Here is a 288,358-nt window from a genome sequence, read left to right on the forward strand (position 1 = left end):
CTTGAGACTGTGTCCCCTTGTTCTGGTGCTGGTTGCCTGGGAGAAGAGAGCTACAGAAAGTAGAAGGTTCCTGTTGTTAGAGAAAACATTCTGTTGGGCAAAACTGTTTGGGTATTTTCGCCCTCAGGAGAGGCCAAACCTGTCCAAGGGGTGGTTTCTGCTGAAGGTCCTGGTCAGTCTTGCTGGGTAATGCAAGAGAATGGTGAAATTCAGTGAATTCAACAAGGAAATCTAACTGTAGCTGAAAGAGTTTAAATTCAGAGTGTTGTACAGATACCACATCACACCCAAAGGAAGAATCCATGAAGAATCTATGGTGCACGAACCCTAAGAACAATGAGAGCCTTGAGTCAATGGAGAGACCCTGTTCCTTTGCTTCGCCTTGTCTGCGCAGAGACAAACTGTTTTCTGCTTTCTTTTTTCCTGGTGGTTGGACTTCTGAATCATCTACAGCTGAGGAAAGCCAGAAGGGACTATAAACTTTACTTATTGCAGATACTGGTTTAGATTACATGAATAGTAGTAACAGCCAATGAAATTGTTTAGAAGGGGTGGATTGTGGCACTTTTAGGCTATGCCTTTAAAATTTAGCTGCAGATTTTGAGCAGAAAAGTAGATAAATATAAATAATTCACTATTGGGTGTAAAAAGGAAACCAAAAGATTATTCTAAATTAATTTCCTTGGACAGAATATCTGGGATAGAAGCATTGTTCTATAAATATCTCACACATTTTTCTTCCGTTCTCATTCCTTCTTTTCTTCTCTGATCTGGCTGTTCTGCTGGGAGGATAACACCTTTGACCTTGAGATAAGACTAACACTGCTTTCTTCCAGCTTCTCTCTCTCTCTTTTGGTACAAGGGGTTTTGTGAGGCTTTGCGGGGGTGGGGAGGGGGCAGTGAAGCTTCCCTGGTCCTTTTGACCAGCGGGTTTCTATGCTAATTTCAGATTAAAAATACCTGTATAATATTGTAAATACTGTATATTTTGTACATATTCATTGCATTCCATTGTGGAGTGTAGTTTTTGCTTTGTAAGTACAGCTTCCATTTGCTTCCAACTGAGCTGGATGTGCTGAGTTAATGTGAATGGGAAACTCTAACCCACCACAGACAGCCTGTTCCTGCACCTTCAAGATTACTTTCTTAAAGTAGGTCCAGCCCTCCTGGACCCCTTTGTTTTTAAGGCCTCTGAGTTAGTTCTTTAAGTAACCTGAAGTCCGTCCTCTGGAAGTCCAGAGTGGAGGTTTTGTTGCTGCCCCTCTTAGCTTGACTGGACATTGAAAACTCAGTTATCTCATGGTCACTGGACTCCAGACGGCCTCCAACCACTACATCTCCTAACAGCCCATCTCTGCTGGTAAAAAGAAAGTCAAGCAAAGCCTTACCCCTGGTAGGCTCACACAGCAGCTGGGATAAGAAGCTATCCTCCATACACTCTAAGAACCTTCTAGACTGCCTCCTCTCTGCTGTGTTAAGTTCCCAGCGGGTTAAAGTCGCACATAAGAACAAGGTCTGGTGATCTTGAGACAGCCTTTAGCTGCCTATAAAATAATTCATCAACCTCTTTATCCTGGTTGGGTGGTCTATAACAGACTCCAACCAGGATGTCAGCCTTGTTGGTCTTCCCTCTAATTCTCACCCACAGGCACTCAACTTGATCATCCTTGAACCCTAACTCCATGGCATCTAGAGCCTCCCTGATGTACAAGGCCACTCCTCCACCCCTTTTCCCTCGCCTGTCTCTCCTGAAGAGCCTGTAGCCATCAATTACGGTGATCCAGTCATGTGAGTCATCCCACCATGTTTCTGTGATGGCAACTACATCATAACTTTCCTGCTGGAACAAGGCTTCCAGCTCCTCTTGTTTGTGACCCATGCTTCATGCATTAGTGTACATGCACTTCAGCGGGCTGCTGATTTCACCCCTGAATCCAGCTTAGCACCCCCAGACTCCTGTCTGGGGAGACTGGTTTCAGCCCCTTCCCCCTTCAGCCCTGTCAATGAGTCCTGCCAACTCCCTTCCTAGAACCCTTTTCCCTCTGTGGGACAGACTATTCTCATGTGCTAGGATCTTTCTCCCCCTCAGGGATGGATGTAGTCCATCTGTTGCTAGAGAACCTGGTGCCATAGAATGTTCCCCAAGATCAAAAAATCCAAAATTCTGGTATTGATGAAAAAATTACCTGGGCCCCTGGCCCCTCAACCAGTTTTCCCAGAACCTTGAAGTCCTTTTTGATTGCCTTTGGACCTCTGGTTTCAAACTCATTGCTCCCCACCTGCATAACTATCAAGGGATAGTAATCAAAGGACTGTACCAGACTCAGCAGTCTTCTTGTAACATCTCTGACCTGGGCCCCAGGGAGGCAGCAGACTCCCCTGTGGGAAGGATCTGGCTGACATATGGGGTCCTCTGTTCTCCTCAGGAGGGAATCACCAATAGCAAATACCATCCTCTTTTTCTCAAGGGAACAAGTCCTGATGCAGGGTTGGGCTGTTTTGCTTTAGGCAACACCTTGGATGGTGTGTCTTCTGTCTTCTCCTTCACCTCACCCTCAACTTCCAGTGCCCCACATTTGTTTTGCAAGGGCAGCTGGTGTAGTGGTGTGATGCTTTAGCTCACACACACCAACAATAAAGCACAGCTAACCCAGTTGGAGAAGTGAATCAATGCTGTATTTTACAAGCAATAATGAAGATGCAATGAATATATACAAAATATACAGTATTTACAATATCATACAAGAATTTACAGGAAATAACACAAACAGAGATCCTCCCAAGGAGGATGCCACCTTGGGTTCCTCCCAAACCTCTTTCTCCCTCCTAGTAGTTAATTAGGCAAAAAAGGAGAAAAGATAGAGAAAAGGATATTAAGGGAAATTCATTAGCTCAAAGCAGTTGTTATGAAAGTTCGTTACTCTTATCAGTTCCACTCCAGGGTCAGTTGCATGCTCTCTGGCCAAGAAACAAAAAGTCAGACAGACTGGAGCTGGAGTGACAGAGAGATATTTGCTGTGGTACATCTCACATCTGGCCAATGAAATTCGTTTAGAATTAATCTTTGTTTTCCTTTTCACACCCAACAATTCAGCTAGAGAATTCTGCAGCTGTCTTTTTCTTAAAGGCACAGCCTAAACTGCTGCAGTAAGGAAGGTGAGGGGAGCCATGAGGGTTTTACTTTGCCTCTTCTAACAGGGATCTGTACCCATTTCCTGATGCATCTTGGGTCACCTCCCTTTGCTAGGAGAGTCTGCAGAGCCTGGTTCCTCAAATCCAACTCCCTTTCACATTCCCTTACAGTCCTAAGTCCAGCAACTTCTTCCTTCAGTTCAGACACTAGATTAAGCAGATAATCGAGCTGCTCGCACCTAATGCAGGTGTTATCTCCATTGCCCTCCATTTCAGGTGCCAGGCTCCAGCACTCTCTGCAGCCAGTTGCCTGACACCTGCCTGCTTAAGTTCAACCTCAGTCTGGGTCAACATAGAACTTTTGAAAACAGCTTTGTGGTCCTAACTGGAGAACAATTCAGGAACAAGCCCACATGACTAAGCATCTCCCTCCCTCTGGTGAAAGCACCGCCGCTGCAGTAGCGTGTGTCCACGCTGCGCTGGCCTCTCAGGAGAGAACAAAACTAGCTCAGAGGGATGGGGGGGGGGACATGCTGCTCTGCACAGTGTGCTGCCCTGGTCCTGCCTCAGTACACTGCAGTTGTAGATCTGCCCCAGCTCATCTGCCAGGGATTTAAATGTGCCACTGCAGCAGTCTCCGCCCACAATGCACCGGCCAATCGGGAGAGAAAAAAACTGGCTCGGGGGAATGCAGGGCAGGGAAGTGATGTGCTGCTCCACACAGTGTGCTGCCCTGGCCCTGCCTCGGTGTGCTGCAGTTGTAGCAGCAGTTAGAATCATAGAATCAATAAGGTTGGAAGAGACCTCAAAAATCATCAAAGACCTCATGACTACTAAATCATGGCTTCAAGTGCCACATCCAATCCCCTGTTGAACACCTCCAGAGATGGTGACTCCACCACCTCCCTGGGCAGCACAATCCAATGGCCAACAACTCTCTCTGTGAAGAACTTTCTCTTCACCTCAAGCCTAAACTTCCCCTGGCACAGCTTGAGACTGTGTCCTCTTGCTCTGGTGTTGGTTGCCTGGGAGAAGAGACCAACCCCCACCTTTCAGGTAGTTGTAGAGTATCTCAGTTGTTGAGTATCTCAGCCTTTCTCCTTGTCTTTTGTTAACAGCTTGAGAGTCTTGCTTATCATGGAGGGTTTCTATCCTTCCTTTTCCAGCCATTCTTATCATTCTTTCTATCTCTTGCCAAGTTCAGCTCCAGCCATGCCTTGGCCTTCCTAATCATTTCCCTACACAACTGGGCAGAATCCCTATACCCTTTCTAGGATACCAGTCCCTCTTTCTGCTGCCTGTAATTTTCTTCTTGTCCTTTAGTTTGACCTGTAGGTCTCAATTCAACCAATGCTGCTCAGCAGGGGCTGGCAGCTCCCACTCCTGCCCTGATTATCAGCTGTTCTTCCTGCTTCCTCCCAACAGCAGCCCAAGTCCCCCAGTCAACCACCTGGGACAAATCTTTTAGGCAGTCACAGTCCACTTTTCTTAACTGCTGTGGTCAGGACAGACACATCTATGTCCATTTTATGGAGCACAGCCAGCATTGTCACCTGCTCCCCACTTCCACAAACAAAACCAGGCCTGGCTTTCTGGGGTGCAGCTTAGAGTCAGTAAGGAGCAGCAAGGTCTCCTGCAGAGACTGATGTACCCAAAACAACTCTCATGTCAGGTAGTGCGTTGTAAACCAAGTTTTTGCAAGGTTACAAGCCTGTGGCTTGGACAAAAAACAGTCATGGTTTTTGCTCTGAGTGCTATGTAGAATCAACCTCCAGGAGAGGCATCACAGGACAGTGAAAATGAGCTGAGGAATGTCACAGTCTCAGGCAGGTAAATGTAACTCTGCCCCCATGGAAGGGGCCATGCACTTTTGAATAATTTTACATGCTTGTCATGCAGCCTCCTAGAATGCTACCAAAAAGAAAAAATAAATCCAAAAATAGCAACATATTTTTAAGCTTTAGTATGTAACAGGTTTTGAGTTTGACAGATTTGATTGTGCAAATTAGGAAAGAAATGAAAATACACATAAGAGGCTTGAAGAAATGTTCTCTTTAGGCTCACTGCAATGGAAGGGAAAGTGCCATGCAAAACCTGTACATATTTATAACAAAAGAAGGCCACAAACCCCTTGATTTATACCACATCTTCCATTGCGAAATTATATTTGCATAATATTTTATGTGGTTGGTTAACTGACTCAATATGCAAACACCTATATCACAGACAAAGGCTGTTGTTTGCAAACTTCAGGCCTCCCAAAAGACCCTGGCAGTACTGGTCTTCTTCAGTCCAGCCTAGTGAGGAAGTATATCCCTATCTGACTTCGACAAAAACGCTGAATCTAAGTAAACAAGTGGATGATTTGGTTTATAATTGTATGGTGAATTTAAATTAAGATCTACTAGGCATATGTTCTTGAGGGTGGATAGTTGCATTAGAGAAGCTCTCTATTAGATTTAAAAAATTTATCTCTAAAATTAGCCACTCATGGTGCAGCTGGCACAGTTCTCACAAAGATTAGCATGCGTGGCATTCTCAAAAACATTCATTTACTACTTCAGCTGTCTGAAGGGTTTTTTTCTACAAAGGGCAATGCTCAGTTAGTCCTGAAAGCCGTAAGGAAGTCTAGCCAGAGACTGATGAAGGCAAGGACTTGCACTAACTCCACAGGACACCAGAGTGGGGAAAGTGACAATTAATTACTTTATCCTCTGTCCCTGCCTGGAGTGGATTGATTTAATCAGATCAGTGGGATAATGCCATTGACCCACAGATTGTTCGGCCATTGTCTTTGAGAGTAAGAGAGAAAATTTAAAGTCTCATGTGTGGCCAGGCAGCTGAACACCTTCTTCAGTGCGTGTACAAATGCCAGTGCTTAGATTAGGAAACTCTGGCATTGCCACACCTACAAGGTCATCAGTTTGGCACCATTCCCTGATATTTTAAAGCTGGAGTAAAATGACTTTTGTAAAACAATTTTAAATGCCTTTCTTAACTCTGATTACACAACTACACACTCTGAATTCTGTAATCAAAGAAATGTCTTCCAGGATTAGGGCTGAAGATTTTAGTCATTTTCCTAAAGAAAAAAGGATTCTTAGTAGCTGGTGTAATCTCAGATTTTGCATGGCAACCAAGCAATTTGTATTTTATTATTTAAGATACTGTGTGGCTTAATATATGCCTACTCAATGATTTTCATGTTTGTTATGTCAAATACTGAAGATTGATGAATTTCTTTTATACTGGATTTATTTTTTTTTAAACTCATTATAAAGGCAAAGCTTCTCTAGGAATATATCTTAATAGGATTTTAAAAATCATTACTGATGCATCTGTGTATGACACTGGCTTATTACAAACTCAGTGAAACCAAACTCTAAGAGACTTCAGATACTAATTAACATGTCAAGCTCCTAAATTAACAATGAATATGCCCACTAGAGCATTTTAGTTCAATCAACAGTGCATTATCAAGGCAAATACCTTATCACCTCCATTATCATGCTTTGATGCTTTTCATGCATCTCTTTAATGCTTGTTGTGCCCTGGTGAGGCCACAGTTTGAGGACTGTGCTCACTTCTGAGCACCACAGTATAGGAAAGACATTTTGGTCCTGGAGTGTGTTCAGAGAAGAGCAACAAGGCTGGTGAGGGGTTTGGAGCTCATGTCACACAAGGAGCAGCTGAGGGAACTGGGGTTGTTTAGTCTGGAGAAGAGAAGGCTAAGGGTAGATATTATTTCTCTCTACAACTACCTGAAAGGAGGTTGTAGTGAGGCAGGTTGGTCTCTTCTCCCAAGTAACTAGTGATAGGACAAGAGGAAGTGGGCTTAAGTTGTGCCAGGGGAGGTCCAGATTGGACATTAGGAAAAACTTCTTTACTGAGAGTGTGGTGAGCTGTTGGAACAGGCTGTCCAGAGATGTGGTGGAATCACTATCCCTGGAGGTGTTCAAGAAGTGTGTAGTTGTGACACTTCAGGATATGATTTAGTGGTCATGGTACCTGGGTTATGGTTGGACTCAATGATCTTAAAGGTATTTTCCAGCCTTAGTGATTCTACAGTTCTATGATGCAATATTGGTGTATACAAACTTCATGAGCCTTTTCAAGGCAACTTTCCAATGCAACCAAAGTGGAAGATACATTCCACAAGTGCACATAGTATGTTTTGTTTGCCAATATGGATGAAAGAACCTCAACTTAGTGACTGTGCTTCAGCCCCTTATATTCTCCAGTGGATGGCAAGCAGAGGTAAAAGCAGCAAGCTCTCAGTATGGACATCTTATGACACATTCTGGCGACCACTTTATGCACACAAAAGACAAGATGTCACCAGCTTTACATCTGCCCTTTACAATCAGCCTTCACTGTCAGTACTTGCTATGTTATTCCTTCCTCATCCCTGCAAATAACAGTATTGTCCACAACTTATGTCTTGAAACTGAAAACAGGGTGCCACAAGGCAAACTAGAGGTGTGATGGTTTAACCCAACCACATCAACAAAAACTCGGCTCGGGGAAGCAAAATGGAAAAGCTGTATTTACAAAGCTACAATGGAATGCAATGACTATGACCAAAATATACAGTATACAACATTATACAAGTTTTTACAAAAAGCAAACAGCACAGGAATCCCCCTTGTCCAGTAGGATGCTGCCTTGCTCCCCCTGCCAACCTCTCCCCTCCCTTTTTCCTCTGGTTAATTAGAAGAAAAGAGAAAAGGAGATATGTTAGGGAAATTTCAGTTAGTTCAAAAGTGCCATTAAGAATTTAGTAATACTTATCTCAAGGTTAGCCAATAAAGGTCTTCCATCCAGTGAGAAGCAGCTGGCATGCCAGTAGAAAGATGGAATTAGAACAGAATGTAAGATTGTAAAACTACATCCCACACATCTACCAATGAAATTTGTTTAGAATAATCTCTCATTTTTCTTTTTACACCCCACTATGCAGCTAGCTTAAAGACACAGCCTAAACTGTCACCAGAGGGAATCCAGGAATAGTGCACTTTCTACAGAAACTTGTGTGGACAGAAAGCTTGTGGTACCAGGAGGATACCAAAATGATGGTCTGCCAGTGATCATTTCAGCAAGTGCTGATGAGAGGACCAGTAGCTAGGGTAAAATATAATTTTAGAATTAATTTCTACACAGGAAACATACAGTTATTTTAATCAGAAGCCAGGAAATCCTGTGCAGCATAGTGGTACTGCCCATATAAAAGGGGACTTAGGAAACCATGAGGTGGGCAATACTATTGAGGCTTCTGACCATCAATGTGTGTAACCATGTCTTCCCACTTCCAAGATCAAACACGCAGCCTGCACTGCCAGCTGAGTCAGTAAAGCAAAAACAGTCCTACTGGGCTAGAACACCTCTCCTACGAGAAAAGGCTGAAAGACTTAGGATTGTTCAGTCTGGAGAAACGAAGGCTTTAGGAAGACCTTATTATAGTCTTTCAATACTTCAAGGAGCTTTCTAAGAAAGAAGCAGATAGACATTTTAGAAGGGCCTGCTGTGATAGGACAAGGGGTAATGATTTTAAACTAAAAGAGGGGGAATTCAGAGTAGGTATAAGGAAATTTTTTACAATGAGAATGGTGAACCACTGGGACAGGTTGTACAGAGAGATGGCAGATGCCCATTCCCCAGAATCATTCAAGGTCACATGCTCCGTGTGCTCCAAGTGCTCTGATCTAGCTGAAGATGTTCCTGCTCATTGCAGGGGATTGGACTACATGACCTTTAAAGGTCCCTTCCAACCCATGTTCTATCACACTTCAGGATGTTAACTGAAGAAGAAAAGCTATCACAAAAAAACACACAGTGTTCATGTAAACAGTAAGGTGCAAGCCACTATCACCCAGTACTACAAAACCCCAGCATATCAGTAGGCATTGAGAGAACATATATCACACATAGCTGTTCTACAAGCATGCAGATCACCACACAAGCGGAGATTTCACATCATGAAGGAGACAAGTGAACAACAGCATAAGGCAAGGGTAAGATTGTAACTGATTTTACTAATATTCAGCAAATAGCTAAGTAATAACTAACCAATTTACTTAAGCAGAATTTTACAGTAGTCTGTGCATTTATAACAGTATTCAAGCAAACCACAATTAGCAGCCAGTGTAGCCTCTAGATCTGCACTAAGTTGTCTGTACATCTCCTTTTTATTCTTCCCTTCATCATGAACACTTACAAGAATGGAAACAATAGGAACCAAGGGGACTAGACTTCACTGAAAGCAAAAGGGTTTGTTTCTTCATATAAGAATTACTGGACAGTAGGGTCTTCTTGACAAAAGATGCTGCAAATGCAAACTTTATGCATGAGTTCAAAGGAAGACTGGGAAAAATCTTGGAAAGGATTCCCTAGAGGTTATGAAAAAGATAAATCATGCAGGGTTCAGAAAACCCTGGATTGAAAATAGTCACATGGTGACAAAGTTAAAAAGGGAAATGCACAAATATACTTGTTCTTGTACTTCTCTAGGCATTAATTTAGCACTTACTGAGCTCCTAAGAATACTAGATTAGATGTACCCATGATCTGAATCAGTGTGACTGCTCTTACATGCTTTGATATTTTGTATTGCTTTTGTAACTGTTTCATAACTTATATAGAGAATGTATTCTGCACAATATGGCTGATAGGAATGACTTGTGGTATGTTTCAGATATGCTACAAATGACAGAATGTATCAGAAAATAATTTGGAAATACAAACAAGCTATATATTAGACTTAATAAGAAATGACCTATGTCATATGATATTGCTAGACAAGCTAATTATGCTCTTATAAGAAATATTCAAACTCTAAAAGATTCTGTGTTGGAAGAGTCCTGTGAGATGGCAATGTAATTCTGATTAAGATCAAAATTTGAAAGCCTTACAAATCATAGAATCAACCAGGTTGGAAAAGACCTTCGAGATCAAGTCCAACCTATTACCTAACACTTCATGACTAACTAAACCACAGCTTCAAGTGCCACATTCAATCCTTTTTTGAACACCTCCAGGGATGGTAACTCCACCAACTCCCTGGCCAGCCCTTTCCATTCTTCACTCTTTCTGTGAAGAACTTTCTCCTCAAAGTGAGTCTAAATTTCCCCTGGAGCAGCTTGAGACTGTGTCCTCTTGTTCCGGTGCTGGTTGCCTGGGAGAAGAGACCAACCCCTACCTGTCTACAACCTCCTTTTGGGTAGTTGTAGAGAGCAATAACGTCTCCTGCAAGCATCCTCTTCTCCAGGCTGAGAAACCCCAGCTCCCTCAGCCTCTCCTCATAGGGCTCTCACCAGCCTGGACACGTTCAAGTATCTCAATATCCTTCTTAAATTGAGGAGCCTAGAACTGGACACAGGACTCAAGGTGTGGCCTAACCAGTGCTGAATACAGGGGCACAATGATTTCTACGCTCCTGCTGGCCACACTGTTTCTGATGCAGGCCAGGATGCCATTGGCCTTCTTGGCCACCTGGGCACACCAATGGCTCATATTCCGCTGGTTCCACTACCCCCAGGTCCCTTTCTGCCTGGCTGCTCCCCAGCCACTCTGTGCCCAGCTTGCAGTGCTGCATGGGGTTGTTGTGGCCAAAGTGCAGGACCCAGCACTTTGACTTGTTAAATCCTATTGGACTCTGCTGGTCTGTCCAGCCTATCTAGGTCCATCAGGAGAGTTCTCCTACCAACAGATCAACACCTGCCCCCAACTTGGTGTTGTCTGCAAACTTACTAATGGTGGACTCAATCCCCTTGTCCAGATCATCAATACTGGGGGACACCACTACTGACTGGCTGCCAGCTGGATGTGGCACCATTCACCACCACTCTCTGGGCTTGGCCGTCCAGACTGTTCCTAACCCAGCACAGTGCTGCTGTCCAAGCCACGAGCTGACAGCTTGGCCAGGAGTTTGCTGTGGGGGATGGTGTCAAAGGCCTTGCTGAAGTCCTGGTAGACTACATCCACAGCCTTCCCCACATCCACCAGGTGGTTCACATGATCATATAAGGAGATCAGGTTGATGAGTAGTATTACAAAATGTAGTATCACAAAAAAGTAGCTAATGGGAACAGTCTTTTTTTCCATTATCATTCTCAGAATGAGAAATTCCAGTACAAACTGAGTAAGCTGTGTCCAGTTCTGGGCCACTCAGTTTAGGAAGGATGTTGACTTGCTGGAACGAGTCCAGAGAAGGGCAACGAAGTTGGTAAGGGGTTTGGAACACAAGCCCTATGAGGAGAGACTGAGGGAGCTGGGATTGCTTAGCCTGGAGAAAAGGAGACTCAGGGGTGACCTTATCACTCTCTACAACTACCTGAAGGGAGGCTGTAGACAGGTAGATGTTGGTCTCTTCTCCCAGGCAGCCAGTACCAGAACAAGAGGACACAGTCTCAGGCTGCACCAGAGGAGGTTTAGGTTGGATGTTAGGAATGGGCTGCCTGGGGAGGTGGTGGAGTCGCCGTCATTGGAGGTGTTCAGGAGGAGACTTGATGGGGTGCTTGGTGCCATGGGTTAGTTGTTTAGGTGGGTTGGATTGGTTGATGGGTTGGACGCGATGATCTTGAAGGTCTCTTCCAACCTGGTTTATTCTATTCTATTCTATTCTAAAAAGCCAATTCTTTTTTTCAGGGGTATTAAAGTTTGGATTCTGGCAACAAAAAGCAATACTTTTTTGGGTTTAGTCACTGGTAAAAATTTTGACTATATTCTAATTATTCTGTATCCACATATGAAGGCATAAGATTATTTTGAGCTATACAGTATCTAAATACAAAATACAAGGTTTCTAACAATACAACCACTTTTAATCAATAGCACTTTCATATTTCAATTTGGCATGTGTTTAATACTGTCATTAGTTATAGAAGTTCTATAAGTGATTGAATGTTTTTATTATCTTGGAATGAGTAACTGTTGACATGTTCAGAAAGAGATCTTCTCTTCAAAGGTTAAGACATTCTTTGATAAAGATCACATTCTGAGGCTCAAATTTGTAGGAATAATCACATAAAATTCCATGATTTGAGAATGCAAATCAGCAGCCCAGAGCTTTTATCTTTCAATTTTATTTACCACAGCTCATCCTGTTCATCTTGCCAAGCAAATAAGGTTGATGGCACAACATAAAAGACAGTACAGTATCAAGAAGGAAAAACCTTATGATCAACATTTTCTTTAGCAACATGGGTAAGATTAATGTTGCTAAAGCTGTACCACAAAAGTGAGTCATATTGCTCTGTCAATAATTTTCTGGTGAAAACACCCAATGTGCAACATCCCTTTTTGTTCATTGTTCACAAGAGATTTAAAACTCAATGAAAATTCAAATCCTCAAACCTTCCAATGTACTACCAGCTACATAAAACTCCCTGTATTTGCTGGATAGATAGACAGATGCTTATCAAAACATTTCACCTTCAAATGAACTGAATGCTTAAATGTATTCCTATATGTTTTTATTAAATTAGATTGCTTAATTTTTATGTTGTTTAGATTGGATATGAGGAAGGTTTTCTTTACTGAAGAAATTTCAACAGGCACTGAAATAAGTTGCCCAGGGAGCCACTGTCCCCAGAGGTATTCAAGAACCATGTCAGTTTGGCACTTTGAAACATAGTTTGATGACCATGGTGGTGTTGACAGTTGGACTGGATGATCTTAGAGGTGTTTTCCAGCTGAAACAGTTCTATTATTCTGTTATTATCTTAGTGTTTCTGATTGAGAAAACTTGTGTTGCAAGTGAGTGTAGCCTATTAAAGCATCCACTCACTGAGAACATCCCAGCAGTTACTAGGGTATCATCTCAGGAAGCACTTTCTGTAAATAGTGTTAGCCTATGGAGGTTACATGGGGCCTTGGAAAAAAAAGAAGTTAAACCTACTAACATTTTGAAAATCTTTGGTGAGAGCGATTTTGACCTGTTCTTGTAGCAATAAGGGTAACAGAGTGGTTGTAAGGTATGTGGCACAAATGTCTGGTGCTTATACCAACAGGTATGAGAAAGATGGAAAGACTGTTGCGTTGGTACAGAACACGTGAGGGCACAAATCAGTATATAGAGAGTCATGCAGAAATTGTGTCACTTGTAGAGATTACAAGTGGGAATTACGGGCTACGGAGCACGGCAGAAGTACTTTGCAGGTGAGAGTTGCATAGTTGTGGCCATTACATGTGTGGGCATCGGACATCGCCAGAAATCACCTCTAAAGCACTCGCCCCCGAGGCAACGGGAACACAAACTACCAGGGGGGAGCACTTGGTTTCCACAGCTGCGCATCAGCACCAAACCCACTGCCTCCGCCGACCCACGGCATGCACAGGGCTCAAAGCAAGGCCGAGTAGGGTCAGGCCGCCCTATAGCCTCGGCTGAGCCGGAGCGCGGCCTCGCACCTTTGCGCCTGATGAGTTCGGGGCGAGCTCGCTGCCCATGGGGCCACAGGGCTGTGGGCCCAGCCACTGCCGTTCCTCCCGCCTTAAAATGGCGGCAGCTGGGGAGCACCCCCACCGCCAGCGGCTCCTCGCTGCCATCTTTCGAGGGAAGGAGGCGTGGGACGCTGTGACAGGCCGCGGTGGGAGGGGGAGAGCAGCCGCTGCTGGACCTGACTCCTGCCTGTCCCAGCTGGCAGCAGCCCGCTCGCGCGCCAGCGGGCGCTATGCAAACCCCGCGGAGGGCAGCGCGCCGCAGACGAACCCCCGCCTCCTCGTCCGCCGGAAATGGCGTCAAGCGTCCGCAGGCTCAGCCCAGGGAGCACTCGCTCGGCCACGCCCCTCGCCGCGGGCCTCGCGCCGCCAGCCGCCGGGAGCCTCGCCGGGCGCCCTTGTACGCGCGCATCGGCCAGCGCTGCCGGCCCTCGCTCGGAATAAGGGCCGCGGCGGTGCCCGGTCTAGCTGAGGGAGCCGCCCCGGCGCTGTCCGTTAAGGCAGGCCCCGCCTCTTCCGGGCCTCTCCGGCGGGGCCGCCGCCTCCTCCTCCCTCGTTCGCTCTCCCTTTTGTGAGTTATAGCAACCGTTGCCTTGTGAATCAAGCGCCATAGTCACCGTAGTCCTGGAGACTGTTACCCATCAACAACAACCGCTCCTCTCCTGCTCCTCCTCCTGCTGCTGCTGCTCACCCCCTTCATCATCGTCACCCACAACAACAACAACAACAACAACAACAGCCGCCTCCAGCAGCAACGACAGCGGGAACAGCACCACAGCCCGCCTCAGCCCAGGTGAATATGCTTGCCGGCCGCACGCCGGCCCTCCCTCCGTTCTCCCTCCCCAGCCGCTGCCTCCCCCGTCCTCACAGCATCCTGGCTGGAGCTGTTCCCTTGGGCTTCGCGGTTGGTTGCGGTACAGCGAAGGGAACGTGGGTCGCCTTCCCTGCTCCCCCGCTTTCTCCTGCCGCCTCCCCCTCTCCCTCCCTCTTCTCCATCCTTCTTCCCCCACTCCCCGGCCCCGCTGCGCCTAGGTGTAGTTTGCAGTTTGGTGGGGAGCGCGTTCTTGAGAGGGGCTGTTGGGATGGGGGTGTCTGTTGGGCGGGGAGCGGAGCTGGCCGCGGTGCGAAGTGAGGAGGAAGAGAGGCTTGGCGGTCATGGGGACGGAGGCAGGCTTCTGGGACCTCCAGGACAATTGCTTGGATGCGGTGGGTATGCATCTTACTTGATCATGAGGGAATGGGGAAATCGGGGAACGAGGCTTTAGCCGCAGTCTAAGGTTACTTACTTTAAACCCGAAAAAACCGTTGGAGTGGGAGGAAAGATGAAGCCAGAGATGGATCCTGTAGCACACCAAGAACAGGGGGTGTTTTTCCCTTTTGGCTTACAGGGGCCTTGTTCTGATTTGATGCAGCTGCTCAGTGTTGTAGATCTTTGTGAACTTGCTGTACCTTTTAATGATACTCTTGTGCTATCGATCATTATCAATCACATTTCGGTGCTTTACGTAGCCCTAGAATTTGTTTTATTATTCGTAATTAATGTTGCTGCTTATTTTAGTGCAAGCTGTGCTTTCTTTGTATTCCGAAGTGGTTTTTTTCTTTATTCTATACCCCCGTCCACACACATGGAGAGTAGCAGGGTGTTTTCATTTCTTGCACTCGTTTTGCAGGAGATTATTTAAGTGATGCTTTCATATTGCCAGTGTAGTATGGAATAGTGTGTGCGTAGATCTAGTTTATGCATAGTGAGTTACATTCACAGGGAGAGAATCCATTTCAGTTTTCTTAAACTCTCCCCAATTAAGATGTTGACTGCAAGTTTGTATGCCGAGAAGCAAAAAAGAAAAACAAGAAATATCATTTAAAAATATTTGCAATATTGTTACTATAATTCAAGAGTATGTTTTGACAAGACGGAAGCATGTTTTTACCTCCGAAGGAGCTCTAGTAGAAAGTGTGTTATTAATCAGGATGCTTTGCTTTTCTAAAAAAATTCAAGAATGCTTGTTTTCTTCATCCTTTTTGTGGTTGGTTACTAAGATCTAAAGATTTATGTTGTCAGTGGCATCAACTCATACTTCATATACTTTATAAATTCTTTTGGATGAAGTGAATTTTTGGCATCTGTTATGGCAATGAAATTCTCATTTAACATCTCCATATCTGGTTGCAATCTCCCCTCTGAGTTGTCAAATTGTGTCATTTTGCAAGCTTTTTTATTTTTGGTGATGATTTGTGTATTTCCTTATTGCTTTATTTAGCAAAATAGTTAAGAAAATAAATGGTCTTATTTAAAATCCAAACCATACATTTTAATTGTATATACACTTTTCCTATTTTTATATCTGTAAAGCTCTGTACAAAATCCAGAATTTCTCAGTACAGTTTAAATAACAATGTATTTGTTTATTTCACATTGGAGCTACCAATGACTGTGTTGGGGGCAATTTTTCTAAACAGCTATCAAGTCCAAAATGTGCTAAGAAGTCAGTGCATTGTTAATACTAGTATTTCTTAAGGTATTGGATCTGACTTTCTTCTTTCTTTCCTTTTTTTAAAATGTGTACTTCATGGGCCAAGAAGAACTTTAAAAATACAATATTTTTGAGTAATGACCAAAAGTAATTTGGTGGGTTTTTTTGTTTTGTTTTTGTTTTATTCAAGATGAAAACACCAGCTGCTAATTTTAAAGGTCGTGCTGCCAAATAATTTCTAAAGACATTAAGAATTTTCAGTGGTAGTTATAGTACTATATTGCTTATATGGCACATTTAAGTCTTACTAGTTTTATCAAGTAGTTTATGTGAGTCATTGGTTGTGAAGTCTTTCCTGGCATCTGCTATTGTTGAAAAGAGAAATGTCAGTTCTGGGCTGTGCACCATGCCTTTCTTGAGTAGCCTTCTTACAGCAGGGCAGAGTACTGCTCAGGTTGAAATGCTTCTGGGGTGCTGAAATCTTTTTGTAGAACATGTGTCCAGTTCGCTGCTAGTACAGGAAAGTGGCTATGACACAAACTTTCTATTGTAACTTTGTGAGGACGTGTATAGGTGTTTCTTAAAATCAGATTAAAAGTATATGATTTTGTCTAAACACAGAGATGTTTTAAATACTGTTTAGTAGCCATATTTTCTCTAGGCAACGACTGCCATTCCAAACATTGTAATTGGGCCCTAATCACAGAGCACTAATGACCTCTTTTAATATTATGGACTTCAGTGAGAGAAGTACTGTCTCTGGTCTCTCTGAAATACTTAACCATCAAAGATGAAATCTGCATCATGCATGCTGATTCCCAGTTGTTGGTGTTTGTGGTGGTAACCAATGTTTGAAAATGAGATGCCTTGTGATTTATTTTTTTTTTTAATTATTAATTGTTTTCTGTGACTTAGGTTGTGTAACTACCTGATTTTGTTTCAGTGTATCCTAATGAGCCTGTCTGGATCATATGCTCTGTTCTGTTGTCAGCTAGCTAACCGACGTTGTGCTACTATGCAGAAACAGTTTTGGTAGAACAGTGTAGGTAAATGAAAGGGGAATCAAAGGCAGAGTGCTGCTAAAGAAAGAGTTTAAAGTCAGGGTGCTTTATTTGGTAATTAGGCTTGGCTTTATTAGCAATATCCCATTTCTTGTTTCTGCCTGATACCTTAGTTTGTTAAACACAAAATAATCCAGAGTAAAAAATGTTGGGGTTTATTCTAATTTACTAAACTTTGCATTGAGAAGGAAAGCTGTTACTGTTTGCATCTCTTCTTATTTGAAACCTAAGCAGGTATTTGAAATGCAATCATATTTTGTCATTGCAGATCCTTTGGTGTTCTAGGTAATGTTTCAGGTTTTTCATGCTTAACTTTGTTCTCTTATGAAAGGCTTGCTTTCCTCATTAAATATTCCATATTAGTTGTATTTTACCTGCAGTCTTCAAAAGCTGTCCAGCTGCATGTATTGTCCGAGAAGTGTTTTGAAAATGAATAGGCTTTCAAAAATATATGCCTGTTAAGGACCTTCCTAAAAATTATTTTCAAGTTGAAATGCGATGTGTATGTGTCACAGGCAGAAAAAACAAGCTTTCAGTTGTACTGTGGTATGCTTGTAGTTGGAGTTTCATTTCAAAATCAAACTCTGTCAGATGAATATATTAGAATACTGAAAGAAGTATACTTTTTATGAATGAAACTATGGGGGTTTTTTATTAAGAACAAGGACTGAAAAATGAATGAGGTTTTTAAATGCATAGGCTAATATTTAAGGTGATGTTTCCTTGTTAGCCACAAATTTATTATTTATGTATTTCTGGTAAAGTTGATTGTCAGTTATTACAATATTTCTCTTTTCTCAGAGATGGTGTGTATACCCATATTTTGGAAACTTAAGGAGCAGTACAAATACTGGTTTGGCTAAATCTAATTTATTAGGGACAGATGGCTGGTTTAAACAGGTGTCACCTGCATTGCTTGTGCGTTGAGACTTTCAGAGATTTAGAAAAAAGCTGCCTAAAGCAGGTGGTCATCTCTACTTTTGTGACTAGCAAAATGTACTTCTGTAGGTAATTACTTTCCCAGCAACTTAGGTGTGTTTTAATAGTTAACATGTCATATCAAGGTTCTAATTGTTTCATATGGTGAAATCATGTTACTTTAGAATTATTTTCTCTTTGGACTTTTGGGTGTAACATTTAGCAGTTTTTACTGCTTGAATAGTTGTAGGCTACTAATTTTCAATCTTGCAAGACTGAGACCAGATATATTGCTTGATGAAACATTTTGATTCACTCAATTACTTATCTTCTTCATTTCAAGAATATTCCAAATAAGAATATTTTAAAATAAAATAACCTATTATTAAGAATGCAGGTTTAGTTTCAAACTTCAGTCTTTTTTTTTTTTCCTCCCTGGCACCCTTCTATATGAACACACTTGCAGTATTCTTTCTTTCTTTTCTTATTTTTTTCTTTTATAGTTATAATTAGTTATAACTTAGTCATAAAATATTTTAGTAAGAAAGAATATTTTAAATTGAAATCTGATTTCTAAGAATTCTTAGGATTCTTCAATTATTGTAATTATTTTTTTTTGTAAGAGTGACTGGTGTTTATTCTTTCTAGTAGATGCACCAGAGGGTGCTATGCTATTTGAAATACAAAAAGGAAAGAAAATCACTGAATTACACTGATGATGTTTGTGAGATTTTTAAAAATATGACTGAAATTTTGCTACCTTTTTCTGTGCATTGCAATATACAATGGTTACTATTTTGGAAATACTATGGAAATCATGGAGGAAATTGATCCACATCTGAGTGTATCTTTGTATGTGTACATACACACACACACACACACACACACACTTTGAATACAATTTCATTCATTCTCTTCATTGAAAGAGAACATATGTTTATATTTAAGTTATGTCTGTATAGCATATAGCTGAAACATTTATTACTGAACTGATTTATGGCTCATCTGAAAAGCCAGATGAACTCACCTGATAGATGCATATGTTTTGAAGTGACATTTATTGTATGTTGTATTTTTAATTTTTATGTCTATATTCATGTTTTATGTAACTTGATAATTTGTAGCCAGATTCTTTTATTTAAAAAAAAAATGCATTGCTGCATATAGATTTTATTTCTTTCATACTGAAACTCTTCCGGGGTGAAAGTGAGGTTGAAGTTTACCTCTTGACTCCTGAAACAGGGGCAGGAGCTTTAGCTGATTAGAATAGCTATCTTTCTCCATCCATCATTAGTTCAGGGAAACGAAAAAAATCAAAACCAACCCCCCTCCTGAAAACTCCCAACCCCTCAAATACACAAAAAGCCACTAGAAAAATTGTATTCTCTGCATATTTGTGAGTACCAGTGAGTTTCATTTACATACTTTCTATATGAATATATGAACCTGACAGATTAGAATTTAATTTTTATAATATCTGCAGTTATACAGGGTAGTAGGGTTTGGAAGGGACCTCTGAAGATTGTCTAGTCTAAATTGCCTGGTAAAGCATCTATCTTGTTTTTCCATACACTTACATTAATAAAGGGGTTTAGTATGTATGTATGGATAATAGCATCTAATTCAGTGTAATTTCCCTTTGGAAGTATGTGAAAAGATGCAGGCCAGAACTGGAAGAACACACCTTATATACCTTGTTTTGCAGACTACTTTTAGCTGTTTTTCCAGTTCTGGCATGGTTTAGTTATTTGTCTTTGGTGCCCTAACTTCAGATTTAGGTTGGTGAATGGACTGTGTTGCAAGCTGTATTTAATAAAGGATTTTCCTGGTTTAAATTATAAATTTTAATGAGGCTTGGAAGTTTGAATTCTAGCAATTCAGACTTCCTCTGTAAATTGCTAACTTATTCCTATGCTGTCTTTTTAAAATTTCAGCATAACATCTATAACAATGCTATGGAAACACCAAAGATTGTATATTAATGACTGAATTTGAGTGCATTTGTAACATTTGAATTTTTTATTAATTCATTAATGAGAGCCAAACAATTCTAGCCCTTTTCATAACAGCAATTTCTTAGACCCAAGTATCTAGCACATTGAGTATACCCCAGCTCGGCTTCTTAGACCTTCTCTGAGTAGGCAGTTCTTTTGTTTTCTTTTTGTTGAAGTCTCATTTCAAATAAGTTTAAGGTCTTTAAGATAAGAACCAGGTCTTTAGATTTTGTTCAGGCTTTGGATGCTGCCACGATGGCTACTGGCTCAAAGATCTGTTTACTGTTTATCTGCCAAGAAAATGATTTCTCTCTTCAGTTTTATTATCTCACAATAGATTAATCTGTGTTTTTCTTTACATACCACCTCAGGGATGTCCTCTGAACACTTAAACTCATTGTAGTTAAATCATGCATCATTGCACAGTAGAAACAGAAACAAGTAAATCTGTTACAAGGCTTCAGTATGTCAATTTGCAGGTACTGTTGATTTCAGTTTATTCTACTGTAGCTAAGATGTTATATTTTCTTGTCTGATTATTTTTTCCCATGTTGTTAGCTATACTTCTCTTACAATGAATTGTAAGTGTAATATGACTCTGAGCCAAAATTACTTAAAACAAAGCTAAGGTTATAGATAGGTATTTATTATGCTTCCTTGGAGATAAGGTTAAAAAAATACACTTTTTAGCATCAGTGAGATAGTTCATATCTGCTGAATTTTCAATTGATGTATTGTATATTGTTTTTGGGCTGTCTTTGGTATGTTTTTCTCCTCCCCCCCTCCCTTTCCCCCTAAAGTACATAAATCCAGAGAGGAGAAGGGAGATCAGTCTTGCTAACATAGGTCTCTTAATTGGACAATGGTACTGGATGATTTTGTAGGCTATCTGAAGTGTTTGCTTGCTGGTGGATTAGACGACCAGGATTGTGAATCTGAGCTGATGTCTTTCAGTGTAACCTGTTGTGTGTTATCCAGAAAGAATTTACAAATACTGCCATTGCTCCTCATAACTTCATCTAAACTAAATGAGATTTTAGCACCTGCAGTTTTTCTTCCTTACTTCTTAGTAGTGTACTGCACTGCAAACAGCTGGTACAGGTTGACAGTGCAAGTCTTAGATCTAAGAGTTGCACCTCAAAAAGTAAATAGAATGTACTAAGGAGCACTAAATTTACTCATTATGGGTAGGTGAAAGAGTTGTGGTTCTTTGGCCACTTGGAGAAATGGTGAATATCAGGATTTCAGTCCTGTATTAAATGTCTTATAAATTTAAGATTCACCTTCTACTTAATGGCTGCAAGAAATATTTGGAATTTTCCACGCAGAGCCCTGACTGCCTCTTCCCCACCCCCGCACCCCCAGTGAAAAAATGTGCTGTTTTCTTATCTCTTTATTGTAACTTGTAACTCGATGTAAGCAGGAGACACCCTAGTGTTACGGATTTGGTGAAGGAAGATTATTTCCTACACACATTGAGGAGATGTACATTGTAGTTCATCCATTAGGAAGGATGTGGGGCTATACACAAAGGGTCATTATTTTGTATTTCTAGTTGTGTTTTTACATACTGTGTTTATTACGGGGCTTCAGTGTTAACTGCTTTGGTTCTCTTGGAGACTGTAAAGAGAAACTTGAAACTACTCACCTTAATTAAAAACCCTATACTTGCTTTTCAAAGTGTATTCTTAGGAAAGGTCTTGCTTTATAATAATCTTTTTAAAACTGAATTTACTCAAAATTTCTAATTAAAAATTTTACACATTTTACAGTTAAGTTGTAGAAAGTTAAATTTTAACTAAATATATTGGCTTTACAGACATTATGTCCATTTATAAAATTAATACATGGTTTATGAAAGCTATTGAGATTACTTCTGCAGAAAGATCTGGCTGTATTCAAGGTTACATTACCTTGGCTAGTGAGGAGCAGTTGAACTACCCACATAATAACTGACGTGTCAAATTAACCGTTACCCAGGAGGTGAAACTGACATTCTAGTTTGAGCATGTAGTAGCTGAGGTCATGTCAACAATCAGGTTTAGTATTTAGTTCACTCCTATTTTATTTGGTCCAGTCTGTGTTAAACTACTTAGATGAGCTGCAGTTTGCAGAAGAGGTGTTCCATGACTCTTGTACAGTGATTTTATTGCTTTCTATCAAATAATAAATTAGATAATAGAAATGCAAAAATACAGAATTCACTGTATTTTTAACTCCTCAGAGGTTATTATTAGTAATAGCAATTTCCTGTAACTTCTAGGAAGATTATTCTTTGAACTGTTTGATAGGCATGAAAGCTATTCTAGAAGCTATATCATCCTTATGGTTGTTTTAGAGAGTAAAACGTGCTTAGGTTTAAAAGAGATGCATGTAGTGCGGAAGTACTGCTCCATTCCTATATTTTGTGGGAATCCTTCTGTGCTCAGGTTCCAGGTTTTGAAGTGAGGCAAATGTGAATGAGCTAAGATGAAAGCACAACTCTTCGTGGTACTGCCGCTTTCCAGATGCCTTCTGACTGAAAGTTGTCCTGAATTGCTGGATTTCTCCCAACTCTGAAACTCCTTTGTATCATAAGGAGTATAATCATGACAGTATATCAAGGAACAGTAGTGAGCAGGTAAATTTATAGAGGTTTTATTGCACTAGATCTGTATCTATGTGGAATTGGGAGAGACTTAGGGATTTCTAAATGTCAGGTTGACTCTTAGAGTTCAGGTTTTATGACTGAAGTACACTTCACTAGCAAACTAATGTCAAACCAAGGGAAGGCCTATTCACAGTAAACTGAGAATTAAAGTTGGTTCTACGAAGCAATAGTGTAATTTATCATGCAAGTAGTGATTCTGGTTTATGGAACAGAGCTTCTACTAGTATTTCACGTGGTGTGTTTTTATGCTGGTTCAGTTGCAGCTGCTTGGTGTGGTTTTTCTTAATGCTTTTGCTTCGAGTCATCTAGATGGTCAGTAGTCAAACAGTGCAACCATATGAATTTACGCAATCTGGCATATTCAGATTTCAGTTGGCATTCTATATCACTAGTTGGGGAGGCAGGTCTTACTAAGATACAAATTTCAGATAGTGAAATGACCTGCCATAATGCTGAAATGAGCCACTGAGTCAAGTTTCCTGTCTTTCATGGGTATTGAGGACAAACAGTATCTTTGCTGCTTGTTCTTACTTTGGTATGCATTTCTTCTAATTGAATTCTGAAGAAATTGACATTTCTTTAGTTATGAGAGAGTTAGATGCAGGTTTATGACTTCAGTGCAGTGACCAACTTTCATGACCTAATGAAGATGCTTTCTTCATGTGGCTTCAAGTCACAAATAGTATACCATAAATGTGTTTTAGAAGACAGAGATGAAGAAGAGGTTTAGGATTACTTGGCATGTTGAAGACTGCCTTTTGAGTGTTCCCACTGCTTTCTTTCAGGATGGTGTAGTAGGTTATAAGGCAACAGCTCTTAATGGCTTGTGCCCTCAGCATAGCAGTAAGTTTGCATACTCAAAAGTTCTTGTGTCATTGTAGTTGTGTTATTTGCTATGTTATACAATTCAAGGATGATAACTCTTCAGACACAGCTGAGTTTCTTGAAAGGTCAACATCAACAGGCTGACCATTGGCAACCTATTGAAACAAGATTAAGCTGGAATCAGCAGTTAATTTTTTCCTTTACTGAGAATAACCAATATTTTTAATGAAGTACAAGATTTTCTTCTTCCATTTTATTGTACAGGAAGACATGTAATGTCCAAGGCTCAAAACCAGATGTATCTGGCACGTAGGAAACTGGAAAATATTTTTGGTCATCTGTCATAAAGGAAGGTGGGTGTTAGAGGGGGAACTTTTAATAAGAAATGCTGAACTAGTTGTTTCAAAGTTTGTTGTAGGGGAAGAACAATGTATCAGGGTTTGGCTATTGAAAATGACTTGAAGGTGTATTTGAATGTTGATAATGGGGATTGAGATGTTGACTGATAATACGTTAAGTCCTCCAATAAAATTAACTCTGTCATCTCCATAAACCAAGCTGCCTGATCACAATTGTAACTTTGTTTTATGGCTATGCTTTTGAACTCCGAACAGTCTTCTTTCACTGGCTAATATTTCTGTTTTGTTTTTAGAAATACATTTATTTTACATAAAGTACTGCTGTCTTTGATGTACTTTTTGTCCTTCAAAAGCTTCTTGCATGGTCTAGTTGCAGCATATAACCTGCTTGTATGGAAGTGGCTAAACTTGCTGTAAAGCCAAAGCAATAGAAGATGCTTAGGGTACTCAGTGCTGTTTGGTGTCCTATTTGTTTTATTGTTTGTGTGGGTTTTGTTTGGGTTTTTTTGGTGGTGTTTGTTTATGTTGTGGTTTGGTTTTTTTTTTTTTCGGTTTTTGTTGTTTTTGTTTTTATATGAATAGAAATCTTCTAGTAGGGCATCACTTTTTAATCTAGGTATTCCAGCCTTGTTGAATGGAGATACTTGCATTATGGCAACGGGTAAATCTGTGGTTTTCACATCACTGACTCTTTTCATGCCTTTTCTGTATTAAGTATATTTTCTCAAATAGCCTTTTAATTGTCCTTCACAGACTGTTACAAACTGTATCTTTTCTTAAACGTGTAAATTATCTGTTAAGAATATGGTGGTTTTATGCTGCTTACTGAAACCTAGTGCAAAAGTAGTCTCAGAAAGAAAGACTTTCTCAACCTACAGTAGTATACTGGCCAAAAGGAAGAGGAATACCAGCCCTTTGTAGCTGTCTATGTCTTCACAGACCCTCAGCCAAATAATCTGTAGACTGTGGGCTAGGGACAGTGGCTGGCAGGTAGTGCTGTGGAGGAGGCCCTGGGGTACTTCATTCTTGAGCTGAACATGTTAGTAGAGATCATCAACACTATCTCTTGGGATGTATAGTTAAGGGTATAGGTTTAAAATTGAATGGAATCAATGCTTCTGTTGATTGAAGTGGTTCCATTTGTTTAGTGAGGTTTTTAGTTTGTTTTGGTTGTGGTTTGATCATTGTGGGGCATTGAGATGATGAAGTACAAGAGTATCTATTAAGTTTAATATTGCTTGAGGGATAAGCAAAGAAATACATATAATAAATTGTGATAAATATGATCTTGAGGAACAAAATAGTCTGGGAAAGCAATAAGCAAGTACATTATTCAGAACCTGCATTTCAATTTTATTTAAAAATAGTGAAACTTTCTCAAATTTGAGAATTTCAGTGGAAGAGGGACATAAAACTTCTGTGAAGTGTTTACAGTGCATTTTTTCCTTGGAAAAAGCCTGAATAACATTGGTCTAACATCATTATATATTCAGTAGTGTCCTGCTGTGCTTGCTTTAAGAGCATTCATGTCAGATAAAGTTACGTGTCTGACTTTCAAAATGAATGCTAAAAACATTGAAGTGATGTAATTCTTGCTGTGCGAAACTAAGAGGTTTAATAGGAGAAACAAACCTCAAGTAAGTAGTATTCAATCTTGCCGTTGTATATGTCATAGTATAGATTTTGACATTCCCATATTATAAAGGATATCTATTTTATTCTTACCTGGCAATTACCAAAAAAAAGTGCAGTGATATAAGTTGTGTCTTTAAAACTTTGAAATCACAATCAATTGCTGCTGTTTATGATACATAGCTTTAAGAAACACTGTCAGTGAATGTTCTTTATATTCTATTTGTCTTATTCTCAATATGTGTGGTAGGATGGAGCCTAATAAAACAAATCTTACTAAATAATTACAGAAGTCGGTTAACATTACCTTTATTAAACAATATTTTGAAAATAGTAGTATTTATCTTACTTGAACATCAAGGTTTTGTTGGATTATATGAAATTTTGTATTAGGAATATTCTGTGCCCTTAGAAGCCAGAAACCAAACAAACATGCTTTGAATCCAATTGTGCAATTTTCACTATTCCATGTGTACTTCAAATAGTTACTGTAAATGTAAAGATTCAATAACTGTTTGATACTGTACAGTACTAGCTTGATTAATAACATTCTTTTTTATAATTAATGAATTTTTGTAATACTTCTATTATGCTGCTATGTTGTTCACTGCACATTAATTCTTTTGGGTTTTACACTATACTTCCATTTTTTCCATCTCAGTTGTTTCAAAGGGAGAAAAAATATGCTGGATAATCCTAGCTACAAAAGCCTTTTCCCCCCCTACAGTTTCATGTTTTCGCTTGCTTTCTAGCATCAGTCTTAGCTAAGAGCTTATAAAACCTGTTTCTCTGGGAGCAGTACAGTGATAAGTAGTAATTAATCATTGTTTATGAATATATGCCTGTAATCTAAACACACATGTTGAAATGATTGAAATCAGACATTGAAAAAAATTAGTGAATTGATATGTGTCCAGGAAATATTAACCAAGTCTTGTTCATAATAACTGTCTTCTAAGGTTCTGAGTAGTTAGGTTGGAAAAGCAGAACAGAACACAGTGTTTAGAACTGAGTGTCTTTTACTATAGAACAGACAAAAAGCCATGTGGGATTTTTTTGGTGCTTGGCTTATGGAGTTTTCAAATTTATTTGTATGTGAATTTGTATATGTTTTTACATTTAAAATATTTCATGTTATAAGATAACAAAATCAAGCTTTACTTTTGAACATTTATGGTAGTGACAGTGTCTTGTAAATAAATACATGCTTGTGAAAGCTAACATGTCAGGAGAAGATACAAGCAAGCAAATGAGGTTAAAATTAATATCTTAAATGTTGTTGTCTAGTGTGATACTGAATTTCAGGCATGTTTGCTAAAACAATATTCTTACAGTGAGAGTACTTCTTTGCCTTTGCTTCCAACATTGTAGAATTGTGTTGCTGGATATGCTCCAAACTTTAACATGTATTTCTTAAAAAAGCCCAAAGCCACCAAACAACAAAAAGCACAGTGGTATATTCGTTACCTCATACAGCTGTACTCAGATGGAAAAGGACATGGATACTTTTATCATCAGTTACCATCCATCTTTGGGTCTTTGTTGTGTGTTGGTTTGTTGTTGGTTTTTTTTTCATATTCTTTTATCAAAGCAGAATGAGATTGATTGTTTTCCTTTTGAGCTAACTTTAATACAGAATTAGTACAATGATAATTTTACAATTACTGTACTTGAAGTATATGGATACAAAGCAAAGGGGTAGATTTTTAGAGAGATACTAAAAGTCAGATGATGAGGCAGTGGAAAGGGTATCATTAGGACATAAAGCAGTATTTTAAAATAAGGTAGTTTTTTCTAAATATGTACTGAGTCATGTAGTGTTTCTGTGAATACTTGGTTGAAATTTTTCTTTGTGTGCATACTTAAAGATCAATTAATAATTTCCCTTTATTCTTTTCCCTAGACAGGAAATTTAAGTATATAATACTCTTTAAATCTTCTTAATTTTGTTCTTCCTTTGTGGCTAATGATTTAGTCCTTTCTTTGCTGCTGCCTTATATTATCATTGATGAAAGTGACATCTGTATGTTTTGTAATGATAACTGCATTTTCAGTGTTTTGTCCCTTGTTTTTAGTTACTAAGCTCACCATTTGAGTATCCACTGTTTTATCCTGTTCCTTGTTTGATGTCTGGCTTGCGTGTGGTTTAATATTTAACAATTTACCTAAGGAAGCGGGGTGTGACACAGCTGCTAAGCATCACACATTGCTGACATATATCCAGCTGCGTTGCAGGCAGTGATCTGTCTGCTTCCAGGGACTGGATGTAGATTCTTTTGCCAGCAGATACTTTGATTTCTTGTTTGCTTCTCTCTAGCTTTCTTTTAGGCTGCTGTAGCCTGCTTTGTTACAATGTACACAAAATTGACACTTTAAAACAAATATTATGAGGAACATAGATTTAGACAGTTCTATATAACAGGAAAGATGTGTTTAAAAGTTCAGAATCTGTTTCTTTTACCAGAAACCAAAGAATAGGTAAATCTCCAGACCCTGGGAAAAAATAATATTGAGGAGTGGGCATATTGAGCATATTTTAAAATAAGCTCTTGAGTTGCTTGAGGTTCATTTGGTTGAGTTTTGGTTTTGTAAATTGCTTTGAACTTATAAACTTAAAACCTACTTAGATTCTACTGATACCTGCCATCTTTGTGCAATGACCAAGACCAGCTCCTACACCTGGTAGGGCTGACTGAGGAACTGCTGCTGCTTGCTTGAGTTTGACAGAACCTGTTCTGTAAAACATGTGTACACTCTTCTAAGGCAGCTAGTTGAGACACACTTTTTGAAAAATCTGTGTGACTGCTCTGCAGGTATAATTTTTTTTATAGCCATAAGTTTCTACAATTCTTTACACACATAGGTGTTTCTTGGTAAAAGTTCTGAATAGTTCATCCACAGTGGTCTTAAAATTTTACAGGCTAACCATACTGATAATGCTTTAAGGTACCAGATCAGTGTTGCTTGGTTCAGAAAAACTTGAGCCTTACATTTTTAAAAGAAAATAATTTACAATAAGAATTTTCATTTCATTGCAGAGTATATTATTTTGATAACTTCATTATGTGGATAATTTAGATTATTAATTTCATTTCTGTAATGACAAAATATTCAGCAGAACTATAACAAGTAAACATTCTTTGCTATTGATTGCTTATAGAATACACAAGTCTTCTATAAGGCCATTCTTCCATGTTTGGAGATGTGAAAAGAACACCATCTCTTTTCGTGTAATTTATAATATTGAAAACCTTTTGCCAAGATTTTTTATAACAGTCACAGTTTTTGCAGCCCCATGTATGTACAAAGTGAAAAGTACTTCTTATTTGACTGTGGTCACTGTTCCGGTAGAATTTGGTCACATGTCCTTCTAAGTCTGTTATTTCTGAATATGACATTGTTAGCCCTCACAGTCCTAAAAATTTAGTACCTACTGCAAATGCAAAGTGATGTGATTGAACACGATAGTGTGCTGTTGATAAATGAAGATAAAAAGAATGTACTGCATTTTGGTAAGAATTGTAAACAACTGACTGAAACATATCTAGCCTTGTTTATTTTTAAGTGAAATGTAGTTTTATATCGCAATTTGTGTACACTTCTGACCTCTCTCTGTGGTTATTGTATTCTTTATAGTAGGGATAATCAAACTTGTGCCTGTAATATTTTTCTCCTTCCCTTCCCCGCCCCCCTTTTTTTTTTCCCTTCTGTGCAGTGCACCAGTTGTACAATCACTCTGACGATGTGTGGACAGTGTCTTTATAAGTGTTTTTGCTTCTTTTGAGCTTTAAACCAGGAAAGGTGGGATTTTCAGAAAGCTGCAAACCATTTATATACTTTAATTCCAAGTATCTTCCCTGCTTTTCACTACTCGATTTCACTTGTGTTTCAGCTGATGGTTCTTCTTCTACATAATACTGCACATCTCTTTTCCTGATTGCTCTCTTACATGCTTGTCCTTTAAGAATTACTCATCCTGCCTTTGTTCTTTGTCTTCCACTTCTCTTTTATGCTGCTTTGGTATTAGCTGTGTGAGTGTTGGGGTACTGGAACATTTTTTCAGTCATTAACTTTAGCGCTAAACACCTTAAAAAATTTGTAGGAAAGCAGTTTGGAGAAACTAGCTTCAGCTTGTGGTGTGTTTACTGATCTGAGGGTGTGGTGTTGGTAGTCTGTAAGTGCACAATGGTTATGTGAACAGTTTGTGCCTTGTTAAATAGTATCTCCAGAGAAATGCAGCAGTTTAGCTTAGTCACAGCTAGATGCCTGATACTGGCATTTTCTGGTAATGAATCTTATCACTATGTCACATTTAAATTACTGTTGGAATTTCTGCATTTACTAAAACATGGTATTGAAGTAGCTGGGTGGAAAATGTTCAGAAATGTGAAGTATTGGTAACAATATATATGCCACTTAGTTTGGATGTCTGGCTGTATGTGAATCAACCTTGATATCTGCAAGCTTCATTTGCTTCAGTGATGTTGAAGGGAATATCATACTTCTGAAAGGTCATTTAGGACCTGTCAGCTTTGGATGTCTGCAGTAAAGTGTTGATCAACACAGACGTGCTTAAATATTGCCTATAAAGTTTAGTTCAATATCTAGATTTTATTTAAAAAAGCAGTAGGCAATTTTACAGTGTAACATGCTTAAGATTGTCCTCTCTGTACCTCTGTTGATGTGTTCCAAGCTGCCTGTCATCTCTGAGGTCACAACTCTTAGGGTTACAGTGCTCTTTTGGTTATAAAATTATAAAAAGTAAACTCACAATGGTGATAATACACAGCAACTCTTTGGATTTATGATTTTGGCTGTAGAGGTTGATGGAATGTGTTTGTGGTACATAGTTGAGCACTCTGCTATAGTAGTAACTGTCAGCCTTACTTGTCCAAATTCCCCATATAAGACAATCTCTTTGTGGTTTGGGTCTTACCCTAACATAGATGACAATTTTGACTTTGCTATAGAAGGAGGTTATGCAATCTTACTTGCAGGGAAGTTCTAATTAGAGGAGTTTATATTCATGAATGCATTCTGATTATGTTTGCTGTCTTATGCCCAACCCTCTTGAGTTTTTTATCTTTAGAACAGTATTCTTATTTGTTGCTGTAGTCAAGGTTCCTCTAGAAAACCTCAGTGTTCTCATTTTTTGAGGGACTAACCCTAGTACTTCCTCATCTGACTTCTGGAATCCATTTTGAGATGCTGTTAGGGGTATTATATAGATAATTTTACTGTTCCAAATAACTTTTGAGATAGTGTTTTGTTTCTTAGCTTCATATTCTTAAGGAAACAGATTTTTATCCTTTTTTTAACACCTCCCTCCCTTTTCTTTTTTACCTTTTTTTCTGATTTGGCTGTCTATCTTACTCTAAAAAGGGACAGAAGTTTTGAAAAAAACAGATACCACAAAATAATTACCTTGTGTACGTAAGCAAAAAACATGTAGTACCACTGAAGAAAAGTTATAGCTTATTTTATGCTTCCAGAATCCTGTTGAGTCAGTTAGCAAATACAACCTGTGCTAATGTTTTGTATTATGGGTCCATTTAAACGACTAGGCTGGAGGAAATGTGGCATAATTCTAGTACTGCAGAACAGTGTGTTCTTTGATGCAGTCTGAAACAACCTCAGATTATCAGAAAATGTGGAAGAAAGCTGTGATATTCAGCTTTTCTTCATGTAATTTCTTAGCCATTCTCCAGAAGATTCGCGAAGGTGTTGTGGAAAGAAGATGTACGTAGATTTATAATTTGGCTTGCATAATCTGTGAAGGTGACAAAGGATACCCAGAGGCAGAAGTCAATTTGACTGTAAAGTCTCAAAACCAATTTATGGGCCTGTTGGTGAACTTTTGACGTAGAGAATATATAATTGTTTTCTTCTGATATTTTAAAATTGGCTTTAGGGCTTTTTTTAAAGTGTCCTGTTTTATGATCTAGAGCATGAAACAGTGTATTGTACTGTGCAGAGCATGTTGTGCAACTTCACAATACTAGCTGTTGAAAGTTAAACTTTGAAGGATTTTAAAGTTTGTGGTCTTCGAATTTCCTAATTTAAATGATCACTTAAAGGAAATACTGCTGTCTACTTTGTCACAGCACGCAACAGAGATCAGCTACATTGCTTTTGTGTATTTTTTTCTGGTTTTGTGTTTGTTTACATTGTTCAGATTTGTCTTTGCAACTTCTTTTTAGGGGATGCCTGGAGTTGGGGGTTGCCTGAGGAGAGTGTTAATCTATTTAAATAAACTGGTTAGAACCATAGGAGGAGGCCTGTGGTGTTTTCAATGCTTCTCAGCCTGAAAGCTCTGCATAACCCTTTTAGGTTGCATAGCAACAGGCTCCTAGCAACAATAATAGATTGAATTTCCAATAGTGACCATGCCGGATGTAGTAATAAAGCAAGAGTACAAACAGTTGTCATGGTTTTCTTTTCATAATAAACTAGTCTGATTTTAGGGAGATTCTGTTTCTCAGAGTGGTGGACTTTGCAAAAGAACTTTTGAAAAGTTCTGATACTCAAACCTTGACAAAGCTGCTTAGAATGAGTGACTTTGAAGTTGAGCAGTTTGAAACATACAAGAAAAAAAAAGAAACCCTGAGTGAGTTATCAAGAAAAGAGGGTATTTAATAACCACTTCAAATGTCTTGTAAATCTCAGCTTCTTTTATAAGTTGATCTGTACTGGAACTTCCTAGAAATCCCTAGCTATACAGGTAGACACTTATTATGGAAGAAATATGGTCAGTCATGGTTGAATTAATGAAGTAAAAAAGAGACTTCCTGGAAGGAGGTTATCCTGTAACAGCCTAATATTTGGATTCACAACGTCTTGTCTTTGGAGCATGTGTTACGAGCTACTGCTGGAGAGTGGTTGCTAGCCATAGTCAGGCTTTTCTGAAGTTAGTATTTGCTCTCTTATCTTTTGATTCAGCTGTCAGCCCTATGCAGCCATGCTCATGTTTTGAAGACAGATGTGGATAAAAAAATCCATATACAAAGATCTTGTTTTGTAAGATGCAGAATCAAATAGGTTATTTTAAATTATTATAATTCTAACATGTTAATTAGAAAAGTTTAGAGATGTCTTGTGAAGATACTGTAAAAGGGGGTAGTGAATAAAGCTAACTGACAGATTTATTTTAAGTCTTATCAGTCTCTCAGTATTTCATGTTTTGAAGACCTGTTATGTGTAAAAGGCAGAAATATATGGACAAGCGTGAGGGTGACAGAAGGTATCTCACAAAATAGTAGTAGACATAATTCTGGATGATTACATTTTAATTGAAATGTTTTGACCTGGGTAACTGAGTTGAAAATTGAAGCACTGGTTGTTCAGTAAAGGTGCAGCTCTATATTAGTCAAGCACCCACCTTCAGTTCCTATGCCTGCTTTTGGGACTGGTGGTTGAAATGTCACTATGGTAAAGGCCAGTTACTTTAACAGAAAGCCCGAACCTTCTGAAAAGATGATAGCTGTTCTTAGAGTATTAAACTTAGATCTTTAGTTGCTGATAACAGGGGCAAATCTAGGGGCCATACATTACAGAAGAAACATAAAAAAATATGAATGACTAGATATTACAGACTAGATTTGGAACATTTCACTGCACTACGCTGTTTCAGTAGATTCAGATTTTGACCAGTAGTGGTTTTGGTTGTTTGGGTTTTTTGTTGTTGTTGGGGGTTTTTTTGTTTGTTTGTTTTTGTTTTTAATTTTTGGTTTTATTTAATCACAGGAATTAAAAAAAAAGAGGCAATTCTGAAAAGAAAAAGCTTTTTTAAATGGACCTCTTAGGTCTCGACTGTGTAGATAGTATCTGCTAACTTAACTGCTTATCTTGGAATATTTTTCCTTCACATCATGTAACACTAGATCATCACGGTAAAGGATATTAGTAATCACAGGAATTAAAAAAAAAGAGGCAATTCTGAAAAGAAAAAGCTTTTTTAAATGGACCTCTTAGGTCTCGACTGTGTAGATAGTATCTGCTAACTTAACTGCTTATCTTGGAATATTTTTCCTTCACATCATGTAACACTAGATCATCACAGTAAAGGATATTAGTATGGTGACAGAGTGGTATTTTGAGTATATTCAGTGAAACAAGGTGGGTTTACATGATTGGTTTTGAAAGTTTTGTTGAAGCATGGCATATATAAATCCAAATCTTGGTCCATCTGTGCAAACTGCTCAGATGGGGGAAAGTTTTAGGTATGTGAGTTCTGTTAGTTTAAATGACAGTTGAGCATTCTGAATTTGTATAATGTTTGAAATTTACAATATCAACTCAAACTCTGGAATGTTAAACTTAAAATGTTTTAGTAGTGTGGTCTAATCTGAGTATGATACCTATTCATAAGTGTTTGACAAGCATTTAGTGATTGCTAATTTTGTGTGTTACAGATGTATTTATGCTCTAAAGTAACGACTTTTGCCACATTGGAGGGCTAGGATGGTGTGAAAGATTCAGGAAATCTAGAGGTTTGTAATTTAGAAAGAGATTGAAATCTGGTAATGAACTTTTATCTACTATATAGAAAACAGAAATTTAAAGAAAGAGTTTACAGTGTTCAGGTTCATAGATGACAGCCTTTTAAAACTGTTTTTTTTATTTGAGATGGTTTATACAGTACAGTTACAACATTTTTGGAGGAGCCTGAAGCATTTTAAATTTCCATTAAGAAGTAAGATCCAGTATTTATTATGGCAAATACATATTCCTAAATCCTGTAAGTTGCTTTCAGAATTTCCAGAACTCCAGTCATCTTTGTTTAACTCCCTGTACTCCTTCTCCTAAATGGTATATTGTATTGGTGCTTATCTTTATTTCTAGACCAGTTAATAATTGGACTTGATAATCTTAAACATCTCTTTCAACCAAAATGATTCTATGACTCTATGATATTGCTTAAAATAGTTGCTTCCTTGTATTTTTTGTATTGGACAGATCTTAATAAGTAAATTTACAGGATAATGTTTCCATTCCATCCATACCTAGTGTATTAGGCTGCTTGTTCATAAACTAAAAATCCCCCACAAAACCCTTTCCATTCAGAACAAGAAAATCAGAGGTTAGATATTACACTGTGACAAATATGATAGTACTAATTCTTTCATTGCTTCCTCTGTTTTCAGTGGAATTCAAGTGAGAATTGCACCTGAAAGAATACTTTCTATTTTTTAGGACTACCATTTTTATAAAGCTAAAAACTTAGAGGTCAGAAAAACCGTTCTGTGTAGAGCATTGTAGCACATTACAATGGAAAATGTGGGGGACTGAGGAACAAGAAGGAAGGTAAGCAAAAGAGAAAATAAAATAGGCTTATTCCTGATTTTATTTATTTATGAATGTATTGATATATAAGTTTAAAAAATAGGTTTAACTGTTTGGAAATGTAGAAAAAATAGGCTGGAATGAACTAAACTGCTGAAGTTTGAAGTGGAATGAAAAACAAGAAGTTTGGCAAAACAGTCTATTTATTCTGTTTGCCTGTGCATTAATCCCTCCCACTGAATTTTCATACAATTTATTGTGTTGACATTGCATTTTGTTTAATCCTAGTTTTTTTAATTATTGCTGTTGATATGTACATTGATTTCCAAAATTTTCCATTTCCTGTAATCATGCTTTGTTTTCGTATTGATTTAGTGTGAGAACAGTTGCGTTGAAGTTGAAACAATTTATCCTTGTTTAGTAACTGTTGAAAAGCGTAGCTTGGAATAATTGTCCTGACAGCAATCACAGAATTGCAGAATGATAGGGGCTGTAAGTGACCTCTGGAGATCTAGTCCAACACCCATAACAGAGCAGGTTCACCTAGATTAGGTTTCACAGGACAGTGTGCAGGCAGGTTTTGAATGACTCCAGAGATGGAGACTCCACCATGTGCCTGGGCAGCCTGTTCCGGTGCTCTGCCACCCTCAACATGAAGAAGTTCCTCCTCATGTTTGCATGGAACGTCTTATGTTCAAGTTTGTGCCTGTTGCACAATAATGTTGGTTTCTGTAGTGCTAGTGAAATACTGTGTGAAATCACTGAACACATACAAATACAGAGTGCATTTATGGGTAAAGAAAGAGTTTCGAATAGTGAACGTTTTCAACAAAAAACCTATATTGACACTGAACATACTTATTTGTGTGAATGGCTATAAGATTTTATTAATTTTCTGTTACCCAACTGCCATTTATATGCTAATAGAGCATATATGATATTCTTACTGAATACATTTACTGATATACAATATTCACTGTGGGATCATGTACTGTATCTGTGGCATAATTATCTGCAGGAAGAGTGAAGAACATTAGTGAGCTGTTTCTCTGCTTAATTAAATACCTAAGACCCAACTTAATGGGCCTACATCACATAAACATAGCATTTAATCAGATATGAGTACAGAATGCTGTTTGTGCATGGAAGCTATATTTGTATGTGTCAGTACCTCTCTTCTTGATATGCCCTTGAAGAATCTAAAGTTACTTGCATGGAAAAGGTAAGTGTAGGAAGCTACAATGCAATATTATGGTGATTCAGCTCTGCATTTGTCTAGAGTGGACAAGGGTATGCAAAACCAACCTTTTGCTGATGAGCTTTTGAAAAAAGTGGATGAAATGTTCAGGTTGGTAGATTTATGTCTGGTCGTTCAAAAATAATAGGCAATGTTTCGTGAAATGAGCAAAACAGCACGAGTTCCCTTGTGAGCCGGTGACAAGTACAGAAAGGGTGCAGAATTTTCAGAACACCACCGAATATTTGTGCAACCATTTGTGCAACATTTGTTGAACTGTTTTTGCAACATTTGAAAAATTATTTCTGAAATTTAATTTTGCCTTTTCAATTTTAAAGAAGGAAGCTTTGTACTATTCTATTGCCTTTGTCTCCATAAAATATGAGCATTATGTGAGCACTTACGTTTTTCTCTACTGTAGGTGAAGCCAGGTGATTGTTAGGTTCAAGTCTAGGACAGCGCTTTCTGATTAGAAAAGAACTTGTATTTAAATGCAAGAATGCATAAGACTCTGTGCCTGCTTTCCAGATGTCTAGAAAACAGTCAACTTAGTGTTTCTAGCAGAAGCCACATATTTCATAGAGTAGTGAAGCCAAAAGGTTCTGTGGGATTATAATAATAAAAACATATTTTAAAAAAATAAAGTATAATGTGGGCTCATTTTTAACATCATATATTTGTAGTACTGACCTTGGCAGGGGATCTGGCAGTTTTGTATGTCACTTGTATTATCTGAAAGATAAATATTAATTATAACAGTGACAGGGATTTGACCATGTGCACAAGTAGAAATAAAAGTACAGATGTAAGTGAAGATCTACATGTACTCAGAAAGTTGCAGGCTTTCCTGTGACTTTCATTTAGCTTGAAGAACCTATGAGGTTTGATTGTGAGTGGTATTTATTCAGATATGTAAACTCTTTTAGAAAACTGTGCTTGTACTACAAACAAAAAAACCCCTTAATTCTTGACCAAACTTCTTGTGGGCACCAAAAATTATGTTCAGTGCCTGATTGAGTATACTAACCTTCCTGGTGTGCATTGCAGGTACAGGAAGGAGTTGTGTTTTCTGTCAGATGAATAGTCCTTGTTTAGGCAGTGTTAAGTGTACAGTGGAAAAGAGTAGCTGCCTTAAAGGAGTAGTTGCCATCTTAATCTGACTCTTTCCTTGAGTTTTCATGCTGAGGAGGGGTGTTTGTGTCTATGTGCACATGTGCTTATGCTTGTTCCTCCCTGATCTCTGCTGATATAATATTCCAGTACTTCTGGCAGTGCTCTCCAAAGGGCTAGTGTATGATCTGCTGCTGTTGGATTTCATTCTCTTAAACTTCAGTCTTTTGAAAGGCATCGCTGTAGGATTTCTGGAAAGTAATTCTTCAGCATATGCATGTTATACTTCTCCTTGAAAGGTTTTCAGTACTGGAAAATTGTGACGTGTCCAAGCTCTATAGATTTTGTTTGGTATTTTCCTGTATTTCTAGCAACTGAGAATTGGATTTCTTGAGGGTTCAGAGAAGGAAGCAAAATGCAAAAGAATGATGTAGTAATTAGGAGTGTATCTAAGTAAGATCACTAAATGTTTCATATCTCTTCACTTCCATAGTTTCTTGTACTAATAAATGACTTTTTTCTTGCTGTGGTTGTTGATTTGTTAGATTATTTTTTAATAGAATTTTTGACTATTAAGAAAATACCATGATGAGATGATATAAAATGCAACTTTCAGGGGAAAAGATTTTTTTTCCCTGCTACCTATTTTTTATTAATTTATTGGTGAGAAAGTTGTCAATAAGGAGTTCTCTTTCAAGAATTTTTGAAGCATGTTAGAACAAAAAGCCCCATGTTTGGAACTTGTACAGTTTGTGGATATATTTTGAAGTACAGATTGATTGAAGGTGTGAACCTACAAAACACACTTAATTTCAATTCTCTCTTAATTGAACTTGGAATGTAACTATAAAGCCAAAATCACTGTCAGTAAAACAAGGTTATTTATACGTTGGGGGAAGATACCATTCAATTCTTATATGGGTATGAGAATAGCAGAGTTAATACCTTATAGTCATCTACATGGTTGAAACAAAAAAAACCCTAAAGCTACAATCATTAGATAAGTAATATTGAAGTTAAATGAAATCTCAGTAGCTTTGTTTTTCCATAGAAGACACAGTCTTTTGAACTTGAAGGTTGCACAACAAATGTGACATTAAAGTAAGTGTAGTTCCTTTGAATGAGAAATTACTGTGTTAGTGCTCTTATAAAGTAGCAAATATAGAAAGTATCTGCTTCCTGTGAAAAAATGCTATTTCAAAATAATGTCGTTTTATAACTGCAGTAATGCAGTAGAAAAAGTAGTATTGTGGGTTCAGACATAGATCTGAGTCCTTTTAAACACTTTCTGCTTCCTTTAGTTTTTTGACTAAGATATTCTGTCAAAGTTTATTAACATGTCAATTGTGTCATGTGTTCAAAAGTTGTGCTTTTTCCAAATAAAATATCATAATATTTCAGCTTTCTTTGTTATTGCTGGGTTTCATATCTGAAATGAAACCACTGTACTGTTGAAAAATATCTTTCACCAGGTAGTGATGCACTGAATGTTTAGTGTCTACCTCCATCATCTTACCTTTAGTCACTTCAAGCTGGGCACTACAGTTCTTTCCTCCACTTGTCACTTTCATTCTGTTTTTTTTTTTCTTCTTTATGTGAGATGAATGTGAGTTTTTCAGTTTTGAATCAAACAAGCAAAATATAATTGAAACTGTAGCTGTATGACTAAATTGATTGTGATGCCACAATTCTGCATACCCTGCAATGAGTTTGATCTCAAGGTTATAGCATATCGTTATAAGAACTAAGTAGTTGCTTCAGGGACTACTTAAATATTGAAATGTGTGGAAGTGAGAAGAGGAAATGAAATGTCCTGACAGTAATTTAAGGTGCATTCTGTAAGTGCACCTTGGCACAGGTCTGGTGGGAAAGGCCAAGGTACCAAATGCGTTCTTCACCTTGGACTTTGCTGATAAGACCTGCCTTCAGGAGCTGCAGGTACATGAGACTGTTGGGAAAGACTAGAACAAGGAAGGTTTGCTCTCTGTGGAGGAGGATCAGGTTATGACCATTTAAACAAATAGGACATACAGAAATCCATTGGACCTGGTAGAAAGCACACAGGAGTGCTGAAGGAGCTAATCGATATCACTGGGAGGTAAACAGGTTTGTGAGGTTGTGGTGACAAGTGGAGATTCCTGAAGACTGAATGAAAGCAGATATTTCTCATCTCCAATAGGAAGATCTAGGGAACTACAGACGCAGCATCCTCACCTCAATCACAGAGAATGTTATGGAGCAGTTTCCAAACTGTATAAAGTAAAAGGTCACCAGGAAGTAATCATATTTGACCAACTTGATAGCCTTCTACAATGGGATTACTGATTTGGTGGATTCACAGTATCACAGTAACTAAGGTTGGAAGAGACCCCAAGGATCATCAAGTCCAACCTGTTCCAACAGACCTCACAACTAGACCATGGCACCAAGTGCCACGTCCAATCTCCCCTTGAACACCTCCAGGGATGGCGACTCCACCACCTTCCTGGGCAGCCCATTCCAATGACGAATGACTCGCTCAGTGAAGAACTTTTTCCTCACCTCGAGTCTAAACCTCCCCTGGCACAGCTTGAGACTGTGTCCCCTTGTTCTGGTGCTGGTTGCCTGGGAGAAGAGACCAACCCCCTCCTGTCTACAACCACCTTTCAGGTAGTTGTAGAGGGCAATGAGGTCACCTCTGATCCTTCTCTTCTCCAGGCTAAACAATCCCAGCTCCCTCAGCCTCTCCTCATAGGGCTTGTGCTCAAGGCCTCTCCCCAGCCTTGTTGCCCTTCTCTGGACATGTTCAAGTGTCTCGATGTCCTTCCTAAACTGAGGGGCCCAGAACTGGACACAGGACTCAAGGTGTGGCCTAACCAATGCAGAGTACAGGGGCACAATGACCTCCCTGCTCCTGCTGGCCACACTATTCCTAATACAGGCCAGGATGCCATTGGCGCTCTTGGCCACCTGGGCACACTGCTGGCTCATGTTTAGGCGGGTGTCAATCAGCACCCCCAGGTCCCTCTCTGTTTGGCAGCTCTCCAGCCACTCTGACCCCAGCCTGTAGCTCTGCATGGGGTTGCCGTGGCCAAAGTGCAGCACCATTAGTGCAGAGCAGAGGATCTTGTCTGATTTGACTTTAGCAGGGTCTATTACACTGTCCCACAACAATAGTCGCAGAGAAGCTGTTGAAATGTGAGTTGGAAAAGGGGACACTGAGGAGAAATGTAAACTGGCTGAACCACCAGGCTCACAGGGTTGTGGTCAGTGGCACAAAAGCTAGTTTTGAAGCCAGTCATCAGCTGTGTACCACAGTGATTGATTCTGCATTTGATGGTGACTAAGTCATAATTGTCTTGCCACACAATGGCTTCCTGGTCCTCCTTTTTGTGGCTCATACTGCATGTGTTGCTGTATAGAATAGAATAGAATAAACCAGGTTGGAAGAGACCTTCAAGATCATCACGTCCAACCCACCTAAATAACTAACCCATGGCACCAAGCACCCCATCAAGTCTCCTCCTGAAAACCTGCAACAACAGCGACTCCACCACCTCCCCAGGCAGCCCAATCCAATGGGCAATCACTCTCTCTGTATAGAACTTCTTCCTAACATCCAACCTAAACCTCCCTTGGTGCAGCCTGAGACTGTGTCCTCTTGTTCTGGTACTGGCTGCCTGGGAGAAGAGACCATCATCCGTCTACCTTCCCTTCAGGTAGTTGTAGAGAGTTATAAGGTCACCCCTGAGTCTCCTTTTCTCCAGGCTAAGTAATCCCAGCTCCCTCAGTCTTTCCTCATAGGGCTTGTGTTCCAAACCAACCTTGTTGCCCTTCTCTGAACTAGTTCCAGCAAGTCAACATCCTTCCTAAACTGAGGGGATGTAGATGCATTTGAGCTGGGCTATTGATTTTAACCACAAAACTGGTATACCACCCTTAGGGTCATCATTAGTGAGCCTAATTTTGCCCCATCAAACATAGTTTAAAGCCTTCTTGATGAGTCCAGCCAACTCACTCATGAGTAAGAATCTTTTAGTCTGCCTGTGATTACACAACCCTCGGAGGCCTCTCAGAAGTGTAACAGATGCGTGGATCTGCGGCTTAGCTTTTAGGTTTTTGTCTGTAAACACTGCTGTTTAGACAGTTCTAGATAGATGCTGCCCTTGAATTTCCAGTAATACGTACAATAATAACAAACCCCCCATTTATTTTACAGTAATTTGTTCTTGTCATGCATTGTTTGTATCATTCCATAGTCTCATAAGTCTCCATTAAAGTCTTGAAGTAGATATTTTAGTTAGCAAAAGGATTGAAGGTGCAATTGATTCATTATCTGAAATGCAGGAGGTTGCACATGAGGGCGTTTACTGCAGTCAAAAGTCAAAATTTACCCATCAGTTGCATGTAAATTGACATTGAGTTTTGGAGATTGGTTCTTTGAATTGTAGGTGTAATGTAGTTCTAGTTCTACCACATTTGCAGACCTCCAGACAGTCCTGGGTCATTGGTGAAAAAGTAGTGACAAAGCATTAATCTTCACTTATTTTTAGTAGTCTTTTTTTCTTTGAATGCACACTTCAGGTGTGTTCGTGGTAGCTTCCATATTTGGTGTGTTGTCACATCTAGCTCAATTTATTTTTCCCTTTCTGTAAAAGGGAAAATGAGAATTTCTAGTCAATTTCATTGCATGTTCTGACTGATTCTTGAATAGGGCAAGATCAAGAGCGCTTTTTGTTCACCTGCTGCTTGAAAGTTAGTTTGAATATACTGATTTTGTTGAAGTCCAAACTTCCCTGATGCCTGGACAGTTGAACAGCACAGCATGTCCCTTTACCATCCAGTGGGAAGACATGATGCATTTGAAAGAAATCCTGGTGTAGCCTAAAGACAGGGAGTGGGGTCCCAGGTGAAGACAAGCACACAGTCACAACAAAATGATTAATTCATCTGGGAAACTGTTGAACTGAATGCTAACATTTTAAAATCCATGTCAAACTTTGACCGTAATTAATTTGTGCACATTACAAAGTTACCTTCATAATGTTGAAAAATTAAAGATACTGTTATAAATGAAAACTATAGTTTTGAAGCATATGCTAGTGAATCAAAGAGTCCTATGTAAGTGTGTGATTCCATTATGTAATATCAAAAAGCTGCAGTTGGTATAAACACTCACCATTTTCTCTGCTTCTTAATCTTGGTCAGTTCAGAAACAGGCAGCATGGGACTAGGGATATGTGTTTTTGATCCATGCTGCTATTCATGTTCAATTATCACAGAGATGTAATTGTTTTGCATATATTCTCATTAAAAATATCTGCATCTGCTTCCATGTGTTTGAATGTATTAAACTGTTTTTCCAGATTATTGGATACCTATCTGGTGTTCACTTCTGCCTTAAGATCATGTTTATTTTTCTGGTACTATGGCTGAAGAGAGATACTGGTTGTCTTGACTGCTTCTCTGTTTCATTTTCTCCCATGCTGTTCTAGCATTGGATAATCAAACTATTCAGTTATCATAGTTTCAGAAAATAGACATTAATTCTGAATGCAACATGATATGATTTATTTAAAATGCTTTTAATGTTTTTTTGCTAGTTGGTCCTGATTTATGAGAGCTGCTTTATGATAGTTTGGACTCTGCTAATAAAAGACTGATACAAGAAAGTAAACAAAGTGATAGACTTCTCCACAGTGGGTTGGACTTCATAATTTAGTGAGTGAAATAATCAATTACAACTTATTGAGCTAAAACTAAATGTCAAGTCAAAGCAGAGCACAGTGATACTCTAGATAAAAGTAAGTTGTGTGGAACAATTCTTTGCTTTTCACTTGTGCTGTTTGATGAAAAAGGATCACTAAACTTGTCAACATACGTGAGGCTTTGTCACTGCGTATCTTACTGTTGTTCGTTGGTGAGCTTATACCTCTTGCTAATTTGCTTTTAAATTGGAAATTTAGATTCCAAAGATTGTATAATTACTATCAGTGTCTTGTATCCGTCAGGGACTATCTGAATTGAAATGACAATGTATTTGGGAACGGATTTATCAGTCATAAGCATTAACCAGAGCATATTATGATAGGAAATAAATCAAGACTCAATTATTCCAGTCGACAGTTTCAGCCCTAGAAATCAGAATAATTTGCTTTGTACTGTATGCTGCCAGTGGATCAGAGATGTCTTCCGACTCACCTGTGAGAGAGTGAAATGCATCTCCCTCTGATTCAGTGATGGGAATGCTGAAACTCAAGCAGGCAAAGTGACATACTGAAAATGATTAAAAGGAATGTGTGAAAGCAGGATACTGAATTTAGAGTTCCCAGCTCTTAGGCAAAGATCTTCACTGCATGGGCCAGAACTCTTCTGAGAGTTATTTTGGTCTTTCTAGCCTAGAGGCTACATAGAAAATGTGTTGTCTGCTGGGTATATTTAGAATTCCTTTTGACCCTTAATGGTATAAATTTCATATGCTTACATAAACCATTAAATGATTTATGGAGATGGTCATTCCTGTGTGTATTATTGGAGTCTAGAGCTGAAAGGACTCCCTTCTGCTGTTTGTTCAGAATCTGACCATCTAATAAATAAGGTCAATATATTACCTTTTAGAATTCTACCTGCTAATAAGTGATACAAGCTTCCTAAAATGTGATGAGAAAAGCAAGTAGGTTAATACACCATTTGCATTCTAAATAAATAGTTGCAAATAGTCTAAATTTTGGTACTTATTTTTTGTCATGTGCAGTTGTTTAAATTAGCAAATCTAAACCAGCATGAAGTCAATAAGCAGCCAAATTATGGTTTACTGCACTTCCAGTATTAGTGGCAGCTTAGCTTCATTCTTAGTGTATTTAGGTTTGTGTAATTCACATGTTCATAATTAAACTTCAGAAACTAACAAAATTAATGAAATTGTTGAAATTTATCCTCACTTATAATCATCACATAATACAGGAAGAGCTAAATCAGTTTATCAATGTGTCTTCTTTAGTTTTACTGTTGTAGTTGATCTGTTAATGTCTTTGCTAACTGAATTTTAAGTTTCACATGCTTATTCACTGTAAGAGAACATTTAGTCTAGGGTTTTTTTCTTGCTGACCACATAACTGATTTATCAGTGTGATGTAGGTAAGAAAGAGCTAACAATGATTGGTTTTAATGTATCTTCCATCATGTTTCATTACTATCAAATATTTCATGTTTTGGAGAAATTTCTTCATACTGCCACAAGAGAAATCAATTAAACAATCCCTAGTTAAAAAGTATTTGTCATATGACTTCAAATTCTGTATAGATATCAATCTTTCTCTATCAGTAATCAAGAGATGGTGAGAGAGAAGTGAGACTGAGATTGCAAAGGCACATGCATTTGGGATGAGAAGTATTTCTAACAGGTGGCAGAAATAAGGATTTGTGTATCAGCTTATTCTCAAGTGAAATATCTCACCACTAGCCTCTTTTTTAAACGAGAACTATACAGCATTCACTCTTTTGAATATGTAACAGAAACCATAGACTGTAGGAACAAGTAGTTCTTCTGGAAACAGCTATCCTTACTAAATTCCACATCAAGATACTACACTCTGTAGAAATTGCACAGTAAATATTCTTAACTTGTGTGGTTAACAATATACTACCTACCTAGTTTTCCACACTATGATGAATGTGTGAGTAAGCCATATGAATAAATTGGTACCTTACCATACTCTTATCCTGGCCTTTTTTCCCTTTTCCCCCCCCACCTATCTAGTAGCTGATGTGCTGCTAAGGCTATATGTTTTTCTTGAAACGTGTGTTGGGGTGTAGGGGGTGTGTCTTTTCTGCCACCTTGTGGGCCAATTTATTTTATTTCTAGAAAGTATATTCCTCTGTTGCCTGTAAAAGAATAGTTTGGGTTGTATTTGTTGTGTTTTGGTTTTTTTTCTTACATACATTTTTCTACAGTTGTTTTCTACTCACTTCAGGTTTTGTAGCTGAAGTTTGACAGAACTGCTCCTAATATTTTAAAATTAGTGCTAATTGTCTTGGGAAGCCAATCAATTTCTTCTTCTGTCTTTTTTTTCTGAATTTTGCAAGCAGATTAGCTAGAGGAAGAGACAGTAGAATAGATAGAAGAACAGTAGTTACTATTCTTAAAATATGCACTTCAAGATAGCAGAGTGCATATAGTTAGTTTCACTTACAATGACTTGACTTCTTCTCATAAAGCAAACCAAGCACAAATCTTTGAATACAGTATACAAGTTTTCCCAGAAGAATGCATGGACATAATATAGGAATGAATTTTGAATTCTGATTGGGAGTATTTTGTTGTCATAAAATTCTTTGGATTTAAAGTTTTTTGTGGTGCGATGGTGGTGTTTGGTTGGGTTTTTAAACCAACCACAAATAACACAACAAGCAAGCAAATCCAACAAAGACCTACCAAAACCCCCCAACTTTCCACTTAGCTTATACTATTTGCTTTTCTTTTATCCCTTATAAAATTAAAAATTTTAGTGTGTTCTTGATTCTCATGAAGATTGAGCATTCCTGCAGGAATTAATCCAGTCAGTTTAAGGTTTGTATGTAATTTTAGATGGTGAAAAAGCTGTCTGCTCTGGAATTAATTTATTGTGCTGTGAAAACACTGACATTTTATTTCAATATAAATTCTGGTAAGACTCCTGGCTCTATTACATTTGCATTTGATGTGAGTTAACCTGCTGTCTATCTACTGACATAATTTAATCTACAGTTTATTTAATAATCATCTAGTTAATTTTAGATCCTACTCATTTTTTTCCCCTCTGGATACATCAAGATTTTAATTAACTTTCTCCATTTATAGAATTCAGAATTGTAAGAATTCTCTGTGTACTTGATGTTTAAAATAGCTTTGAATATGAGGTCTAAATGTGTGTTCCATTGGAAGGACAGTTAACTGTAATCCAAGCATGAGATTTCTATACTGTGATGCTGATGAGCTGGCTGAAAGATGTATAGAATTTTATGATGAATATTTTAGCACAGAAATGTCAAACTAAAGACCTTTAGTCAGTATTTCCTATCTGTGGTAAGAATTGAGGAAGTTTGCTGTATTTTTTTATTCATGCCATGCTACATCTGAAATAATACGAGAGTATCAATGGTTGGAATTGAAAAGGATTCTGGCAACATGTGGATTGGAGTTGGTTGGTTGGTTGGTTGATTTCAGCTAATTTATTAGCAAATTGTGCCAGTTCAAGAATGAAAAATTAAAAGTGGCCAAGTGTTTTAATATTCAGAATATTATCTGACAAGACAGTCTGTTCATTTGTCATCCTATAATTGGACATTTTGTCTGTGAACAGTTGATTGACTGTCAGAATGGTTTGAAAAGGGAAGATCTTGATGGAAAATCAAGTTTTGTATGGTGGAATCAGTAAATTTTTGGAAGCAGACATGAAGGAAGGTGAGATCAGTCATTCAGACTTTGAATACAGCATGGAGAATTGAGAAAGCATATTTGGTTAAGGATGAAAGTGAGAAAGGATCCAAACATTCATTGTAGGGAAGGAAAAGTTTGAGAATGGTTGTAGCATAGGTGGATTCTTGTGATCTACAATGATTCTTTGGTTTTGACAAATATGTAGGAGGAAAAAAAAAAAGTTTTGCTGTAAGCTCTCAATTCAGCCGCTTCAGTAGTTGTACTATTTAGAAAAAGTGAGGGCAGAAGGTATACTTCTTGTCCTTGTCTTTTCCCCCTTCCTTTCTCCCTTTTTCTGCCTTTTTTTGCCCCCCCCCCTCTTTCTCACTCTTTACTGGATAAGGAATTGTGATAGAAGACAGTAAAAGAAGAGGATTTAAAAAGCTGACACCTTGTCTCACTATCCTGAAAATTGCGTAAAGGTGGTTTAGTTTAAAAATTTGGATTTGTCTTTAAGGTTTGAATTCAAATACAAGTTGTAAAATTTTCCAGTTTTGTGAAATGCCAACTTTCCAACTGCAACATAAAGTTTAAATTTTCAACCACAATTCTTCTGTAATTTTTAAATTTGGTTTTTTTATTATGCATTCTTAACAACTGTCAAAATTCTGGATGTTACAATGAAAAAAAATGAGTATTCCTATTTTATATATTATAGGCACCTTTAAAATAGTATGGGGAATTGTTTAAGAACATTGAAATCCTTCTAGTTTTTATATCTAATGTGTCTTTGTTTACTTGTGTAGATATTGTTTTATAATCTTGCTTTATAGAAATGGAGAAAAATGGGTTTAAATGTGAAAAATACTTTAGCTTTTTCAAGACTTACATTGACTTAAATAGGTCTGGGGCTTTCTGATTGACATCTGCAAATAATTCGCTTTTTGTTTCTTAACAAAGAAAGCAAATGGAGCCGCAAGACATTCATTGCCTTTTCTGTCATCATCATAATAATTTATGTATTTAATTTCTGCAGTTTCTTAAGCTGTTTTAGTGCTAATCTGCCTACATTGCATGTAACGGGAGCGACAAGTAAAAGCTGCAAAGCATATTTGTGTTGCAGGAGAGGGAAACTGACTGACAGCTACATTCCTCTCTACATGGAAAAAAATGTGTTTCAGAGCCTAAAAAATTGCCTAAATGTATAATCATTAACACTTCAGACTTCAGAAGTTAATTTTGAAAAATAATTACCAGTTTGTTTGCTTTTACTATGGAAATAAAAATGATTAAAATGTTACTTAGAAAATTAGCTCTTTTTAGAAACTTGTCAGCACTACTAGTAATTGAAATGACAGAGAAAAAAAGAATTTGTACTCTGAAATTCATACTCCATTGCAAAGAAACCAAATAAAAATGTCTAAACTACTTATTTCATGGATTTTTTTTTTCCTTCCAGTCAGATTGAAGAGCTTCCATTTGAGAAATACAACATATTGATACAAAATTAACAATATCCTAATCAACAGGAGAAGAAATTAGGCTAAATTGGGATGTGTGTGAAAGTATTGAGTATATATCAGTTTCCAAAAATGTTTTGGAACTTGAGTATCAGTGGGATTTTTAATCTTAATAATATGTTTCACAAAGGTTGATCCTTATCATTGTTTGTAAATGCAAAAATGTAAATTTTAAAGTAATTCAAAACCAAATTGATTGTATCATGGCCTTTAGTCACTACCAACCACTATCTATAAACCAGTCCTCACAGTTTTGTATCACCTTCAAGCATGGTATGGTGCTGTGGGTTCCATCATTTTCATGATTAATGAAGTTGTTAATCACTACTGTACCCAGTATCAGTCCTCTTGGGTATTCAACTAGTGACTTGTCTCCAGCTGGACTTTGTGCCGCTGATGACAACCCATTCTAGTTGTTAAATTTCATTCTGAGCTCTTCTTTTGAAGTGTGTACCACCAAGTACAACTTTCAGAACATTGCACATCTGAAGATGCACACTTTGTAAGTCATCATTAGTGGTGCAGGATTCTCTCTTGGGCCTTGCTATTGCATCTGTACACTTATACAAAATACATGTCACTCAGAGGAGATACTGAAGTTCTGCACAGCCCAGTTCAGCAGCTAGTTTACAGGGATTACATTACAGGCATCTCTATCAAATTCATTCAGTGTGTGCTAGGCTGATTCTGACAACTAAATCCTTTTAGTTTCCGGTAGCATAGAATGATATAGTTCACAACAGTTGGGGTTGTAGCATTAGATGTTTCAAGCAGATTTAGGTCTGTGTAGTAAAGAAACATGCAGTAAGGATATCCATGAATATTAGAGCCTTACCTGTAATTTGTAACAAAAGTTTGAGGTACATCCTCAAAATGTTTCCTATTGTCATAAACTTCTCCTAAAACATGCATCTCTTAAATGCCACAAAAATTTTTATTTATACCAGTTCTTAGCCTGTCATGCTTTTGATCTAAATACATTTTCATTCGTCTGTGCAACACAATTGTTGAAATAGCTTTATAATCATCATTGCTCTTCTTTCAAAAATGCTGTAGTTTAACATTTCTTAAAAATAAAAAAAATCAAAATCTGTAATTGCAGTAGCACTCTGTTTCTGATGACATGGTGGTACCAAGGTGAGGGTGTTTCCAAAATTACTCAATTTGTGGGGGGCAAGAAAAGAGGAGAGGTTCCTAAGTGTTTGGTTTTGGTTATTTTGTTGTTTTTTTTCTTGACACACAAGGTTGTAATTATCCTAGTCCATTTCCTAATTGGATTAGATATAATCCTTTCATTAACTTTCACTTCCTTTGCTTTTCATATTTTGTTTGTTAGCTAGTTTTCTCATTTACTTAAAAATCATCAGTGGAATTGAGAAATTTTTCTAAGTCTTATCTCCTATTTTGAAGCTCTCTTTCCATCATGAATCACAAATTCAGATAGGGTGTAAGCTTTGAGAAGAGCCCAGTCTCAATGAATTGCAGGTAGTGACTGAATATCATAGGAACTTAAGGACAGAATCAGCTCATAAATTATTATGTTTTATTGTTCTTTTGTTCTGTTCTTTTGTTCTTGCTGTACAATCTGGAAGAATCTAAGGCTGGCTTCTGCTCTCTAGAACATGAGACACTGCAGAGGATTGGTTGCCCCTTGCCAGTTTCAGTCTGAGTTTGTTAATTATTTGCCTTCTTCCATTTTCTCAGTCTGCTGTTACGGAATCATAGAGTCATTTAGGTTAGAAAGACTGAAGAGCCCAGCCATTAACCTAGCACTGTCAAATTAACACTAAACCATGTCCCTAAGCATCACATCTACATGCCTTTTAAACACCTCTGGGGTGGATGATTCCAGCACTTCCCTGGGCAGACTGTTCGAGTTCTTGACAACTCTTTAGGTGAAGAAACGTTTCCTAATAACCAATCTTAACTTCTCCTGGCACCACTTGAAACCATTTACTCTTGTTTTAGCACTTGTTACCTGTGGGAGGAGACTGATGCCCACCTCACTGTAACTTCCTTTTGAGGATTGCTGTAGGGAGTGATAAGGTTGCCCCTGAGCCACCTTTTCTCCAGACTAAACAAACCTAGCATCCTCAGCCACTCTTTCCAAGACTTGTGCTCTAGACTTCTCACCAGATTGGCTATCCTTTGGACACACTCCAGTACCTCAGTGTCTGTCTTGTAGTGAGGAGCCTAAAACTGAACACACTATTGAAGATGCAGCCTCATCAGTGCTGAGTGCAAAGGGACAATCACTACCTATTCCTCCTGGCCACACTATTTCTGGTACAGGCCAGGATGCTGTTGGCCTTCATGGCTACCTGACCCAGCTGTCAACCAGCACCCCCAGATCTTTCTCTATTGGACAGCTTTCCAACCCTTCTTCCCCAAGCTAGTAGCATTTCATTGGGTTGTTGTGACACAAGTGCAGGACCTGGCACTTGGGCTTGTTGAACATTATACAGCTGGCCTTGGTTCATTGATCCAGCCTGTCTAGGTCCCTCTGTAGAGTCTTCTTACTCTTAAGCATATCAGCACTCCTGCCCATCTGCAAACTTTACTGAGAGGGCACTCAATGCCCTCATCTGGATCACTGATAAAGACATTAAAGAGAACTGACCCCAGTACTGAACCCTGGGGAACACCGTTGGTGCCTGGTTGCCAACTAGATTTAACTGCATTCACCACCACTTCTTGAGCCAGGCCATCAAACTGGTTTTGTGTCTAGCAAAGTCTGTGCCCATTGAAGCCATGGGCAGCCAGCTTCTCTAGGAGAATACTGTGGAAAACAGTCAACTGTTTTGATGAGGTCTAAGTAGACAACATCCACACCCTTACCCTCATCCACTAATCAGGTTGCCTTGTCATAGAAAGAGATCAGGTTAGTAAAGCAGGAATGGCCTTTCATAAATCCATGCTGATTGGGACTGGTCACCTGTTTGCCCTGTATGTGTCATGTGATGTCACTCAAGGTCATTTGCTCCATAATCTTGCTTGGAACTGAGGTTGAAATGACAGGGCTGTAGCTCCCTGGATCTTCCTTTTGGTCCTTCTTGTAGATAGGTGTCACATTTACAGAATCACAGAATTATTGAGGGTGGTATAGACCTCTGAGATCACCAAGTCCAGCCTATGACCTAACACCACCATATCAACTTGACCATGTCACTAAGTGCCATATCCAACTTTCCCTAAACACCTCCAGGGACGGTGACTCCACCACCTTCCCGGGCAGTCCCCTCTGGTTTCTTATTACCTTTTCCATGAGGAAGTGCTTCCTCACATCCAACCTAAACCTCCCCTGGTGTAGCTTCAGGCCATAAGTGTCATAAGAAGCCTGGGAGAAGAGCCTGACTCCCACCTTACTACAACTTCCCTTCAGGTAGTTGTAGAGTGTCATAAGGTTCCCCCTGAGTTTCCTCTTCTCCAGGCTGAACAACCCCAGCTCCCTCAGCCTCTCCCCATAAAGCTTTCCCACCAGTCCCTTCCCCAGTCTCATTGCTCTCCTTTGGACTCACTCTAGCACCTCAATATCTTTCTTGAAGTGAGGAGCCCAGAACTGCACACAGTACTTCAGGTGAGGCCTCACCAGTGCCATGTACAAGGGCAGAATTACATCCCTAGTCCTGCTGGCCACACTATTCCTGATACAGGCCAGGATGCCATTGGCCTTCTTGGCCACCTGGGCACACTGCTGGCTCATGTTCAGCTGTTGTCAACCTGCACTCCCAGGTCCCTCTCAGCCAGGCCTCTCTCCAGCCACTCATCCCCCAGTCTGTAGTGCTGCATGGGGTGATTGTGGCTGAAGTGTAGGACCCTGCACTTGGCCTTCTTAAACCTCATCCTGTTAGCCTCAGCTGGTCGACACAGCCTGTCCAGGTCTCTCTGAAGTGCCTTCCTACCTTCCAGCAGATCCACACCTTGCCAAAACTTGGTGTAATCTGTGAATTTACTAATGACAAACTCGATCCCCTCATCCAAGTAATTGATAACAATGTTGAATAGAACTGAGCCTAGTGCTGATCCCTGGTGGGACACCACTGGACACTGGACACAGGTTGGATGCTGCACCATTTACAGCCACTCTCTGTGCCCTGTCATGCAGTCAGAATTTAACCCAGTGAAGGGTGCATCCGTACAAGCCATGGGCTGCCATCTTTTTCAGGAGGATGCTGTGGGAGACTGTGTGAAAGGCTTTGCTGAAGTCTAGATAGACTACATCCACAGCCCTCCCCTTATCTACTAGGTGGGTCACCCAGTCATTTACTAACCTCCAGTCAATCAGGGCCTCTCCAGTTAGCCGGGACTGCAGGTGAATGATGCAAAGTGACTTGCTGAGCACTCCTCCAGTTCTCTGAGTACCATTGGGGTGACCTATATGACCTTGTAGACTTGTGTTTGACTGGTGTAGTAGGTCACTATTTCCCTTAGGATTATGAGGACTTCATTTTGCTCTCTGTATTCTAGCCCCCTGTGCAGGGTACCCCAAGAGCAACTGTCATACTGTTAAAAATTGAGGCAAAGCAGGTGTTCAGTTGTGGTGTTTTTTTTTCCCCTGTCATTGTTTCCCTGTGCATCCAATACAGGATGGAGATTCTCCTTAGTTGTCCCTTTGATTGTAGAACTATAGAATCATAGAATCAATAAGGTATGAAAAGACCTCAAAGATCATCAAGTCCATCCTGTCAACCAAGCCCTCATGACTACTAAACCATGGCACCAAGTGCCACGTCCAGTCCCCTCTTGAACACCTCCAGGGACGGCGACTCTACCACGTCCCTGGGCAGCACATTCCAATGGCTAACAACTCTCTCAGTGAAGAACTTTCTCCTCACCTTGAGCCTAAACTTCCCCTGGCACAGCTTGAGACTGTGTCCTCTTGTTCTGGTGCTGGTTGCCTGGGAGAAGAGACCAACCCCCACCTGGCCACAGCCTCCCTTTAGGTATTTGTAGAGAGCAATAAGGTCTCCCCTGAGCCTCTCCTTCTCCAGGCTAAACAACCCCAGCTCCCTCAGCCTCTCCTTGTAGGGCTTCTGCTTGAGGCCTCTCCCCAGCTTTGTTGCCCTTCTCTGGACATGTTTCAGCAACTCAATGTCCTTCTTAAATTGAGGGCCCCAGAACTGGACACAGTACTCAAGGTGTGGCCTAACCAGTGCTGAGTACAGGGGCACAATGACTTCCCTGTTCCTGCTGGCCACACTATGCCTGATGCAGGCCAGGATGCCATTGGCCTTCTTGGCCACCTGGGCCATGTATTTATTTTTTTAGCCATGTATTTATTTATTTACATATTTATTTATTCATGTATTTATAGAAACATTTTTTGGTTTCCTTTTCCTCTATGGTTTTCTGCTTCTGTTACAGTAATGTTTCAAATAATAGACTACTTACGATGAAATAATACCCAATCACCTGATAATCACAAAAATACATCCATTTTCATATAAAGTGAGACAACAACTCTCAAAAATGGAAACGATAAAACATTGATACATTGTGACTTCAATGCAACATGTTAACTCCTGAATATATTTTTATGTGATGTTTATTGCAGAGTGCAGTAACAGTAATTTAATTTATGATAGCTTGCTATAGGAAGTATACATCTGTTTGCTTTAGGTCAGATTCTACTTTTGCATTTGGGTACTGTGTGTGTGCTGCCTCTTAAAATCTCATACTTCATCACTGTTTTATTTTTTCCCTGTCATCTTCATTTCAATGTACCTACAAATTTGTTTGCATTTGTATAAAACTTCTAAACCAAAAAAATAACAATGTCCTTCTGACTGCTTTTTAAACTGTGCCGTTTATCTGCATACACTGATCTACTAATACAAGGCAGAGTGGCAGAGAACATTTGTGCTTAAAAAAAAAAGGCAATTTAAATGTAATGTTTTTTCAGCACTGGAATCCATAGGAAGTTCTTTTCAGAAGAAAGACTGAAATTCATACCAAATACTAGCATACTCTGTAAAAATGTGGACATCTAGAACAAAAGGACAAGAAAGAAAAGCTCAGGAGATGTGGCATAGACAGCTGGTCAGTGAGGTGGATTGAAAACTGGTTTGACAACAGAGTTCAGAGGGGCATTATTAGTGGCACAGTCAACTTGGAGGCCTGTGGCCAGTGGTGTTCCCCAGGGGTCAGTATTGGCTCCAGTTTTGTTCAATATCTTTATCAGCGACCTGGATGAGGGGATTGAAAGTACCCTCAGCAAGTTTGCTGATGACACAAAACTGGGGGGGTTGGCTGACACCCCTTTGGGCTGGGCTGCCATCCAACGTGACCTGGACGGGTTGGAGAGCTGGGGGCAGGCAAACCTCATGAAGTTCAATAAGGACAAGTGCAGGGTCCCACATCTGGGCAGGAATAACAACAGGCACCAGTACGGGTTAGGGGCTGCCCTCCTGGAAAGCAGCTCCAGAGAGAAAGACCCTGGAGTGCTGGTGGACAGCAAGTTCTCTGTGGAACAACAATGTGCCCTTGTGGCCCAGAGAGCCAATGGTATCCTGGGATGCATCAAGAAGGCTGTGTCCAGCAGGTCTAGGGAAGTTCTTCTCTCTCTTTACTCTTCAGGTGTGAGACCACACCTGAAATACTGTGCCCAGTTTTGGGCTCCTCCCCAGTTCAAGAAAGACAGAGAACTGCTGGAGAGAATCCAACAGAGCCACGAGGATGATTAGAAGACTTGAGCATCTCCCCTTGGAAGAGAGACTGAGATCCCTGGGGCTGTTTAATCTTGAAAAGACTAGGAGGGGATCTGATCAATGTCTATAAATATCTGAGGGATGTGTGTCAAGTGGATGGGGCCAATCTCTTTCTGGTGGTGCACACTAATAAGACAAGGAACAATGGGTTCAAACTTGAACATGGAAGATTTCAGCTCATGAGGAGAAACTGCTTTACAGTGAGGGTGATGGAGCACTGGAACTGGCTGCCCAGGGAGGTTGTGGAGTCTCCTTCTCTGGAGACTTTCAAAACCCACCTGGATGCATTCCTGTGTGGACTACCAGAGGTGATCCTGCTTTGGCAAGGGGTTTGGACCCAATGATCTCTTGAGGTCCCTTCCAACCTCTAATACACTGTGATACTGTAATACTGTAACTTGAGAAGAATATGTGTGTGGAGGCAATAGGAGAAGCCCCAGCAGAACTCCGCAGAGGAGTCATCTGACAGGCCTGTGAGTCAAGAAACAATTTCCAGGTAAGTCTCACAGAGAAATTTGAAGTGCTGGTTTGTTCGATATCAATTTCCTTATCCTTAGGTTCATGTCTTTATCAACATTTTTAAAAGTTCTATCTGACTAGCAGAGGAGGCAGAAGACAGAAGAAGTGTTCTTACCTCGGCATGCAACAGTTAAGGAATGAGTGGAGAAGGGACAGTGACTATCATGAAAGAGTAGAAAAGAGAGAGAAGCAGAAAAAACCCCCAACAAAACCTTGGAAAAGCCTGACAAATGACTGACAACCATGACAAATGTGTTCCCCAGGGGTCAGTACTGGCTCTGCACTTGTTTGAATTCTTCATCAATGACCTGGATAAAAGGACAGAATGCACCCTCAGCAAGTTTCCTGATGATACAAAAATAGTAAGGAATGGTTGACAGATCAGAAGGCTGTGCTGCCATTCATTGAGACCTGGACAGGCTGGAGAGTTGGGCAGAGGGTTACCTCATGAAGTTCAACAAGGGCAAGCATGGAGTCCTGCACCTGGGGAAGAACAATACCATCCACCAGTATGGCATAGGGGTTGATTAGCTGGAAAGCAGCCATGCAGATACCAACGTGGGAGTGATGGTGGACAAGAAGTTCACTGTGAGCCAGGCAGCAATGTGGTCTTGCAAAGAAGGCCAAATGCTACCCTGGAGTGCATTAAGAAGGGTGTGGCCAGCAGGCCAAGGGAGGTTCTCCTCCCCATCTGCTCTGTCTTAGTGAGGCAACAGCAGAAGTATTGTGTCCAGTGCTGGGCTCCTCACTTTAAGAGAGGCAAGAACTACAAAGAGAGTCCAGTGAAGGGCTACAAATATGTATAGTGGACCGAGGCATCTCTCATACAAGGAGAGGCTGAGACACCTTGGGCTGTCTAACCTGGAAAGTGGAAGGCTGAGAGGCAAATCTCACCAATGAGTATAAATAAATAAAAGGCAGATGTCAGGAGGAGGGGCACAGTCTCTTTTCACTGGTGCCCAGTGATAGGGCAAGGGGCAATGAGCCCAAAGTGGAAGTTCCACCTAAACATAAGGAAGAGCTTCCTTAAAGGTGACAAGGCATTGGAGCAGGCTTCTGAGAGAGGTTGTGGAAACTTTCAAAATGCACCTGGATGTGTTCCTGTATGGCATGAGGTAGGTCAACTTGCTTTAACAAGGGGTTTGTATGAGATGCTCTCTGTAGGTCCCTTCCAATCCCTACCATTCTGTAATGCCAAGCTAATAAAGTATCTCTGCATGAATTAAATCATAGTGAAGTGTTCTTGTTTGTGTGTGGTAATGGCATGCCAATAGAGAGTTCCATGCTCCTGCTTCTCTAAGTCATTTCCTATGGAGGCTTGGGGGATAGAAATCCCTTTTTAGAAGATGCTGAAAGCCCAACTGTTTATATGAATTGGAGCCAAGTGGCAGCTCAGCTTGCAAACCAGAATAATGCCAACTACCAGAGAACCCATTTTAAGATAAACAGGATGTTTGTGACAGAGGTGGATGCTCAGTGTCAGCAGACTTGGTGAATATGCAGTGGATTTCCAGACCTGACACTGCTGAGTACAGCTGAAGTATGGTGTGAGACATATTACACAAGCATGTCTCTGCCACAGGTCTAAAAAGCCTAATGGTTTCTCGTCCAGATGGGGCTTTTAAAGCTGTTTTTAGGAGTAATGCACACATGAGTAATTGCAGATGGATGGAGAAAATGTCTTTTTTTTCCTTTTTATATTTTTTTTTAAGACAGTCTTTATACTGTTTTAACAGGTTACTTCAGTATCTTGTTACTAGCAATGAAGTAAAAGCCTCCATGGCAGAATATTGTATTAGGCTGCTTGAAACTGAGATGCTGCAGTGGGCAACACTACATTGATGTTACTAGTTTTTAGTAATGATTATAACCATAGCTTCTGCAAAGCTGTCTGCGCCAGGCTTGTCGAGGTGATCCTGTTAAACTCTGTGAAGGCCTGAAAAATCAAATCTAAGAACTAATTTACAATTAATGGATGTGTGTCTTTTGCTTCAAAATGGCAGGCTGTGTTACAGTGTTTGTAACAGAAGAGATTTGTATTCAGTATCACTAAGGTTGGAAGAGATTTGAGAACGGTTATCATCAGATGTTCATGAGTAAAATCTTTTCAATAGCTGGAACTGGAGGGGACATTTTACCCTGAAGAATTTCAAAAAGGGAATTGTGGTGAGGACATAATTTGTAAATCTGACAAAATCATTGCTGCCAAAGTGAAACTGAGCAAGATGCAGCAGCCCAAGTCCAGGACATGTAGTGACTGGAGTTCAAGTGTGGATAAAATAAGAGTGGCAGTCTCCACCTTATGCTAACCAGCAATCCCAGCTGGGATTCTGGTCCCAGAATTTTTCTACAGAACTTGTCTAACTTCACTGCAGACTTGGTGAGGCCCCATGGTTCTTGACAAATAAGAGACGAGGTTGTCAAAAATACAGAACCTGCACAGACAGAACAAAGTCAGTGAAGGCAGTGGCTTTGAAATAGCAAGATATGGTTGGATAACATGTGGCAGTGTACTTCACAGAAATCCTTGTATCACCATCCCTCACACTGTTAATGGACTGTAAGAATACCTTACAGACCCTCACAACAGAGCTTCAGCCATCAAATCTCTGCCTGTTGTCCTGGGCTGTATCCTGTCATAAAGAAAATGGCATAAAATGTGTGAAAATTCCTTACCTTTGTCTCTTGTAATGCTATTCTTACACAAATAATGTAAATAGAATCCAATTGAAGGTTTGTGTGTATTCTTCAATTATTCCCCAAATAATATTTTTTTTAATGGGCAATGTTGACATCAAAGTTAGAAGTTTGTATATCAATTTATGTGGTACACTAAGTACTAATACTACTGCATTGCCTGTGTCAGAAGATGAGACATCTACCACTGCCAGAGTGTTTGCAAAAACATCCAGTCAAGGTATTCTCAAACCTAAAGGGCCTTTGGGCAAACTGCTGGGGGCAACTACACCAGCTGGCCCTGGGGTGCTCTAGGCATGTGTGTGGAAATGGTTATGATAAAACAGTGTCTTCCAAGGGGCCAAAATCAGGGGATAGAGATGTGGGGTTTGGGGGCAAGAGCTGGTGGTAACAGGTGGAGGGGGCAGATCTCCCTTTGGATGCTGAGAAGCAATGCATCTGGTTCAGGATGAGCACTATCCTTGTAGCTTTTATATACCACTCTCCAACCCACCTGCATCCTTTCCCTTTCTTGAGCTTTTGGAACACTGCATGATGCTGGCTGTTGTGCTTGTTCTCTGGGGACCAGATTCTGCTTTGGCACTTGGATGATGCTTAAAGGGGAGTTTGTTGTCTTGCCTTTCCTGTCCACATGGTCACTGTGTGCAGGAGGCAGGCTGAAGGTGTGGGATGTTTATTGATTCAGAGGTAGTTATTGCACACTGCCGCTCTGAGCCAAATGGGTTTAATGGGTCATTAAAGTAACTGATTTCACTGATAAAATGGGTAGCTTTGTAAACGTGGTTTAATTTACATATCTTTTTGGTTGTGTGCTTCCCATTCAGAATAGACAAATGCAAGTAACAGAGCATGTGAAGTTTGCAGGGAGTGCTGGGTCTCAGCAGGTTGCTGTGCTACAGGCGTAAGGACTGGCCTGTGTTGCTTCTGCTCTTTATGACTTGTTTTAAAAGGTGCAGAGTTACACCGCTCAAGGCGATCTCTTTACAGTCTGCCTCTCTCGGCATAGTAAATGACAGCTTTTATTTGTGTAATGGTTTATGTAGCACAAATCCAACTGTTACCTTTAGAGTAGGAGATAACATTACACCTTCCTCCACAGCCAGTTTAGTGTGCTCATATACAGGCTACCAAGTTGCATTGAATGACACTTGCTCTTGTAAAGCTTCTATATCTTGGTGCCATCTCCATGAAGGCAATTAGCCTCACTCTCAGCGCTAACAGGCTGTAGCAGAGGATGAATCCATCTGCTTGGCTGGATAGATACTCTCCTGAAGCCTGCTGGATGGAGGCATTGGTGGTCCATGAGGCTGCATCCCCCCCCATGCTGGTCAGTCTGTCACTGTAGGTCCCCTTCTCCAAATGGCAGGCTCATTGTTGGGTGCAGGTGGTAGCACTACTGTGAGGATTTGCTGCACACCCTCTGCCTGGCCACAGTTCTCTGATGATAGGTGGACAAGACAACCATGTACTTCATTGTCTTTCCTCACCATTTGCAGTATGTGGTTGAAAGGCATGCTGATCTTGTGTCACCCCACTGCCACATGCAGTCAAAGCTTAAGGCTCGGAAGCAGGTATTGTCGTAGGCTGCATTGTCCACATTGACCAGACAGATAGAATGAAGGCCATGTGCCACTGCCTCCTGCTGCAGTTGGCTTGTCCTGGCCATTGCAGCAGAACTGCTGTTCTTGCAGAGCCGCTCTGGAGCCTGACACCATGTCCTGCCAGGAGATGTGCAAAGTTCCTGAGCTTTTTTGGGCACCAGGAACAGGAAAGAAAGCCCCAGAAAGCACTGAAAATGAGAAGAAACCTATGGATGCCATATGTTACAACCCATGTACTCAAACAGGGCCACTTAGAATTAGTTGCCCAGGACCATGAGCAAATGGCTTTTGAAGGTCCTCAAGAATGGAGATGCCATAAACAAGGTGTTTTTTTCACCTTCATAGAATCATAGAATCAATAAGGTTGGAAGAGACCACAAAGATCATCAAGTCCAACCTGCCACCCATGACCTCATGACTACTAAACCATGGCTCCAAGTGCCACATCCAATCCCCTCTTGAATACCTCCAGGGATGGTGACTCCACCACCTCCCTGGGCAGCCAATTCCAATGGCTAACAACTCTCTCAGTGAAGAACTTTCTCCTCACCTCGACCCTAAACCTCCCCTGGTGCAGCTTGAGACCTCTTGTTCTGGTGCTGGTTGCCTGGGAGAAGAGACCAACCCCCTCCTGGCTACAACCACCCTTCTGGTAGACAGCAATAAGGTCTCTCCTGAGCCTCCCCTTCTCCAGGCTAAACAACCCCAGCTCCCTCAGCCTCTCCTTGTAGGGCTTCTGCTTGAGGCCTCTCCTCCTCTTTGTTGCCCTTCTCTGGACACATTCAAGAGTCTTAATGTCCTTCTTAAATTGAGGGCCCCAGAACTGGACACAGTACTCAAGGTGTGGCCTAACCAGTGCAGTGTACAGGGGCACAATGACTTCCCTGCTCCTGCTGGCCACACTATTCTTGATGCAGGCCAGGATGCCATTTGCCCTCTTGGCCCCTTGAGTACACTGCAGGCTCATGTTCAGCCAGCTGTCAATCAGTGCCTCAAGGTCCCTTTCTGTCTGGCTGCTTTCCAGCCACCCTGACCCTAGCCTGTAGCACTGCATGGGGTTGTTGTGGCCAATGTGCAGCACGGCACTTGGACTTGTTGAATACCATCATGTTGGACGCTGCCCATCTGTCCAGCCTGTCAAGGTCCCTCTGCAGAGCCCTTCCACCCTCTAACTGGTCAACATCTGCTCCCAGTTTGGTGTCATCTGCAAATTTACTGATGATGGACTCAATCCCCTCATCCAGATCATCAATGTAGATATTAAAGAGGATGGGGCCCAGCACTGATCCCTGGGGGACATCACTAGTGACTGGCTGCCAGCTGGCTGTGGCACCATTCACCACCACTCTCTGGGCTCGGCCCTCCAGCCAGTTCCTAACCCAACACACACTGCTGCTGTCCAAGCCATGAGCTGACAGCTTGGCCTGGAGTTTGCTGTGGGAGATGGTGTCAAAGGCCTTGCTGAAGTCGAGGTAGACCACATCCACAGCATTCCACACATCCACCAGGCGGGTCACCTGATCATAGAAGGCGATCAGGTTGGTCAGGCAGGACCTGCCCTTCCTAAATCCATGCTGGCTGGGCCTGATCCCTTTGCCAGCCTTCAGGTGTACAGTGATTGCCCCCTAGATGATCTGCTCCATAATTTTTTCTGGCACTGGGGTCAGGCTGACTGGCCTGAAGTTTCCAGGTTCCTCCATCTGGCCTTTCTTGTGGATGGGCACCACACTGGCCAGTTTCCAGTCATCTGGGACCTCTCCAGTGAGCCAGGACTGGTGGAAACTGGCGGAGAGCAGTTTGGCCAGCTCATCTGCCAGCTCTCTCAGCACCCTAGGATGGATCCCATCTGGTCTCATGGACTTGTGAGTATCCAAGTGGCTCATCAAGTCCCTAACTAATTCCTCATGGATTTCAGGGGAACTACACTGCTCCCTGACCCCATCTACCAGTTCAGGAGGCCAGTTATCCTGGAGTCCTCCTGCCTTACTGTTGAAAATGGAGTCAAAGAAGGTATTTAGAACCTCAGCCTTTTCCTCATCTTTAGTTGCAGTGTTCCCCTCCAGGTCCAATAAGGATTGGAGGTTCTTCTTGCCCCTCTTTTTGGCATTAATATATTTATAAAAATGTTTTTTTATTGTCCTTCACAGACGTGGCCAGCTTGAGTTCTGACTGGGCTTTTGCCTCTCTAATTTTTCTCCTACATGATCTAACAACGTCCTTTAAAGTATCTCAAGTTGGCTCCCCTGCTTTCCAAAGTTAATACAGCCTCTTTTTTTCCCTTAACTCCTTCAGGAGCTGCTTGGCCATCCAGGCCGGTTGCCTTCCCCACCGGCTCATCTTTTGGCACATGGGCACAGCCTGTTCCTGTGCCTTCAAGAGCTCCTGTTTGAAGTAGGTCCAACTGTCCTGGACCCCTTTGTTCTGATACCCAGGGTACTCTCTGAATTAGTTGCTTAAGTTGAAGTCTGCCCTCGGGAAGTCCAAAGTAAGGGTTCTGATATTGCTCCTCCTTATTGCTCTGCATATTGAAAACTCCACTATCTCATGGTCACTGCACCCTAGACAGCCTCCTACCATCATATCTCCCACCAGCCCTTCTCTATTGGAGAACAGCAGGTCAAGCAGAACCTGACCCCTGGTAGGCTCACTTAACAGCTGCATCAAGAAGCTGTCCTCCATACACTCTAGGAACCTTCTGGACTGCCTCCTCTCTGCTGAGTTAATCTCCCAAGAGATGTCTGGCAGGTTAGTCACCCACAAGGACAAGATCTGATGATCTTGAGAGTGCCTCCAGTTGCTTGTAGAATATTTCATCTGCCTCTTCATCCTGGTTGGGTGGTCTGTGACAGACTCCAATCAGGATGTCAGTTTTCTTGGGCCTTCCTCTGATTTTAACCCACAGGCTCTCAATCCTTTCCTCTGCAACCTCAAGTTCTGTGGCATCAAGAGATTCGCTAATATACAGGGCCACCCCTCATCCTCTTCTCCCTTGCCTGTGTCTCCTAAGGAGCTTGTAACCACCCACTGCAATACTCTCATTATGTGAATCGTCCCACCATGTTTCTGTAATGGCAACTACATCGTAGTCTTCCTGGTGGACCAAGACTTCCAGTTCCTCTTGTTTGTTACCCATACTGTGTGCGTTGGTGTACATGCACTTCAGCTGGGATGTTGATTTCTCAATTAACCCTAATTTATGTCCCACACTCTCCTCTCTGGAGAGACTGATTTCCTCACCCATCCCCTTCAGATGTAGTTCACAGTGAAAAAAGCATTTCATGATGTTTAGCAAGAATTTCCTGTTTCACTCACAGCCTGCAGAATTAATATCTGCTCCAGCACCTTAATCACCTTCTTTACCTCCTTCTTCACTGACTTTGGCATCTGCAGGGTTGTTTCTCTGACATTTTTTCACTTGTTTATCTCAGCTGCTGTTGAATATTTTTTTTTACCCTTTGTTGAATATGTTATCGCAGAGGTGCTGAACCCAACTGAAAGTGGGAGAGCTTCTAACATCTTCTCACAGAACTCACTCCTGTAGCCTCCTGCTACCAAAACCTTGCCATGTAAACCCAATAGAGGAGCCCAGAACTGGAAACAGCACTCCCAAGTGTGGCCTCAACAGTGCTGAGGATTGATCACCTACATAGACCTTTCTTCAGCACTTTTTAAATGCAGCTGAGAATTTTGGTTACAAGATACAAGCCATTTGTTTTTAAGAGAACTCTCACTGCTAGTGTTTAGTAAATTCCTTGTGGAATCTGTGGTGCATATGCATGTCATTAGTGTGCACATGAAACCTTTCCACATATAATCTATTTGATGTGCATTGTGTTGTGGCATCCAACTCTGCCAAGTTAAGCTTAAATAGTCATGTTCTGTAGATGGAGATATTTATGTTGAGAATATCTGGACTTTCTTAGAACTCTTAATTGAGTTAGAAGAGGCAACTTTTTAAATGAACTTTATACCTTCTTTTTTTTAGGTTATTTGACATAGGTATATTTTTTCCATGTTCAGGAACATATTTTTATTATTTTCTGCATAGAATTTCCTGGGTTTATCAAATATTTTAGCATTCTGTGTAACAATTATGTGTGATATTTTAAATAGATGCTTTTTTTTTTATATTTTAAAGCAAATTTGTAGTACTACAGTAAAGCCTAGGAGAAAGATTTTAACTTTGTAATGTGCAGCTTGCACTGAGTTCTTCTGATACCTTTCTTCATCTTAATGTGCTACATTTGTTTAGGTGATAATTGCATAATAGTTTATCTGTCACTGTCTATAAATGGAGACTGTACAAATACTGAATATTCTATGTTCACATAAGATGTGGCACATTTCAGACACATTGCAGATACTGAGAGGGAAAATACACTGAATTTTTTTTTTTAATGGAAGTGCAAAACTACTATATTTTTAAAGGTTTGATGTAGACAGGAGTAAAGTGCATGTAGTCTTCCACTTTCGTCTAGGAGCTTGGGAATCTTGCAGAGGTGTGAGAAGAGACAGGAGGGAAAACACAATTCTTGTAAATATCACAAAACTTGGATAAGGAGTTTTACTTTATGGTTGAAACTTGAACCACAATCCACAGTTAAAGGAAAGCTGCTCTTCCTTAGAAGTGAAAAATGAGCACTTTTCTAGGGATGATGTAGTTAGTGTGCTACATGTCAGGTGATCTCAGATATCAAAATGTAAATACAATAGCTGTGTTTGTGTATACCCTGTAAGCCGTAACACTTTAAGATACAGCTGATAATGTGGGGTTTGACAGGCAGTTTTCTTTTTGCATTCAAGGGACTCCCTGTGCAAGGACTGATAGTTTTTGTGTGCTTTGTTAAACCTTTGTAGAACTGCCTGTAGTGTTCATCTCTCTGTATGCTAAATAAGTGAACAATTGAGAGCTGCTGGGGCTTTCAGCGCTTCATGTTACAGTTGTCCTCCTAAAGTTACCAAAAAATTCCATATGAATAATGTGTGATGCATGATTTGTGTTGCATGTAAAGTAAGAAGGTAGTTTGCTCTCTCAAACAGGGATAAAATTGGAGATGTGGAATATTACCTCTATATCCAGAACTGATAGTCCTTATGCATTCATTTATACAGTACAAACTCCAAATGCTGGCATCAGGGTGTTTGCTCTCTTTTTCTGTAAAAAGACATCTGTTACATAGCATAATTGTAAAAGGAAGACATAAAATAAGGGATGAAGCCTTCTAATGGAACAAAAGCTGTGAGAAAAATTAGAGAAGTTATCAGCTAGGACAACAGGCCCACTGATATAATGTTGCAAGGTTCTGAACAGTGCAAATAACTCTCATGTCTCTTATAGTAGGAGTCTGGAAGGTATCGCGCTATAATCCAAGCAAGGTGAATGAAAATGCAGTAGATGGTGAACTCTGTTATTTTTAAAGCAAAGTTACATGAATGAGCAAGTGTGATAAGTTATTTCTTTGACCTTATCAAATGTTTTTGAACTAACTGTTACTATTTCAGTAGCTACTGATTTAATTGTTCCTTTCTTTGTTTGTTTTTTTTTCCCTGGCAGGTTAAATATGTTGAGAGATAAATGAGTTATGGAAAGAAAGTTAGCATTTTTTGGTTGGGTTAAGAAACATAGGCACTCTGCTTAAGTGTCTCTGCCTTTTTAAAATCAAGGCCTAGATTGTTTTAGCAAAACTACTGAATTAACGATGTATTTAAGAATTAGAGTCGTTGTGCTACAGCATCAACACAAGCATTTAGAGTACGTCATCTGGAAATTGGTACCTTTTAAGACTGATTATATGAATATGAGTATTTCTCAGAGCAACAGTGGTAGCCAGAAAATAATCTTATTTACCACTAAAAGTACTTCTGTGCCCCTTTTCTGAAGCTATAAATGTATGTCATGAAAATGTGTCTTTTCCTTAGGAAATTGTATATATATTCTTTTCTGAAGCTGGAACAAACCCAGTTTGGTCATCATTCTGTCCCACATCAAATACTCTTGGTTCATTACTCTGGTGCCAAGAAGTTCACAAGCCCTGCACAGACTGCTCCAGATAATCCATGTCTGAATGTGATCAGTAAAGAAGCTTTGCGCTGAGGTGATTTCAATTCACAATACTTTGGCTCATTCTGTACCTCATCCAAGAGGTTTCTAATACTTCTTATTCTCTTTAGTCAGTGCTTCTGATATGCTTTGTAAGATTTTTTTTAATTTTAGGTATGTTGCAGTTTGAGCTGGGTGCCCCCCTGGTGTGTTCATTTCCTGTGTCCAGAAGTCCAGCCCAGAGGGATGGACACAGGAAATTGTGTGTATTTCCTACCATAATTCTTTGCACCACTACAAGATCCAGTGCGGAGTCTAGCACTGTCTCTTTTCTTCCTCCTCCGCCAGCCGGTAGCTAGGGCAGATGTCTGCTGGCTTTGGGCCTGGCTAGGCCCAAGGCCACGGGGGGTGGGCAGTCTCAGGCCTGGCCAGCTGAGACTAGCCCAGCAGAGGGAGGGGGAAGAAGGAGCCCTGAGGGTCTTGGGTGTACTCAGGTGGGAATGGGATGCCTCTGGGTTTGCTTTGGGATCTTTCTTTGTCACTGTGCTTTGGGTTTTCTGTAACATTCACTGCTTTCTATTTAAACTTTCATCACTTTTGCAATCCGTTTGTCTGAGTGTTTTATTCCTGCCCGTGGTGGGGAGAGAGGGGGCTGCCTCAACCCAGCACAAGGTATTACTTCTTTCAGAGGAAACATAAGCAAGGGAAAATGGAAGTTAGCAGGAATGTATTAGCAAGGATTGTTTTTCTAGACAGCTGCCAGGTACAGAATGACAGAAGATGCAGAGGAATATGATGAAGCTGTATCTGGACACAGCTAACAATGGATCTTTGATCCTTCCACATTCCCTACCTGTTGGCAGCTTAAGTCTGTTTTAGCTGTATTGTGTAGTTTAGCATTAATCTTGTGTTCCCAGTACTTTTCTCTCCATTTTACAGTGAGTTATCACCTTGCCAGTTGGATTTCCTGGTGCTTCCATATTGTGAATTGTTGCAGCTGTTATTGCTAGGTAATTGGGGACTGCTGTAAATGGAAACAGTGCAGGGTCCAGTTGGAGGCCTGTAGCTAGTGGTGTTCCCCAGGGGCCAGTCTTGTTCAGTATCTTCATCAACAGCCCGAATGCAAGAATGATGTGTACTCTTAGCAAGTTTGCTGATGGTACAAAACTGGGAGGAGTGGCTTACACACCAGAAGGCTCTGATGCCATTCAGCAAGACCTGGACAGGCTGGGCAGCTGGACAGAAAGAAACCTCATGAGGTTCAACAAGGGCAAACACAGAGTCCTGCACCTGAGGAGGAATAGTCTCATGTACCAGCCAAAAAGCAGCCCTGTGGAGGACCTGGGTGTGCTGTTGGACAAGTTCACCATGAGACAGCAGTGTGCTCTTGGGATGAGGAAGGCTGATGGTATCCTGGGGTACATTTAGAAGAGTGTGTCCAGCAGTTGAGGGAGGTGGTTCTTCCTCTCTACTTCACCCTAACAAGGCCATGTGTGGAGTGCTGTGTCAAGTGCTGGGCTCCCCACTTCAAGAGAGGCAAGAAACTACTGGAGAAAGTGCAGAGGAGGGCTACAATAGTGGACTGAAGCATCTCTCAGCTGAGAGACCTGGGGCTATTTAACCTGGAGATGACAATGAGGTGATCTTACAAATGTTTATATATCTAAAGGGCAGGTGTCAGGAGGATGGGGCATCTCTTTTCAGTGGTACCCAGTGTTAGGATAAGGGGCAATGACCCCAAACTGGAAGATCCGCCTAAACATAATGAAGAACTTATTTAAAGGTGATGGAGCACTGGAACAGGCTGCCCAGAGAGGTTGTGGAGTCTCCTTCTCTGGAGACTCAAAACCAGGCTGGATGCATTCCTGTGTGGAATGCTTTAGGTGAACCTGCTTTAACAAGAGGGTTGTGCTAGATGATCACTGGAGGTCCTTTCCAACCCCTGCCATATTGTGATTCTTTGAATATTCTGAGAGACACCAACCAAATCTCTGTATTTCAGGCATGCATTTTTTTATGTCAAACTACCAGCCAGTTAATCAGTAAAAGCATAAGAATTAGGCATTAATCAAATACATAAGTTCAGCCATAGATTTAGAGTACAATAAGTCTGATGGATATTGTTATCTCTGATGGCCATGATCCTTGATGATTCCTAGTCTCTGAAGTCAAGATGACCAGGCTTCTGAGCTCTTTGACAGAGCAGGGTCCAGCTGTGTGCTTGGCATTCGTGAGAGCCTTGGGAGAGGATAATCAAATACTGTTTAGTAAGCAAGTGGCGTTCTAACATGGAAATACATTAGTATCTAAATGTTACTTTACAGTATTCTTTTCCCCCTTTGTCAATAACCTGTGTAAACTGTCTTCATCTTTGCTGTTAACATGGTTCATTTGAATTCATAACATCTCTTTTTTAAAGGCAATTATTCATACATATTTTCACAAAAAATGGAAAAGAATGCTTAGCTAAACCTCTAGTTTCTTTCCTTTTACACTGTTGTTCAGGAACAGTGTTCTGTATCATTCATTGAAACTTGTTGTTTTTAAAAGTTTTCCTTTGTTATGAAACACATGGTATTGCCAGAAATTCTTAATTAGTATAGTGATAACTCATGACCATTAAAACCATGCCTACCAGGGGTAAGGCTTTGCTTGACCTTCTTTTTACAAGCAGAGAAGGGCTGGTGGGAGATGTGGTGTTTGGAGACTGTCTGGGGTCCAGTGACCATGAAATAATTGAGTTTACAATATGCAGTCAAGCTAAGAGGGGCAGCAACAAAACCTCCACTCTGGACTTCTGGAGGGCAGACTTCAGGTTACTCAAGGAACTAACTAAGAAGGTACCTTGGGAAACAGCCCTTGAAAACAAAGTGGTCCGGAGGGCTGGCTGGACCTGATGATCTCAAAGGTCTGGTTTATTCTATTCTATTCTATTCTATTCTATTCTATTCTATTCTATTCTATTCTATTCTATTCTATTCTATTCTATTCTATTCTATTCTGTTCTGTTCTGTCCTGTCCTGTCCTGTCCTGTCCTATTCTATTCCTGCATGTGATTATGAGATCTAGTTCACTTTACCTTCTGTGATGTTTTATTTTTCCTCCTACAGGAGGAAAAAGAAATTATGTGCTGTACTTGAAAGTACATTGTAGGCTTTCATTTTCTGCATTGAATTAAAGCCCTCTACATAATTTGATTTAGACAATAGAGCATATGTAGCTGGACAAAACTTGCAAACTCTGGCATGTTAAAAAAATCAGTTAAGAGTGAAACAGTCCAGGAATATTTTAACAGTCTCATTTGCTAAGTAATTGATCATGTCAGACTCTTAAATTTTTCAGTCTTGATATTTAAAATGTAGAAAGCAAATTATTCCAACTGAGAACTTGAGTATATTAAGAAACCTGTAGGGAGCTCAACAGACAACATGAAATTGCACAGAAGATACACAAAAATGGTAATTTTCAGCATTGGAGCTTTGCCTTTGAATTTTTCTTTGACTGAAGAAATATTAATCTTGTAAAATTGTGAAATCTGGACTTAGGCAATGTATTTTTTTTCAACTTGGAGGGGTTAATAAGCCATCTTTCAAAATGTGGCTTGTTTAGCTTACCTTGACATGATGCAATAAGCAGTGGCTATACAAGGCAAACCCATTAACAAGCAGATATGTCCAACTGCTTAATTAGCCAGAATAAAAAGGATCTTTGTCAAACATTCATCTGTTGCCTGTGACACTCCTGTCAGTCTATTGGCAAGGATGATTTCTTTTTTTTGCTGTAATATGCAGTCCCTTTACTTATATGCACTATCAGTGAAAAAATTAAGAGACTTCATGTACACTATAAAAATGTGTTCATGTAAATGCTCAGTATTGATGCAGTGTGAAAGAATGACACCAACTGCATCACTCATATAGTGCTAGAACGCCTTCCAGTGAATAGAAATACCGTACAAGTTGAGTGTCAAACATACTGTATGATGTCTACAAGGAAAAATCTGTATTGTGAGCTGTAGTAAAGAATTCCATTTAAGACACAGAGATCAGAATAATTGAAGTTACCTGAAAGCTTTTGAATAAATAGATATTAAGTCATTAGGTTTACTTCTGCTTAGGCAAAACTGGTGGCAAAGTTTATATTCCTCAGCTACCTTAGTTTACCTAGAAATATAGAATCACAGAATGCATCAGGTTAGAAGGTCATCTTGTCCCATCCCCCTGCAGTGTGCAGGGACATTTCCAACTAGGTCAGGTTGCTCAGGGGCCCATGAAATTTGACCTTGAGTTTCCCCAGGGATGGGGCTGCTAGGCACATGTGGGCAGCCACATCTGGTGTGGCAGTTTTGGGCTATGCCTGTAAAAATAGCTTCAGATTTCAAGCTGAAAAGTAGAAAAATAGAAATAAGTCACTATTGGGTGTAAAAAGGAAACCAAAAGATTATTCTAAACAAATTCTTGTACAGAAATGTGTGGGATGGACACAGACATACCCTATTAGTCTTTCAAATTTTACTTCCATTCCCATTCCTTTTCTTTTTCTCTGGTCTGACTGTTCTGCTGGGGAGACAATAACCGCTTCTGCCTGGCCTTGAGAAAAGATAAGAACACTGACATTCCTTCTCTTTCTAACATTCCTTTCTTTCACTAAAAAGAAAGGGGAGGAGGTTTGGGGGTGGGGTGGGGGGGAGTGGAGCAGCTTCTCTGTGGACCCAGAGGGGCTACAGTGGAGTTTCTGTGCTATTTTTTAATTGTAAATATCTGTATAATATTGTAAATACTGAATATTTTGTACATATTGATTGCAATCCATTGTAGACTGTAGTTTTTGCTTGTAAATATAGCTTCTATTTGCTTCCAACTGAGATACTCGTGCTCAGTTGATGTGAATGGGAAACTTCAATCCACCACATTACACAAAATAATTGGCACCTATTCAACATGGGGCGATTGTTTGATTAATTTCTGTTCAGATTAAGGAAGCAAAATGAAGCTGTTTTGGATTCTGTGGCATTTGATATGTTCTGCCTTTACCGTGGTCGCTTACAAATTGTGTATCGGGATAATGTTCGATAAGCTGGGAAGATATCTGCTATATAGAATAGAATAGAAAAGAGTAGAGTAGAATAGAATAGAATAGAACCTCCCTTCAGATAGTTGTAGACAGCAATAAGGTCACCCCTAAGGCTTCTCCTCTCCAGGCTAAGCAACCCCAGCTCCCTCAGTCCTCATAGGGCTTGTGTTCCAAACCCTTCACCAACTTTGTTGCCCTTCTCTGGACACATTCCAGCAAGTCAACATCCTTCCTGGACTGAGGGGCCCAGAACTGGACAGAGTACTCAAGGTGTGGCCTAACCAGTGCAGTGTACAGGGGCAGAATGACCTCCCTGTTCCTGCCGGCCACACTGTTCCTGATGCAGGCCAGGATGCCATTGGCCCTCTTGGCCCCCTGGGCACACTGCAGCCTCATGTTCAGCCTACCATCGACCAGTACCCCCAGGTCACTCTCTGCCTGGCCACTCTCCTGACACTCAGACCCCCACCTGTAGCAATGCATGGGGTTGCTGTGGCCAGTGTGCAGAACCCGGCACTTGGATGTGTTCAATCTCATGCCGTTGGACTCTGCCCATCTGTCCAGCCTGTCGAGGTCCCTCTGCAAAGCCCCTCTACTCTCCAGCAGATCAACTCCTGCCCCCACCTTGGTGTCATCTGCAAATTTACTGATGATGGACTCAATGCCCTCATCCAGATCATCAATAAAGATGTTAAAGTGCACAGGGCCCAGCACTGATCCCTGGGGAACACCACTACTGACTGGCTGCCAGCTGGATGTGGCACCATTCACCACCACTCTCTGGGCTCAGCCCTCCAGACAGTTCCTAACCCAATGCAGAGTGCTGCTGTCCAAGCCATGAGCTGACAGCTTGGCCAGGAGTTTGCTGTGTGGGACAGTGTCCAAGGCCTTGCTGAAGTCCAGGTAGACTACATCCACAGCCTGCCCCACATCCACCAGGCGGGTCTCCTGATCATAGAAGGAGATCAGGTTGGTCAGGCAGGACCTGCCCTTCCTAAATCCATGCTGGCTGGACCTGATCCCTTGGCCATCCTGTAAGTGCTGTGTGATTGCACTCAAGATGGCCTGTCCATAATCTTTCCTGGCACTGAGGTCAGGCTGACAGGATTCTAATTCCCTGGGTCATCTAACCAGCCCTTCTTGTGGATGAGCACCACGTTGGCCAGTTCCAGTCTTCTGGGACCTCTCCAGTGAGCCAGGACTGCTGAAAAACGATGCAGAACGGCCCGTCCAGCTCATCTGCCAGCTCTCTCAGCACCCTAGGATGGATCCCATCTGGTCCCATGGACTTGTGGGGATCCAGGCGGCTGTGAAGATCTCTAACAACCTCCTCCTGGAACAGAGAGAAACTATGCTGCTCCCTGGCTCCATCTGCCAACTCTGCAGGCCAGCTGTCCGGAAGACATTCTGTCCTGCTAGTAAAAATTGAGGCAAAGAAAGTGTTAAGTACCTCTGCCTCTTCCTCATCTTTTGTTACAACATTCCCCTCCATGTCCACTAAGGAGTGGAGGTTGTCCTTGCCCCTCCTCTTGCTATTAATATATTTATAGAAGGATTTTTTGTTGTCCTTCACAGCCTAGGTCAGTCTAAGCTCTAGATGCTCTTTTGCCTCCCTAATTTTCTTCCTACAAGACCTAGCAACAGCCTTAAACATTCTATGGGTTGCCTCACCTTTCTTCCAAAGATGATACACCCTCTTTTTTTCCCCTTAGTTCTTTTAGAAGTTCATTGCCCATCCAGGCTGGCCGTCTGCTGTACCTTTCGCTTAAGTACAAATTGCAATTGTTGTACGATTGCTGTCTAGGGCTCTTTTGGATTAATAAATATGGGAATGTCACTGCAACTACTTTACCTGCAGAAATGTATGAATTCAGCATTCCTGTTGGTGAAAGCTATGTGAGCAGTAGCAGCTGGGATTCCAAAGTGATTTATTTGCTGTGTGTGATTCTGCTGTCAAGTAATAATTAATGTGTTCTTGTTGATGGCTTTGCTATGGGAGAGACGAGCAGCTAACCAGACTTGTGGTTTTAGATGCAATAGGCATAGGCGTAGGAGAAGCAGTTCTAATTCAAATCCAGAGATTTCTAGTGATGAAGAGACAGGGGAAATAGCTAGGAGTAGGCAGGGAGGACTTGCTGGTAAGGCAGCTCTCAATGGGATCACCAGCAGTTATGGCATTCAGCCAGCGGCAGGGGGGGCAAATGCAGCCCACAACGGCAGCACTTAAGATGGCAGCCACAGTCTCACTGGCAGCCATTGGAGAGGCAAAATCATTTCCTCCTGCAGCAGCAGGACCAGAGGTAACCTCTGCGACATCTGCTGGATCTCAAAGCCTGGCAGCCAGCGTTGCCTCCTTGCAAACTCCCTCTGCTTCTGCTAAGCCTGCTGTAAAATCAAAGGCAGCTCCAATTAAACAAATTGCAGCTTTGAATAGAAGGGGCAGGCACAAGCCAGATACAGGAGCAGATGTAGGTGCAGGGAACAGCAAGATCCCTCTGCTGGTGAGGGAACTTATGTTAAAAAAGATCCTGCTGAGGATGGAGAGAAAGTTTGCCTTAAAGATTTAGCTGAATTATTGAGACCATCAGTGGATAATGGAGATGCAGGACAGGATACAGGTTCTGGTAGGTCAGCAGTTAATGGAGGTGCTTCTGAACTTAAAGAGGTCCTACAAAGAGTAGCATCAGGATTATGGGGACAGCCACTTCAAGAAGATGAAACAGATGATGAACAAGGTCAAGATGACATCCAAACAGCAAATGCACTAAGACAGGAAATTAGGCATGTGGGAAAGGATTACATCAGAAGAGAGAATGAGCCAATTCCAGCCTGGCTTGGCAGGTGTTTCGATACAGGTGCACCAGCTTAAATAGTGGGAGACAAGTCAGCATCTCAGCTTGGAACCCTCTCAAAAGATAGTGGAATAGATAGACATCGAGGCAGGTGTCTTGATAAGGTTTCTCTGTGGACACACTTTTTATTGGCACCCCTTATGAGATACCCATCCAGAAATGATCTTCTGTGGAACTCTGAGCCTTGGAACACCATGGATGAGGGAATTAAGTGTTTGAGAGAGTTTGCTGTGAGATGAGGTATGAAGACCGTGGTTCTCTGAATTCTGATAAAATTCCTGTGGGAACAGGATTTGCCAAAAAGCTCATCAAACTTGCTCCTCCTAATTATGCTACTATTTTGGCAGGCAGAATTGGGGCAAGAAATTAGGGGGGAATGCCTCCTACGGCTGGCCATTTCACTGACCAAATGAGAGAACTGGAGGATAGTCTCACACGTCTTTCTTTCGTTTCAGCCATTGAAACTCTGGAGAGATAAAAAATTGCATGAAAGAGCTGAAGGAGTAATTTAAAACCTCTATATCCAAATTGGCACAAGGAGATAATTCCAATTCTTCTTCCTTCAGGAGGATACAAGTTTCAGCTGTTAGAAACAGACGTCCTCCAAGGAGGCCATTCCAAAACAGGTCAAACCAAAAGAGATAACAGAGGCAATCACGTGGGAGCATTTGGGTAACTCTGCATGATCAGTTTGGTGAGAACATGAAGAGATGGGGTGGTGAACCAACGTCTAATCTTTTCAGGAGATCAAGGGAACTGCAGAGTGGCAGAATCCAAGGTAGCAATACCAGAATGGTAGCTGCTACTTCCTCAGTTTCCCAGAACAATTCTAATAGCTCCAACAGTGATTCAAACTCTGACACTAGATGCTGTGCTAACTGCACATGTGGATGTATTCCCCATAATTAGGAGTGCCTTGCCTCCTGCCAGGGGGAGCAGAGGGATAATGGAGATAACAGAATCTATTGGGATGTGTACATCCAGTGGCCTGGCACTTCAAAATTTCAGAAGTAGGTTGACACTGAAGCTCAGTGCACCATAATGGCATCAAATGATCAGGGATCAGAGCCTATAACTATTCTGGGAGTCACTGGTGGATCTCAAGAGTTGACTAAGATACAGGGTGACATAACTTTAACTGGTAAAGAGTGGAAGACACATACTGTTGTGACAGGACCTGATGTACCTTGTATTTTGGGAATTGATTTTCTGAGAGAAGGGCATTTCAAAGACCCTAAGGGTTGCAAATGGGCTTTTGTAGTAGCATCTGTGGAAACTGATGGAGAAAAATTGAAGTTGTCTATTAGGCCTGAGCTTTCTGCTGAATCTGCTGTTGTGGGACAACATGAGATAGAGGACTTGAAGTTGCCGGTTGCTTCTCATTCTGTGCATCACAGACAATACAGAACCAACTGTGACTCTTTGTTGCCCATTCAGAATCTGATTCGTCAGTTGGAAAGTCAGAATGTGGTCAGTAAAACTCATTCACCTTTCACCAGTCCAGTGTGGCCTGTGTGAAAGCAGAAGGGAGACAGTCGACTTCCGTGCCCTGAATGAAGTAACTCCACCTATGAGTGCAGCGGTACCAGACACGATGGAACTCCAGTATGAGCTGAAATCCAAAGAAGCCAAATGATATGCTACCATAGACATTGCTAATGCTTTCTTCTCTATTCCCATGGCAGAGGAATGCAGGCCTCAGTTTGCCTTCACCTGGAGAGGACTCCAGTACACTTTCAACAGGTTGCCTCAAGGCTGGGTTCACAGTTCAAGCATCTATCTTGCAGGTTCTTGTGGCAAAGAGCTCCAGGTGAGACATGTGGATGTCCTCTTGGTTTCTGAAGTCAGGGCTACAGAGGCTCAGAGGCAAATTATACTCCAACAGAGAATAGAATAGAATAGAATAGAATAGAATAGACCAGACCAGGTTGGAAGAGACCTTCAAGATCGTCGCATCCAACCTATCATTCAACACCACCTAATCAACTAAACCATGCAACCAAGCACTCTATCAAGTCTCCTCCTAAACACCTCCAATGATGGTGACTCCACCACCTCCCCAGGCAGCCCATTCCAATGGGCAAGATTCTAGCTCCCTATCAAGGAGTAAAAGTCACTTCAGAAGTAATTGGAACTGAGTCACAACTTCTAGCTCCTAGATTGCCAGTTTTGAATTGGATGTTCAAAGGTAAAGGTTCAACACCACATCATGCCACAGATGCCATGTGGTCCAAGTGGAGGCTCTGATAACACAGAGACCTCCAATGGGAAATCTTGAGAGACCTGGTCTGGTGGAGGTGATGACAAGTTGGCCTGAAGGCACTAGCTGTACTAAACCTCCAGAGGAGAGAGTAACTCGTGCTGAGGAAGCTCCTCCTTACAATGACCTTTCTGATGATGAAAAGAAATATGCTTTATTCACAGACAGTTCCTGTCATCTTGTTGGAAACAAGCAAAGGTGGAAGTCTGCAGTGTGGAGTCCAACACGCCAAGTTGCAGAAGCAAAGGATGGAGAAGGAGAATCCAGTCAATTTGCAGAGGTAAAAGCTGTCCAGCTAGCTCTTGACGTAGCTCAATGTGAGAGATGGCCAAAGCTTTCTCTCTACACCGACTCCTGGCTGCTAGGAAATACTCAGTGGGGTTGGCTAAAGGACTGGAAAAAGAATGGTTGGCAGAGAAAAGGAAAGCCTATTTGGGCAGCTGACCTGTGGCAGGACATTGCTGATTGAATCAAGAGAATTCCAGTGAAGGTGAGACACATTGATGCTCACATTCCTAAGAGCAAAGCTACTGAGGAACAGCAGCACAACCATCAGGTAGATCTATCTGCGAGAGTTTCTCAAGTAGACATGGACTCTGATCTTGATCTTGACTGGAAACGCTGAGGTGAGATGTTCTTAGCTTGGTGGGCTCACGATTCATCAGGACATCAAGACAGAGATGCAACCTACCAGTGGGCTCATGACAGATCCATAGACATTTCCATGGATGCTATCACACAAGTCATCCATGACTGTGACATTTGTGCTGCTATTAAGCAGGCAAAGTGAATTAAGCCCTTGTGGTATGGTGACCGATGGCCCAAGTATAAGTCTGGTGAGGCCTGGCAGACAGACTATATCATTCTACCTCGTTCTTGATCTGGTCAGCAATATGTGCTTACTATGGTAGAAGCAAACACTGGATGGTTGGAAACTTAGCCAGTTCCACATGCAACTGCATACAACACCATTCTTGGTCTGAAGAGACAAGTCCTGTGGAGACATGGAACTCTAGAGAGGATTGAGTCAGACAATAAAACTCACTTCAAAAAGAATCTTGTAAAAAACTGGGCCAAAGAGCACGGCATCAAGTGGATAGTCCACATCCCGTACTATCTAACTTTAGCCGAGGGAGTTTAAATTCACAGTGTTGTACAGATACAACATTGCACCCAAAGGAAGAATCCATGAGGAATCTACAGTGCGTGAACCATAAGGATCCTAAGAGCCCTGAGTCAACTGAGAGTCCCTGTTCCTTCTCTTCGCCTCGTCTGCAGAGAGACAAACTGTTTTCTTGTTGGTTTTTGGACTTCTTTGTCATCTACATCTGACAACAGCCAGAATGGACTGTGAACTTTGCTTCCTCATTGCAGATATTGTTTCAGATTAGATGGATAGTATTAACAGCCAATGAATTTTTCTAGAAGGGGTGGATTGTTGCAGTGTTAGGCTATGCCTTTTAGACGTTAGCTGCAGATTTCAAGCAGAAAAGTAGAAAAATATGAATAAATCACTATTGGGTGTAAAAAGGAAACCAAAATATTATTCTAAACAAATTCATGCGTGGGATGGACACAGATGTACCCTGACAATCTTTCAAATTTTGCTTCCATTCCCGTTCCTTTTCTTTCCTGTGCTGTGTTCACTGTGTTGGGGTATTTGATTTCTGCTCGCAGCTGGCTCCAGTGTGCTGGCATTTTGAATTTATTCATTCCAGTGACAAGCTTTGTTCTCAGGGGAATGGCTTGAAGCTCTGGTGCTCCTGTGTTGGATACCAGAAAGCCAGGGGTTTTGCAGAGCAACACAGGACTTTCTCAAGAATATCCTGAGAGATCTGCCCCAATGCTGAATAATGATGAGTGTCAGGGTGTATTGGAATGTCTGAGTAAATTCTTAGGGCAATGGAGTCCTCTGGTGGTTTGGAAATTCACCCCTGAGCAAGTGCAAAATCTTGACAAGCTGGTGAAAAAGTCTGTTGTCAGCCTGGGAATTTTTGAGAGAAAGAACTCATTGCAGCGTGGTGGGGACTAGCACATGCGTATTGAACTTTTCAGTATTCAGAGTGCTCTGGAGAGAGAGAAGGTCTCTGGGCCACCAGACATGGCTACAGCAGAGAATCAGCCTGTGCCAGTACCAGCTCCCCCTGTATGTAAAAAGAAGCATATAGGGAAAGCAGCTTGTCTTACAAAAGATAAGGACAAGTAAGGGCCATCAGAGCAACAACAGAAAGAGCCAGGGCTGCTTGCTTAGTTCTTATCTCTGCGTTTGGAAGATGGCCAAGGACAAAGATTGGATGAAGCAAACGGAAGGCCTCAGCCTTCTCATTCTCTCTCCAGGCCTGTCTTTCAGCTGTGAAGAAATTGTCCCAGGGGTCCATCAACTCAAGAACATGTTCTACTCCCCACCTGTATGGTCGTATGTTTCAGTCATGAGGAGCAGGTGCTCCCCTATCTGATGGAGAGAATCTGGGGGTGTGCACCACAGCGTACCCTATGGTTTTACTTGTGTGACCATGCAGAGGACATGAGGAACTGGGATGGAAAACCCATTTCAGTCCTAGCTGAAGTCATCAGTATGTGAATTACAGCAGAATTCTTCCCCAAGGAATGCTGCACCAGTTTCCAGTGGAATATCACCCAAGAAGAGCAGACAAGCTGATACTGCTTCTGATTCTTCTGAAAGGACTCACAAAACATCTTTAAAAGATGCAAGTGATTCCAGTCAGAATTAGAGGAGCCTTGCCTCCAAATGGAGGGGAGGGACAACTGGGTTTATTGGACTATACGGAACCATTGTCTTGGCAGGTTGAAGAGGTGGAGCCCATCTGCATTTCTGGTGTGACAGAGGGATCTCCACTCTTGCATGCGCTGGAAGCTGATCACTGGAATGAAGCCACAGTTTACTTTCACTTGGAGGGGTAGAAAGAGTCACTGGACTTGACTGCCCCAGGGGCGGAAACACAGCCCCACCATTTGGACTGGTCATGGGCTGATCTAGTCTGTACTGGAACAGAGTGGAGCTCCACAGCATCTGCAGTAAGCAGTCTTATGTGTACTGCTAAGTGATCTCACTTTGAGAATGGAGAGTGACTTATGTATGATGTCTATTGTTTGATGTTAATTGCTGCTGACATGATGCAGATGGTGTAGAATAAGGGGTGGAGAATGTCATGGGTTCAGTTGAACCTGCTGCTGTTATTCATACCATGCTGCAGTCATGCCATCTTCAAAAAAATTAAAACTGCCAAATGGAGCAAAGTATTACCGGGCTTGAAGTATAGAATGCAACATAGGAGGCTTCCTGTTCCAGTTGCTGGTTCTGGGTTCTTGGGTTTTGGTCTTTTCCCTTAGGATGGCAGTGGGACAAGGAGGGACGGGTACTAGTTTTCTGACTTGGGCTTTTGGCTTGCTTCTGCTTGCTGGTGTTTTACACTGTGCTTTTTCTGCACGTAGACTAAGGTAATTGAGCATTTTGTACTGTGTTTTTCTGATTTTGATCAGTAAATTCTATTCTTATCTCACTTTTTTTTTTTGGCCTCAATCCCTAGGTTTTTTCCCTCACGTCTGTGTTGGGAAAACAGGTTAAGCTGCTGGTTCAGTTTGACCTGTTTTACTCTGGTTCAAATCTTTACAGTAGGTGAGTGTAGTAGTGCCAGCTGGGTCATCATGGGCTGGACCTAGGCCCAGAGGACCATTTGTGGTGTCTCCAGTTCTCTGTGTCAGTTCTCTCCCACCTAACCATGGATTTTCTCTCATGTGTTCCTTAATGTTTCTGGATATAGTCACTTTCATGACAGGGCAGAGAATACCCAGTTCTTGACTACCCCTGTTTAGCACCCCTCAGCACCTAATAGCAGATTGTCATCTGGCACAGACACACACAGTCTGCCCATTTCAAAAGTTCTCCACAGTAGCTGACAGCTGGTTTACAATGAAAATATCCTGGCTTTATAATGAAGCTACTCACTTTTCCTAAAGGGCTAACAGTAATGTCAGGCAGGCACAATCCACCATAACTGCTGCAAAGAAATGAACATGTTACTCTTCTCATTTAGGTGAGAGTACCTGGCTCTGGTTTCTTGAGCATCTTGAATTGCAGCTGTGATGATCAAGTACTGCCAGAGATGACACAGCAATTAACAGATACATGGCAATATGGAACAGTCTCTCACCAGTAAAAACTGTATTTGATTGTAGTAACGTTCCTTCTCCAATGCAGTGATTGTCAAGTTTGTGCACTGTAGCCATGAATAAACCACAGTCAAGTAAAGCTAAGGGCTAGTATAAATTACTTTAAACTCTTTTCAGCTGTTCACTTTTGCTTCCAGTTGGGGCTACAGTATCTAAAATGATCTTTTTTTGGAACAGATGTCTTAAGCTGTCCCATTTAATTGTGCTCTGAAACTGACTAGAAGTGCTTTTATAGCAGAGAGGTGGTTTAGGAAGTTGTTTGGTGTTTAGCTTTGAATTTCTAGTATCTGCAAGTTGACTAATGTTTTTGTGTGGTTTACATATAAGAATAAGTGCAAGTTTGTTCAGGTAAGCTGGCTGGGTTTTAGTTTCAATTTTGAAGGCATTTTCCAAGTCAAACGTAATGAGCTAGAAAAAGAGTACAGATGATTAATGAGTTAAGGTGAAGGGTTATCCCTTAGTGAGTAGACAGGTCCCTCTGGATTTCATCCTGTCCTTGAGATGTCAACCAGAGCACTCAGTGTGGTGTTTGCAAATTTTCTGAGGGTCTCGATATCTCGTCGATGAAGCACTGGTCCTAGTATGGACGTCTAAGGCACACAACTTGTAAGCAATCTCCATTTGGACATTGAGCCATTGATGGCTACTCTCTGGATGAACCATCCAATCAATTCATTATCCACCAAAGAAGTCCATGCATCAAATCCATACTTCTCCAGTTTAGAGGAAAGAATGTTCTGGGGCTACCATGTCAAAGGCCTTACAGAAATTCAGATAGATGACATCTATAGTTCTTCTTTCGGCCACTGATGTAGTCAATCATAGAAGGCCTGTAGGTTGGTCATGCAAGACTTGCCCTTGGTAAAGCCATACTAGCTTTCTTGAATCACCTCCCTGGCCTTCTTGTCTCTTAGTATAGCTTCTAGGAGAATCTGTTCCCAGGCATGAAGGTGAGGCTGACAGGTCCGTAGGTCCAAGGGTTCCTCAATGTTTAAAAATGGATTCAATATTTCACTTTTTCCAGTCACCAGGGACTTCATCTGACTGACAGGACTTTTCAAATATCATGAAGAAGGGCTTGGCAAGTACATCAGCTAGTTCCCTGAGGACTCAGACGCATCTTGTGTATGTTTGGGTTCCTCAGGTGGTCATGAACCTTGTCTTCACTTACAGTAGCAGGGATTTTGCTCCTGAGATCCTTGACACGTGGTCCCTTAACTGAGGAGGTGTGGGCAGAGATGTTGTCACTGATGACTGAGGCAAAAAAACCCTACTATCCTTGTCCATTGTTTCTAGTTTACCAGTATTTCTCATCAGGGAGAGTACACATTCTTTGACCCTCCTTTTCTGATTGACATACCTGTAGAAGCCCTTCTTGCTATTTTCAGTACAGCTTGCCAAGTTCAGCCCCAGCTGCCCCTTGGCCTTTCTGACTCTGTCTCTACACAAGCAGGTAGTATGCCTGTATTCTCCCCAGGATACCTGTCCCTGCTTGAACTGCCTGTGAATTTCCTTCTTCTGCTTTAATTTGATCAGCAGGTGTTAACACAGCCATGCCAGTCTCTTGCCTTGCCTGAGGACCTAGGGATCAAGAGCTCTTGTGCTGTATAGAAGGCATCCTTAAAGATCTGCCAGCTCTGTTCTGCTCCATTGTCCCTGATGGCAATTTCCTGGGGGGTCCTACTGACTCCTTGAACAGGCCAGAAGTTTGTTTTCTAAAATTCAGGATCCTAACTTTGCTCTTCACCTGACCCATGCCCTTCATGACTGTAAACTCCCCTAGTGTGTGATCAGTGGAGCCTAGCCTGCCTCCAGTCTTGATGTCGCCAATTAGCTAACTCACACTGGTGACCATCAGGTCCAGTATTGCATCCTCTCTGGTAGGGCTGTCTATTACCTGTCTTAAGAAGTTGACCTCAATGCATTCCAGGTGTCTTGAAAGTGAAGCTTGTTGTTGTTAAGCAAGGAGAACACTGAATTTTCTGAGAGGGTCTGAGAATTCTTTTGTGTAGCAATTAATTCCTCCTACTGTATATTGATATGCCCCTAAACAGATGCATTTTGTGTTATGGTTTTGTAGACTTTTTTGGGAGGGAGGTTGTTATTTAGGGGGCAAGAGAGGGACTAGAGTTTCATTTATTCCCTGTCAGCCATGTGGGTCTGTTCAGTTAAAATATGAATCACCTACACAGAGTGTTCTGAGTATTGTATTCTATTTTATTTTTTCATAAAAATCTCCTCTATTATGCATGCTAATGCAACTCATTTTTAATGATATTGTTCTTCAGGTTGCCAAAGAATTCTGTAGCTAATACAGATTAATAGAGATTAAGGGCAGTAAACTTTTTAGATTACAGAGTATTTGGTTTATGGACATGTAATTTGTATTTGCTTTCTGTAATCTTTCACAGAAGCATACAATCTTCTGTTTTGAAGGTACCAGGTAAAGAAGAACTTCCTTCCTCTGGTTATTATTTTCACTGGTTAGTCATCCACTGCTGAAAGGAAATTAATAAATAGGTTGAAATTCCTGATTTTTAACTAGTTTAGGTTTGTAAATTTCCTGTGCAAAACTGAAGAATCTGTAGTTCTCAGTCTATGTTACCTATGAAGTCATAAGTCATCCTCAGCTGTATTTCTGACATTTTCTTTGTAAGGCACTCTTGATTCCTAAACCATCTCCAGATTTTGATTGTCCCATTTGAATGTCAGGGCCACTAATTCAGGCAGTTTTCTACCGTGTATGTATTGCTATATGATTTTAATATGAAGAGACGCTGCTTCTCAGATAAAGTGGTTGCTTTAATGCTGTATACTGAAAGTTATTTGAGTTGCTTTTTCATCATGACTCATTAAATGCTTTTCAGAGTCTGTTTTCCAGATTACAGGCCATCATTCTGTGGCCTGCCAGAAATTTGAATTTGAAGATGCAGAGTTTTTAGCATAATTTATAAGCCAGAGAAAAAAGGGGGTTGAATAATGACTAGTTATATACAAGCTGAGAAGATCTGCTGCTGATATTTTGAGTTACCCCTAAAGTGACAAAACTTAAAGAACTGATAATATGTTTCTGCACATGTGAAAAAAGATATTTTGAGTATGCGCAAGGTAAAAGGAAGATAAAAACTAAGTTGTATGAATGCATATGCCAAAAGTGGGGGGGGGAATCATTTGGCTCATACCACCGTTGGTATTAGCTGATTTTTAGATCTAAATAGAGATAAACAATAAGTTAGTGTGCTAATGTAAGTGATAAAAAAATAAAATAACCTTTTAATTTTACATCTTAATTTTATTCAGAGATCACGATGCAGACACCAGAGACTGGGTCGGATACAGGTTCGACTGTGACTTTACAGACATCTGTGGCTGGCCAGGCAGCTGTGCCCACACAGGTAGTACAGCAAGTACCGGTGCAGCAGCAGGTAGGTGGCTGTTAGTTTTTCAGAGATGTAAAAAAACAATCATTCAGGCAGGGTAGTTCTTTTCAGTGTGGTGAAGAAGCTAATTTTGTACAAGGCTGCTAAATGAACTCTCTGCTCTGCTTTTATCAGATTTATTTTTTCTGAAAGTAAAGTAGCCAGATAAAGGACAAGCTGTATTCAAGATCTGTTTCTCAGTCAGAGCACCTAATAAGCACCACTAGTTTGCATACATGGTTCTAACTGTAGGTTATTACAGAATTAATGTAATAGCTCATAGAAATTTACTTTGTGTTACTGAATAGTTACATTTTTTCCTTCAAATAATAAATATGTTTCTGATATTGTTGGCTATATAATTTCTCCTTTCATTTGGATGTGCAAGTAAGTGCAGTATAAATGTACGATAAAAAGCATTATCCTTTTGCATCTCTGCGCTTGAATCCCTGCAGATCTTTGCACAATGTCATGAAAATACTTGTGGTATGACACTTCATGATGTGCACTTGCCAGGGAAGTAAGAAGACTTTTATAGCAGCCAGTAGTACATTTTTTTTCCTGATGTACAGACCCAATTTATAATGCCACATAGTTACATGACTATAGTTTCTGCTTGTATCTTCAGGAACCTTTACAATGCAAGCTTGCTTAAAAAAAAATAAAATCCAGAAAAGCATTGAATTGGAACCTGATACATTTTATTTAAATGCTTGATTTTTCTCAGAATTCACTAGTGAATCAGTAATTGTTTAAAATACTTTCTCCTGAATTCAAACGATTAAATAATTCGCTTGCTCTCTTTACTTGAATATTGATTAGGGTAGAGGCTTTTGAGTACCATATTTGGTTTTGATTGAAGTTTCCATGATGCTTGAACTTAGCTCACCTTTGGAGGAGTTTTTGTCTGGATAACTCTTTTGTAAGTGTTGTGAAGTGCAAGACTTATTTTTAACTATGAAATACTATTGGATAATTTGTCTGATTTTTTTAGTCTTTTGTGATGACAGATGTTTAGTAATTGTAGTTTCAACTTTCTGTGTAAAAAATGGCAGTTTGTTAGTGTTACATAGTTGCTTGTTTTAACCAAATAGGATATACATATGAAGGTCTAATATCAGGCACTGAATTTTATCTGTGTGAACTACTGATAAGTGTTAAGGGATTGAAGACTGGTGACCAGTTAGTGGCATATAGAATACTTTATAGTATTGTAGTTCAAATAATTGGATTGATTGAACTGTAAGGATAGGATCTTCTATGCATTTTTGTTCTGTTTTTGTCACAAGCAATGGAAGAATGAGCAGGGCTTTGGTGTTTTATAAACTTTGTTTGGCAAAGTTTCTACCTTTTTGAAAACACCGATTATCTAATTAAGTCCTTATTTTCACATGTAAATAATGTATTAATATTTGTCACTGGTTATTGGTATCTTTTCTGAAGTTATTCCAGTTGTCCTTTATTAATGTAATACTCCTGTTAAAACACAGAAGCCCAGAAGTAGATTGTTGAGGGGTTTTGCTTGATTATACCTTAATGAACATAGGAAACTGGATTTTTTTTCTGTTGCACTACCTGAATATGTCAAATTGCACCTTGCCAACCTTACATACATCTCCTTTACTGCTGCTGTTTATATGTATTTCCTTTCCTTGGATACTCCATAATTATTTTGGATTATTTTTCACTATGGGGATATTAGATTGTATTTTTCCAGTTAACTTTTGACAGTGACCTTGGGAATCAGCATAATGTTTCAGAAAGGAAAGGCAGAAGGATCAACCCAGCCAGGAAAGAAGATTTTGTTCAAAATTTTGCAGGGATTGAAGATGTAACAAGAATGTTGGGAAATTCAGTGCAGATAGTATTTCAGTGATTGAAAGATGCAGTGTGGGGGAGATTTTATAGAGAGACAGGATAGATTACAGAAGTGAATGTGTGGTGTGGAGAAAAGGAAGACTGAAGATGTGAAAGAATCAGCGTGTTGAGGAAATCATGGGTGTGATCTGCCCTGAGGGATTGTCTGTATATAGGTTTCGTTTGCCTAAAGTTAGTATGAGCACTATGTAAATTTGATAGGAATGGGCCAATTTGGTTAAAGAAAATCAGAAGAAAGTGCTAATTCCATGAAATTGTTCTCCTGATGGCAGAGGCAGGGTTTATTATTTCTGCATGTTACCGGTATTCAAAGTTGGAGGGAAAGTATTAGGTGCATGGTATAGAAGATAAGGTTTTGACTTTTTCTGTGGTTTATGAGAAATAAATAATGTGAACTGTATGCAAAACATGTGTGAATGCTCACATCTGGGTTATATTGTGAATGTAATTTACCAAAATAATAAGACACTTCTTGAATTTTGTTAAATTCAAAGATACTGTAACTTAAGTGTATTTATATATGCATCCATTTCACATGCCTTTTATCATGTTTGCAGTAATTCATTAGTACTTTTACTGAATAATGCCATTTTGGATTAATATGTTTTTTATTAATACTAAAGCAGTTTAATTTTTCCTGATGAGGTTTCTGTTTCCCATGTTTCCGTTCCTGTACATACACTATACTTAATAAGATAACTCATGCCTTCATTAATCTGGGGGTGTGTTTGTGGCATCTATTTTTCATTTGTGCTCACAAAATGCATCTTTTTCAAAATAAAATATTTTTTCCCTGAAGAAGAGCAAGATGAATAAATGGAATAGTTGATAAAGAGCCTTCTTCCTACAGCTCTGTGCTGAAGTATCCTCCTGTAAGGAGCTAAAGGGTAGTATATGATATTTTCAGCTAAAATAAATTCTTATTTTGCATATAGCTAAATGTGGAGCCCACAAGAGACTGCTGTGATGCTCCAAAAGTAAGGAAAAAAGGTACCATTAGTGAAATCCTGGGCTTCCCCTGTGGTGATAGTGACATGGTGGCAACTGGTTTCATGCAGCACAGCAGTTGTCACTGTTGAGATGGGAGAGAAGGAAATGGTAAGGGGACAAAAATGTCCACATGTAAGCAGAAAGCAACAAGAATAAGGCCAAAAAGGTGGAAATGTAATTAAATTCCATTTTAATAGCCTGAGGAATTTTCTTTATCTTTTGTTTCCTCAGATAGTGGGATTTTTCAGTAAGGTATTATTGCTTTTTCAAGAGACACTCTTTTAGCATAGTGCAGAAAGCTTCTAAGCATTCAGAATTAACTTTGCTTTGTTATTTATGCCATGCAGTGTGGAAGGATTGGAGAAATAAAGTTCAAACTAGTCATATAATCTATTTTATGAAAGTATACCCATATATCAGAAGTTGAGCAGAGCCTTTCTTCATTTTCACCATTCATGGTGGCCATCACAAAGCATTGTATCATTTATTAGAGATGGCAGACTTTTGCTAATAAAAATTGCTCTTAATGCAAATTCATATTTAGCATACTAAAAACATGATCACTGATATTAGCCTTTATATAAATATGAATATACGAAGAATATTGTGGCGTGTGCTATTTATATGTTGCTTGCCAAAAGTAATCCAGACTAATGAAGGTGCAAATATTTTTATCTCTGAGAACGGAAAATTATGCACAGCTAAGTCTTTTGCATAGGCACAGCTGATAGTATTATGTTTTTTAACTTGAAATTCCTGCTGTATTTTGCCCTGTTGTTTTGTTCTTTGCTTAGTACTATTTTGAACATAAGCACTTTTTTATCAGTATGCTTTTATGCACATTATTTATGTTGACATACTCCCATAGACAGATACAACTTTCTGCCTCAATTGTTTCTCTGATGTATACTTTAAAATATAATACTTCCCCCCCGCCCTTCATCTAGTAATTGGAATTATACATGTATATTGAAATAATTTTTCTTTTGCCTTTTATTCTCCTGGAACATTTCAGCTGCCGACTTCTAATCCTGTTCCAGCTATTCATTTCAGGCTAGACTCACTGAAGCAAGAGGAACTAAAGATCTTCTGTCTGACCCCACTTAACTCATTATTTCCTGTACAAGTCAGTTAATTCTCTCCCAGACAATAGCAACTTTTACAATGACTATCTTACCAGTCTGCCCCAGAATATTTTTGAACTTGCATACTACCAATATTTAATTAACATTTCTGTTTCCAGGAGAAATGGTTTAATTCTTGGGCTGTATTTTTTTAATGCAAGAATGCCATTTAGGTTTAGGTCTCTGCTGAATATTCTCCCTGTGGTCTTTGGTTCCTGCTCTGCCCCAAAAACTAAAGAACTTTCTTTACAGAGTTCTTTCAACAGCTGAATAAAGGGTGCAAAGAAAAAGAGAAATAAAAAAGAAGAATATATATTTGTTTTTAGTTCCCAAAAAAAGGTTGATTTTCTTTTCTTGGTAGTGTATTCTTTTCCTTAAAACCAACTTCTCAAATAATTTTGTGCTCATAGAGAGTAGGTATATGCATTTGATTTCTTCCTATCACTGAAAATCCAGAGGTGATACATTTAATTCTCAGGAAGACATTTTTCCTAAAATCTAGAAAAATAGGAAATAAAAACTAATATTGGAGATACCGCATAACAAAGATTTTCAGCATGGCAGAATTTTCATCTGCAAGCCTGTCCCAAAGGTCACTTATTTTATTTGTCACTGCCTGATAGGAAATATACTGACATGTAACTTTCTCTAGCTTAAGGTTGTTATGTACATCACAATCCAGTGTAGTGACTAAAGCTTCCTTCCTTAGGCACTATAATCAACTGTAGCGGGACTGAGTTTCAGAGTAGCAGAAGCAAACAGACTTTTTACCCAAACTTTTTTCTTACTGTGTTAGGGGGGAAAACTTCATTGTTAAAATTTAAAGGTCAAGTATTTTGCTATACAGACATAGTTAAAATGCTTTAATAGCACTGTGCTTTCTTAAATACTAATTTAAAAATAAGTTTCTGTATTTGCATAGTCATGACATTTCCAGTAATAGTGCCTATTAGGTTAATAAAGAATTTACATTAAAATGTTACATTAATTGGTGAAAATATTAGCATTTTTAATATTTTGTTTTATAGTAAATTAATTTGTTGTTGTTGTTCCAAATCAGAAAATAAACACATTTTGTAATTCATCATTTTCCTATCCAATAGACACTGAGCTTTGATACACTCTGTGTGACTTTGTCCCTGCAGTATTCTTCCAGTTCTATGATAAAGGTCATGCACTGTGCTGAATCTGTTATTTTTTAAATGGTAGCAGCTTATATCCAAGAATAACGGGAGAAAATAATATCTTGTATAGAATGTGAATGTGACCTGCATGTACTGATATGAAAATTTTAATGACATTTTTAATGTTCTGTTTGTACCATTACTATAGAGTTGCATTTTGTCAGAATGCAGTGGAGAGGGGGGAATTCCTTTATTAATAGAAAAACAGTGTGGGCATTTTTAATAGAGAATAAGCCATATCCAATGTGTGCAAATAGGAAATGGGGTGCATTTTGGGAAAAGTTGGTTGAGAATATGGAATTCATACTAGGGGTGGTATCATTTCCATAGTGCTTCCCCAGCTGTACCTACCAACACAGAAAAACAAGCATATACGATACACAGCAGGTGACAAAGTACTGGTTTTAAGAACAAAGTCTGCTTTCAAGATGCTTTCGCAATATGTACATCAGTTTGGTGCTCAGTAGAACATGACTTGCCCAAGAGAATTAAATACTTTTAGAGTAAAACATAAAATCTATCATAGTACATTGCCTATATGTTTCACAGTAAAACATATATAAAGCGTATATAAAGCATGTATTTTAGCCAGTTATTAGAGATGTCAATGGCTTTTGGGGGGGAATTTTGAATAAGGAGAGGTAACAAAATTACGGGCATAACTTCCTTTGAGTGGATTTAAATCAAGCTAGTTCCATGAAATTGTGATTTGAATCCAGTTACAAAGTCAAAGATGATGGAAATAGATGTAGCTTAATTCTTAGAAAACATTTGCACAATACAGCTATTTATTATTATTAATTAATTAAAACTGTTCTAAAGCCTGGTAATGTGCATAATTTGGATCAGAATTTTTTGTGCTGACTTTAGAACTGAGTTGTTCTGAGCTAAGTGTTGTTAGGAGAGGAAATGTACACAGCTGTACCTTACTTTAATAATTAGAAAGCATCTTTAAACCATATTTTTTGAGGTTGGTAAATAGTTTTTCAGGTATATTTGTTCATTTATATCTTTATTCATGTGGGAAGCAGAAAACTTTAGATTGTAGTAGATATTCCAACCATCATGTTTTCTCTTATTGCTGTTAATGGACAGAAACATCTGATTTTCTGTCAGGCTAATTATAGGTGTTTTGAATTCAAATTTTAATCACAATCTAATGGGAGGTTTCTGCAGAAGTCTACATTTTCCTTTTAAGTCTGAGTCAATTATATAAAAGACTAACAAAAATATGTGTATTTACAGAACTTCCTAAAATACAGCACAGCTGGAGATACTAAAGTAGAATATTACAAAATAGAATAGCATACAGCATTTACAGGATGGCCAAGGGATCAGGCCTAGCCAGCATGGATTTAGGAAGAGCAGGTCCTGCCTGACCAACCTGATCTCCTCCTATGATCGGGTGACCCACCTGGTGGATATGGGGAAGGCTGTGGATGTAGTCTACCTGGACTTCATCAAGGCCTTTGACACAGCTTGATGCTGTGGTTTATTTGATTAGATAGTGTTGGATGATAGGTTGGACTTGATGATCTCAAAGGTCTTTTCCAACATGGTATGGTCTATTCTATTCTATTCTATTCTATTCTATTCTATTCTATTCTATTCTATTCTATTCTATTCTATTCTATTCTATTCTATCTTTGCTGCTGCAATGACATACCTTTAGTAGTTAGGAGGACAGAGGTACCCCATTTGTTTAGAAGCCATTAGTTGCATTGGAGCATTTGATCCTTCTTTACAATGTTTCAAAGTTCTGGTTTTCTTGTTTTCAGGTACAGCAGGTGCAGACTGTGCAACAGGTACAGCATGTCTACCCAACCCAGGTTCAATATGTGGAGGGAAGTGACACTGTCTACACTAATGGAGCTATGTAAGTTGGGAAATTGTAGCAATTTGAATGTTTATTAAAATATGAAATTAATTAGATATTTTCAGTTAGATTCTGTCATTAGTGTATTTTAAGTCTGAAAGAAAATCAATAGAGCTTCTCTATTGGCAAAATAGGAGTTTTTGGATGAAAAACTGAATTTACACTATAATTGTGCAAATAGAATTCCATTGTTTAAGTTAAATTTAGATGAAATTGCATATACAGCATTGTTTGAAAAAGTACCTTTCAGTTTACAGGTAACATACAGAAACTTTTGTTGTCAGGATAGAATGCAGGGCCTTCTGTCTTCCTGGCTGCAGTCCCAGTGGCAAATGCATAGAAAGGTGCGGCAGGTCTAGTTATTATGTTAAACAAGTAGTAATGTCATTTCATTCTTGTGTATTGCAAACTTGACTTTTTCCAAAGGAATGGGGAAGGGCAGAGGAAGGAGAGTAACATTATCTCCTTTTTCTGCCTTTTTAGCTTCTTTTTGGCGCATTATAGTGCATTTACTGCTTCCCTGAACATGCTTTTCCATCATCAAGTTCTGTTCTTCAATACACAAGCTTAGAAACATAGAAAAAATAATCTAAGTTTGATGGGACATCTGGCAATTATCCAGTCAGTCCCTGACTTGGAGTAGCACCAGCTTTTAAGTTGGCTTAAACATCAAAGTAGGATCATGTTGCTTTGGAAGGAACTTCTCTACCTCCTTTCTTTCATTTGCTTACCTTTTGCTATTTTAGGTGTATTACTGGCTTTGGGAAGTGGTGTGGTTTAGAAAGTTTCTCTATTGTTTGTAGCTATTCAAAAGAGCAATATTGGAATCACAGACTTCTCATGTTAGGACTAGGAGCATTCTTTGATCATTTCTAATAGCATATTTCCCTTAGTTCATTTTTCACGTACTGTCTTGTCTGTTTTTAATTGTAAATCCTGAACAACATATCTTAAATGCGCATTAAGCTTCTCTGTTATACTGACTTTGACTGAGATAAGTGTTAATTTTCTTCATGGTACCTGATACTGGGCAGTTTTGGACTTGTGCTACAAACCACATTGATAGCACAGAGATGTTTTCGTTGAGCAGTGCTTACAGAAGAGCCTTTTCTGCTTCTCATCACTCCCCTTCCCCCACTGAGTTGGCTGGGGATACACAAGAAGTTGTGGGGGAAATGCAGCTAGGATAGCTGATGCCACCTGACCAAACGGATATTGCAGGCCATATGATGTCATATTCACCATATAAAGTTGAGGGGAATAAAAAGCAAGAGGAGGGACATGCAAAGTTAAGACATTAGTCTTCACAAATCACCATTATGCATGATGGAGCCCTGCTATCCTGGAGATGGGTGAACACCTGATTTGCAGTTTTAAAAAAGTATTTGTTTCTCCTCTTCTTGTTTTGCCACTGCATTAGATTGTTCAGAGCTATATTGACGTCAGAGTGATTTTTTTAGAATATTTGGAAATAAACAAATACTTGGAAATTAACAAAAAGCTTACTCTAAACAAAGCTGGCATAAATTGTTGTTACGCTGTAACAGATAACAATCACAGAGGCAAAGAAACTCTGTAGTGCTAAAATATTTAGGCAAAAGTTGCACTTCATCTTCTTCCATTCTTTATACTGAAATCTGTGGAAGAGGAGCCTTGTGGATCCTGACAGATTCAGAGAAGCATGTTACAGGTAGTTTGTCCAGCAACTTCCAATCTGAAAACTTTCAGAAAATAGATTTAGGCTTGTAAGTGATGCAGTTGACTAGAGTGATCAATGATTTGTCTTTTTTGGTTGTTATTCTGTGGTTATATACTCAATATTTTTTTGACCATGGTAAATCAAAATCTTCATTCTAACTCAAAATCAGATACAGGATGCTTCCCTAATCTGTGGAGAGTCAGTACTGCCCTAGCAATGGAATAACAAGCCTACCAACCCATAGTTAGGGTGAAGACATTAACTGGGTGTACAGTCATCTCTGGAATAAATGTTACATGATGTCAAAAGAATTTTATTATTCAAAAATGAAGTACTTGATAGTATTGACTTAAGACAGTATATGATAGCAAGAAATTTCTGGATTCATTTAGAATACATAGAAGGAAAGAGTTACCTGATTTTGATTTTATAGGTAAGAGGTTTGTCAGGTTTCACAGTTTTTGCTAAGCGTAACTGTTGTATTCTGATGAAAGAGTTCTTCCCACGCATTTTATATTGGAATTTATTTATGCTTCAAAGTTACTTTGTTTATTATCAGAGACATAATGATAATTCAAGGGGTGTAGCATACAGCTTGTCGTGTATGTTGTATAATATACTTGAAGTACATTACTAAATACGTGTCTGGTTAATAACAATTACGATTGTCAAGCATGTCACTCTATCCTGAAACAAAAATGCATTGTTGTTATTATGCCATGTACAGGCTTACCTGGCATTTTAGAATAGATAAAGAATGCTACCATTGTACCTACATTAAGAAGCCAAGTGAGTCCTGTGTATTAGACAGTAACATAAATTGTAATGCATTAATCAAATGCAGCTGTTTACCTGATAATTCAGGTGGGGTGAAAATTGCCGAGACTGTCTAAGAAGTGTGATTTAGTTTTATATGAAATTGATAAGCCAGAAATATGAGAAGATATGGATATTATTTATTAAATATAAAAAATGATGTAAAAAATGACTTTTCCAAGCCAATTTAATTCAGGTTCATTGCCTGGTTGATGGTAGGTTAATTACACTTGATATAAGGCTAATAAATGGTAGAATAACAGTCTAGAAAAATCAGAAGTTGGAGTACAGAGGAACAAACTGGACATTTCTTATACATGCGAAAGAAACAGCAATGTTGCCTCAGGTGGTGAGATGGACCACCTCAAGTTCACAATGGAGCTAACCAACAGGTAAACAAGCTATAAACCTTAGAAATAACCAGGTACATTAGCGTAACTTACTCATGGACTGCCGAACTGTTAACTACCAAAACCTTTGCTGAACGAAGTGATGTCCTGAGTTCATATTTATAGTTCAAAAGAGCAGTATCCAAAATTAGAGGAAGTGAGAGAGAGACACACGGGTGTGGCGAAGGTCTAGGCACTACACTGCTAGGACAAGAAAAGATAATTGCTTTGAAGACAGGAGCAAGTAGGTGTTTGTCGCTGCCTTGAATCCCATTAACAAACAGTGGGGGAGAAGACGAGAGGTGAGAGAAAAGAACAATGAACATACGAACATACGGGTTCTCAAAATCTTCCCCTATAAATTCCCTTTTTGAAAACTGAACAGCCCAATGGCACATTAGCCATTCAAATCCCGCCAATCAGTTCAAAATGTTTATATGGCGAGCAAACTGCACATGCCTTCTCTCATAGTGTCTGACACATGCAGTTGCCTTTCTGAAATAGGAGGTTTAGAGTCCAGCTTCCATCCCCTCCAGGCAGCCTTAATGGCGCCTGCCTATTGGCTCCTTGACCTCAATCCAGACCCTGCAACAGAGAGGGAGGAGAAAGTGCGGTGGCTCAAACATTTAGCTGGCTTATTAATGCCTCTTCCAGGACAAAGTGTCATTGCTTTGCATCCAATACTCATTCTTCACCAATCTGATGTACTACTGTTTGTGTAGTTTACGTGGGCAAAACATACCTTGTATGCAAAATCAAGAATTTACATTTACTGTAATTGTGCTTCCTAGATTCCATCCCTTTTGTAGTGTGCTCTTATTGCTCTATTTCCATCTGGAAAAAGATCTTGGACTGAGCATTGGAGGTCTTTTTTTTTCTTTATTGATAATAAATGCCTGTTTGTAACATGTGTAATTTGTTTTAATGTGGAAAATAGTATTTATTTATACAGAATAATGCAGCTCTGTTTAGGTAAATTTTATAAAGCTTTCCCTGGCTGATACATTTTAACTTACCTGTATAGACAAAATACATATACATACATACATATATATATATATATATATATAACCAAGTCAACTATTCACCATTACAGAGGAAATTGCTTTCCTTGAATTTTTGTTCTCTGGTTATGGATGTATTAATTGCCCTTTCATAATGCAGATTTTGATCTTTAGTTTTAGCAGTTTCATTTGATAAAGGAGGAGGATTGCTGAAAGGAAATGATGACTTACTAGTTTATCAGTTCTTCCATCTCTGTCTTTTCATCAATTGAGAAGGCTTTTGTGGAAGAAGTTTATTGCTTCACTGGGATTTAATCTGTTATTAAAAAGCCCTGAATCAATATTTTGGTTACAAGGAATATATGTCATTGTGGGGAGACAGGAAGTTGTGGAAGACAGGGTGAGACAGATGGTTCAGCCCTCTCCATTATCAGTTGAGCACTGTGTTGGTTTGTGTCAGTGTTGGGATACATGGCACTTCTCCTTCTTCCCACGACTTATGATATAGAATCTCCAGAGACTGCAGCAATGTATTGACTGTGGTAAGCTCTTCCCCCAGTGAAAGACAAAGGATTCTGTTTTCTTTAGTTTCTATGAAGCTCACTATCAGCTTTAGGACCACAGGATTATACTAAAATCTTAAAGGAGTTTGAAGATATTGATCTGTTGTGTAGACTTTCTTGGCCTTTATACATCAAGATTTTCTACCATATTGCCATAGCATTATCATGACCACTAGCTACTCTGCAGGTGAGTAATAGTGTATCCTGAAATATTTACTTTCATCTATTGTTTATCATGTATATTATATGAAATAATACTGTATTTAATTAAGTGCCATAAAAAGCTAACTTTCATTTCAAAGATGACTGTGGAAAAAAATACATGCCTGCCTGCTAAACTAATTGATAAGGTGATCCATACCAAGACCCAGAAGAGTAATTCTGAGGTTATTACTTAATGAGTGAGATAATAAATAATTATGCTATTTGATTGAATTGGAATTACAGAAAAATAATGAAAAAAAAATACTGAATGGTTTTCTTGTTTGAATTAAGATGATATTCTTATACAGCCACTGTAAAGGGATGGTATTATTTGAGTTTAAAGCATAAAAGGTATACATCTTAAAAGAAAAAATAGATTTATGTGCATTTTTCTCAACATCTGAATTTTTCAAGTAGGTGCCTACAGATAATGACAAGAATGCAGTAGTTAGTACTTATTTTGCAAGACACAGAAAAGTTACTGGAATATAAGTTAAAACCTAGTTTTAAATAAACACAAACTACTCTTGAGATTTGAGAATAGCTATTTAGAATAGAATAGAATAGAATAGAATAGAATAGAATAGAATAGAATAGAATAGAATAGAATAGAATAGAATAGAATAGACCAGGTTGGAAGAGACCTTCGAGATCATCATATCCAACCTATCATCCAACACTACCCAATCAACTAAACCATGCAACCAAGCATCCTGTCAAGCCTCGCACTGAACACCCCCAGTGACGGCGACCCCACCACCTCCTCAGGCAGCCCATTCCAGTGGGCAATCACTCTCTCTGTGTAAAACTTCCTCCTAACCTCCAGCCTAAACCTCCCCTGACGCAGCCTGAGACTGTGCCCTCTTGTTCTGGTACTGGTTGCCTGGGAGAAGAGACCAACCTCCGCCTCACTACAACCCCCCTTCAGGCAACTGTAGAGAGCAATAAGGTCACCCCTGAGTCTCCTCCTCTCCAGGCTAAGCAACCCCAGCTCCCTCAATCTCTCCTCATAGGGCTTGTGCTCCAAGCCCCTCACCAACCTTGTTGCCCTTTTCTGGACACGCTCCAGCAAGTCAACATCCTTCCTAAACTGAGGGGCCTAGAACTGGACACAGATGCTCTCCATTTATCAATCTTGGAAAGAGGAAATACATTTTTTGTTTTGTTTTGTTTTGTTTTATTTACTAAAACCTTTCAACAAGGCAGACTTTTCTAAGACATGAATAAACCCTGCATGTCTGTAGGTGATAGTTTCTAGGCAGCTATAAATATGGGAAAGGTAAGTCTGGCCCATGACCACTTTCTCAAAGAAAACCTGAAGACATGATGAGCCTATGTAGATTACTGAGATGATAGGCAGGTACACTGATTTGTAGTAGTCAGTGACCAAATTCACAGATACAACTGGAATAAAGGATTTCCCATGTGTATGTGTGCATGCTGAAAACAAGTGGAGGACAGCAATGAGGTTTACTCTTTCTCTGGTGTGTTTTTTCATTTGTCTCCTTTCTTCAAAGAGTCAATGTTTTGAAGAGACGAAAGTTCAGTAACATTAATGTCTGTCATCTAGCACAAGATACTGCACTTAATTTGTGTAGTAGTGATGGCAATTACTGAACTTAGAAATTAGTTATTTCCTGTTTCATGTGCCCCAAGATATATTTTTATAAGTAACTTTATTCAACAGCTCCATGTGTTTTATTTCTAGCGCTATGCTTTGCAAATAATTATGAAATGTGTGCAGTAAGGCATATTAAATGATGCCTTAAACTATTACAACTTGCAGTCCTACTCTAACTCATGCTGATCTCATTAACTTCAAGTGTGTAATTTCAGCATTGGATATTTTCTGGGCTTGCTTAAGCTAAATTCACACAGTGTCTGACTTTGGATGACTTGCTCTCAGGTAATCATCATTTAGTTTCCACAGCCTTCTGGAAACTAGTATTCTGCAGCCCAACTCCTTAGACTTAAAACTTAGTAACTGGTGAACTTTCTAAGGCCATGTTCTAACCAACACAGTGTTTCAATAGGAGGAACTATTATATTTTGTTGTTTATCTTATGTCTCAAGCCTCAGTGTATCACCAAGGCATTATAATAAAGAGCCAGAAGATTCAAATTACTGCCGCTGTTGAAGAAGAGCTAGAAGTGTTTTTACAACCTTAGCAATAGGAACTGAATATGTGATATATGTCAGATTATTTAAGAAAGTATGCATGTTTGTTCTATGAGTGCTATCAAGAAGATAATTTTCTTATTTCAAGTTGTCCCTTGTGTGTGTCTAAATGACATCATTGTATCTTCTGTCTGGCTGCAGTTTTATGTTGATGGTCATGTTATTCTATGCAATGACCTTAAAACCTTTCAGTTACTGCTTTCCAAAACACCATCTCATCCAGCTGCGTTTTTAATTTCCATATGAATTAGTTTGTATTTTAGTTAAGTTAAAAGGCTCTTTGCTGGGTTGCAGTTACTATTGCATGTAGTAATAATGTTTCTTCTCACTTTTGATTACCTTGTTGATATTTGTTGCTAAATGTTTGCTTAATCATCTTCAATAACCAGATGTTCTAGAAGAACCTGCTGGTCATTGGAACAAAGGGGAGAGTGCTTATCTTGGTGTGTGACCCATTGGTGTACACCAATGATTGCTTTTGATCCATTGATGTGAAGTACTGTTACAAGCAGTTCTGATACAATAAGTTCTTATTTAGAGACCTTGCAGGTCTAAATTGCATGACATGTCATACAGATCCAAACAAGGTAAAAGAAAAGGAGCATTTAATTTTTCTGTCCTTATTCCACACCAAATCTGTGACTACCTTTTCTTGTGAAATTTTGAACCTTCTCCAGGGCTTGCATTGCTTCAAGGAACCGTCTTCAATTCCACTTATACCAGTGAGATTTTTCTTGCAATTTTTGGACAGTCTTTTTACTCTAACCTTTTCTGGTTTTCCTGTCAACAGTGGTCTTGTCCTTTCATTCCCTCCCTTACTGATACCTGACATGATGCCAAGTCTTTCTTTCCTCTTTTGAAAAAAATGACAGTGTTCAGTCCCTTGACAATTATTTGCATGAACTGTTTTGCCTGAGATTTCATCATTACATTTCCCGGGGATATGGATGATAAGCAACCTATACCAAAGGTCTTACCTTACCACAGTCAAACAGACCTTCCAGCCATATAACCACCTCTTCCACAAGGAAGAAGGGACAAGTTATTAGTTGTTGAAAACTCACTTCTAAAGGGAGCAGAGGGCCCAGTATACTAGGTTGACCTACATCATAGAGTCTGTAGTCTACCTGGACCCCAAATCAGGGATATTGTAGGAAACTCCCCAGTCTGTCACGAGCATCAGACTACTACTCACTACTGATCTTCTAGACGGTGGGGAGGAGGCTGCATCCCATAGTCTGAGGGGAATGAAGAGAGACTACAAGGCCTTGGGATGGGTGATGAAAAAGTCTGGGGTGCAAGTTATTTTTCTCTTCCCACCTTCCAATTGCAGAGGATGACATAGGATAGAATAGAGGGATCCAGTCCATAAATACCTGGCTCCTTGGCTGGTGCTACAGACAGGGCGTTGGGTTCTTTGATCATGGATGATTTTATAAGACAGCAGTTCATAATAAGCGGGAAGCGTGTTCTTGCTGGGGGAAAAGGGTTCTAGGACAAGAATTAGCAGCACTCATTCCTAGAATTTTAAACTATATTCAAAGAAGAATGAGGTTGTACTGTTTGTACCAGTGGGGTGTTCTAGTATTAAGACCAGAAAGCCTTCCACCACCCCTAGGGTCGGATCAGCATGTTCAGCTTGCTCCTTGAAGTGTCTGTACATGAATGCGCACAGCATGGGGAATAAACTGGAGGAGTTAGAAATCTGTAAGCAGATGAGGGGTTATGATCTGGTGGCAATTACAGAGACCTGGTGGGACAGCTCACATGACTCACCTGAAGACTGTGCAAGGCCTGGACAGGCTGGAGAGCTGGTCAGAGAGAAATTTAATGAAATTCAACCACAACAAGTATAGAGTCTTGCATCTGAGAAAGAGCAACCCTATGGACCACTGTAGGCTGGGGGGATAATGTATTGGAGAGCAGCTCTGGGGAACAGGACCTGAGAGTCTAGGTGGACAACAGGATGATCTCAAGCCAGCAATGTGCCCTTGTGGCCAAGAAGGCCATTGGCATCCTGGGGTGTATTAGTGTGGCTAGTAGGTTGAGAGAAGTTCTCCTCCCCTTCTTCTCTGCCCTGGTGAAGCTGCATCTGGAATATTGTGTCCCGTTCTGGGCCCCTCAGTTCAAGAAGGACAGGGAGCTGCTTGAAAGAGTCCAGCACAGAGCCAGAAAGAGCTGAGGGAGCTGAGTCTTTTTAGCTTGGAGAGGAAGAGACTGAGGGGTGACCTCATTAATATTTATAAATATGTGAAGGGCAAATATTTAGAGGACAGAGCCAGGCTTTTCTCAGTGATGTCCAAGGATAGAAGGGACAGTGGGTGCAAGCTGGAACATAGGAGGTTCATAGAATTATAGACTAGTCTGGATTGGAACGGACCTCCAAAGGTCATCTAGTCCAACCCCCTCTGCAGTAAGCAGAGGCATCCTCAACTGGATCAGGTTGCCCAGAACCCTGTCGAGCCTCACCTTGAATTATCTCCAGGCATGGGGGCTTGCCAGGCACATTCCGCAAGAATGTAAGGAGAAACTTTTTCACTCTGAGGGTGACAGACCACTGGACAGGACTGCCCAGAGAGATTGTGAAGTCTCCTTCTCTGGAGACATTGAAAACCCACCTGCATATGCTCCTGTGTGACTTGCTCTAGGTGATTCTGCTCTAGCAGGGTGTTGGACTAGATCTTTCAAGGTCACTTCCAACCCGTAACATTGTGTGATTCCTAAATTTTTGGCTGCTGCACAGCACTTCACATTTCATAAATTGTGTGATTCTGAGACAGATGCAACACCAGCTTTGCGAGTGGTTATCTTGCTTATCACAAGATAAATAGTATTGTGGTGGTATCACAATGATGCCTTGTCTTGGTAAAACAAGGACCTGCACGATTCCTAAGCACAGAAATAGATTATTACAATGCAAAGATAACTGATTTTAATTCCCCAAAAGAAATATTAATAGATCATGTGCTTGAGCACTGGTTCCTAAAACTGCTTTCCTTTGTTTTCAGTAGACTGCAAGACATTTCTCTTAAATTAATTTCAAGTTCCATGCACGTGATCTTGAGGCATCTGAAAAAACTTAATAAGCCAGAAAAAGTTTAAGTAGCTTAAGGTGGGATGACAGCATATAAAATAGTGTAAGGCATATGAAACATTCAGGATTTAAAACTAAAGTTCTGGAATTTCTTAAAGTCGCTGAAGAGGAAGGGAAAAACTGTTGTAACCATGGTTAATATAACAAAAGTTATGACTTTGGCTAATGATAAGCTGCCGTATGTTTTTCAGCAATTTAAAACTAATGATTTTCTAAAGCTAAAGAAGGAATCATTGTCTCTTGAGTCTATTGTTTACTAATTAATGAATCTTGTTTTCATTAAAAAAAAAACAGCAAACCAGCAAACAGTAAATTGCTATGACCTTTTCTGCATATTGATAGGAAGCTAATGCTTGTTATGCATAAAGATGAAAAAAAAAGCAAACCTGAGTTCAAATTCCTGGATAGATGTGTTAATTACTGGCTTACTGCATAAAACATGGATGCTTCTTCGTTGTGTTTTTGGACAGGTTTCTGATTTATTTATTTACTTGTGTGTGTGTGTATGTTGAACTTGTTTAGTTGCATGGTGTTCCATGATTTTGTGTTTTGTTCGATTATACTAAAGTTGAGACATTCAGAGATTAGGCAGCTCTCTGTTTTCTCTGAATCATACTACTTAAAAAATATACTTGCTTGGACTAAGTGCATTTCTGCATATGCAAGTGCATCTCCAAGTTAACGGAGAGCTTTGAATTTGAAAAAGGTGTTGCCTGTTGATTACAGCAGTATTACATATGTTTATGCTTAAATAAGAAAATTACTGGGTTTGTAAGCTGAAATTTTGACGTTTCTATTACCATACTTGGCAAGATACAAAGCCTTGCAGTCACAAAACTGCAATAATATTTCCTATAGTATTTTCTAAGCAGTGGAATTTGGCCTTGGAAATAATGAATGCTATTTACTTAACAGTTTTGACATAAACATTACATAGCCAAAAGCAATTTTTAAAACATTACTGTAGCATACTTTTGCTTCAGTGATCTTTGTAACCTTTTTACAAGTCATAGTTCTGTTTTGGTTTTATTTCTTAAGTGCAGTTTTTTCATCATAACATGAATTCTTGTACAGTTTTGAATTTACCCAGTCAAAATAACTACATTTCCCAAAATAAGAGTGAACTCAGAATTTCAAACTTCAGAAAAGAGCTTTCATTAATTTAAAAACAATAGATAACATGAGATTCTTGAATATTTGACTCTCTTGGCTGACGTTTGAATGAACTGTTTGTAATTTTGCAGCATGCACAGCATGCAAAATGTGCAACATCTGACTAAAATTCAAAATTCCGTTGTCAGTTTTAGAAAAGTTAAAATGGAGCTTTATAAATTGCTTTGAGATATGTTGATAATTGGATGAGCACTTTCTCCCTGTCTCTGCAATTTTTGTTATATTTCCCTTCTCTTCTCCTCTTCAGGTAAGACCTGACAAATTTTTCTGTACATTTTGGTGGATACTTGGTTAAATATTGACACTGAATTAGTTATGTAGTGCTTTGACTTTATTAAATGTTATTCTCTGAGGAGGCAGGGATTGTTTGTCAATCTTACTTATTTTGGTTATAGCCATTTCCCTCAGCTAAATAAACAATACAAATTATTTCTTTTCCTTTTGTTTTCTTTTCTTGAAGCCGATCAACACCTTATCCTTACACAGAAACTCAGATGTACAGCCAGAACACTGGGGGAAATTATTTTGATACTCAAGGAAGTTCGGCACAGGTGACAACAGTGGTCTCATCTCATAGCATGGTTGGCACCGGAGGGATTCAGATGGGTGTCACAGGAGGACAACTCATTAGCAGCTCAGGAGGGACCTATCTGATTGGCAATTCAATGGAAAATTCTGGTCATTCAGTGACTCACACAACACGGGCCTCACCAGCAACAGTAAGTATTTCAGACTGATGCAAAAACTTTGGGACAAGTTTTTTTAAACACACATATATTTTTGCAAGCTGACAGAGTTTTGTGGCAGAATCTGTAGCAGTATTATGTTATCAGAATAATTATGACATTTAAGTACTTCTTTTTGTAAAAGAAGTAATGACTATCTACATATATGTAAGATGCAGGAATAGGAATTCTGTGAAAACTCAAACATGAAGGGAGACCTCTCCCTTGACATCTTGCAAGTATTTACTTTTCACCAGTTAATTTTTTGTGTTCCAATAGTATCAGTGAGTGCTTTGGGAATGCTCATATAATAGTTTGTCGAAGCCAAATATTTTTCATATTTTGTTGTATTTTTTTCCTGAAAATATAAAAAAAACACAGTGTAGTTGAGTATAACTGTGTTAGATGTATGTTAAATGATTACAGAATAGGTATCCATATGTGCAACCCTGCCTTTTTTTTGTTTGCTCAATACCAGTGTAGGCTCTGTATTACATTTCAGTCTTTCCAATTGTTCAGATTATTGAGAGTACTACCTTTAAACAATTCATTGTTACTTATTTATGATGTCCAAAGTATTTTCTAGATTAAAATCTCACTGTGGAATTGTGTTACAATGCTATGGGAAGATGTATTCTGTTAAAACTGTTCTGAACACTTAAACAGAGAACACTATAATCTTACTCTGTCAGCCCTTATATCAATTAGGAAAATGGAGTTATACCTAGTGTAGCTTCGCTGTGAAGCCCTAGTGAATACTTTACCTAATTTTTCTGTGTATTCTGGTCTGAGTATAGAGATTTGGAAGTAATGGGGAAGAGATTTTTGAAATATTAAGTAGGAAGATTTGAAAAATACAGTGAAGGAGACAGAATGTCATTAATAATAGAAATTGTCAGTACTCAAAAGGGCAATGAAATTAAGGGACTTTATTTTTAGGACTAATGTAATGAGTAAAAATCTGATATTATTCTGTTTGGAATGATTATGAATGTTTATGATAGCATTGGATGATTTAGATGACCTGATAAAATATTTAGGTTCTTAATGTATTTAGTATAGATAAATATAAGATTTTTTTGTACCATGTAAAAAATTCTTTAATCCCAAATGGCATAGTATTATTTTCTGAGAATAAAAAAAAAAGTCATAGTCATGAATAGTATAAATATCAGTAAGATAGTGGGAGCTTTCATCTAGCAACAGATTTTTTTTGTTTCTGTTAGAAAATAAAAATGAGTGTGTACTAACATCTGCATGTATTTTATATACATTTAATTGAAAAACAGATTTTCTGGAAAGCATCTTTCCTCTTTAAGATTAATTTAATTAAAATCAAGACTTTAACTTGACTGTTTTCTTTTTTCATTTAAAATAGTCTCTCCTTTTACTTGGGATGGAATTTTCCACCTAACCTTATGATTGCCAGGCACAGACAAAGGAAATAGTTTTCTATAGACATAAGTATGCAATAAGTCTTGTAGGTGGGATGAAATTTGAAAAGTGGCATTTGTTTAAATACTTAAATGGCAATTATATTTGTAAGTTATCTTAGTTGTTTTTTTTTTAATTGTTCTACATCTGAATACAAATATTGCCTGTTTCAGAGGTTGTGCTTGTTTTCTCCTTCACTGAATAAGAACAAATGCATTTCTGTGTTTTGCATATCATGCTGTACATTTTGTTCTATTCACTGATACCAGAATTCAGTCACATGCTGAACAGTGTGAAATCAAGTTAGGCCTAAATGCATCCAGTAAACACAAACTGTAGTAGGCTTATTTTGAAGTAGTATGTCATAGAAGTACTTGACTTCTATCAGAACTCAGTTCTGCTTTGATTTTTTTTGCCAAAACTGAAAGTAAAAAAGCATCAAGTCTGTTTTAATTTTACTAGAGGTCATCATTACATTATGCTAAAGAGAGCAATGTAATATTTTATTTGGATTGTACATTAGAAGATAGAGCTTGTTTCACTTGTGAGCTTCATTTGATCTTCACCATCATTTGACCTTTACCATCATAATTTGGAGTCATCAAAATAATATGTATCCAGGCTGGTTTGCTGGTATAATATTTGAAAAATATTTTCAGATTTTTAGTTAGTTTTGTGAATATTCCTGTGTAGACAAAAATATAGACATGAATAGGCATACATAACAACATGTGGTCATCATAAGCTCTCTTTACTTTTGCCATAAAGACAATAGTTCTGCTTCCTCCTTTCAACTGATAACTTTGTTTTGTTGTTACTCACCCGCACTGACCAATTTGTTACCTTATGTAGCACATAAATTAATTGCATTATTGATACCATGTGACTCTGATACATCTATCTAAGGTTAAAAGAAACTAATAAAATGGTTTCAGGTTAGAAGTCAAGTGTATAAAATAAGTGTGTTATATTAACTGTATCTTAGATAAATGAAACTTTCAAATCTTATTTACTTTTCACCAGATATAATATTTGGTTTATGCAGAATTCAATAACAGAGAGTCAGAGACATTTTAATTTAAATCTATCTTTACCTTTTTTCTTCATGGCTTAATAAAATTCGGAGTTCTGCTTTGGGTTTAATAAAGAGCTAATATTTTGTTTGTAACATTTAATTCATTTTAATTTCTGTCAAAGAGAGCAGTCCTGCTTGAGGTATTGCAGGCAATAGCAATGTTTTTATAGCCAAACTACTAAGAACTGTGTTCTATCAAAACTATTCCAACATAAAGCAGTTTATTTTAATATACCTGGAAAATGTTTCTTAGCATTTTCTTTACTCATTTCATCTTCATTGATTTCTTTGCTTCTTCCCTTTATATCTTTTGCTGGCTTATTAAACTATTTCTCTACCTACTAAAAAGTTTTTTTTTTTCACTAGAACAGGAAGATATTCGGATTATGAGACGTTCTAAGATATTAGGTAGATAAATAGCTTTCCAAAATGGCCATTTTCATATCAATATACATGAAATGGTCAGAAATAAATTGTGTTTGCATTGAACAAGTTACTTACTCTAGCTGTGTGTCTGTTTGAAATTAATTTGCATGTTGAAACCTGTGAGAAAGAGTTGCCTATTTGGTGTATGAAACAGTGGCCTATATGGTTTATTGGCAGCTGTCATTAGAGAAGGGCAGCTGTATTTAAGAGACTAACTAGAACATTGGATTACCATGTTAATAACGAAATCTAAATCACCTTCCGAATTTTTTCCCATATCTAAGGACTGTTCTTGTCATCAAACAGGACGATCTAATCCAACATATCTAATAATATCACAACATTTAAATTTTCATATTTTTTTTAGTATCCTTTTAGTCTTGTTTTCTAACAAGCTTTATGATTTATCTCAAATTACAGTTGTCGTTCATGAGTCATCACCAACCATAGAAGGTCTCTACTCATGTTATTGCAGAAATTTATCCTATTTCACTGCAAATCCAAATATGCATGAAACATGTAACTTTTCCACCTCCATCTACCAAATTGCTGGGTTTTTTTAATTTAGCTGGATCCACTTTAGCATAAAGAAAACTATTTTTGATTAAATTGAAGATGCACACCTGTTTTTTTGCCGCAAAAGATTGTTAGATCCTTTGGTCTGACCTTACATCATTCTTACTTCTTCAACTGAGCACAGTGACCTCTTTTGTGGAAAAAAAGCATCCATTTGCGGATACAAGAAGGCAGATAATCAGATAATCTTTTTTTCCCTTCTTGTAAAAGTGTCATAAAAATGGTTCATCACTGTGACTGAGCTAAAAATGTTTCTATGGTATGAATTGCCTGGAGGGGAGGGAAGCTTAGAGGATTCATGATTCTTATGCTTTTATTAACCTCTGCCTCCAAGACTTCTTCAGCTTTGGTTTCTCCTTTAGAGCTGTGAAGCACTGTGGCTTCCAGAGATTTAAGTGTATCAGTGTGGCCAAAATAACTTGTATTTCTCTTCCCCTTTGAGTGCCTTGCTGCTCCATTGTAGTGTCATGAGTTGAGATTGTGCCATTTTCATGAGACAAGAAATGAGGGGAAAAGGAAGAATGATCCTGTTAAGGTCAGCCATACCTACCTGCATTTTGGTGTTACCACCCTATGCTCCTTGTTTCTCTTTAGTAGAGTCTGGCTTCAGCTTTTAGTCATTGGCTTTTGATGAGTTTTGTGCATGAAAGCCCAGTCACCCCTTGAAGATTGTTCATAGATTTGGCAGTTGAGTATGTATTCTGGTGTTTGTGTATCAGAAATCACAGTATCACAATATCACTAAGGTTGGAAGAGACCTCGAGGATCATCGAGTCCAACCTGTCCCAACAGACCTCACAACTAGATCATGGCACCAAGTGCTATGTCCAATCTCCCCTTGAACACCTCCAGGGACGGTGACTCCACCACCTCCCTGGGCAGCACATTCCAATGACGAATGACTCTCTCAGTGAAGAACTTTCTCCTCACCTCGAGCCTAAACTTCCCCTGGTGCATCTTGAGACTGTGTCCCCTTGTTCTGGTGCTGGTTGCCTGGGAGAGGAGACCAACCCCTTCCTGGCTACAACCACCTTTCAGGTAGTTGTAGAGGGCAATGAGGTCACGCCTGAGCCTCCTCTTCTCCAGGCTAAACAATCCCAGCTCCCTCAGCCTCTCCTCACAGGGCTTGTGCTCAAGGCCTCTCCCCAGCCTTGTTGCCCTTCTCTGGACACGTTCAAGTGTCTCGATGTCCTTCTTAAACTGAGGGGCCCAGAACTGGACACAGGACTCAAGGTGTGGCCTAACCAATGCAGAGTACAGGGGCACAATGACCTCCCTGCTCCTGCTGGCCACACTATTCCTAATGCAGGCCAGGATGCCATTGGCCTTCTTAGCCACCTGGGCACACTGCTGGCTCATGTTTAGGCAGCTGTCAATCAGCACCCCCAGATCCCTCTCTGTTTGGGAGCTCTCCAGCCACTCTGACCCCAGCCTGTAGCTCTGCATGGGGTTGCCATGGCCAAAGTGCAGCACCCGGCACTTGGACTTGTTAAATGCCATCCCATTGGACTCAGCCCATCTGTCCAGTCAGTCAAGGTCCCTCTGCAGAGCCTTTCTACCCTCTAACTGACCAACATCTGCTCCTAACTTGGTGTCATCTGCAAATTTGCTGATGACTGACTCAACCCCCTCATCCAGATCATCAATGAAGATGTTAAAGAGCATGGGGCCCAGTACTGATCCCTGGGGGATGCCACTAGTGACTGGCTGCCAGCTGGATGTGGCACCATTCACCACCACTCTCTGGGCTCCGCCCTCCAGCCAGTTCCTAACCCAGCACACAGTGCTGCTATCCAATCCATGGGCTGACAGCTTAGCCAGCAGTTTGCTGTGGGGGACGGTGTCAAAGGCCCTGCTGAAGTCCAGGCAGACTACATCCACAGGCCTCCCCACATCCACCAGACGGGTCACCTGATCGTAGAAGGAGATCAGGTTGGAGAGGCAGGACCTGCCCTTCCTAAATCCATGTTGGCTGGACCTGAGCCCTTGGCCATGCTTCAGGTGCGCAGTTATTGCCGCCAAGGTAATCTGCTCCATCACTTTCCCTGGCACTGAGGTCAGGCTGACTGGCCTGGAGTTTCCAGGTTCCTCCATCCGACTCTTCTTGTGGATGGGGCCAGTTTCCAGTCATCTGGGACCTCACCGGTGAGCTAGGACTGGAGGGAAATGATGGGGAAATGTACCAGAGTGTTGTTGGAAACAGTTTATTCCAACGTAGCAGTACAATTACTGATTTAAAAATACTGTAATAAGCACTACAGTTTTTATCAAAAGATACAAAAATTAGTATTTTTGAATCCTTGAGAATAATTTCTGTTAATTCTTTTTATTTGAAAATGCTTACATTGGACACAAGATGACTTGTTATTCATATTGTTATAACATTAATGGCATGGAGGCAGCACCTTTCTAAAGCCCTGGGGTTTTTATTGTTTCTGATTAAGTACACATTTGTTCTAGCAAGGCCACTCTACTTCTCCCTAAAGCTGCCTTGCCATCAATGTTTCCAAAATTTAGTTTTAATAATAATCTGAACAAGACTTTCCTTTTAGTTTCTCAATTCTGATTTTCTAGTCTGAGTAACTGTAGTTGTTTCCATATTTCCAGTTATGGATACAAAGGGAAAAAGTTTAGAGTCTGTTTGAAGATTTGTAATAGAGATGAGGCATAAAAATAACTATGGTCCAGGGGAGAAATGGTAAATGGATCAATTTGACCATATGTTTGAGAACTTCCAGCAAGGAAAATCAACATGGGCAGCAAAGTTTCATTTGAAAATGCGGCAAGGAGATAGTAACCTGGCCTAACCTTCAAGCTTGTGTTTTTGTTCTTTTTTTAATCTTTGTTTGGGTTGTGGGTTCTTTTTGGTGGGTTGGGTTGGTATTGGTTTGTTAGTTTGAGGAAGGGGTGGAGGGTGGGCATGGTGTGTGTTTGATTTTTAATTTTTCTAGCCTGTCTGTGATCATTAGGCTTGCTTTTTTCCCCCTATGTTGACTCCATATATTCTTCTGTAATCCCTAGGGAACATATTATTTTCTAATGAATAGTATATTTTTTATATATGAATACTTTATTATATATATAGTATATTCTAATGAATATACTATGTCATGACTAATGTCTTACACACACGCATATATATATACACTACTGGAGGTGTCTCTTTGCAGCTGATATTTTGACCAGTATCTGTTACGTATATTAAACTTGGATATTGCATTTATTAATGAATCAATATGGGGGCCAGGCCTGGGGGAGAAAACCTTTTTTCTAAGATTTTAAGACTTAACTAGCATTCTTGTAAAGTCGGCATATGTTGAATACAATGCTTACTTTGCATCTTTTTGTATTCTTTCTGCATATTTATAGTTCTTCAATTTCAACACTTTTACAAGTTCCTCCGTTCCCTCTCACACTCTTCCCTCTCTCTCTCCTCTCTCCCTCTTCTTTCCTTTCTTCCCTCCTTTCCTCCTCCCTCCCAAAACAGGAAGTGATTTCTTACAGATATTACAACAAAATAGTTGTCAACTGCCCTATGAAAAAGGGACAAGCTAATTTTACACATAAATACATTTTTCTGTTCTGCTAGACAGGCACTGAATTCATCCACTATTGATAAATTTTGCTACTAAAATTACAGCTATGACTGTGATATCGAAGTAGGATAAGGAGGGCTCATTAAAAATGATAAGTGTTTTTTTAAAATGTAAGTGGTGGTTTCCGTTGCTTTAATTTTGACCATTTAATGTAGCTAATTAATTGTATGCCTTTTTCTTATTGCACATCCTGTTGTCTTTGTCTTTTTTTTTTTGTTGGTTTTGCTCTTTTATCTGCCTAGTGAAAGTACAGTTAAGTTCATTTCTTTTCTCTGTCATTATCAAATTAATAAAAATACGAAAACAAGAAATACTACTTTGTATTTTAGAAGTGCTGTGTTTTGTTTTCCTTTTAAAAGACAAAATTATCTATACTTCCAAAGGCTGGATCCTGCAGTCTATATAACTCCTGACTTTCCATGTACTCTGGGGGTATTCAAAGGGTTCTGGCAGCAGTCAGGGTGATGGCCTGTCCCAACAGAGCTAATGGTGGAAACCTATTGAATTATTTGGGTTTGGGATTTGATTGTGTGATTCCATAGAGCTGAAATTTTGTTTCTAATTCAATTCTTTTTGCAAGCTGTACATATCTCTTTCTAATATAGTTGGAGATAAAACAAATGGAGGCCTTTCTTAAAATTCTTTTAAAGGATTTATTTATTTTATTATTTTATCAATTACATTTTTGTTCAACCGGGGTTACTCTTCTTTCAGTGCAGCTCACCAATAAATATGGTTATTTGATTTTGTAAGCAGGTTGGAAGGTACTGTGGACTTTGAGGCTGCAATCCCACACTATATATGCAAGTGAAATGCCTTTCTGACCTCATTGGGGAGGTTTGTGTTCACATGGACTCATGAGCGAGGCCTTTCAGTAGAACATACACCCAAGACAGGAATAAGGCAGGCATTGCTATTGATCTGTAAGCAATCTGTCAAAAAGTCTCTGATCAGGCTTTTTTACTATCTTGTCTTGAGTCCTTTTTTTAATGACATCTATTATCAGATTGAAATGGCGATTGAGACACTGCAAAAGTCTGATGGTCTGTCCACTCACAGAAGCTCTCTTCTCAACAGCCATGTAAGTTGTCTCTTCTTCACATACAGTCTCTCTTGCTTGTTCTGCATGCTTAGCCTGCCTCTAAATGTTTTATTTATTTTATTACTACTTTTTGCTCTTAGCCTTCTCATCTTAGTTGCTTGTAATATTCTACTACATCTCTCATGGCTTTATTTTGTCAGATGAAATGTCTTTCTGGTATATTGCAGAGTGTTACCTGTTTCCTATGCTCTACACCTGTTTTAAGACAAGTTAACACATTTGAATGTTTTGCGGATTATAGTGTGAATGTCAACATAACATTCAAATAATTCTAAATTAGCCATCTTTTGACATTTTACATAAAGTTGTCTACAAAGCAAAGTCTGGGTACCCTATATTAATTTGGAGGCATGTGAACAGGAAGAGAATTAAAACCCAGCATTCCTAAATAATACCTTTAGGTTATTTTTAGGTATTTCTTAATTTATTATGAACAGAGAGTTTATTATGAAATTACTTACATAAGAATCCTTACATAAGATTCTTATGTCCTGGGGGGAAAAAATGAAAGCATTCATTTGATTTAATGTAAAGAAAAATGTCTCACACAGCTGCCTTTTGATTTCTTCTTACTCTGCAAATCTTACAGTCAAGAATTTTCTGTAAACAGAGCTGCAAGGTATCTGGGTAAAAATATGATCTTTGAATATAGTGATAAATCCATTAGGTGTAACTTTAAATTGAAGGAAAAAGGCCCAGAGTTAATTTTAAACTTATTATATAAATAACAGTATTACTTTGTAAGTTGCTAGTCTTTTTTGATTTATTTTTTTCTTTTGGTATTTGTGGGTTTGTATTTTGAATTTTTGCCATACTGATAAGTTTGTATTCATCTTACCTCTTTTTTCCTTCTCAGCTTTACTAATTACATAAGTTCAAATTCTCATTCTACCAATGGAATTTAAATATGACTTGTGCTCTTCATGTAAGAATATCATGGTGGAGGTTTTCCCTCAGAAATAAATTTTTTATTTGGAATTGGACTTGGGATTTCTTGTGTATGAGTCTGGTTATGTCAGAGTCAAAACTAGAAAATTTGTGGAAGTTTTAAGCAAAGTGGTTTGTTTTCTTCTTTAGAAAATGCCAAAATTGAAAGAGGAAAATAGTATTAGAAATATTATAGAAAATGTTACACAAAAGAACTTTCAGATTCCACCTTGGATTTTCATAAAATAATTGCTTTGAAGATAAGGACTATATTATTATCTAAGTAATAATCAATGGTATTAGACAGACAACATGAAAATTGTTATTTAAACATACTTTTCAAAGGGACTACAGTGCTTTTTTTGACAAAATGTTAAATTATTGTTTAATCCTATTATGAAGTCAGAATCTTTGTGTAAATGCAAGAAGAAGTGCAAGTTAATCTGCTATGCCCCAGTAAAGTATGTTCTGCTCCTTCCTGGTACTATGTTCTGTTCACAGTGTGTTCCTGAATAATTAGATTCACAACCAACTGTGAAAATTTATCATGGTTTTTCTTTCTTGACTGTGAAGGCTTTTTCAGAATTATTCTAATAGGGACATTTCTTTGTGAGGGAAAAAAAAATCCCTGTCTGTATTTTTGTGGCAATCAGTTTTTCCCAGCCTTGATCATTTCAGAAGAAGTCAACCATCTCAATCAAACTTACTGGTTGTTTTGTCCATATTTAACACAATGCTTATTCTCTTTAAGCTCAAGTGAGGACAATATGGAGGAACTAATGATTTGGCATTTAGTCAAATAATTTGGTCTAATAGACTTTAAAATGTAATTCTAATGTGTATTTTTAATTAGCTTTCACTTGGCAATCAGTATATTAATTTGTGGGAAAATAGCAGTTTGGAGATTGGGATTCTTATCCTTCTATGAGATTTTCTAGGATTTTTTGGAAGGGGCCTAAATTCTTTCCTCAGTTGCAGTAATTTGTAATTTTTCTTCTGTTTTCTTTTCTTTCCAAATTTGTTTATGCATGAGATTGACTTACTAATAAATTAATAGTTGAATGTTATAAACATTGCAACATAAATGGAGGCGCAGTCAATTTAACAGATCTGACTCTATGTATTCCATAACTTACCCCAACTCACACATACAATGTAGTCAGTACTATTAATTAAACAGCCAAGATTCAAACATGAAAAGCTCAGTTGTAACATTGTATTTCATCTTGATAGAAAAACATGGGGTTTGTAAGTTGCTTACGATAGTGTTATAATGTTTGGGTATAATTTTCCTCTTAAACTCGTATGTTAACTGCACTTTGCCTTTCAGGATATAATCTAGCCAGTAAAGACTTCAAGCCTTTGCTACTAAGTAACTCCACCAAGAAACATAAGTCCTTAGGTTGTGCTTATCTTTTGATTTGAACTATTTGATGTTGAAATATACAAGTTGTGATTTAAATAACCTCAGTTAGAAATTCATACAATTAATGAAGTTCACTTAAATGATTCATAGTAGGTTAGAAGCCATCTGGAAGAAAATATCTGTATTGCTACATATAGAATTTGATTGGAAAATGATTCAGGTTTTCTTTGTCATTATATTGTGATTGACAAAGTTTTTCCCTTTGGGAAAAACAGATATACTTCATTCCATATATATTCAGATTAATTTATAGATTTAGTAATATATGACAGAAGTTAATAAATTTGTGTAATATAAACACAGATGTAGTACTAGATTTTAAGACAAAATGAAACAGGTGAACGATACATTTCTTTGTAAGCTCAGACAGGCTTATGGCAGGTCAGTAGTCATAAGTTAAATACATTCAGATGAAAATTAATATTTATAATTAGAGATTTTCTTCAGCTTTATTTCAAAATGGCAGATGCTCAGTTTGGAAGCACTTGGGGTTGGCGTGTTTGTGTTAGGTCTTTTAAAATGATGATTTGATAACTAATACAAAGATGACCAACTGTACTTCATTTTGTGTATTTGAAATGCAAAATTAGGTGCAAACTAAGCTACAAATTTTATGTCTTAGAAGCATTTACATCTTAGTTTTCTACAGTTTTCTGGAGCTTATGTTTAAAAAACATGGAAATGTATGGGCTTGCTTTCAATAAAAAGCAAATACAGTGTTTGATCTCCAACGAAGTTTGTATTAATATTTTCCACTGTGTTTGTGAATTTTTCACTGTGAAAAAAACATAGGTATAAATTCAATATTTGTTATAATCTGTACTTTAGTATGTAACAGCTTTGTGATAAAGCAAAGGTCAAACCTGAAACACTTAATGGCTATTGCACACTAAAATATTTGTGTTCTTTGAATGGTAAGTTCCAGTAAACATTGATGAAATAGAATTTGTTCTCTGCTCTAAGTTTATTATTAAGCTTTTATTGTTACATAATAATTTGTGTTTTGGTTATATTAGCTACTGCTCTACTAATCTAAATTGAAAATAATTAGACATTTGTGCAAGTACCTAGCTCACCAGAGTGCAAATTTGTAGCAAGTCTTTATGATGATTTAACGTACACACATCAAACAAAAGCTCAGCTGAAGCCAGTCAGAGAAGCAAATGAAGCTGTATTTTACAGGCAATAATGGAATGCAATGAATATGTACAAAAATATACAGGATTCACAATATTATACAGGTTTTTACAAAAAGCAAACAGCACAGAAATCCTCCTTGGACAGGAGCCTTCCACCTCGCCTCCCCCCCAACCTCTTCCTCCTTTTTCCCCCTAGTTAATTAGAAGAAAAGAGAAATGTTAGAGGGGTTTTTAGTTCGTTCACATGTGTCATTAGAAAGCTACTAATGCCTTCTCTTCATCCACAGCAGGATCTTTTTAAACAGAAGTTCCCTCACCAGCAGAGGAATCTTGCTGATCTCCCCCATCAGCTGTTGCATCCGCCTTACTCCTGCTGCTCCTATCTAAAGCCACTTCTTGCTTAATTAGAGCTGTGTTTGAATTTACAGCAGGCTTAACAGAAGCTGACAAGGTTTTGAGACAAAACAGCTGCTGTAAAGGACACTTCCGGTCCTGCCGATAAAGAAGGAAATGTTTTTACCTCTCTAATGGCTGCTGAGGACATTGCAGCTGCCATCTTAGGTGCTGCCCCTGGCTAATTGCCAGAATCACTGATAGCCCTGTTCAAAGACACCTTACTGATAACCTGTTTAGCTCTAACTGTTTCCCCTATCTCCTCATCACTAAAAATCTCTGGATTCGAGTTAGAACTGCTCCTCCTATGTCTAGGTCTGCATTTAAAAATGAAACAGGTCTTAGATACCCTCCTTTCGCGTAGCAGAGCTACTGACAAGAACACATTAATTATTACCGACAGCAGGATTACACACACCGAATAAATTACTTTTGGATCCCAGCCATTACTCAGAATGACCCTTTCACCTACTGGGATTTTGAACTCATGGATTTCAATAGGCAATGTTGTGGCAGTCACATTCCCTATTCTTAAGCCAAAAGAACCCAAAAAATTGATCACAGAGAAGCTGAATTTTATATTTAAACCAAAGGTACAATTTATACATCAGGTATCTCCCTAATTTATCACACAAAATTCTGACAGCATATTTGTACACAACAACACTTAAAGCAGAAAAGATCAAATGCCAAAGAATCCAAAACACCTTCATGTTGTTCCCCTGATCTGAGCAGAAATAAATCAAGCAAATCTTGCCCCACATCTAGAAGCAAATTATTTTGTGGAGTGTGGTGGTTTTACCTACACACATCAAACAAAAGCCCGGCTGAAGCCAGTCGGAGAAGCAAATGAAGCTGTATTGTACAGGCAATAATGGAATGCAATGAATATGTACAAAAATATACAGGATTCACAATATTATACAGGTTTTTACAAAAAGCAAACAGCACAGAAATCCTCCTTGGACAGGAGCCTTCCACCTCGCCTCCCCCCCAACCTCTTCCTCCCTTTTCCCCCTAGTTAATTAGAAGAAAAGAGAAATGTTAGAGGGGTTTTTAGTTCGTTCATGCTTATCTCTAGTTTTGCTAGTAAGACTCCTTCAGTGAAGCAGCCAGCATGCCCCCAGAAAGACAGAAGAGACCAGAATGAGGAAAGAATGTGAGAGATGCTGCTATGGTACATCTCACATCTGACCAATGAAATTTGTTTAGAACAACCTTTTTTTCCTTTTTATACCCAACTATTTCAGCTAAAGAATTTGCAGCTATCTTTCTTGAAGGCACAGCCTGAAACTATCACAGTCTTGAAGACACAATGTTCTTAGTTTGCCATTTCACAGGATAATGAAATTAAATCCAGAGTTCTGGTAAGATCTCTGATGCAACCAAGTTTGAATATTCATACTGTAGTATTTTAGTATGAATAATTAGGAAAACAGTGAAATAAAATTTTAAAAAATAAATTGAATTTGTGGATCATTCAAGCTTATACCTAAAGGAGAATTTCAGGGAACTGAAACTATGGCAAGTACTGAGGAAAGATAAGGAAAATGTTAGCATATGAAAAACTTAATCAGAGGAATTTATATATATCCTCAAGCTATGTAATGTTTTAACTTATTTTGCCATTCTTTTATAATATGTAGGAGTATTAAATTGCCATTTTACCTTTTCTTTGTACAGTACTGATAGCTAGAGGTGTTTTATTAGTATGCACTACTTGGAAAGTCCAATGATGTTACATGAAAAGACTTTCCTTGCATATGTCTAAAATTACATACCACAATTGCGTGAAAATGTCAAAACTTTTTCCAGATTGTCATTCCATTCCTCCTGGAAGTCAAAGGCAAACAAGCTGCAACTGAAAAGGATTATATCCCTAATGCTTTATAGGCATACCAGTTACTTTTTGATGTTACCAAGGTTGCTCTGTGTTTAAATGCAGTAGCTTTTTGTTATATGTATCTGAGAGTGAAAAACATCCTATTCAGTTACACATCATAGAATTGTTAGGGTTGGAAAGGGACCAAAAAGATCATCTACTTCCAACCCCCCTGCCATGGACAGGGACACCTCACACTAGATCAGGTTGCTCACAGCCACATCCAGCCTGGCCTTAAAAACCTCCAGGGATGAGGCTTCTACTACCTCCCAGGGCAATCTGTTCCAGTGTGTCACCACCCTCATGGTGAAGAATTTCTTCCTAACATCCAATCTGAATCTACCCATTTCTAGTTTTGTTCCATTTCCCCTAGTCCTATCACTACCTGACACCCTAGAAAGTTCCTCCCCAGCTTTCTTGTACACCCCCTTAAGATACTGGGAGGCCACAAGAAGGTCTCCCTGGAGCCTTCTCTTCTTCAGACTGAATAGCACCAACTCACTGAGTTTGTCCTCATAGGAGAGGTGCTCCAGCCCTATAATCATTCTTGTGGCCCTTCTCTGGACACATTCTAGCCTGTCCATATTCTTCTGTAATAGGGGCTCCAGAACTGGATGCAGTACTCCAGGTGGGGTCTCACCAGAGTGGAGTGGAGGGGGAGAATCATCTCCCTCGACGTGCTGGCTATGCTTCTCTTGATGCATCCCAGGATGTGATTGGCTGGGCTGCAAGTGCACACTGATGGCTCCTGTTGAGCTTCTCATCCACCAACACCCCCAAGTCCTTTTCTTCAGGGCTGCTTTCAAGCCAGTCACTGCCCAACCTATATGGGTGCTTGGGATTGCCCCGACCCAGATGCACCAGGTGAAGAAAAACAGTATAGTATTCCAGTTTTAGAAATACATTATCCAGCTATTATTAATTCAAGTAATTTGTTTTCTGCAATTTATGTGAATTACATTCAGGATTACTTTATTTCTTTGCAGTACTAACAGTTTGTCTGAAAGCCATGGGTACCTTTTTCAAATACTGGTACTGAATTAAAAATACTTCAAGAAGTGGGTAATTATCTGAGGTCACAAGTGCAATGAGATCTTAAAGCACTATCGTATAACTACCATTGAAGGAAACTTTGAAAAAGGAAGTAATTGTTTAATAGACCTGAAGAGTGGTTTTAAAACTGTCATAAATTAATGTTGCATGGCCAAGATATTTTAAATAAAGTAATAATGTGGGATTTTTCTGTTTTGTATGTGATTTAGCTTCAATGGCTTTTAGACAACTATGAAACTGCAGAAGGAGTGAGCCTTCCAAGAAGTACCCTTTACAACCATTACTTACGACATTGTCAGGAACACAAGTTGGATCCAGTCAATGCTGCCTCCTTTGGAAAACTTATTCGGTCAATCTTCATGGGATTACGGACCAGAAGACTTGGAACTAGGTTTGTGTTAATGAAATCCTGAATGGCAACGGAAAATACATGAAATAATTATGAATGAGAAACTCGTCTGCTAGTCAAACAACAAATAAAACCTGTTTGTAAATATTAGTGTTTTTCTGTCAGTTCTAAGTCTTAAGCAGTTTTATGTGTTTTCAGGTGTTATTCTACTATTACTTCTGATTTTGATTACTTGTGTGTTTACATTTTGATAAATACACTGCAGATTTTTATCAGTGCAAATAAAATGTAGTTGCTTGTTTGGAAATTACTAGTGATCTGTGTTCCTATATTACTAGATAAGTTGTATTTATTTGTATTATATTTTTCTCACTCAAGTGGATTACAAGTTAAAATGCTGGATATTATTTATTTAAGAGAGTGAATTGATTTCCCAAAGGTGGTAAAATGACACCCATGTAAACCATGGGGAGTCAGGGCTGATTTGTGGGTATTATTTTCTGGTCAGTGTAAATTGTCAGGTAAATAAAATGTAGATGCATAAAACCAGTATTACTATTCTTTTAATTGTTGCTCTTTCATAAAGGGGGAACTCCAAATACCATTATTATGGGATTCGTGTCAAGCCAGACTCTCCTCTTAACCGACTGCAAGAGGACATGCAATATATGGCTATGAGACAACAGCCCATGCAGCAGAAGCAGAGGTAAAGTGTGGAATGAACATGAATCCTGTTTAATATTTATAATTCATAAAGCTTTTACTTTTCCTTACAAGAAAAATTTTCTGATGTTAACAAGTTTGCTAGATACTCCATTGATATCAATGAAGTTAGGTGTAAGTCAGCATAAAGGAATATTCACCTAGAAATTGTCATAAATTTGCAAAGAGCAATAATAATAACAGACTTATGAACAGGCTCTTCTTAACTGTCTTGAGTTCATATCTCACAAGCTGAAGAAAAGCAGTACGAACTTAAGTTTCAAATTTTTCAGTTTGTTTTCATCACTGTATCATTTTATATATAAGCTTCTATAAGGGAGCTTATGATTAAGTTCAATTTGACGTTTTCCTCTCACTGCTAAGAGATAATGGTTTCCCTGTAATCTGATTAACGTGTTTTTCTTCAGCATCTGCTGCTCCTGAAGACCCTGGGAAAGGTTGGAAGTATTTAATAGCGGTGGCACAGTGACCACAAAAGGGCTACACTGATGGTGAAAGACTGTGAATATGTGTACAAGAAACTTAACCTTGTACAGAAAATTTCAGGGGAAAAAAAAAATCAAATCAGTATATTTACTTGAAACAAATTTTATTTGACTAATGTTAATAGCCTTCCATGTTACTATAAAGTGAAATATCTTAAGATGTTTAATTTCATGAAACTTTCACAATTTGCAGACTTTTATAATTGATCCTTGAAAAATGTTTTTTTGTCTCTGCTGTGAGTGCCATGAAACATATTAGCAATATTGAATAGGATACAGAAATTTTCAGGATGAATATGTTTATCCCACAGTATACAGCAAAATTTCATTGCAAAATGGAAACGCATGAGTTGCTATTACTAAAAATCGTTCATGCTTTCCTATACCAGAAAACTAATCATTTTCTAATGGAAACAGGGATTTTTAAATTCCAAGTGTGATGATTCCAGAATATTTGGAAAGTGCTGATTATAATACCAATTGTAGAAAAATATTTAACAAATAAATTATTTAATAGTCTAAGATGTATACTTAATCACAGCCACTCTAGCATGCGGCATGCACAAGCTTTGGTCCATTGTTCTTTCCTTGTAGCCTTGCTTTTTAATTTTAGGGTAGTCTTTGGCCATACAATATCAGACATAATTTTACATTCTTGGAATAAAATTGTCTTTGCATTTTCCTTGATTAATTTTAATTGAACGTGAGATATGCTTGTGTTTTGTAGCCCTCAGAAGCTAGTGGCTTGGGGCAAGAAAGAAATGCTCAGTGTAAAAATAGCTTTCAGTGCACAATTTAGAAATAAATGTGTATTTTTAAAGTAAGATTTCTTCCACATTTACATAACCTGCTTAGTATCTAATTTCAATGTCTGAAATTTGTGTGTAGGTATTTTCATTGTAATTATCCTCATGTATTGAAGAATTCTAGCAGGATTTATTAAGAAAGAACTAAAGGACCTGAATATTATAATTTGCAGGGTAACCACTCTTTCATCATCTTTATTAATATTTCTAATGTTTCTTTTGTCCATTAAATCAGTGGTAAACTGAAGTCAACACACGTTTTTTCCCATTTAGACTAATTCAGACACAAATAATTGGATAAACACTTCTAGTCCTTTTAGACAAAGACTGAGTGTATGCTACTGATGGTTTCTCTTCCTTCCTTTTCTTACTATCTCCATATATTTAAGTGGCTATATAATATATCCGTTTGGGATCAAACATGGCCATTACTAACAGAGAATGGACATCAGACAGGAAGAAATAAAGTAATACCCAACTCAGATATCATGAAAAGTTTTAGTCTGGCATTAAATGCCATTTCAAAGTACGATCTCACTGTGATTTCTCTTTCCCATAAGTATTCTTTGTCAGGCCATTTAAGCAAAGTGTTATCAGAGATACAATTCCTAAGTCAAGTTTCATTTTTGGCTTGTTTTTATGGAATGCTTCATAAGCGAATGATTGTGTCTCAGAGGTGAAATTGCTTAATTTAGGGATACTGATAGAGGTATGCTTGTCTTTTCTTTAGGGAATTCATAACAAAATATTTTTTTAATTCTATTTGCACAAATAAACTTTCAGCTTTCCAAGTAATTTCCAATGTATCTCTTAGTTTTTGCATACAATGATTATAACTTTTTGCTTTCATTTATGGGAGATGAGCTCTTAGCTAAAGTTTTGAGTTTTTTTAATAAATGCAATAACTGTATTATTATCTACTGTATGTTACAGCATTCAACTGACACATAATTGCATTTCTAACCAGAAGTCATTAATTGCTACTCCATATAGATGTTGTTAACCTTATGTATTTATTTTATGTAGAATATAATCTATAGTTTTCTACTATTATCTTTCCTCTGTTCTTGTGTTTTCTGGACTTACTGTGTTCAGTCAAATATACCTTTAAGCAAACTATTATGAGTCTGAAGCATGAACTATTTATAGATCTTTTTTAAAGGGGATTGAGGTTATGCACAGCAGAGAAAGTATGCATTTTTATAGTGGTATTCTTTTTTGAAGATAGAGAGCAAGGTATCATACTTCAACAAATGACAACTTTGGTAAAAATGCTCTGAAAGTTTGTTGATACACAATGGTTCTAAAATTATATTGGGAGAACTTTTATGATAGACTACTAAACAACTTCCTAATGGAATAGTTCAGGGGAAAAAAGGAAGTTATACTCAGGATTCTAGGTTAGGTTTATCTAAACAATGCTTATTGGACCAACAAGAGATGATTTAGAAGCACACGGGAGGTTTGCATTCCGTATATTTCTCTACAGTTTTATCATGTTTGATATCAGATAACCATACTTGAAATACGACCTCCACATTGTTTTTGAGGCTTTATGATGTTACCTACAAGAGAATACTAGGAAGCATTTTTATTTTCTTCAAACACTAGGAAGCAACTCGTACAAACTTGATCTACACACCAAAACTTTCTGAGAGCATCCAGAAGTTCCTCAGTTGTTTCTTTTCTACTTGCATGTTTTGCAGATTCAATAATTATTCTTTTAAGTATGTGAGTCTCTTAATTTTTTTTTAAATTTACAGCTTTAGTATGTGTTCCTTGTGGTGTTCCAAGCTGTTCGAATCAACTTTTGCTTTCTGCTAATTTGAAAGGCTGATTTTTGTCTCCTACTTTAGTGCACTTTACATATTGTTATGCATAAGGTCACCATTTTGTTATGTACTTTAGTACATTATCTCACTTGTCAAAAATGTCAGTGAACTCCTAGTGATAAATCACAGTGATAGAATTAAAATAAAAATAAAATAGAAGTTAATCCTTATAATCATAGAATGTTAGAGGTTGGAAGTGACCTCCAGAGATCTCCAACCCCCCCTGCCAAAGCAGGATCACCTACAGTATTCCATACAGGAATGCATCCAGGTGTGTTTTGAAAGTCTCCAGAGAAGGAGACTCCACAACCTTTCTAGGCAGACTGTTCCAGTGCTCCATCATCCTCACTGTAAAGAAGTTTCTCCTCATGCTGAGGTGAAACCTTACATGTCCAAGTTTCTATCTATTGTTCCTTGTTTAAAACAGAACTTAGAACTTAGTTCCATTTCTTTCTAGAATGCCTACAGTTTGTTTTCAGCAAGCAACAAGGATATAAACCTTAATTCTTTAGAAAAAGAGAATATTATCCATTACATTAGAACATAAGTTGAATTTTTAAGAAAAATAACTGAATTCTAGGAGTAAAATCCAAATACTGGCACCATGGTAACAGTAAGAGCAAACAACAAAATCTACAGAAAATGTAACTGAAAAAGCTGCTGGTTTTTCTCTGTCAATCCATTTTGGCTTCTCATAGTTCTGGGAGTTTTCAGATTATTTCTTCCCTACTGAATTTATACATGCATTTCAAACCAAGTAGTCATTGTAATATAATTCCTCCTTCTGCTTTATTTTATTAATTAATATGGATTGTGTATTTCATTAGCAAATATGGATTAATTTTATTCAGGGAGTTAATAGTCTGTTCTGCAGTGAGAGAGGAAGTTCCTGTTAAATGGAATTGCATCACAATCTATGGAAGTCAGTGAGGTTGTATTCTAAATTAACTGCTAAGTGAGACCAGTGTATCATTCAGTGTCATTTCTGAATTACCTCATTCCATGTTTTGATTTCAGTGGTCTGGGTTGTTTGGGGGTTTGGTTGGTTGGTGGTTTTGGTTTTTCAGATCTTTTTGTTTGGTTGGTGTTTTTGTTGTTGTTGTTGGTTTTGCACAGACTGAGAAAATGTCTGCTGTTACCATAAGGATTTTGCAAACTTCTAGTGCTTATAGTAAGCTGTAGAAAATTCAAATAGTGTCCTTTATGGATAGAATTCATAGAAATTCATAGAATGGCTTAAGTTAGAAGGGACCTCAGAGATCATCTACTCCAACCTCCCCATCACGGGCAGGGATGCCTCTCAACTAGATTCAGCTGCTCAAGGCCTTATCCAGCCTAGCCTTGAACACCTCCAGGGAGATGTCCACAACTTCCCTGGGCAACATATTCTACAGTCTCACCATATTCATATCGAAGAACTTCTTCCTAAGATCCAGCCTAAACCTACTCTCCTTCACTTAAAACCATTCCCCCTTGTCCTACTCCTAGACACTTATATGAAATGTTCCTCTCCAGCCTTCCTGTAGGATCCCTTCGGGTATTGGAAGGTAGCTATAAAGTTCCCCCAGAGTCTTCTCTTCTCTAGGCTGAGCAAACCCAGCTCCCTCAGTCTATCCTCATAGCAGAGGTGCTCCAACCATTGGATCCCTCCACAGGACAGCAGGTTTTGAGTTGAGGTCTCACAAGAGCAGTGTAAAGGGGAGGAATCACCTCTCTTGACCTGCCCTCCGCACTCCTCTTGATACAGCCCAGGACACAATTTGCCTTCTGGGCTGCATGAGCACACTGCCAGCTCATGGTGAGCTTCTCATCAGTCAACACACCCAAGTCTTTCTTTAGAGCTACTCTTAACCCACTCTGCACCCAGCCTGTATGGGTGCCTGGGATTGCCCTAACCCAGATGTAGCACCTTGCACTTGGCTTGCTGAACCTCATGCACTTCTCAAGGCCATTAAAATCCTTCTGAATGGTAACCCTTCCCTCAAGTGAGTCCACCACACCACAAAGTTTGATGTCATCAGCAGACTTGCGGAGGGTGCACTTGATAGGATAGGATAGGATAGGATAGGATAGGATAGGATAGGATAGGATAGGATAGGATAGGATAGACCAGATTGGAAGAGACCTCAAGATCATTGCATCCAACCTAGCAACTAATCCAACCCACCTAATCAACAAAAATAAAGTACCATTAGAAAGTGGTAATATTCATGTAAGGCCAGTTACTATTTTCTGTTCCCAGTTTCCTAGCAATTAGTAATTTAAAATAAAAGAGTGAAAACAAAATAATGTACAAGTGAGTAAAAAAGGAAAACAGAGGAAAAAGTCTAGATCATCTTAGAAAATAAAACTTTTACCAATTAGGGAACTGTAAAAGTTTTTCCCATGTACCTAAAATGGCTTAAATTAAAAGAATTCCAAAGAGCTGTTTGATAAACACTCTGTGTTTATGTTTCATCTGAAGCTCTTGGAAAAAAAAAATTCTTTCTTTTCTTGATTTAATTTTGCAAGTTATTTTTTAATGCTGTAGAAACTGGCTAACTTCTGGTACAATTACCTGTCACAGTGCCAGAATTAAGATTTTGCCCAGCGTATTTTATGTAAAGCACAGTAGCTTTTATGCTTTAATTATAAGGGTTTTTGCGTAACTGAAAATCTCTTCACGAACAGTTATTTTTATGTATTCAAAACACTTTGAAAGTGTGCTTTCTGTCTGTCTTTTGTTGTTGTATATTTAGATTCATGTCAGGTATGCCTAAAATATTGAATGAATTTTTGCATGGGAACTTCAGTGAGAGGAAAAAAAAAATCAGTAATTACATGAGACAATGTCAGCTTATGTGTACTGGAAACAAATTGAAATGTTCCCAAATGATTAATCTGTCTCTCCAAAGCAAAGCAATGCATTGTGAAAATTCTTGTCACATTCCAGAAGTTAGCATGGAGTTTTACAGTCTGCACAACAATTTGAGTTAGATCGATGTTTAAAACACACTTGGTTTAGCTTTGGGGCTTCACTTATTTTCTTTTCCAGTAGCTACAATTCTTTTTCAAAAGTTCAAAGTGTCCAAGATGTTACCATTAAAACCTGGGACTGTAAATTCCCTGGGAACCTTTGGCTTGTCAGACTGATTGTTGAGATAGCACTTAACCACCCAAACCAACATTCCCATTTGCATCATTATGATTTTTATCCTTTATAAAAAAGATTCTGAGAATTGACCAGTGAAGGGTTTAGGTTTTCAAGTAGCTTTCTCAGGCTTTCTATGCTTATGAGAGAAATTAGTTGGATTTGAAAGTCTTTCATTATCCTCAGACAGAAATGTTGCTTTTGGTTATTGTAATGAAATATGTTTTTTAAATAATTATTGGGAAGTCAAGCTATTTGGAAAAAGAAGGATTTGATTCCTTTTGGTGTAAATGAGGTAGTCTTTCATGTGCTCTTCCTAAGCTAAATTCCCCGAGATACTGGTGGTATTGCTGTAACATCACCTGTATGAATTTTGTACTGCTTTGTTAATGCTCTAGCTTCACTTAGTAATTTGTTTCTATTGCTAATTAAAAAATAAATTAAAATGTATAAATTATTTTGTTACTCCAAATTTTATTTTGAGGTGGAGAAATCAAAGCAAACATAGATCATATCGTTTCATTTACAAAGAAGTAAACAGAAATGATAATTTTGTACTTCATATTTTTGTAGGTATAAACCTATGCAGAAAGTGGATGGAGTTGCAGATGGCTTCACAGGAAGTGGTCAACAGACAGGCACATCTGTTGAACAAACTGTAATTGCCCAAAGTCAACATCATCAACAGTTTTTAGGTATGAGAGCAGGTTTTATACTGCTGTTTAAATAAATAAGATGAACTTCATTATCACTATGAATATCAAATCACACTAGTACAGTAGTTGTTTCTAAAGTTATCATGCCAGCTTTAAAATTCTTAGAACAACAAGGCACATAAATGACATGTACTTTATGAGCTTTATGTAATATATAATATGCACCATATAACTATAAAAGGAAACCCATGCAAATTCTCTATTTGTGCAATAAACTCACTATTACATAAATCACAATGCCATTGCTGTACAAACTTATATTAGACACAGAACTTGAAATTCCTGTGATGAAAGTTCACTGCCTGGGCATTACAGTCCATTTTATTTCATTCAAGGAAGAGTGGTGCTGTTGCATTGCTATTGCACATTAGCTGTCATGCTTTGAAAGTGTGCTGCAGTGTTGTAAGTGGAAATAGTGAATAGTTTCAACTAGAAACCCCAAATTCATATTAAAAAATATCCAAGTCATGTAGTCATTGATCCACCTAAGCATGTATTCTTAGTGTAAGAAACAAATGGTAATTTAGTTAATTGTCTGCATAGAAAGACTCTTTGATTCTGTTATTAGAGAAGATGTACAATTATCTGGTTGGCATTTTCAAGCCCCAAATCCTTTGTCTAAATTTTGCTGTTATTTAATTGTTTGGAACATAATGGTAGCACTAAATTATTTTGAATCTTCCTTTCCAGGTGCTTTTCACTCCAGCATTTTTCTCTTATATCAGCTTGTCTCTTGGAAACCTTTGTAACAAATAGTGAAAACAGACTTTGCTTGATAGTCTATGAAATTTCAAATAAACATGTATATTGAATCTGCTAAGCCCCATGGTACCCTGCTACATAGAAACTCATCAGCTGAACAAGAAAAAAAACTCTTCAAGGTTGAATCTTTCATGCACTGACATACATATTTTCCTTCATACTGTAGTAGTTTGAAAATGTGTATTAGCTTTTTTATATAGGTGTAGTATGTACATGACATCTTTTTGACATCTCTAAGAGTAGTTTTGTTGGGGGTTTTTGATGAAAAATAATGGCTGAATTTGTTTACAATTTTAACATTCAACAGGTATGAAAGACTTTTCTCTTTGAATATTATGACCTTTTGGAATCAGTTTGTTTGTATCATCCTTAAATAGTTTCTTTATCATTCTGTAACTGGCACTGTTCACAGTAGTCGTCTTTCATTATGTTGTCATGGAAACAGATGCATCTCGAGTACTTCCAGAGTTTGGAGAAGTTGAAATATCTTGTCTGCCAGATGGTACTACCTTTGAGGACATCAAATCACTTCAGAGTCTTTATCGAGAGCACTGTGAGGTATTTCCTACAAAACATTTTTAAAGTTCATAACTTCTAGTCAAGTACAGGATTACAGTACAAGATTGTAATGCCAAATGTATTGCAGCCATGTTAGTGTTACATGACTTTCCCTCAGGATATTTTGATTATTTCATTGGAAAAGACATTAGTAAAAAGCTTTTTGCTGGAGGCTCTGCTTTACAAGGGGAAAAGAGTAATGTGGGATATATAATATACACCAAGAATGAAATGTAGCCATGTCTATGTTTTCAGAATGTTAGAGAAACTAAACTTCAGATTGTACAGGCAGGTCTTTGTTTTAGTCAATAAGAAATGCAAATCACGTTAAATTATAGCTGCTTTTTTTTCCATTAAAAGCCATAACTTCCCGTTTTAAAGAAACATTGAGATGTTTAACCTATGTTTGATATTGAACAATATGTCTTTTAAAATTATATTTGAATGTGTTTTCAAACCTCTACTGAATTGTGAAAATGAGTAAACTAACAGGGTTCTTTTTTGTTTGCAGTAGCATTAGGTATTTTCATGGGGTGAATTCCTCTGATGCTTATCTAGGCCATGTCCATTTCTCCACGCTTCTGTGCATGTGCAGTTGACCTTACTCAAGTCTCTGCACACTCTTTACAGTGGATAATTTATGGATATCAAGCATATTAAACCAGATAACATTTCTAACTTGGAAATACACAGTTTCTAACTTGGCAATAGACAGTTTGCTTTTACTCCATTAGGTGATGAAGGAAAAGCCGCAATAGATCTAGCTGGGGGAAGGTGGACAGGAGACAATCTGTACTTGGGTTTCATTTTTTTTAGGCAATACTGGATGTGGTTGTGAATCTTCAGTTCAGCCTGATAGAAAAGTTGTGGCAAACTTTCTGGCGCTATTCTCCCTCTGCTCCACCTGATGGCACTACTATTACTGAACCAAGGTCAGCAAACTTTTATATGTTGTTGATAATATAACACAAATGTCAAAGAAAAAAAAAGTCTTACAAGTTTTACCTGCACAGTACTACTGTCTTTTCATATTACAATTTTTCAAATTACATTTCTGTTGTCTAATAGTTTTGCAGAGGCTGGATGTATACCAAATTGCAGTCTTGAAACTGTTATGTTGCCCATGTTTTTCCTTTGCTTGGAAAACTGCAGTAAAGGTGTCTTTCACCAGTAGGCTGTCCAATTTGTTTTTAAGCCTAAAGGATCATTCATACCTCTGCATTAATTTGTGAGCTGTAGCAGGACTATGGAGGCATTCTTAAGATCCACACCTATGTGACACAATTTGTAAAGAAATTCTGCTGAGTGTAGTTGAGACATCTGTGACATCTTTATAGTAGATTTTAACACCCGTTGCAGGTTTTTACCTGCTGGAAATGCATTATCAATTATTTTATTTGCTACATTTTTTCACACCAGCAATCTGAGTGAAATAGAAAGTCGACTTCCAAAAGCAAAGCTGATTACTCTGTGCAAGAATGAGTCAATTCTGAAATGGATGTGTAACTGTGACCATGTGATGTACCAGGCTTTGGTGGAGATTCTCATTCCTGACGTCCTTAGACCTATTCCTAGTAAGTTGAACACCCAAAACATTTTGTAAGAATGCGTGTGTTGGTAGTAGTGATTTGGTGCCTCACAGGGCCGCTTTGGGAATAACTTTGAAAGTTAGCAAGGAATTGTGGATCTTTTATCCTTAATTTTACTGTATAGGACATTGTGCTGAGAGTTGATGTGTGCTTTATATTTTAAACACAAGAGGATGTTAATGCAGTTGGAAGATCTAGTTTTCAATATATAGTTTCATACTAAAGATACATATTTCTTTATGTGTTCTATTTTAATGTGGAAATGGTTTCCTTTTACCCTGGCTGTAGACTACCCAATAGATTTAGACATCTAAGTTCCGTGATCCTGAGCCTGTGTGCACTAATCTCAGTTAGTCCTTCCATTAAATTCAGTAGTTTTTAGTTTAAGCATTCTGTATTAATCTTCTATTAGTCTGAAAAATAAATGTATTTCTGATCTTTGTGAATCCATTATCAGTGGCTACCGGAATAAATGTTGGTGACTATTAAGGCAATAGCAGAAATAGTTCAAGGATTTTTTTTAGTCCAATTTATTATTCCAGTCTACTATTCTTTTTGTTATATATGCTGTATGAAAGAGTCAGTAAATGTCTGGCCATTCAACCATTACCAGAAGTACAGCTTTCTTTTCAAACTTGATTTTACTAGAATCCATCATTGCTTCAGCAATGTATTTTTGTGGATAATTTTAGTACAAAATATATTTATCTGAAAAAGGTTGGACTCTTTTACAAGCACTTATTGTGTCACTTATGCTGTTCTAAAAGTTATAAAGAGATCATGTTAGCAGCCTAGGGTAAAATTCTTGTGTAACTCCTAAATAATACATTCTTTCCATGAAAAAAACCAAGTCACTTTATAAAACTGGATTAATATTTTTTGAAAAAACAAGCGCCTTAAGTAGCTTTGCAGCTAGCAAAACTATTCTGTCATGCTGTGAACACCTCTTTGCTATAGTGACTGCAGCAGTAATGGGTACCACAGAGAAGTATTTACAGGTACTGCCTTGCAGAAAAGTTTTATTGACTTTCTGCTTGGCAGTGAAATATCAGCTTTTAGTAGACATATGAAATAAAAAAGAGTTTTGGAACTGGAAATGTATGATTCCTGAAGGTCAGACATTTACAAAGGCAATTTCTTGGTGGAGACTGACATAATTTATCTTTTCATCTATGTAACAAAGAAAAATGTTTTCTTAAATACATGCAATTATTGACAACCACTAGTTGTATAAATTATTTTGCACTGGTTTGTAGTTGACATTTTACTATCTAATGCAAGTAGGTAGAATATTAATTTTGAGGTAATTTAGACTGTTGTGAAGGAATAGGCAATGATAAGCCCCCCCCCCCCCCCCCCCCCCAAATTTAATTACAGCATTTAATAGGTTGAATTAAGACTCACTCTTCCAAAAGTATGGTATTTGCTGAATCAAAAGGTGGTACAGATACTGTTTTTCCTCAAACCTGCTTCTAACCTTTCCTTTCACTTGTTTCTCCTGAACAGCCTGTCAGTCTCTGAAGAAGTTTTTGTACCTCCTTAGCTTGCGGTGTCTTCCTTGTTCCTTAAGATGCATGGGGCATTGCCTCTACAGGGTTTTGAGAAATGGGACCCAATCATTTCAAATCAGCAGCTACAGGCATTAGGTCCTTTTCATGCTATTTCTTCCTTTCTAGAATTAACTGTCACATCTGAATAATTGATACCTACAGTGTTTGACGTTCCTGATTTTTGAATGATTATCAGACTTCATGCCAACACATCATCTGATCCCAGGATAAATTCATCTCAAGAGGCTTCTGCCTCTATTTTGTGAACAGTCTGGAGGTTTTCTGCTCAGATGTCCACCCACTGAGCCACTTTGAAAGACAGCTAATGTGGTTTTTTGTATTTTCTTATTTTATCTTTAGGCCCAGCTAACTAAATAGCTTTTCCTAGTCAGTCTTCCTGTAATGATGGTCTATAAAAACTCTCTCTTCACTGTTAAACATTTTAAATATTACTAGTATTATAACTTCTGCTTTTGAATTAAAATACGCCAAGAGGAAGGCTTAAAGTTGTGCTAAATAGTTGACTGACTATAACGGAGCTAAGTGAAGTATACAAAGTCTTCACCTTTTGTGAGAAAATGCAAGTTTCTAGGAAAGCTTGATCTCTGTAGAAGAAAGGGAGCTCTAAAAGCTCCATCAAATGCACATTTATGGTTATTTTCCTGAATAAATGTAAAAACGTCAACATCAGCTGCTCAAAGGAGCGCTTGAAGTAAGCACATGATTTTGTTAAGATTTATGTTTTTTCATGCCTAAATTTTCAGCACTTTCTTCTAGAAAAGCGTTATTGTGCTACTCAGCAGTGTGATACATACTACTACAGTACACAAAAAGACCCCAACCAAAAAAGAAAAAGAAAAAAGCAAAACCAAACCCACACAAAATCCCCACAACAAATCCCGCCATTGAGGGGAAAGAAAAATCTTTATTTTTAACCTTTATATTAAACTTAGCAGTCAAAATGTTTACCCACCCACACAATGAATGAAGAATTGCTGTGTATGTACCAGCAAAGTCCCTTTTCCTGAAAAAAGGTGAAACGCTGTCTCCATCTGATTCAGTCATAAAGACCATAATTATCTAATGTCTCTGGCAATAGAGCAGAGCTATCAAGTTTTACAGTGGGCTTTTTGTGCTTCCACAAGTGACAGAATGGACAGCATAAACTTGCCTGTGAGTTAATCTCTATTAAAAGCGGAGAATTTATTAAACATATTTCCACATCATATTACACAATGCCAGGCAAAGATTTAAAGTACTGAAAAGACTGTAAAGCCTTGTTTTTAGGAGACTTGCATGTCAGAGTGTTTTCAGCTGAGAACTCAAGCTTCTTCAGGTGTTTGTCCAAATCAAACTGTCAGTAATTGCTGTTATAATACCATTTAGTGTGTGTCTAGTAACATCCAGCTATCTCAGGCCATTTACTTAACACCATACTCATCTTCTGATTCCTGTTGTTGTGGCAGCCATATGAAGGTAAAAGAAGGTTTTGAGATTGTAAGTAGTGCAGGTTTTGTTAACAGCAGGTTTTGTTAGCAGGTTTTATTAACAGGTAGATGTGCGCTTAAGGATGGAATATGAGAAAAATTATGTATATAATATTCTCTCCAGAGCTTATTAGAGACTCATGGTTGTCCGTTACAATACTGATACATGAATGCCTACTTTAGCTTTTTTCTTATTGATAGTGGCCTTAAGCACTGTATATTGGGTTGTGTTCTTTAAAATTGAAGTAAGTAGCACTGCAACATCATGTCAGGATACTGTGGGCTTATTTGAGGAAACTGCAGTATTCAAACAACTTTTTTTGGGGGGGGGGAGTGTGTTAATTTGTTTGGGTTTTGGTTTATAAGTTTTGCTCTTTAAAGGAAGTGCTTTGATGAAATAGAAAGCTGGAAGTTTGTGATGGAAATTTCCATCAAAATAACTGCTGCAGTTAGTGATGTTCTTCTATAGGAGTGCCCAAAATGATACTGCTTGTCACAAACCTCTTAAAAAACTGTTAGATGAGGAAGTCAGAGCTTCTTATTAAACCAAAACTAAACTAATTATTTATAATCTATATCGGAATGAGGCATTTTGAACTGAGACTGGATTTGTCTTTTAGTAAGTAAAAACAGCAGACCAGAACAGGTAAGTACTGAGAATGCAAAAGCATTTCAAGAGAGGTGTGCTGCTTTCTTTTCATTCCAATTTCGTTCTTTAATGTACAGGTGCCTTGACCCAAGCCATTCGCAATTTTGCAAAAAGCCTTGAAGGTTGGCTTTCAAATGCCATGAACAATATTCCACAGAGGATGATACAAACCAAGGTAGGCAAAACTGTTGCAGCATTATTCTTACAATGGCAAACCAAGTGGGCAGTAGCATTTTAACTTTAATGCTAAATTTCATATATAGCATCAAGCATCAAACAGTGGGAGAGGAAACAACTCTAAATTTTGTTATAAAATTATGAGGAAGACATTATATAATTTGTTACATGGACATAACTCACATATGAAGACACCAATACAGAATACTGAAGTTAAGGGAAAGGCTTAACCTGTAGAGTTAATCTACAAATAAAGACAGCAGTATTTAAAAATAAATCAATTTCTTCATAGGTTGCCACTGTAAGTGCCTTTGCCCAGACTCTGCGAAGATACACTTCTCTTAATCACCTGGCTCAAGCAGCTCGAGCTGTCCTTCAAAATACTTCTCAAATCAACCAGATGCTCAATGATCTTAACCGTGTAGATTTTGCCAATGTTCAGGTAAAACATAGCTTTAAATGAAGAATAATTTTTGTAAAAAACCAAGGGTGTTTCCCATGTGATTTTGTTCTTTATTTTTAGCTGTCATTCTATCAAGAAAGTGGGGAGAACATCTTGCTCATTCATATATGCAGTAGTCCACCCCTGTCATGGGTGGAGTTGAATCTGCTGCTGATGTTCAATCCCATGCTGCTGTCATGCCAGCTTCACAGTGAAAGTGCTGGCTGGAGGAAAGTATCATAGGGCTTGAAGTTCAGATTGTAACATGAGAGGCTTCCTGTTCCAGTTGCGGCTTTCAGTTTTCCAGGTTTGGGTGTTGGGCTTTTCTGCGAGGCTGGCTGTGGTGAGTTGCTGGCTTCTTCTGCTGCTTCTGCTTTTTACTGAACTTTCTGCAAATAGTCAAAGTAGTTGTGCATTGTGTTATCTCATTGCCAGTAAAACTCTTTATCTCAACTCCTTTTCTCAACCCAGAGGGGTTGTTTTTGTGTTACTTTCCCTCACTTCTGTGTTGGGGGAGGGTGCTGTGAGAGCAGGCTGTGCTAACCTAGGACAGTCCGTATTTAGTGCCCAATGTGGGGTCCAAAAGCAGCTGTCTTAACTAAGTTGATTTTGGCAGATGAGAGGGTTGAGATAATGAGAATTGATGTAACAAGAGGGTTCAGTCAAGGCTTGAGGCTTGTTAAGCATTTTATACACTATTCTTTTTTCCTGTGGTGTGTTTGCTATGTTGTTATATTTGCTTTCAGGGGACGGCTGGGGTCAATGTGCTGCAGGTAGTATGTGCTCACTGTGGTGATGAGAATCATCCTAGGGGAACGTCTTAGACCTGTGTTGTTGCTGTGGTGGTTACTGGCATGCCAGGTTTTGTTCAGTGCAATACAGAAATCTCCCAAGAATACCACTGAGGGATCTGCCCTGAGACTGGATAACTACAAGTGACAGGGTGTGTGGAAGCATATGAGCAAGTGCCTACAACAGTGGTCACCACTGGTGGTTTGAGATTTCACCCCTGAAAAAGTGCAAATGCTTGACAAGCTGGTTAATGTTTGGGAAAAAAAACTGTTGTTAACCCAGAATTTCGCTAGAGACAGAAACCGCCGCAATGTGTTGGGGCTTGGCCCACACCTATCAAGCCTTTCTCATCAGTGTTCAGAGTGCCCTTGGGCAAGAGAAGGTCTCTGGGCCAACAGAAAGACCAGCAGGCATGGCAGCTGCATAAGAAAATGAGCCTGTGTCAGTATCAGCTGCCTCTGTACAGAAAAAGAAACATATAAGCAAAGCAGTTTCTCTGGCTGGCAAAGGATAAGGATGAATCAGGGTCATCATGGAAACAAGAGAAAGAGCCAAGGATGCTCACTTGGTCTTTATCTCTGGCTTTGGAAGATGGCCAGTGGCAAACAGTGGATGAAATGGCTAGCAGGCCCTACCAATATGAGGGATGTATCTTCCTCTGTACAGGCCTGTACAGATATGAAGGAACTGTCCTGGAAGGTCAAGCAAATCAAAGAAAACCTCTCCTATTCCCCACCTGGACGGTCCTGTATTTCGGCCATGAGATGCAGATGCTTCCCTGTCCAAAGGCGAGAATCTGGGAGGTACATACCATGGTGTACCCTGTGGTTTTAGTTGATGACCATGGGAAGGACTTGAGGAAGTGGGATGGAAACACCACTTCGGCCCTAGCTGCACAAGTCCATAAACTACAAGGAAATTTTCCCTGGAAGAATGCTGCCTTAGTTTCCAGTGGAAAATTGCACAAAAAGAACAGACAAGTTGATACTGCTTCTGATCCTCCTGAGGGGGACTCTCAAAGCATCTTCACAAGACACAAGTGATTCCAGTGAGAATTAAAGGAGCCCTGCTTCCAAGGAGAGGGACAGCTGGGTTTGTTGGATTGTGTGGATATGATGACTGGGCAAGTTGAACCCAGGAAGAGAATAAAGCTTTAGTAGATACAGGCACCTAGTGTAATCTGATGCCATCAAACTATGAGGGGTGGAAACCATCTGTGTTTGTGTTGGGACAGAAGGATCCCTACACCTGGATGTGTTGGAGGCAGAGCAGTGGAATGCAAGCCACACTTGGAGGGGTGGAAGGAGTCACTGACATTGACTGCCCCAGAGGTGGAAATAAAACCCCACCATTTGGACTGGTCATGGACTGATCCAGACTGTACTGGAACAGGATGGAACTCCAGAGCATCTGCAGTGAGCAGACTTCTGTATACTGCAAAGCAATCTCATTTTGAGTGAAAATGAACAGTGAATGATGTATGCTGTTTGATGTTAATTGCTGCTGGGCATACCTAGATGGCACAGAACACAGGTGGAGAATGTCATGGGTTGAGTTGAATCTGCAGCCGATAATCAGTCCCATGCTGCTGTTCTTGCCAGCTTCAAGATGAGAGTGCTGGATGAGGAATATTATCATGGGGCTTGAAGCTCAGACTGTAATATGAGAGGCTTCCTGTTCTGGTGGCTGCTTTTGATTTCCTGGTTTTTAGTCTTTTCCCCTGGGCTGGCTGCAGGTTGGGGGGTGGGAGGACAGGTCACAGGCTTATGCTGCTGCTTCTGCATTTTGCCGCACTTTTCTGCAAATAGGCTAAGGTAATTGTGCATTGTATTATCTCACTTCCAGTAAAACTCTTTATCTCAACTCTTTTTGCCAGCCTGTAGGGTTTTGGGGTTTTGTGTTATTTTCCCTCATTTCTGTGCTGGGGGAGAGCAGCTGTGAGAACAGGCTGTGCTAACCCAGCACAACTCCAAACATGACACCTGGTATGTTAGGAAAGTAAGAGCTCAGAACCATTGTTTCCACTTACTGTCCTTAAATGCCCATATTCTTCCAACTTCTATGAAAATGTACAGCAAATATATTTTCAGAATGGGCACCGTGGATGATGTATTACTAATAGCATAAATGGTATCTTAGAATTAGGTCACGCATAGTAGCATAGCTTCTGAAAGCTGTTAAATGAATAACACTGTTTTTTGTAGAGACAGATTAATTATTTCAAAGACAACACTTTATGTGAGTGCCTATGCTTAAATTTACAAGATCTCTTGAGTAATTGGTTAGATTAGAACTAGTTTCCAGTTAGCTATAGAATGCTTTTCATTCAGCATATTTCTCCATGTTTCTGCTCCTCTGAGGAAAAGTACTTTCTCCTTCTGCCCAGCAAAATAAAATATTCAAGGTTAGATAGATCTATTGGATGTTAGGGAAAAGTTCTATACAGAGAGAGTGATTGCCCATTGGAATGGGCTGCCTGGGGAGGTGGTGGAGTCGCCGTCACTGGAGGTTTTCAGGAGAAGACTTGATGGGGTGCTTGGTGCCATGGGTTAGTTGTTTGGGTGGTGTTGGATTGGTTGATGGGTTGGATGCGATGATCTTGAAGGTCTCTTCCAACCTGGTTTATTCTATGTGTTCTATGTATTCTATTCTATGTTTGTCTCTTTTTCCATGTGAGCAACTGTTTTGACATACTTGTTAATAATCTTAAGAAAAGTCAGTCAAGATTACTTGACCAAAGATACAGTGTAATAACTGTATGGCAACATGGATACAGAACTGTGAATGAGTTGTTAACTTGGCAAATGATAACAAGAGTTTAAGGACGTGGCTTGCAGTTAGTGAGCCTGCATTTTTGTGTGTAATTTCTGAATTAACCAGCTAGCCTTATTGAAACTTGATAGCATTGACCAAATTGTTTATTACTGTATGAAGAGTGTGTTTCTCCATGTAGAGTGTTTCTTCGATTGTGTGCAGTTTATGTTGTACTTTAAGTAATGTGTATGCTATTACTGCCTATAGTCAGCAAACAAAATGATTCTTGTTTACACAAAAAGCTTGCTTTTATGAGATGATATAACAAAAACTGCCTTCAATCTTAACTTTTTCAGACCTTGCATTTGATTTCTTGCTACTTATTTTATGTTAACCATTGTAACTATTATTCCTGCTTGCTGTGCCTGAAGCACCAGGAAAAAAAACTGACAAATCCCAAAATTTGAGTAGAAAAATGATGAATGAGGAAAGTAAAAGAGCATTCATTTTGAAAACCAATTAAAAAACTAGAACATACTTGTGTCATTTAGAATTTTTGTTCTCATTAGTTTATTTGATGTCTGCTCTTATATATTATGTTTTTCCCACACAAAATCATGATAGATACAAAAATAAAACCTTCATTTTAGTTTGTCTAGTAAGCAGATTTTGTCCTTTTTGCCCACTGAGTTGCTTAGTCTTTGAGAAAGAATTACAGTCTGTACATTGACTTATGAGCTGCCCATGCGCTGTACAGGAGCAGGCTTCCTGGGTGTGCCAGTGTGATGACAACATGGTTCAGAGACTGGAAACAGATTTCAAGATGACTCTTCAACAGCAGAGCACTCTGGAGCAGTGGGCTGCCTGGCTTGATAATGTAATGATGCAAGCACTGAAACCATACGAAGGAAGACCCAGCTTTCCTAAAGCAGCACGGCAATTCCTGTTAAAATGGTCTTTCTACAGGTAGAATTCAATAGACTTCCAAAACATTCTAAATAGTTTATTATCTGCTGATTTTTTGACTGTAGTAAAGTTGGAGCAGAATGACACGCAGTTTTTTTTATCAGACAATTACTGGTTTTAACCTAGAACTCAGAGTTGCTTTCAAATCTGCAGGGACTTAAATTATCCTTGTTGTTTCAGAGGCCATGCGCAAATGAGTGCCATAGGAATTTTGTCCTAAATCAGAAACGTAATATGAATTTTTGGGGTTAAATAACTACAAAATTATTAAGCCACTATTTTTGTTTACTAAAACACTGTGATGTCTATCAGATAAGGATGACAAACTATTTTAAATGTGTAAAAAGAGCACAAGGACAAGCATTCCATGTTAGCTGCTTCCTGAAACAGTTGTCAGAGTAAAACTTGTTCCTCAAAAATTACTGTAGCAACTACTTGCTGAAGATAGCAGAATTTGTATATATCATACGTATACACAGCCTTATTTTTTTGTACTTCTGAGCTTCCAGGTTTTAAAATAGTGGCTCTGAAAATCTTAGTACTGCAAAGATAATTTAAGCATTAGTTTGTTTTAAATCAAGTTGTTTTCTTACCATTTTAGTTGTTTATGTTTTCAGCAAAGTTTTTTCTCAAGTTAGGTTTTAAATGTGTTCAAGTACTGTTAGTTATGCATATATATAAACAATAAGAACTGAAAACAAGAATCTGGTGATTTCTTATATGATGTGGTGTCCAACAATACTGGAGAGAAGCAAATTATTGCCTTTCTTGAAGATTTCTTTCTGGAGACGTTGTTGATAATGTTACTTTTGAGAATACTGGGTTTGAGGTGAATTGTCAACATGGATAAGTGTTAAAATGTCTATGAGATATAATACATGAATATATATATTGTTTTCTATTTTTGAATAGCTCAATGGTGATTCGAGATTTAACCTTGCGCAGTGCTGCTAGCTTTGGCTCTTTTCACCTGATCCGCTTGCTTTACGATGAATACATGTTTTACTTAGTAGAACATCGTGTTGCTCAAGCAACAGGAGAGACTCCTATTGCAGTTATGGGAGAGGTAAGATGTGAGAGACTGGACAGATAGATTTAGTGATGAATTTGAGTATGTGTGTCTTTATAAACTTCTTAAACATCTACGGGGAGCTTTAGGATGGTCTGCAATATAACGGTTGGGTTACAGGTATACACACAGCAGTTTCAAACTTGTTTCATTGGTGGATTGTTGGAGTACTAAAATGACACAGAATTCTAGGAAACATTTGTTTTGAAAAGAGCTTTCTTCTCTACAAACCTACATGCAGGTTCATTTGGATAGTTGCAAAGATGTTGATAAACATGCAGCCTTTTTCTGTTTTTTGAGAACTGGGCATTTTATGTGAAAACAAGAAGAAAAAGAACAGGTTATTAGGAAAGTGTTAGTTACGTGTATTTGCATATTATGAATTCCCACACAAATGTTAATACAAGTGAGCTGAGTGCTTCCACTGACTTGAGAAGGATAGTTCACACACACAATTTTGGCTTGTACAGCACTGGTCACATGCATGTGATAAAACCAGTAGAGACATACCTAGAGGTTTGCAACACATCTGATTTTCACATGTGTGTTTCAAAGACCATTAGTTTAAAAAAATCTAACAAGATTTCCTAACCATTTTTTTATACTCATCTGTGGCGTCTGCAAGGCAAAGTTTTATCTTACTGGTCTTTTTCCCAGTACTTACTCTAAACTTTTATTTTGACTGAGACAGTGAAGAATGCATAAAATGTTATCAAGGAATTGTACCTCAGAAGTTCTGGAAAGTAGATATATTTGAAAATATGCTAGATACTTAGTGGGCCAAATTTTTATGCTTGGGGAGTCTCTGTATCATGTTCTACGCAACTGACAAATTGCATGTCATTTTGTGAGTTGATCTGGCATCGGATGTCATTCTTCCCTCAAGATACATTAATAGGTTTGTCCAACTGACAACCTAGCAGCACCATGGCCATTAAACCCTGTCCTAAAGTGCTGTGTCTACACATTTTTTTACAGATCCAAGCATGGTGACTCCACCCTTCCCTGGGGCAGCCTATTCCAGTGCCTGATAACTCATTGCAATAAATGTTTCAGAAAAACCAAACAATGTTTCTGTTAGTTACCCACCAATAGTAAAGATGCTTAATCTCTGCTTTCTATTTGCAGTAACTGTATACTTACTACATTCTTGTCTTCTTACTTTACATTGTTGGGTTTAGACATAACTGCAGCATAGTCTTCTAAAATGTTTATGTAGACTGATACAGAGCTATTGTGAGAAAGTCATTCAAAACCTGTGGAGGTGAGAGGGGCAGAATAGTAGTAAACTCTCATTAAATGCATGTCTTTTTATGTTACTGCCTATCCAGCGACAGTGGCTGAAATAGAATATGTCTAAGACTATGGTCTAACAAGCACTATAAGACAGTATAAACTTTTGTTGCAGCTGAGAAGACCATTCTGATTTTCCTCCCTTCCTATTCACCCAGTTTTGGACACATGTATTGGCAAAATTCTTCTTAAAAAAAAAAATAAAAAATAGCAGCATCATTCCTTTCTGGAGTAGTATTTATCTAAAGAACACACTCTGCTAATTTGAGGTTCATTGATAGCATTTTGCTCTGCTGGTTCTTCTTGAAGAGAAACTTGGAGAACTCGGAAGAGGAAAGCAAGGAAGGTTTTACAACTAGCTTGTGAGCAACTTTTTTGAAGCAGGTCTTTTTTTGATCCAAGTAAATCGATTACCAGATCACAGACCTTTTCTCAGCAGTACCTTTCACCTACCTTACAGGTAGATTTCCAATGCTGTGACAAATCATCATCTTTTTTGATTATTTTTTTTTTCCAGAGCAATTAAAATTATCTATGGAAAAATTTTTAATTAAAAGGCTTTTTGTTAAAATATTTCCATTCAGAATGGCTATCCATCATATTTTATGGTTCATTTCAAGCAACAAAAGCTCTGAATCTTTTAGAAAGTTTGTATTTCCCTAGTTACATTTTTGAGCATTTATTAGCGATGATTGTGTTAATAAGCACAAGACTAGGATGGAATGAAACATGGATTATTTTACTATGGATGTGGCAGCAGCCAAGATGATGTTCAAATGCTTGCACATCTGCTCCATCACAGATACTCTAAGTTCACATTTCTTTAAGACTGTGTCAATTTTTTATTGTTTATTTTGCAGTTTGGTGATTTAAATGCTGTGTCACCTGGAAATATGGATAAAGGTAAGCACTTTAATCTCTCCAGTGCATAATTCTGTATAGAGCTCATGTGGTTTTTTGAGTAAAAGAAGTCCATATGTTTTAAAAATACAGTATAATAGAATTTAGAGCTATGTCATGCTTTAAAGTGCATGCATTATACATTAATTCTGTGGATACAATAAGCTATCTATGTAGTACACAGTATATGATAATGACTATACTATTGTAGGTTTTCCTTAAGAATATATACAAAATATGTTTAATAGAGCCATGAGAAATATTCTTATTTTTATTCAGGGTATAGTTGTATGTGATAGGAGAGAGTAGGGTAAAAGCTGTGGGAAAAAGATGGATATAAGCTTATGTATGTTTATATGTAGTAAATGTTTTGCTCAGGGAAGAAGACAGAACTGCAAGCAAGTCCCTGTCACTTAATTTGTTAGTGAGGGGGACAGAGAGAAACAAACTCCTTGTAACCTCTTTGTGCCATGTTCTAATGTACATCCTTGTGCCGGCGAGTTGAGTGATTTCTGGTGATTTGAAACCACATCACTCAACTCATCAGTATAAAAGAATGTCAAAATTTGGGGGCAGGTCACCCCAGATCTCTTCATCTGTTTCCCTATCTGTAACTAAGAGTAACATGTCTTGTTCATCATGTCTTCAGGGATGCAAGACATTTGGAATTACAAAGTTAACATTGTTAGAGATTGGGTTTGAGATTGCAGTTGTTTTTTCCACATACTGAGAGTCTGTTTACTTATTTGAGATAAAAATTGACCGTTTTCCATAAACATTTTTAATTTGTGCTTTATCAAAGTGTTAGTCTTCCCTAGTTTTTGGTTTGGTTTGGGGTTTTGTATTTCAAAAATTATTTGCAAAATAAAGACCCTTGTGTTAGAATTTTCCCCTTCACACTAGTTTCTTGATGGTCTGTTTGTGCAGATGAGGGCAGTGAAGTTGAAAGTGAAATAGATGAAGAGCTGGATGAAAATGGAGAGCCACCAGCCAAAAGAGAGAAAACAGAGATAAACCAGGCGTTCCAGGTGGGCTGCATGCAGCCAGTGCTTGAGAGTGGAGTACAGCAGAACCTCCTGAACCCAATTCATAATGAGCATATTGTTGCAACTACTCAGACTATAAGACAATGCAGCACTACTGGAAATACATATACTGCAGTCTAATGGGAAACCTCCTCTCTCCTGACACCCTCCCCGTAACATCAGCCCTTTAAGTTTAATATGAAAGAAAGAAATAAAGATAATACGTTTGAAGGCTGACTGTTGTCAAATTTTAGCTGTGCTGAACATTATTTTGTTGGAATTGCTAAATGGAATGGTTGTATGTATTTTGCCAGATCTGTTAAAAAAAAGAAAAAAAAAAAGAAAAAAAAAAGAAAAAATTTGTAAACAGAATCATTTTACATTTGGCTGCTTGATATGAAGAGTTTTCTTAGTATCAAATGCAAGGAAGATTTTTGCAAAGCTTAATGTCAATGTTTTTGTCCTCTTATAATAATTTAAGTTTTTTCATAGTTTTTAAGAGATGATGTTAATCATTAGTTATGATGATTTCATATAGATAGGTTTTTAATTAGATGCACTTCTGTGAAATATCAAAAGAAATATTTTCTTTGATTTACACTGGAGGCATTTGACAGCAGATGTATCAAATTTGTTATAAACGGTGCTTTTCATTGGACAACAAGAAGACACTATTTTGATAAAATCATTAAGGGGGATTTTTTTGTAATAATGCTGGAGGATCAGGAAGATCTTAGTTTCTTTCTGTGAGCAACACAGCAAGTTTAAGTAACAGAATTGTAACAGAATATGATATTGTGTACGTCATAAACGTACCGGATGAACTGACCTTCATGTAAACAATGCAAACTTCCTTTAAAATCAACAGTTCCAGATATTATTTGCGTACCAGTTTCTCTGTTTTGAAGACTACTGATTCTATGTGTGGGGCCACTGAGCAGATGCTTTTAGCTGTTGAGTGGCACTGTAGTTATTAGAAACTTAAGCTAAAAACGAAGTGACTTGATTATTAAGTGTGCGTGCTACTTATGCTGAACTGGACATACAGGAAAACATTCCATTTGGATGACTTTCTTCTATTCCAGGTCTTTTCCTACTAGTGGTTCAATCTGCTGCTCTTAGAAGAGGTGATATAGAATGCAAGGAATGTAGCAGCCTGCATAATTTTCCTTTCAAAAACATTTCCTTGTTGTTAAAGTGGATTTAAATTTTTACAAAAATTAGGTAAGGCAGTGTAACTGGCACACCTCACTTGTACTTATTCCCAATTGTGTAGAATTTGAATAGGTGGCTAGATGGACCATTGCCATTTAAGAATGTACATCAGGGATCATTGTACCTCGGCTATTACATGGTGCCTTAAGCAGAACTGAAGCTAAGACTTAGTACTTTTTGTTATTCTTAACTCTTAAATTAATACAACAAGGTGTGCCTGTCATTTTCAAATTCCCTAAGAAGTAAGGACAGGTTGTGGAGCCTTCAAAAGAATAAAAGGATTTTTTATTATTAAATGATTTTAATATCCCTCTTAGAATGACAGTAAACCTATTTTTTTCTCATTTCTAGCTGTATTTCACTTTATTACAAATAAAATTTGCTTGGGAATCTGGAAAGCAAAACTAGCTTTAATACCAACTTCAAATGTCAAAATAGATTGACCATAGTCTCAAGCATGATTATATATTTTATAAACCCTTGCCTATCTTTAATTTTAGAAACTAAAAAGAAATAAATGAGCAGGTACATAATGCAGTGCATGTTTTCGATTTCTATATTTTGTGGGGTATCAGCCAGATATTACATTTTAATGGTAAAATAGTGACAGTTTATAGAGACCATATTAATTGACATTAAACAACTCAATTTTTTCTTCTTTAACATTTCATTATGCAGACACATGAATTTGCTACACTAAAATAGTGGAATTAAATAAGCAAAAAAGCCAAAAAGTGAATGAGAGCACAAAAAATATCAACTTTACAGAAAAGACTGTGTAAAAAAAAAAAGAAAAAAAAAAAAAAGATTCTTTTATTTTGGTTTACCTAGTGTGTCTGAAAATGACTTTGAAGTCTTATAAACCAAATGGGAGAGCATGTAAAACGAACAGCGTATGTATAGCAAACAGCTTTTTTGCTGGAGTTTACTTACGCTCCAAATACAGCTGCACATCAAGTAAAATATCCTAATGTTATTGGTGTAAAAAAATTAAGTTTTAATTTCTTTCAAAAACTGAGGTGAACCCATCCTGCTCATTCTGTGTAGGCATAATTCCTACTAATGTCAATAGATGGCTTTTGCCTCAGTAGAAAGTTAAAAGTGAGGTTTATATTAATTATTTCTAAACTCATAAATGCACTGAACCTCTTAGATTTTGTTCTCGCGTATATCACTCAATGTGCCCTGATTTTTCCTTGGGAATCAGCACATCTGTGCCCTTCACCAAAAATAATACAACTAAGCTGTGATAAATATTTACTCCCCTTCATTGTGCATTATAAGATGTTTACAAGTAAAATAATTCAACTTTTTTTGTTTGTTTGTTTCATTTTCAGCTTTTTTTAACACTGTAGTACTTGTTTCGATTTTTGTATTGATGGACCTATAATTCTTTTCTTATTATTGTAATTTCTTTGTTGGATTTGTTGTTGCTGAGAAGAGTACGATTGTAACAGGTAAAAAAGATAGAAGCTGAGTATCTTTCATTGTTTAGTTCCCCTCAGTTGTTCACTGTTCACAAAGTGCAAAACTAAACTGGACAGAAATCTGAGTACAAAAATGGAATGTATTTCATAGCTTCTAAAACCCATGAGTTATCCAAAAAAAGAAAAAGGAAAAAAAAAAAAAGAAAGAAAAAGAAAGGAAAAAAGCAAAAAAAGGAACTATGGCAGGTTCAGGAAACCAAATGGAGTTGCTGTTCCTGTGCTTAAAATCTAAAGATTTTACCCGATATTTTTTAGGACGATGTTACTGTAAGCTGCGTTGTGTAACTACAGGTTTTGGAGTCTTCTGTTTTGTTTTCACATTTACTGACATTTTAATCAAACACTTAGATAAAATGTTTTGCACACACTTTGTATTTAATAGTTGGGATTTAGTAATCATTACACTACGGAGATATGAATACCTCAGTCCATATTCTGTAATGTGTAGCATGTGGTTGCATTGCCGCACCCACTCTGAAGTCTACTAGTGCTCTGGAGAGGTGTAGCATGTATCTGCATGGTAGACATTATGAGAGTTGACATGGTTTGTGTGTTTTATCTGATCTTGACATGGAATCCAAAATAATTATTTTAGCGGCATTTCCCCCACTAGCACAAATAGCACAGTGAACAGTGTGGGGGAATGGGTATTGCTGAACTACCTTTTCCAAACACGGGGCCCAATTTTCAAAAGTTTAACAATTCATTACAATTTCTTGGTACCTTTTAATCTTTCTCATGGTAAATCAGAAGTTTGTTTGTCTGATTGCTTTTCTGTCTGTTTTCAGTTACTATTTCTGTGTTTTGCTCTTGTACTGTAGCATGCTCTAAGCACCTTCTTTGTTAAAAAAGTTCCATACAAAATTGGAAAATAGATTTTAAATTACTTACATGTAAAATTATTCACAGCAGTACTGCCTTTAGTTTAAAAAAAAACAAACAAACAACTGACAAAAACAATGGATAATGTTCTATCATTCAGGAATGTGTAGGGATTTATACAAATTCAATTTCAAGCGAGGTATTTTTAAATGTCTAAAACACTTCATTTGTTCACCGTGTTTTCCCTAGGAGAAATAATCTGGTATCTTTGTTATTCTCACCAATTGACACCTGTACTGCTTAGGGGGAAAAAATTACATTAGAGATGCATTGCAATCCATTTTAATTCAGAAAGTTTTTACAAAATTAAAACAACCATCGACAGCCAAAAGCATGCTGACAAAAAAATAAATGCTTTAGTTGTATTAGCATACAACAGTAGTTTCAGAGTTTAGAACACTCATTTGAGAGCACAGTATGAATTTCTGAAAATTGGGCCCTTGTCTGTCTAACAGGACATCCTCTTTGTATATGGTTTAAAGCAAATCAGCAAATGGAATTCTAGTATCTCTCCTAATTTGTTTGGTGATTTAAGACAAACAGTAAAAACTGGAATAGAAGAATAAACACACAGTGCTTAGTTCTAGTATTAGAGAATTAATTTTATATGCCTTGCATTAACCCTTTGAGCATTGTAAGTAACACGATGGGAACAAACCTTTTTAGACAATTTAATTAGTCCCTTGAGCATATCCTTTGAAATAGCTACTAGTGTTGTAGAATTATTTTAGTTATGTCTAAAGTAAATACTTGCGTACTATATGCGAATGGTTTTATTATAGGAGGCTCAATAGATGTAGGCAAAATATTCACTGCCTTTGATGTGTACTGTCTAATAGAAAACTACTTCTGCTCTCTTTTTTTTTTTTTTCATAATTGCATAAATATATAAAGAAAATAAAACATATCTTTCTATGGATATGGAAGTTGTCTACTTTAAGATGCCTTTAGAAGATAAAGGTTTAGAAAATAAATTCAGACTATTTTGAAAATCTGATGTAGGTTAGTATTGGAGTACTCTGGTACTGTAAAAGAGAATCTTTAGCGTAAAAATAAGGCTGAGTGGAGAAGAATAAATTTTGCTGAATATTTGATATGTTTGCATTGAAATTGTTGGCAGTGTTTTTGATAAGAACAAAAAGTGCAGAATTATATTGTTACTCCTTTTAAAGCTCAGTTACTGCAATAATGACTTGCTAAAAGATGAAGGTATTTTATTCATCTTCATCTACAGGGGATATTTATACAGTTCAGATGGCCCTTATGAATGTGAGAATTTTAGAAGCAACCTAGATATTGCACAAACCTTTTGCCATTTGAAAAAAGCCCTCTGCTTACAAAAACAAGGGGGCAAGTGCAGTAGCAGTAGAGATTGTTTGAATTTACAGATAGAAATACCACCTTACTAAGTGAGAGTAAAATACATTTTCTACTGTTTTTTTTGCAGTATCAATCAGTCAGCAAACACTAAGTGCAGCTGTACTTATTTAAGTCTAGCTGAGGGGGAAGAAAGAAAAAAAAAAATAAAGGGTCTCATTTTAAGTTATTTAATGGAATTTTGTTAGTAGTATAGTGCAAATAAGTTATAAACATTTTTAGTCAGTTAATGCAAATTCATGCAGATTTAATTAACATAAATGCAATACTCAAAGGGTTTTAATTTAACTTCTTTTATTCATAATTTACTGTAAATGCTTCTGAGTTTGCATGCCTTGATCATTGCTGCTAGTGATTTTATGTGCCAGTAGACCTGAGTTTAATTTACAAGTTTAACTAAGAAATAGTGAAAGCCACTTACAAAGTGACTGCCTAGTGTTTGTTTGAAGTAAAATATGCCTTAGTTTGAAAATTATCATTTTAACTCATTTTATTCTGATTATTTTTTTTTCCTTTTCCTGTTGAATAATTAAATTAGCATTTTGTGATTGGAAGCCCTGAGTAGCTAAGTATTTGGTAAGAATTGTTCTTGTAGATTGCTCATTAAGGTTGAAATTCACTGTTTAAAAAAAAAGGCCAAGGACTAGCCTGCGTGCGTCAAATGAGCCTCACTTAAATCTAAATCAGGAAAATGTTATTTTTATGTTCCTAAGCACTTCCTTGATTATGGTGCAAACACATTACAAGAGTTTTCATTTCTGGATTAATTTTACTCTAAAATAATAAATGTATTTTTAAGAGGATTTTGGAGGAACAGCCTTTCGTGGATTGGTATTACCAGGAACTCAGTTCAGTTCTTTATGACTCACTAATACCAGCAAGTGCTTTTTACACAAAGAATACTTTAAGGGTTCCCCAAGAAAAGTTTCCTTCAATACAATGTTAAAGTGACTGCCTTGTATTTAAACAGTAAATACCCATGCTAAAGTAACCCAATTAAGCAAATTAAGATACGCTAGGAAAATACCACTTTGTACCAAAGCAAGTTGCCCATCTCCACTCATCTTCACTGAAAATTTGGATTTACAGTTAATGATAACCAATGAGGCTGTTAAAGTAACTTTGAGTGCCTTTCAAAAACCTGAAAAATTGTGCCTGAGGTGGTAAACTTTAATTAGGATAATTCTAGAGCTACCAATCAGTAATTGTATCATCACTCAGGGCTTTCTTACCTTATAGGAAACTTCCTTTGTTGCATTTATTTTATACTGTATTTCTTTTAAGTGCCATCATTTAAATTTCACTTAGTAAGTGGCAGATTGCATTATCCAGTCCCACAGCACAGAAACATCCTAACACTAGGACATACTCAAACTTTTATTTTACAGTTGACTGAATATATTATGTAAATGAGGTAAGCAACTTTTTGTAGATTGTATGTGTGAGATAATGTAATGTTCTTTTCCAGTTTTTGGACTACAGTTGAATATACTTTTTAATTATTTAAAGAAGACATCTTTACAGAATAACGTGATAGTTTTTTTGTATAATGTATTTGATTTTGTAAATACGTATTTCCTGATGTGATTTTTGTGAGAAATGCTAAATCTTTTAGTATATCATGTCCTCTCAAAACTGGCAGGAGCTAAATAATAGTTTGTTGGCAATTTGTATCGTGTACTGTACAATAACTGGGGACCTTTTATAATTATAAAAATATATATTAACTTTTAGTGTGTTGTTTAAAAAAAAATGACTGGAACATACTAAAGACAGTAGGATTTTTCTGAATATTTCAGACTTGAACTCAGGCTAGCTTTCTTGTGTTTTTCAAAACGAAATTGTGTCTTGTCTTTTAAAATCAATAAATTTGTTTTCTTGTTACAAACATATCTGAATTGCTCCAGTTTTTATATAGCCATACTATTGATTGTAACTTCAACTTCAACTTAAGCCTTTAAAATAAGACCACATTATTTTTTTAAAATCAGAACTAAAAAATTAACATCTCAGACTGCAGAAGAACCTAGTATTTTGAGGTGCCAATTCAATGAAGTAGCTGTCAGATTCCCAGTAAATACAGATAGTAATATAGTTACTGGTTTCAATACTAACAATCACTTCCCATTACAGATTTAGCTAGCTAACATCTGTCTGTGAGGGGTCATGCAGACTTTGGCTTCCAGGAATTAGTGGTGTCAATTCATTACCAACAGAACCTACCTGTACAAGTTTTGCTCTAAACATTCTGCAGTATGCTACAGCATTGTATGTTATGGCAGTTTCACAACACACAGACAAAGGCCTAATCTTATTGAGTCATAGATCATATGGGTCTCTAGTATGTGTTCCATATAAAGAAATGCGGAGTGTTGTTTTAACTGGAGAGAGATCACTGAGTAATAGATGCTAGATAATCAAAATTACTTGGATTCCAAGTTTAAAACACACATTTCAAACAAAATTGTAAAGAAAAAAAAATGTTTATTGTTGTTGAGGGATTTTTGGGTGGGGTTTTTTTGTTTGTTTTGGTTTGTTTTTTTGTCAGGAATGTAATGCGTAGGTTACAGTCCTATCATTGTCTATACTTTATTTCACATAGAGACTAAAAGCTTAGTAGAGCACCATACTGATTCCTGCAATGCATCTTACCAAATAAGGCTATAAAGTATCTACACAGTGACCAGCCACACCTACGCTCATAGAATACTCCTAGCTGAAGTTTGCTAATCAAGACTAAGACTTCATTTCGTAGTTGCCACCTTGCTGAGACTAAATAAATCTTGCTCCAGCACACATGCACAAAAAGTAAATAATCTGTACAAGGGCATCACCCTCTAGAGGGATCTTACACCAACCAACAGTTGATAGAGCTAACAGGTTACAACACTCGGTTCTTTTCCACTGACAGTTACCAGAAAGACCTTGGAGAATTCAACCTGTGCTGCTGTTGATATTAATTATAAGTGATTTAATTAGTTAACCAATGGAAGTTTACTTCAGCGTGTCAAAGTACAATGGTCCACACCTCAAAGCATAAAGCATAGCTGGAAATGTAGGAGAAGTACAAATATCCTGGGTACTGTAAGGAAACACAAATGTAAGAAGGGTTATAAGCAAAGCTTATTTTTATTACTTCTTTAAGGAAACTTTCTGTACAATGTTAGTGATATCAAATAAGTAAAATACATTCTATATCCAAGTTATTTTAGGTGTATTTAATTTGACATATCTACAGCATTCACTTCTAGTGTGTAAAATTCCACACAGCTTGCAGCAGTCCAGTATGCATCATTTTTTATTCCTAAAGTTTATGTCAAAAACCATCTGAAATAAGCCATTTATTTTTTCCACAAAAGCATCTGACCAAGGCAAGGAAGAAACCTTGATCCATTTTTGTCTCTGATTTGATTGTGCTGATCCTGTTCCAAATCTTGCTGAACCTCACCATGTGTGTTCTTTTCCGACATCTGAATTCATCTAATCAGCAGGACTTTACTATTCAAAAAACAAAACAACCCCTTCTTGGCCACAGTGTGCTGCTGATGACAGTTTATTCTAAGCAAGTTCTAGTAAGAATCACTCTGCATTCCACTGGCATACTGCAAAATCTGCTGCTGCTTTCATTATCAGTTCAGGGCAGACATAGTACATCAATACTTATTTAGCATCTAGTAGTTAATTAATCGGACATACTTTTGGAGATTGAATTAGAAGTCATAAGTAAAAAATTGCTGTTCTCTCTTTGCAGATGGATGTTTCCTTTCCCCACAATGGAACCACACTAATTAGGTGGTGACCTGGCACAGGTCCAGTTTAGCCACCTTTGTTCAAACTGCCTCTAAGGGTGATCTGTATTAACGTCTTCACTGCTGGAGACATTTCTTGGTTAGAAAGTTCTAACAACTTGTTGAAAGCACGAGAGTGCTCAGAGGTTCTTCATCTTCTTTCATGCAGTATTACTGGCAGAAGTACATTTACAATACCCGAGTTGTGAAAACGTAGTTTAAGAGAGCCTACCGGCGGTGTTCCTGTGGACTGGTCCTTGGCAGAGGCTGTGAAATTTGAGGTTGCTTAGTCTGCTACCAACATTGAAAGGCTGCAGAAACAGCTGAAGAAGCTGCTGTAACACTACACTAATTGAAATTAAGGTCACTAAAAATTGTGTAGTTGCAACACAGGCATCAAGCAACAAGGCCTGTGTGAGTGACAACATAACTTTTGCTCAAAACAGTAGCAATCACTTTATCCTTCTATGTCCTGGGTCTTCAACAGTTTCTGATGCTTAGGAAAAAATTAAGAGTCCTCTTCTTCCTTTCACTGAAGAAAGCTGAGCAGCCAAAATCAAAAGCTGCAGTATGTAACACAGCAAGGAAGTGGGACAGCCCCTAGCCTGGAAAGCCCAGTCACCAACAAGGAGAGACTTGAAACTAAAGTAGCATGGCATCCTGTCCAGGCTCTGCATGGATCTTTTTTTTACTGATTTCAGGGCCACAGAAGAAGGACTTCTATCCAGGATCCACCAATGCTTTCAAAATAGTTTCAAGTTGATAGCATGACATAGGAAGTAAGAAAGCTCTGACTCTGATGTTGCTCAGCTGTTGGAATAGCACTCCTCTCTAGCTCACTGATCTCATCTCTGTATGGAAGAGATGACCCCAAACACTGCTTGGGTTAGAGCTCAGAGCATCCTGATACTTTCCCTCACAGTTTAGGTGCAGCTGTCTCCTTGCTGTAGGGTTAAGGCAGATTTCAAGGGCTTGTGAATATTATGGCTACAGATGAAACACATCATAAGAGCTTTTGCAACCCTACTTGCCCTCAAAGCTTTCAAAGCTGCATTCCCCCCACCCCCACCCCAACCCCCCCACCAGGAAGAAAATACTGAATAGTTCTGAAGTTACTTTGGATGTATATCTGAAATATAAAAACATTTTATCCATAAATATGGATAATCATCACGCCATAAAAGGTGTCATTCCCTTTCTATGGACTTCTGATAGAGGATCCATTTTGTGTGTCTCTGGAAAGCACAGTCCTTCCATACACATTGACTTTATCCACTTACTTTGATAAATGCAAATCAAATTTGTGCTTCTACTACACCAGCTGTATTACAGGTAGACAAGAAAATGTCTTCTTGTAGGATGTTTCTGCTGACAGAATTGCCACAATATCTAACAAAATCTAGGCTGAATAACACACCACTGTTAAGGTTTTAAAAATCCTTGTCCCTTTGAAGGGAATTTAATTGATTTAAAATTCCTGAAAGTTGGAGTGGACTATTCTTTAAACAACAACAACAAAAAGTTCAACTAGCTAATCCATTATAGGCAAAGCTTATTGTGGTGTGTGTAAGAAAAAGAACTTTAGGGCAACCAGACCCCATACCTTTAAGCAGGGTCATAACTGTAGTTGTTCTTTAAAATCAAAGGGTTCTGCAGATACAGAAGTCCAACCGGAAAAGACTGACATTCAAACCTAGTTCTGCATTACAGCATTTGTCACATACCAAGGTAGTCTTTGTAATCAGCAATTTCTGAAGCTGGCAAATGGACAGGGTATGCCTGCAGGATGAGTGTTGGTTGCTCTGTTCTGGCCTTCAGTGTGAACGGATATGAGTAACAGTGATCAACAGAATACAGCTACACAACTAGATGTATCTCATTCAGGTTTCTGGGAATAAAATACTTGCTTTAGCAAGAGATACTGAAAACAGTGTTTATCAGTGAGGAATTAGTTTGTAGCATCCATGTCATGCCTATTAATATTGCTGCCTTTGTTGATAACCACTGAAAGACAAAACTGTTTTTGAAGGACAAAATTGTTTTTCTGTTACTTGCATAGATCAATTGTGAAACAAACCCGGTGCACTCTACACACAAAAGCATTCAAAATGAGGTAGCCATTTCAGGTGAGCAATATCTTGAATGGTATTTCTGGTCAGCTTTCGGTGGAATTTACCATATGAAGGATGTAGCAGTACACAGTTTGAGCAATAACTCTTGAAATTATTTCATCAGATTCTAGAAGCATACCATAGTTTAAGCTCTGATGGAAATTTGCACAGAAGAATGATCAGAAAGTACAAAAGAAGAACATAAACAGATAATCACCTGAAAGTTTTTTTTCTTTGCTGATTCACTTAGTTAAGATGTGCATCAAAAGCTAAAAGGAATAGTCACTCAAACTTTTAGGAACGCAAGCAGATTTTTTTCAGGCATGTTGCCCTCTTATTGGATTTGATAATGAATATTACTTTATGCCTTCAAAATATAGATTTGCCTTGTATATGTTTGGGAAAGTGTAAAACAGAAATAACCTGAGACACCCATCTCCACAAAAACAAAAACAAACACAAAAGCAAAGCACCTAGATTTGGTTCAGGAAGCAACCTCGCTACATCACACTCACTGCTGCAGCCACAATCAGCAAGTTTGCTGATGACACAGAACTAGGCAGAGTGCCTGACACACCTGACAGCTGCGCTGCCATTCAGCGGGATCTAGGTGGGCTGGAGAGTTGGGCACAGTGAGATTTAATGAAATCCAACGAGGTAGAGTCTTGCATCTGGGAAAGAACAACCCTGTGGACCAGTATAGGTGGGACTGATCTGTTGGAGAGCAGGGCAGAGGAGAGAGCCCTGGGCAATCCTGGTGGACAGAAGGATGACCATGAACCAGCAATGTGCTCCTATGGCCAAAAAGAACAATGGTATCCTGGGGTGTATTAGAAGGGGTGTGGCTAGTAGGTTGAGAGATGTTCTCTTCCCCCTCTACTCTGCCCTGGTGAAGTTGCATCTGGAATACTGTGTCCAGTTCTGGGCCTCTCAGATAAAGAAGGACACAACTGCTTGAAAAAGTCCGGTGCAGAGCCACAAAGATGATTAGGGGAGTGGAACAGCTCCCTTATGAGAGAGAGCTGAGGGGGCTGGTTCTCTTTAGCTTGAAGAGGAAGAAACTGAGGGGTGACCTCATTCATGTTTATAAATATATGAAGGGCAAATGTTTAGAGGACAGAGCCAGGCTCTTCTCAGTGATGTCCAATGATAGGCAAAGGGGCAGTGGGTGCAAGATGGAGCATAGAGGGTTCTGCCTAAACCTAAGGAAAAGCTTTTTAACTGTGAGGGTGGCAGAACACTGGAACAGGCTGCCCAGGGGGACTGTAGAGTCTCTTTCTCTGGAGATATTCAAGACTTGCCTGGATGTGTTCATGTGTGATCTGGTATAAGTTATCCTGCCTAGGCAGATGGGCTGGACTAGATGATCTTTTGAGGTCCCTTCCAAACCCTTATGTTCTGTGACTCTGTGATTGCCACAGCCATGTAGCTCTTCAATGGTACAGTTGTGGTGCGTGAAGCTAAAAAGTAAGCCTTAAAGTTGATACCAATGTGGTATATAAGCAGCAATAACTACTGCATAAAGTAGACAAGCCTCTTCCACAGGGTGCTCTTTACCCATGATGAGAAGTAGTAATGCCACTTGAGGACTAGGTATACTTCTACTGAGAAGACATAGTCAAGATGAGGTAGTAAAGATACTGGCATTAAAAAAGTTAACACTTTTGTATCCTTTATATATGAAAAAAACCCTTGCCCCTCCAAATGCAGCCCCAAAATCCTCAGTCTTTGTCCTAGAGGTTAGATAAGTGGATGTGGCGCTGTCTTTTAGTGTAATCCATCCAGCTGCATGAAAAAACACTTAGTATGTGCAGTAAGCTATGCAGAAACATCTGAGATTATACGCAGACTGCCTTGTTCCTCCTCCATACAGGGGTAAACAAGATGAAGTTCTTTCAAATAAGAATCAAGAGATGATATGTTATTTTTATTTCTGAAGGAGCAATGAAATCCAAGCAGAGCACTGTGCCATTGAACTGACAGAATTGTGTTGTCTTTATAGACAAAACATCCTGGTCATTAGTGCAAATACACGGTCACCAGCATGTGTCGCTGAAGTGGCACAGGGGAAACAGTCTCTGGGTAGACTGGAGGACACCTTTTTGTGCAACCAAATGGTACTTTTTACACAGTCAGGGTGGGTATGTTCACTTCCTTTCCAGACAGCTTGACAGGACACCCAAATCACCCTTTAGGTACAGGAAACATTACTGACATACATATTTACAATGTCTGGAAACTCCATGAGCTGAGGCCCTTTTAAAGTTTATATAGTACTTTTAAATTCAGACCACTGCTCAGATATTCATTAATGAACTTTTGTGGTGTCTCTCTGAGGAGGAACATAAACAAAAGTAACTGGTGGCTGAGTTTTGGGGGTTTTTATAGCAAAAGAGCGACACTTAACTGCTTAATACTAGTTACACCCTTAGGCTCTTAGAAAAAACCCAAAGCTGGTGGGGAAACACCATGGGGGGGAAAGTCCACTTATAATGGGTTTAGTGAATCTTCTCCTTAAATCACTGTGTGGTGGGCTGAAATTTCCCCCCAGCATTAACTTTGCCAGACCAGCTCAGTTAGAAGCAAATGAAAGCCATAATTACAAGCAAAATCTACACTCTATGATGGAATGCAACGAATATGTACAAAATATACAGTATTTACAATATTATACAGACATTTACAATTAGCAAACAACATGAAAAATCCCCCTGATCAAACCAGGGAAGCCATTCCTCTGCCCACCCCTAACCCCCCATCCCTTCCCTGTCTCAAGAGAGAAAAGAGGCGGAGAGAAAAGCAGTGGGTTAGACTTAGCCAAGGCCAGCCAACAAGCAGGTTATCTCTCCTGAGCAAAGCAAAAGAGCCGAGATCAGAAGAGAGAGAATTGTTATGGTACAGCTCCTCTTGCTCTAGATATTTATCCAATGAATTTGCTTAGAATAATCTTTTGTTTTCCTCTTTACATCTATAGTGATTTATTTATATTTTTCTACTTTTTTGCTCAAAATCTCTAACTAAATTTTAAAGATATAGCCTAAAACCACCACAATCTACCCCTTCTAAGCAATTTCATTGGCTGCTAATACTATCTGTAGCGGTTTGAGCCTTAACTGGAGTTTAAGAGCTCAGATGGTAACAAAGGAACCTAACAATTCCTCCCCCTGCCCCTGACGAGACTGGAGGTAAATCTACCAAAAAATGATCTGGAGTTGGTTTGGAAGTAGGATAAGTAAATTTTATATATATATATATATATATATATATATATATATATATCAGTAACAGGGAGGATTTACAAGGGTAAGGATGAATAGGAAAATACACAAAAGCAAATTTGGATGGCCTTGTATCTCCCTTGATGTATGTAGCTTTCAGTCCTTTAGAGAAGCATGGATGCGGCACAGAGATCAGGCCTGACCAGATGGCAGAACCAGGAGGCCAGCAGCAGCTGTTGGCCCTTTCGAATACGTGAGGCAGGAGCAAAGAGAGAAAATGGCAGCGGTGTTTCCCTTTTTATAGGCTTGTTGGACAGGAAGGGGGAGTGGAATAGACCACCTTCAACCTCGGCGACCCCTCTTCCTGGGAGGGGGAAATCGAGTCCCTCTCTGTTCACCTGGATCAGGTTTCTTTTGTCCCCTGGGGAAGCAGGGCTCTCGCAACCCTCCCCCAGGATGGGTGTAAGTCTGCACACTATGCATCCAATCTAGAATAATATCTACAATAATGTGTAAATACAGTCCATTCTGGCTATCTCAGATGTAGATGAATCAGAAGTAAAAAAAAGCAGAAAACAAGAAAACAGAAAACAGTTAGTCTCTCTGCAGATAAGGCGAAGAAAAGGAACAGTTGAATCTGGCCACACTGGATGGTTGAAAGGTGAATGAGCTTTACTGACCACATTCTGACTTTCCAACTGACAAATCAGATTCTGAATGGGCAACGAAAAGTCATGGTTGGTTCTGCATTGTCTGTGATGCACAGTCTGAGAAGCAACTGGCAACTTTATGTCCTCTATCTCATGCTGTCCCACAACTGCAGATTCATCAGAAAGCTCAGGTCTAACAGACAGCTTCAATTTTCCTCCATCAGTTTCTACATATGCTACTCCAAAAGCCCATTTGTAACTCTTAGGGTCTTTGAAACGCCCTTCTTGGATGTTAGGAAGAAGTTCTACACAGAGTGATTGCCCATTGGAATGGGCTGCCTAGGGAGGTGGTGGAGTCGCCATCATTGGAGGTGTTCAGGAGGAGACTTGATGGGGTGCTTGGTGCCATGGGTTAGTTGTTTAGGTGGGTTGGATTGCTTGATGGGTTGGACGTGATGATCTTGAAGGTCTCTTCCAACCTGGTCTATTCTATTCTATTCTATTCTATTCTATTCTATTCTATTCTCAGAAAATCAATTCCCAACATGCAAGGTGCATCAGGTCCTGTCACAACAGTATGCATCTTCCGCTGTTTACCAGTTCAACTGATATCAACTTGTATCTTAGTCAGCTCTTGAGACCCACCAGTGACTCCCAGAATAGTTATAGGCTCTGATCCCTGATAATTTGATGTCATTATGGTGCACTGAACTTCTGTGTCAACCAAGGCCCTGTACCTCTGAAATTTTGAAGTGCCAGGCCACTGGATGTACACATCCCAATAGATTCTGTTATCTCCATTATCCCTCTGCTCCCCCTGGCAGGAGGCAAGGCACCCCTAATTATGGGGAATACATCCACATGTGCAGTTAGCACAGCATCTAGTGTCAGAGTTTGAATCACTGTTGGAGCTATTAGAATTGTTCTGGGAAACTGAGGAAGTAGCAGCTACCCTTCTGGTATTGCTACCTCAGGCTCTGCCACTCTGCAGTTCCCTTGATCTCCTGAAAAGATTAGACGATGGTTGACCACCCCATCTCTTCATGTTCTCACCAAACTGATCATGCAGGGTTATCCAAATGCTCCCACGTGATTGCCTCTGTTATCTCTTTTGGTTTGACCTGTTTTGGAATGGCCTCCTTGGAGGATGTCTGTTTCTAACAGCTGAAACTTCTATCCATCTGGAGGAAGAATTGGAATCATCTCCCTGTGCCAATCTGGATATGGAGGTTTTAAATTCCTCCTTCAGCTCTTTCATGCAGTTCTCAATTTTGCAGACAGAGTTTCTATGACTGAAACCAGAAAAACACATGTGAGACTATCCTTCAGTTGTCTCATTTGATCAGTGAAATGGTCAACAGTAGGAGGCGTTCCCCCATTATTTCTTGCCACAATTCTGCTTGCCAGAATAGTAGCATAATTAGGAGGAGCAAGTTTGATGAGCTTTTTGGCAAGACCTGTTCCCATAGGAATTTCATCGGGATTCAGAGTACCATTGTCTCCATATATCACCTCTCTCACAGCAAACTCCCTCAGGCATTTAATTCCCTCATCCATGGTGTTCCAAGGCTTAGGGTTCCATGCAAGGTCATCTGTGGATGGGTCCTTCATAAGAGCTGCCAGTAAAAGACGAGTCCACAGAGAAACCTTACCAAGGCACCTGCCTAGTTGCCTGTTTCCTCCGCTATCTTTTGAGAGAGTTTCAAGCTGAGACGCTGACTTGTCCCCCACTACTAAAGCAGGGGGCCCCATATCGTAGCACCTGCCTAGCCATGTTAGGATTGGCTCATTTGCTCCTCTAATTAATGCTTTTTTACATGCCTAATTTCCTGCCTGGACATGTTAGATGCTTGAATACCATCTTCATCCCCATAATCCTGCTGCTACTCTTTGTAGGACCTTTTTAAGTTCAGAAGCACCTCCACTAGCTCCTGACTTACCAGAATTTATATCCTGTCCATCTCCACTATCCACTGACGGTCTCAGTAATTCAGATATATCTTTAAGGCAAACTTTCTCTCCATCTTCAGAAGGATCCTTTTTAACAGAAGGTCCCTGACCAGTAGAGGGATCTTGCTGTTCTTGCTGTTCTTCTGCCACTACATCTGCCTTGAGTCTGCCCCTCTTACCCAAAACTGTGACTTGTTTAACTGGAGCTGCATTTGAATTTACAGCAGACTTTGCAGAAGCAGAAGAGGGCTGCAAGGAAGCAGCATCGGCAGGTGGACTTTGGGACCCAGTGGCTGCTGCAGAACTCACTTCTGCTCCTGCTGCTGCAGGCAGAAGAGATTTTGCCTGTCTAATGGCACTGCCATTGTGGGCTGCATCTGCCCCCCCACTGGCTGAACGCCAGAACTTCTGCCGATATCACTCAGCGCTGCTTTACAATTAACTCCTGTCTGCCTGTTTCCGTGTTTGCCCTGTTGCTGTGTCTTCCTCGTTGCTAGAAATTTTTGCATTTGCGTTAGAACTAGCCCTTAGACGTCTGCATCTGCTACAGCTGAAAACAGAACACCTATTCGCTGCACGTGTCTCTCGGTACAGTGCCATCAACAAGAACACAAGTCGGGGGTGGTCAGCAGATGCCGCGGATGGTCAGCAGACGCCACCGCCAGCTGGTGGCGGCGGTCGAAGGGAGGGACGGAGCGTGTCCCGGCAACCCCGCCTTTCCGCCACTGGTGCTCCGCTGCCCTGCCAACGCGGTACGAGCTGGGTCGCCGCGGTCGGGAGGTCTCGCTGCCCGCCACCGCCAGAGCCGCCCGCTCCGCTGAGCGCATTCATATGGCTGAGGGGCTCCGTGGGGGTGGGTGAGGCTATAGTGCCGATGTCCCGGGACGCGTCTAAACCATGAAAGCAGTCTGTCAGCAAAGCGTCCTCAGCGGGTCTGCCTCCGGCGCAGCCGCTTTCCCCTGAGCTCTAGCGGGAAGAGGTGGGAGCGGCCGCAGTGCCGCTGAAGCCCGGCTCGTTCGGCAAAGGGATGATGGCTGCTCAGTCTTACACGCAGCAGCTGTTTCAGTACAGCGTGAAGACCTCCTCGCCAGGGAGTAGTTGTCGGCAGGCCTGCAGTTTGTCAGTCCCAGCCAGAAAGCCCTGCAGCTGGAAATGCGGCTGGGACAGGGGACGCGGACGTGCCCGCGATAGACGGTTAAGTACCAAGCCCCGCCGCTGCCGGCCGCCCCCTCAGCTTCCTACTTGCCAGGGGGACATCACTGACATCGCCGCCCTGCCACTCTTCAGTTTTCCCACTTCGCCGGGAAGCTGTGGCCCCGGAGAGAGCCGGGCGCTGCTTCTCGTTGGCTGCTCAGGGGAAAGAAGCCCCGCTGCCGGTCATCTCCTAAAGACAGGCGGGGGACTGCTGCCGCCCGCTTTCGGAGCCGCCGGCGCCCTCGCAGCTAGGTACTGGCAGCGGCCGGCGGGGTCGGCGGCGGCAACAGCCCCAGCCCTGTTGGGTGATACCAAGTGTGGGAGCAGTTGGCTGCCCTAGGTGCACGCCATGGACCCTGCCGGGCTCTGGAGAGGACGTGGAAATGAAATGGCAATAAAGTGAGGCTGAAACGCCAGCTTGCCCTCCAGGCGAATGTGGCACTTGCAGCAAGCGGAGGGCGGCCGAGTGCCGCGACCCCGGCCGCCGTCACAAGTTTGGCGGCGGCAAACTGCCCCTCGGCACAGACTTGACTTGTTGGAGAAATGGGGAGACTGGCATGCCAGGGTACTTCTACCTCTCTGTGCTTGAGTGTTGTTCAGTGTAATATTAGCCAGGACTGGTTAGAAGAGGTCCCTGTTACCTGAAGAATGAGGTGTCGATTTCTTCCTAACGAAAGAGGCAGAATAACAGAGCTGGAAAGGGAACGTCGTATGAAGAGAACCACTTACTCCCTTTTATTCTTTTTTCCTTTCTTTTAACCCCTTCCCCCTCCCCCCCCCCCCCCCCCCCCCCCCTTTTCCCCTCTTCTGCGGCTACCAGTTGGACAGCTGTACTGAGAGGATGGCGGAGCACAGCAGTGTCTCGGGATTCGTTGTGCTGTGCTGCGCTGCTGGGACAATCCAAACCAGCCTAGAAGGGCACTCCTTAGGCCTGGAGTAATTCCCTCCAGCTCTGCTGCTTGTGGATAGGCTGTCTGAAGATGCACAGGTGCTATCTTTATGCAGACACTTTACTGGCTTTACTCAAAACCAATCATTCTTTTGGATTTGTGTGTACTAGCAGAGCTCACATTTTGAGATAAAACAGACTTTCTGAATTTAGGTGACAGAGAGACTAGAGGGAAATGGCATTGCTGTATATAGAGAAAATAATTAAAAATACTCTGAGCTGGGTAAGTAAGAGACCAGTCCTGAGGAGGTCTAGGCACACAGTACCTGTTGTGCCTTTGATTTTTCAAAAGTGGTCTCAGTAACTTCTAAAAAGATTGCTGAAATAGATGGATTACAGACATGCTTGTTTATTGTTCATAAATTGGTTTATGTGTCAGTTGATGCTGGATATTTACTTATGCTATCAATCATTAGCATTATAGCATTTAAGACAGCCTGAGTGCCAAAAACTGACCACTAATCCCCACTGAGATGTGCTTCTGTCTTTCACTGTATTAATTTGAAGACTGGTCTGTATTTGCTGGTATCTCTGCCTCATTTCATACACATTCTTTCTTGTATGCACATGAATGAAAGACCAGCTGGAAGAAGCATGAAAATTCATAGTTACCAGTTTGAGGTTAATTGTTATTGGAAGGGCTCACATGGAATACTGAAACTCTGCAGACAGAGAGGAGTTATATTTTTGGTTTATGCCCAAGAACACTGGAGTATAGTTTACTGAGAGCTTGTTTGATAAATCTTGGATGGGTGAGCATCAGTGTATTGTTGCTAAGAGAAGGGAACTTTTTAAACCTATTTTGAGCTGTAAGCTGTTTGGTTTTTTAAATTGTTTTCCTTTTATCTTTTTCCTCTAATTTGTGCCCTTACCAGAGCCAATGTGTAACATAAATCTTTTTAGTGCTATTTGGGAGTTCAGTAACTTGATGCTTAAATACTTTGTGTATCAGGTGAGAGATGACATCTGCAAACAGCTAGATGGCATGCCCTATTATTAGTATTGTCCATGTAGTGAGTTTTTCTTGCATTAATACTTCCTCATTAGAATAATCTTGCTGTTATTTATGGTGCCTCACCCAGGATGGACAATCTTGCTGTGAAAAGAAAAACTATTTTTTTACAAATCATTACTAGAATAGATGGCACTGTTTTGCTGTTAGTGTTAAGATACAAGTTAACCAAATAAAAATAATGGTCAGATGAAAGTGATAATAAAAGTTTAAAAATAAAAAAGAAATTGGTATAATTTGTAGTGTTGACTTCCTTTTTTCTCCAGACCTTACACTGGCAGTTCCCATGTGCCGAAAGATGAGCCGGCGGGGAAGGCGACCGGCCTGGATGAGCAAGCAGCTCCTGGAGGAGTTAAGGGGAAAAAAAAGGCTGTATCACCTTTGGAAGGAGGGGAAGGCTTCTTGAGGTATGTTTAAGGAAGTGGTTAGATTATGTAGGAATAAAATTAGAGAGGCAAAGGCCCAGCTGGAACTGAAGCTGGCCACCTCTGTGAAAGACAATAAAAAGCAATTTTACAAATATATCAACACTAAAAAGAAGGGCAAGAAGAACCTCCACTCCTTACTGGACCTGGAGGGGAACACGGTGACTGAAGATGAGGAGAAGGCTGAGGTCCTGAACACCTTCTTTGCCTCAATGTTTAACAGTAAGGCAGGAGGAGTTCAGGACGAGTGGCCTCCTGAGCTGGGTGATGGCATCAGGAAGCAGTGTGATGCCCCAGTAACCCATGAGGAATTAGTTTGGGACCTGCTGAGCCACTTGGACACTCACAAGTCCATGGGACCGGATGGGATCCATCCTAGGGTGCTGAGAGAGCTGGCAGATGTGCTGGCCAAGCCGCTCTCCATCATTTTCCTCCAGTCCTGGCTCACTGGAGAGGTCCCAGATGACTGGAAACTGGCCAATGTGGTCCCCATCCACAAGAAGGGACGGATGGAGGAACCTGGAAACTACAGACCAGTCAGCCTGACCTCAGTGCCAGGGAAAGTGATGGAACAGATTATCCTGGCGGCAATAACTGCACACCTGAAGGATGGCCAAGGGCTCAGGTCCAGCCAACATGGATTTAGGAAGGGCAGGTCCTGCCTCTCCAACCTGATCTCCTTCTATGATCAGGTGACCCGTCTGGTGGACGTGGGGAGGCCTGTGGATGTGGTCTACCTGGACTTCAGCAAGGCCTTTGACACTGTCCCCCACAGCAAACTGCTGTCTAAGCTGTCAGCTCATGGCTTGGACAGCAGCACTCTGTGCTGGGTTAGGAACTGACTGGAGGGCCGAGCCCAGAGAGTGGTGGTGAATGGTGCCACATCCGGCTGGCGGCCAGTCACCAGTGGCGTCCCCCAGGGATCAGTGCTGGGCCCCATCCTCTTTAACATCTTCATTGATGATCTGGATGAGGGGGTTGAGTCAGTCATCAGCAAGTTTGCAGATGACACCAAGTTAGGAGCAGATGTTGGTCAGTTAAGGGGTAGAAAGGCTCTGCAGAGGGACCTTGACCGACTGGACAGATGGGCAGAGTCCAATGGGATGGCATTTAACAAGTCCAAGTGCCGGGTGCTGCACTTTGGCCACGGCAACCCCATGCAGAGCTACAGGCTGGGGTCAGAGTGGCTGGAGAGCTGCCAAACAGAGAGGGACCTGGGAGTACTGAATGACACCTGCCTAAACATGAGCCAGCAGTGTGCCCAGGTGGCCAAGAAGGCCAATGGCATCCTGGCCTGCATTAGGAATAGTGTGGCCAGCAGGAGCAGGGAGGTCATTGTGCCCCTGTACTCTGCATTGGTTAGGCCACACCTTGAATCCTGTGTCCAGTTCTGGGCCCCTCAGTTTAAGAAGGACATTAAGACGCTTGAACATGTCCAGAGAAGGGCATTGAGCCTGGTGAGAGGCCTTGAGCACAAGCCCTGTGAGGGGAGGCTGAGGGAACTGGGGTTGTTTAGCCTGGAGAAGAGGAGGCTCAGGGGTGACCTCATTGCCCTCTACAACTACCTGAAAGGAGTTGTAGCCAGGAAGGGGTTGGTCTCTTCTCTCAGGCAACCAGCACCAGAACAAGGGGTCACAGTCTCAAGCTGCACCAGGGGAGGTTTAGACTCGAGGTGAGGAGAAAGTTCTTCACTGAGCGAGTCATTCGTCATTGGAATGGGCTGCCCAGGGAGGTGGTGGAGTTACCATCCCTGGAGGTGTTCAAGGGGAGATTGGACGTGGCACTTGGTGCCATGGTCTAGTTGTGAGGTCTGTGGAGACAGGTTGGACTTGATGATCCTTGGGGTCTCTTCCAACCTTAGTGATACTGTGAAGTGATGAAAATTGCTTTCTTTTCAAATTTTCTCCCTGAATAATTTTCCCACAGCTATATGTTAGGTATGTTTGGAAGAATATTGAAGGAGAGTTGCTGTTTCTTTTCTGGTTATTCTTAAAAACTTACCAAACAAAAAGCTAACAAAGCAATACAAACATTCTAGTTTAGAATACTGCCGCATACCATCCTACTTTCTTCTTATGGGAGTATTTGTCAGGAAATATTTTTGTGGGGAACAAAGCATGCACTTCTAGTGTTTATTTTAGAATGATAATATACCCCTGGATATACTGTCTGGTTAAAAATTACTCAATTGCAGATCTGTGATTGGACTGACCATCAGGATTGCATTCATGTATTTTTGTTAAGTTCAGAAGATACTATCTTCAGCAAACTTCTGAAACTTACTTTAATTAGTATCTTTTTATAATGAGATTTTATCAAGGGCCTGTAAGTGTGTAATCTTATGGAAAGGTTGAATGGTTTAACAGATTAAAAAACCCCAACATTCTAAATTAAAAGCTGAATAGAAAAAAAAGAAAAATCATGTTTTCATCCTTTGTTGCCCTTCTCTGGACACATTACAGTATCACAGTATCACAGTATAACTAAGGTTGGAAGAGACCCCAAGGATCATCAAGTCCAACCTGTCTCGATAGATCTCATGACTAGACCATGGCACCGAGTGCCACATCCAATCTCCCCTTGAACACCTCCAGGGACGGTGACTCCACCACCTCCCTGGGCAGCCCATTCCAATGACGAACAACTCGCTCAGTGAAGAACTTTCTCCTCACTTCGAGTCTAAACCTCCCCTGGCGCAGCTTGAGACTGTGTCCCCCATTCCAGCAGCTCAACATCTTTCCTAATCTGAGAGGCCCAGAACTGGATGCAGTACTCAAGGTGTGGTCTAACCAGTGCTGATCTTCTCAAAGACCTCCAGATAAGTGTTAAGTCCTGCCAATGTCATGGGCATCCAGTATAAAAAGAATCAACCAACCACACAAACAAAAAAGCATTGATGCAATCATACAATCACAGAATAGTTTGGGTTGGAAGGGACCTTAAAGGGACCTTAAAGATGATCTGATTCCAAATCCCTGCCATGGACATGGACACCTTCCACTTGATCAGGTTGCTCAAACCCAGGGAAGAGGGCATCAGGGAGAGTGCATCAGCAATTCTTGGCAATCTCTTCCAATGCCTCACCAACCTCACAGTAATTTATTTCTCATAACTAATCTAAATTTGTTGGGTTTGTGTTTAAACCTATTTTCTATTACTACAGACCCAGATAAAAAGTCCATCCCTATCATTCCTGTGGATCCCCTTGTAGGCCTCCTTCTAGCACTGGAAGGTTGCAGCAAGGTCTCCCTAGAGCTCTGGTCTGAACAACCCCAACTCTCCCTGCCTGTCTTCATAGGGGAGGGCCTCCAGTCCACTGACCATCTTCCTGGCCCTCCTCTGGGCTGCTTGAGCAGGTTCATATCTGTCATATGGTAGGGGCCCCAGAGCTGAACACAGTAGTCCAGATTAGGTCTCACCAGAACAGAGTAGAGGGGCAGAATCAACTCCCTTGACCTGCTGGCCACACTTCTTTTGATGCAGCCCCAAATACAGCTGGCTTTGAGCTGTGAGTTCCCATTCCTGCCTCATGTCCAGCATTTTGTGTGACAGCACCCCCAAGTCCTTCCCAGGGCTGCTCTCAAACCATTCATCATCCGTGGGTAAAGATCTGTGTAAATGTAATATGACAGAGGTGGAAGTACAGTTTCACGTGTATGCTAGGAGGCTGAGCTGGAAAGGGTTTGATTCCAGTATTGGTGACATTGAGAATACTTTGCTTTTACAACTATCTTGAGTTTTTCCTTAGTGCTGATTATCCTGAATAGCTGATGCAGTATTTTTATGTTTTTAAAAGTTCATGTAGAAGATGACTTTGATAGTTAGGAGTGGAAGCAAAGCTTTCATTTTGGGGCATGTAGAAAGACATGTGCTTTACTTGGTGTTCCAGAAGCCCACGTGCTGACTATTCTGCATATCTAATTGCTTTGGCAAGCTGTAGTAAACCCAGATAGGGAACTGCAGCACATGGTGTACAAAAAGTATACACCAGATGAGCTGTCTCTGTTCAGGGAATAGAAGGCTGAATATGCCTTCCCTTAAAGAGACAAACCATTTACTTGTTCTAGTGAGGGGGTTTGTTTCCTTTTTTTGTTCTGTCATTTATCTTCTGAAGGATAAAATGTGCATAGGAGCATAATAAACACTTGTCAGCTAAGTGCACTAAAATGCAGGAAAGAACGGATGACACATTAAGTCCTTGAGCTTTGCCACTTGAGTGATGAAGTTACATGCTTTACCTACTGTAGACCGTGTCCATAGCTGGCATTTGCATGAAGTTCCCTTTCATATTTCTTCAGGTTTCTGAAAGTGATAATATGCGTAGTGCTTGATTTGCTCACCCAGTTGCCTTGTGACAGCTGTGAGCCTGATAATGAGCCAGTGTGCAATGATGTACTGCACCACTTAAGCCTCTGATACTGGATCTCTCTGAGTACACAGGCCTGCCCTCTGCTCCTGTTGTTTCTAGCTCTCCACTACTCTGGTGTTCTTCATTGTGTGAAAAATTGCATTATATTTCTCTCACATGGTAGCTGTGGTGATAGATGTCATACATGGTGTTGCATGTAGTGTAGCATCTCTAGGGGTTATCAGGACGTGAGGATACAGGATTGCAGAAGCAAAAGAAGCGAAAAGTTAAGACCTTGTTAGGATCCAGGTGAAAATTAATTTAGGGCCTTTTTTTTTTTTTTTTGGTCTTCTGAGGATAGGGCAACTTCAAGATACTAGGGGTGGCAACTGGGATAGAAACTGGAGGCTGATGGAAAATTGGCTTAAGAAGCAACATACTGGAGAAAGTGTATTTTCACCAAGTTGTGTACTGTAGATACATGCTTATGTATACTGATAATCAAAAGACACATCAAGTTCTTTATATGGTTTTGGGTTTAAGTGATAAAAGATTTCTAAAGTATTTTTTCCCTTCAGCTGGTAGAGTCTCTGTGTTTAAATGCTGTGTTAATTATGCTGGGATACAGCAGTGCCTTGCTGCAGTGCAAGTCACAAGTTGGTAAGTACATCTTGCATTTGTGAGTATCTTTTGCTTTCTGTCATGCTACCGTATTGGTAAGGTTTGCTTTAAAATGGTGTCTTCTACTTCTGTGTGACTTTGGTTATTCAAACATTACATTTTGTTATGGTCATTTGTGCAATTTAATTTGCCTCTAACCCACTCCATCTGCCTTTTGTGGAGCATGGACCATTTACATAGTGGACATAACAGTTTTTCCCAAACAACTGCAGATTAACTTTCTGAAGAAAGAAACTGCAGATAACACTTAATGTCATAAACTCTTATTAACTGGTAATTGTGTAGGCAATCTGCCACTTGCTGCTCCCCATGTAGAAATTGTCTTGCAGATCTGTGTGTCTGTATAGTTAATTGAGGCAGTTTAATATAGATCTGCAGTTCTTCAGATAGCTATTTTATGTGTAATGATGCTAAAAACAAGTGTCACTCGATTGTGGAAACATGCCTGTATTTTAATAGAATGTTGAGATCCATACTTTTGTACTTCCAGATGACTTGTGATTTTGTAAATCTGACTGAATTTTAATAGCAACCTGCAGCAGATAATTGAAAATAACATAGGAATAGTGCTTCCTCATAGCTGCTAACAGTTATCTCCTCAGATCATAAAATCTAACAGCTGGTGGTGTTCTTCCCCAACAACTATCCAGGTTAATTACTGGAGAATTTCCACACACACCCCCCTCCATTATTCTTTCTCCACCTTCTTCACCTTTGGAGCAGGGAAAATAATGAGTATAGCTATTCTGCCTATGAAACCACTGAGTGGAACAGAGTTTGATTGTGCCTGCTCCCCTGTTCAGGAATGGAATACTGTGAAAGAGACACCAGAAGTGTGGCTCTTTAGGAGGATGCTCCTGTTATCTTTGATCACAGGAATCAGTTTCATCTGACCATTATTCAGTTGCAAACAGTTCAGGTTTTAGACCATCAGTGCAGTAGTATCTGGAGAATATCTCTGACAAGTTACTAAATTTTGTAATTGATTAGCATGGGCTTAATGTCCAATAGCAAATTTATTTAGCTTGAGATGAAGAGCTAGTCAAAACTACACAGGCAAATGCCTCAGTTTCTCAGCAGGATACAGCTTTCTGTCAAGGTAAAAGTTTTCAAATTAATTTCTGTTTTCAGATTTAATTGGGGGGGGGGAGAGGAAGAAATGAGAAATAAATAAGAATCTTAACAGGCTTGTCAGAGAAATTGTCTTCAAGCTACTTTTTAAATGTGCTTTGAAATTATTTGCAGAGACTATAATTTACTCAACAAAATCCTTCTGAAAGCACTTCAGGCCATAAGACTGAGAGTTTTCCTTGCCTTCTGCCTTGGTCTAGAAGTTGGGAAGGAGATGCAGTCCTTTTGAACCTTCCCATGAGTGAAATTACGACACAAACAAGGTTATATATCAAGATGAGACTATTAAAGACAGAGAGAGTGGAGTAAACAAAACAGAGAAAGAAAGAGAATGAAGAAAGAGATAACAGGAGAGGTAATTACCACCTCATGATCCTACTTTGTCAGATAGATAGGGGTGCGTGGAAATAAGAGAGATGTCCTGGACTGCTGCCTCCAGCCTGAGACTCCCTAGTGATACTCCCCTCCAGTTAACTGGCTAAGCCCAGGGCTTAGCCAGTTATCATGTTGCTCGTTCATTCATCGTAGCTCCACCTGGCCCGTACCCATGTCACGTTCCACGGGGTCTTCCCATGTGCCTGCAGGGGTGAGAGCCGAGCAGCCTTTGCTCCTCTTTGACATTCACTGTCCACCACACCCTCTGGGCAGTTGCTGTCCCTAGGTGGGCAGAGATGACACATAAGGCAGGTCTTTGTCGAGACACTTCTTAGTTCTTAATGTAATCATCACTTAACCAGGTGATTTACATTCAGGAGAGGATTCCTCCACCTTCTCAATGGCTGACACTTGTGACCATTTTAGGCTGTGCCTTTAAGAAAGGGACAGTTGCTAGAACACTGTGGTTGAATTAAACCAATTTCATTGGTAGATTGGTAGAATGCAACTTTAAGTTTTAGTTCTGTTTGAAGGAAAATTGAAAAACAAAGATATTCTAAACGAATTTCATTGGTAGATTGGTAGAATGCAACTTTAAGTTATAGTTCAGTTTGAATCTCAGTCAGTTCTGTCTGTCTTTTTCAGCCTGTTTCTGTCTCTCTCTGAGCAACAGCTGTGCAGGATGGAGTTGACCTTGAACTAATAGATAAGACACTAATTCTTGCATACGCTTTGAGCTATCAGAATTTCCTCCTAAATAATTTCCTTTTCTCTCTCTCTAACCTTTTTTTGGGAAAAAAGGAGGTAGGGGGAGAGAGAGGGTACGGGGGAGGGACCCTCCTGGCTGGAGGAGGGAGTTTTGTTCTGTATTATGTTCTTTGCTGTGTATTTCTGTACATATTGTAAATACTGTATATTGTGCATATATTCACTGCATCTCATCCTGCTTGTAAATATAGCTTATATTCATTTCTGCTTCTCTGACTGAGTTAGCTGTGGTTTCTTTGTGTGGGGTGGAGAACTGAACTTTCTCTCACCACCACAACACTTTTCTTCTGAAAGCTAGCAATTTGTTTTGTAAGATTAATTTTGATCCAAAGAAACATTTATTGTGGGGTACACTATAATATGAAGTATGCTCTTTTTTGCTTTCCTGGTAGCTACATATATGAATGTTTCTATAGCTTGATGTATAATAAATATGAGGAAGCATACCCTTACTGGAGAGAGGTTTAGTTGTTGTGAAGTAAGAGCTTGCACATAGACAGTTACTGGAGAGTGCCTAATGAATTTAACTAATTTGCCAAGTTTTGTTGTTTTGGGATTTTGTTTGCTTGTTTGTTTTGTTTGGGTTTGGTTTGTTTGTTTGGTGGGTTTTTACCTTTAAAACAGAGACAGTTCAACTGCTAGATTTAATTTTTCCCTACGTTATCACCATGGACCATAAGCTTCAATTAACCCAGAGATTTGAAGGTGTATTTTCAAACTTCTTAAAAATATAGGTGTTTAAAACTAGTTATTTCAGCAGGTAAAATGCACCAATTTAAGTGCTGTGTTGTAATTCATGCAGTAACCAGAGGTCTTGTAGACGCATACAGAACTTGGGCAAGTTCTACAGCCTGTTCCACTGAGCTGGAATAGGCTGCCTATTCCACATAGGCTGTCCATTCCACATAGGCTGTCCAAATTTGCTTATAAAACCAGATGAAGCTGCATACTTGTAGTGGTCTTCTTTTCAGTGTTTTGTATTGTTTTCAGAACAGTGTCCAGATGAGGATCCTTTAAAGAGAAATGTCTGTTTTCTGGGGGCAGTTTTGAGTTGGGTGAGGGTCTGAGACACTTATAAAAGGTATAGATTAAAAGACAACCTCCTTACCTGTATTCTCAGTAACATTAAGTAATTCTTGTTGGAGTAGCTATTGGAGATGTTACAATGCATGGGAAAGAGTAAATGTGCCGTACGAGTTAACTTTTAAAGCCTTAGTTCATTAATTTGCTGTTGGAAAGTGCCTATAACACTTTCAAAATTTTGAGTGGTTTTTTTCAGCCTGTGAAAACTTTAGATTCATTTAAGTGATTGGTGTGATAGCAGGTACAAGGATTTGTTTTTCAGTCAGTTAAAACTCTAAGTTATTTCTCTGAAGACAGTTAAAATCTTTCAAGAAGAGTCGTGGCTGCCTTCACCATTTGCATTTTTTTCAGAGAATATACCAAAATACAGAGTTTTAAGGTCAAAAGACGATGACCGTGCCTAGTATAAGAAGCACTTTATCAAGAAGCACTTGTACCCTTCTTCTCCTAATTTTGGATTTTACAGAAAATTCTGTAAGCAAGCAGGAGCTTTTTCTTCACAGATGAACAAACAGACAAAAAGCCTGCATGATTTGTTCAAGATAACAGGAAGAATCTCTCAGGATGCTTGAAGGGCTGACATTTGAAACACTACACTCAGATTACTAGGCAACACCCTTCAGTATAAAAGCATTATATTTGAGTTTGCTTTTGATAAGATGATAGAAGATCTAAGGAGCCTACCTGATTGTTCCCTGAGACTGGAAAATCAGTTCCTTACAGCATCAAGTGAAAAGACCTATAGAAGCTTGGTAAAGAGTATTGGTCAGAGGATTAACCAAAAAAAAAAAAAAAAAAAAAAAAAAAAAAAAAAAAAAAAAACACCCAAAACAAACAAACAAACAACCCAACAACTTTGGTTGTTCTTGAAAAATATTTCACTGACTTTCAGTTCTGCATGGTTGAGTCCTGGTTGCAAAATAAGGAATTACAAAACACATCATCTGCCAGTGTTCTAGCCAGTCAGCGAGCCAACCTGTTTTCTGGTGTAGATCCTTTTCTGGTTCCCTTACTGTAAACAAAGAAGAAGATACATTTTTTATGAAACAGCTGTAACTGAGCTTTTTAGCAGTCTTCTAAAGGAAGACACAGGGTCCTCTGCATGGCTTTTTAGGCTAATGAAATTGGAGCGTTTTGAATACTTCCTCACTCGGATCCATGCATTTCACAGTATTTTTTCCAAGTCCCAGAGAATACATAGAATGCATAGAATACACAGAATAAACCAGGTTGGAAGAGACCTTCAAGATCATCGCGTCCAACCCATCAACCAATCCAACACCACCTGAACAACTAACCCATGGCACCAAGCACCCCATCAAGTCTCCTCCTGAACACCTCCAGTGATGGCAACTCCACCACCTCCCCAGGCAGCCCATTCCAATGGGCAATCACTCTCTCTGTATAGAACTTTTTCCTAACATCCAGCCTGAACCTCCCCTGGCGCAGCCTGAGACTGTGTCCTCTTGTCCTGGTACTGGCTGCCTGGGAGAAGAGACCAACATCCGTCTGTCTACAACCTCCCTTCAGGTAGTTGTAGAGAGCAATAAGGTCACCCCTGAGTCTCCTCTTCTCCAGGCTAAGCAACCCCAGCTCCCTCAGCCTCTCCTCGTAGGGCTTGTGTTCCAAACCCCTCACCAACTTTGTTGCTCTTCTCTGGACTCATTCCAGCAAGTCAACATCCTTCCTAAACTGAGTGCCCCAGTATCCTTAGGTGGTTCTTTGTGCGGAGCTTGGTTTAGCACAGACTAAATAGAAATAGTAGGATGAGGTTCATAATCAGCTGCTCCTATATTACAGTTTGCCATCACAGATATTTGCAGGAGTTAGATAACCTGAATGGAGAATCCTTAACAACCTAACACATGTACCTGGATGCTTCTTAAAGTCCTTCAGTGATGCCCAGGTCTTTGCATCAGCTCTTGTCTGTTTACTGAATTTTGAAACTGTTTTCTGTTTATGAACACTGTAAACCAAATGAAGCATTCCTCTCAAGGTGACTCAATGATCTTACCTTACCAACCTACCACAGACTTTTATCTTACTTTCCTTTCCTTGTGGGTTTTGCTACAGTTGTGACTTTCCTTTTCCAGAATACAACACATTTTGAAATGCACTGAAGAGATGCCATAGCCAAAAGGAGAAATCTCTGTTCCATCAATGAACAGATGAAGCATCTGCTTCTCAGTATTTTCAGGTACTCAAACTTCAACACCAGTTAGTGAAATCTACACTACTGTTGTTTGCTTGACCTTAATCACCTGGTCACTTAGAAAAATAGCCTGGGTTTATTCCGAAGAGTGGTCAGGACCTTAATAATTTAAGTACCAAGTACTTCAAGGTAAGATTAATAGAAGATGGGCTTCATCTTTTTCCTGGTTTTCCTCTCCTCTTTTCTGTTTAGTTTCAACAACAGAATATGATGCAGGGTTTTGTGAGAACCGCCACTTACCACAGAGCTATCCTGAAGAGCCGCATGGATTTTACAGACAAGGCAAGCTTTGTTGGTCATCTTAATGACCAATATGCCTTTTAGGCTCTAAATTTCAGCTTGCCGAGTAGAACAACATGGATCAGACTGAAGCCTTCTCTCATCTAAGGCTTTGTGCATGAATAACTAATTCATGTATGCTTTATAGTGCTTCATATGACTTGCTGACACAGGTTTGCCTAGATCAGGTTGAACAGAAACACATCCAGGTGTTTAAAAGTCTCCAGAGAAGGAGACTCCACAACCTCTCTGAGCAGCCTGTTCCGATGCTCCATCACCCTCAAAATAATGAAATTTCTCCTTAAGTTCAAGTGAAACCTCCTGTGTTCTGGTTTGTACCCACTGCCCCTTGTCCTATCAAGGTAGACCCTTCTGCTTCCCTTACTCTGCTGCACATTATCTCTGATCAATGGCTCCCTAAGGGTAGAAAGACAGCAGGTTGCCAAGGCTGGACCTATAGTATTTAGACATGAAAAGGATTGAGGTGGGCAAACAGGGAGAAAATTGTGGGCAAAATTCTCAGCTCACCATTCATTGCACACCTATGGAGATAACATGTCAAAAGCAGCACGTTAGGAACACCCTGTGTTCAGGTCTGTCTGGAAATGTTTCTTCAAGACTGAAAGTGCATGACACGGAATAGGGTGCTGGTCATGGGGGCAACATCTAGAAGGCACTTCTTGGGGAGTGATTATGAAAAGCAGGGTGATGCATGGGTTTGTAAGCAAGCAGCTCCAAAGTCATTGCCCAGGGAGGTGGTTGAGGCCCCATCCCTGGAGATATCCAAGGTGAGGCTCAGTGAGGCCCTGGGCAAACTGATCTAGCTGGGGATGTCCCTGCTGACTGTGGGGATGTCAGACTAGATGACCTTTGGAGGTCCTTTCCAGCCTTGGTCACTCTGTGATTCTATGATATTAATACAAATATTATTATTCACTAATATGAAAAATTGGCAACCTTGGCTATATTTATATGTGCATTTACAATGGATATGTAAAATAGACAGGCAATATTAACCATTTAAACAGTATTAAGCAAAATAACATTGGAAAAGAGAATCTCTGGCTTGTTATGCCATTTGTCCACCAAGGGAGACTTGACAGGAACCTTGCCAAAATGGCAGCAGTTAGACAGACAGAACCTTTTTCAAAGAGGCTTTATAGAAAATAACCAATTACTCACAATATTGCTTCTACAGAATTCTCTCTGGGGCTGCAATATAGTCCAAGTTACACAGAGCAACAGGAATTCCACCCACGTGGAGGGTTGCTGTTGCTGTACGTTAGCCAGTAACGGCTTTCAGGGCGCTCTCGGGCGCTGGTTGCCAGCAGGGTTGTCCCAATATCCGGGCTGGCCTGGCATGATGGCAGGCAGCTCTTGACGCTTCCCAGGATTCTCAGGCTGTCCTGGGGTTTCAGGCTCTCAACAGTAGCCTGTTTCTCTCTGCACTTTGCTGCGAGGTCTGGGTTTCAGAAGCAGGTGCTTAAGCTGGAAGCGACTTATTGCTGCAAGGGGATGACTCCTGGGGTCTTGGCTCACCTGGGCTTTGTCCCTCCTGCCCAGCAAAACACTTGTCTCTGCTCCTGGGCTTTTATGACATGAAGAGGCTGACTGTGGTTTCAGTGTAGCTTACACAAAGGGGCTTGTGTCTTTCCAGGTAAACTGAGGCACGGCAAAGATTCTGAGTTGCAAAGCTCATGGCTTTTTTTCCCAGATCTTAGGCAAGGCTAGGCAAGGCAAGACAAAACAGGGCACACTGTTTACAGTTTGGCTTTGCTTTTATCATTTGCCTGAGGATCAATTTGACTAATTGGCAACCAATAGAAAGGGATTTTGCCAAGCCATGACCATATGAGGTAAAGACATAAACCTAGTCTAGGTGAGGTATGGGCAGTGCACATGCCTGTTTACCACAAAGGGAGGACATATCCCTTGTATACCGGACTCTCTGTTGCCTGGGTTGTCTTTTTCCTGCATTCCTTGGACCCCCTGAAGGGGAGAGAGGGATCACCCCTGAACATGCCAGGACTTGTTCTGGGTTTGTTCTGGGACAATTTGGCCCTACCACAACAGATAGGGATGACAATGCATGATGTTAGTGGTACATCCTCACAGTGAATGGCATTAAACATGGATCCAAACATGAGCTACACATTCCCCTGTTGTCTTCCTGATCATATGGGCTGTTATCACTCAGATTCTTTGCACCCCTTCAATATATTGTTGAAATACCTCTTGGTGAGTGAAAAAATAGGCACAGGACATTCCTGGGGAGTGTTGTTTAAGGGTGAAAGTACCATTGTGAAGAATTGCATTGCCATGTTTCAGGACAGATTTCATTTCCTGCAGTCTATTGAAATTGTCTGAGTGGTTGAGAGACATTGGTATGCTCTATGCTAGCATGATGAAAGAAAACAGCAGTCTGAAGAGCTCCTTTTTCAAATCACCCTAACTGGGCTAGGCACAGAGATCTGGTTGTGACAGTCACAGTAAGAAAGAAATGAGGCATAACATACTGTATTTCCCAACATAGGGTAGAAGGTAGAATCACTTTCCCAGTTTACTTGAAGGCAGTTTAAATTTATTGTAGTGAGTTGAGGCCTAACATGCCTGAGTCTTAAGTTTATTTCTTAAAAGAGAAGACAGGAGAGAACATCTAGATAGTTTTTCTTACCTGTTTTAGGGCCACGGTTTGGCTGTCCACTGCACTGACAGAACCTCTGAATCACTGACATTGAGTACATTGCCTTTTTCAGGTGCCCCTCTTTACTGAATAGAGGGAAACTCCCTCAGGGAAAGTCTTGTTTACTGCCAGTAAGCAGCAAGTGTAAAAGCTTTCCAAGCAGACTTTGTGGTGGGGCTGTGCTTGTTAAAGATTGTGGCAGGTTTAGGCTGATGCCTACGAAATTTTCCACAGATCTGGAGTAGAAAGTGATAGAATGCAAATAAATTACCGTTGGATACAAAAGGAAAATAAGGATAAGGTCTAAATAATCGCATTGGTCTGATAACTAACATAAAGTTAGCTGTATAAACTAACTTTCTGTTCTTTTTGGCTTCTTCACTCTAGCTGATACTAGCTGGCGCTTCTGCTGGCTTGCTGACCTAGGCTGTATTTCTTTGTTGTGGCTAAGTACTAACAAACTAATCTCTGCTTTTCTCCTCTTTCGTTTTCCCTTGTTCAGGGAGAGGGGGAAGGAGAAGGGGAAGCTACTGGTAGCCCCACCCCCGGTTTTGTCCAGGATGGTTCTTGTGTTGTTTATAAATTGTAAATTACATGTAAATATTGTATATTTTGTACATATTCATTGCATTCCATGTTTCTAGACTGTAGTTTTGCTTGTAAATATAGCTTCATTTGCTTCTATCTGAGCTGGTCTGGCAATTTTATTTTGGGGGTAATTTCAACCCACCACAAAGATACTCAAAAGACATTGTATAAATTTTGAGTACCATTGTACCCACCTTTGTTATTTCTGGTATTACCCATTTATATGGTGTCACTGGTACAGTTACTTAGGCAGTGTTAACCGTGTAACAGTCTGCTCACCAAAAGTTCTCCATGTGCCACTCCAGTTACCTGTGACTTTTCTTCTCACATGCCTTCTCCTTAACCACCCATCACATCCTGCCTTCCCTCACAGTGCTGCTCATAGCTTTTGTCAGTTTTCTGCTTCCTTGTCTCATGCAGAGCAATTTTCTCAGGTCAGGTCCAGTAATTTTCCACACCTTGTTCTGGGTAGTGTAGCCTCTGACCATGTCTTTGTCAGCAGCCTGGTTGGTTGCCTGAAATCCCAATATCCTTTGACTCTCAGCAAGTCCTGTGTGGAGGTAAGGAGAAGCAGGATTTACCTCAAATCAATTAAATTTTTAATTCTGAAAGAAAATTCCATGTACCCTTGCTCCCCTATTTAAGAATAAAGTTTTTCATGTGCTGTTTGTTCTTCCACTGAGGCTAATGAAGATGGCTGCTTTTGGAAGGACTTAATTTCTTCATCAGACCCTTCTCTGCTGTTCCTGCTGTCTGTCAAATGTTTGGTAATTCCAGTCCTGTGCTTTACTTCAAAAACAATCCTCAAATGAGTGGGTCACACAAGTTGCAGCCTGGTTTGCTTATCTGTAGATGTAGTTTTAACAAAGAGTCTCCTCAGTGTGGGAAGGTGTATTTCCGTTTGTGAGGAAGGGAACTCGGCTGAGCAGTTAGGTGATTCCAGTGACATCAAAGTTGTCAGTAGTACATCCAGGACTCTTTAATCGCATCAGCAGCAAATATTTGGATTTGGGACTTGACAGATTTCCAGATCTTCTGCTTGAAATAAAACAGATCTTCATAGTTTCTTTCAAATATAAAATGTATTCATACTTTAATATATGAAAGAAAAACTACTTGCCACAAAGTGATGGCACAGCTACTGTTGTCAGGACACCTGAGCTAGTGACCTTGGCAGACTGAGAATGAGAATCACTTTAACCATGTGTTAGCAATGAGATAACAAGACCTGCCACAAAGCTAAGCTGCTCTTGGGGTCAGCATAGCACCTCTGTGTAACTGCAGTTGCTGTTTCCTACAGAAGGAACAGCTTCAACTCAGCTGGTCTTCTTTTCTGTGTAAACTCAGTTTGTTGCACAAAGTCCTGTGATTAAATCCTACCTGATGAAATCCAGGAGTATGACAAAAATCTGTTCTGTATGACAAAAATCTGCTGTCTGGCCAGTTGGATGCTTTTTATTGTGAAATAATACTCTGATTGTACATGCTGATGTTGACACATATTTTATTTCTGTCGAAGGTGGAAAAGACCTTCCACTATTGAATACTATCAGAGCAAAATTAAGATGTTTTTCAGATGCAAATTCTTTAAGCATCTTGTAAATTTTAATTCTTTATCAACGATTAAATTATCGTGCCCTTGCACTTACAATGCATGCAGTGAAGTCAGTTACACGGAGTTCAGCAACCAAATTTTCAAAAAGGGATTTTCACCCTTAACCAAAACCAGAACCTAGGTCACCAAGAGGGCCTTTGTCACGGTCCAAACAACGGACTCATGATGGTTCATTAGTGTGATCTCAAAGTGCAAAACCTCAGGCAACTCACGCCAGGGGGTTCACTTCAATCAACAGCAAAACTTTATTGTTTACCCGCATTTATGAATAGGGTTCCCCTTCCGATTCGGAAGCAATTGACTACGTTGAACACCCGAACATGAAGACACTCTCGACGCCGATGTTTTAGACGACTAGCCACTTCTGTACGCTTCAGCGGTAACAGCTCCACCTGGTGTTCTCCAGGTGCCGTACTGTTGCACGTTACCTTATTTTCAAACCAGGATCTTATTTGTGCTGGGCATTAGGCAAGCCGCGCTTCAGCACATGGCTTTAGCCCTGCTGGCTCAGCTACAGAGCCGGCAGACAGAAGGGCAGTGAAGAGGCCTCTCCGCACAGCAGCCGGCTCTTTCTAGGGCTCTGAGGTGAACCTACAGAAACCGGAACTGCTACGGAGAATCCCGAGGTGGAGGGAAGCAGTTCGCCGACCCATTAAAGCCCCGCCAACAGACCCCGGAAGCAGAGCGCGGCAGCCCCGTGGCGCCCCGCGCGGCGCTTTACGGCACCGTGCTTCGGCAATGTCGCACGGCAGCAGCCAGGCGGGCCAATGGTTGGTGGCAGCCGCCGGAGCGGGTCGTAAAGCGCGGCGGCACGGCACGTGTGTGTGGAGTGGCGGCGGGCGGTACGCGGTGGGTGTTGGGGGGCCGCGGCGGCGGGCGGGGTCCCGGGAAGCAGCCTTAGCTCGCGGTCGCCCGGTGCCGGCGGCGGGTTGTGTTCTCCCGGGCATTGTCGCTGGGCCGATTCTGGGGATCCCGCGGGAGTGAAGCCGGATCCGCGGCCGCCGGCGCCTGGGCAGCCGCGGTCTTGCCTGGCTGAGCCTTCGTGCTGACCGGCCTGTGGGCGATCTCTGCTGATCCTGCACCGCCCAGTTGTGGACGGACAACCGTCACTGAGACGAGTTTCACTCCTTCAAATGTGTTACCCGGTGTTCAGGGACGCGCAAGCTGCATTCTCTCGTCGTTAGCAAGTTAGCCTCCGCGGCCCAGTAATGCTGTGTCTCGCTCCGTTTGCAGTGTTGCCATGATGGAAACCAAGGGTAAAAAGAGCTTCGCGGGGAAAAGTGGAAAAGCATCACGTGGAAAAGTGCCTCACGGGAAACGTAAATTTAAAAAAGATAATGGTAAGCAGATAATTTTTTCCTAATAGAAGTCGTGACTGAGGGATTGCTGATTTGCATGGTCATATTTCAGTTTCATTTTATGTCTTGGTAATCTTACGTTATGAAACTAGTAGCTTGGCAGATGAATGAAGAGAAGTGGGTGTTGTCTGCCTGGGCTTTAGCAAAGCCTTTGACAGTGTCTCCCATAAGACTTTCACAGAGGTGGTGAATTATGGACTCGATAAGGAGCCAGTGATGTAGACTGGAGACTGGCTGAGTGTCTGGACCTGTGGTAATGAGTAGCATAAAATCTAGTTAGATGGTGGTAACTAGCACTGAGATTCAGGAATCAATACTGGGTCCAGTCCTGTTTGACAGCTTCATTAATGTTGTGGATGATGGGGCAGTGTACCATCAGCAGTTTTTCCAGTGACATGGAATGGGATGGAGTGGCAGATGCAATAGGGAGCCATGCTGCCATCCAAAGGGACCTTAACAGGTCATACACATGTGCTAACAGACACCTCATGAAGTTGAACTAATAGTGAAGTGCAGAGTTATGCACCTGGTGCACCAGTGCATTCTGGGGGAAAGCAGCTTTGCAGAAAATGGCCTGGGGTACCTTCATCACAAAGTTGAACATGAGCCAGCACCATGCCTTTGTTGCAAATGGTATCCTGGGCTGTATTAGGAGGACTGCTGCCAACATGCTGAGGGAGGTGATCCTTAACCCTCTCCTCAGCAATGGTGAGGCCCCCCCCCCCGAAATGTTGTGTCCAGCTCTGGACTCCCCATTATGAGAGAACCCAGCAAAGGGCCATGAACATAATGAAGGGACTGGAGCATCTCTACTGAAGGAAGACTGAGAGAACTGGGACAGTTTAACCTGCATAAGAGAAAGCTGAAAGGGTACTTGTCAATGTATACAAATACCTGAAAGGTTCAAAGACAGAGCCATACTCTTTCTGGTGAGCACCCAATGACATGAGCAGAGGGAGTGGGCACAGATTGAAACAGGAGGTGACATGTGATCATCAGGAAAAACTTCTTTACCATGCTGTTAATTGAGCCCCGGCACAGGTTGCCCAGGGACATGGTGAAGTCTCCCACTTCGGACATAGCAGTCATCCAGGGATGGTACTGAGTAACCTATTTTGTGTGATTCTTTGTGAGCAGGAGGACTGGACCAGATGACCTCCAGAGCTCTGTTCCACTCTCTATCATTCTATGATTCTATCTTGCATTTGAAAATACCGTGACTGTTCGGATAATGCGGAAAAGGCAAAGCTGAAATGCTTTAGAATTAGAATTAGAAAAAAACAGGTTGGAAGAGACCTTCAAGATCATCATGTCCAACCCATCAACCAATCCAACCCACCTATCAACTAAACCATGCAATCAAGCACCCCATCAAGTCTCCTCCTGAACACCTCCAATGATGGTGACTCCACCAGCTCCCTGGGCAGCCCATTCCAATGGGCAATCACTCTCTCTATATAGAACTTCTTCCTAACAAGCTGCAAGCCCTTTGTCTCTATTTGTTCCTTATAAAGTACTCTTTTAATGAAAAATTTGATAACTTTTTTTATTCCAAGCTTTGCTTTCCTTGATTAAGAAAAAGTTTCTTTGAGAGGAAGCTAGGATATGTGAAGTGCTGTGGGTTAGGATTGAGAAGATACCCTTCAGTGTTTCTTCTCTTCTTAGACCAAATGATGTCAAAAGATCTCTGACACTGTAGACTATGAAGGGATGGTTCAGGTATTGACTTTGATGTTGGAGGTGATGGAATTCTTAATGTACAGTAATACTTTTTATGCCTGGGTTGTTACACTGCTGCCTGGAAAATAATGCCTGGGCAAAGCTTCCCTAAAGAAAAATGGGACACCCAGGGACTACAGTGAGAAGCATGTAAGAATTAATGCAATTGTTACTGCAAACTATTCTTTTTGTTTTTTTTAAAGTAACATTACCTCTAGGATAACAATTTACATTTTGTTGGTTAATAGATTTGGGTCCACCAAAGACGCTTGCTAAGAAGGGAGATGAGGAAGGAAAGCCTAAATCCACTTCAAGGAAATTTGTGAAAGGACAGTTAAGGTCTGGGAAAGCTAGCATTCAACAATTCAAGAATAAACAGCAATCAGAAAAGCCTGCAAAGAAGAGGAAGCTCCAAGATGGTGAAGAGAAAGGTGAGCTGACAGATTTTTAAGCCTGGATATCAGTGGAAACTTAAGTTTCTAGGTCATCCTTTTGTTACCAGCTTTCAAAACTGGCTGAATGGCTCAAAATTTACTTCATGTTTAATCTTTGCTGTAGAACAATTTACTTCATCTGCCTAAGCTTGAGGCCAGAGTCATAAGAAGCAACAGTTACTAATTTTCTGGGAAGGTAAAAATAATGGTGCAGTAGTAAATTTAAATAATTGGTATGCTGTTATAAAACTATGCTTATTTTGATGCCAGTATTAAGTGGCTAGCTTGAAATTGACTGTTCCACACAAATGTGGAAAGAACAGTTTTTCATAGAAGACCATATTGGTTAATCCTCTGTTCTAAAAGTACTGGCTGTAAAATTCAGAACACAAAAAATCATTAAACAAAATTGATTATCCTTTTAATGTATTTTTTTTCTGTGATCCAAACTATCACCTATTGTTTTTGTTTAATCACCTATTGTTTTTGTTTAGTCACCTATTGTTTTTGTTTAAAAAAAAAAAAAAAGAGAAAGAGACATCATTTGTGTTACCATTGCTTTTTACATTTTAGAGTTTATTTCTGTGTTTTGACATAGAGGCCAAATAAATGTCTGCTTTTATCACTGTTTAAATAGATTTCTTAACTGTTTCTGGTACATGAGAGCTTCATCTGGAATAGTTAAACAGTACTGTAAAATGAGAAGTGGAATCTTACCTAAGGGATTCTAAAGTTCTTGCAGAAAAATGTTATTTGTTTGCAGAACAGTAGCAAGTGTTGAGTACTTTATTGTTCCTGTTGTGGAATGTTTGCAGGGTGCACTAGATGTCTGGAGATTTAGTAGCAACAGGATCTCATATTGATCTACTTTAAAAAAACCCAAACGAAGCACAGTCCCAAACAAACCTCTAAATGTTGTCTGTGGAAAAAGCTGAAAGCTGCTGCCTATGGCACAGTGGTGCTGCTCTTCCATCAAAGTGTTACTGGCTTTGCTTGTCACTACTTGTGTTGGAAAGCGATAGAAAAAGTGGACAGAGTGCTCTGTAAAATGAGAGCTTTGGGTTTGGATGGTTAAGACAGTTCAGTGCATGCTGCTAAATACTGAAAAGTGGTGCTTTAAGGTTAAAAAAAATTAAAGCTTGGTCTTTAATTCATGCTGTTATTTCTATGTAAAATTACAGTGAAACCATGGAATTGTTGTAAAATCAAATACTTGGAAGGTTTTCTGTAACTCCTTTGTAGTGCTCTATAGAAAGTTAGCTTGAGAGTGTGTTGTGTGGTGCTGCATAGCTGTTGTGTAGTAAAATCCTAAAGGAATTTAACTGAATAAAATTATTAAGCACTTTAAAAGACCTTAATTTTTTTCCTTTCTCTGAGATTGCAGATGTGTATCTTTGAGTTAGAGCTCTTCTGAGAGAGGGAAAAATAGTGTCTAAGTGCAGGTTGAACTGGAACATGAGAATTACCTAAGACAGTCATAGGCTTCTGGGTGCATCTTGATTCGATGTTCAAGCTTTTAAGAGGTTTGCAATGTGTCCCTTGACAGAGGCTTGAGGAACAAGTTGGTTTTGCCTTGTTCTTACAGTATTCCACAAATGGAAATTGCTCATTTAGCATGCTTATTAAGCATTTATGCTTTTCTGCTAGCTAGCTGGGTAATTGCAGGCAAAGCTCTGGAATTGTTAGCAATTAAGTCACAGACCTGCCACAGTGTATACTGATGAGGAATTATATTGCCCCTCTTTTACTGACTATGGAAAATACATTTGTATTTATTTTTAGGGTCAGATTCTAAGAAGCCAAAATGGAGTGACTTCAAAAAGAAACGGAAAGAGTTAAAGCAAACCAGGCAACTTAATGATAGAAGTAATTATGACATAATTGTAAAATCTAAGCAAATGTGGGAAAGTGTGAGAAGGTAATACTGATTTTTAATTTTACTTTCACTCAGTAGGATTTAATCATAAATTACAACAAGATTGTCTTCCTTGTCTTGTAATTACATGAAACTGCATGTGTGAATGATAATGATACATGCAGTTCTATAGATGGCTCAATCTGAGAGTAGTGACCCATGGTGCTAGAAATGTCTGGATTAAGCTCACATATTTTAGGCTAAAGTTTCTGATAAAGTGCTTACGGAATTGTCCTATTTCTTGTATGCTGAGCATGTGCTGATTCATTCTAGTTTTGTAGTGGGATGGCTTGAAAGAGATTTTGGGGAGGTCTGTATACATTCTCAAAGAAGGTGTAATCCTAGAACTGGAGCCCCACATCAGAAGAAGAATTTTACTTGCTGTTAAGTGTTACAGGTTTGGCTGTAAGATACTTGGATCTGTAAGCAGCTCTGGCTGTAGATTTCCATTTCTGTTCATAGAATCAACAAGGTTGGAAAAGACCTCAAAGATTATCAAGTCCAACCTGTCACCTAAGACCTCATGACTACTAAGTGCCGTGTCCAGTCCCCTCTTGAACACCTCCAGGGATGGCAACCCCACCACCTCCCTGGGCAGCCCATTCCAATGGCTAACAACTTTCTCAGTGAAGAACTTTATCCTCACCTGGAGGCTAAACTTCCCCTGGTGCAGCTTGAGCAGTGTTCTTTATGTTGTTACTCAGGAAAGAATAATTTTAAACTCTGTAAAGCTGTTTTGCTTTCTAGGAACTGAAACTAACTTCATTACATCTATTAGCAGGTTTAACAAACAATCATGTAAATTTGGATTAGCAGGAGCTAGCATTATTGTGTATTGTCCTGCTTTTTAATTTGTAGATATGAGCGAATCATACTACAAAAAAGCTGCTTCCTCAATTAAGGTTGGTTTACTTTTTTGTGCTTGTAGGAAGAAATGTGATAAGGAGAAGCGAGAAAAGCTAATGAATGAGCTACAGAAGCTTCTTCGTGGAAAGATTAAAAGTGTAAGAAAACCCAATGCAATAGTGTACAAATTCACAAAAGCTTCTTTAAAGAATGGTGAAATACAAATGAAGTTTTAATAATACAGTACCAGCCTTTTCTTTCAAAAGCTACAGGGAATTTTTTTCAAGCTGAGTGAAAAATACCAAAACCAAGATTGAAAAGCTGCATTTGGCAGCTGGATGTCAAGACAGTAGTCCTGGGATGTTTTGTATGTCAGCTGACTACTATAAAGCTGTCTGTTTTGCCAAGCAGCTTTAGTCCAGTGAAATTCTGTACTAACTGAAGTTCAAAACCAGCCACTTGGGTTTTGATAAATTATGGGTTTTGCTTTGCAGTTTTCTTTTGAGAAGTTAATGCCCTGATACTTAACCATACTAAATAATCTTTGCTCTTAGTTCTTGAAATGTATAGATTTGCAATGAAATAAGTGTTGAATTTTAAAAAGATTCATGGTATTCCTTACTGAAGTGGAACTGTGTCACTATATTCACTCTGAAAGTGTGAAAAAACAAATCGTGAGTCTCCTTCAGTATAAAACCTTGCTGTGTGTCCTTAATTGTCAGCAGCTGCAAGTATTGTCTATATTTTGTTCGATAGAGTACTTATAAAGCAGTAAAACCCTTGAAACTCGGTTTGATACAAGCAAGTAACTACTTTTGTAATGGCCATTATATGCTGCAATGTGGCATAAAACTTTGAGGGAGCAAGTCTATTAAACTACATTTGGTGCATAACATCATTTGAATGGCCTAGGATAATGAAATGTCTCTGTTCTGTAGCTGGCATTTGCACATGATTCAACTCGAGTGATCCAGTGCTTCATTCAGTATGGTAATGAGAAGCAAAGACAAGAGACATTTGAGGAGCTGAAAGGTACTTTCTTTCCATTTGCATTTTACCTGTATGTTTCTGTATTGTTATTAGGACACATTTTGAAAAAGCTACACTGTTTTCTTTCTAATTTTTTAAACTTTCTGGTGAACTAATAAGTCATTGCTAGTGGGCTCTTGAAACTTACTAAAAGTTAACAACTTCTTGTTTTGTAGAGTAAATACAGTAAAAAATCAAAACAACTGAATGTTTTTTCCTTCTTCTAGATAGTCTAGTAGAACTGAGCAAGTCAAAATATTCCAGAAATATTGTGAAGAAGTTTCTTATGTACGGGTGAGTATGAAGTGGATTTGCATAGCTGTGTTGCATTCTTTCCTTTCCAGCATATAATCTATAGTGCATCCATCATGAAACATCTTTGTAATAGTGACAAGACAGGAGAATGTCTGGCATTGCTGACAGCAGTTTTCCTGTTGCCAAAAAATAAAGCTAAAGCTGTACACATTGTAGGAAAACCCAGGCCAGTGAAAGCTCAAATAGATGCCCAAAGTCAATTTTTGCCTTATACAAACACCTGGCTTATAAAAATTGTCACTGCTTGCTGTTTTAGGGAAGCATTCTTTATTCTGTAGAATTTAACCACTAGTTTCTCTTCTTTCCCTCACAGTTCTTTATGATTCCTCTAAATTTATGGCTTTCTGGACAGATGTTTGTAAATGTCATAAGGCTGATCTAGATGCATATATTCCTGGTTTCTATGCTAAAAATTGTCACCTAAATGTACATCCAAAAATAAAACAATTGATAGGTTATTTTGTCCCTTAAGTTTTAATTCTTGCTATCTTGCCTTTCTTTGTGAAACAGGACAAAAGCACAAGTTGCAGAAATAATAAAAAGTTTTAAAGGCCATGTGAAAAAAATGCTCCGTCATGCTGAAGCGTCTGCAGTAGTGGAATATGCATACAATGACAAAGCCATTCTAGAGCAGAGGAATATGCTGACAGAAGAGCTGTATGGGAACACTTTTCAGCTTTACAAGGTGATGTTTCGATACCTTCTAGCCTAAGGTGTTCTAGCATGTAAGGTATTGTGTTAAGTCATACCGTATTTAGCCTACTTACTGTTTCTTTCAGTTAAGTTTCTTTCTGTCAGCTGTACCAATGCAGTGTAGTTCAGCATGTTTAAATGTTATGTTTTATGTGCACATTTTGATTGTAGCTTAAATGGCTGTGTCTTTTTTTAGTTTGAACTATGTGAAGTCTATTAATAAATGAGTTTGGTCTACTTGTGAAAGACAGTCTAATATCATAGACTTAACGGTTATTAGTGTTTTAGTGTCTAGCCTGAAGCGGTTATCCTTGCTGAGGTAAGATTTAGACTTGGTCACAACAATCCCATGCAGTGCTACAGGCTGGGGTCAGAGTGATTGGAGAGCAGCCAGGCAGAAAGGGACCTGGGGGTACTGATTGACAGCTGGCTGAACATGAGCCAGCACTGTGCCCAGCTGGCCAAGAAGGCCAATGGCATCCTGGCCTGCATCAGAAATAGTGTGGCCAGCAGGAGCAGAGAAGTCATTGTGTCCCTGTAATCCGCACTGGTTAGGCTGTACCTTGAGTCCTGTGTCCAGTTCTGGGCCCCTCAGTTTAAGAACGACATTGAGATACTTGAATGTGTCCAGAGAAGGGCAGCAAGGCTGGTGAGAGGCCTTGAGCACAAGCCCTACAAAGAGAGGCTGAGGGAACTGGGGTTACTTAGCCTGGGGGAGGCTCAGGAGAGACCTTATTGCCATCTACAACTACCTAAAGGGAGGTTGTAGCCAGGTGGGGGCTGGTCTCTTCTCCCAGGCAAGCAGCACCAGACAAGAGGACACAATCTCAAGCTGCACCAGGGGAAGATTAGCCTCAAGGCGAGGACTAAGTTCTTCACAGAAAGTTTTGTTGGCCTTTGGAATGTGCTGCCTGTGTAGGTGGTGGAGTCACTATCCCTGGAGGTGTTCAAAAGAGGATTGGATGTGGCAATTGAAGCCACAGTTTAGTAGTCATGAGGTGTTGGGTGACAGGTTGGACTTGATGATTTTTGAGGTCTTTTCCTACCTTATTGATTCTATGATTTTTGTGTCAGAACTGGGTTATGTCTCATAAGAATGGAGTGTGAGCAGAGTGTGCCTGTATCTATACACAGTGTGCCATTTTGGCTTAGTTTTTTGCTTTGTTTTCTTGCCGTGGATACTTGATGCCAAACTCTTGAAATCATTTAGATGTAGCTCTACATGAGGCAGTGAGATTATTTTTAAAAGTACAGCTTCATTTCTTTTGACTTCTGAAATAAATCGTGGAGTAAAGTCTGTAAAATAAAGTACAGTGTTAGCTTCCATCATTCTAGCATTCTTGGCCTGAGTGCTTCAAGTAGTCTTACATTGCAGTGCAGACCTGAGATTCAGCAGTGTGTAGGTTTATAAGAAATTATGATGCAATCCTTAACGAGATGTGGAATTTTGAAACGTGTGATTCACTTTGTCCCCTTCTCTCTCCAACCCTCCACCCTCCCCTTGACCCCTGCCCAAGCTAGTACTGTTAAAATTGCATTTCTTGCAATTTTCTATCTAGTCAGAGTCCTAAAACTAGATTCTTTTCCAAGAGTTACCAATTTAGGTAAGATACTAGGAAATACTTCTGTATTTGAGGTTTGTGACGTGTGTGTGTGTATATATTCCTCCTTTCTGTTCTTCTTGGACTAGAATTTTCTGGGCCTTGATTAATTTCCTAGTTTGTCACTTGTTGCTCTGTTGTCCTCTGGCATATCTCTACTGTCATTCAGGGTTTGTGCTTAACTCAAGAGCCCTTCAATTTTGTGTGCTTTACCTCGTATCTGACAGTATCATGAAAAGCTGGCTGTAATTGGCAAGAAGTGGTTCAGACCCATAGAAGCAGCTTTTTTTAATTGCTAATGATGACTACTTCAATGGCTATTTCTGACATACACAAAAGCTTATCTGCTTTCTATAAAATGTAAGAAACTAAAGACTGCAGTTTTCTGTGCACATTGATACTTACTGGGCACAATTAAACCTCTGATTGTGCATTCATTTCAGACACCAGTTGTCCCAACGCTGGATAAAGTGTTAGAAGCTCAGCCTGAAAAGAGAGAGGCCATCCTGGAGGAAATGAAACAGATTCTAACACCAATGGCACAAAAGTAAGGAGAGAAATTGATTTAAGGTGTGACAGCATAGCATGAACTGGTTTGTTTATGGCATACAAACTGATGGTGATATTGATAATCTTTTGTGCTGTAACATTGAGTAGCTGGTTTTGTCCAAAGTATCACGATGAATATCTTACCTTAGTTTTTAACTCTACTTCTATGAACTAAAGTGTCCCCTGCCCAGTCAAACAGCCAGTAGAAATCCCATGGTGTGGTGTGCTTCCATAAGGCACTATTGGATAAGCTTCTCCAGTGATCTCCATGAGAAAATAGTTTGCTGGGGTTTAGAATTTGTATGTTTTTGTGGAATCTTCCACATACTGTAAGTACTAAGCATCTAACCTAGCATGTCTCTGTGCTTTCTGCACAGTGCACTGACTAGCTTTTTAAAATACAAATGAAATGTTGCTGTCTTGTTTTTGCTTATTTTCCTCTTCCCAAATACAGAGAGGCTGTGATAAAGCATTCACTGGTGCATAAAGGATTTTTGGACTTTTTCACTTATGCTCTACCAAAACAAAGATCTGTAAGTATGTTTTGTTTGCTTTTTTTCTTCTTAAGCCCTTCAGTGAAATGTTTTTAGTCCTGTTGTGAAAGTGTTATAGGGTAACTAGACAAAAATGGACGTAAAGTTTTAAACATCTGATGATTCCAGACAGGTGACTGGGGAGCAGTGTTGTATGGAGGTTCACAGTGAACTTTCATACTAATAGAGTTAGTGATAGTTGAATCAAAAAAATGTTATCTAATGTAATGACTTCCATGTTTTCTTTCTCCATGCTGAACGGTCCTTCTCAGTAGCTGGGGAATAATTGGTTTGGACCACAACACTCTGTGCTGGGTTAGGAACTGGCTGGAGGGCCGAGCCCAGAGAGTGGTGGTGAATGGTGCCACATCCAGCTGGCAGCCAGTCACCAGTGGTGTCCCCCAGGGATCAGTGCTGGGCCCCATCCTCTTTAACATCTTCATTGATGATCTGGATGAGGGGGTTGAGTCAGTCATCAGCAAGTTTGCAGATGACACCAAGTTGGGAACAGATGTTAGTCAGTTAGAGGGTTGAAAGGCTCTGCAGAGGGACCTTGACCAACTGGACAGATGGGCAGAGTCCAATGGGATGGCATTTAACAAGTCCAAGTGCCGGGTGCTGCACTTTGGCCACGGCAACCCCATGCAGAGCTACAGGCTGGGGTCAGAGTGGCTGGAGAGCTGCCAAACAGAGAGGGACCTGGGGGTGCTGATTGACACCCGCCTAAACATGAGCCAGCAGTGTGCCCAGGTGGCCAAGAGGGCCAATGGCATCCTGGCCTGTATTAGGAATAGTGTGGCCAGCAGGAGCAGGGAGGTCATTGTGCCCCTGTACTCTGCATTGGTTAGGCCACACCTTGAGTACTGTGTCCAGTTCTGGGCCCCTCAGTTTAGGAAGGACATCGAGACACTTGAACGTGTCCAGAGAAGGGCAACAAGGCTGGGGAGAGGCCTTGAGCACAAGCCCTATGAGGAGAGGCTGAGGGAGCTGGGATTGTTTAGCCTGGAGAAGAGAAGGATCAGAAGTGACCTCATTGCCCTCTACAACTACCTGAAAGGTGGTTGTAGACAGGAGGGGGTTGGTCTCTTCTCCCAGGCAACCAGCACCAGAACAAGGGGACACAGTCTCAAGCTGTGCCAGGGAGGTTTAGACTTGAGGTGAGGAAAAAGTTCTTCACTGAGCGAGTCATTCGTCATTGGAATGGGCTGCCCAGGGAGGTGGTGGAGTCGCCGTCCCTGGAGGTGTTCAAGGGGAGATTGGACATGGCACTTGGTGCCATGATCTAGTTGTGAGGTCTGTTGGGACAGGTTGGACTTGATGATCCTTGGGGTCTCTTCCAACCTTAGTTACTGTGATACTGTGATAAAGCTAGGGGCATAGCTTCTTGTAGTTTAGCTTTCTGGTATGGAGCTTCTCTAAGCATTTTTCAAAAATAAAACCAGATTAGACTGTTCAATCAGCAGTCAAAACATCATCTTCTGTCTCCTCTTGAATCAGATATGTGGCTTGTATGACTATGTTTATATTAAATTCCAGTGTTAAGCTTACCTTAGTCCTTCTTGTGAAAACTAGGCCTAAATCTGTTTGTGTAATGTGATAGTGTATTAGCTGGTATCCTATTTGATGACTTCACCTGTCCTCAAGCTATGCTCATCAGCCTTACCCTGGTTCTGCAGTTCAGGACTATCTCACTCCAGGCCATGTGGATTCTTCCAGGCTTGCTGTTTCTTAGCTACTTCTGATGGACTGGACTGCAGAACTCTCCTTTGATATTGTCAACAAAACCAAAGCTAAGTGTAGTGAGGTGAACTGTTTATGGCCTATTTTGAATCCAGATCTTACTTCAACATTGCTGTCTATAGTTTCATGTAGTGCTTTGTCAGAGAATCCTTCTGGGTTCAGTTTTGTTTGAAGCATGGGAGTTACAGGATAACTTTTCTCCTTGCTTGGCTTTTTGTGCAGGTTTGATGGTATATGGATATTTTCTGTGGGGTTTGGAGACTCCTTTTGTAGAGCTGTTCCTGTCTGTGCTTGTAGGTAGTGTCTCCAATCACATTATGCGTGAGCAGTTTCTAAATAAATGGTAAAATGCTTGGAGTCTATGACTAGAGAATGGAAAGAAGCTTGGAATAGAAAAGGAAATAGGTAGGAGATAAATACGTCAAATCAATCAGATAACAGAAGTAGCGTCTAGTAACAAAGAAGAGGTTTTTTTCTCTTTGATTTGTTTTTTCCTTTTTTGCTGATAATCTTACTTGACAGATGGCTTCAGATCCTTATTCCTTTGATGTGAAGACTAACTTTTGTCTGAGCCTTGTCATGTCTAATATATAATATTACCTGGGTTAATTGGCCTTTTCTTGCTTACTGGATAATACCCTCCATGTGTAAATAACTTCCATCACCTTCAAAGATTTTCTTCCTAAATGAAAAACCACATCTTTTTCTCTAATGCCTGTCTCAGTTCTGAGCACCCTTCCTTGAATTCTGTGTGATAGGACAACTGAGACAATCTTCAGTACAGTTCTGGTTTCATAGGATGAATGTTGTGAGCGGTGTAGTTTTGATGGGAGAACGCTTATGTCATTTACGTCTTACTGGATTTCTTCTGAGGTTGTTTTTCATAAATCAAGGCAATGAGAGGGGTTCTGTAGAGCCAGTGATGTTCCCTGTAGTGTTGTGGGTGGGCAAAAATCTCTTACATGCCCATCCTTACCTGTCTTGAGATTTTTCAGGCCTCTTCTTTCACTTTTTTGATTTATCACCTTTTCTTCCCCAGGAAATGATAGAAGCTATCAGAGAGGCTGTCATCTACCTGGCACACACTCATGATGGAGCCCGAGTAGCGATGCATTGCTTATGGCATGGTACTCCAAAGGTATGGTTTGATTTCTGTCTACATAGTCCTCTCTAGTGGTAGTCTAGTCTGAGACTGTGAGTATGATTCCTCACATGGGTCCTATTGCCAGTGCATGTTTTGATGGAGTTAAATATTTGGGGACAAGGTTAAAAAATTGCCCTGCTTTTCCTGCTGCAGTTTTCCATGAATGAGGTGCTTTCATTAGAAGCTTTTCCATGTTATGATCATTGGCCATTCATTCATCCTGTAGGCTTCTTAATGAAGGTGACATTGGCAGTAGCAAGAAGACACTGAAGAAGTCATGATGCAGTATGATGTTTAGCTTTGAAATGTCAAGATACAGAAAATGTTATATGACCTGTAGCTTGTTTTCTCCTGATGATGCAATATCCTGAAACACTTCAGGTGCTGACTATGGTATTATCTCTTGGAAACATTGTGATGCCACTTATCTTTTTTGTACTAAAAAAATAAGTCAGCTTATGAAAATAGTCTGCTTGAGGTGTATTCTGTAAGTATGGAACAAAATATAAGTAGAGATGCGAGGTGGATTTTTAGTGGTTGCTTGTAGTGTGGTGTTGGTTTTGTGTGTTGTGGTTTGTTTTGTTTTTTTAATTGCCTTTCTTGACATCTCACATTGGTGGGTTGGACTTACAAACATGTCAGAACCAACCTGGGATTGAGGCTTTCATGGTTCAGGTTTAACTTTTCACAGGTGTTGGCTAGCAGTACAAGTGTGAGACTTTGCTAAATAACCTTTGCTTTCGTAAGCAAGTTGGAAGTTGTCTCTTTGAAGGTGTAAGTAAAAATGTGGCCATTCAGAGTCACTGGCATTATAGACTCATTCGAGGTTCTTGTTTCCTTTTGGATAGGACAGAAAAGTCATTGTGAAAACTATGAAGACGTACATTGAAAAAATAGCAACGGTGAGTTTTCACTAACCATTGGTCTTACAGTCTCTGAAAGTAGCAATGTGATAGATTTAAATGTGCTTTGGTAATTGAAATACATTAAACACTATGAAATATTTAGAGACATACTGAGAAGCTTCATTGTGCACTCAACCCTAGTACTATCCTTCTTTTAAAAAGATGAGTTAATTATGTCCTAATTTTTTTCTACTTTATTTTTTACCCAATTTCATGGTGCATCTTCATAAGGCTTGTTGGTTAGCTCTCCTTGATTGGGAATGAAATAACTTGTATAAGAGCAACAAAAATTAAGATGGGTTTGGGATGTCAGTGGAAAGGCCTTTTGAATGTGCTTTTTTTTTTTTTTTGTAAGATGCTCAATATTTTGAATTAGTGCTGAGGTGGCATGCAAGGGAAGAAGTCTGATAATTACTTTTTTTTCTTGAATAATATAGAATTGTAGATACATCTAAGTTGGGAAAGACTTAAAAGGTCATGGAGTCCAACTGTTATCCTAAGACCAAGTCCACCACTAAACCATGTACCTAAGCACCTCATGTATGCATCATTTAAATGTCTTCAGGGATAGTGACTCAATCTTCTCATTCCCTGAGCACTCTATTCTGACTTTTGACAACTTCGTTGAAGAAATTTTTTCCATACCAAGCAATCTGAGCCTCTCCTAGTGCAACTGAAGTCTATTTCCTCTTACCCTATCACTTGTTACCTGGGAGAAGAGACCAAAAGCCAGCTCAGCAGCATTAATGGTGTAATAATTACAGGGAGATTTTGTAATGATGGACTGCACTGCAGTGGGTTTTGTTTGGAGGCCACTGGTCTAAGTAATGTTTCTCTCCGTTATTTTCTAGTATCAGAATAAATGAGTCGTTACATTTTATAGACTGCATATTCTGTAGAAGTATGACATGATAAATAATAGCTAAAACAGCATTGGAGCACTGAAGGCCTGGCTTCACTTTGACACAGAATCTCACATATAAATGAGCTAGCTGGCTTGTGGGTATGCTAGAGACTTGCTCCCCACAGTGCAGTGGAGACTGTATGGCTCATTGCAGAGACATGATCTCCAAAAATGTGAGATGTGATTTATCTCAGTTTTAAGCATATCTGTATGTAATGTTCCTGCAAGGCAAATCCTGTGATTTCAAATGATGGTTATATAATGGCATTAGGTTCATAGCTTGGAGGTGATGAGGCTTTATATCAATTTACAATGGCAGATCGACTTCTGTTTTAAAAATGTGCTTCTCTTAAGAAGCCTTGCTTTCAGAGAGATCATACAGGTCAGGCTTCTCTCATTCTGTTACTGTAGGCAGAATTTGGTTGTGGTTTATGTTACATCGTATTTGAATCAAACTTTCAGAAATGTTGGTTCATTCTGAGTCACTTCATATATTCACAGAAGTTGACTGCAGGTTTCTGATGTCTGATCTTTGCAGGGTGAATTTTCTCATCTGGTCCTGCTGGCAGCATTTGATTGCATCGATGACACTAAACTTGTGAAACAATTAATTATATCAGTAAGTAATTGACTTTTTTTTTCCCCCTAAAACAATATCTCTGGGTTTTTTTTTAATTGTACAGGAGAATGAGAGTAGGAAAAATCCATTTGCTTTTTCAAACTATTTAATTCCTTTCCACCTTTTCTGTTTCATTACATTTGTGAATAATGATTATTTTTTCCCTTTTCATAGAAGACCTCAGCACTCTCATGTGTTCTCATTAGTTACTTATTTGAATTGATCCCTAAGCTAGATTCAGTGCTTGCTAAAACTTACCTGTCTTTGTTTTTCATTCTGGCTAATGGGTGACTCCTGAAATTCAGTGTCTTTGTCATAGAAGTTTGGAGCTCTGCTAGTATTTCAAGGAGTTAAAGTGGTGGAACACTTCAGAATGAGGAAGTCATCCATGTTACTGGCAGACCTAAAATGTCAAGAATACTTGTGTGTGGAATGTCTTTACTGAACAAACTTAATATTGTGAAAATGGGTGTTCAGCACATTTAGCTTCTTTCTTTTGCAGAAGTAGCGTCTCAGAAAATGATACTTCAAGACAAACTGTAGTAAACTTGCAGGAGCATGGCAGCAGGCTCAGATATAGTAGAATAGAATAGAATAAACCAGCTTGGAAGAGACCTTCAAGATTGTGTCCAACCTATCATGGTATACAATAGTTTCAATAGAAGAAAAGGTACTTGTAGACTCCTGGTTGGATGCTGAAACCATTGACTCGCATAAATTCTCAAAACTTGACATTTTTATTTAAGATGTTGCTAATTAAATGACAAGAAAAAAATCTGGGTAAAATCCATGCAATATTTGTACCTTGCTTCAAAAATGGCTAAAGTCAGATGTCTGAAATGCGAGGGCACTCTAGCTCTTGCTTCACCTGCATGGAATTGGAGAATGAACAGTAAGGAAAAACTCCTTGTCAAGTTCTAAGCAAGTAAGGCCTGACAGATCAGAGCTGTCTTGGTACAAGATCATTGAGGCATTCATGTAGCTTTGTAGGCTTTATTAGCACAGGTACTGTGTTGGGCTTTAGCTGAACTCCCAAGTTATTTAATTCCTGAATCATCTGTGGATTTCTACCATCTGAGATCAAAAAACAATGGAAGCGTTTAATGTATGGTGATCCTACTACATCAATCGGGACAGAAGAGTAAGAGATGAGTTTATATGAGCACAGGAAGAGAGAAAGCATGTCTGGGAAAAGGAAGGAAATATCAGACAGGATCAAAATCAGCTCTTCAGATTTTGAATGAAACCTAATAACAGAGAATGAGCAGGAAGCATCTAGATATAAAGGATCAAAGTATACTGTGTAGAAGATCCAAGCCTTAAAATGATACTAAAGAGCAGTTACCCTTCTAAAACACCTTATACTGATTATTATTCTGACCATACTAAAATTTAGCTTCAGGAATGTAGTGAAAGTAATAAAGGTTTGAGGGAGAGAAGGGAGAGAACAAGCAGTTTGTAGGGTTATGGGTTTTGTTTTTATTTGGCTGTGGGGTTATTTTTTTCCTTTGTTTTTTTTTGGAGTGGGGTTTTTTTGGGGTTTTTTTTTGGTGTTGGTTTGGGGGTTGGTTGGTTGGTTGGTTTGTTTGAAATACCTGATCACTTGCACGAGTTGGCAGAAATGTTCCAAGCTCTCTAAATCCTTTGAGGAAAGTCTTCCCTTCTCATTATTTCTGCTCCACAGAGTTTTAATGTGTTGTGCTTTAAATCTCCATACATGATTGGAACTGTACGTTGGGAGCGTGACGTGTGACAGGGTTTAGGGAAATGCCTCTCTTTCATGAGTACTCCATCAGGCATTGCTGGGGAGATGTTCCCAACAAGAGACAGCATGCTTGTGTTGTTTAGAGTATCTCCTGATACATTCTCACAGTTCTGGCACTGAAAGTGCCAGCTCAGTGGGGGAAATACACTTTTGTAGGGCTTAAAGGAAAACATGTCTGTTCCCTTTTGTGCAAAAGGGCTGCATCATACATTAATATCAAAATGCTATTTTTTTTTTGTTTATTTGTGCTTTACCTGTTTTAAGTTCTGAAATACTTCAGCACCTTTCTCTTCCATTTGGCTGAAAAATGAGCTTCTGCATCTGAATGTACATGGTTGTAGTAACAAGTTTTTATTCATAGTTACAGTGCTGCTTCAAACTGATGTTCAGCTTGGACAGCCAAAACTTATTTTAAAAATAAGAGTGCTGTCTTACTATTTCCTGTCAGCTTCCAACCACCTTTCTTCATTTTTCTTCTCTGTAAAGATAACCAACTAGGTTCCTATTTTCTTTTTCTTGCTGTTGCTGAAAGAACTTTCATGGTGGAAAAAGTAGTTTTAAAGGCTGTGGCCTGCAAAATATGCTGAAAGTATCCGGAGCTCTGTACCAGCTTTTGTTAGCTTTGATCATCGTACATTTTATATGTATATAAGAAGTTGCCAGGAATGGATTATCATAATGCCTAAGAATATCTGGATGGTATTCAGGATTGTCTAGTAGTCCTTGGAGCTTGCATGAAGTGCATGTTGCTATGTCAAAGGCTGTTTGTTAAGAAGCTGACAAGAGGTGTAGTACAAATAGATGGGGTGATACAGCTGCTGCTATCCGAGGCAAAAAACCTGCTCTGCTTATTAATGTGGTTCCTCCTCAGCTGGGTTAGTGCACGAGTGTGTGAGATGCCCACTCTGTACAGAGCTTACAAAATGGTTGCTTCTAGCCAATGACTGGCTCTCTGGGGAATGCCCAGTGTTTTCTGTTAGTGCTCAAGCAAACTACTCACAGCAGAAGTCAGCTTTATTCTATTATTTAAATGTTTTTTCTTGGTGAATGTTCTGTAATCAGTTTGGGATGGACTTTTCCTTCACATAGTCTCATGGCTGTCTAGACACTTAATGTCCACTCCCTTGAAAGTCAGCATTGTATGAGTGATTGCTCTTAGGTGATCCACTGAGACTCTTTGTATGGAGGTTATGACTTGTTGTATTTGTTGTATGGAGGTTATGACTATGTTGTATTTGTACACCGTGTGACATGGCAGAGTATGTGTTGATCTTTGTACTTGCATGTATCAGTGGAAGCAAATCCTGTCTGTTTGTAGTATTTTCTGATTAGTGGCATTGATGCATCAGATGAGCACTTTTTAAACTTAATTTATTATTTTTTTTAAATTTCTGTGATTTCTACAAACTTTCATTCTGATTAGGCATTTTAAATGTAATTACACAAGCAGATATGAATCGTATTCAGAACATATAGTTTCCCTTTCCTAAGCATTGCATTTGAAGGGTAACCAGTACTTGCCAATGGCTCAGAACTGTTTTGTTAATATTTTGTTGCTGTTTGTTTGCTTTTACAGGAATTAAAAGCTTCTTTGCCCGATATAATAAACAACAAATATGGGAAGAAAGTCTTGCTCTACTTGTTAAGTCCTAGAGATTCTGCACATTTTGTTCCAGAAATCATTGCACTTCTGCAGCAGGGAGATGGAAATGCCCATAGGTAACTCAGATATGAAAGTTACATTGTTTTTCTTTGGAAGTCCAGAACAATTTCTTCAACTTTCTATTACCATTAATTTAATTTCTGGTTTGGTTTGGTTTTGGTGGGGGTTTTTGTTTGGTTTGTTTTGGCATAATATGTCTAAGCAGTGTAAATACTTGTAAATGAATGCATACTTATTATTAGTTAGGTTAATCTGTACTCCTTGTTAGTGTACTTTTGGTTTAAAGTTCATATGTGATGGTGACTAGCAATGTATTGGCGATCAGTATTTTCACCCCGTTGTAAAGGGTAAAAGTTGCGATGCGATCTTTCTTTCAAACTTGTATATCAAACTTGGCATAGCAGGAATGATCTCATGTGCATTACTGGTGTTTTGAGTTGCATAAAACTGTGTCTCCAAACATAATACCAAAATTGAAAATCGTTGTTTTGAATTCATTCTCTGTTTCTTAAAAAAAAATGATCAGTTTTAGATGATTAGTGAGCTGTTTAAGTAGTACATCTCAGAATGAATGAATGGAATGAATAGAAAATAAGCGAATGGTAAATTGTTGTTTACTTGCAGTCAGCTGTCAGCTCTGTATGCTTTCTCACTCTGTGTTCTGAAAATGTGTGTGCAGTGTGCGTTTGTCTGTATGTGAAACAGAGGGATGAATAATGCTTTACTCTGATCTTCCAGTGATTTGTAACTGTCTCTAATAGTGAACGTGTTCTGAATTCCTTGTTGGTTGATAGGCATGCAGAGTAAGTTTTCTACAGTAGTGTTCTGTCTCTTTCGTCAGTAAGAAGAATACTGAACTCCGCCGCTCTGAACTCCTGGAAGCCATTTCCCCACCTTTGCTGCAATATTTGCAAGAACATACCCAGGAAGTAGTGATAGACAAAGCTGCTTTTGTATTGGTTGCTGACGTCTTAAGAACAGCTGTTGGTGACATTCAGCCTGCACTAGATGCAATTGCTAATTTAGCAGCAGAAGAGCTGGTTCCAGGAGGTTGTGATGGGCAGGTAATGTAACAGAGAACAAGGTGCTGAGATCTTGCAGAGTGTTTGCTTATTTTAAGTTACTATAATGAAGTCTGCTCACTTTCCTTTACATGAGATATACCAACATACTGCCCTGATAGCACTCGTGTATTGGGTGTGATGTCCCTGTTCATAGTTGTTATTGCACAGGGAGTGATGATGGCTTGAGCCAGCATTTCATATGATTTGCAGAAAAAGATACTTCACAATCTCAAGTCTCCAGAACTGCCCTAAGCACTTAGTGGGAAAGTAGTGTAGTGTAGTGGATTTTTGAAAATGTGGAAAGTCTTGAATTCTTGTAGAGGCAAGAGATTCTGTTCAGTAAGCATGAAGTCCTTGGAGAAGTGGATGGAACACTGGCTGATATGCTTTATCTTATTGAAAATCAGATGTTACAAGGCAAGATGGTAAAAAACTGCTCAGTTTAAATAACTATTATGATACTTGACTCAAACTTCTTGTTACATTCATAGATAATGACTAAATGGATCAGTGGAATACGGTGTCTGAGGGCAGAGTGGATGAATCAAGCCGGAATATTTATGGATACACATGTAGCTGCATTTTTAAACATCATCATTAAGTAATTTTGATTTGTTTTGTTTTTTCCCCTTACAGCTTCACATCGCAGAGCATCCATCAGGCCATCTAGTTTTGAAATGGTTAATAGAGCAAGACGAAAAAATGAGAGAGAGCGGAAAAGAAGGTATATTGGAAATTCATCTTTGTTTGACCAAACTGTGTCTTCAGAGTAATCAGTTATCCAGCTTAAAATAAGATTGCTGCATTTCTTTCTTTGAATAAACTATATGGAAATTTTAACATACTCTCTAGGGTTATTGCATCTGTCTTTTTGGTATTGTGAGCTGTTCTATGAGCAGACTACCAAGGATGCATTTGCTTTTTCGCAAAGCAAGTACTGGTCTGCCTTTTTTCCTCAGGGTTTTACTGTGTTTTTGGGACAGGGTTCATTTCTGTGCTGAGAATATCTTGATATCTTTGCTGTAGTACACAGCAATCTAAAGGATAATAATAGTAAAAATAAAGTCTTTCTAACATGCAGATTTCTTTAGTTCTTTTGAGCCAAACTGTAATCTTTACTGTGTTCATCAGTGGTGCTGGGTTAAGGCTTTATAACTTAGAACAATAATTCATGCACAAAAATAGGACGACTTTGCTATTTTATATCTCAGAAGGCAGAGATTGAGCACAGATGTTCTCATCTTAATTTAGCTTTTAAACTTTCTTTATTGCATAACTGTAAAATCTTACTGTGTGAATCACCCTGTTCCAATAGAAATTACTTTTTCTCATACAAAAACCTCAAAGAATGGAAGTGTGCTGGGGTGGCATAGGATAATTCAGAGGAACTTCTTTGTGTTAAGGGTTTTTTTTTTCCTTTTTAGAATTACCAAATCTTGTTAAACTCCACCCCCCTCCTTGGTTTCCTTTAAAATTAAGGGTTGATTTGGCTTTATTAAGTGTTTCTGAAAGCGGGCTATTTTGCTACTTTGCAAGAGGGTGATTACAAATATTCAAAGGGAGGAAGCTTTATATAAATGTCATTTAAGGAAAAGCTTGAGATGATGATAGGTATCTGGATTTATTGCTTCTAACACTGTACAATTCCCATTTTAAATACAAGCTGTTTCATTGGGTTTCTGTGTTTCCCTCTGAAGTGTGCCAGAACTGTTGCTTGGAGTTTATGGATTTAGCTTTTAAAAAAGGCAAACAAATCACTGTTATGTAGGGAATGAGTTGAATAAAAGTTGGCCTGTTCCTGCAGATGGAATTCTCATCTAAAATTACAGTAGAAATAAGCTTTGGTGTTTGTTTGGAGTTTGAAGTTTGTTGGGGTTGGGTGAGTTTTGTGAGTTGCTTACTGGTAAGTTTGCTCAGCAAACAGGTTGTAGAGCAGTTTTCCTGAAGTTCATTTCCCCTGGTTCAACTGGGGATGTAAAGTCAGCTTAGTTTCTTTTCTGTAGGTCATTAGCATAATGAATCTGCAAGTCAGCATGGGCTTTCAAAACTACTAAGGAAATAAAGCCCTGCAGTATCAGTACAGCTGACAAAAGTTCTATACAGAGAGAGTGATTGCCCATTGGAATGGGCTGCCTGGGGAGGTGGTGGAGTCGCCATCATTGGTGGTGTTCAGGAGGAGACTTGATGGGGTGCTTGGTGCCATGGGTTATTGTTTAGCTGGGTTGGATTGGTTGATGGGTTGGACGCGATCATCTGGAAGGTCTCTTCCAACCTGGTCTATTCTATTCTATTCTATTCTAGAAACGAGGTTCCTAGTGGTTTTTATGCATTAATAAAGGATTAACTTGGAGGTTTTAAGTAACTTCATCTGTATTAGTTGTGTTTCTTCAGTTGTAGAGCTAATTGTAGTTAGGGTTACATAAAAATGTAGTACTTTTCAGCAGAAGTGTGTGTGTGTTAGTATATCACACAGAATTACTTCTTTGTGGTGGTGTCATTCTTACCAAGTTCTTTCTTTGAGGTGGATGCATTCTTGCAGACAGGCACAGTCTTTGGCATATTTTTTTAAAAATAGGTTGCCTGCTTTATACCAGTAAACTGTCACACAGTGATGCTGTTTTCTATATTTTAAGCAATACTTGGAAGTAGTCAAAAACCGATACAGGTATTTATTGCATTAAATAGTCTTCGAGGGAGCAGTACTTTGTGAATATTTGGTGACTAAAAACTATTTGATTAAGTCACAACTGCACAGAAGTTTAACAGGCTTCTCAGTATAAATATTATGTCTCATTTTTTTCTTCTTCCTGTCCCACATTTTACAGTTTGCTTTGGAAGGACACTGGTGGAACGTGTTGGTATCGAGAATATGAAGACCTGGGCAGAAGTAAACCGAGGTGCCATTATTCTTTGTTGGTATGTAAGGCATGTGGCCGTTTCTGATTAGTTTCCAGTGTTAATTTCTCGAGCACCTAAGTGGACATCACTTGATATTTCTACCAGAAAAATAACATTTTTTTGCTCAGTGCATACTGCCTGTCATGCAAGTGTGCAATGAAACAGGGTACTGGAACAGTTCAGACCAGAGTTACCCTAGGCTGGTCCTTGAGCTTAGGCTTTTGCAGTACTAGGAGGGCTCAGTGTTTAAAGTTCTGCAAGTAAAACCCAGGTTTATTTTTAAAATTGTGCCAACCATGTCTTGTTTTACAAGCATAGTCCACAAATGGCTACGTGAAAATAATTGACTCTGAAATACCTGTGACTGAAAGCAGCGCACAAGAATCCTGATGTATTTGTAGGGATTTTGATAACATTCTGCTTTGTGTTGACATCTTAAATATGGAACCTTCGTCTTTTACACTGAAGTAGAAGAGTTTTTGGAATGGGCCATACAGAAGAGAGGCTTTCAATGAGTTAACTGGCTTACAACTTTGAAGCAGTGACCCATGCATCTAGTGAGATCAAAAAGACCCTGCAGAAATTTGAATAACATTAACATTTTGTCTTATGAAATGCAAGCAGCTGTGTTAATCACTGTTTTCACTTTGAAGCTACCTGTCGGTGTCAGGTCATACAAACCCAAGGTTTAGCATTTACCTCAAAGTGTATGCTCTGTGTTCTGGAACTGCTGGGTCAGCATTGCACTGCTGGCTCTTCATAAAGACTTGTGCTGAGACAAGATCAGCACACAATTCAAACAGAAAAAAATTCCATTGGAAAAAAACCAAACCTCTTCTTTCTTTTTCCACTCCACTTCTCTCTCCTAAAATTACTTGAGAGTTCTTGCTGTTTGCTTTTCATCTCTGCTCTTTGTGTCTTTAGAATGAGCCTACTCTGACATCCATACTCTTTCGCATAGTGAATCAAAAGCTGTTTTCACCAGTAGGACTTCTTTTAGTTAATCTGAGTTTAATTCCAACTTTGTTCAGGCATTATCATACAGAGCACTTGTGAGAAGAGTTGATAGAAATGCAAAACCACTTTACACAACATTTTAATAGTTGTATGGATCTGTCTGTGAAGATTTTTCAGCTGCTAAAATGCTAACACTTTTATTTGCCTGTAATAACAAGCCTGCGGAATTTAATGAATGCATCTAGCACCTTTAAGTTACCTGATCCTGCACACAAATAGTCTTTTATTGTGGTGTCGCTGGTTTATGTGCTAAGCTATTCTGATTTTCCAAACAAAAGTTGCAAAGTAAATTTGTGGAATTTTTTTCTATGTAGAACACTTCAATAACTATTTGGCTGTCACTGTGACAACTGTCTCTTAATAGGTTTTGAACAGAGAGAAAAAAAACGAGGAAACTAGTAACGGCTTTCTAGGAAAAAGCAACACAGGAGTGATGTATTTTATGGAAAAGTCTGTGAGAAATGTCAGTCTTACCCTCTATCTGCTATTACCTGTGGCAGTGTAAGGTGGGGCCTTGATGTGTGTGCTTTACCAAGCCAGGGAGGTCATCTCTCAGACTGGCAGTCAAACATTTTTTACCAGTGCTGAAACTTGCCTAACCAGAAAAGGCATGGGGGAGGAACATGTTTGCTGTAATTTTGGGGTTAGGTTTGTTTGGTTTGGTTTTTATTTTAGCTAAAGCTTTTTACTTTAACCTTCTCTTGATGACCTTCTGGGCATGACACCTATTTGCTTAGGTAGCTCAGAGTGCACGAACATAAACAGCTACTTTTTGTTCCATTCCGTGTGCCACCTGCTTAGCTCACCAACACATAGTAATTAATTTCTTTGCTTAATTGCGTACACTTGAGGGTTACCTGAATCTTGCAGCAAGGGTAAGTTTAATTTCATCTGTTACAGATAATAACTGCATTTTTACCTCAAATTACTGTTGAGTTTTCAAGAATCTTCTCATTTAAAAAAAAGTTTAGATAATTCCTTTATCATGAAGGAGCTCTGATCCCTCAAGACTGAGGTAACTTTCAGATGCTGCCAGTTCTCCTTGAAGCTGTGATTAAGTTTCTGTTTCTTGATGGGTTTTGAAACCCACCTATCACTACAGATCTGAAACTCAGAATTGCCCAGTTAGTCACAGAATGACAGGGGTTGGAAGGAGCCTCTGGAGATTATGTAGTCCACCCCCACTGCCAGAGCAGATTCACCTAGAGTAGGTCACACAGGACTGTGTCCAGGCCAGGGTTTGAATGACTTCAGAGATGGAAACTCCTCCACATCTCTGGGCAGCCCATTTCAGTGCTCCACCACCCTCACAGTAAAGAAGTTCTTCCTCATGTTTAGATGGAACTTCATGTATTCCCATTTGTGCCTGTTATCTTTTCCTTGATCTCTGGGCACCACTGAAAAATGACTGGTCCCATCCTCCTGACACACACCATTTAAGTATTCATAAGCATTGACAAGATCCCCCCTCAGTCTTCTCTTTCCTGGGTTAAAAAGCCCCAGGTCCTTCATCTTCATAAGATAAATGTTCTAGTCCTCTGATAATTTTTGTAGCCCTTTACTGTTCCCTCCCAAGCAGTTCCAAGTCCTTGAATTGAGGAACCCAGAACCAGATGTAGTACTCTGGATGAGGCCTCACCAGGGCAAAGTAGAAGGGGAGAAGAGCCTCTCTTGACCTGCTTGCCGCACTCTTCTTGATACAACCCAGGATGCCATTGGTCTTCTTGGCCACAAGGCCACACTGCTGACTCATGATCATCCTGTTGTCCTCCAAGGCTCCCAGGTCTTTTTCCACAGAGCTGCTTCCCAGTCTGTCAGCCCCTAACCTGTATGGATACATATGAAGGTTTTGATGCATGTGAAATGCGTTTAATCTTATTCACCAGTTAGGAGCAGTTCATTATGTGTGCTTCATTGCTTAGCTGCCTGGTATCCTCAGGACCCTCTCCTTTTGTTGCTTTACTTTCTTTTAATTTGGTTTTCATTTAAAAAAAAAGTCTGGGGTGTGGTTTTGACCCAGTACAAGCACAGGACTCTTAGCAGATGTTACAGTTCAGATTAGCGTAGATGAAGTGTTCCAAGTACTTGAATGTCATGGATGTTGGTCTGTTTATGCATCTGACCTTTCCGTGGTATTTCTGCCTTTATCAGTAATGTGTTACATCAGGTTAAAAAACAGATGAAGCCATACTTCTCCAAATGGCTTATTGATTTCTGTGTTTCATTTCTGTAAGGTGAAAGAAATCCACAAAATACATAGGTGCCTGCTTAGCAGATCTTAGAAGAACTGCCAGCATGGTAGTTTTTAAAGCTGTGTTTCGGTTGTACTATCACACATGTAGGAAGTTCTGCATTAAAAATATGATGATGCATGGAACTATCAGTGGGCACCAAGAGTTTGAAAGCAGCTTTGCTTGTGTAGCTGTCACCAGATGGAGCCCTTTTGTAGAAATACATCAGATGCAGTCCAGAGTGGCTTGCTGCTTTATATGATCTTTGTCCCTGATGGTGAACCATATGACTCTCTCTCTGTTAAGCACCAATGTGTGCAGCACAACCTTTGTCAGAACCCTTGACTTTCTTGCTTTTATCTGGGGTCTATAACTCACAGGAAAGCTGCAAAATCATAGCTTCAGTAAGGTTGGAAAAGACCTCAGAGATCATCCAGTCCAACCTATCACCAAACACCTCATGACTAACTAAACCATAGCTTCAAGTGCCACATCCAATCCTCTTTTGAACACCTCCAGGAATGTTGACTCCACCGCCTCCCTGGGCAGCACATTCCAATGGCCAAGAACTCTTTCTGTGAAGAACTTTCTCCTCACCACAAGCCTAAACTTCTGCTGGTGCAGCTTGAGAGTGTGTCCTCTTGTCCTAGTACTGGTTGCCTGGGAGAAGAGACCACCCCCCACTTGGCTACAACCTCCTTTCAGGTAGTTGTGGAGAGCAATAAGATCTCCCCTGAGCCTGCTCTTCTCCAGACTAGGCAACCCCAGCTCCCTCAGCCTCCCCTCACAGGGCTTGTGCTTGAGACCTCTCACCAGGCTCAATGCCTTTCTCTGGACATGTTGAAATGTCTCAATATCCTTCTTAAACTGAGGGGCCCAGAACTGGACACAGGACTCAAGGTGTGGCCTAACCAGTGCTGAGTACAGGGGCACAATGACTTCCCTGCCCCTGCTGGCCACACTATTCCTGATACAGGCCAGGATGCCATTTGCCTTCTTAGCCACCTGGGCACAGTGCTGCCTCATGTTCAGCCAGCTGTTAGTCAGTTCCCCCAGGTCCCTTTCTGCCTGGCCACTCTCCAGCTACTCTGTCCCCAGCCTGTAGCACTGCATGGGGTTGTTGTAGCCAAAGTGCAGCACGCAGCACTTGGCACTTGTTGAATGTTGGACTCTGCCCATCTGTCCAGCCTGTCAAGTTCCCTCTGGGAGAGCCCTTCTACCCTCTAGCAGATCAACACCTGCCCCCAGCTTGGTGTCATCTGCAAATTTACTGATGATGAACTCAATCCCCTCATCCAGATCATCAGTAAAGATACTGAATAGGATTGGGCCCAGCACTGATCCCTGGGGAACACCACTAAGGACTGGCTGCCAGCTGGATGTGGCACCATTCACCACCACTCTCTGGGCTCGGCCCTCCAGCCAGTTCCTAACCCAGCACAGAGTGCTGCTGTCCAAGCCATGGGCTGACAGCTTGGCCAGGAGTTTGCTGTGGGGGATGGTGTCAAAGGCCTTGCTGAAGTCCAGGTAGACTACATCCACAGCCTGCCCCATATCCACCAGGCAGTCACCTGATCATAGAAGGAGGTCAGGTTGGTCAGGCAGGACCTGCCCTTCCTAAATCCATCTTGGCTGGACCTGATCCCTTATCCATCCTGCAGGTGCGCAATGATTGCCCCCTAGATGACCTGTTCCATAATCTTCCCTGGCACTGAGGTCAGGCTGACTGGCCTGCAGTTTCCAGGTTCCTCCATCCGACCCTACTTGTGGATGGGGACCACATTGGCCAGTTTCCAGTCATCTGGGACCTCACCGGTGAGCCAGGACTGGTGGAAAATGATGGAGAGCGGCTTGGCCAGCTCATCTGCCAGCTCTCTCAGCACCCTAGGATGGATCCCATCCAGTCCCATGGACTTGTGAGTATCCAAGTGGCTCAGCAAGTCCCTAACTAGTTCCTCATGGATTTCAGGGGCAATACACTGCTCTCTGACCCCATCTACCAGTTCAGGAGGCCAGTTGTCCTGCAGTCCTCCTGCCTTACTGTTGAAAATGGAGTCAAAGAGGGTATTTAGAACCTCAGCCTTTTCCTCATCTTTAGTTACAATGTTCCCCTCCAGGTCCAATAAGGATTGGAGGTTCTTCCTGCCCCTCTTTTTGGCATTAATATACATATAAAAATGCTTTGTATTGTCCTTCACAGAAGTGGCCACCTTGAGTTCTAACTGGGCTTTTGCCCCTCTTTCTCCTACATGATCTAACAACATCCTTAATACAGCCTCTTTTTTCCCCTTAACTCCTTCAAGAGCTGCTTGCTCCTCCAGGCCAGTGGCCTTCCCTGCCGGTTCATCTTTCGGCACGTGGGCACAGCCTGTTCCTGTGCCTCTAAGAGCTCCTGTTTGAAGTAGGTCCAACCCTCCTGGACCCCTTTGTTCTTAAGGGCTGCTACCCAGGGTACTCCAAATTAGTTGCTTAAATAAGCTGAAGTCTGCCCTCTGGAAGTCCAAAGTAAGGGTTCTGGTATTGCTCCTCCTTACTGCTCTGCATATTGAAAACTCCACTATCTCATGGTTGCTGCACCCTAGACAGCCTCCTACCATCATATCTCCCACCAGCCCTTCTGTATTTGAGAACAGCAGGTCAAGCAGGGCCTGATCCCTGGTAGGGTCACTTAACAGTTGCATCAAGAAGCTGTCCTCCATACTTTCTAAGAACCTTCTGGACTGCCTTCTCTCTGCTGAATTAAGTTCCCAGCAGATGTCTGGCAGGTTAAAGTCACCCACAAGGACAAGGTCTGATGATCTTGAGACAGCCTCCAGTTGCTTACAGAATATTTCATCAACCTCTTCATCCTGGTTGGGTGGTCTAGAACAAACTCCAACCAGCATGTCAGTTTTGTTAGCCCTCCTGATTTTAACCCAAAAGCATCACCCTCACCTGTGTTGAATTCCATTTTAAAGAAGGGCTCTTGATTAAATGGTACTGCCATAGCTAAATGTGTTACAGAAGTTGCTGCTGGAAGTTGTTAGTCATAGAAATCTAGGAATATAGTAGCTGAAAGTTGTCAGTGAAAGTTGTCATAGTGTTGTTGTCAGACTGGGGCTGGTCAGCTTGGAGAAGCGATGGCTCTGGGAGCACTCAACAGCATGCCCAGGACCAATGAAGGGAGATGGAGGAGAACTGGGCTCTTCAGAGCTGTCTGTGGCCAGAAGGCGCAGCAGTGGGCACAAGCTGAAACATGAGAGTCTCAGTCTGGAGACAAGGAGAACCCTTTTCCCCAGTGAGGACAGCCCAGTGGTGGGACTAGGGTCCAGAAAGTTTGAGCTGTCTCCCACATTGCAGGGTTTCAAGCCTGGACTGTGTGAAGCAGAGAGCAGGCTTGACACAATGTTTAAACCTGGTTTGAGAAGGATTCTGCATTTCCTTCCAGTCTCATTCCTCCTGTGTTGGCTGTGTTCTCGGCATGTTTTCTGCTTTCTGGAAAGCTTTACAGCTTTTTATGTTAGGAGGTAATAGAATGTGCACTTATATTATTCCTAAATTCTTGCTTCCTTACATGGACAGCTTTTTCTGTCCTATGGTCTACACTCTGAACTTTGATGTATTTTTTTTTTCTCCTGTTTCTTGTAGCCTTCTCCGGAGCACCGATCAGAAAGTGGCAAACACAGTCAAAAAAGGGCTGAAAAAGCTTGTCCCAAAGTTGAAGCAGAATAAAAATGGAAAAGGAATAGAAGCATTACTGGAGAAATTGTCTTCCTAATGTAAATGAAGCTTAAAACACAGTTTAAATCAATGCAAGCAGCTGAGAGTTGCTAAGATTTTGCACCATGTGTTTTGTAAGAAGCCGTATATGCATTTATAAATTAAAAATTTCTAAACCAGCTCCTTTGTGGTCCTCATTCTGTTGTGTGCAGCTAATGGTCAGTCTCAGAGACTGAAAGCGCAAGATCGAAGAGCTTGTGGAAAGTTATGAACAATGAAACTTTCCTGGTAACTTGCACAAAGATGTTTTGAGTCTTGTTAAAATCTGCATCTATACTGTCATAGCTACCACAGAAACACAGAATAGTGGCTAAGTAAAGTGGCTAGATCTTCCATATTTTGCACACTTCAAATCAGTCTCCTAAGTGACTGAGGTTATAGTCAGAGGTCATGATTATACACAATTACCACTGAAGTCCATCAGGAAGTGCAGTGCTCAGCACCCATGAAAATCAGCTTACCCAGTCTGAGATTCAGAATTGCATGCTTAGCGTGAATTAAAATACTCCTGTTCCCTAGGGAGCAGCTGTATGTATACAGGTACTGGAGTTGTTATGTGCATTTTGTAGATGTGTATGTTGAAACAGATACAGTTTATTCAGAGCAAAGAAACACATTGTTCCATCTTAATGAGTTATCTCTTGCTTCTCACTGCCTGTATCTAGGGCAATATTTTTTTTAGCATTACAAAATTACAAGATACAGGAACAAGTATATTCTTTAAAAATCATAAACCTAGTTGTAATTTATAGTTTACTTGGGTTGATTTAAGCATACATGAGCACTATAGTTAGGAGAAGTTTCTGACATTCATTGTTTCTGTTTGCATCTGCTGATTTACTGATACTTTGCTGACTGTGCTTCCCTTTAATTCCACTTAAGCTTATGAGTAGTAGTAAATACCTAAAGGTTGATCCCAATTAGACCTGATTGGCATTGGCATTAAGTGTACATGCTTGTAAACACATCCTCTCAATTACTGAAGGTGGAGCTCATTAGTTTCTGTAACAGGATTTTCTTTTGTGACAATAAACCAGATCGTTTTAATTAGCAACAGATAATGAATGAGCTGTAGTGAACTATTTCTAAAGAAGTCTTGGTTACTGCCAGAAAAACCCAGCCTGTATGAAACAGGAGACAGACTTGTGACCAAATAATAAGTGGAGAAAAACAGTGGGGAAAAAAATAATCTGATAGGATCCCTCTCAGGTTCAGGTTTTTGAATGGAATAAACAAATGCTTAGAATCTGGCACAGACATACTTCCAATCAAGCGTTAAAGGAAGCAGTGAAAGTAAGTCATATCTAAAGGTAGATGTTAACAAACTGAAGAGCCAAAAGCTGTGTAAGAAGGTCTGCTTACATGAGTCTGATTTGACTCTGATTATGTGCTCTTAATTCCAGTTGCTGTCACTGCACATCTACCAGGCAGTTTGTTTACATTTTTGAGCCTCTGTATATGATTTCTTTTCAATTATATGTGGTATTAAGTTTGAGTATTGCCTCTCTTGGTTAAGAGGCCTCAGTTAAGGTTGTGCTTTTAAAGATACCACTATTTCCCTATGGGGAGCAGAACTTAAATTTTACTGTTAATGTATGTGTCTAATGTCAGTTGAAATCTAATTCTGAAATAGCTTAATGGAAGGAGAAGAAAAGATATTATGGGAGCTCTAATGACTCTTTCAGTGGTTTAAGAAACTTCACCTGGTGGATTCATTTTTCTCACTGAAGAAGCTGCCTGGATGCAGTGCCATTTCCACCCAAATCTGCTAAGGGTCTCTCTGTGATTGTGAAGGCTAAAACATAGAAGTGTTTGAAACATTGATGCAAAAGTGTTGTGTTTTTTTCAGTCTGTCTTTTATCTTTTATTTGGAATGTTTATTTGGAATGTACCATCCGGAGGGACCTCGACAGGGTGGAGAGGTGGGCCCATAACAACTTCAAGATGTTCAACAAGGCAAAGTGCAAGGACTGCAGCTAGGTCAGGGCAATCCCAAGCACAAATACAGGCTGTGTGAGAAGTGGATTGAGAGCAGCCCTGCAGAGAAGGGCTGGAGGGTGCTGGTTGATGAGGTTGATGAACTGGCAATGTGCACTGGCAGCCCAAAAGGCCATCTGTATCCTGGACTGCATCAAAATATTTGTGATCAGCAGGTCAAGGGAGGTGATTCTGTCCCTTGGCTTTTGTGACACCCCACCTGGAGTAATATGGTTTTGGTGTTCACTCACCCTAGAGTCACTACAAGCACAGCTTCCAGGCCAAGATGTTACCAGAAGAAGACATTTATTATGTTACACATCAAAGTTACATACTCTTTCAGAAAGCATAGGTGTCACATCTTAATTGGTTATTTTCTACTGGCATGTGTGCAATTAAGACACACAATAGGCTAAAAGAACAAAACAACTTTTCAACAGATCCAGCCAAATTCTGCCTTTCTCCTCAGTTACAAGATGCTTACGTTCTTTTCTAAATCAAAGATAAAACATAACCTTCTCTAACTCCAGCAAGGGCAAATCTTTCCCTACATTTCCCCTTTTCTTTCTCTCTGTTGCTGATAAGGTGTGCATTCCTAACTGAAGGGCGAAACATAGCTGTTCCAAATCTATCCAAAACCAACCCTTCTCCTGCGACACCCCACCAGTACGACAAGGACATGGATCTGTTGGGGTGGATCCAGAGGAGGCCCCAGACATGATCAAAGCGCTGGAGCACCTCTCCTATGAGGACAGGCTGGGGCTGTTTGGTCTGTTCAGACTGGAGAAGAGAAGGCTCTCAGAAGACCTTATAGAAGTCTTCCAGCACATAAAGGGGGCCTACAGGAAAGCTGGAGAGGGAGTATTTATAAAGGCATGTGGTGACAGGACAAGGGACAGTGGTTTTAAACTAGAGCAGGTTAATTTAGATTAAAGAAGTTCTTTACTATGAGGGTGGTGAGACACAAGTTGTCCTGAGCAGTCATGGGAGCCTCATTCTTGGAAGTGTATAAGACCAGCCTGAAGCAGGCTTTGAGCAACCTGGTATAATTTGAGGTGTCCCTGTCTATGGCAGGGGGTTTGGAACGAGGTGATCTTTACAGCCCCTTTCAAATCATGCCATTCTATGATTCCACTTTAGACTATTGACACTGTGCAAATCATTGCTATAATCTTAATATAGCTAGCAAATTTGGGTGGGTTGGTTGGTTGGTTTTGGTGGTTTTTGTTTGTATGTTTGTTGTGGTGGTGGTAGTATTTGTTTTGTGGTTTGCTTGGGGTTTTTATTGCCACAAAAGGCCATGGAAATGCATGTGCAGCAAATCTAGTGTCTGTGGCTGTGCCACAGCCTCAGAAGAGAGGCTATTCCAGGATTTATGGGCTTCTTGTTAATAAAATCATCCAGAGATAAGACAACTGTCCCCTTGGTCATCCAGAGCCAAAACCTCCCTCTTTCATTTTAGGTAGCAGAAGCTGTGGATTGAACTGCCAATGTTTAACCATTTTGAGTGCTAGGACAATCTAGGTGATGATTATTTTAATTTTGGTTCTTAGAAGACAGAGGACCATTTCCTGGGGAATAGCATATGTTAGTGTGTAATAGTGTATTTTCCATTACCTTGGAAATGGTTATACAAGGAGGTATTATTGCGACTTTAGAATAGAATAGAATAGAATAGAATAGAATAGAATAGAATAGAATAGAATAGAATAGAATAGAATAGACCAGGTTGGAAGAGACCTTCAAGATCATCATGTCCAACCTATCAACTAATCAAATCCACCTAAACAACGAAACCATGGCACCAAGCACCCCATCAAGCCTCCTCCTGAACACCTCCAGTGATGGTGACTCTACCACCTCCCTGGGCAGCCCATTCCAATGGCCAATCACTCTCTCTGTATAGAACTTCTTCCTAACCTCCAGCCTAAACCTCGCCTGGCGCAGCCTGAGACTGTGTCCTCTTGTTCTGGTGCTGGCTGCCTGGGAGAAGAGACCAACATCTGCCTGTCTACAACCTCCCTTCAGGTAGTTGTAGAGAGCAATAAGGTCACCCCTGAGTCTCCTCCTCTCCAGGCTAAGCAACCCCAGCTCCCTCAGCCTCTCCTCATAGGGCTTGTGTTCCAAACCCCTCACCAACTTTGTTGCCCTTCTCTGGACACATTCCAGCAAGTCAACATCCTGCCTCTTGGTTTAAGATGTACAAGGACCAGCTTTCACCTTTGCTGCTGACAGCATGATCTACCAAGAACAAGCAGTGTTTTGCTTTTTCACTGACTCTCCACCATCTTACCTTTCCTTCAAAAGCAGCAAATGCACGTAGTGACTGGGTGTGTTTCTGAATGCAGAACCAACGCTGAAGCAAGGTCAGCAGAAAACGCAGAATGTTTGACATAGTTGTGAAAAAGTGGGAAATATTTTGGGACAATATGTACTTTGCAGACAGGCTATGACCCATAACCTCTGAGATTTTCTTTCTTAGTCCTGTCTATCTCTTGCCTAGTTATGTTGTAGACTTGGAGGAATGGACTCAAGGTTATATCCACATGTGCACACCTCTTGGTAACTGCGTGTTTCTACCTAAGTGTACTCACTGTTTCTGTGACATGTCCAAAAAGCCCTAAAGATGGTACTAATCAAATATTATAAGTAGGTTAGATTTATCTTGTTTTCATTTCATGCATCTTTAAAACAGATTTATGTGAAGCGTTCATGGCATTAATCAAGACACATTGCCTTCAGACTTGTTGGAAGATATCTGTAGTGTCCATTAGGCAGTTTACATTATCAAGTGCAATATCATTGTCAAAATGCATCTCCTTTGCCTCACTAGTGTGCACAGCATTCCTCAGCTGCTTTGTGAAAGCACAGCAGTTTATTTTCTCTAAACTTGATTCTTGCAACACTTTTCCTCTGTTTTATGCTTGGCGTCTAAAGCCCTTGTCTCGAATTTCTCCCTTACCTACTCCTCAGAGGCTGATCCCACCAACAGAAGTTTGGGTTTTCCAATCTTGGGGAACTTTCTATGACACCAGGTCCTCTAGCAAGAGATGGAGTACATCTGTCCTAGAGGGGGAGAAAAATCCTAGCAGATGAGAACAGCCTATCCCACAGAGGGAAAAGGGTTCTATGAAGGGAGTTGGCAGGACTCATTGACAGGGCTTTAAACTAGATTTGAAGGGGGAAGGGACTGAAACCAGTCCCCCCAGACAGGAGTCTGAGGGTGGTAAGCTGGAGTCAGGGCTGAAACCAGCAGCCCAGCTGCAGTGCATGTACACTAATGCACACAGTATGGGTAACAAACAAGAGGAGTTGGAAGCCTTGTTCCAGCAGGAAAGTTATGATGTAGTTGCCATCACAGAAACGTGGTAGGATGACTCACATGAATGGAGCACCGTAATTGATGGCTACAGGCTCTTCAGGAGAGACAGGCAAGGGAGAAGGGGTGGAGAGGTGGCCCTGTACATCAGGGAGGCTCTAGATGCCATGGTACTAGAGATTAAGGATGATCAGGTTGAGTGTCTGTGGATGAAAATTAGAGGGAAGACCAACAAGGCTGACATCCTGGTTGGAGTCTGTTATAGACCACCCAACCAGGATGAAAAGGTTGATGAATTATTCTATAAGCAGCTAGAGGCTGTCTCAAGATCACCAGACCTTGTTCTTAACCTGCCAGGTATCTGCTGGGAACTTAACACAGCAGAGAGGAGGCAGTCTAGAAGGTTCTTAGAGTGTATGGAGGATAGTTTCTTATCTCAGCTGCTGCGTGAGCCTACCAGGGTCAAGGCTTTGCTTGACCTTCTTTATACAAGCAGAGAAGGGCTGTTGGGAGATGTGGTGGTTGGAGGCTGTCTGAGGGTCCAGTGACCATGAAATGATTGAGTTTTCAATTTGCAGTCAAGCTAAGAGGGGCAGCAACAAAACCTCCACTCTGGAATTCCAAAGAGCAGACTTCAGGTTCCTTAAGGAACTAACTCAGAAGGTACCTTGGGAAACAGCCCTTAAAAACAAAGGGGTCCAGAAGGGCTGCACCTACTTCAAGAAAGAACTCCTGAAGGCGCAGGAACAGGCTGTGCCAATGTGCCGGAAGATGAGCCGCCGGGGCAGACGGCCAGCCTGGATGGGCAATGAACTTCTGAGTGAATGAAGGGAAAAAAAGAGGGTGTATCTGTTATAGTTTATGAATTTATTGGCCAGAAATATGATAAAATATGATTATTATTTTATCAAATTAAAAAAAAGTATTTTCCTGCGCCAGTTTACTCAGGTTCGTTTGCCTGGTCGATAACAAGATAATTACAGACGGTAGAAGGCTAATAAACAGTGGATTAACAGTCTAGGACAATCTGAGCTTGGAATACAGAGGAACAAACTAGAATCTCCCTGCGCATGCGAAACTAAGCAACACTGCCGCCTTGGGTGGCATAGGCGAACCACCGTCGAGTTGACAGTGCAGCTGCCTAAGAGGTAACAAGCTATAAGCCTCAAAACAGCCAGGTCAAATAGCGTATTTTACTCGCGAACCGCCGGGCAGTATCCACGGATTTAGAGGAAATGACAGGGAGCACGCTGCTGCGGTGAAGGCCCAACTCTAGCACTACACCGCTAAGCAAAGAGCAAGTAGGGCGCTTGCTGCTGCCTTGAGTCCCAGTAACGAAGCGGGGGGAGAGAGGTGAGAGAGTTACAGGCTTCAAGTGCAATGAGCGAGCTAGGTATGAGCAAGCACAGGAAGTCTTCCTCTATAAATTCCCGTTTGAAAACTGAAGGGCCCAGTGGCACATCAGCCATTCAAATCCCACCAATCAATTCAAAATGTTTATGTGGCGAGTAAACTGCACACACCTTCTCTCATGGCATCTGACACGTGCAGTCGCCTCACTAAAACCTGAGGCTCAGGGCTCAGCTTCCACTCCCCTCCAGGCAGCCTTAAAGGCGCCTGCCTATTAGGCTCCTCGACCTCAATAAGGCCCTGTAACAGAGAGGGAGGAGAAAAGAGCAGTGGCTCAAAACAGATTTAGCTGTCTTGGTAATGCCTCATCCAGGACAGTATCATCTTTGGAAGGAGGGAGAGGTAACCCACGAAATGTTTAAGGATGCTGCTAGGTCATGTAGGAAAAAAAATAGAGAGGCAAAAGCCCATTTAGAGCTTAGCCTGGCCACTGCTGTGAAGGACAACAAAAAATGCTTCCATGAATATATTAATGGCAAGAGGAGGGGCAAGGACAGCCTCCAATCCTTAGTGGACATGGAGGGGAACATAGTAACAAAAGATGAGGAAAAGGCAGAGGTACTTAACATCTTCTTTGCCTCAAATTTTAATAGCAGGACAGGTTGTCTTCCAGACAACTGGCCTCCTGAGCTGGCAGATGGAGTCAGGGAGCTGTATAGTTCCCCTGTGATCCAGGGGGAAGTAGATAGAGACCTGCTCAGCCACTGGGATCCCCAGAAGTCCATGGGACTGGATGGGATCCATCCTAGGGTGCTGAGAGAGCTGGCAGGTGAGCTGGCCAAGATGCTCTCCATCATTATTCAACAGTCCTGGCTCACTGGAGAGGTCCCAGAAGACTGGAAGCTGGCCAGTGTGGTGCCCATCCACAAGAAGGGCCGGAAAGAGGAGCCAGGGAATTCCAGCCCTGTCAGCCTGACCTCAGTGCCAGGCAAGATTATGGAACAGGTCATCTTGAGTGCAGTCACTCAGCACTTGCAGGATGGCCAAGGGATCAGGCCCAGCCAGCATGGATTCAGGAAGGGCAGGTCCTGCCTGACCAACCTGACCTCCTTCTATGATCAGGTGACTGCCTGGTGGATGTGGGGCAGGCTGGGGATGTAGTCTACCTGGACTTCAGCAAGGCCTTTGACACCATCCCCCACAGCAAACTCCTGGCCAAGCTGTCAGCTCGTGGCTTGGACAGCAGCACTCTGTGCTGGGCTAGGAACTGGCTGGAGGGCTGAGCCCAGAGAGTGGTGGTGAATGGTGCCACATCCAGCTGGCGGCCGGTCCCTAGCGGTGTCCCCCAGGGATCAGTGCTAGGCCCAATCCTATTCAGTATCTTTACTGATGATCTGGACGAGGGGATTGAGTCCACCGTTAGTAAGCTTGCAGGTGACACCAAGCTGGGGGCAGGTTTTGATCTGTTAGAGGGCAGGAGAGCTCTGCAGAGGGACCTTGACAGGCTGGACAGATCAGCAGAGTCCAAGGGCATGAGATTTAACACATCTAAGTGCTGGGTTCTACACATTGGTCACAACAACCCCATGCAGTGCTACAGGCTGGGGTCAGAGTGGCTGGAGGGCAGCCAGGCAGAAAGGGACCTGGAGGTACTGGTTGATATTTGGCTGAACATGAGCCAGCAGTGTGCCCAGGTGGCCAAGGAGGCCAATGGCATCCTGGCCTGGATCAGGAATAGTGTGGCCAGCAGGAGCAGGGAGGTCATTGTGCCCCTGTACACTGCACTGGTTAGGCCACACCTTGAGTACTGTGTCCAGTTCTGGGCCCCTCAGTTTAGGAAAGATGTTGGGTTGCTGGAATGTGTCCAGAGAAGGGCAACAAAGCTGAGGAAGGGTCTGGAGCACAGGCCCTATGAGGAGAGGCTGAGGGTGCTGGGGTTGCTTAGCCTGAAGAAGAGGGGGCTCAGGGGAGACCTTATTGCTGTCTACAGCTACCTGAAGAGAGGCTGTAGCCAGGAGGGGGTTGGTCTCTTCAACCAGGCAAGCAGCACCAGAACAAGAGGACACAGCCTCAAACTGCACCAGAGGAGGTTTTGGGTGGATATTAGGAAGAAGTTCTTCACAGAAAGAATGATTGGCCATTGGAATGGGCTGCCCAGGGAGGTGGTGGAGTCACCATCACTGGAAATGTTTAAAAGAGACTGGATGGGGCACTTGGTGTCATGTTTTAGTAGATAAGATGGTGTTAGGTGATAGGTTGGACTTGATGATCTTGAAGGTCTTTTCCAACCTGGTTAATTCCATTCTAGTCTAGTCTAGTCTTTTCTAGTCTAGTCTAGTCTGTTCTACTCAAGTGATATACCCTTGCACTAACCATCTAATATGCTGTTAACCATCTGAACTGCTGTTTAAGAAATATGAATCTATTGTGCTGTGTTTGCCACCTTTTCTTCTGTCCCTGCAACTGCAAATTTAGGCGATGCAAGATTTCCTTGACATAGCTTTTTTCCTTTAAGTGTATACAAAGGCCCTAACCCATTTTGCTGCATCATGCAAAGTAGTGAGTATCACTTACAAGTTGTTCTAAGGGGAGGGACTGAGGAAAGAGAAAGCGTCTAAGAGGTGGAATATTGGAACCTGTGCCAGGTAGTCTCAGTCTTAGTTTTCAGCAGTAGTTCTTTACATATGCCTCATTTATATATCTTTGTGATATTCCCTTGCAGGAGTTGTATATTGAGAGATTTGTCGAGTGTCATACTGCTTGAAGTGGTTTTTTTTTCCTCTTGTCATCTGCTGTCATGGAAGATGGTTTTAATTGTTGGAGTTTTATGCTCTTTCAATCAGAATGTCTTACTAGTACACTTCACTTTACAAAGTGGAGAACTGTTTCAGATTCTCTAATTTGCCCTGCTTCTGCCTGTCATTGCTGTAGCTGCCAGTCTGTGCTAACTAGAGTGTATATACTGATCTATATGCATTCCTCATGAAACAGTCTTTGTGGAAAAAGCTAATAAGGGACTATGAGAATTGATTCAATATGTTGCATTGGCTAAAGTTTCTGCTCTCAGTGAGCAGTTAGATGAAGAAGATCAAGTGTCACAACACCTGGTATTAACTCATCTTCATGGCTTGATAATGCCTCCAGTTTTCATGGCAGTCAAAATCATTCTTAGGGTTGCAGTACTTTCAGATGACATCTTACAGATTGAGGCCATCAGTTTCTCCACTTAAGCACTTTTTTTCCTGTTGTTTTTCATTTGTTCATTTGTTTGGTTTTTCCCTTTCCCTCTTTTTATCTGAAGTCTGTTTCAAATTTCAAGTCTTGATAGTGGGCAGTGAAAGGAGCAGGCACTACCAATTTAAAGACATGTTTGAGAAATAGATATAAGTTAGGCTCTTCTTGGTGATGCCGAATGACAGGACAAGGGGCAATGGGTGGAAATTGAGGCATAGGAATCTCCATGTAAACATGTGAAAAACTTTTTTCACTATGAGGGTGCTGAAGCACTGGAACAGGCTGCCCAGAAGGGTTGTGGAGTCTCTCTGGAGATATTAAAACCCCTGTGTGATCTGCTCTGGAAGGGGAATTGGACTAGATGATCTTTTGAGGTCTCTTCCAAGCCCTAACATTCTACGATTCTGTACCATTCTGTGATTTGTCTTCAGAGTAATTTAAAATGGTTGAATTTGCAATTTTACATGTCAGTTGTAATGGGATTTTATTAGCCAAAGCCCAGGCATGAGTGACCTAGTGTGGTCTGCCTTCCAGCCCCTTGTGAAGCTGCAGTGATGTCCTCTTAAGATGTCCTCATCAGCGACAGATGCCAAACATTATGTTGTATTTCCTCTTTTGCACAGCGTCATGCCCAAGTTGGAGGACTTCTGCTTTCACATATGTTGATTCAGCTTTGCACCGTCTGAGCATTTGCCACTAAGTTTTCCTCTTGCGTGTAACAAAGTGCACATTGAGACCAGCCCTTTAGATGAAGACAGCTACTGACAGAGCATATGGAGTTAATATATCATCAGTGCATCTCCAACAGCCTGTTTTCTCCTCCTTCAGGTGCTCTTAAAGTGTCTGTCATTGATTGTGCTTTGTCCTTTTGGCTTGGTATAGTGCACTAAGGTGGAAAATTTGTGCATGCATTGCCTGCTCTCAGGCAGTGTTGTGCTGCACGGACTGCAGTTGCTGCAATATGTAGGCCTTTGCTTTCTAACAAATACCCTGCACAATACCTAGGAAGCTTCCTTTATTTTTTGTTTGTTTGATGGTTGTTTTTTGTTGGTGGTGGTTTTGGTTGTGTTTTTGTTCATGCATTTGGTTTTTGTGGGGTTTTTTGAGTGAAAATGAAATTAGATGAGATAAGCAATGTAACAGTTTCTTTAAAACAAGCTTACTTCTAGATTATTTCCTTAATAATAAAGTATAATAATAGAGATTACAGGGTGTGAATGAATGCCAAAGGATTTTATCCTTGCTGAAGAAGTGTTGGCACTGAACTAACCAGTCAGTATTCTGTATGACTGACAATGAAGAGAAATCATATTTATAAGTGGAACTCTGCTTTCAGGCATGTAAGCTAAGTGCCTAAGGATAAGGCACCAACATAGTGACTCTGCATCTGTAATGGTGAGCTTTACCACAGAGAGTGGATCTGACCTGTTCAGAAGGTTAACTTCGTGGTAGTCTGTGCAGGGAGAAGCACAGGGAGAAGGCAGACACATAAGGAAGTGTTCTGCTGTATCATGCCAATAAACTAATGCTGTAAGCAAGCAGTCTGCAGGTTTCTGAAGAGGGAGAGACTGAGGGAAAAGATCTTGCTGCAACTGCTTTGAAAAGCAATGCCACAGCAAATCGCAGTGGGATGTTGCAAATTAACAGCAGTATTACAACTGTGTAAGAGTAGCGGAGGGCTGTAGGAAGTGATAAAATAGGAACAATGGTCTTAAAACCTTGTGTGTTTTTCTCTCCTTCAGTCCCTCAGCTTATCTGTTAAATGTGATTTTTTAATCTAGCATTTTTCCTGCTGCAACATGAATCTCTACTGTTTCTGCTTCTGCCTTTGAGCAGGAGGCACCTCTCATTAGAACAGGTTGCTGAAAGTCTCATCCAGGCTGGACTTAAACACTTCCAGGGATAAGACATCCACAGTTCATCCGAGTAGCCTGTTCCAGTGTCTCACCACCCTCAGAGAAAACAACTTTGTAATGTTCAATCTAAACTTATCCTGTTCTAGTTAAAACCACTGCTCCTATCACTGCATGCCTCTCCAGTTTTTCTTGTTGGCCCCTTTTCAGGTACTGGAAGACTGCTAGAAGGTCTCCCTGAAGCCTTTTCTTCTCCAGGTTGAATAGATTGAACTCTCTCAGCCTATCCTGGTTCTTCAGCCCTCTGATTATTTTGATGGCCCAATATGCAGTCCAAGTATTTAAACATGTCTTGACGTCACCCAGATCTGCCTAGAATCACTTTATTTTTTGTTTGGTTGTGACTTTGAGGGAACATTTTAGGCATTGGATTAATCTCCAGTGTAATTAATACAGCATTAGAACGGAGATTTGTTTCATCCCTAGTTATGATAATGCAGATTTTACAGTACAGATTAGATTTTACATTAGATTTGACAAGACTGTAAACAGTCTTGCTGACAGTCCCAAGACTTTGGTGCACTTTGTATCTGAAGAAGACGCAGCAGAGCCAGATAGCATAGCAGGTAGCGGGTACGAAATGTTTTTAGAAATGTTTTTAGCTGCCAAACAGAGAGGGACCTGGGGGTGCTTATTGACACCCGCCTAAACATGAGCCAGCAGTGTGCCCAGGTGGCCAAGAGGGCCAATGGCATCCTGGCCTGTATTAGGAATAGTGTGGCCAGCAGGAGCAGGGAGGTCATTGTGCCCCTGTACTCTGCATTGGTTAGGCCACACCTTGAGTCCTGTGTCCAGTTCTGGGCCCCTCAGTTTAGGAAGGACATCGAGACACTTGAACGTGTCCAGAGAAGGGCAACAAGGCTGGTGAGAGGCCTTGAGCACAAGCCCTATGAGGAGAGGCTGAGGGAGCTGGGATTGTTTAGCCTGGAGAAGAGAAGGATCAGAGGTGACCTCATTGCCCTCTACAACTACCTGAAAGGTGGTTGTAGACAGAAGGGGGTTGGTCTCTTCTCCCAGGCAACCAGCACCAGAACAAGGGGACACAGTCTCAAGCTGTGCCAGGGGAGGTTTAGACTCGAGGTGAGGAAAAAGTTCTTCACTGAGCGAGTCATTCGTCATTGGAATGGGCTGCCCAGGGAGGTGGTGGAGTTGCCGTCCCTGAAGGTGTTCAAGGGGAGATTGGACGTGGCGCTTGGTGCCATGGTCTAGTTGTGAGGTCTGTTGGAAGAGGTTGGATTTGATGATCCTTGGCGTCTCTTCCAACCTTAGTTACCGTGATACTGTGAGATACTGTGATAGAAAAAGGGGACTTTTCATCCTGTAGCCTCTGGGTGGCAGCAACGAACAATAGGCCACGCAAGGGACTGTACTTGCCACGAGGAGCCACAGCCCTTTCTTGCAAGACTCCTCTAGACTTTAAGAGCAACAAAGGCCTTTTGATGTCAGTGTGAATCCATCTGATGCCAGAGCATGATCACAAAGACTTCACCTCGGAGCCCAGCCTTTCAGTTGCGGGTGGGCTATTATATTTATCTGTGGTCCATGCCTTCACCTCCACATGCAATTTTTGGTAAGAAAATGAAAGAATTCTAAGTGTCCTACCAAGCAAGACTTTTCTTATGTAGGTATTGAGAAGTTTCTCTGCAGACCGACATTTTCAGTGCCAGTGCCAGGCTTTTTTAGCCATGTAACACTACATTAGGTTTGCAGTCGGAGCAGATCCTGCCTTCTCTGTTCCAGCTGATAGTCGAAGTGCTTTTCAGGTAGTTTCCTCTGCCAGAACGAGCAAAGGAAATACTGTTGCATGGGTACATGGTGGCTGGCTTTTAAGTATGCTACTTTTTTATCTGACTATTAATAAGAGGAGAAATGTGTTTACTTATAAATGAAGCAAATCAACTTCAAAAAGTAGAATACAACACAAAGTAATTTTACAGAGTAGAATTAGACTGCGACAAGTTTTATTTAAAATCCCTGACAATCTCTATTTTAGGAGCTACCCATAGAATGCTCTAGTTTTTCTCAGCATATTTCCATTAAGTTACCTAAATACATAAAAAACCAAGTACCTCTGACCTTTTCCTTTACCAGTCCAAGACAGAGAGCTGAATTACAGTCAAATGCCATGCAATTTCTTTACTACTGAATAAAGTCATTAGTAAAAATTTAGTAAATACCTGCTTTTACAGAACATAAAATCAGAATGTTCTAAACAGTTGAAACTATTTTTTAAGCAACAAAATAATTTTTCCTCCCTAGGCTTATTGTTAATAATTATTTTTCTGAAAAAAAAAAAAAAAGAAAAAGTGAATTATATCTAGTTTGTAATGCTTAAAATTATACATATTTAAGAACTGAATATTACTATTTGCCTTAGAAGCCTGGGAATAGCACCAGATGCCTATTAATCTGTGGCTTACTGTAGCTACCCCTGTAAGTGCTGTCTCTTAATGAGAAAAGCAGACAGCTGCTGTATTGCATTGAAAAAGTGATGTTCTTTCAGGATAAGGATTTGTGCAAAAGCATATTCTAATTTGAATTCTTTCCACTGTCTTATGTAAGGACAGACTCTTTTGATTTCTACCACCCCCTCCTCTATTTTGTTTATGGTTTTGGTTTTGTTTGGTTTGTGGGGTTTTTTGTCTGGTCTGTTGTTGTTGTTTGTTCATTTGTTTGTTTTTCTCTGAAATAATTCCTAGACCTAAGGTGAGTAAAAGAAACAAAATTTTGTTTCCTAAAATGAAACCAGGCCGTCCAGATAAACTGACTGTTTCTTTGTCTAGCAGAGACAACATTTGCTAAGTCTGCAGTGAGACATATGATAGAACATATTTTCCTGCTCCCTCTGGGGCTCATTAATATACGCAATTAGTTAAAATAGAGTCAAAATTCAGAGACGTTTCTAATTTCTCAGTGGTTTGAGAATCCTTCACCCTGCTTCTCCAAACCCTTAGCTATGCCAAACTTCTATCTTCCAAAACAAAACCTATCTTAGATTTAACAGCACTGCCTACCTTTCTTTTTTTTTTTTTTTTTTTTCCTTTTTAAGCATATTTTCTCTTGATGTGGCTATTTTGAAACCTTTTGGTTGTCAAAGCCCTGTGGCATTCAGGTAACCAAAACGATCATAGATGTCCTGCATTATTTTTGGATGTCGTCATGTGTGCTGTTTGTCTGTTTCATTTGAGTTTTCTAGGAACAAAGATGATGACACTGAAATTCTAAATAGATGTGGCAGAATAAACTGAGAGTAATTCTCAAAAGAGACCATTGTGTCAACAAAAGAGTGACAAAAAAGCTGTTTCAAAATCAGCTGACATTGGTTTTCACAGCCTTCTGCAGGTTCTCAGAAGTTTGTTCTATGGGAATATGAGCTCCTTCCTTCCTCTGAGCAGGTTGGAGGTCGCATTTGTATGATACGAGCCTCAGACAGGTTCTCACAAGGGAAGAGGATCTTATGGGGAGGACCTTGCTAGTAGCCACCTGCAGGAAATGTTAGGATAGAATATGAGGCTGGTGATTTGTTTCTGTTCTGCCCCAGTGATGAAGTCCAGCCTCAGCAGAGCACATGCTCAGGCTCTGGATTTCTCAAGGTTCCAAGAAGCTGCTAGGTTTGCCGTGCAAGGCTGGACATCTCTGGACATCCGCATGGCACATGCTAGTACTGGTTCCTTCAGACAAGGAAATTAATCTGGAGTGTCCTGTATTTATGGAAGTTGACTAATCTCCAACATTCAAATCCTTTAAATGCATCTAATCCAAGATGCATATTGCAAAGAAAGCAGTTACGTTTTCACATGTTTGTAACCTGCCACCCCACTTAACGGTAGTGGTCATCTAAGAGAGGGGCTTCCTGTGATTTCTTGTCCTGTTGTTGCTGTGCAGAAGGGGCATGCAAATTCTTAAGATCCCTAGAGCCAAAGTGAAGCAGCTATTCTTCCTAGTGAGTGCCAGGATTGTGCCTGCTACATTGTGTGTAGTCCAGAACAGCAAACATCTATCACATTCAACTCCCAGGGCTCAGCTGTGCCTTAAAGACATGGTTTAGCTTTCAACAGAGCTGATCAGCACACAATGTGCTGACTGTCATTCCTAAAGAACAAAATGACAGATGGGCTTATGATACGTTTGTCTGTAGGTAGAGAATGACAAGAGCAACTTGGTTACTAATTACCTTTTCACCACTGAAAGGCGAAATGTCCCTATGCTTGACACGATTTGCATGGACATAGCAAAATTAATGAACTTTTTAACCCTCAACCTTCCCAAGAGTAAGCTTCACACCATTGTCTCCAGGACTTCAGTCTCTGAGATTTGAATGCAGTCATTTGCATTGAGCAGACTGGCAGAGACAGCAAGTTCAAGCATTTTAAAATGCATCTCTGCCACTATGGTTTTTGCAGGCTGTTTTGCAGTGAGAGTGCTGCTGAGTAGCAGCCATGTGTCACATCAGTGACTGTTACCATTCTGGTTTTGTTTTTAATTTATTTTTTTTTAATGCTATCTGACTATCAATAAAGTAACTATTCTTTTAGACCTGCGATTCAGGTTATTATTTCTAAACTGGTATGACTGCTATTGTGTAAAAAGAATACTCCTGATAGGCTGTGAAGTAACAACAAGAAATGGATTCCTTTTAACTGTTGCTGTTATTGGCTGCATAGATTTTGGGGTGAGTGGAAATTGAACCCAGCTGTGCAAGAAGGCTCTGTAATCTTAGGAAGTAAGGGATTGAGCTAAAGTGTCAGAATTGTGTCCTCAGTAGCTGTATGTACCAGACAACATATCTTGACTTGAAATCATATTTAAAGTTGGTTACAGATAAGCGCTGATAAAATCCTTTGTATGAAAATATCTTTATGAGATATTATCCGTTACGTATTTAATTTGATTTATTTTTTTTTTAAATGCAGCCTTAAGACTTGTGTTCCATGACAGGCCTAGTATTATTCTAACAGCTCAGTAAGTAGATACATCAAATGCTGTAAAATGAATAGAGTTTATCACTTAATCCTATACCTAGAGAAGGTTTTGGGTTGGAAGTGCTTTCAAAATCGATCAAAACATGCATCAACTTGGACTCCAGATTTCTTCATTAATTCTTGGCATGATGAAAGATGAGTATGAAAGGGGGAGGGAAGGGGTGTTGTGTGGAAATACTGAAAGCAATCTGTTGCTTGCCTAGATAGGAAAACAGGAATAATTTTCATGGCTGAATTTGAAAAATGAATTTGGAAGAACAAAGCATAGCTATCTGACAGTGGAAAGAGAAACTGCTAATGCTCAGGTACATGCTTTAGGCTGTTTTCTTGGTTTGAAAGCTGGTGCAAAACCAATTTCAGCCATCCAGTCAGTATATTGGGTATCCTATTTGTTTAATTTTTGAGACTGCCTTGACAGCAGTGCGGTGGCTGACTCTCAATGGCAGCAATTTGGTTTCCTTTAGTTTGATTGTGGTGGGCATTTATTATGGCTCTAGTCAGTACCAGGAAGCTACATCTTCATGTGAGTCTAATTTCAAGTTTCTGTGTGGTTAATATGAAGAATGTAATTCCAGGTACTTCATGGCCACTGAAGTGCTGTTCACAGCTTATCAAAGACAAAAAAAACCCCACAAACAGAACCAAAACACCACACACTGACAAAACAAACAACAACAGGAAAAAAAAAACCACACACCCAACAAAACAACAAAAAATCCCCATCAAAAATGAACAAAGATAAAAAAAAAACTGTTGTTGCCATCTGAGTCTTTTTTTCTCTTGAAAACAACCTCCTTCAAAAGAGATTTTACCATCTACTCTTGTTGCTTTTGGGCTTGTCAGTTTGTATTTACCTATCCTGGCTGATCTGTTTTTCTTCTTTCTTCTTCAGATTCTCTGTTCCCTCACAATATCCAAAGCATTAATTGTATCAGTGTTGTGACAAATGGTGGTCTGTACCCTCTCCACAGCATTCAGATATTTTTTTCATGGCTCTCCGTGTGAAGTCCACCTTCCCCCTTTCTTTCTTGAAAGCTGTGTACTCATAGGCCTTCAGCTTGCTGTAGTAGTCTGAGAATTTGTTGTAGAGAATGGAGATAGGCATGCCATTCAGGATGATTCCAAAAGCAATGCAGAGGAAAGCAAACAAGCGACCAAGGTGAGTTTCTGGACACATGTCTCCATATCCCACTGTAGAGATGCTGACCTGCAGGCAAACCAACATTCAGTTTATTAGCTGATAAGAAAGATACAAACAGATGTGTTTAAGACAATTGGAGAGCATTTCTGTTCTTTTCATTGTAAGTCTGAAATATTCTCTGCTGCCACCATTTTTTCTGTACTGCCCATCTTACACTATCCCTAATGAAAAAAAAACCCCACAAACTAAATCTCTCTCATGGAGTAAAGAAAGACAACAGTACAGTTTGACACCATTCAGGAGGATTTTTTAAAGTTTGTCCTGCAGAAGGAAAATACAAAGAATTTCTGCACCAGCTTGTCTAGAGGGTGAGTTTGCTCGACTGCAGTGAGTGGAAAAAGATGGTTCCCTGACAGTGCAAATCCAGTGGTAACTGTAGCCCTGCTCCCTTATCATGTCACTGTGATGAAATTCAGTGTGTTTATAAAACCTGATATTTGGGGACTTATTTTGTGGGTTGCATTTTTACTGTTACCTTTATTTGCTGTATGTATTTCAAGAACTGATGAAAAGCACATAGAAAGCTTCAGCTAATTGTGAGATATACTTTTATGATGCTTGCACTATGGGAAGAAGTGACCCAGGACTTTGAAGTTATAGATAAAATCTCCTTTGATGGTTACATGTCTATAAGGAGCTGTGGAAAAAATGAACACCTTTCTCTGTTTTTGCAGTGTAACATATTTATACTTACAGTGCTAAAGTTTTTGATCTTTCTGCTCAGTTGCATGTCAAAGGTTACAAAAGTAAGGTATATGTGTATCTTTAGTAAGGAATATTCCCGTTTGGTGTAGCTGATAGGTACAACAGTGAGAAATGTTTGTTGAATTCCCCTCTGAAGAAAGGTTTGGGGTTTAAAGAAGAAGAAAGGTTTGAAGAAAGGTATAAAATACTTTTTGTGGGGGACTGATGTTATTTAGTATATCAGATGTATGTGAATCACAAAATCACAGAACTGCAAAATTGTCAGGGTTGGAAAGGACCTCAAAGATAGATTGTCCTGTTCCAACCCCCTCCTGCCATGGGCAGGGACACCTCACATAATCTGTGTGAATCTGTGAATCTGTGCTTTTTGCAATTGCATCGTCCACACAGTCTTTTTTTCTTCTCAGCCACCAGCATTTTCTCTTTTTAACCTATGGATGTGTGAAGGACCTGTGCTGTAGATGGTCCCAGTACCATTCCAAGTACTGCAACACTTTCTCTGTAAAATGTAGTTTCAAAAAATAATGGATGTTTGCTTATGAAAATGCTACATATGAATTATATATTCTTAAAGAGTCAGCTAAAATAACTCCTAATTTATATACTTGACTGCACACACTTTGATTTTTTTTTACATTTCGTGAGTATAACTTATTTTCCTCCAGCGGGTAAACCTGCAGGCTTCTGCCATCTGCCACTTCCTAGTCTGTGTAAGGGATCTTCTTCAGCCAATGAATTTTACTTTTTTACTTTTGTTGTTGTTGTTGTTGGTTTTGTTTTTGTTTTTAAACCCCAGAGTATCTCAACACACTGTGTGTACCTCTGAAAGAGTAATCTAACGCTTTGGCAGTAATAAACCATAGGCAGTAGGACTTTCACTGTAATGCCGCTTGTGGCTTTAGCACTTAAAAAGGGTTTTGGGAGGTCCCAGCGTGCAGCCTGCCATCCTCTGACACACTAAATAAAATGTGATTTCAAATAAAGGGAGCATTAGGATACATGAGGCAGCAGTGGATAAGCACATTTGAAGGATGCACCTGGTGCTTCCTGTGGAATAAAAAGGATTAGTCACTTGGTTTAGTGGAAATAAAGTCACTGGATTTGAATGATAATACAGGAAAAATCACTCCAAAAATATATACGGAGATGAAGGCAAGATGTTTATCTCCACCAGCCAGAACAAAACCATTAGCCTGTGGTGAGGTTCTGTTCCACTGGCATAGTCTGCTACGCTGCCTATGACAGTTTGGGAGGGATAGTTCTCTGTGTGTGAGACCACGAATGTTGAATTTTAACTGAAATTTTCAATCTTCAAGAGTGAACAGGCTTTAAAGTTTCATGCCTGGAAATTGCAAAGCAGCTCCTTTTTTTGAAGACACCTGCTCAGCTAAATAGATCTGTTTTACATACTCATGGTCATATAGGTTTCCTAAGAGAATCTAAATAATTATGAGGTCACCAGATCACAGAAATGAGCCCCAAAGATTTTGTTTGTGACCTGCATGATAAAACCAAATATGAGGCTAACGTCCTTATTGTAGTTATTTACAAAGCCATAACCAGTATATTTCACTTAAAGATGACCTGTGAAGGTGACATTACAGGACCTTTCCTTTATTCATTAAACTTTCCATTCTTCCCATACCCCAGCTTAAAGGATATCCAGCACATGTACATATGCATGTACATATGTACATATGTAAATGTCTACATGTGCTTCTAGGGACTGGAGTTGAACTGAACCCTTTAGAAGTGAATTCAGAATTTGGGATGCTGAAACAGTTCTGCCAGGACACTGTGAGAACCAGAGGTTTTTAAGCAAGGTGGAGGACTTCAAACTCTCACAGCTCTGTGTTCCCATCTAAATCTTCATGCCATTGAAAGATGTGAACCCAGCAACCCTCAAAGACACTCTGCCACATAATGTAGAGTAAAATAGAAGTCAGTCATAGTTCAGGCCTCTCAAGGAGACACGTCCAAATGCCTCAGAGCACTAACCCAGAGGCAGCCTTAAGAAATGAGGTCATTCTAGAGCTTGTCAGCTGAAACTCAGCCAGTTACCCTCACTCCAGGTGCTTGAAATGCGAATAAAATCACACTCTTGGCAGAGCTTGCAGAAAGAGATTCAAGGTGACATTAACCAGTTCCCAGTACTAACTGATGTGGGATTCAAACCAGTGACCTAGATGGAGAAGGCAGTTTATCCCATTATCAACTGCTTAAGCCATTCTGCTTTCTGTATTTATTCCTATGCAAGTCTGGCGCAGCATAAATAACCATCAATGTTTTTTGTGTGTGCAGACATGCATCTTAAACATACATCTAGGGAGCAGAACACAATCTCTAGTGCAACAAACCTCTTGGCATTTTTAATGGCCAGAACTCTGGGATTGCTTTGACTTTGCAAGTTTGAGTTAATAAGCTGTATCTTATTATCTTGCATCATGGGTCACAGCAGATCTGCAAGAAGAATGAAAATCCTGTGTCCACTTGCAGACAGCTAGCTTGATGCAAGGTTGGCATTCTTTTTCTTTTCTTTTTTTTTTTTTTTTTTCAACACTGACAATGGGATTAAATGAGGAAATTATTTCCCTTCCTGTGTCTTTGCCTACTTCTTTAAAAGTGGCACCATCTTTAGTAGTGGTACTATCTAATGTGCTAGGACGGGGGATTTCAGCACTCTCTGTCTGACTAAGCTATGATTTGTGCTTACAACAGAGGTGAAGGACTGCATGTGTGCGTGTGTGTGGGAGAGTGCATGTGTTCTATAAGCTCAGAATTCAGAGCAGATGTTCACTGATCTAAGCCTGCTGTTTTCACGACTGACAGTGACTCTAGCAAGGAAGGGGAGGGAAAGGGAGGAAGGGTTCTCTGGCTACACAACAAGGTGAGATACGTTTACTTACGGCAGCCCACCACCAAGCATGGGGGATGCTGGTGAAGTTGGTACTGGAGACATCATGCTCCACTGTGTAGACCATGGCAGAGAAAGCAAAGATACCCATGGCAATGAAGAGCAAAAGGCAGCCCACTTGCTGGTAGCACTGTCGTAAGGTAAAGCCAAAGGCACGCAGCCCTGTGGAGTGTCGGGCCAGCTTGAGGATGCGGAAGATGCGCATGAGGCGCATGATGCGAAGCACTTGTCCCACCTTACCCACTCGTCCCACCTTCTCAATGTCGTGCTCATGCTGAGAGCCCCGTCCTCGGGGCTGGTCATCATCAGCAAAGCATTCAAGCAGCAGCTGCAGGTAGAGGGGCAGAATGGCAATGAGGTCTACTGCATTGAGGGCACTGCTGGCAAAGCGTCGCAGGTCGGGGGTAGACACCAAGCGCAGCAGGTACTCCAGTGTGAAGAATGCAATACAGAGAGTCTCAATGTGCTCCAGGACAGGCCGGCTCTCTCCACTCTTCTGGTCTACCTGCTGCATCTCCTCAACTGTGTTGAGTGCCAGGGCTACGACAGAGATAAGCACGAAGAAGCTGGAGGCCACTGCCATCACCTTGGCAGTGACAGAGGAGAAGGGCTTCTCCATGAGATTCCAGAGACGCCAGCGCTGGGGACCATAGTAGCGCATGTGGTGGAAGAGATGCTCATTCTCCTGAATCTCTGCCTGGGAGCGCAGCTCACGTTGAACCTTCAGCTGCTCACTCAGCTCATCGCGGCGCTCCTCAAAGCAGATGCGGCAGCAGCGAGGTGTGTATTTGAGCCGCACACCCCAGTAGCTCAGCTCCTCCAGGAAGCTGCAGGGACACAGCTCCTCCCGCACACGCAGCACCCCCGAGGCATAGAAGTTGTACACCAGCTGGAAGACAGCTGGGTCCCGATCAAAGAAATACTCATCCACCTGGGCAGCATAGTCATCACACAGGCCCAGCTGGCAGCAGCGGTCAGTGGAGGTAGCCAGGCGGCCCAGGCGGGTCTTGGGATAGATGGCCACTGCCTGGTAGGTGAGGCGATAGCTTTGGCCACCAACGTTGATATTCAGCACAGGCGAAGTGGAAGCTGTGGCTGGGGGTCCAGAGGAAGGGATGAATGGGGAGCAAGGAATGGATGATGAAGGCTGCTTTTCTCCCTGTACTGTGCCTCTGCTTAGGCGTTTTCCTTGTTCTTTCTCTTCCTCTTCCTCATCTTCATCATCCAGGTAACAGTTCTTATTCCCTTCAGGTCCTAGGAGCACTAGCGGCTGGGTGTTCAACAGAGTGGTAGCAGAAAAGACACTTTCCTTGTCTACATTCATGCCTTCATTATCCTTCCCCTTGTCAAGCTGCATGACGACATTTGGTGTTTCCCTTTCTCTGCCATTGTGTTTTAGGAAAGGAAACTGTCGCTGGATATTACATTGCAACATGCTGGTTTTATTCCCTCTTCTTCCTTCTTGTGTTCACCTGAATAAGGAAGTAACAGTCGTCCTTTCCAATACCACAAAGGTTGACAATCCTGGCTTCTTTTCTCTGTTTATCTCGATGGTATCACGCACAGCGGCAGTTCTGCATTCTTTTGCCCTGACAGCCACCACTCCAGTTGTTGTGAAAGCTCTGTGTAGGATATAGACACATGAAGACTGCTGTTGACCGTTTTAATCTTGCTGACAGGGAAGATCTGAGTGCTTAGAGAAGGGGATTTAAAAGCTATTATCCTGCTTCAGCATCATCTCCCTCAAGCTGTGATGTGAATGATTATGGATCCATAAATCTATGAAAAATCAGTTGGGTAAAAAAGCCCCAAATTAAAAATAATGTCAAAATGAAAATGTATGAGAGGCAGAGGTGGGAATAGAGAGAGGGGGAGAGAGAGAGACAGAGCTATCACTGCGCACTTCTTTCATTTACACGAGTAGGGTGTGCCTTGCTTTCCCTTAATGAAAAGAATGAACAATTGATATGAAGATAATGGGTAGGGATTCAGTACAGTAGCTCTTAAAATGTTTTCCAAAGGTGATCAACTAAAAGTCATCTTTTCTCAGCCCCAGTTAGAATACCTCCATCTTGTTAAAAGACTGAGGAAGGTTGCAGTCTCTGCCTGAAGCTTTGGCTGTGCTGTGGGAGTTCATGTCTCATGCTCCTCTGGACTCAGTGGAGGCACAGGGGTGTGAAGAGGTTTCCAGAATGCTGCCTCACTTCAAACACTTCATGAGTTGCTCAGAAACAGAATAAAACCACTCTCATTTCTCTTGCAGGGCATAGGTAATACCATAAAACTGCACTAGGTACTTAGCAGGACAGGGGAGATGCTTTCTCTTGGTTTTAAGTTTTCATTCTCATCTCTCGTTAAGCTTGACACAAGCATCCCCAGTAACAATGAGCACCCTGAAAGCCAAGTTATTAAAGCTCCTTTAAAACAGAAGATACACACAATAGAGAGATGGCTCCTTCAGTTATGCTCTTAGCTCCTGAGTTACAGCTTCTTAACACCAGCTCATTATGCCACCTGTATCCAGGCTAGGGCAGAAAGGGACAAGGTGCTAGAAAACTCCTAGCTCTGGAAATGCTCTTGCTGATGGCTGACTTGGCTGAGCAGGAATCTTATTCTAGAACTTAAGCAAAAAAAGGAAAGTGTGTGGACATTGGAAGCAAGTACAAGCAGCATGGAAGGACAGAGATGCTGGTCAATGCTGCAGGCAGAAAGTTTGTGTGACCAAACCTTGACTAGAGGGCAAGCAGAACAGAACTGTGAAGGACAATAAAAAAGGCTTTTTAAAACATGTTCACAGCAAAAGTAGGATTGGAGATAACATTGGTCTATTACTTGATGAGGCTGGTCATCTCAGACATAGGGATATAAACAAAGCAGAGAAGGTTAGTTTCTTCTTTGCCTCTATCTTCAACACCATGGACTGTGGGCTCCCCAGAGACCTGTATTGGAAGCTTGTGACTAGAGGAATGAAAAACTCCTAGACAACCCTGAACATACTCAAGACTTGCTACTCCAGATAGATGCACATAAATCTGTAGAGCTCAATGGAATTCACCCCAGGGCACTGAAAGAGCTAACTAATGTTATCATGGGACTTCTCTGCATTATTGTCCAATGGTCTTGGGATCCTAGAGAGGTCCAAGTGATGGTAACCTGGCAAATATCCCAGTTTCAAGAAGGGTAAGAAGGAAGACGCTGGTAATTATAGGCTGGTCAGTCTCACCTCAGTGCATGTTAAAATTATCACAAAGGTTATTCCAGGAGTTGCTGAAAAACACTTGAAAGGCAATGCAGTTATTGGTTGTCTCATTTTTCTTCCTTGCATTCATGAGCGAAGGTCCTACTTTACCATATTAATTTATTTTATGACAAGGTCACCCATCTGTCCTGAAGGGTCAAACCCCAATACATGCCCTAGTCCAGACAATAGGCTAAGCACCTGTGATTGTGCAAACCTGGATGCTTCCTGGGGTCCAGATAAACATGTACCATGTGTAATTAACTTTGTAGCTCAGTTGTGAACTGTGTGTGCCCCTGGCCATGTTTGGATATGCCCCATCCTAGAGGGCCAGTTATCAGGGTTCTGTGTTACCAAAGGGCATTAATTGTCTTGGGACAGTATTTAAACCAGCCAAGAAGTCAGGCAACTTGCCTTGTCTTCACCCAGACAGCAACAATAGCCAAATGCTGTTGAAGTAGCAGCTGAAGAACCTGCTCTAGTAGATCAACAACATCATCTAGGCCTTGCACCTGGACCAAGGCAGAAAGGGGAAAAGCTCCAAGGGAACTGAATCCCAGAGGAGGCTGCAGCTCAGCAACAGAGCACACAAGAGAGAGGTCCCTAGCCCTCTCCAAGCCAAGGAATGCTTGAATTAAAGCCACAGCATCTGGGAAAACACCAGACAGAGGAGCAAGTTGTGAGTACCTGACTAATGTGTGACCCAGTCCCATCTGTGGTAAAACCACAGACCACAGCACCTGTATTTCCAGTTTGAATTGTTGTATTGGAAATGTTAGATCTGCACTTAAATCATTTAACTGTCCTCATATGTGCAGTGTAAAACCCACAACCGAACAACTGAACTTGTGGACACATTTTGTAAACAAGTTGCAGTGGTGTTTGAAGACACCACTGCCAGGAAATATTGATTATAAAATACATAAAAATATACATTTTTCATTACACCATGTAGTTGACCAAGGGAAGCCACTAGAAGTGGTCATTTAAAAAAAAAAATTGTTTTAGCAAAACTTTTCACGCTGCCTCTCACAGTCCTCTTCTGGACAAAGTGCCCACTAGACAGGTTGACAAATCCATAATGCATTTAGAGAGTAATTGGCTGACAGGTCAGACTCAAAGAGCTACAATAAAAGAGGCTGCATCAGGAAACTAGTAGGGCTCCTCAGAGATCAGCCTTAGGGATGGTGCTCTCTAATTTTTACCTTTTTTTTTGGGGTGGTTTTTGTTTGTTTGTTGATTTTGTTTTTAATTATATGGATATCAGAATCAAATGTACATTAAGTGCATTTGTTGACGATCTGAAATTCGGAGGAGCTGTATAGAGAGCTAGGAGTCACCAGTCATATGAAATTTAACGAGAGCAAATGCTGTGCTCTCCACCTGGGATGGCATAATTCTGGTTATACATACAAACTGGAGTCTGAGAGGCTAGAAAGCAGACCCATGGAAAGAAATTTGAGTGCTTTGGGCTGATGGCAACTTGACTATGTCAGCAGTGTGCCCTGGCAGCTGAAATGGCCAGGGCCAGCTGTGTTCTAGGCATAGCACAGCATCACTGGCCAGTCGAGGAGGTAGGTGTCCCACTCCACCGCGCACTGCTGCAGCCCTGCCTTGAGTACTGTGTGTGGTTTTGAGCACTTCAGTGTAAGCAAAACACCAAACTGTTACCGTGTGTCCAGAGGAGGGCGACAAAGGTAGCGAAAAGCCTCGAGAGCAAGGCCTCAGAGTGGCTGAGGTCACTTGATTTGCCCAGGTTGGGGAAGGCCTAGGGGAGACCGTATCACAGTCTATCTTCCTCGAGGGGGGCAGCAGAGGGGGATAAGCTGATCTCCTCTCTCTCTGGTCAATTGCAACAGGACATGAGGAAACGGAATGAAGCCACATGAGGAACGTTCAGATTTGACACTAAGAAAATGTTCTTCACTGAGAGGGCATGCTCCTTGGGGAAAAAGTTGTGGCACCAAGCCTCTCAGAGTTCAAGAACCATCTTAGTCATACAGTTTAGTTTTAGGCAGTCCTTTGAGGAACAGGGAGCTGAACTCACTGATGTTTATGGGTCCTTTCCAACACAAGACATTCAATGATTGTATGTTACAATGGTTCTATGGGCAGGACAAGAAATGTGAAAACCTGCCAATCAGTAACAGTGGAGAACGCTGTCCAATCAACCAGATTCTGGATACAGTGTCCTTAACACAGGCTGGGATACAATTCAGTGTTGTGGATTCCAGCTTCCCAAGAACAGTAGAATAGAATAGAATAGACCAGACCAGGTTGGAAGAGATCCTCAAGATCATCATGTCCAACCTATCATCCAACACCACCTAATCAACTAAACCATGCAACCAAGCACCATATCAAGTCTCCTCCTGAACACCCCCAGTGATGGTGACTCCACCACCTCCTCAGTACTTTCACAAGAGAAAACTGTAATTAAAATTGAAGAAGGTCATGAGAAGAGCCATCATCTTAAGGAATGCTGACTTTTCCCAGTATAGAGGCCTGTATAACTGCAATGCTTCAATACTTTTTCACTGAGCAAATCAGCTTCGGAGTTGAATATGCTTACTTTTGCCTTGATTAAAAAAAAACAGAACTCCTTTAATTAAAATTACTCAAAGAATTTATGTGGTTTTGTAAGGATCAGTTCCTACCTTACTAAAGAAACTGTTCATAAAAGTTCATTAACAGTTTTTTAAGGTCACAAAAGTAAGATCATCTATTATGACCTAATTGAACAATGACTGCAGAACTTCAGTCAGTAATTCTGTCATTTGCTAAAGAAAGTGTGGCTCCAACTACATGAATATCCTGGAGGCTTGAAATAACATGATCAGCAAGGGGATTGAACTGAGAAATTATACAAGGATTTGTTTCAATGGGCCTGGCCAGGATCTTTCATTAACCTCTAGTGATCTTTCAAGCTATGTTGACAATACGGAAAATACTGCTAATGGTGATTATGAATAACGTTATAATTATTAATGTCCTGTTTATCACATCAGGGCAGTCAAAAAATATACCGTGGCTGAAAGCAGACTGATCGGCTGCAGAGTCTGCTAAAACAGTGGAGGCTGATTCAGGGTATAAGACAATTAGGATTCTGTTCTCTCTGCCTCTTCACACACCAGTTCTTTAGAAAAAGTAATTACAATACAAAAAAACACCCAAAACAACAACAACAAAAACAACCAATACACAAACCCCAAACCAAACAACAACAACAAAAACACCCAACCCCCAACCAAACAAATTAACAAACAAACAAACATAAAACTCCAAACCAATCTAAACCCCACATGCTCTGATCTAGAGCTTTGCCAAACACCTGATATGCCCAGAGATGAAACAACCTTCACACTACCCTTCATCAGCACTCGCAGTTAATCTGACTCAAATTCACACAACAGTGAACAACAGGATACTTCCTGCTTTGGGATTTCTGGCATCTTTGCACTTTGTTGTTACCCAAGTGAAAATGTTTGAGTAGATGCCTAGGTTATAGTGACACTGTTTCAGTTAGGGTTAAATATATTGCATTTGTCTTCTAAGGAAGATCGTGGATCAGCAGCTGTATGGTGTAAAGCTGGTCACTTTGAATACACAATGCATGCCTTGCTAGTGTGTCCTTGGAAGAGTAACCCAAAGATCAATAATGGTTAGTCTGTGCTGTAGGGTTCCACCACATTAAAACAATGGGCTGTAAAAGTACCAGGGACATCAACAGGAGCTCTTAATTGGAGGAGAGTCCTGTGTTTGTGTGTTTTCTGGGGAACATCCTGAGATATTTGTCAAGAACATGTCATCAGTCAGGACTCTGGAGGAAAGAAATTTAAAAAAAAAGAAATAAAAAAGGATGATAAATACTCCTATGGTGAACTACCCTTTATTGTACCGCCTAGCTAGAAAGCCCTCTACCCAAATAAATCCCTCACCCTCTGAGCACAGCAGTGATTTAAAAGAAGTGGTGTATTTAAGATGAAGTAGGAAAGAGACTAATCAATGTCTAATGAGTAGGTGTTAATATGAGGCATAGCTAATACATTTTACTATATAAATATCCAGCACAAATTCCAACTGGTGTGCTAGCTTTGTAGGGATACCCCCTGGCATCCAAACTTTGTGATAAAACAGTATCTCATCTCAGTGTGGGAGACTGGCTTATTGCACACTGGTGGAACAAATCCATTTTTTCAGACAAAACTACCATTCTGGCAGACTTTCCCAACCATCAGAATGCCATGCTGCTGGTGAACAAATTCTTTCCTGCTTTTTGCTTTCTCAATGTCTTGTTTGACTTTATGATTTTGGTTTTTGTTTGGTTTGTGTTGTTGTTTATTTGTTGATTTTGTTTTTCCCACTTCCCAACCCTGCTGCTGCAGCCACCTAGAGGGTCTTCAAAGAGGGTAGACTGAGTAGAGAAGATGATTGAGGGGTGGATCAATGAGCACCACCCAGCTGCTCACATCTCTTCCTGCTCACATATTACAAGGGACCTCATATCTCAGTGCAGTTCCCTGCCTAAATGCATCTGTGTTTCCTGCACCTACAAGAAAAGAGAACAGAGAGAGAGAGCCAGCTCCAGATGTAGGCAAAAGGCAGAGGGTCAGAATGGAGAACTGGACTGGGGTTAAGTTGGCAGCTTGTTACCTGAGCAGGTAGGGTGTGTCAACTATGGCCCAACAGTGCTGTATGTCCAAGTCATGTACCTGACAGCTGCAGCAACAAGGCTGACCCAGGGACCCAAGACAAACAAGCTACAAGAGGTACCGTCAGTGACTGTGTATCAAGGTGTTCTTATTGGTGTCTGTTTCACCTCTGCCACTCCATGCTGTCTTTTCATTCTCCCAGTGAACTTCTGCTGATTGTTGTAAATTGCAGCTTTTTAAACAGATAACCCCACAATGTTTACTGCAGGTGGTTCCTAGACATCTTTGAAGGGAAATGTCTGTGTCACAATGTCACCTAAAAGCATAATCAGGCAGAATTACTTACAAGAAACACAGTGGGAGCTAGTCAAAGTTCAGAGCTTATTACACCAGCTCTTCAAACTGCTTTGAGGTTCATTGGTATTTGTGTACGTATCAGCTTACTAGGCACTAGGCACATTCTAGGTATGATTCTGGCTACAAAGATGAAATCTCTATGAATTCTGCCCTAAACTGAGCATTGAAAACTATCAGAATACTACAAGATAATGCTAAAGAATAGCAGAACCAAACAGTTCTTTTGATAAATATGAAAGGATTATAACTAGCTGGAGATAGAAAAACCCCAAATCTCTGGGCAGCAACAGTAAATGGTATTGTAATGGACTGATGCCTGTTCTATTAAATTTTGAGCCCAACCACATGTTGAGGGGGTATGGTTTGGCTAAGATGTTGTAATGAACTGCCAGAGGGAAATCCAACAAATAACAATTCACTATTTTGAAGAAGCCACACTGTAAAAAGAGATGAAAGGCAGCACAGAGAGAAAACAAGCCCCAGTTTTCCTAGTGTTTTGACTGATGTGCAATCCAATGAGTTTAGGCCATGCAGTCTCTGGGAAGTAAAATGAGACCAACATCCTGGACTGTTCTGTCTTAATCTGAATTTGCTTCAGGTAATTGCTGTACAGCAGCCACTACATGAAAAGAAGAAAGAGAAGGTTGTTCAGATGCAAGGTAGGTTTTCTCTGGAATCCCAGCAAGAAGCAAGCCAGCCTTTGAACAGGCATGGACAGCAGCAATAGAGCAGTACTACTGATCTGTTCACTCACTGACTCACTTCAAACACATATAGAGACACAGGCACAACGATGACACAGCATCAAAGGCAGGCAGTGACAGCACATATGGACATACTGAATTTTTATACTTACAAAAAGAAAGCGGGAATTGCCTCTCTGCATCCTGGGTATCTGCTAACCCCTGCAAGAGCCAGCTAGTCCCATGTGGGCAGGACAAAGCTAATACGGCAAACAAGCTAGCTTAAGCACGTCCAGAAATCGTTGTTTCAGGTGGCTCATGAGTGAAAAACATGAGGAAATAGATGTATCTAGTATATGCTTCAGCAAGTACATGCTTTACAGCAGAATGAAAAAGAGACACACAGAATAAAGAACATATTCCTCTAGCTTAATGAGTTCATAACCCTTTCTTACAGGCAGTATGCTGAAGAACAAAGTGCTTTAACCCGGAAACAAGCAGCAGAATCATCAATCAGCATCTTCCTTATTGCACATTGATGGGCTTTACACTGAGTCTTGCTTACTATGTGCAGTGGCTCATTCATAAGCATTATCAACTCTTCAGACATAGACAGCTCCTGCCAGTCCTGCAAAGAACATAAATATTAAAAAGCACACAACAGCAGCAGCAAGGACAAATTTTACTTAATGAGTGGATATGTAGAGAAGCTGGAAATAGACCATGACAGTAACAAATCTCTAAGGGAGTTGGAAGGGTGGTTTGTGCAAATGTCAGGCTTTATGCTTTACAAGTATTACATCTTTACGGGACTAAACACTTTTCTTGCTGTTAAGAGTTTAGCAGCCATTTTTGCTTTGAGAATTTCTTTTGTGCTGAAAAAGGACATTCTTACACAAAATATTTGCACTTCCTCTTTCTCCCAGGAATTTAGTCTTGTAGGTTTTTTTCTTGTTTTGGTATTTCCTTACATATGAGAAAGGCACTTTTGATTGGTAGCATACAGTGCTTTTGTTTGGTTTGTTTGGGTTTGTGGTTTGTTGTTGTTTTTAATGTGGAAGGACCCTACATAAGCAACAGTGTCACTACACCTCAGCAGTGATAAAGTCACAAAGTGGAAACCAGAGGTGAAAGTTTGTCTTGAGAAATAGCAGTTCCTCAGTCCACACAGCCATCCCTGGCCTAGTGAGAAGCACAGTATGCATTACCTTTTCAGACTTCAGGATCCTACAGTGGGCTGGACATATACCTGTCCCATAAAATACGACAAGCCTCCTGAGTCTGCAAGCTGCATCATCCTGGTACTGTTCCAGTCAACTCTTCCTCCTTTTTACCTGTTTGCATCCCATCTGTAGCAAGAACTAGCCACCCAGGTCACAAATCTCAAGTTGATATAGTTTATGATAACCCATGCGTCAAGATCTTGGCGGCGGGGGGAGGAAGAGGGAGGAGGGGGCGTGCAAGTCATGATAAAATAAAGAAGTACATTTGTGGTGGGTTGAGAGAGAAGGCCCAGCTTTCCCTCCCCCACTAAGAAGAAGTAAGGAAATACGTTGTATTCTTTTTGGTGGTATAATGGTGAGTTGGGTTGGACTCAGTCACAGGGCAATCTGATGGATACATCTGCCAAAGCCATTCCTCCAGATTTATGCATTCTGTCACACACTGTGCTGAGAAACTTCATTGAAACCAGCTAGCAACAGGAAAAAAAGACAATTCATTCATGCACACATTGCATACCATAGAGACAAACAGACTTGGAAAGCACTTTATGCAAGATACATACTCAGGAATATTTTGCAGGACCAGTGAGCATCTTCTCCAAGTTCTGTCTCTTGGCAAACACATCCATTGTAGTAGCATTTTTCCATAGTTCCTCCTTCCATTTTCCTTGGGTGTGACTGCTTCTACTGAGGCTTCCTATCCTGGCGTTCCAAGTGATAGCAAATTAGCACAACTCCCAGTCTTCTGAAAATTTACTTGCTGCTTTGCAGCCAAATTGCCAGCACAGGCAGGTCTCATGATACATCCTGAATATGAAAGAACAGCCTGTGATTTGACAGGTCCACAGGGAATGAAGATGTACCTCCTCTGTATCTCTTATCACTTACTTAAAATGCTTCATTCAAACCTAATTGTGATTTTAAATTCTAGGATGTATTTCTAAACACAAACAGATTTATAGTGAAGTTTTCTATCTACAAAGTTACATGTCAAAGAACTCATCAGTTCAGGGGCAGAGAAAGCTTTTGCAGCCTGGGTTTTAGCCAGATTTTGTGTGTGTGTGTGTGTGTGTGTTTGTACACATACATACATATGTGTGAAAATCTGTCAGCAAGATTGCTATCCTTATCCCAGCCCTCTGACATTTGTAACTCACTCTCATACAGTGAGCTTGCCAGGCACTTCATGAATATGGAATTGAGTGGTTTTAGCAGGTTAATTTTTTGTGCTTTCTCCACATGCTGCACAATACTGGCTTGATTTGCAACCTAAACTTTTCAATAGGAGAAGAATTCCATTTCCAGTTCTCTACTTCTCTGCTTCATGCAGTGTAATACCCAAACCTTCTTTACATTTTTCAGAAATTGCCATTGCTTGGAGAGTAAACAAGGCAGAGAAAAGATCTTTTCCTGATATTGCTCTGAAGAAAAAACAAAAATACCATTGAAAATCTTCCTTTGATTTTGACTTATAAGAGAAGAAAGATTCTTCCCTACTGCTCCCCTAACCTCAAAAGCTGCATGACTGTGGAAGAATTTTGAATGCAACAGAGTAGCAAGTGCCTGTTTAATCTAATCACTATCCATGTCAAATATGACTTAGAAAATCACCCTGAAAATCTGTTCTTTTAGAAAACACACCATGCCCTACTGGTTTAAAAACAGGTCACAAATCCTTATTTAGTGACTATGAATGCTATTTTTTTCCATAAATCACAGGTTAGTTGCATGATGCTGTATGTCAAACTGGAGCTGCCATATGATCTCTATGAATAACTAACATGATTGGTTTTAGATTTCCCTGGAAAAATATTATTCAGCAAATACTATTCAGAGACCCATTGCCATTGCTATTGCAGATAATCATGGATTAAATCACTGAATACACAGGTAGGGGAAACCCAAAATTTGGTGTGGCTTCTTGAGAATTTTTTCCCATGCTTTGTCCACCAAAGACTGATGATTGTTCCTGTCATTCTTTGTATTTGTTTAGAGTTAGAAACCTCAATAAGAGCCATATTACAGTCGTTGCCTCCCAAAGGACTGCTTTTACAGCGACATGGAAATGTCCATGTGGTGTCTCACTGTGCCAAAACTGACTTCCTCTGAATTCATTACTTACTCTGTCTTGGACTGCTCCTGTTCTCTCTTACTTTTCTGGGCTTGTTTACCTTCATAGGAATGCACTGTTTGTGTCAGGAGAGGTGTTGGTATTGCAATGGCATTGCAGCAGTTTACTTCCAGATATATGATCATGCCTAATGCCTTTGAAACACTGAAGTCTCTTTCTTGTTTCTACATGGCAATGTAGTAGTGCAAGACTGATGTTAACATCAAGGTTTTGGGAAAATGTTCATAGGAGAGAGAAGAGATCCTTCTCCTTTGTTTCTCATGAAAATCTGTCCATACTGACATCATGATGGCATAATATCTAAACAATATAGCTGCAACCATTAAAAAAGCAATTTCCTGTGAAAGTTCTTCAGAGCTAAGATCTTAGCCTGTGATAGGGGTGATAGGGGATTGCGGAAGTGAAGGATCTAGATAGCTTAAAAATCACTATCAGTAGATTTGAGATTACCTCTGTAAGCAGCCTTAGAAAAGTAAATAAATGTGATTCACTGTGACACTAATGGGATCAGGAGTGACTTGAGGAAGTCAGAAGAAAAAGATCAGTCACAGGTGAGCTTTTCCCTGTTGCAAGCGCAAGTGATGAGACAAGAAGAGGCAAGACGTAGTTGCCTGGATTAGATGGGCTTCATTGAAGCTCATACTGGGGTTGCTGAAGCCAGGGCTCAAAATGGAAGAGCTGTGTGAGGATGGCTTAGTCCTAAGATGGAATGAGGGAGAGAAGAAAGAGGAAGAGAGGAAGGTAGGAAAGGAAGGAGGGATGCAGGGACAGAGGCAGGAATGGAGACAGGGAGTAAAATGTTTCCCAGAACAAGCAGGCATGGAGTGGCTTGATGCAGCAAAAAGGAGGAGAAATGCATTTAATTTACAAATGAAGGAGATTTGGGAAAACCAAGCCAAACTTAAGTATAAGAGCTAATGTCAGATCTTTGTAGGGTTGAGAAGAGTGATTTCCTTACGTTGTTGTCACCTATATTTGAAATATATCTGAGGAGGTGGAAAGCAAAGAAAAAGTGTAGTTACACTGCATGTTAATATATATTTTTTTAATGTGGGTTTTGGTGATGTGTATAGGACCATAGCCTAGAGTTAATGTCCAGTAGGTTCCTTCTGGCATGATACCTGGTTTATGATTATTTAGTCATTTGTGAAGTGTCAGGCACTTTTCAGAATGTGGGTATGTGATATTTTCCTGCCTCAGAGACCATATAGTCCAACAGACATTTTAAGTCTTGTTGCTCAATGCTTTCCACAATGCATACAAACCAGCTTGCTTTCTTAGTAACTTGCAAAAATCATCTGCTAGGACGAGTGGGTCATGGAGGACAGCTCTCTGTCACCATTCTGCTTCACTAATTGTATTACCTTATGCCTTATTTCTGCTTTTCATCCATCTGTGTTTTACTTTGTTACCAGCTAAATTCTCTACTAACTCACCATTACAGTGCCTGTGTGTATGCACGGCTCATCATTGCAAAGCTTAGGTCTGTCGGGTCAAACCATTCAGTAATCTTCCAAGCATAAATTACCTGTGAATTTGCAGCACTCTCTTTCTTACAGTGTCCCCCATTTGCTGAAATATTGTTTACTACTCTATGGTATAAATATAAAAAGTTGCAAGCTGGGTTCTACCTACTCCTGGGGACTGTGTAATCAAGCACAAATGTATCACCAGGAATGACAGATTTAATATCTCTGAAGTTGAGGGGGAGAAAACAAAACAAAGCAAACAACAACAAAACCCCCAAACCAAACCCCAACAACCTAAAACAAACAAACAAAACAGAGAAGAAACATTATTGGCTTGTGTCCTGGAAGAGGCATCAACAAGCAAGCTAAACCTGTTTGCCCACAGCCCATTCTCCTCCCTCACCATTGCAAGGTCCAGGTTTCAGGTGAAGGAGCCAATAGGCAGGCACTGTAAGGCTTCCTGGAGGGGGTGGAAGCTGGACCCCAAGCCTCACATTTCAGAGAGGCAACTGCACGTGTCAGAGGCTGTTTGAGAAGGTGTGTGCAGTTTTGCCTGCCAGACAACATTTTGAACTGATTGGCAGGATTTGAATAGCTAATGTCTCATTGGGCCTTTTGAAAGAGGAATTCATTGGAGAAGATACATAGAATACATTGAATAAACCAGGTTGGAAGAGACCTTCAAGATCATCATGTCCAACCCATCAACCAATCCAACCCACCTAAACAACTAACCCATGGCACCAAGCACCCCATCAAGTCTCCTCCTGAACACCTCCAATGATGGTGACCCCACCACCTCCCTGGGCAGCACATTCCAATGGGCAATCACTCTCTCTGTAGAGAACTTCTTCCTAACATCCAACCTAAACGTCCCCTGGTGCAGCCTGAGACTGTGTCCTCTTGTTCTGATACTGGCTGCCTGGGAGAAGAGACCAACATCTGCCTGTCTACAACCTCCCTTCAGGTAGTTGTAGAGAGTAATAAGGTCACCCCTGAGTCTCCTCTTCTTCAGGCTAAGCAACCCCAGCTCCCTCAGTCTCTCCTCATAGCGCTTGTGTTCCAAACCCCTCACCAACTTTGTTGCCCTTCTCTGGACTCGTTTCAGCAAGTCAACATCCTTCCTAAACTGAGGGGCCCAGAACTGGACACAGTACTCGATTTCAAGAGCCCACAGGTCTCTCTCTTATCTCTCTCAACTTCTTCCTCCCTGTTTGTTAATGGGATTCAAGGTGGTGACAAGCACCTACTTCATGCTCCTGTTTCAGGGCAATTAGCTTTTTTCCCTGCAATTTTAGATACTACCTTTTGGATTATTCCTGCCTTTTGGATTACAAATACAAACTCATAGCATTACTTCATTTGGCAAAGGTTTCTGTGGTTAACAGCTTGGTGGTTCGCGAGTAGCTTACGCTAATGTACCTGGTTATTTCTAAGGTTTATAGCTTGTTTACCTGTTGGTTAGCTCTGTTGTGAACCCAAGGAGGTCCCTCTTGCCACCCAGGGCAGCATTGCTGTTTGTTTCGCGTTTATAAGAAGTTTCCAGTTTGTTCCTTGGTATTCCAAGTTCTGATTTTCCTAGACTGTTATTCCACTGTTCATTAGCATCCTTTTGTGTGTAATTAGCCTATCATCGACTGGGCAAATGAACCTGGATCAAATTGGCTCACAAAAAGAATTTTTTTATATTTAATGAATCTTATTCATATTGTATAATATGTCTGGCTTATCAATTTGATCAAGAAGTATATCAGCTTGCTCTCCTTCATGGTTGAAAGCAGTAAGGAAACTTTGGCCAGGTGACAAGAAGCTGCTCAGACTCTGTGCGCAGTAGTGGAAGGGAGCAGGCAGCACAGGAATGGTAGATTTCAGCTGAAAGGTATTTGGGGACTGAGCACTGAAGAAAAGTGAAGGAGATGAAGAAGCGCCAAGATCTACCCTCACCAAAGAGCCCCAAGAAATACAAGAAATGATGTGTTTCATCCAAAATTAGTTGTGATTGGAATTTACTGCAAGATGTGAGGTAAGAAATGCACACATGGGAGAAGGCTTACAGTAGCAGTGAAATGGTTGTGACTGTGATGATAAACAGCAGCCATGGCCCACCAGTTACCCAGCATTTGTTGGGACTTTGATGTGTTTTGTAGGCCTTTGGAAGGAAGCTTTATTTTAAAAGGATGCAAAGTATTTAGAAAGAAAGCTACTCTCTGAACTCTTTCCCTTGTCTTTTTTTCTGACCCTTCAAAGAAGTAGCTTCCAGAACTATTCTCAGTCTTGGGTCTTTCTCCATGCCTCACCTTTCAGATCAATCAAGTTCACACAGAGTCTGCTGGATGCAGGACAAAGCATGGTAGTCATAAAGCATCACGAGGCACCTCTAAATTCGCCTTACACACACACAATGGAGTGACATACTTAACTTCAAATAAAGTATTTTTCTCACAATTAGATGACCATTTGGCACTGTTGTTGAGGCTTTGGCAGCTCAGATATTCCCACTACTGTGCCACATGCTCACCTTGCTCCTGTCTGTCACTGTTTGCCACAGCCTTTCCCAGAGCTTCCGGTGCTCCACTAAAATCAGTGATTTGTGTACCTTTGAGGGGCCATGTGTTACTCCTTGGTTACCCTGAAGAATACGAGAGGATGCAGGCATGCAATACAGTGTACTGGCTTGCCATTTCTCTTTTGTTCACAGGTATAAACTGCAGTTCGTTTTGTTTTGCTATGAATTATTATTTAAACTATATCTTGATCTTAAAGCTCAGGGATCATGATCTTTAGCTCAGGGATTCCTTCTGCTTTCTTTTATAATTATTTTTTCAGCCTTTTTTTTTTTTCTTGCCCCCTTCTCACATATGAGCAATTGGACACCTAGCCTGGCCTAAGACCAGAAGAACTGGACTATAATGATCACAGGGAGCCATTATAGGCAATTTGGTAAGTGAAGCGGAATATGAAGAATGTCATTTACTTGATTGCAGCCTAATTTAAAAATTAAAGAAATACACACACACATAACACATTTAACAACAGATGGCATAAATCAGTCTGCTTAATTTAAGTGTTCAAGTTATAAAGCACTAGGGAGGCAGTTTAGAGTGCTAGTGCCTGTAGGGCAAGCAGAAAGGGACGTGCCCCCTCAGCTGCACCATTGCCACCATCTCCCTCCAGCAGCGTAGGATCTGCAGCCTTCTGCTCCCCAGGGAGCAATCCATCATGGCTGCAATCTGCACCCTGTCTGGACCACCACTCTCAGGTGTCTCTGTAATACTGTTGCCAAGTTTGACCTGCTGTCCCTACATGCCCAAGCACCCCTCATGGTGGGCAGGAGCAGCTTAATCTTCAATCCAGGATTCAAGGGGAGAACCAGCAGCACTAAGGGGAAATGAACTAACTAATTCAGGTGCTGTGTTAGGTAATACTGGAGAGTAGATGGGTTAGACTTCTGCCTGAGCCTCAGATGAATTTCAAGCACATAAAATCCATCCTTGAATGGATTTATGCAAACTAAATCTGACACACACAGACACAACGGCCAGCTGTGGTACAGAACTGTCTTCAAGCTTGATCCATTGTCCAAATGAATCAATGTGAATCAATAGAACATTGTACATACTAGAAGGAAATGCAGCTTTAGGTGCAGCTCTAACAGGTTATACTGATGGAGAATCTGGGATGATGGATTTTTAGTTCATTTAAAGCAAATCGATACCTTGATGTTAATATGTCACTGACAGACAACCCCATTTTTAGGTTTTTGTCTATGAAAGCTCCCAAAGGAGTTCCACCTTAGAAACCAACAATAACATAAAGAAACCAAACCAAAACAAACAAAAAATCCAATCCAAACCAAACCAAAAATCAAACTAACCAACCATCTAACAAACCAATCCCCACAAAACCAACCAACCAACCAAAAACTAAACAAAAAGAGAAGGAAATATTCTGGATTCAACATTGCATCTTGCCTCCAATTTGATGTGACTGCTACACATTCAGACTGCAAATGCAGCACCCTGGAAGCTGTAGAGGTTACTTACATAAGCAATGCAAACAGGCTCTGATGGCTCATACATGCTGATAATGGTGTCTGACAAATCAAGTGGTGGTTTGTGTTTTCTGTTTCATGTTGTTGTGACTGGATGTCATGGTGATAGAAGGTACAAATAGGCAGATGGTTTAGATTGATAGAAACACTGGCTCTTTGTGGAGTAAAATGTCAGTTCAGCTATAGAACTCGCTGTCTTTCCCGTAATGCTTGCAAAGCATAGTTATCTGCCTGCAAATTTTAGTTTTAATGAACCAAAACTGGTCTCCTGAGGAGAAGCAAAACCTTACATTTTAAAGAGCATTTCCAGGGACAACCCCATAATGTCAGAACCCCAGTAGATTTTAGGAGGGAAGGAGCTTCTACTAAGAGCCTTGAAGGAGGAAATCTCCTTCAGAGTAGTTTGGAACTGCAAGGTTGGGGGATTTGCTGACAGAATTTCAGCAACGTGCTAGATTGAAATATTAAACTTGTCTTTTTTCATCAGTAATACCCTTAAGGGAAATTCCACTTATCAGGCCTGTTCACAGGAGAGTTTATGTCCTGTCTAATGAACTGAAAAAATGGATTTGTTTCTGTATTTTAATTTGTTCTGTTAGTTGTAAAGTTAAATTATATTGTTTGTTGTATTTCTGATAGCTGGAGTACCTTAGATAATTAAGGACCCTAGAGTTACTGCTGCTCTCTGTGTGATAATCACAGTATTTAGTATGTTGATGAGACCAGACAGAGCCATCCTTCCTGCCTCCATGAATCCAGAGGAATGATTAAAAAGCAAGATGTTGCAGTTTCCCCAGTTGTGAGCAGTATGTGAAAACACAACTGTAAATACAGGTGGATAGAAAACTAATAGCTTTGGACTTCGCATAACCAAGTTTTGGGGCAAGTCTGCATATTGGTCAAGTGGCTGAGTCAGGTTGGTGAGCACAAGACTGAGGGAGTCTTAGCACACCAACCTGAGAAACTATATTCGTTCACTTCAGTGCTGGACTCCACCAAAAGCTCTGCTCACACATGACACAATGTATTCATTGACTGTCAGTGCAGCTCTGGGTTGTATTGCCCTTTGTGCTGTCCCTGGGGACCGATCTGCCCTGGATGTTCAGTCTGCTGCTCTCTTTGTGGTGTAGCTCCTTCTCAGGATGCGTGCAACTTTGTGTGCCCACACATACATATGTGTGTATATAATGGATGGGGATGGAGAGAGCTGAGGGTTCATACATGCCCTGATTAATGTTTTGCACAAGCGTAAAGTAAATCAGGCTGGTGTTCCCTAGGCAGACTAAATTTGGGGCAAGGCAGCTGATGTGCTCTCCTATCGTCTGTGTGAAGGAAGTCTGCATTTCTTGTTCCATAGGACTGGCTAAATTAGCAATGGCTCTCAGCCTAAGAAGATGGCTGAGCTGGTAGGGTGATGACAAGATTGTGTGTGGATTGTGCAAAGATGGTAAGTATGACATACTTAGAGATTTTTTGGGGGTTTTGGGCTGCAAATGAAACTGCAGAGGTTCTCCTTTGCACAACAGCTTGCAAGGCTGTTGTGGTTAACCCCAGACAGCAGCTAAACACCACACTGAGTGAGCAGCTGCTCACTCACTCCCCCATTGCCAGCTAAAACTGAGAAAAATTGTGGGCTAAGATATTATTATTATTATTATTATTATTATTATTATTATTATTATTATTATTATTATTAATGATGTAATGAAAAGGGAAGTAATAAATACAGATAAATAAACCCCAAGAAAGACAAGTAATGCAGATGAAAACAATTGTTCCCCACCAACTGACTGATACCCAGCCAGTCACTGAGCAATATCACCTTCCCCTTAGTCAAGCTTCCCCTTCGTTTTACTGCTGAGAATGATATCAAATGGTCTAGAACATTCCTTTGGTTATTTGGGGTTATTTGTCCTGGCTATGAGTTCTCCCAGCTTCTTGTGCACCCTCAACCTACTTTGGTGGTGAGAAGCAGAAAAGGCCTTGATACTCTCTATGTGCTGCTCAACAATAACAAAACATTCCTGTATTATAAATGCTGTTTTCAGCACAAATCCAAAACATAGCCCCTTACCAGCTACTATGAAGACAATTAACTCTACCCTAGACAATTTTCATGGCTCACAAATGAGACTAGATGGATTCTTAGATTAAAACATGAAAGACCGTTATAAAGGAAACCCCTGCATTTAAGTGAGGAAGTCCTTGACCTTGCAATCAGTAAGGACTGGATGAGTATTCTGGCAAAGTATTGCTATGTAATATCCTTAAATGCTCCCCAGGCACCCACAGATGGCCACTACCAGGGACCAAACAGTAGGTGAGATAGATCTCTGATGTGCCCTGGCACCACTAATATTTTCTCATCATGTGATGATCTTGTCCATCTGCTGTATCTTTTGTCTGTAACTTGTCCATAGACAGGAAGTTTTGAGTGGAGAAACAGTCTTACTGTTCTGCATTTATAAAATCAAATGAGTTTGGGTAAACAGCTATGGTTCCTAGGTATGAAAGAATACAAATAACAGTGCTGAAGGATGTGGTAAGTAGTTGAAAGTTGCAGTGCAGATATTCTTATATAGTTACTCAGGCAATAGCGCTGGTTCCATTTCTGTCTTGCTAACTTTCAAATGTACAGTATATAGCAATCCCATACTCAACAACAATGTCATGTGAAGGCTTATAATGAATTAGTTTGAAGCATATTTGTTTTCTACAGAAGCATTTTATAGTCTGCAAAACTTAAAACTGTCCTAAGGCTGTTAGCCTGCTGTTGCTACTGGTTGAGAAATGGGAAGGTAAGGGAAATCCTTTGCCTTTGCCTTTGTCTTTGTGTGATAAAACTGATTTGCATCTGAGGATTGATGCCTGGGTCAGAAGTTTTGCAGACACATCTGGAGTAAGAATGATGGAAAGCAATTGTGAGAATGCAACTTGTCCTTGTTGCAGCCTTTTTCACTTGTTGCAGTGAGAACAGAGTTCTCCCAAATGGTTTAAAAACACTTACATGATTAAGTAAAACATCTGCAGGTGTGTAAAACCTAAGCCACACAGCAGTCCAGAAAAATGAAGCAAAATGTCCTGCGTTATCCTAGTGTGCTGTCTTGTCAGTTACTACGTGTACTGCCAAATCAACAGCTGAGATGTACTCTCATAGGAACTGGCTATCATGAGACTCCAGATGGCCTTTCTTCCTTCTTGCAGCACCTAAATATGTAGCAAGTCATTCACCATCACACTGAGAATATGTTACTAGAATGACACAACAAAATGAACTGCTGGAAAAACAAGACACAGTTTGGGGACTTTCACATAATGTTCCTCTCTGAATTTCAGGTATTTTTTTTTTAAGTGTTTTATTTTAGCATGGTATGAAATAAGTAATTCACAGGAGGATGTGCCTTCATCACTCTACACCTGGAAACCAACACAGGGCACTGCCCAGAAATGAAATTTGCTCTTGAACAGAGAGCCTGTTTATCAGCCTGCACTCCCAATATGAAGCCATCCTTATCCACCTAAGTCTATTCAAATTATAGCTTCAAGAGCAAAATAAGCTTCAGATTTTTCTGACTGATGAGATATGGAAGAAAAGGCCAAAGGTATTTCAAAGAGCAATACCGAATAAAGTAGCATGATCAGTGCTTCCCATTGCAGGTGCACTCTTGTAGTTTTTGTGCTTCAGAGTAAGAGGGAAGAGGATTTTTTTTTTTCCCAGTTTACTGTATTTGATTTAACTTCTGAGACTAGCAATTTGTTTCAGAAGTCATGCGGTAACTGTGGAAGTATGTCTGGTTTTGGTTTTGCATTCATGAGCTAGAGAGGGGAAGGGAAGGTTTGGGAAGAGAAGAGAAGAGAAGAGAAGAGAAGAGAAGAGAAGAGAAGAGAAGAGAAGAGAAGAGAAGAGAAGAGAAGAGAAGAGAAGAGAAGAGAAGAGAAGAGAAGAGAAGAGAAGAGAAGAGAAGAGAAGAGAAGAGAAGAGAAGAGAAGAGAAGAGAAGAGAAGAGAAGAGAAGAGAAGAGAAGAGAAGAGAAGAGAAGAGAAGAGAAGAGAAGAGAAGAGAAGAGAAGAGAAGAGAAGAGAAGAGAGAAGAGAAGAGAAGAGAAGAGAAGAGAGAAGAGAAAAGAGAAGAGAAGAGAAGAGAAGAGAAGAGAAGAGAAGAGAAGAGAAGAGAAGAGAAGAGAGAAGAGAAGAGAAGAGAAGAGAAGAGAAGAAGAGAAGAGGAGAACGCAATACTCTAGCAGTCTACTCGCAGCACCGTGCTACAATTACATGCCTGGCACAGGATTGTAAACAATGTAACTCTTGAAGTAAAATGTTTCCCAATCATAACTTAGATCTACTTGGGCCAAGAGGTGAAATTCCTTGAAGCAATTGGAACTCAAGAAGGTGAACATTGACTGGGCATGAGAATAATCTGAAGAACTTTTATGGCTGATCTAGTAGTAAGCGATCTTTGAGTAAATTATTAAAAAGTAATAATAAACTGGTTGAAGAGAATAAAGATTCCAGACACTTTCCTGTCCTCTCAGAAAGGAACTTTTGGGCTGTTAATAGTGTGATGGAAAGTCTTTGAATGTATGTACATTTTTTCTAGCTCCCTTGAGCACTGGATGGATGTGCAGAATTTGACATTAACAGGCTTCCTTCACTTGCAGCAACCAAGTTTGAATCAACAATTCCACAGACACACAGTTAGTATAGGAATTAGAGCACTCTTCATAGCCCCTTGCTCTCAGGGCAGCTAACTGTGAGTCATTGAAATTTAGTTTCCATGAGGTGTAAAAATATGGTTCCATTAGACCCCATTGATGAACTGCTGAGACCCATATTCCACAGTAATCCGTGTCTCTGTTTTCCTGGGGAGTAAATCAACACTACTGCATTAATTTTTACGGACTCAAGCTAATTTACACCAGCTGAGAATATCATCCAGTAAACTCAGGCTTCCACAATGTATGGACTGCTTCATTCATCACAGATTCACAGCTGCCTCCAGATGGCAGAGAGTACTTATTCATCTCCTTAACACTGAACAATAAAGCAGAGTAAAGCAGGAAATGAATAAAGCCCTTGTGTGACTGTACAGGGCATGTCCACTTTCTGAACATTGTGTGAAGTTTGGCAGGGTGCTCAGGATTCAGCCACTATGTTTTGGGAATGGGGGAAAGCAGTTTAAAATCCCTGTAGGATCTTAAGTCATATGTAACGCAAAGGGATATCTAACATAATTATAGACCAACATAGGTACTGGGTTAGTTCATCTGTGCAGCCTTTGAAATCTGACAGAAAATTAGACAGAATTCAAGAGATTTTTAAAAGTCATAATTGATTTTTTTTTCTGCCAGTCATAAACCTGAAATGGAGAACAAGGTTTGAAGTCCAGCTGCATGGGGCAGGCATTTCTCACTAGGCTATTCATTCTCTTGTAGCTTTTTCACCATTTTCTTAACGGTGACTGTAATATAGTAATATTCAGAGGACAATGAGAAGTAAGACAAAAATTATATAAATGGCAGGTATTTCTACTAAAGTAGGGTATTTCTAGTTTAATTTGTAAATGTTTCTGCTTCAAGCCCTATATGGGACTTCTACTTCCAAGATCAGCAGCACCACTCTAAAGAAGAAAGCCTTAGCAGAATTCAGAGGCTCTTGTATAGACTATGTAAACATGTATGAAAAATATACGATTATAAACATTGACCAACCAATTATCTGCCTTTTTCTTCCATTCTGTAATTTTCAGAAACTAGATCCTAACAGAACTGTCAACACTTCTGTGCACAATCTCACCTTTCCAGAAGAGCTGGTATCTGCAGCTTTGCATACCTGTGGTAACAAGAACATGCTACTTGGTTTGCCAGCATTCTAGGTAGGCAAAAAGGAGTAAACTGACCCTCCTCAGCCAAGTCCTTGGTGTTGCTTTCACAGAATACATGTGAGCTAACCATTGTGAAGTTAGTGAAGAAAATGAGGAGAGGTTCAGGATGTGCAAAGGAAGGAACTGTTGTGGGGATTTTGTGTGTGGTTGTTTTTTATTTTGTTTTGTTTCCCCCAAAAGAAAGTGTCCAGTGTTAGAAAAGTCTTGAAAGCTGAGTGTTTTGAGCAGAAGTAAAAGGTGAATCCAGAGAAAGAGGTGGGGTTGACATAAAACACATCTATCCGTGCAGTTTCTTGCCAGGCATTTCTTGAGCTGGAGAATGAAGATGTTGAACAGGTGGTTCCTACAAAATCAAGCTTGTTGAATAAGGGTCTAGAAGAATTTTACAGTGTCTGTGACATCACTGTATCTCTAGAAAGCCTAATCATATGTTTTTAAGTATAGGTAACACCAGCAGGCAGCCTGTCCTAAAGGGGCAAATCTATTCTAAGCTCCAGAGACTCCATCACAAAAGGGAAGAGAGGATCTTGGTGCACCTGCAGCTAGGATTCCCAGCTTGAATAGCAGACAATTATGAGACACACATTCAAATAAAGCCACCAGCATAAAACTAGTTCTGCTTACTAAAATACAGATGCATCAATGGCAAATGTGGAAAACTCATTATGTTACAGTGGTCTGGACTTAGTCTAAAGCTAAAAAATGTTTTTCCAACCTTTGTATCTGATGCTTCCTTTGGTAACACAGATGCTTTTTTTCCTGTTTCCCTGTTACATTTTGACCAAACATATGCTAATTTATGCCTCTGGACTCCTTAAAAATTACCACAAGTCTGCAAAGCTTCAGGGGCACTACCACTGTCATCTTTTTTTGTGGGGGAAGGCAGGTTGGGAAAATCCTCACACAGATACACAACTCTGCTCCTCTCCCTGTGTTTTGGAAGGAAGTATTTTTAGTACTTACTGCTTAGGGCTCTGGGTTTTGTAGTGAAGTCTGAAGGCTTAGCTTTGTGGCTTTAAGGATTGGGATACACAGTCCAGTTGATAGATCTAGTACTGAGTATGGAGAGTATGGCTGTTATGATTATAAACCAAACATTTTCTTCAAGAATATTATGGCTGTATATTTTGTTTGAATGCTATTATGTTACACTCCCAATGGACTAGAAATTTTTCAGGGTAGGAGTTTTGCTTTTTCTATTTTATTTTTATTTTTATTTTATTGTATTATAGTACAATGTTGCTCTTCTTTTTATGGCAGCTTTGGGCTATGCTAAAATATCAGTAACATCAAACCAAAGATGATATTCTTGCATTCTGTCCAGGCTAACGTTGTTCCCTGCTTTCCCTGCTAATGTTGTCAACCCATTCTAACTATCTAATTGTTGTATTCCACCTTGGAGAAAGCTCCTTCAAATTTCAAGGATTCCGACATGCCCCAAATAAAATACTAGTGGCTACACAGGACACACAGCAAAATTAAACTGACAGGATGTAACTATAGCAAATGAAATAGCCATCATTTTTATCATGCAGGATTGTAACAATTAATGCTGAATTAGATAGGAAAAACATCTGTGCCCTGCTATGCAGAGCCCAGGGTAATAACTTCATTTTCTATTAACAGGAATTCCAGTGTGATTTCTCATCTTGGATTGAAATTTCCTGTACTTGCTGTAGTCTAGAAGTTGAATTCTTACTCTGGTTGCTGGGATGGGAGTTTGCTACTGGCATGCCTTTCTCAAACATGAATTTCTCATGTGAGACCAGCCATTCAGGCACTATTTAGACATATTATTGAACCTAATTCAAGCATAAAAGGACTGAAAAGACAAGAGAATGTAAGAGCGGAAAAAATACATCCTAGCTTCTCCAGTTCTGTTAGCTGCTAGTGGAAATGGAAAAGGCAAGCAGCTAGTCAGTGGTTTTACAGCCCACAAGTTCTATTTTAGACTGTATCATTAAAGCAGATCTAGGCTGGACTCATGACAGTAGCACCTAAGATTTCATGCAGCCACTGGTCCCCAGCTATATGGCCCTTGCAGACGGCCATCAGACTGACTGATTGATTTTGCCAAGAAAGAGAGGTATTTGCTTTAGTAGCCATGTAAATATTTGGTAGCCAAAACTCCTCAGTAGCTTTAAAGAGAAATTTATATGAATGCTGTATAGTTTTGTGTTTGTTTGGGTTTGTTTGTTTGTTTGTTTTCCTTTCTTTGACCTTATATTAAGAGTCAAGCACACAATTCTTTGGGATCCTGGATGGTCTTGCAGGTGGCGGATCCATAAAAGTTGTTTCAAGACCAGGACAGTTATGGTAGCACCTAGAAGAAACTCAGCAAAGGAGTAGGGGCTCATAGTTCTTTCTCAAAACTGACAAACACATATCAACACATTTAATTTCTGTCTGTAAATAGCTGTAAAACTATGATCTGCAGAGGAGGATGAGCAGTTTAGAGGACTTGTTCAAATCTGTTCATTTTTTTCTGCTCCAGTTTTCACTATGGTCAATAGTAGAAATAAAAATGTTATTATCACTTCTATTTAACCATCACTCCAAAAGGCACACTAGTGGGCACTCACAGCAGAGATCCCCAATGATCTGACTACCAAATCGCATCACTGGAGCAAAGAGATGAAGTTTACAACAGCTATTACTTGGTTGTTTGGTGCTTTGGTTTTTTTGTTGCTGGGTGGCTTTTCGTGGTTTTGTTGCTTGTTTTTTACTAGTTTTAAATTCCCCTTTTAGGGAAATGTCCTTTTTCGAATACATATAGAATACATAGAATAAACCAGGTTGGAAGAGACCTCCAAGATCATCGCGTCCAACCCATCAACCAATTTCCAACACCACCTAAACAACGAACACATGGCACCAAGCACCCCATCAAGTCTCCTCCTGAAAACCTCCAATGATGGCGACTCCACCACCTCCCCAGGCAGCCCATTCCAATGGGCAATCACTCTCTCTGTATAGAACTTCTTCCTAACATCCAACCGAAACCTCCCCTGGTTTAGACAAATTATAGCCTGCAGAAGACATCTGCTACTAAGCTGATTAATTAAAGACTACATTCCCTGAAAACACCTGTTGTGTTGATCAGGCTGGAAATGAGAGATATGGAAAGTGTGCATGAGCAGCTTGGAGAGAGTAGCAGTAGTTAACAGTAGTAAAGGTTTCTAAAAGGCTTGGGCTCACATGGACAGGGCATGGGTGAGCCTGAAAAAGTCAAGGTTTATCATTGTTAGTAACCAGATGAAATTTAATTACGATACAAACACCATAGAAGATGTTCTGGGTGTAGAAGCATGTCAGACAGTGTAATTTTGCCTAGACAGCTTCATGACAGAAAGAGAGAAAGACAGAATATCAAACAGTGACTAAGAAGGTTTATACCTTTGCTGCACGCTAAACACAGTGTTCCTTACGTCTAATTGAAAGCTCCATGACAGGGGTTTTAAATCTTGCCACTTGCACTGTGCTTTCCCAGGTAACCCCTGAGGACCACTGTTGTCCCCTGAGCAGCTGCGGGAAACAAGTGCTTCTCCCAGGTCCTCTCCTTGGAGGTGGTTTCCAAGTGGAGAGCCCAAAGCCCCACAGATGCACCTGCAGGGGAGTAACCCAGCTGATTGCATATCCTGCCTCTGCTTAGTGGTATACGAATCTCCAAGCCCTTCACAGCATCTCTTCAATTTTCCAGAGTAATTAAAGGGACCTAATGAAGTCATCAAAAATTATACTTTTTGTGTGGAGTCAGTCATGGAAATCTATGTTCATTCCCTGCTGGGTGCCACATCATTGGGTGTGATGCCAACACAATCAACACTGCCATGATGCTTGCATCTTAATGACATGCTTGGCTGGTTGTTCAGGAGCTGGTCCTTTTTCATCAGGTATTATTTACTAATTAAAAAAAAAAATAAAAGCTGGAAAATTCATGGCTCATGAGGCAAATAATAGTTGCAATCACTTGTTCAGACATTTCCAAGGCTAAATGGCTGGGAGCCACTGAAACCCTAAAGCTGAGGTTATATCTAGCAATATTTTGAGGTGCCAAAACCCCCTGTGTATTCTCTCTAACCTTTCCCTCATGATGCTTTTATTATGTTCTCTCTGCCTGTTGTGTAATTAGGTGGATAAATTAATCCAGACACATGTATTTGGGGTTTAAATCAGGCTTATTTTGGTTGAATGCATTTATTAGTTTGGCCAGAATTAAAGACAACTGAATTAAATAGCAACACTGGGGACCACAAATAGCCTTGCACCACTTTAGCTGAACTCCCATATTTTTGTATGTGGAAACCTGTTAAGGACAATTCTCCATCTGCCAGGGAACATCTGTGAGGAGAAGAGCATAACTAGAGCCTACCTGAAGGATTTAGCTTTGCAGTAGTAGGACAGTACAGTACTTTGAAGTACAGTAAAACAGCTCATAGGCTTTCTGCTTCAATAGTCTATTTACCATATTTCAATTATTTGAGCAGGGAACCTCCTGGAGAGGCTTTTCTTTATTCATCTTTGTGGCACAGTGATCAGCCTCAGTCATGACCAGTTACAGAATGAAAAAACTTACTGATTTTTTTAAAGTGACCCTACCCCCTTTCTGCTTGACTAAGAAAGACATAAAACCACAAAATAATTGTGCTGGTACAGAACAAACACTTGGATAAAAATCTGCAAGTGTAGGAACCACAGACCTATTCTAATCAGATAAAACCATCATTTAATTCCTTGAAAATATATTAATAATTAAAATAGTAGAAAGTGAAATAGGATTGCCTCCTTATTGCAGTTAGCTATTGAGGATTCCTATGCCACAGAAAGAAATGTTTATTTCAGTCATGCTATATTTCAGTCAAGCTATATATTTAGTTCTATGCAAATAAAATATTTTTGAACATACAGTCTATGGTGGAGAAGGAGTTGAAAACAGTACAATAAGGATCTATCCTCTGCTGCAAAATTAAGCCTACAGCTTAACATGCAAGTGCAATAGCTAGCTGTTCAGATGAATTATTATAGGCTGCCCTGTAGCATAAGGTGCAGCCATGAGCTTGGGAAAAGTCATTAAGGTGAAAGACAACAAAAATGGTAAACTGGGAACTTAGTTTCCTGATCTTCTTTTTCCTCTTTCTTAAGGAGGAAAAGAGGGCATTAATGCAATATAAAAGAACAAATAGAAAAGGAACAGGCTGACCAAAAAAACTTTTCCCAGACGATCTGACAACACTAATTCAGTGACTTGTATATATGGCTTCCCTTAAAGGAAAACTCAGCATTCACTTTACAGTGTGATGTAACCACTTTGCATGTGCATGTGTATGCACACCGAGAGGGCACAGAGTTAACATTTTGGAAGCAGCATCAAAACGTAATTTCTTGGGCTTTTTGGCAGCAGAACATAAATACTGCCTTTTAAGTAGATTTCTTGCATTTAATTTGTTGGATTAAGATAACTAAAATGGTGATCATAGGCCAGAAATACACTGCCTCATTGTCTTCCTTTTTTATTTTTTTGGCTTGCCCTCTGGCAATATTTCACTGTCTGCCAGTTTGGTCATAGACTGCTTGATTAAGTTTCATCATATTGCTCTCTGTGGTGAATACAATGATGTGTCATAAACAAAGTATACATCAAACCGTAGTTTTAGGCTCTGGTGGGTGTACAGCAGTGAAAATGAAAGCTGTAAAGCAAATATTTGTCTGTGTAAACTTCCTTGCACCTGCTGGTAGCTTGCATTCTTACATTTATTACTTTTCTTCCATTAAATGTTTCTACTTTGTCATAAAAAAATAATCATATCCTTTCATTAACCAATCATATGCTTTTCTGTTTCACTGGTCTTGATATTTAGCTACGGGGTTTTTTGGAAGCTCTGAAGTAACAGGGTTCCTTCTACCTATCCTGGCATATCCTCAAGATCAGGTCATATCTCACAATAATTTGTATAATTTTAAGTAAGAAAACCTCCTCTGGAGTTCAACACTGTGTGCTAACAGTAAATTGCTAGGCCTGACAAACAGAGAAAAACTTTAATTCTTTAAAGGCAGATGGAAATTTCCCTCAAATCTGAGGGATCTTCTGAATTCAGCTTCTTTCATAAGATGATATGATTGTGGCAAAGCCTGTCAAATCAAGAACACAAAATTGTTATGCAACAAATAAACACTCCAGACATTTACAGTGTCACAGACATTTCCTACTTGTGTAAAGATTCTGTAGCCAACAGCTACCTGGCAATTAAAGAATATGGGAGATTTTTGTAAAATTTAACTAATTCATCTTAATAATCTGTTTCCTTACCATTAATAATAATGGTTCATTATCATTACAATTTAGCCTGTTCTGATCATGGAGACTGTAAAATGTGTCCTGCTGAACTTAGTTGACTGTTACCTCTGGGTACTATGTTTGCAAAGTTCTTACTTTGAGGAAATCAGGCTCCAGCCCCAGGGTCCCAGATTTTCTGTGAATGTTTGAGAAACAGCTGTTCTCCAGACTTCAGGGAAACATATCACATGTGTAGGGTCTCAGACACAGAAAATTATAATATGATGCTGTTACATCAATCTAATGGAAATGACATCTACCTCTGAATAGGATCCATATGAAAAAAAGTACTCCTAATACATTTTTAATTTTGTAATCTGTGAATTCCATTTCCCCCTTTATCCAGAGCAAATAAATCACTTTGATTTTGTTTAAAACGGGGCAAACTTTCATGAACATGTATCTAGGATGTAAACTACAACAATATGGGAGCTTGTTTTACATAGAATAGAATAGAACAGAATTAACATCAGGCAAGCTATTCTGTTTGCCTCTTATACAATCATTTGTCTGTGTACAAAGACAGAAAAAGCTGGTCAGGGTTTCTCGATGTTTGACTACCATTTGGCAGGCCCACTAAATTACTACACAAAGCAGACAACAATGCAGATTCAAGCCTCAAGTCTTGTGTTAATTTGACTGCAGGAATGAGTCTCCAAGTTTAAAAACAGTTGAACAAAAGAGCCACAATGGAGTGATTGAGATTTATTTGGGTGCTGGAGTGCACAGCTGCTGCAGGGAGGAGGCAGTGGGACGGCACACATCCTCAGGGCTCACCGGTACTTGGCACAGATCCCAGCTGTGAGGGAAGGAACTGAGCAACTGTACAACCCTTGCGATCCTCTCCTTCCTCAGAGCTGGCCTAATCCCCCCAGCACAAACTGGATCAGTCCCACAGAAGTACCACTCAGCACAGGACTTGCCAGGCTGCAGCAGCACTCTGGTTAAGTGCTGTCTCTTGCCACACTTTCCGACAAAATTGTTCAATTTTCCTGCAGGCATATCTGTGGTCCTGCGTTACTCTAGGTGAAGGAGAGAGGTAGAGGTTAGATGAGGAGTGGACTTGCAGTTTTCTGGTTTTATTTCTTCATTTCAACAACTTGAATGCTCAGCACCATTTTCAAAGTGAAAAAAAAGAGCCTTTGACTGTGCTTTTATCCTCAACAATAGAGGGGTGACCTCCAGCAGAAGGCTGTCTCCTGTTTCCTACATCACTGATTATCCCAGACTGTCTGTATTTACTAATATTCTGAGAAGCCTGTTGAGGAGGAAGAGTAGCACTGGAGAGATTAAAAATTAAAGCCTCATGAGGGCAATATTAACACAGAAGCAAAACACTTAATTGTGGCTGCTTAAAAAATGACCAATTGTAGTGGAAATGTGCCTCCTCTAAAGGAGTAAGCAGCACAGGATTTTAATTAAGATAAACAGAATGAAAATAATTATCTTACAGGATAAGTCAGGAAGCCATTCACATGTTCAATAGCACAGCTTTAGGAAAGAGCTAAGAAACTGCTGATGTTTGGCGTTGTTTTTAAATGCCATCAGACAGTTTACTGACAGCAGGTTTTATTAAATTGTTGTTATAGGTTAAGGCCTAAGTGTCCTACTATAGAGATTAATTCCTCCAGAAGAGAAGAGAGTCCAAGGGGCCAGACAATCCATCCCAGAGGGCAGACACAGGGAATTGTGATGTGTAATCCTGCATCTCCCTGTATAAGTAGACCTCGCAGCCTGTTCTGTCTCTTTCTGCTTCCTCTGCTCCCGGCATGTGCAGCAGCTGCTGTCCCTTTGGTTTGTGGGGGAGTGCAGCCTTCTTGGCAAGGTATTGTTCTTGCTGTGCAGCTGGACCTAGTGTGCCCAGTTAGTGGAGGAGGAGCAGCGAGGCTTGGTGGGGGTGAGCTGGGGGTGGCAATGAGGCCTGGTAGACCTGTCTTGGTGGAGGGGCAGTTCGGCCTACCCTGGGCCTGCTGAGGCCTAGTGTTGTGGGGAGAGGTTTTGACCTGGTTGCGGCCGAGCTGAGGCCTGGAGGGCTCAGCTGGGAAGCTAGGTCCAAACCGATTCTGACTGTGTGTATGTATCCTTTTCCCTGAACACCTTCTGTATTTTTGCAAATAGCATTTCTATTTGACCTCCAATCCTGCATGAGTGTTTACGTACTCCTTTGGGGTAAATTCATTCTGTCCTCAGACCAGAGCTGTTTCAGCTCAAACCACAGCAATTGTCCGCTTGTAAGGAATCAACAGTTGGGAAGGCTGGTACAGTACGCCCAGCTTCTCTCTCAGTGTCCTTTGTCCTCAAGGCAAGGCAGTATAGTGACACAAGTTGCAGATTTGTACTTGATTTCTCCTTTGGGACAAAGATGGTTTAGCATTATCATAATGTAAAGCTCAGAATCACAGCAACAAATCATGATTTTGCTAAATTTAAGAGGACTCTGGATTAATCTTAGTGGCAGAGACTAACAAAATGGAATAAGAATACCTGAAGGTCACAATGCTACCTCTCAAAGCCCTTTGCTCATGTTACTATCTTGCTGCTTTTGAAAATGTACTTATGCTGTGTATGTTAATAAATGAGAAACGCAGTGGGCATGGGCATGTATACAGGACGTCCAATCAACATACAGCAAATCAGATTATTCTTGAACTTCCTGTGTAAGCTGAACAGATCATCTTAGAATCAGTGCCTGAGTTTGTGAGTTAACAGAGAACAGAAGTCTGAAGCATGTATACACACAAACAAAAGTGTCACTGAGCCATGTCTTGAAGTACATCTACCTTCATTAAATACATCACGTTAGTTGCTCTGAATAACAATTTCTTACTCAATTTGGTGGCTGATATTGGCATTTGAGTCCCTTACTGTTTTCAAAAACAATGCCTTGTTTTGTGGCCCTGTACCAGAAAGCCTGCATTGCCACATGGACTCATCACTAAAAGAAACTAACTTCTTAAGATGATCAAGAACTGAGTAATAAAGTATGATCTAGGTTGAAAACTGTGAGATAAAAAAAAAATCCCCGCCCCCGACTTACTAAATTAATGAAGGTATGAGAGATGCAGCCCTGCAGTGAACTGTTATGGCAACTCCTTCCCCTGGATCTTCAAAACTTGCCCACACAAGGCCCCGAACAATCTGATTTAGCTTTGTAAAGATCTCTGCTCTGAGCAGAAGGCTGTAGCAGATGACCTTCAAGAATTTTTCTGTGGTTCCCTATTTGAAATCCAGTTACTGACACAGTATTTTATGTTTACTCTTCCTGATACTTTCAAACTTGCTGCTCACACCTCAGACCAGTTCATCTTGAAGAATGAACTTAAACACATTTAATTTATGTGATTAAATTTCATATATACGTAATTTCTCTTCCTCTCCCCTAGGCACAACATGCTTAATACAAAATCTTAGCAATAACAGCAAAGTAAATGCTCATCACCTACACTGTCTGCTGGAAAATCCACAGCAGCAGAACACTCTCTTCTAGGCCCCCTTAAGGTACTGGAAGGCCACAATAAGGCCTCTGTGGAGCCTTCTCTTCTGCAGAGTAAATAGCCCAAACTTGCTCACTCTGTCCTCATAGGAGAGGTCCTCCAGCCCTCTAATCATCCTCATCGCCCTTCTCTGGACACATTCCAGCATATCAAGTTCCTTCTTGTAATAGGGGCTCCAGAACTGGACACAGTACTCCAGGTGGGGTCTCACCAGAGCAGAGTAGAGAGCAAGAATCAGCTCTTTCGACCTGCTGGCTGTGCTTCTCTTGATGCAGCCCAGGATCTGATTGGCTTTCTGGGCTGCAAGTGCACACTGGTGGCTCATATTGAGCTTCTTATCCACCAGCACCCCCAAGTCCTTTTCTTCAGGGCTGCTCTCAAGCCAGTCCCTGCCCAGCCTATATTGGTGCCTGGGATTGCCCCAGCCCAGATGCAGGACCTTGCATTTGTTCTTGTTGAACCTCATAAGGTTGTCATGGGCCCAGCTCTCCAGCCTGTCAAGGTCCCTCTGGATGGCATCCCTTCCCTCCAGTGTGTCTGCTGCGCCACACAGCTTGGTGTTGTCAGCAAACCTGCTGAGTGTGTGCTCAATGCCACTGTCCATGTCACCAACAAAGATGTTAAACCAGACTGGTCCCAGTCCTGATCCCTGAGGGACTCCACCTGTCACTGGCCTCCACTTGGACATAGATCCATTGACAGCCACTCTTTGGGTGCAGCTGTCAACCCAGTTCTTTATCCACTGAATGGTCCATCCATCAAAGCCATACTGCATCAGCTTGGAGACCAGGATTCTTGTGGGATAGTGTCAAAGGCTTTGCTCAGGTCTAGGTAAATTGTATCAGCTGCTTGACCTTCATCTATTAATGGTAACATTGTCATAGAAGGCCACCAAGTTTGTCAGGCAGGATTTGCCCTTGGTGAAGCTGTGCTGATTGTGCCCAATCACCTCTCTGTTATTCTTCTGCTTCAGCAGTGCCTCTAAGAGGATCTGCTCCATGATCTTACTGGGCACAGAGGTGAGACTGGCCTATAGTTCCCTGGATCATCCCTCTTTTGCTTTTTGAAAATGGGGGTTATGTTTCCCTTTTCCAGTCAGTGGGGACCTCCCCAGGCTGTCAGGACTTTTGGAATATAATAGAGAGCAGTTTAGCAACCTCATCCCCCACTTCCCTCAGCACCTGTGGGTGTATCCCATTGGGTCCCATGGACTGGGACATTTTCAGGCTCTTCAGATGGTCACAAACCTGATCTTCACTCACAAGGAGCAGTTCCTTCTTCCAGTCTCTGCCATTATCTTCCATTATTCTGAGAGTGTGGCTGGAGCCCTTGCCAGTGAAGACTGATGTAAAGAAATCATTGAGAACCTCAGCCTTCCCCATGTCACTTGTCACCAGTTCAGTGTTTCCTTTCCGAGTGGCCCCATACCTTCTCTAGTCTTCTTTTTACCATTACTACTCCTATAGAAATCTTTACTGTTCCCCTTGATCTCCCTGGCTAGATTTAATTCCAACTGAGCTTTAGTTTTTCTAACCAGGTCTCTTGATGCTCAGGCAGCTTCCTTATCATTGGTCAATGGGTTGGATGCGATGATCTTGAAGGTCTCTTCCAACCTGGTTTATTGGTTTATTATTATTATATGCCCCCATTCCAGATGTCCTTTCTTCCACTCCTTTCTTTTTGTGTGCCAGTGTGTCCAGAAGCTCCTTGCTCATCCAGGCAGGTCTCCGAGCTTTCTTTCCTGCTTTCCTGTTTGTGGGTATACTTTGCTCCTGGGCACAGAGGAGGTGATCCTTGACCATTGACCAGGTGTCCTGGGCCTCACTTCACTCTAGGGCTTTGTCCCATGATACAGATCACTGAAGCAATCAAAGTCTGCATGCCTAAAGTCCAAAGCTGTAGGTTTGGGGTACATCCTCCTAGTTGCCCTGAGGATCTTAAATTCTATTGCTGCATGGTCACCACAGCCAGTGTAAATCCTGAGCCTCAGATTGGTCACCAGCCCCTCCCTGTTGGTGAGAACAAGGTGCAGCCTATGTTCCTCCACCATTTGGAGGAGGAAGTTGTCATCTCTGCATTCCAGGAACACCCTGGAATGCTGGTGCCTTGCTATGTTGTCCCTCCAGCAGATGTCAGGGTGGTTGAAATCCCCCATGAGGACCAGGGCTTGTGAACATGAAGCCACTTCTATTTGTCTGTGGAGGGCCTATCTGCTTGGTTCTACTGGTAAGGTGGCCTGTAGCAGATGAGCAGATTGTGGTTTGCTCTTATTTTCACCAACAAAAACCATCAAAATAAGTTAAAGCTTTGGTAATGAATCAGAATCACAGAATCATAGAACAGCTTGAGTTGGAAGGGCCCTTAAAGATCATAGAATCATAGAATCAATAAGGTTGGAAAAGACCTTAGAGATCATGGCTTCAAGTGCCACGTCCAATCCCCTCTTGAACACCTCCAAGAACGGTGACTCCACCACCTCCCTGGGCAGCCCATTCCAATGGCAAATGACTCTCTCACTGAAGAACTTTCTCCTCACCTCAAGCCTAAACTTCCCCTGGTGCAGGTTGAGACTTTGTCCTCTTGTTCTGGTGCTGGTTGCCATGGGCAAGGACACCTTCCATGAGACCAGGAATGCAGAATGGAATAGCATAGAATAGCATAGAATAGAATAGAACAGAACAGAATTAACCAGGTTGGAAAAGACATCCGAGATCATTGAGTCCAACCTATCACCCAACACCATCTAATCAACTAAACCATGGCACCAAGTGCCTCATCCAGTCTCTTCTTAAACACTTCCAGTGATGGTGACTCCACCACCTCCCTGGGCAGGCCATTCCAATGGCAAATCACTCTACCTGTGAAGAACTTCTTCCAAACATCCATCCTAAATCTCCCCTGGTGCAGCTTGAGGCTGTGTCCTCTTGTTCTGCTGCTGGTTGCCTGGGAGAAGAGACCAATCCCCACCTGGCTACAACCTCCCTTCAGGTAGTTGTAGACAGCAATAAAGTATCCCCTGAGCCTCCTCTTCTCAGGTCTTCCTCAGCCTCTCCTCATAGGGCTTGTGCTCCAAACCCCTCCCCAGCTTTGTTGCCCTTCTCTGGACACATTCCAGCAACTCAACTCCTTTCCTAAACTGAGGGGCCCAGAACTGGACACAAGACTCAAGGTGTGGCCTAACCAGTGCTGAGTACAGGGGCACAATGACTTCCCTGCTCCTGTTGGCCACACTATTCTTGATGCAGGCCAGGAAGCCATTGGCCTTCTTGGCCACCTGGGCACACTGCTGGCTCATGGTCAGCCTACTATCAACCAGTACCCCCATGTCCCTCTCTGCCTGGTTGATCTCCAGCCACTCCTAGCCTGTAGCACTGCATGGGGTTGTTGTGGCCAATGTGTAGAACCCAGCACTTAGATGTGTTAAAGCTCATGCCCTTGGATTCTGCCCAACTGTCCAGCCTGTCAAGGTCCCTCTGCAGAGCTCTCTAACAGAGCAACACCTGCCCCCAGCAGGTTATTTCAATTCTTCATTGATTCATTAATGTAATTGTTAAGCTGTAAATGACCAGGCTGGCTGCTTGACTTCCTTCTGTTTTGAAACAATTTTAAGACAGATTAATTTTCTCTGGTGTCCCTATAGTACCACATAAAAAAGTGCCACTAGTGTAAGTTAAATTAACTAACTGCTACTGAAGTGTCAGATGAGAAGAAGAACAAAATAAATGTCATATCTAGTTATTAATGCTGATTTATTTCATAGCTGCTTGCAAAGGCCATATTCTGAAGCACATCCTTTTAAATGTGGAATACTACATTAAATTGTTGGGGTAGCTCCTGTTAAAGTCATGTCAGAGTAAACTATGTTCCTGTGCAGAGCACTTAACAGTCTCCTGCCAGACATTCTCTCTGGTCCTTCAGGTGGTGTCATGTAATGAGGAACAACTGTTCTTTTGAATTACTGTGCTGGTTTTGACTGCGTTAATCTTTTTCATAGCAGCTGGTATGGGCCTATGTTTCGGACCTGTGATGAAAACAGTGTGGATAATACAGGGATGTATTTGTTACTGCTGAGCAGCCCCTCTACAGCACCAAGGCCTTTTCTGTTTCCCACACTACCCTACCAGTGAGCAGATTACAGGTGCACAAGAAACTGGGAGGACACACAGAACAGCTGATCCTTACTGATTGGAGTGATACTCCATGCCATAGGATGGCACGCCCAGCATATAAAGCTGGGAAAGGAAGTGTAAGCTGATTGGAGTTACGGTATTTGTTTTCCCAGGTAACCATAACACATGATGGAGATCTGCTCTCCTGGAGACAGCTAACAAAATGTTGAGTCTTCAGCTGCTGATGGCTATTTGTATTTGATACCTATGACAATAAATTCACTTTTTTGAATGGTTTGAATGCACTGCATCAAATATTGAAATGACATAATTTGAATTATGCTCTTTGTAAAGAAGCAGGTTTACAGCTTTTCTTTCACTGCATTTACTTACGTAAGTTACACCAGCAGTGGAAGCTGCTAAAGAAGAAAAAGGATGAGGAAGTGCTAGCTATCGCTATGTGTAGGACACTTTGCAATCTGTCAGCTATTCATGTTGATCCAAGCAATTGTTCAAACTTTGTCTGAGGTGAGATAATAGGTATATTACAATTACAAAATAGCCATTTTTTACCCAGTAGCAGGAACTTTATAATGTGCAGGGATCACAACCAACACTTAAGTTTTACTTATTGCACTCCACCCACCCAATTACACTGACCTACACTTCAACCAAATTTTTGTCACTTGCTGTATTCAATGATCACCCTTCCAAAGACACCTTTAAACAACAAATACATTCCACCAGAGTGAAACAACTCTTCTGAATGTAATGCTTTCACACTGCTATCTACTTGGGTTTTAAATCTACATTGACTGGAACTTCCATGTCCATGTATTTTGGCATTTAACTCCAAGAAAGCATGCCTAGGGAAGGTGGGGACAAAGGTTCTGAAAACTGCTTAGTTTTTCTACACAGGACATCTCCACAGCAAAAAAATATTTCTAGAGCTCCTTTGTCTTTAATGCTTACTGTTTCCTATGTTTCAGCAATTTATTACAGACCAAAGAGTATCTTAGTTGTTAGGCTTCAGTTTGTTCAGGTTGTGGTGCTTGTCTTTTCCCAGGTTATCATATGAAGCATTTTCCATTGCTTAGCAGAGATGTGTAAGCACCCTAATCAGTGCTGTGCATGGGAGAATCAAGACCATTATCCTTTTCATAGGCAGCCTTTATTTAGGATGTTCAACAGGCCAGGCTCATTTCACACCTTCTCTCTCCTTCCCTTGCTCTTAAGGCTTTTTCATTTGATATAACAAAATGGAAAGCTTTTTCAGGAGGAAAAATACAGTTGGCTTCTGTACTTCAACAGAGCAGATATCCTCAAGTACCTTCTTCTAGTAAGTGACAGCATCAATCATTGCTGGAAGCCAGCTCAAAGGAGAAACATGTTTCCTCACAGAAACACTGTGGTTCATCTACAGAAAGTACTGGCCCATCTTTACTTGCATCCAAGGCCATGGAGTGAAGAGTGCTTCTGTAGCTGTCAGCTTTTTCCTTTACTTGCAGTCTCCTGTCATCTTTCTTTCTTGTCTCTATTCCTTTTCCCTACTCTAGCAAGACTCAGCAGTCATAAGACCAGATAAAGAGATCTTCACTGTTTCAGCAAAGATGTGATGAGAAAAAGGTAAATAAACATTGGGTAGGGAGAAAGCAGACTACAGCAGAGGCAGAGAAATGTGGTGCAGAAAGGGGAAGGAGTGCATTACATGGGCATCTTCAACTCCCTTTACAGTATTTTTCCTCTGGTTTTGCTGGTATTGTAGGTATTTTACATTATTGCTCAAAGGCAGATCAAACATGATGTAAAAGTGTGGGAGCAGAGGGACAGCAAGAGAAACTTTTATATTTGTATAGGCAGAGAAAAAGTGTTTCAAAGCTAGCTTTGCACTCACTGCCTAGCAGACAGTGGTAGTATTTAGAGAAGGAGGACTTTGCCTTCAGCTGGGAAACAAAAATTACACTATGGAGTATTACTTTAATAATTGATTAAAGCCTATTTCTATATTAGAAGCAAGTTTTTCAAGAGACATATAAAGCCAGCTTAACAGTGAAACCTGACCAAACAGGTTATTAATGTCCCATTGCTCTGGGAGCCTGCATGACTGCAGAAGAGGAGCTGATACTTCATTTAGCAGCCACCAGCACAGCCAGAGGCTGCTGCAGGAATGCTCAGTACAGCTATGAGACCTTCATCAGATGCCAAGAGAGTCACATGACAGGGTAGAAAAAACCCCACACACCAAGAGTCAAACACTTCCAGATGGCAGGGAGAAAAATTGTTCAAAGATAGTAAGGCATTTGTCTGTGCAAGCTGGATCTCTTTTTTTTTTTTTTATTACAGAAGGAATCCCTGACTACTCTCCAACGTTTACTGTGGGAGTAAATAATGATTTCACAACACAAAAATGAAAAGGGGTAGGCCAGAAGAGATCTAATGAGATTAAGCTGCAGATGTTTTTTGGCTCTAAGTACAGGCCACCTTATGTTACCTCCTGCTACTGCCTTACATTCCCCACTCCTCCTTCCTGCTATTTGAGGTCATAGAAGTTATCTTGCAAAGTTACCCTATAGAAAGTACTTCTGTCAGAAGTATTACTCTGACAACATTTTTCAGCGCATTGGACTGTTAGAAAAACAAGCTACCAGAGCCCAGTTTTGGCAAGAATTAACTCAAGTTCCCATAACAAGGTCCAGCTGGATGCTAACCTCAGCATTGCCTTTATTGGTCTAGTCCCTGTGCTATTTGGTACGGTACTGGTGACAGGAGTGAACTTGGAACAGCTTCTGCATTTTTCGCTCATCCTCTGTATGAAGATTACAATGCAGAGTATTTTGTCTGTAGTGAGCTGCCATGTAGACTGACAACTGTTTCAGGCTTTGCCACACTTCAACGTAAATATGTTGTAGTATTATAAGTTAAACACCTGACTGAAAATGTTAAATTCTAACTAGTAATCCCTGCATAGTGGTAGGCTGATATGAAAAGAACTTTATCCCATAAAGTACTCAGCAAGAGAGATACATTACTCTTGGCCTGAAACTTTAGAGGTCCCCCTTATATCCTAATTGTTCCAAGTCCACATGCATTCCAGATACTGAAAAATGTCTTCAGACAGACAAGAGCTGCCAGGGATAGCTAGTTAGAATCTTCAGTTCTCAAAGACTAGTAAGCTTGCTAGAACAACTTATTTTAAAATTTGCAGAAGCTGTCAGTTGTCCTTCTTTGTCAAAAAAGGCATCCACAACACACAGAAGACCAAGAGCAGACTCCAGCTATAACTGCAACAACAACAGTGATTAGAACCATGCCCAGGAACTGATCCAAGTTCTGACTTGATTTTTATTGTTGCTATTTTAACTACATGACTGATGGAGCATAATGTAACAGATACTCACTAAAGCATAGCCAGGAGATTCTTGTTTTTTCCAAATTCTGACTTAGAGGTCATTTCCTCTTTACCATGAAGGTGCAAGGATTAGCAAGCAGTATCACCTGCTGCAGCAATTGAGGCAGCAATTCAAGGCCAAAATTCTGCAGTGTTGGGTGACAACAACTTGAATTTATGCTAGAAAAATAATTTGTCATTAAGGAAACTACTATTGGCTAGGGCAGCTTAGTTTTGCTCATTTGGAGACTACCAAGCAGTTATGTCATAGAGATCAAAAATCTTCCTCTGTTTACCCCTAGACCTGATCACAGAAGAAAATGTCTCAAGACCACAGAACCTGTAAGGAACTTAATTTGCACAGGGAAGGGGACACTAATAACAACAGAGACTTTTCAGCACTGAGACTACAGGATCAGGCTGCCACAATGAGCTCCAAATCACAAATCTACCATTCTTCTGTACAGATGCAGCAGATACCAAGATGTAGCTTGCAGTGGTAATGTCTTGAGGAGTAACTACAAACAGCTTAACACCACTGTGAGCTTTCACATAACATTCTTTACAAGGACCTTACACTTACATGACAAAGAAGGCCTTAACCTCTCCTGATGTAGTATCTTCATTAATGCTACCTCTTAAACACTTGCAATAGTAGTTGAGTAATTTTAGCCACTGTCAGTCCTAACTTAGGAGTCCAGCTGGAGGCCCATGAAAGGAGAATGAATCAGTTCAGTACCCTGCAGAGTATTACTCTCAAGCACAAACCTCAGTCACCTGACAAGTCAGTAGTGTCTTAGTAGTCTGGGGTACTGCTGAGAACTTAAATACTTCATTCTGTCTGGCAGCAAATGTGGTTCACTAAAGCTACCAATTCCAGGGATACTTTTACTTCAGTGCTAACATAATAACCAGAGACCAAGACTTCAATTGCTCTTTTTATTTCACTTTTTCCCTTCTCTGCATTTAAGATTACAGTGGTTTCTTAAAGAGCATTCATAGTTGTGCATCTCTAAAAGGTGTGAGACAAAATTGATTCAATCATACATACAAAATTACTTTTCTTTAGAAATTTTTTGGCAATCATATTAACCCGTTTTTTCCTATTGCCATTGTCCCCATCATTGAAAAAGATAGCGTACAATAATTTACATTTGAAGTATTTCAAAGTGCTCGATAGTGAGTTTCCAAGAATAGTATTTACAAGTGGCCTATACACATATGTACAGGTGTTAGAAGTTGTGGCTGGAATATGGCTTTCTATGGAAAGTGCTTTATATTTGGTCAGTGGTGTTACTGACTGACCAATTCAAGGGTTACTGATAAAATTGTAACCACTAAAAGCTGAATTGTTGTGGACAGGTATTTACAGTTTAAGGTGTATAAAATAGGTATTTACATAACTGTTCCACACGTACAGAAAGTATCTTCTTTCTTCCAAGAATGGAGGAAGTCTTTCAGCCACAAACCTGGTTACTATCCCCAAAGAGTGTAAAACACAAGTAAACTGGAAGTGATTGCTGATTCAGAGTTCACGCCATATCATCATCTGTGCTCACTACAGATATCTGCACAAAATACAAAGAAAAGAATACGTCATCACTACAAAGCAGCATGAAACATGGGCTATTTCTGCAGACTAATGACCAATGACTACTGCACCCCAGGTATAGGGCAATAGTTGTCTGCTGTAACTTCAAGCATAGTTAAAAGGACAAGCTCTCAAATGATTCAGCTTGGGTGCAGCTAGTAGCTTTCAAGAGCATAATTTGTCCTAAACTCGTCATTGGGCAGTCTTTATGCCTCCTCTGAGGATTAACGCCAATAGGTTTACTTACTGCAGGGTAGGTGTGTCCTACTGAAGCACTGTGTCTTCCAATATCAATTGTGATATCCTCTTCTGTAGTTTTCAGGTAGACAGGATTATCAAAATTCATGCTTTTCATATTCTTGTGCTGCCAGTTACGCCACATGAAGTAGCCAACCACTGCTGCCATCACCAGCAGTACTTTAGGGAGAGAAAAGAAAGAAGATTGCAAGGTCCAGTCAAGCTCCTGACTAAGACAGAGGCTTGTCCCATCACAGTATGCCCCAAAGGTTAGCGAATGCTGTACTCACAGACAGGAAGAACTGTCCAGGCTGCTGATTTTCCTCCAGCTGCAGCTTCAGATGTTGTACCACTGCTATTGGATGCTGCATGAGAATTTGAACTAGTGAGCTTGCTTACTGACAGGCTGGCAGACTTTGTCAGGTGCAAGCATCTCCCAAGCCCAGAAAGCTGCTATCATATTAGCTCCTTGGTAACACTGCAGGAACAGCCTAACGGGCTTTATCCTATATTAGTAGAGAACTTCTTCATTGCTTGCCTTCGCTGAGCACTCCTGGAATTTCATGGAACCTATAGGTTCCAGTCACAAGTGAACTAATTCTGTTTACCACATGCTCCAGCTGTTGCATTTGTATTACACACATGACCTGGGCACTGTTCTCTACTTGCATGCAAGAGGAGACTAGTGGGCCAGTTTGCATTTAGTTTTTCTAATGTTTAGCAGTCTGAATTATTCGGACCAGTACCTCCAGAAACTAGACCAACAGTTGGAGACTTTTCTGTTGTGCTGGTATCTTTAGCCTCAGTGTAAGCCACAGTTGTTCCAGTACCTGAAACTAATTATAGACCAAGAACCCAATTAAACCTGAAGTTCTACAATGGCTCAGCTATGACAGCCATGGTAGTGAATGTTTAGCAGATGGCAAAATGATCATGCAACTTGTTAGTTTTATTGGAGACACTAACATCAGCCATTTCACTAGTACACCCGGAGCTGAGGAGATTTGACCAAATGTGATTTCAAGAAACAGGCTAGACAGTCAGGCATGAAATGCAAGTATTTAGTCATTAAAACAGTAAGTCACTGCATTCCTCACTTCAGGTTCTTTCACTGAGTAAGACTTTTTAGTTTCACAAGTATACTGTTAAGGTATTTGATACCTATTGCAAGCACTCAGAGTGGCCAGCAGAGCACTGAACGAGGACACTGTCCTGAATCTGGCAGTCAGAATCACCATGTAAGTACAGCCCTGGAGTTCCATTCCACAAGCATGTCTGCCATAGCCAATATACAAGGTAGCAGCAGCAACTTGTTTGTTTGGACCATGAAAGGAGATCCTAACTTCCTTGGCAAACAAGACCAGCCTACCAGCTTTTCATCATAGCATGTATACACTGTAGAGCCCTGATAGTTTATATCCCTTGTTTTACAAGAAAGGGTCTCAGTGTGTTTTGTGTCTGCTTGCTGTCTGCAGGAGGCCATGGAGGTACAAGGGCTTGTTGCAAATGATGATGCAGAAGCAAAATATGATCTTTGAACAGCATCTGCAGATGTCAAGACACAGCTTAATGCATGCTAGAAGAACAAACTCTACCTCAGATCAACTCATGCAAAGCTGTCAGCCTACACTGCCATATTTGCCTGCAATAGGTTCAGTGCCCCTAATTCTTTCCTATCTATCCTGGAAAGGATTTCAGTCATATTGACTTACCTGCACATCTCAAACCGTCCTCCTGCAAGAAGCTGCCATTAGGACATGCACAGGTGTACTTTGGAGAGTGTTCATTTATCTGAGGAGCAGGCAGGCATAGGTAGCTACATCCTCCATTTGCCTTGTTCTCTTCACACCAGTTTCTGCCTGTTGGTACAGCAATTGACAGGAGTGAGTCTGTGTAAGCCCAGGTGTACAGTAATTATTTGCTTACTAATTGCTCCAGTAGAGTTACAGAATCACAGAATCAGCCAGGTTGGAAAACACCTCAGAGATCGTCAAGTCAACCTATGTTACTGTGTCTGCACCATATAGATCTGTACCTGCTCTAAGAAGGAGCAATTGCAACTAGACCTTCTCCAAACCTCAGTGCAGGTGCCTATGCTGAAAGCTCCAGGCATTTTTAAGTAGAAGTGAAGTGGACAGCTATAACAGGAGTGGCAGCAGTTGCAGGGCAAGCTTAAAGTATACACTAATGTCACTGCAAATACTATTAGTTACCTGAAGGCTGAATGAGTTCATGATACACAATGATGTCCTGTGCATCATTGAGGTTGTTCACTAGAGTTACCACTTCAGCTCCAGTAAATTTGTTGGCACCATATACTGCCTCATTCTCTCCATCAATCCAGTACACACGATCCTAAAAGACAGAGTCATTGCATCCCATTACCCCTGTGTTGCTGTCAGTGCCATAACTGCTACCTACCCACATAACAGCAAGAAGCGGATCTTCGACAGTTACTACAGAAAGTAATTCTTACCTCAAATATTGTTAGAGCAAGAGGATGAGGAAGGAACATATGAGACTTCAGCACAATTCTACGGTCCTGGCCACTCAAGTCCACACTTGACAGCATATGTAGTTTAGAATCAAGCCAGTACAGACGGCTTTTTATGAGATCTAGGAGAGAAAACGCAAGCATTTGCTATCTACATGGAGGAGACCTCCAAAGCCCCCTGCAAATGTTGAATCATCCGCAGCTTCAAGGACAGATGCAGTGTTGCCCTAGTGTCTTACCACAACAGGATGCAGAAGGCTACTACAGTGCTACTTAACTGGCCTGTGCCTCAAACAATGTCGAGCAGTGCAAGAACAGTTATTTCAGTATCTGAGAAGTGTTATATGTGCCTGTTGCAATGTCTTCAGACATGCAGGAACTTCCCATTCTCAGAGGCTGAAAATAGTTCTCAGAAGGATGACCTGAGTTTTGTAGCAAATAAATTGCTAAAGCTTCAGAATACCTCTGGCACAGAGACAAGTTCAACATACCTAGAGCAATTCCATTAGGCCACTGGATTTCTGTTGTCACAAGCTGTTGTCTGTCAAATCCGTTCATTCCTGCTTTTTCAATTTTTGCTGGTTCACCCCAGTCTGACCAGTACATAAAGCTGTGAAGCAGAATTTATGTTGTATAATGCACTATAGTACTGTGTAGTATCACTCTAATTATGACCAATAACTAACAAAGGCTACCCAAGTCAATTATTCAGGACATGAAACAGCTGGCAGGTCCACTCTAAAGAAAACAAACACTCACCCAGAGAGAGGATCTACAGCAATAGATGCTGGCTCTCTCAGTTCAGAGAGAAACAACACTTTTCTTTTTCTGCCATCCAGGCTAGCCACTGAAATGGTCTTGGCAGTTGAGTCAGACCAGTAGATGTTCTTATAAACCCAGTCAACAGCAATTCCTGCAGGGCTGTGTATGTTGTCCAGGATTCTGACATGTGTTCCAACTTTATCACGGGTATCAACAGAGGCACTGGAAGACAAGAATTACTTGTTTTCAAGCCCTTCCTCTGCAGATACTGCCACTCAGCACCTCAAATATTGCACACAGACCTCAATGTACTTGTGACTCTCCACAGTGCTTTTTGCACTATTCTAGCAATAGCTACTAGGAACTACAAGGCATAGACATTCCTACTTGTGGGTACTAGGATCTACTGTATCTTGTCTTTAGGACATCTAGCTCTTCTAGTTCTCAGAAGTACCTTGGGTAAATATGGAATGGTTTAGAAGAATATACTAGGGTTTAGAAGCTGAGTCCGTTTACCTGAAGATTGCTTTTTGGCTGAAATCAGCCCAGTATAGTTTTTGCTCAGCAATGTCAGCATCTAGAGCTACAGTGTTTCTTAGCTGCTCTACTAGCTGAATGTATTCTTTCCTCTCCAGGCCAATCTTCCTGATATCCCGGCGGTTGGTGAAAATGAGACATGGTTCTTTCCCTGTGAAAAGAGTACAAGTGGTATCTGTACTTCTAGACATGCAGTCACATACTGCTCTTTTGAGAGTCATCATACTTAGTTTTTCCCATTCCATGCTAAACATAACAGATATTGACAGAGGTCTGGGCTGTCCCATACCTCATCCTTTTCTCCCTCCACAACTTACTAGGGAGGGTCCTCCCCTCTTGCCCAGAAAGCAGGCACAAGCAGTTTATGTCTGGCAGGTTTAAGTACTGTATCATGGCACTGTTCAGAGTGTTCGGATCTGTACAAGTTATGTGTTAACAGCAAAACAACTAATGCCAAAAGCACAACAGTTTGAACAGTACATATTTCACTACTTCATTTTAAATGGAGAATATGAAAGTCCTATACCAATACTCACCCACTGCCTTGCACACCCCAGTAGCAAGATCCATCTGATAGCCACGGCTACATTCACACTTGTAGCCTCCTTTCAGGTTGATGCAGATTTGACTACAGATTCCAGGGTTCTGACACTCATCAATATCTGTAAAGACAATTTAATTCGTTCTTATCTCAAATACCACTAGTAGGATCCATGTTGACCTATTGGATAACTTACCTCCACAAGTTTTCCTGTCTATGAGCTCAAACCCAGCTGGACAGTCACATTCATAGCCAACAACAAGATCTCTGCAAATATGAGAGCATCCACCGTTGTTCACCAGACATTCATTTATGTCTGCAAGAGAAGAATTGGCCACCTCTGAGACAGCACACACTTAAAGTCTTAGTCACAGAGGGCTTAACCCTCCATTTTCTAACAATACCAGTCACATCTGACTAACCATGCCGGCACTTGAACTTACATGCAAGAGACCCTCCTCAAATTCCTACTGGCTCAGTTATCAGTATGTTAGTTGTGTTACAGCTCAGGAACAAACTCTGAGGCTCCTGGAAATTTCAGTTTAATACTTCAGATTGATATGTCATCCCAACAGCCAGCTGGACTCGGACAAAACTAGACTGTTGTCTAGGTTGTTTGCCATTAAGTGCAGATGGACATCCTAACCAACATGTGACAGCTCAGAGGCTGTATCCAAGTATGTCTAGTTGTCAGCATTGTGTAAGGAATTTGTTCACTTACTACACTCCTTCAGGGGCTCATCACTCCAGTCCTTGCAGTCTCTCTGCTGGTTACACACTTTATTGATATCTATGCATTCTCCACTTCTGCACTTGAATTTGCCAGGTCCAGAGCACTGAACAGCTAGGATAATGAAAACTGTGAGGGTAACTGTCAGCTTCAACAATGTTCTGCAAAGACTTTATTATTGCTTAGTTCCACTCTTACCATTGTTGCAATTTGCTTCATCAGTGCCATCCAGACAGTCTCTCACACCATTGCACTGCCTGCTCCCATGGATGCAGTTCCCATCTTCACACCTGAACTGGTCTGGTCTGCAGGTCCGAGAAGCTGAGGAGACAGCCATTATAGATTTAAGGTCCTAACCTAAGGTCTGCTAAAGGAAAGAAAACAGATGGGAGCCAACCAGCACCTCCTAGAGAAGGACGAAGTTAACTTACGGCAGTTAATTTCATCACTTCCATCCTTGCAGTCAGGATCTCCATCACAGCGCCACTTTTTGTGGATACATTCACCTGAGCCACACTGCACCTCACTGGCAGAGCACTTCACAGGAGGTGCAGGCTGACGACCACATTGCTCTAAGGATTCATCTGAATGGTCAGAGCAGTCAGCATCGTCATCACACACCCAGCTGATGGGGATGCAACTGGAGCTCTTACACTGGAACTCATGAACTCCACAGGTGGGGGGTGCACACTCCAGCTCATCACTGCCATCGCTGCAGTCATCTTGACCGTTGCAGACAAAGCTCTTGGAAATACATTGCCCACTGTTGCATGTGAACTCTGCTGGACTACAAGTCACATTGCCTGGAGTAACATGAGTAAGAGATTAGATGTGATCACAAGAGGCAGACTTCTCTATGAAGATGCTTTGCAGCTTCTCTACCAGCTGTTAGCTGATTAATTCATATCCTGTGTAAGGCTCTAAGACAAACTAACTCACCACCTACAGGACACATGGGCCTCACATACTGTCATCTTTGGATCTTGAGAGGAAGCATTTCTGAACTACAGAGTGAAAACAACCTCCTTCTGAAGCAGGTAGGCTCACACTGAGAAGTGGAACAGCCTTTCAGAAAACAGGTTAAAATGCTGTGAACCAGGGACAGAGGGTAAGACAATTGTTAACTCTAGAGTACAGACTAAGATTAAGGCAGCCAGGTCAGGACGCACCATTAGTTTGAAACTGAAGTGTTTTGTGCTGGTCTCCAGCAGCAGCAGATTTGCCTGGACCACCAGGGTTAACATTTGAAGAACTTGCACCATTTGATCCCGTGGCAGTAAGTACAACCACACAACTCAGACCAGTATATGTTGTCCTGGTTTAATAGTGTAGCTAATAGCTCAGTATGCCTAGTCTGATGGTTTTATCAGCTTAGAAATACCTTCTGTAGATTTAATTGTCAGATTAAGGCATTTGCTCGGTAAGTGAGGCAGCAGCTCCACAGACACATAGCAGAAGAGATTCATACCTCACCAGCCTATCCAGGCAAGGCGATTCTGATGGAACCTGTGGGCTTGCTTATAGCAAATTTGCCTTAGGACACCTCAGACAATTCATACATGTGCAAGTTCATTACAGCAAGCCAGAAATGCTGCACTTTTAATGCTGTTGGTGGCAGCCTCATGTTACACCTGAAACTGAGTGTCCCTAGCCTGTACTTTCAGACACGTGCACAGAACACTCCAGTATAGGACTGTGAAAAGCAGACCAGCTGTGCCCTTGGCTACACATAACTACTACATTTTTACAAGATTTGTTAATGTAAGCAGCAACTAATTACCTGTTGAGAATCTCTGCAGACAAGTTCTGATGGTTTGTCTGACATGTGACTAAGCCTTTGGCTATTGTCAAAGTGAAGCAGAGATCAAAGATAGATGTTGAACATCTTCTCTTGCTGCATTTCTTAACTTAGGAGACTAGAGGACTGTTAAAACAAGACTGCTTTGTTAAAAACAGACTGAAATAAAAGATGATGGGAAGTTTAATGAGATATTAGTACTACAAGAAATGTGCCTTTCCAGGTATACTGCCCCCACTAGCTCCTTTCCAGACACGTGAATTTCAAATAGAGTTATGCCGCCACTATTTTCACCCTTACCACAATTCTCTTCATCTTCTCCGCTGTCACAGTCTTTTTCACCATCACACTTCCAGGACACTGGGATACACTGGGTTGACTGAGGACCACAGCTGATTTCATTTACCCGGCATGTTCTCATATCTGTTGAAAGAAGTTTACTTTCAATTTAAGAGTTCTGAGATTTAAGAGCTACTGATCTTGGGTTTTAGCAGTTAAATTAAGAGTTGAGATTCAACGCTCGACAAAGTTGATGCCTCTGTCATGGAAGAGGCTACTTTAGTTTGCAGCATTCCATAAAAAGATACTTCCAGCTCCTAATAGATTACAATTTTAATAGTATCTTTGTACTGGTAGTTTTCTGATTACACACTAGTTGGTATAGAAGCAGAAACAAAGCCAAAGCACACTAGGACTTGGGGGCTAAGTATCTCTGAGTCAGTCCTATTGATGCTGAGAGATGAAGCTTCACAGATCCATGTTCCTTCATTAGTTTGCCACACGTAAGACTGCAGTTGCTAACTGCAAGACCTCACAGTCAAACTTCTGCACTTCTGCTCCCCACCCCACAACATGTAGTCAGTCATTTAGTTCCTAACATTAATTCTGGTTATTTTGCAGAGCAGTCATCTTGGAGGACAGTGATCACTTGGTGAACAAGCCACCATAATGGTTACACCTGCTATGCTGTGCTTGCTGCTTCCCACTGCTGGTAAAACCTTGTACTTGTTATATATGACCAAATGTACAGCCTTCATTCAGGTCAGTTACGTACCCTTTTAAGCAGTCAAGTCTTGACCCCCATATGGCCTAAGTCAAGCCAGCATTTATGAAGGTGCTCTCCAACATAATAAATTCAGCCTTGCCTTAGGAGGAATGCTGGGCTGCAAGCAGACAAGAAGTAGAAAAAGCTACTCCCTGGAGGCTTGTGGGTACCAACAAGCCAGGCTCACTTACGGCACAGCTCAGCACTCTCATCAGACCCATCCTCGCAGTCCGGATCCCCATCACACTGCCATCTGTTAGGCACACACTGACCACTGAGGCACACAAAATCAGATTCAGCACACGTCTTCTTCACTGCAAGAGGAAAGGACAGTCACTTTAGAGACCAAAGCTTAGCTTTTTTTTTGTAGCTAGACATAAGCTGCCTTGCCCTAGGAAAGTTAACACAAAATCCTTAGTTCTTGGATGTCTTATGTCATCCTTCACCAGGTTTAACACTTCCTCAAGAATTGTGCCTTTAAGCAGGCACCAAAGGGCTGCTACTGTTAAGGGAGAATAGCTGCTGCTCTGAACACACTTGAGTTAAAGTAAGGTTTATTATAATGTTATTATTCATATTCTGAACTCTGAGTTTATTATCAAGGCATTTGATTTGTCATTGTAGAAGCATGGTAGTATGTAACCTTAAGGTCCAGTTTAGGTCTGCTTGAGAAAACTGGCAGTTAATCACACCAGCACTGGATACTGAGTCCATTTTGTCTCATCTCTAAGTACATCTAATCATCCATCTTGGCCTCTTAAAGCAAGAGCTGGCAGCCAAACCTAGACTTTTTGTTTATAAAAGACTCAGCACAGTCACTTCCACACGTAACACAGAGCATTTAACTATGTAATAGCCCACAACCAAATGCTAGGAGAAAACAGTTTCTACTATGTCTTCAAGCAACAAGTAAGAGTAGGCTTGCATTCTGCTCTTGAGAGTCATTGCCATCACAAATAGAGTTTGGATCATGAGTTTCTCAGTTATCAATTCCAGGAAACTTTCATGAGAGCACTCAAGAAAATTCAGCTGCTTCGCATGGATACAACTCCCAGTTGTTCCAGGGAATTTGCCCTCTAAGCCATATTCTGACTGTCAGAAGTGCTGGACAGTTAAGAACTTCTTCAGCTATCCATTACTAAAGCTTCACTGCCAAGTAGCAAGTACTACTACAGAGGTATTATTTATTTTGATTACTTACCACAAGCACTCTCATCACTGCCATCTGAACAGTCTTCATCACCATCACATTTCCAGAGTAAAGGAATACAACGTCCATTACTACACGGAAATTGGGATTCTTCACATTTTGCTCTTGCACCTTCAATGAAAAAAGTAAACCAAGTCACAATACTGTTAGCAACACTTTCTTGTTTCCCTCAACTACTGAACAAGAAGTTACACAGCTTACTGAATAACATACCATCAGGATGAAACCAGTGCTGAACTCCAAAGCTTTGTACTTGCCTTCATCACAGAAGTAGAGCCAAAAGCTCTCCTTCACTGCACAAGTTAGAATTTAAGCACTATGACAGTTCACTTGCCAGACAACAATAAGCCAGCCTCAGCGCTCTTCTTACAGTTCTCCTTTTCAAGGTTGGGTCAAGTTTAACAAGGCATAGGGATGCATGCACACAATGAAGAGTTCAGAATGCAGTGCTAGGTGTCGAACTCTATGCAATCTGAGTTTCAACTTGACAAACGTGAAGCTGGATTAGCATTTCAGTACTCTTAAGACATTACAGCAGAGTCCTCAAGATGTCTGTAAAGACATCTAAGATACCTGCTCCAAATGACAAGCTCACAAGATATCTGTTGAACACCACATTTTCGTGAGGTAAATTACTCCTCAAACCAGAGCACCCAGAGATGTTCCATGGTATGCACAAAGAATAGTGTGGTTACTTATACAGATCTTGCTTATTAAAGCTAGGTCAGGTGTGATGTTAGGAGAGCAAGATAATTCAACAAGTGCTTCTAGAAGGAAATGACACCTCCCAACTGCTAACAACACTGATTTGTTAGTATGTGTCAGTAAGGCACTGCTTTCTGCATGGTGCTTAGAGTGCATTTCCCACAGTATCTTTAACTCTAAAACTGTTATTACTCCATTGCTCAAGGGGGCCTGCTTTGTCTTGAAGGCATGTTATTACTGTCACTAAAAGTAGCAGCCTGCTTCTTTAGCAGCTGAGCCAGAGCCATTCTGTGTAATGCATACAGGCATATGTAAGCTCACACATGAGTATTGGCTGCACATTTCTACAGCATGATGCAAGATTCCCGCTCCTTCTTGGTTTATTGCATCATTTAGTGGAGGTGCTTTATCTTGGCATTCAAACTCTTGAAATGGGCATCAAATTTTAATACACCATTATTTGTTTTATGTTCTGTGAATAACATACAAAATGCAAGACCGTTTCCAAGCAGAAGGAAACTATTCAGCCATTTCACTTTATATTGGTCAGCCATTAGGCACTAGCAAAGGCAGACTGTGGACAGAGTATACGCAAGGACAAGACAGGTAAAATTACCTGCCGAGTGTCTCAAATTTATGCTAACACTAAAGGATTTGAAATAACTTAGCTCTGCTAATGTTTTTGCAACAGCCAACTAAAATACTAACTCACCTGTCAGAGTAAAACTACAAGAAGTTGTTTCATGAGAACTGTGTTCAAAAAGCGACAAAACTCAGAACGTTAGCTCTTGTGCTCTGTATTTCCATCCCTCCTTTTCAAGATGGGAGTTACAACAGCATGCACTTTCTAATAGCAAGGTTTTGTAAGGCTACTACTGTTTGGTCAAGAGCTGTTAAACAAGTAACCTGCTTTGAGCTTAGAAGGCGCGCTTGTAATCTTAAAAGAGGATGCAGAAGCTGCAGCTATCAGTTTGCACTAAACCTGACATCACCTTGATGCCCAGTCACCTTTAACAGAAGTAGTCTTCTGCTTGCAAGCCCTGGTCACATGTTATTCTGTTTACGACTGTGCTACCACCTAAAACATGCAACAATGAACTCTTCTTACTTTTGAGACATTCTCATCCAGGCTTTCAGAGCAAGAATAGTCAACCTTTCCCAAAATAGCATACCAGAGACACTAGACTAGGCCTGTCACTCTGGAGATCCCAAAATAACTCCACAGTCCTTAGTTACTCCATTTCAAGCCAGAACAACTAGAAAAGGTTTACTAAGATTGCCTAGTGCATTGTGATTTACAACTATAACACCACTCTGACCAAATGCTATAGGGAAGCCACAGAAAAGGCTAAATGAAACACTGAGCTTAGAGTAACAGCTATAACTTTACAACTCTTACCACAAGCCATTCCAAGAAAGTATCATCCAAATGAAATGTCAGTACAAGTTAGCCCACAAACAAGAAATGAACTGACAGCACATAACACCCACACAGATGCACAAAGGTAAAGATCATCTATTGCTACTCCTAAAGAAGTCTGTCAAACTGTAAAGGCCACTTAGAGTAAGCTCCAGCTAAGACAAAGGTTAGTTCTAGCCAGTGGTCCCCTTAAACTAAACAGTTCTGAAATGCCAGGTAACCATTTAGTCTTGACACCATCAGCCTAATGCACTGCTATTTGAAGCCACAGAGCAATACCTTGGTTGCAGCTTCAGTCAGCAGACAGTGAGTTTCAGATTAACACCAATTAGACACTAACTCCAAGCTCCTCTTCATGTACTACTCATACACCAGAAGCACCTTCACACATTTTCTCCTTGAGATGAGGTTTAGGCAAATTTTTGACAAACAGTAACTTCACAGTCTGATTGTTAACACATTTCAATGTTCCTTAGGTAACTACTTCCTAGAAGTTGGCTCATGAGCAGCAGTGTGTGCCAGGTAGAGATGCACAGTTACAACAGCTAACCCAGTTAAACTAGCTTTCTCTATCCCTCTGCTGTCACTGTTTCCCTCAGCTCCTTAACCAAGTTGTCAGATTACTTGCCTGGGCAGTCTCAAACATGTGACACTTGTGTGCTGTCATCTGACACCAACTCCCAGAAAAGCTTACAACAGTGATTGGGAAACGTTGCAAGAGCTCATACAGGAACTAGCTTAAACTCCCCCCCGACCATAGAAAGTGCAGCTGCTAAGCAGGAGAGAGCTGGAATGGCGAGCAAGTCAAACTGGGGGAAGAATCCACCTAACTTGGTGTTTTAAAGTCCTGTATCTCATTACCATTTCAGACTGCAGCACACTAGCAGTTTCAGTGCCAGCCAGCTTGGTTCTTCACAATACTGCTGTTCAATCATGTATGCTGTAGACCAGATATGGAGGCACTCTTCACTGAGTAGTGACTAGGCAGATATTTCCCTCTTCTTGTATGAGGATTGGATGTGACAATCTCCTGGCTATGTTCTACCTGGCAGGCCCAGTGTCTAACTACTGCACACAATTAGGACTCCCATGTCCAGCTACCTTCATGCGCATTTCCCCAGCACAGCCAAGAACTGAACACTTAGGTCTGCTTTAGGGTGTTTACTCAGAAGACTAAGAGCCATGCAAAACACCAACACCAACTGCTCATTTCCCACCTAGGAGAACAGTCTGGACCTCAGTTCCTGAAGGAAGAAAGGAGTCAGCCAGTTGATTACTATCTCCACTCATGAGGAAAACGTGCAGGTCCCTTTGCCGTAGGGCTAATAGCTTCCACACTAGGAGGCAACCCTGGAGGTCGCCACGAGCAGCACTACTTGTGATAGCCCAACCCGCAAGAAGGAACACGGTGCTGCCAAGGGTCAACCTTGCCACCAGGTGGAGATCCCTGACGGTGGTAACCATTGGCCGTGAACTAGAGACATGCCAACGCTGCTAGATGTCATGAAACCAAAGTTGCACAGTAGTTTGACAGCACCTTTAACGCCGTAAGCTTTTCAAGGGCTTCTCTGTCTCCCTCCACAACAAAGCCCCAACCTCACCCAACCCCCGGCCCCTCCAGCGAGCCCCTGGTACGCAGATCCCTCAGCAACAGGCAGCGCAGAAAATCAAACCCTCCCGCGGCACCCGAGTCGCTCCCAGGAGAGGTGCTCCCCGGAGCGGCTCGGGCCCGGCCAGGCAGCGGCGCGGGCCCATTCTGCGCGGCCCTCCGCTCCTCCCGGGCCCCGGTGGGGAAGGCGGTATCTGTCCCGACAAGATCGGCGGCGGGCCAGATCCCGTTCCACCGAGAGACCAGGCCCACCTCGTCGGCCCTTCCGTGGAGCCCCACTCCCGCCGCGCAGCGGACGAGCGCTCTGAGAAACATACACACCAAAAAAAGCCCACACCAAAGAAAAACCTCCCAAGACAAAAAAAGCCTCAAACCAACAGACAAAACGAACAAAAGGGGGGAAAAAAGGAAAAAAAAGGGAAAAAAAAAAAAAGAAGGGGAAGGGGAAGGGTGGTGGAAGGAAAGAATGAAAGCTGGTGGCCGAAGAAATTATTGCAGAGGGCGGCGGCCGGAGCCGCCGCCGAAGTACGCACCCCAATCTCCGCAGGCCCCACACTCACCATCGGCAGCGACGCACAAGCAGCTGACGGCCAGCAGCAAGCACAGCGCCCGGCAGCACGGGACCGCCTGCCGCTTCGCACCGAGTCCGGGGCCGCCGGCGGCCGCGGCGGCGCTTGGGTCTCCGGACTGCCTGTCCGACCTCATAGCAGCGCCGGAGAGAAGGAGGGCGGGCGGCGAGGCCAAGCAGGCGCCGCTGTCGAAGAGCCCAAGAGGAAAGAAAAGAGATGGAGGCGAGCACAGGGGGAGTGTGCGCCCGCGGCGCTTTTATACCAGCTGTCCGGCCGCCCTGCGCGACCGCTGGTGACTCACGGCGCCGCGCCGGGCCACGGTTGGCTCGCCAGCGCCGCCCGCCTCGGCTTCCTCCTCCTCGGCACCTGCAGCCGCTGCGGTGCGCTCGCTCACCGGCTCGGCTGGGGTGGGCTGGGCTGCGCTGGGTTCGGCACGGCACGGCACGGGGCGGTGAGTGGCGCTGCGGCGACGCGGTGCGGTCCTTTGCCGTGTGCAGAGTCCCCACACACTCCCCCTCTCCCCGTCTTCCTTCCGCGAGGCGTGGGGGGTGGTGCGACCTTGCTGCCAGCCTCTGCCCCCGGCGCGGTTGTGTGGGGCAGCCCCGGCGGGAGGGAGCTTTGGCGGCCTTGGGGTGGGGTGCGGCGGCGGCTTTGTTTCCCCTTCCTCCCCAGAACGCCGATGCCGCCGTCAGCGCCCCGCCGCGGGGAGGGGGCGTTGCGGAGCCCCCCGTCCTGGGCGGCACAGCAAGGCGTGCCGAGATGCGCGTTGCGGGATGGCTGTCGGTAAAGATGCATGCCTTCCATTTGGTGCCCCACGCGCAGATGCTTGCGTGCCTGTGTTTTTTTAAGTCCCTCCCTGACAGAGCTTGACTTAAATTGAAAAAGGCACAGCTTTTCAATAAGAATATCACTACTTCTGCATTTTCCGATGAAGGATCATAGTTAATTAGTAATGGCACAAAACGATATGCCGAAGTCGTTGAACTAGAAGCTTACCCTTTTGTTTCAAGGAAGAGAATTGGTAGCTTTATTTCACGTTTGTAGCACGGCCCTATGAGGAGAGGCTGAGGGAGCTGGGGTTGATTAGCCTGGAGAAAAGGAGGCTCAGGGGAGACGTTACTGCTCTCTACAACTACCTGAAGGGAGGTTGTAGACAGGCGGGGGCTGGTCTCCTCTCCCAGGCAACCAGCAGCAGAACAAGAGGACACAGTCTCAAGCTGTGCCAGGAGAGGTTCAGACTGGATGTTAGGAAGAAGTTCTACATTGGAATGTACTGCCTGGGGAGGTGGTGGAGTCACCATCATTGGAGGTGTTTAAGAGGAGACTTGATAGGGTGCTTGGTTGCATGGTTTAGTTGATTAGGTGGTGTTGGATGATAGGTTGGACACGATGATCTTGAAGGTCTCTTCCAACCTGGTCTATTCTATTCTATTCTATTCTATTCTATTCTATTCATTTTAAGCATCCAATTATTTCTTGGTGAAATAAAGACTTCTTTTATTTCTTGCGTTGCTAAAATACAAATTTGGTTTTGTTCACGACACTCTTAAAATTTGCAGTTGAAGCTAAGTGATCCTCTGCTTTTTCTCATTTATTTTCATACACTTGCTGTTCTATGGTAATATTGCATGCTGTATTATTAATATTTTAGTGAAGATAAAAATCTCAGCCAGCTGCTCTGTGAGAAAAGGTTGATGTTACCTTGGAAATGAAATCTTGAAATTATTAGCCTAATATTTTAAAGTTTTTTTCACTAATGCAGATGATTCCTCCAAATAAGCAAGTATCTTTGAGACTCTGTATTTCCTAAATGTCATAACATATTTTTTAATACATTATTTGCAGAATTAAGCCCTTTTTGAATCACATCCAGTTGTATCATGACTCCATTAAAGATAGATCGTACCGCTACCTGAATAACTTTGTAGTGGATTGTCTCTTGCAGTTCATGTAACAAATGAGTGTCCAGGTCATTCAAGTGGGCAAACAATTGGTGTATCAGAGACTTGTTAAAGAAGTCAAAATTTGTTTTCATGTAACTGAAATACATCTGGGAACTGTATTTCTGATATGCTTGCAAATGTGAAGAGACAGTTCATGAATTTGCTTCCTTATAGCCCCTCTACCTCAAGGCCTCAGGTGCAGCATGAGAAAGAATGCTTTCCCAGCCTGCTTGATCTGTGACATTAGATGCTGAAGGACTGTTCTTGCAAACTTAAGTTGCATCAAGCAAGAAGAATCTATTGTGTACATGAGGGTGGACTGAGGTCATCAGGAAGATTGCTTAGTGTAAGTGGTACTCTGAAAACATCATTCTCCATACTGATCTTCAGCATGACATATTGCCTTCAGCTGGTTCGTGGTCTGCTGTGTTTTGGACTGAACAGTATTTTCAGAAATGCCTGCTTATCATTACAAAAATATTTTATAAGCCATATAC

General features: G+C 40.5%; 4 protein-coding genes across 6 annotated transcripts; 2 read left to right on the forward strand and 2 right to left on the reverse strand.

The window, feature by feature from the left end:
- Positions 1-14,053: 14,053 nt before the first annotated feature.
- RFX3 (regulatory factor X3) lies at positions 14,054-141,687 on the forward strand. Of its 2 annotated transcripts, XM_054179028.1 has the most exons (17): positions 14,054-14,359; positions 83,245-83,369; positions 90,318-90,415; positions 101,996-102,254; positions 110,374-110,448; positions 117,499-117,680; positions 118,225-118,344; positions 125,188-125,309; positions 126,538-126,650; positions 127,467-127,582; positions 128,070-128,224; positions 132,003-132,100; positions 132,395-132,544; positions 136,848-137,056; positions 137,969-138,122; positions 140,279-140,321; positions 141,246-141,687. In XM_054179028.1, the coding sequence occupies exons 2-17, from the start codon at positions 83,253-83,255 to the stop codon at positions 141,482-141,484; spliced, it is 2,250 nt and encodes a 749-aa protein (XP_054035003.1). In that variant the 5' UTR covers positions 14,054-14,359; positions 83,245-83,252; the 3' UTR covers positions 141,485-141,687. The 2 variants fall into 2 exon arrangements, with proteins under 2 accessions (XP_054035003.1, XP_054035004.1); XM_054179029.1 differs by lacking the exon at positions 110,374-110,448.
- Positions 141,688-178,167: 36,480 nt separating this feature from the next.
- On the forward strand, positions 178,168-208,142 carry PUM3 (pumilio RNA binding family member 3). Its single transcript, XM_054179030.1, has 18 exons — positions 178,168-178,213; positions 178,598-178,704; positions 180,690-180,872; positions 182,658-182,793; positions 183,719-183,794; positions 184,575-184,668; positions 184,893-184,959; positions 185,491-185,665; positions 187,718-187,821; positions 188,278-188,356; positions 191,136-191,234; positions 192,089-192,142; positions 193,588-193,668; positions 197,010-197,152; positions 197,938-198,160; positions 198,797-198,884; positions 200,986-201,076; positions 207,934-208,142. Exons 2-18 carry the CDS (start codon positions 178,605-178,607, stop codon positions 208,061-208,063), a joined length of 1,923 nt encoding a protein of 640 aa, XP_054035005.1. The 5' UTR covers positions 178,168-178,213; positions 178,598-178,604; the 3' UTR covers positions 208,064-208,142.
- A 17,497-nt stretch (positions 208,143-225,639) lies between these two features.
- On the reverse strand, positions 225,640-231,308 carry KCNV2 (potassium voltage-gated channel modifier subfamily V member 2). Its single transcript, XM_009911572.2, has 2 exons — positions 229,653-231,308; positions 225,640-226,047 (listed from the first exon to the last, which is right to left on the reverse strand). The coding sequence occupies exons 1-2, from the start codon at positions 231,093-231,095 to the stop codon at positions 225,772-225,774; spliced, it is 1,719 nt and encodes a 572-aa protein (XP_009909874.2). The 5' UTR covers positions 231,096-231,308; the 3' UTR covers positions 225,640-225,771.
- Positions 231,309-271,594: 40,286 nt separating this feature from the next.
- On the reverse strand, positions 271,595-286,290 carry VLDLR (very low density lipoprotein receptor). 2 transcript variants are annotated; one of them, XM_054178124.1, is made up of 19 exons: positions 285,910-286,162; positions 281,607-281,726; positions 280,597-280,719; positions 279,661-279,783; positions 277,994-278,365; positions 277,761-277,883; positions 277,554-277,676; positions 277,029-277,148; positions 276,828-276,953; positions 276,271-276,442; positions 275,752-275,976; positions 275,484-275,602; positions 274,975-275,114; positions 274,712-274,853; positions 274,211-274,357; positions 273,245-273,334; positions 272,789-272,863; positions 272,509-272,678; positions 271,595-272,238 (listed from the first exon to the last, which is right to left on the reverse strand). In XM_054178124.1, exons 1-19 carry the CDS (start codon positions 286,052-286,054, stop codon positions 272,203-272,205), a joined length of 2,691 nt encoding a protein of 896 aa, XP_054034099.1. In that variant the 5' UTR covers positions 286,055-286,162; the 3' UTR covers positions 271,595-272,202. The 2 variants fall into 2 exon arrangements, with proteins under 2 accessions (XP_054034099.1, XP_054034100.1); XM_054178125.1 differs by lacking the exon at positions 273,245-273,334 and having other exon boundaries at positions 285,910-286,290.
- Between the last annotated feature and the right edge of the window lie 2,068 nt (positions 286,291-288,358).

The sequence above is a fragment of the Dryobates pubescens genome, chromosome Z (genome assembly GCF_014839835.1).
Source record: "Dryobates pubescens isolate bDryPub1 chromosome Z, bDryPub1.pri, whole genome shotgun sequence".
Taxonomy (NCBI): domain Eukaryota; kingdom Metazoa; phylum Chordata; class Aves; order Piciformes; family Picidae; genus Dryobates; species Dryobates pubescens.

Coding starts and splice junctions, on each gene's coding strand:
- PUM3 (XM_054179030.1), top strand. CDS start 178,605: ATGATGGAAACCAAGGGTAAAAAGAGCTTCGCGGGGAAAAGTGGAAAA. Junction 178,705..180,689: donor TAAATTTAAAAAAGATAATG/GTAAGCAGATAA, acceptor GTTGGTTAATAG/ATTTGGGTCCACCAAAGACG. Junction 193,669..197,009: donor TGAAACAATTAATTATATCA/GTAAGTAATTGA, acceptor TTGCTTTTACAG/GAATTAAAAGCTTCTTTGCC.
- VLDLR (XM_054178124.1), bottom strand. CDS start 286,054: ATGAGGTCGGACAGGCAGTCCGGAGACCCAAGCGCCGCCGCGGCCGCC. Junction 278,366..279,660: donor AGAAGATGAAGAGAATTGTG/GTAAGGGTGAAA, acceptor ATGTTACTCCAG/GCAATGTGACTTGTAGTCCA. Junction 272,679..272,788: donor CTGGACAGTTCTTCCTGTCT/GTGAGTACAGCA, acceptor CTCTCCCTAAAG/TACTGCTGGTGATGGCAGCA.
- KCNV2 (XM_009911572.2), bottom strand. CDS start 231,095: ATGTTGCAATGTAATATCCAGCGACAGTTTCCTTTCCTAAAACACAAT. Junction 226,048..229,652: donor ATGCTTGGTGGTGGGCTGCC/GTAAGTAAACGT, acceptor GTTTGCCTGCAG/GTCAGCATCTCTACAGTGGG.
- RFX3 (XM_054179028.1), top strand. CDS start 83,253: ATGCAGACACCAGAGACTGGGTCGGATACAGGTTCGACTGTGACTTTA. Junction 128,225..132,002: donor CGTCCTTAGACCTATTCCTA/GTAAGTTGAACA, acceptor TTTAATGTACAG/GTGCCTTGACCCAAGCCATT. Junction 132,101..132,394: donor AGAGGATGATACAAACCAAG/GTAGGCAAAACT, acceptor ATTTCTTCATAG/GTTGCCACTGTAAGTGCCTT.